General features: G+C 37.5%; 14 protein-coding genes, 2 long non-coding RNA genes and 1 pseudogene across 17 annotated transcripts in view; 9 read left to right on the top strand and 8 right to left on the bottom strand.

Moving 5' to 3' along the window:
• LOC145787807 (GTP-binding protein Rit1-like) overlaps window positions 1-2,226 on the bottom strand; it is a 4,277-nt gene extending 2,051 nt beyond the window's left edge. Inside the window, exons 1-5 of the mRNA XM_082599635.1 lie at window positions 2,102-2,226; window positions 1,723-1,866; window positions 1,342-1,531; window positions 1,016-1,089; window positions 193-289 (exon numbers count right to left, since the gene is read on the bottom strand). Of these exons, the coding sequence (XP_082455761.1) occupies window positions 193-289; window positions 1,016-1,089; window positions 1,342-1,531; window positions 1,723-1,866; window positions 2,102-2,176 (580 nt within the window). The 5' untranslated portion in view covers window positions 2,177-2,226. The remainder of the gene's footprint in view (window positions 1-192; window positions 290-1,015; window positions 1,090-1,341; window positions 1,532-1,722; window positions 1,867-2,101) is intronic.
• Window positions 2,227-10,096: 7,870 nt separating this feature from the next.
• Window positions 10,097-15,381, bottom strand: LOC145787070 (uncharacterized). The gene is made up of 5 exons (XM_082598785.1): window positions 15,257-15,381; window positions 14,916-15,034; window positions 14,240-14,323; window positions 10,944-11,168; window positions 10,097-10,521 (listed from the first exon to the last, which is right to left on the bottom strand). Exons 1-4 carry the CDS (start codon window positions 15,257-15,259, stop codon window positions 10,967-10,969), a joined length of 408 nt encoding a protein of 135 aa, XP_082454911.1. The 5' UTR covers window positions 15,260-15,381; the 3' UTR covers window positions 10,097-10,521; window positions 10,944-10,966.
• An 8,082-nt stretch (window positions 15,382-23,463) lies between these two features.
• Window positions 23,464-29,556, bottom strand: LOC145787314 (uncharacterized). Its single transcript, XR_014291384.1, has 4 exons — window positions 29,428-29,556; window positions 29,113-29,231; window positions 27,799-27,888; window positions 23,464-23,530 (listed from the first exon to the last, which is right to left on the bottom strand). It is a non-coding gene; the product is annotated as an uncharacterized LOC145787314 (long non-coding RNA).
• A 17,104-nt stretch (window positions 29,557-46,660) lies between these two features.
• LOC145787970 (uncharacterized) lies at window positions 46,661-49,965 on the top strand. Its single transcript, XM_082599808.1, has 5 exons — window positions 46,661-46,737; window positions 46,933-47,048; window positions 47,639-47,728; window positions 49,097-49,263; window positions 49,779-49,965. The coding sequence occupies exons 1-4, from the start codon at window positions 46,735-46,737 to the stop codon at window positions 49,233-49,235; spliced, it is 348 nt and encodes a 115-aa protein (XP_082455934.1). The 5' UTR covers window positions 46,661-46,734; the 3' UTR covers window positions 49,236-49,263; window positions 49,779-49,965.
• Window positions 49,966-54,539: 4,574 nt separating this feature from the next.
• Window positions 54,540-55,667, top strand: LOC145787308 (uncharacterized). The gene is made up of 3 exons (XR_014291383.1): window positions 54,540-54,611; window positions 54,845-54,963; window positions 55,578-55,667. It is a non-coding gene; the product is annotated as an uncharacterized LOC145787308 (long non-coding RNA).
• A 17,022-nt stretch (window positions 55,668-72,689) lies between these two features.
• Window positions 72,690-85,164, top strand: LOC145787590 (AP-4 complex subunit epsilon-1-like). The gene is made up of 11 exons (XM_082599361.1): window positions 72,690-73,451; window positions 78,058-78,273; window positions 78,672-78,822; window positions 78,913-79,022; window positions 79,557-79,696; window positions 79,858-79,970; window positions 80,404-80,495; window positions 80,767-80,859; window positions 81,001-81,141; window positions 83,411-83,488; window positions 83,684-85,164. The coding sequence occupies exons 1-11, from the start codon at window positions 72,765-72,767 to the stop codon at window positions 84,128-84,130; spliced, it is 2,268 nt and encodes a 755-aa protein (XP_082455487.1). The 5' UTR covers window positions 72,690-72,764; the 3' UTR covers window positions 84,131-85,164.
• Window positions 85,165-89,445: 4,281 nt separating this feature from the next.
• Window positions 89,446-92,331, bottom strand: LOC145787303 (leucine-rich repeat transmembrane protein FLRT3-like). Its single transcript, XM_082599024.1, has 2 exons — window positions 90,246-92,331; window positions 89,446-89,742 (listed from the first exon to the last, which is right to left on the bottom strand). Exons 1-2 carry the CDS (start codon window positions 92,105-92,107, stop codon window positions 89,553-89,555), a joined length of 2,052 nt encoding a protein of 683 aa, XP_082455150.1. The 5' UTR covers window positions 92,108-92,331; the 3' UTR covers window positions 89,446-89,552.
• A 13,505-nt stretch (window positions 92,332-105,836) lies between these two features.
• Window positions 105,837-108,547, bottom strand: LOC145787304 (leucine-rich repeat transmembrane protein FLRT2-like). The gene has a single exon (XM_082599025.1). The coding sequence runs from the start codon at window positions 108,447-108,449 to the stop codon at window positions 106,938-106,940; it is 1,512 nt and encodes a 503-aa protein (XP_082455151.1). The 5' UTR covers window positions 108,450-108,547; the 3' UTR covers window positions 105,837-106,937.
• Window positions 108,548-124,800: 16,253 nt separating this feature from the next.
• On the top strand, window positions 124,801-128,076 carry LOC145787353 (leucine-rich repeat transmembrane protein FLRT2-like). Its single transcript, XM_082599079.1, has one exon. It carries the CDS (start codon window positions 124,830-124,832, stop codon window positions 126,705-126,707), a length of 1,878 nt encoding a protein of 625 aa, XP_082455205.1. The 5' UTR covers window positions 124,801-124,829; the 3' UTR covers window positions 126,708-128,076.
• Window positions 128,077-133,322: 5,246 nt separating this feature from the next.
• LOC145787466 (nostrin-like) lies at window positions 133,323-144,379 on the top strand. Its single transcript, XM_082599214.1, has 16 exons — window positions 133,323-133,418; window positions 134,552-134,637; window positions 134,946-135,092; window positions 135,511-135,592; window positions 135,854-135,916; window positions 136,217-136,312; window positions 137,362-137,496; window positions 137,882-137,971; window positions 138,216-138,335; window positions 139,153-139,320; window positions 139,771-139,899; window positions 139,992-140,082; window positions 140,399-140,464; window positions 140,697-140,867; window positions 141,388-141,474; window positions 143,259-144,379. Exons 1-16 carry the CDS (start codon window positions 133,392-133,394, stop codon window positions 143,354-143,356), a joined length of 1,656 nt encoding a protein of 551 aa, XP_082455340.1. The 5' UTR covers window positions 133,323-133,391; the 3' UTR covers window positions 143,357-144,379.
• A 3,872-nt stretch (window positions 144,380-148,251) lies between these two features.
• Window positions 148,252-178,380, top strand: LOC145787468 (syntaxin-binding protein 5-like). The gene is made up of 27 exons (XM_082599215.1): window positions 148,252-148,444; window positions 148,783-148,880; window positions 149,262-149,343; window positions 149,576-149,676; window positions 151,451-151,585; window positions 151,887-152,034; window positions 152,894-153,017; window positions 154,187-154,250; window positions 154,776-154,927; window positions 155,029-155,252; window positions 156,906-157,017; window positions 157,743-157,942; window positions 160,042-160,179; window positions 160,776-160,867; window positions 161,552-161,677; window positions 163,758-163,897; window positions 164,627-164,689; window positions 168,427-168,522; window positions 171,271-171,372; window positions 171,642-171,767; window positions 172,142-172,251; window positions 172,626-172,733; window positions 173,081-173,235; window positions 173,841-173,976; window positions 174,434-174,566; window positions 175,168-175,394; window positions 175,986-178,380. Exons 1-27 carry the CDS (start codon window positions 148,304-148,306, stop codon window positions 176,022-176,024), a joined length of 3,372 nt encoding a protein of 1,123 aa, XP_082455341.1. The 5' UTR covers window positions 148,252-148,303; the 3' UTR covers window positions 176,025-178,380.
• Window positions 178,381-178,994: 614 nt separating this feature from the next.
• Window positions 178,995-186,196, bottom strand: LOC145787599 (myophilin-like). Its single transcript, XM_082599370.1, has 5 exons — window positions 186,115-186,196; window positions 185,706-185,833; window positions 181,486-181,552; window positions 179,991-180,128; window positions 178,995-179,539 (listed from the first exon to the last, which is right to left on the bottom strand). The coding sequence occupies exons 1-5, from the start codon at window positions 186,166-186,168 to the stop codon at window positions 179,333-179,335; spliced, it is 594 nt and encodes a 197-aa protein (XP_082455496.1). The 5' UTR covers window positions 186,169-186,196; the 3' UTR covers window positions 178,995-179,332.
• A 6,201-nt stretch (window positions 186,197-192,397) lies between these two features.
• On the bottom strand, window positions 192,398-202,587 carry LOC145787755 (3-hydroxyanthranilate 3,4-dioxygenase-like). 2 transcript variants are annotated; one of them, XM_082599570.1, is made up of 8 exons: window positions 202,461-202,587; window positions 199,691-199,769; window positions 198,882-198,965; window positions 198,190-198,389; window positions 196,790-196,833; window positions 196,321-196,514; window positions 195,717-195,799; window positions 192,398-194,245 (listed from the first exon to the last, which is right to left on the bottom strand). In XM_082599570.1, exons 1-8 carry the CDS (start codon window positions 202,541-202,543, stop codon window positions 194,179-194,181), a joined length of 834 nt encoding a protein of 277 aa, XP_082455696.1. In that variant the 5' UTR covers window positions 202,544-202,587; the 3' UTR covers window positions 192,398-194,178. The 2 variants fall into 2 exon arrangements, with proteins under 2 accessions (XP_082455696.1, XP_082455695.1); XM_082599569.1 differs by having other exon boundaries at window positions 196,321-196,526.
• Window positions 202,588-212,043: 9,456 nt separating this feature from the next.
• LOC145787387 (max-like protein X) lies at window positions 212,044-221,375 on the top strand. Its single transcript, XM_082599125.1, has 2 exons — window positions 212,044-214,173; window positions 220,227-221,375. Exons 1-2 carry the CDS (start codon window positions 213,941-213,943, stop codon window positions 220,684-220,686), a joined length of 693 nt encoding a protein of 230 aa, XP_082455251.1. The 5' UTR covers window positions 212,044-213,940; the 3' UTR covers window positions 220,687-221,375.
• A 6,461-nt stretch (window positions 221,376-227,836) lies between these two features.
• Window positions 227,837-242,894, top strand: LOC145787498 (akirin-2-like). Its single transcript, XM_082599251.1, has 6 exons — window positions 227,837-228,291; window positions 233,900-234,034; window positions 234,105-234,220; window positions 234,657-234,744; window positions 238,416-238,487; window positions 241,374-242,894. Exons 1-6 carry the CDS (start codon window positions 228,009-228,011, stop codon window positions 241,382-241,384), a joined length of 705 nt encoding a protein of 234 aa, XP_082455377.1. The 5' UTR covers window positions 227,837-228,008; the 3' UTR covers window positions 241,385-242,894.
• A 14,827-nt stretch (window positions 242,895-257,721) lies between these two features.
• LOC145787173 (protein lin-28 homolog A-like) lies at window positions 257,722-269,287 on the top strand. Its single transcript, XM_082598899.1, has 4 exons — window positions 257,722-257,839; window positions 258,240-258,334; window positions 268,434-268,600; window positions 269,059-269,287. Exons 3-4 carry the CDS (start codon window positions 268,446-268,448, stop codon window positions 269,285-269,287), a joined length of 384 nt encoding a protein of 127 aa, XP_082455025.1. The 5' UTR covers window positions 257,722-257,839; window positions 258,240-258,334; window positions 268,434-268,445.
• An 18,948-nt stretch (window positions 269,288-288,235) lies between these two features.
• Window positions 288,236-288,358, bottom strand: part of LOC145787592 (transmembrane protein 98 pseudogene) — a 2,303-nt pseudogene continuing 2,180 nt past the window's right edge.

Here is a 288,358-nt window from a genome sequence, read left to right on the forward strand (position 1 = left end):
CTACTCTACTTATGACTTAAATTTGCCTCTACCCATTACTCGAAATCGATCACTGGGTAGAGGCAATTATCGTAAAGTTTCTTGCCCAGAGAAACAACAGCAAGTGCGGGTGGCTGGAGTCGAACATGCAGGCTCTCGACTGCGAGCCCAACGCGCTAACCACTGCCGACTAATAACCTGTAACTTTATTACCTGTAACCGCATAAGTAACTATGTAGCCGTCGCCAACATCCAAATAAGGTTTCAAATCGCCAAATCCATCGACGGAAGTGCTTTCTAAAAATTGTTTCTGCAAAGGAAAAATAAGTATCAGTGTAACTTTGTTTTATAAAATTATCAAGTTGTGATGCATCTGGCAACATGAAAGTATTATTTTCAATAGCAGGCTAACATGGTAACATGAGATCAATATTCTGTCAAGTGAAAACAAGATAAGTCAAGAGAACGACAACAGACAGCTTATTCATCATGACATATACAAATTACACCAGTAGGCTACTATGACGCTAAAAAAAAACAAAAAGAGATAAATGTTTCTAGCCCATTGTATGCAACTATACTCCAAAGTTATATAGGCCTATTGCTTATTTTTTAATACGCACACTAAAAATTTAACTACATGATGATTTAAATATGGAACATTGCAACAATGTATTTTGATATGGCATTGTTGGTAAATTTATGCTGGTCATGCACAATGATGCCATGCTACATCATTGTACTATACAACAAAACATAGGACTGCAAAAAAGCATCAAAAACTTTAAAATCGATAAATACAATGAACTGTCACATTTTGAAATTTTTAAACAGCCCTTGGAATTTCCTCAGTTGTTGACGCATGTTTTTTTTTCAGAATAGTTTATTTTCTAGGCAGTAGTTTTAATGCGTTTTGATAAAATTCAAGTAAACAGACATTTAAAAAAGTAACCTCTCTGCCTAAATCATAATTCAATTAAACTTATGTATCAAAAACAAAAGTTGGAAAGCCAAATCGAAAGTCAAAAATTCTCACCTCAGTGTTAACATCAAGAATTCGGATTTGACTAGCAGTGCCGTTCACAGAAATTGGTCGCTCGAAAATATGATCTGCAAAACAATACTTAGTATCATAATTTAGTTACCGAAGCAAACTAAATCTTAATGTAGAAGCTATTTTTCTAGTGCACTTAGAAATGTAATAACTAACAGGCCTAACATTACTTACTGTGTTACAGTGATCTGTTTTGACTATATTTCAAAATTAAATACCGAATGTTACTCTTTATTGCGTTGTTGATTTTTTTCAATGACATTGCTTGGACTTTAAGATAGAAAATACAGAATCACAATCTTGCTTACGATTTTGAATTGTTTCTTCAATGTCGTCTTCAAATATCTCATCCATGCTATCCTGGTGATGAACAACTTTAGTGTTGGTTTTCTGGGAAAGACCAGTTCGGAAAAAGTTTTTGCATAACGCTGATTTTCCGACACTCAATTCCCCCAAAATGACAACGGCGTATGACGTCATTATCTCTGGCAAAGAGATCTAAAACAAAACTTACTGGTTAAGATAAATTTATAGTGTTAAGGTAAAAGAAAGAAGCTTACAGTTTCAGAAAATAGTAAAGAAATTAATAGTTGTCAACTTGGCCCTTGCAAAACAAGAAACCACAAAGATACAAAATCACCCTATAGCAGACTTTATGAAACTGCTGCCTTCAAAGTAAAAGTACTTACAGAATTAGATATATATCGCTGCTCTGTTGGTAAACAATTTGCTGACCAGTAGCCAGAATTCACCGAGTATAAATCTGCGTCTTCGTAGAGCACTTCGAAAGTCGCACCGTAGTTGCCAATATCATCCAATGACAAACATTTAAACTGTCGAGAAATAGAGGTTAACCAAAATATATATAATCACTTAATTTGGTTTTTGACAAAACGACCCTAAACGCAGTTTTAACATGCAGTTACGTTAATTCAACATATCGCTTCTTAATCACATCTTTTCCGCTTGTCAAGTCCAATGCTGGGAATTGTCAAAGCCCTTCCCTTTCGCACATGCTGCAAGATAAGTTATCAGATAATTTGGTACTGCGCTATTAATCAAACTTACTTTGTAAAGGTCTTGCCCAACCTCCAAGGAAGAGACCTCTTTCCACAACTGCACTGATTCTGAGCGCTTCACCATGCTTATAGTAATTAGAAACGTAGTTATACAGTATTGACAAACTAAGCGAATAAAACACTTAGGCTAATCTCTGAATAAAATATTTATTCATTATAAATAAAGTTTGCAAATCTTATTATTTTCTTCTCGTCATTCAAATTGAATGAACAGCGTGCTTTCAACAATTCTGAAGATGTAAACGGTATTCAAATTATACGAGTAAAAGTAAAGTTGAATTGTAGTAAAGACTGCAATAATATTCGGAAACCTTTGCATCAAAATGAATTTTGTTTCGAAATGTTTTTGTTAATTTTTGCTTAACAAATTTCGAAATAAAATTTAATTTCGAAGTGTTTTTGTTTACCGAAATTTCGGAATGAAATTTTGTTTCTAAATAGTTTTGTTTATTTTTTGTTTTAAACAGCCCTATATGAAAGTTTTACCTCAGTTTTCAAACCATTCAGCCATCACTTTTTTGCATCAAAACAATACCGCTTTGAAAAAGATTGCCTATCTGTCTATCACTTTATTTACAAGAGTTGGCACTTCGTCCTTCTCTTTTTAAAAGTGATTAGAAACAATTTTCTCTATTCAGAGTTGATTATGCGGAAAGACTATATCGATTGAGCCATGGCATACCAGCTTGCAAAATCCATCCTTACATCTGCAGACGTTAAATTATCATAAAAACGACCTATTTTGCAAGCTGAGACGTATACCTTCTTCTAGTCACTTAAGCTCTCAATAACGCTTAATGAGCCAAAGTACTTGCAATTACAATTCTGTTTTTACCTATTATTATGTGATTAAAATTACCCATGTAAATTAAAACCACTCGGTAATTTTTTACCAGGATGTAAAAACTGTTGAATTTTTACAAGTAAAAACGCGTTCGTTTCTGAAGCAAGCATTAATGATTTTCTCTATGTACTATAGATTAAACCATTTACTGCTCATAAGTCATGACATTTATCTGTTGTTATTATTACACTTAGCTATTGTGTTTGCGCTTTAATATGGACTATGGAAAATTTAACGCAATCAAAACTTTTCTATGGCGCAGCTAATCAAAATTTTCAAACTTGAAAATTACATACAATAAACTCATTGAAACAAAGTGCATTCGTATTTATCATTCATGACAAACTACTAAATTGTCAATAACCGTTTACAAATTGCAGCATAATCTTTCAAACTGTGTTGAAAGGGTCACACTGTTTCTGTAAAGTAAACGTTGGGCTGCTAAGGCGGCTGTCCGAGACCCAATTAAACAGCCTAAAAGTAAACACTTCAATTCAGCTCAGATTTGTGGTGAAGGTGTTTTTCGTGTTGCTGTTTTCGACATTCTACGTGTAGGCTACTGCTTTCCTGGTTGACAAGCAAACATATTTTTTGTGTGCTAACACTGGTTGCTTTTTTTAAACGAGTAAAACAAATATTCCAATTACTGCAACTTTTACTTATAAATATTTCAGTCCAATTATCCGCTTTGTTTAAAACTCTTCTCTTGCGTATTGAATGACCTTAAGGTGCTGGTTGACGTCTTATATACTCTCTGCGCGGTTTCCTCATTATTAAAATCCAATTGTAACCTCCATTGTGAGTCCTTGATATGCTTTCCGCCATGCCCACGTCGTAGTAGTTGTCAATGCTTTTCTCCCAACTCTCCAGCTGCTGTTTAGACAGACGAGTGATCTACTTCTGTTTTGCTTCCCAGACAGCAAAGTTTGTCATTTTTACATTGATTCAACGTCTGCGAGACGTTAAATCAATGTAAAAATGACGGATTTTGCTGTCTGGCGTCTGGCAATTGCAACTTATTGACATCTAGCAATACTTCTTTCAACTCTTTTGTTCCACATTTGTCATTTGAGTTCTCGATGATTTATATACACAAGAGGAAAACAATGATGATGAAAACAGAGAAACGCTCCATTTGCTGAATGTGAACCTTGTTCATCTCTGAAGTATTATTTTGTATTGAGAAGAAAATATTGTTTACAGCACTCTGGGCTATTTTTAGATACAATGAGTGATTCCGAGGTCACCTATTTAAATCAAGGCGTGCAAAAACAAATAAGCTAATTAGGAATTGCTAATCCCGGACTACAGTCCGCAACAGATGGGCATTGGGCAATACATACTAAACTACCACTTTTTTCATGCAAATTTGATGTTACTATTTGCAAAGGCGATGGGTCTGTTTTGAAAATTGTACATGAAATTGTTTACTACTCCATACCATAAATCAATATATTTTTTCTTGGCAGGCTAGTGAACTATATTATATTGTGGTTAGTTAGAGCTTCTTACATCAAAAGATTGTCTGGTTTAAGTTTAAAAATGCTGAAAGCAGTTACATTTCGAACGCTGCATATCTAAATACAACCCTCAATTTGTCACTTGCATGCACTCATCTCGAGACATCACAGTACAGGGTGCGCAACCCGCTTTTCCGGCTACATTAGAAGGGCCAATTGTTTACAAAATTGACAATTTTTTAAGCTTTGCTACAAGCTCACTTTAAGCGAAAAAAATTAAAATTACTTAAAATCCGACTTCCTTATTCTTTTATATCCCATAAAAAATATAAAAATTTTAACTCAGAAAAATACGTAACCTTTCCAGTTCGACAGATATGCCAAAGGCAGATGCAGTTTCGCATCCCGACGATCTAATATGCCTAACTCGATCCCAGCCAGAAGTGGATGTTTTCAATCAGACAGTGGCGGGATTCAACCGGTTTTCACTGGTTTGTAAAGACCGTTTTTTAAAATTATCAAGAATAAGTTGCTACAGGGAACAGGTTACCCAGATTAGATTCTTACATATTTCTTGGCGGTTTGAGGAAGTTTATACACATTACACACCTGTGTACTGTACATACTCTAGAGCAGTGGTTTTCAACCTTCTTGGTGGAACGGAACCCAATGAAACATTCCAAAAGCTCGAGAAACCCCTGTTCAATAATTTAATTGTCTTATGCAAAAAATATCGTTTGATTAATAAAATTAAATTAAAATACTCATGTTCAGATTTATTTATGTACAATAAAAATACAAACTGTAAAACATTACATTTTATTTCATAAAAAAATTCAATGAGAAACAGGCGTTCACGGCGATTTGACCCACCGGTGTACAAACGATTAAACTGTCTGAAAGAAATCTTTGAATCGAAGAAAACATGTCGATGAAATTTGGCGGGAAAGCAGAAAGTTAAAGATAATCACACCACAAAAAAACAACGAAAATTCGGGATCGCAGCGAACGCGTTAAAGTGTAGCAAATTTATTAATAGTGGCAAACCTAATTAATATTTGATTATATTTAAACAATATACATATAATAATAAAATAGACTCTCGAATTTGAATGTAAACTTGCGAAACCCCTAGACTTACTGGCGGAACCTTAGGGTTCCGCGGAACCCTGGTTGAAAACCACTGCTCCAGAGTCTAGAGCCAATCATTTTATGCTAAGCGCATACCATATGTTTATTTCTTTGTATGTTTCGGCTGTCAACCTATATACTGTGCAGCCACATATTTATAGATTCGAGATATTGCTAATATTGAATTAAGTGTGACGTCACATGTTTTCGAATGTGCTTTTAACAGTTGAATTCATTCTTAGGTTTAAATGTTAAACTACTTTTATTCTGCCATAAACCAATATGAGGTTGTTTACCAAAACAATGTGGTTTCAGGAAGTGTATGAACTCAAATAGCAAAGAAATGTAAAGATTTTTTTGTGAGAAATTTTATCTCAATGGCTGAAATCATGCCACCAAGATTGACGTGAATTGCAGTGACATGTTATAAAACAGTTCATTTGAATCGTAACTGTTTATTGTTTCTTCATAAAAATAATCTATTTACTTACAATCAGTGTTTCCAGTTTTTCTTTCTAAATTTAAGAAACCTGGTAGTTTTTTTTTTACCTTGTTTGGCAGGTAAAAGCGGTTTGGCACTTATTGAAAAGTACATTAGGATCACTTTTGGGTTCGCAAGCCAATGCTGAGTGAGCAAACTGAGCCGTGGTGGCAGAGCAAACCCTTTTGAAGCCACTTCCAACAACATAACTATTTAGTTGAATGTGCTTACAGTTTCGTTACAAATATTTCAACCAAAAAAAAAGGAACACGCGACATTTCCAAGCGTGGAGATCTTCGACTAAACTTATCGCTTTTCTTCTAGAGTTTTTAAATTCTCAATCTGAGACTCAAGGTTTTAATTAATCCCAAATAACAGTTTATTTGTAAATTCGATTGGTAAAATTAATTTTTAATTGTTTTTTTGCAAGTTATATTTTTTTTTTAGAAAATTTTCAAGACACGCCTGAAGACTATATCCAAGTAGTATAAAAATTTTGTAGCAAGGCTACCTTTTTTGGGATTTCTGTTGGAGAGGAATTGATAGTGTTCGGCTTTGTAATGGAGAACCATGAAGAAAACTTTGATAACCACTGTTGTTGTAACTAAGGAGTTATAAGCTGCAGTTTTGAGGTATTTTTTTACTTTTCTGGCTAAGAACGAAGTGAGACTGGCTAAAATCATAGTTTGCTCTTTTGCAATTGTTGTTTGACTTCATAAATATTTCACTAGTACAGTAATTGCGAAAGTTTTTACTATAAACCTGATGAAATCGAAAACTAACGCATCTCTGTTTTGTAAAAACTAACTGTTCTACTGACGTCATTATTTTTTGAACATTTAAAAATAGGTGGCATCTGTGTTATTTCTTCTTTTAAGTAAACGTAAAATTTTTATTAAGGCATTAAAAATTCATCTCAAAAGATTAGCTTCTATATATAATATGTGAGTGTTTTTAAACCAATGACCAAACAACCATTGTAAGGTAAAGCGCTCTTGCAAATTAAAAAAAAAAAAACAGTACAGTAGGCTATATTGAAACATCTTCATTTTTGGTAAACTGTTTACATGCACAGACTTCTAAAAATCCTATTGTGTCCCTCAGCAAGTAAAAAAAAAATACAAAACCAAATAAATAATAAATGAATTTACTCACAACAAACAATAATTCTAGCATCATCCAATCAGTTCAGACACCACACAAAAAAAGGCCGAATAAAATTCTCCATAAAAAAAATTAGTTCTTTCTTTTCGAAAATGCATACCAAATTTAATTTTACATGTTATCGCCCTAATATTCGCAATCCAATTTTGTTATTCTATTGATAAAAGCTTTTGACAGAGAACGAAGAAAATCGACTATGTTACTTACGGCAAAATTTCCTTTTTCCAAAACAATTGCAAATAATAAAAATGAATGAAATTAAGTGTCTACTAAATGTACTTTCTCTTCACTTTATGCTCTCACACTTTGGACAATGGCTGGCTCTACAGTAAACACAAACTAAACAAGGCATGGGTCAATGACTCAAAGCAATAACCCAAGAGCCAGTGAGCATCGTATGATCTGTCAATGAGGTCATGTCTTTATTATAGCTTATGTGACATCTTTCAACACTCAGCGCCTAGTTTCGTGTTTCGTTACAAATTTTGAGTAGGCTATACCGTATCTCGATCTAATGTAGTGGAATATTTCATCTTTGTCATAGGCTACAAAAATTTAGTCGTATCATCCAAGATTTGCAAGCACACTCTTTATTATTGATGCGATAACATGCTGTAAAAATTATTGATTTCGTCTTAAATTGAATAAAAACGAAAGGTCTTAGGCTAACTTTACAGGTCAACGTTATATATTCCTACATGTGTAGACGCACCTTCTCAAGTAATTTTTTTTTCTTGTTTATATTAATCTGTTTATTTTTGTATAATGGCATAACTATTTCACACCAGATACAGAAATCATGTATACTACTAGGCATTAATAGTTTACAATCAGAAGTTCTTACCACTATGCAGGCTAATATAATTAATGCAAAATAGTAAATGCGAGTTGGTGTGGTCGCTGGAATAAAACTCTACGGTTATGATTGCATTATCCTTCCAGTTGGTTGAGTGGTATAAACTCAAAAAGGTGTAGGCCATTATATATGCCCAGTAGTAACTTGTAAGATGGAAAAGTGTTTGCACTCTTTGGAGAAAATGCCTCTACTTTCCATAGTTCCCTGAAGTTGTATTGCCCGAGTAGAGGCTTAGTATCGGTAGGTTTGGTTTCGCATCTACATTTTAATTGTAGGCTCTTTTCATGGGAAGTCTCAAGGGGAACGGTCTCTAACAAAAACATTATAACAGTAACCTCATTTCATATAAGTTTGTGTATTAGTTGTCTTTAAAACGCCGTTGTTGCCAGTGAAGTTTTCGAAAAAGTTTAGAATATCAGCTCCATTTCAAAACCTTTTTTTTTCAAACTGACTTCGTGTAATACAAGATATGACACTGGAAAGCATGCCACAGACATGCGATGGGCTACGCATTATGTAACTTACAGATCATTATTAATCTAGCCGTAAATAGCCTTAGACTAAGTCTTAGTTTAAATTGTAAGCAGCTGCAATACGCTATGAGGGAACGACAATGTATCTGACACGCGTGCCATCCCACGTCTGGATGATACTCTGTTTCCCAAAATAGCTTATACTGCATTTTAGCTGTTAATGTTTCGAAGACAAAAACGTCACAGCGTATTAATAATGTTTAAAATTACATACGACAGAAAACAAAGTAATTGGTTTCGTTTTTAGCAGCATGTTCGTCGTTTACTTCGCAAATGCAGATACAAACGAAAAAAACTGTGTTCCGAAAGCTGGAGCAAACCGCTTCTTCCACAGCGAACCCGCAGCATTAGGTTAAAACAGGTCGTTTGTATCTACATTTGTGAAGTAAACACTTTATTGTTCATCGTTTATATCAAGTCGGAGTCGGCCTTTTTTTTAACGACTCCGAATCTGGACACGTCAAAATCCCACCAACTCCGACTTCACAGCCCTGAGTAAAACAGTAAAAGCTGTTACTAGCATAGCAAAGTTGGAAATCAGTGTGGTCAAACTTAATTTTGTCGTAGGTCAAGGTAATAATAATAATCGTGTTTTTATTTGCGCCCATTGCGATGACATACAGTACACTGCAAGTCTGCAACCACATATGCGTCTGATGCGATACAACAGATGACAGGAAGCAGCGAAGTGACATATAGTCTTCGAGTCAGCTGCTCTCCTTATTTTGGCATGCCATTTAGTGTCTTTGCCGAGACACAGCAGCGTGCTCTGGAGCGGTGTCGAACCAACGTCCTTTCGAACGTCGCGCAGACGTTCTCACCAATCGGCTACGAAGCCGTTTAAATTTACGAATGGTTCATTGGTTTGAGAACTCACTACGTCGTCCGCGTACAACATTACAGTATATGCAACATCGAATATCATATCACATTTTTTTTTTTTTTAATACAAAATCTATCCAAACGAGTAAACTATTTATACTGTAAACTAAAAAAATTATCGTCAGTGCAAGCTGAGTATGACAGGCTAATCTTACACAATATGACTTACTCGTTGTGATTAGCAAATGGGAGTTTTTTTAATTTGTTTTTGTTTCAATTTGAAAAAAAGTTTGAATGGCCCCACCCATTGAGAAAATCTTGCGTACACCACTGAAAATGCCTACCCTTGAACTCACATATGCTATCATAATACTACACGCTGTTTTGGTTTGGATATCACAAACTACGGTAAGTAGGCTACTACACATATGCCGATGAGCCGTCGTCTTTTACTGGCTCAATGTAATCACTAGATTGCATTTTGGCCATCGTGTGTACTTAATTAGTAGTCAGGTAATGCTGGCGCCAGGAAGATCGCTCCTTTTCAACAGAGTGAAACTTGAAACAATTTTGAACATTTTCCTTTTTCTTAGTAAGAATGCCACATACACAACTGCACACCGACTTTTATTTCAAACTTTTGTTAAAGTATTCGAAACAGGAAATGCCATTCAAAATACAACATGCGTTTTCACTACAGCAAAAAACTTGATTACAAAATTTCTGTACAAAACAATACGTCTTTAGCGATCAAGCAAATAAAAAGCCATCTTTTATCCATAGAATGTTTTTTTGAAAAAAAAAGTGTGTGCTTTTTAATTACAATAACCGCCTTTATTAAGAAAACATTCTTTCCATAAAATTATGCTTTTCAGTCTCAGTTAGAAACAAAGTATTGAAATGATCATAATTTTCTAACTACACACAGAAACATTACAATAGCAGCCCATGGTCATTTGTAATAGAAAAGGGTTGAACGGTTAGGTGAAAAAAAGGAATAAGAGAAAATTTTGCAAAAAAAAGAAAAAGTACTTCAAAAAAAAGCTGCACAAACTAAATATGCGTGGGTCCATAGACGGAAGTGGGCTCCCAGCCGGAGGTTTCTGAACCATAGGGCCCTGCATAATTTAAGCCATTGATTATATCAAGCTTCTGTAGCAGTTTTTTCTTTATTAAACAGTCAAGAAACATAAAAAAAGCTAAAATGAGTGGGCCCCCCTTTTCTCGAGAGAAGGCATGGGGAGCGGTTAACACGGCCTTGCACATGACCATACCGTAAACTATGTTGACAAACAAAAATGGGAGATAACCTGTGCTAAAAACAACATCAATTGAACCTTGAAAATTTTCAAGGTATCAACTGAAGGGTCTTTCACCACTCAGCATCGCGTAGGACAATAAGCAAAACATATTAAGCTGATGTTTATTTTCCATACATATCAGTAAGTGTAAGATCAGTACTCCCTTTGAGACGTTTTATTAACGCATTTTTGGACATACAAAAGTAAAAAAATGAAAAAAATTTAAATAACTCAATAACCTGACGTGAGTTTACATTCAAAATCAGGGCACAAAATTACTTCTGGAATGGATGCTCAGTTCCGGACATACCGAATACCTGTGACACAAGAGTTTAGCTAGGGCCATTGCTTCCACAGCAATACTTCCACGGTATGAAGTTTTTCTGACTTTTCCATTTATTTTGACCTTCTTCACACTGAGGTGGTTGCGTTTACGGTTTACATGAGGACGAGAGACTCTCCTTCTGCAAACAAAATCAAAACACAATTTTATGAGTTAGGCTGAACAGTTTCCTATTTTTATTAGCAAATACAAGGTGCGGACAAAGTCCTTGGACTAAAATTAAATTTTAATTTACTATGTCCTTAAATAGATTTAGTAAGTGTTTGATAGAGCATATTTATTGTATCAAACCTTATCTTTCAGAATGTGTCATGAATTCATCATAATTTAGCTTGATTTTCAAGTATGAGTGATAAACGTGCAGCTATCATTGAGCTTCATCGAGCAGGCAAGACCAATTCAGAGATATTAAAGCTTCTTGAAGCACCGAAATCAACGGTTTATCACACTGTTAGCAGGTTTAAAGAACTGAACAGTGCCGAAGATCGCCCTCGAAGTGGGAGACCACGAACTTCTCGTACCGCAAAGGTCATTAATGCGGTTTGAGCCAGAATCTGCCGCAATCCCAAGAGACCCATGAGGAAAATGGCTTGCGAAATGGATGTGAATGAAAAGACGATCAGGAAGATCGTTAAAACCGATCTGAAGTTGTCCCCCATCAAAATTCAAACTTGCCAACACCTCACAGATCTCCAAAAAGAAAAGAGACTCAAAAAAAGAAAAGAAAAAGAGAAAAATTGAGACAATTTTGACTCCTGCCCTTGCAGAGGCTAAGAAACACTTCAAAAGGAAGCCATTCACATTCCAACAAAACGGTGCGCCATCCCACACGTCTAAGAAAACCCAGGAATGGTGCCAGAACCATTTTTCTCATTTCTGGAGCAAGGAAGTTTGGCCGCTCTCATCACAAGACCTGAATCCAATGAACTTTTGTGTTTGGTCCATTTTGGAGGCAGATGCCTGCGCTTCATCCCATGACTCAGTTGAGGCGTTGAAGTGCTCTCTCAAAAAGCATGAGGCAAAATACTCCAAGGAACCCTACGTAAAGCGGTATAGGGAGTTTCAGAAGTAGACTTGAGTTTGTTATTCAGGCCAGAAGGGGACATATTGAATAAAACTTTGTACGATTGTTAGTTGGTGTATACCGTTTATATATTTTGCGATTTTATTTACTATTTACAGAAATATTACACTTTAAAGCAGGCCAAGGATTTTGTCCGCACCCTGTTATGCTATCACACATTTGACTACTTTGGATAAAGGAAATAAATCATTATTTTTCTTGCTCAGACTGTTTTATTTCAGCCATATACGTATTCCGAAATACGTATATGTTTACGAAATATTTTCCATTTTTTAAAGCTACTTTGTAGCAAACCCAGACGGGCATTTAGCTATGTCTCCTTTAAAAAAAGCACAAAAAAAAACTTTTTTGTTGTTTTTTGCAAGCTTTTTCGCTTACTTATACTATTTCTAGGTTAACACATTGCGAACTCAACTAGTTAAGAATTAAATTTATTTATTCCAATGTTAATACAGCTAGCCCATGATGTGAAAGTTATCTTGAATCTAGGTGAAGGTGGGAAAACTTTGGGCGGAATTTTGAAATTTCACCGAAATACTGCATTACAGCCTACAACATTAAAGTACAATTTTGGTAAATAGGTGACTCTCTTCAACCATAGACAGATAAAACCAAGCAACCACACGGCATTTAACATAATACATTAAAGTGAACATAAACTATAAACTACGAACGTTTTCGGACATACACATGTTAGCCCTTTTCAAGTAATGAAAAATAACCGATTTTACATCTACATTGAAAATAAATAACTGATCTACACAATGAATTGAAAAACGAAATGCGTAAGAATGAAACGGCATAGCAAGGGAGAAAGGCACATCACACGGCAGTTAATTTCGCGAGGCAAAAGCGCATCATGTGATGAGTTAAGAAAAGACGTTAAGCAGATGAACTTGTACACGACATTTGAACACAAGCAGGAGGGAGTCCTAGATTTAAGCTGAAAATAATAACCCACTTTAAATGTTTTATATACGGGAAAAATATCCACGTTAAACTTCATTTTAATAAAATTTGACATGATACTGACAAAACGTTTCGATGCTTTACCAATAAAGGGAATGCGTTTTTCCATCATATGATACGTTTTTGCCTTGCGAAATTAACCGCCATGTGATGTGCTTTTCTCCCCTGCTTTGCCGTTTCATTCTTATGCATTTCATTTTTCAATTCATTGTGTAGATCAGTTATTTATTTTCAATCAGGGATGTAAACTCAGTTAGTTTTCGTTGTTTGAAAAGGGCTAATGGTTGAGAACGTTTGTAGTTTATAGTTTATGTTCACTTTAATGTATTATGCCGTGTGGTTGCTTGGTTGCATCTCACAACATTAAAGCTTTACAAAACTTCGTCAAACAATAAAAAGTTATTGAAATTCTTCTGCTGTCATGCAAAACGTAATTAAAAATCTAACTTCATTATTTTTAAACAAAAATTAAGACCTACAACTCCAACTTCTACAGAAATGTAGTTTTAATTTGATGAACTTCGTCTACCATTCCTAACTTCGTCAAATACAAAGTGTAATTTACGTCTCGAACAAACAATATCAACGGGCAGCAAAATACAAAACAATATACAAAACAGTCTTCTGAGAGGCAAGACCCACTAACTCTACCAAACCATTTGCTTCTTTGAACTGTGACTTTTACACTTTCCATTTTTCTTTAAAATAATTACTACATTGAAACTCTGCCAACGCCTACAAAAAAGATTTTTTATTGATCCGCTGTTGGATTAAGTTTGTGGAACCGGAATCTGATGTCGTACGTTCGACTTTATAGACTTGCTATAAACAGAAATATTTCATTAATTTCTTCACCAATTTCCTTCCTTTTTTGTGTTTTTTGTTGCATTTTATTATTTTCCTTCCAATTTCATGGTCGAATTATTAGAAAAGTAGCCTAAGCTTTGCGCATCCATGACAGGGACACAGAAACATAAACTGCGTTGATAAAGAAAAATGGAAGATGACCTAATGTCAAAAAACGACATCATTTAAACTTTTAAACCTCTCACTATATTAAACTGAAGATATTTTATCTTCCAACTAGAATGCGTACAGCAATGAATGAAATGTATTAGGCCGATGTTCATTTTTCTCACCTGTGAGTAGATGGAAAACCAGTTCTTTGTCTTGTAATACCTCTGGAAGTTTTCATTACTTTGTGTTCTGCATGTTTGGGTTTTCTAAAAACAAAAAATATTCTAAACAATCTCAATAAAAACGAAAACGGAAAACTTAACTATGTAGTAGGCTATGCGTGCATGCACATTGTGTAGTAACTAAAATTGCTTGTGACATCCAAATTGATTGTGGGGATATTTACAGTATTTCTGGATTGAAAATAACTTCTTTAAAAGAGCTTGTCAATTTTAGAAGTTTCCATACTTATAAAGAGCTTGAAGCACTGATGACGACCAAGTCACCAAGATTGACAGAGTGAATTTTCCGTATGTTGTTTGTCAATTATTCCACACAATTACAACCATCGTCCTAAGTTTAACCATTAAACAATGGTAGGTCAACTTTTGAAGTGCTAGTTTCAACAAATAATTATTAGACATTGTAGTTGAACAAAATTGAGTAAGTGATTTAAAGCTAAAAAAAATAGTTATTGGAGAATTGTCTTAGTTCATCACATAATTTCGATCAGCAGTGACATAAACATAAAGTAATTGATTTTTATTAATATTCAATTGGCTAACACTAATCTGGCAGTCAAAAATGTTACTTGAGTGTATAAACATATTTCAATCAGAATTCAGCGGTTTAATATACCTCCCAATAGTTTCCAATCTTTTTCCACGCCGCCATCTCTTTTTTCTGCGGCTCTCTTCCGAAGAAACAATCAACAAGACCAGAACAAGCACAAGAGATGCAAAGATCAACTTATTCATCTGAAGATGAAGATAAAAATGTTCTGCAATTGATAGATTTAAAAACGTTCCCATAGAACAGACCCATTGAAAACGTCGATTTTGAGTTTAGTTTTGTACAGTCTTCGTTTTAGATATTCTTGTACGGCGTTCTCAATACAAAGATCGCATCAATTTAATAATTTTGTATGTTTTCAATGTAGCCTAATCATATTTTCCCATAGCTTATTATCATTCACTTACCATTCAGTATCAAGTGAAACGATGAATTTTGTGGTAACACTCGGCGTTGTTTTCTGTACGGTAGCATTTGTATGCTCACTGCTTCAAGATGTGCAAACATTGAATATAAGGACCTCCTTCCTTTTTTTTCCTCTTTCCTTCATATTGTAAATGAAAATAATGAACATGCAGCTACAGTACGCCGTTACACCTACTGAGACAATAGGCTATGTTTCTTTGTTTGTTGTAGGCTTTTAAGTTCTAAAGTTTGATTAAGACTTGGACAAAAGTGGTGAGTTTTATATCAAAGGTGGAATAATCTTGTTATATTTTACGTCCATGTTTTTCGTAACGAATTTTTACTTTTTGCAGAAGCCCTAAATCAGCGGCCGAAAAGGGTGGCCTAGTTGGATTATTCTTGTATTTGATTTCTTGTTAAAATGGAAATAACTCCTTTATATCTTCACAAATCGTGACCGAAAAACTTTTTAACACTGAAATAGGTTAAATTGCACATTGCGCGGTTTCTTCATACACAGAGTTAAGATCAACCAAAAATAGAATTACGGTAGTGCGATTAAAAAGATTGACAAATTTAATGGATCATTATATTTCATTTCAGAGTATTCTCAGCGCGGGTCAGAAACCAAACGACTGAAGCGGACCACATATTTTTGATTCGGTGGCCGCATTTGGCCCGCAGGCCGCACACCTCTGCTGTAGAGTGTACACTACACCATTTTCAAAATGTAAAAAATTGGGCACGTTGACGCTGCGTTTACCTCTTCTGTTGCATCTGTGAATGCAATTGGCTGATTCTTAACTTCATAACAGATAACTGACAACTTTTTCGCTGACTATTGTAAGGAAGTTAATCTTGAATAGCTCAAAACTTTGCATATGTTTTGCCAGCAAGGCAAAACAATTTTATCATGACGTGGTGGGCGTTGCACGATACGATTGGTTGAAATCAATGATTGCTCATATGCATTCGATTCGTGTGCAAAGTTTACAGTTTGAAAACTAATTTTTCGTCCAACACATTCTGGTTAAATGTTTGAAACCAAATATCTTTAGGCCTATAGTGCCAATGTTTACACGAAATGAATAATTATCATCTTATAATAATATAATCTGTTGAGTGTGGATAATTATTTGACTTTGTATTAAGCATTACCAACTATTTGAGGCAGAATCTTAAAATGTCACAAAAATAACTAAACTATTTTGACGATTTCTGTTACACATCATGGTCTAAACAAGTCCTTTTGTCCAGTTTTAACCATTAAACTAGAATCTTTTCAAACATAAAAAATGCAGAAATTGAAGCTATTTAAAATCAACTTCCTTCCAACAGTCAGTGAAAACGTTTGTCAGCCATCTGTTACGAAATATAGGATCAGCCAATTGCAATCAGATGCAATCAGATGCCCTCGTGCCCAATGTGCCCAATTTTTCACATTTCAAAAACGTTGTAATCTCTAGCACTTTAGTTCCTCAGGGTACACGAGAATGGAGAAACATCTTTTATTTGCAGTGATGATAACATTTGTGGTGGTATAATATGAACGTTACGCATTTAGACATTGTTCTGCTTTCTTGCCTTAAACCACTCTAATACTAAACCTAATCCTAGGCTAGTGAAATCGATTCTTAAACTGATAAATACGTTAAGAGCAGTGTTGTACGCGTCAATGAAATAAATTGACGGCGTCAGCGTGAATTGCCTAAAAACTTTACGGCGTAAAGTACTGCGTCAGCTCTTGAAAAAATTGACGGCGTTAGCGTCAGCGCTAATTTCTAGCGCTATTTTAGCCAAGATCTCACATAACGGAAGCATTTCAACCAAGTTTAGGCTTACAATAGCTATAAATAAAGAGCAGGTAGTACTGTATGTTTTGAGACTGTATTGTAATTGGCTGCTTAGCTTATTACAGTAGTTATTTCCTTGTGGAAACACAAGCATTTTAAAACGTTTGTCTGACAATCTGCTGCGTTTAGGACGCATAATGTTCTTTCCAAGTGAAAACATGCGTTCCACAGCAGCGCTGGATGGTATTGGTGTGTTGTATTTCAAAAACAAGCCTTAGCATATATGAGGTCCACTGCATCTGCATCGCTCTTTTCAGGGGCATAGAGCTCTTGAAATAAAGTATCTTCAACCTCTGCGATGACATTCATTGATTTTTCGCTTTCTCTCTCTGATCCCTCGTTCTCGATACCGCTCACCATATGAGTGATCACCATTTGGCGAACTTCTTCCGCTTGTATTCCAGGTAACCATTCCAACCAACGCGAAAGCAGGTAATTCGGATGAGTCGCGCTGGCCAGAATACATTGTGAAACGAGATTTTCCATGACAACAAAAAATGACGCATAGCGCTTGACGCTAAAAATCTGCAAAATAGTTGACGGCGCTATCACTTCCGTCAACTAAAAAATAAACTAACGGTGCTAGCCTCGGCGTCAACAAAAAGTTGACACCGTCAAATTGACAGCGTCAACGTATAACATTGGTTAAGAGTCAGTGGCGTAGCCAGAAAAAAAATTTGGGGGCCAAATCTTTGATGAATTGAAGAGAACGACAAAGTGTTTAATTTAAGACATCGCCACCTGATGTGCAGTGGCGTATCCTGGTGGGTTAAGCAAGGGAAGCAATAAAGCTGATAGGGTTAGAGCGTGCCGAAGCCACTCGTGTTCTAGGGGGGCCCGGGGGCATGCTCCCCGGGAAAAATTTTGCAAAATTATACTCCAATAATGGATTATAGCTCTTTCTGGAAACACTTTCAGGGTAATATTTGTATGAAATTTATAGACAGATAAACAGCTTTTAACTCATTAAAGGTAGCTGTTTCACACGAACGCGCAAAAACTGCGGCTGAAATTAGAGAACACAAAACTCAGCTACACAAAAACTACAAAAAAAACCAACATTCTGAGTAAGCGATTCTGAAATTGCTTCCACAGATTAGTTAAAAGAAGTGTAAATCGCGTAAACTTTGCGCGTAAACTTTGCGCGATTATCCATTTAGCATAAACACAGTAATGGTGTGACGTTTCAAGCATTGAACCAGAAAGTGTTGGACAAAAAAATACTATTCAAACTGTAAACTTTGCACACGAATGCAAAGGTGCAATCATTTTATTTCAACCAATCGTATCGTGCAACGCCCACCACGCGACGATAAAATTTTTAATCTAGTCAAGATCAACTTCCTTCCAATAGTCGGCGAAAAAGTTTGTCAGTTATCTGTTATAAAGTTACAGATCTGCTATATGCTATCACAGATGGTACCACAGCGCCCGATGTTCAGCCACTAACCTCAACCAAAGAAGAAACAAGGCTTAAGTAATGGAAACAACAATTCGAAAGTGGCCATTAACACGCGCAAATGAAGGTTCTACGACTAGGATCCCTCCTTCCAGGAGCAAACCTTTCTTGGGAAAAGTGGAAAACATTGAATCGACTCCGAACCGGCGTTAACCGCATTAATGCATTGCATTGCATTGCATTGCATTGCATTGCATTGCATTGCATTGCATTGCATTGCATTGCATTGCATTGCATTGCATTGCATTGCATTGCATTGCATTAATGCATTGCACCAAAAACAGCGGACCATTTCCTTGTGTGACCTCAGCTTACCAGCTAGTGCAATAAATGGGTCCTTTCAATGTACAAATTCGTCGCAAAAGAATGTGTCAAATTGTGGTGTAACCGTGTATCAACCAAATTTAGAAGACTCGATAGAAGAAGAAGCGTCCAATGTTCCCACATTTTCACATTTTAAAAATTGTTGTAGTTTACAGTCTAAGCATGCAGCACTTTAGTCCCATCGGCTGCAATGTTACACGTGAATGGATAAACATCTTTTATTTGCAGTGATGTGAATAATTTTGTCACTGGAGTGAACATACAACCAGAGATGGTCAAGATCACCAGTTGTGGTGATCTTGAAAGTTAAGATCAGATCACCAAGACACTGTGATCTTAAAGATCAAAATCACTTTAAGCATTTTATCTATATTTGAAAAAATACAGTTTTTGATTAATGAGATTGTAAAAAAGTCAAACTTTAGCTACTTATAAGCGATTTGGTTAAAGAAAAATAATTGGCATTGCTAACTTTTAGTTTCAACTACTCGATCGCTGGTCTATAAAAATTGTAGCAAGTTAAGGAGTGTTGCTATTAGGCCTTTCAATCGTTGTCGTAGTTTGAGTAGAATTGCAACGTCACACCTAAGGCCGAGATTTATAAAAAACTGAAAAAGAAGCATTTATTTGTGTTATTACGTAGTAGGCTACTAGTTTCGAGTTTCACTGAATCATATAAATAATTATTGCACCATTCACCTATCTGGTAACATAGGTACTGTTGTCTGATATCAAAACGGTTTGGAGGTTTGACAAACCGCCCCAAACAAAACGAAAAACAAAAGCAATACAAAAAGGAGGGATGATGTATTTTCGCATTTAATATATTTCTTTATACTCAGACCCTAAACAGTTTTTGATGTGGGTGATTGACTATAATAAACCACTTTACATGACGAAAATCCACTTTAGATTCCAGTGTTTTTTGCTTCGCCATTCTGATAATCATCTTTTGAAACATGTAAGGTTAGGTCAATGACAATAAACATTTTTTTAGAATTTACAAAACAGAAATGTGAATAAAGTTAAATCCTTTTTTATCATTTAGTGCAAAAAAAACAGGTAGGCCCACAACTGGGGAAAGGATTTCAATAATTTATTTCTTGAAAATTTCCATATAGTCTGATATGGTGTAGCTTTTCAGCAGGTTAGAACTTAGAAAATGTATTTGAGGTATCCTCACCTTTGCTTCACTTATTGTAGTTTGTCGGCACATTTTACTTTATAGCCTGTCTCCATTAACACTAAAAAGTATTAATTTAAATGTTAATCAACTAGGCTATTTGAGTGGACAGTAATTATTTCGGAATATTACATTATTTTAGTTTATTGTGGGACACAAAAAACGTTTTAGGCTACTCCTTTAATTTACACACGCTCAGTAAGCCTAAATAGTTTTTAAAAAGGGGGAGGGCAGGGCCCAATCTCTTCCCCCTCCCTCCGTACACCACTGTATGGGACCAACATTACGCGCCTAAAGTCGTAAAACATGGCTAAAGGCTACTATCTTCTGTAATGGCCTCTTCAGTCTTCATGCTGTTTAGTAGAGACTCGATCCAATTCAACAGTTGGGTTTGGGAAGAGCCAGATTTAGCTGATGAGGGGCCCGGGGCACTTTTAGATCGCGGGGTCCCGTGCAAAAACCACTTCTACGTCTACAATAGCATTAATCCAGCACTGCACAGCATTTTTCAGAAACTTTAAAGGCTGAAAGGAAAAAAATAACATAAAATCACATTTTTTCCACGTAGAGGGGCCCTTCAAAAGTCGGGGGGCCCGGGGCACCTGCACCTTCTGCCTCCCCCCCCCCCCTAAATCCGGGCCTGGGTTTGGGAACAATCTTTGAAGAACGTCCGTTGTCCGGGCAGCGAGTTTCTGACGTTTCATTTTATAACTAAGCTGATCCTGCGGTTGATCAATGTAGGAAAGATTCTTGAGGTACCCAAAAAGGTGAACCAGAACCAGTTCAACATTCGACGCTCGTCGATTCGAAACTTAAAGCTTTTTCAAGTCCGTGCTAATTTAGTTATTAGTCCCTTTGCACTGGACGCTGAAGCTTTCAGAAAGGCTTGACACAAGTTACAGTTTGATTTTTTGTAGATTTGCAATACAAAAAATTTTGCCACCCCTCGGATTTTTTCTTTGAACTTACATCTTCAAAATTTGCCATTCTGAGCTAAATTTTAATTTCTCCTTCGCAAAAAGATAGGGCAGAATAGCAGAAAATGTCCTAACAGCACAATGGCACAACCGCCTTTCTAACGCTAAGGTGCCGAGTTGCACTTATGCTACGACAGAAGCGATTGCGTACCGGTAGTTCATTGTTATGCCATAGGCCTAGTTGGTATTATTATCACACCAATGTGGAGTGTTCGAGACAACCAACTGACATTGTAAAGCTGCTTTAAACCCAAAATAATATGAGCGTCCAGCGATATGGCGCTGCATCAGCTTTTGTAGATGTTTTCTGGAAATCCCGAGATTTTAATAAAATTAATAAAAAAACGGGTCAAAATCCTGGGATTCCGGGATCGGGATTTCCCGGGTCCCCACCTTAGTGTTTAGTTGAAACTTTGCTCTCCAGGTAAAACCAGATGCCAAAGTCTAGGGGTTTCAGGTCTGGGGATGAAGGAGGCCATTCTTCCTTGGAAATGAAGAAGATGACATTGGCTGAAAGCCTGTTTTGCGTTCTCTTCGCTCCATGCGAAGGGGTAGAATCTTGTTGGAATGACCAACTACGTTTTTTGAAGTGTTTTTGTGTTTTTTGCCCAAGGTAACAATGAACCCTCAAGAATATCATTTCGGTAGTTTTCTTGGTTCAATTTCACTCCTTGATCCACAAAAATCAATGGACTCCTTTCTGATTCGTTAACTGCGGCCCACACTTGCCCCTTGTCTCCGATTAACTACCCGGGGTTCCACGTCACCATCTCTTGACCAAACACCATCATTCTGACTGTTAAAATGATGCTGGACATCAAATTTCTTCTCATCGCTGAACACAAGGTTTGGCAGCGTACCTCCTCCTTCAATGCGTGAGAGCAGAACTCTGGCTCTGGAGAGATGTTTCTCAATGGTATTGGCATTTAGCAACTGTTTCTTCATGTGTTGGAATGGGCTTATCTTCAAATCCTTCTTGAGAGCTGTGAACATGGTTCCATAGGCCACGTTCGCCTCCTTTGCCAGTTTTTGAATGGATCTCTTGGGATTTCTTTGCACCTTTTTCCTGGTTGCTTTTATCAATGTTGAAGTTCTGGCGCTTCCAGGGCTGCCTTGGCCAGGTCAATTTTTGACACTTCCAGTTTCTTTGTGCCTTTTGGGAGTTCTCCAGACCAACATTCTGTTAATTTTTAAGTCCTTGCAAAATTACTCCTTGACTTGCCCACAATTTAAAGAGCTCTACAATTAGCTGTTCTTTTATTCAAATTTTCATTCATGGCCTATAAAATTTAGGCCTAAAAATATAAAATGACAAACATTTAATTAATTAACATTATATCGCTAAATATTGATGTTAAATACAGTTGTTTGAAAGTTGTAACGTTAATTATTGATGACCCCCTATAGACTGTGCGATCATAATTGGTGGTTCGGTCTGCCTCGTAGTCAAATATTTAAATCAATATTTTTCCAAGGGAGCTTGAACGCTCCGCTTGACCCCTAGCACAGGTATCGGCAACCGGTAGGTTGTGGGCCATGAGTGCCTTTAAATATTAATCAAAGGGATGGGCATTGGCTTATTGTCGCAAATCACTAGGCCGACATGTCTGAATTAGCCCCCCCCTAATTTTTTTTCTGGGTGCGCTACTGCTTATAACGTTTCCAGCTTGCCCTGTGCAGCGTAAGTACCATGTATTTACAAACCATCTGCAATGCACTTTATAATGTTGTTAAAACAACAAAACTAAAAACAAAATTAATCAACATACAGTGTTGTATCTTTGCTCTTTGATGAGATCTATTCCACAATCACTCAGCCCTGATTCTTACCACATGTATGGGCTTACGTTATGTGACGCATTTTATAGATCTATATTCATATTGCCATAAAGTGATAGAAGATTGCTTTGTAGCATAACAAAATATGGCAGAATGAAAGATGTCCGCCCCGATAGCTCAGTTGATTGACTTCTGGAACGAAGAAGCTTCAAGATCAAGCGGCGCTGGTTCGACTCTCGGGGTGTACGCTTGAGCAACGTACGTTAAGGACTGCTCTCCATTCAGCGGTATCTAATGAATGGAATAATTCCCCGGCAACAAGACTTCAACAATCGGAAACTTCACTCTGTCAATCTCGGTGACCGGGCCTGCGTCAGTGACTCAAAGCCTCTACAAGTATGCAAAACTGCCAGGATTAAGCTCTCCAAGAAGCTTTCCCAGTTCAAGGATAAAGATTCAATCGTTCAAATGTAACAATTTTGAACCTTCCTTTTTTCTTAGTAAGAATGCCACATACGCCACTGCACACTGACTTTTATTTCTGAATTTGGTTAAAGCATTCTAAACAAGATATGTCTTTTAAAATGAAACATGCGTTTACGCTACAGGATAAAACTTAATTACAAAATTTTCTGTACAACACAATGTATCTTTAGTGATCAAGCAAATGAGAAGTCACCCTTCAATAGTAGAACGGCTCTCTGAAAAAAGTGTGTGTGTTACAATTACAGGTACAAAACCGTTTTAGTCAAGAAAACGTGTTTTTCTTGAAACTATAACTTTAAGTCTTAGTCAGAAACAAATCTTTTAAAATGACAACATTTTGATAACTACACAAAGAAAAATTAAATAACAGCTAATAATCATATGTCATAGAAAGGGTTGAACGGCTTTTTAAATGAAAATGACCGAACACAAGAAAATCGTGGCGTTTTATACTAAACTATCGGACAAAAATCATTACCTTTATAACTAATAAAGGCTATTAATAATTTTTAAAAGCTATAATTAAAAAATATAATACTTTTACCCATAGACCTACCTTAATTTCAGATGGGATATTCCAGCGTCTACCATCAGTGTCCACCGCGTATACGATGTTTAAAACGTCGACGTTTTACATTTCTTTTGTTGAATACCTTCTTATTGTGAATTGGGACTATCGTTCTGCAAACAAAATTAAAACACAATTGTATGAGTTCAACAGTTTCCTATTTTTCTTAGAAAATAATGTACCACACATGTGACTATACTTTGAAAAAAGGAAATAAATCATAATTATTTTTCTTGTTTAGACTGTTTTAGTTGGGTCATATACAATGTAAGTTTACAAAATGTTTTCCATTTATCGAGTCAGTTTATAGCAGACCCAGACGGACATTTAGCCATGATCCCTTTAAAAAAAAAAGTAAAAATAAAAGAGAAAACCTTTCTCGTTGTTCTTTGCAAATTTTTCTCGCTTCCTTTTCTCGCTCATTAATATTTTACTAGCCTAATCACCTAATTAGTGGATTAGATGAGTTGTGTTTTCAGCGATGCATTTAAAAGGTGGAAAGAGTTTCATGCGACCCTCAAAAATTAAAAAAATAATGCATATTTTCAGGTTAACACATTGCGAACGCAACTAGTTAATAATTAAGTTGTCTTGAATCTAGAGAAGGTGGGAAAACTTCTTACGGAGCGGAAATTGTCGCTTTGTTAGCTCAGTGGTTACGCTCCCTGCTCAAGATCACGCGGCGCTGGTTCGCTCTGGGGGTGTGCGGTTGAGCAACGCATTTCAAGACTGTTCTCCATTCAGCAGCACCTATAGTGAATGGAATATTTCTAATGCAACAACACTTCAACAATCGGAAAACTTCACTCTGCCAGTCTCGGTAACCGGCCCTGCGTCAATAGGCTCTACAAGTACGTGAAACTACCAGGAATAACCTATCAAGGCTTTGTTAGTCCGAGCGCAAAAATTTAAAAACCAACCAACTTCGGACGGCATTTTAAAATTTTACCGAAATACTGCTTACAGCCTACAACAGTGATTCCCAACCGGGGTGCCGCGGCACCCTAGGGTGCCAATTGCTATGCTCAAGGGTGCCGCGAGATATTGCAATATTGCGGCCCATTCTTTATTTTAACTTTAACCCGTTAAGTGCGGAATTTATTTATTTATAACCGAGTTTCAGTGCGTATTAAGTTTCGCGTCTCGTAGTTATTCCCGGCTCCTTTCTGGAAAGTCGCTTAGTGGGGAAGTCGCTGGGCTGGCGGTAAGCCTTCGTTTTCTCGCCCACGAAAAACAGCGGGAAAGAGATTTTGATTTGTTGCTGTTTTTTTCATAAAAACGTTTGGATCATTATTACCAGGTTTCATGATTTTATTTTGCGTTTCACGCGCACAAAGTCAAATTGCAGTGATGAATTAGGCTATTGGATTGTGTGACCCACCAGCACGATTATAAAATTGCGCGATTGTTTGCGAACCATTATAAACCGATGGTTGGGTCAAGGTCAATTGAAAGATTTGCATCGTTAGAAAAAATGCAAAATAGTGATATATTAACAACGCACTGTTCTTTTTCATCGCGAAGTTTTTGTTGGAAAAACATTAGGTTCAGACCTAAAAAAGTGTTAAACAAAGTTGTAAAAATGGCCAACTACATCAAAAGTAGACCACTTAAATCACGTCCATTTGCCAAGCTTTGTAAAGAAATACGAGCAAACTATGCTAATCTTCTGTTGCATTCAGTCCGAAGTAAGATGGTTGTCGCAAAGAAAGGCCTTGTCACGAGTAGGCTATATGAGTTTCTCGGCAGTCGAGTGTAGCAAGAAGTAGTGGTGTGGTACTGCTGAGCCCTACCTCATGGGCGAAACACGTGTCTATCGTTGAGTTCTTGCTACACTGGACTGCCCAGAAACACATGCTTTTGGAAAAAGTCTTGATGGCAAGTGTGGAGGCTACACCGGTATGATTAGCGAAACACAATGCTCGCTGTTCTATAGTGAGTAGTCAGGTAGTGCTGACGCCAGGAAGATCGCTTCTTCTCAACTAGGCTATATGAGTTGAAGGATGAAATGGTCTCTTTTTTCAGCCTTGAAAAGCAAAAGGAGTTTTGTGAATTGCTTTGCGATTACAATTAGGTCTCCAAATTAGCGTATTTAGTAGACATCTTCAACCATTTAAATAACGTGAATGTGAAAATGCAGGGCAAAAATGAAACTCTCTTAACTTCAACCGATAAAATGAAAGCACTGAGAGAAAAACTGCAAATGTGGTCCTTATAAGTGGAGAACAAAAACTTTGACATGCTTTTACATTTTTTTGAAATGAAGAACAAAGAAGTTGCCTCATTAATAACTCAGCACATGAAATCATTGGAAGAAAAAATTGAGAAATATTTTTCCAGCTTGTCCACAGAAAATGACGCATGTGTGAGAAATCCACTTTTATCGGATTCTCATATTGTGTTGAATCTTAAAGAAGAAGAATTAATTGACATTCGTAACGATGGAAATTTTAAGCTTATGCACAAGCAGATGCCTCTTGACAGATTCTGGATAAAAATTCAAAATGAATATTCTTACGTTGGAAAGAAAGCTATTGTGCTTTTACTGCAGTTTTTCACGTCATACCTACAGTAGCCTATGTGAGAGTGGATTTTCGTATAAACGAACATAAAAACTAAAAAACGAGAACGACTGCTTGTAGTCGAGGAAAAAATGCGGGTGGCTTTATCGAATAGTGCCCCTAGATATTAAGGGACTTTCTGCAAGAAGTCAAGCCCAAATTTCACACTGACTTTTGAATAAACATATTTATTTACTCGCGCTATAGGGCCTACTGTAGAACTGATTCTGTGTTATTTTATACAGTTATTTGAAATACAGAAACCTCATAAAATTGATCCAGTTTTGCCAAGGTGCCGCAAACTATTTATCTCTTTGATAGGGTGCCGCAAGGTCAAAAAGGTTGGGAACCACTGGCCTACAACATTAAAGCTTCACAAAACTTCGTCAAACAATAAAAGGTTATTGAAATTCTTCTGCTGTCATGCAAAACGTAATGAAAAATCTAACTTCATTATTTCTATAGAAAAATTTAAACCTGTAACTCAAACTTCTACAGAAATGTAGTTTTAATTTGATGAACTTCGTCTACTATCCCTAACTTTGTCAAATACGAAGTGTAGTTTACGTCTCGGACAAAAAATATTAACGGGCAGCAAAATACTCAACAATAAACAAAAGAGTATTCTGGGAGGCAAGACCCACTAACCCTACCAAACCATTTGCTTCTTTGAACTTGACTTTTACATTTTCCATTTTTCTTTAAATATTTGTTACATTAAAACTATAGTAACGCCCACAAAAAAGTTTTCATAGATCCGCTATTGGAGTTTATGGAGCCGGAATCTGATGTTGTTGGTTCGTTTTCAAAGACTTGCTATGAACAGCAACATTTCATTCATTTCTTTACCAGTTTTTTTTTCCTTTTTTTTGTGTTTTTTTTTGTTGCTGCATTTTATTGTTTTCCTGTCGGCTGCATGGCCGAGTGGTGAGAGCGCTGGAACGGCAATCGAAAGGGCGCCGGTTCGACACCGCTCAAGAGCATGTGGCTGTGTCTCTGGCAGGACACTTGAAGGCATACCTGAAGGTGGACACAAAGATCGGCTTCCTTGCCTTACCGTCCATTTATCTAAATCTTTAATCACCAGGTGTAAGCCTGGATACGACAAACAATTGTTTTCCTTTCAATTTCATCGTCGAATTATTACAAAAGTAGCCTACGCTTTGCGTATCCATGAGTGACAGAGACATAGGAACATAAACTGCGATGATGAAGAAAAGTGAAAGATGATCTAATGTTAAGAAACGACATCAGTTAAACTTTTAAAGCTCTCACTGTATTAAACTGAAAATATTGTCACCTACAACTAGAATGCGAAATAGAAATATAGTACGCCGATATTCATTTTTCTCACCCATAAGTAGGTGGAGAACCAGTTTTTCGTCTTGTAGGAAAAATGCATCTGGAAGGTTTGATTTTTTTACCCTCTACACGTTTGGGTTTTCTGAAAACAAAAAATATTCTAAACAATCTCAATAAAGACGAAGACCGAAAACTTAATTAGGCTATGTAGGCTAGTAGGTTATGCGTGCAAGCGCATTGTGTAATAACTAGGGCAAGTTTTTGCAACTTTTGCAACTTTTTTTTACAGCTTCCGGCAGCTTCCTAAATACTCAAAATTTATGTAGTATGATGTTTTAAGCTGTTTGTAGGAATTTTATATTGCAACTTTTTGCAACTTTTTTCTATTTTTCATGCAACTTTTTACAGCAACTTTTATCAAGTATTGAGCAAAATGTAAAGGAGTGATTTAAAAAACATGCTATAAAACTGTTTCTAGTACAGTATGGTTCTATTTTCTTTGATTTGCACAACAAAAGCTATGTGATGGATTAGCTGCATCTCAATGTTATCTATGACGCAACAGTTTGCTTGCAAGCTAGAAGTTCAACAACCTCAGCCAAGCACGACAGCGCCCGAACTAAACTAGAAGTGGAAGTATGACTTGGCTTTTGGCCAAGCCCGCATAAACGGAAACAGGTTGTGTCTAGTCTTTCGAAGTAAATGAATGGTAAAAAGGTAAATAAATAAATGCAACTTTTTACTGCAACTTTTGTTAAAATTAAGTGCAACTTTCTCATGTTTTTAGTGCAACAAAAACTTGCCCTAGTAATAACTAAAATTGCTCGTGACATCCAAATTGATTGTGGTGATATTTATCTCTGGTTTGAAAAAACTTTCTTGAAAGGTTTTCAATTTAGGAAGTTTCCATGCTTGTATAGATTTTGAACCACTGACGCAGGCCAAGTCATCAAGATTGACAGAATGGATTTTCCGATTGTTGAAGTGTTGTTGTTGTTTGTCAATTATTCCACACAACTCAACCATCGTTCTAAGTTTAACCATTAAACGATGGTAGTTTAACTTTTGAAGTGTGCGTTTCAACAAATGCTGCAGTCGAACACAAATGAGTAAGTGATTTAAGCTAAAAAAATAATTATTGAGAAATTGCCTTAGTTCATCACACAATTTTGAGTAGCAGTGATACATGTACTTTTAGACTACTTCTAGACTACCTGGTAGTCTACATGCAGTGATATATTAAATAACATGATAAAAATATAAAGTAATTGATTTTTATTTTTCATTTAGCTACCACTAATCTGGCAGTCAAAAATGTACTTGAGTTTATGAAAACATTTCAATCAGAATTCAGCGGTTTAATCACCTCCCAATAGTTTTCAATCCTTTTCCACGCTGTAACCACTTTCTTCCGCGGCTCTCTCCCGAAGAAATAACCAACAAGACCAGAACAAGCACAAGAGATGCAAAGATCAACTTATTCATCTGAAGATAAAGATAAAAATGTTCCCATAAAAAAGACCCATTGAAAACGTTGATTTTAAGTTCAGTTTTGTACAGTCTTCCCTTTTAATATTCTTGTGCGGCGTTCTCAATACAAAGATCGCATCAATTTAATCATTTTGTATGTTTTCAATGTAGCCTAATCATATTTTCATATAGCTTATTGTCATTAACTTACCATTCAGTATTAAGTGAAACGATGAATTTTGTGGTAAAACTAGGTGTTGTTTTCTCTTTCTGTACACTTGTATGCTCAGTTGCTCACCGCTTCAAGATGTGCAAACATTGAATATAAGGCCTTCCTTCCTCTTTTTCCTCTTTCCTTCTTTTTTTTTTTTTTTTTTCTTTTCTCTTCGCGCAACGCTCAGAGTTCAAGATGGATACCACTACATCTTGCAGGTTTACAAATTGTCCATATGGAATGGATTTGTTTCCTGTCTCATCATTAGTGCGTCCGCTCCGGGAGCCGTCCACACACCCAAACACTCAGCAGGCACACCATACTTACATGGAAGATACCTACCAGGGAGGCGAGGGACTCACTACGACCGAAGGGACCCACCGCGGTAGATGGTAATCTGTGGATGTAAATGTTTGGTTAGTGGCTGCCTCAAGCTGATCTGCCTGTCTCAACTTTCCTCTTGCTGATCTTGGAGCAGTCTAGGAGATGGCGGGTCAACCTCAAGAACTAGCGCGTTTTGTTAGAGAGTTAATTTTAATTTTATTTGAGCTTGTTTGTGTGTGTGTGTATCTTCTTGTTGCCCGCTTGAAGAAGGGCACCTGCTTGTGGGAGACGGGCCACTGCAGTCTGACATCTCATTTGGCGGAGATGCCAGAGAGGAGCGGCCAGAGGGAGGGTAGCTTTCGCTGACCCCAGAGTCATCTTGGAATGGGCCGCTGCAATCCTGTCATCCCAGAGCGAGTGGGACGACGGAGAGGGACGGTTAAAGATCTCCCGCTGCAATCACTCTTCCGGCATCAGGCCGTTGCAGATGAGTGAGAGGGACGGGTTAAAGGTGGGTTGTTACGCCCTTGGCTGTCTAAGCTTCTTCAAAGATGATCTACGACCGTACTGTGCTAGTGAGATCCACCGCTGCAATCAGTCATCCCTACCACCAAGGACGACTGAGAGGGCGGTTGAAGAGTGGATCTCGACTGGTTCTTCTTTCTTCTGACCGTAGGAGGAGGTTTGGAAGGAGTAGAAATGTCAGATGACAAAGGAATGTTATGCTTTTGTGTTATGTCTTTAGTTTTTGTCATGATGACCCACAGGGCTTGAATGGTGGACCGTTTTGTGTCCTGTATATATGTGTCGCCTATGTCCAGAGATATCTTCTTTTGGATGATGGTGTGCTTGGCGACATTCATCATGGTCAAAAGAATCGGGTTGTTCTTCTGTCCGTCAGGGATTTGGTTGTAGAGGATCATGTCCTTTGTTATTTCCATGTCTTCTTTGGTTAGGCAAAGATATTGTTGTTTCAGGCGCTCCCATATTCCTAGCGCAAAAGAGCATTTGGTGAGGACGTGAGCAACATTGTCTTCTGGTTTTCTGCAGAATTTGCAATTTGTTATTCTGTCGGAATGTATTGATCTATTAAAATCTCCCCATTTGTATCCTCCATGTGCAATCCGAAAGGACATGGAGGATAGGTGAGGTGGAAGGAGGAGTTTGATTTCCTTGTTTTTCAAGAGGATCTCATTCCAAGGAATCTTCTTTCCGTTTTGATCAATCTTGTCAATTTTCTTTTCATTTTGCGTTTTCAGATTGATGTAGATATTTTTGTAGGAAGTATTTTCCCAGTCGTGTTTCAAGCCTTTGAGTTTGCAAAAGGACTTGAAGATGTCCGCATACATTTCGTTTGGATTTGGGGCATGCGGAATGCTGTTGGAGAACAGATGAGGATTAATGTGTCTCATTCTGTAGCTCAAATTGAACATGGCCCATTCGTGCCAGATTTCGGTGGCGTCTTCTAGTGAGAAGAGGTGGCGAATTCTGTCGATGCGGCTTGTTTGAAATTTTGATTGGATGTCCACCATGTTGATGCCTCCATCTTTGACAGGAGGAAACGTCTTGCTTCTCTGGAGCTGTTCGAATGGTGAAGGATACCAGAGGAAGTTGAAAAGGATTTTGTTGAGTTCTTTGATGTGTTGTTGTGTTGGCATCAGGACTCTACTCAGATGCAGAGTGACGGGTACCAAGAGAGTGTTGATGATGGAGATCTTTCCATAGAGGGAGAGTCTTCGTGGTTTGTGGATGTTGGCGATCGTTTGAGTTTTCTTGATGGCGGTCTGCCAGTTCATCTTGTCAAGTTGTGTTTTGTTTGTGCCTAGCCAGATGCCCAGGATCTTGACGTTGTTCAAGATCGCAGCTTCTGGAAAGAGTTGCTGAGCTCTTTGGGCCAGGTCAGGTTTGGACGCCAGGATCTGGGTCTTTCCCTGGTTCACTTTCTGGCCGGACATCGTCTGGTAGATGGCTAGTTCTTTGTTGATTTCCTGGAGAGATGGAATGTCTCTTGTGATGAATGTGGTGTCGTCCGCATATTGCTGGATTTTGATTGTCAGCTTGGAGAAGCGAAAACCGTTGATCAGATGGTTTTTCTCTATGCGTCGGGTGAGAACGTCAGCACAGATTATGAAATAGAGCATGCTGAGGGGACAACCCTGTCGTATGCCCCTTTTAACGTTTATTCGTTTTGTTAAAGCTCCATTGATTTCTATCTTGCTTTTTGTTTTGTGGTAAACTAATGACAGGTAATTCATCATTATTGGTTTTACTCCGAGTTTCTTCAAGATTCCATAGAGGAAGGAGTGACTAACTCTATCGAAAGCTTTTTCAAAGTCAGTTATCATGACGTACAAGTCCCTGTGTTGTGTTTGAGAAGCTTCCAGGGCAGCTTGTATATTCATTGTGACATGCTCTATTCTGCGGTTTGGCAGTCCACATTTCTGATTCGGACAAATCAGGTTTGTGATCATGGGTGTGAGTCTGTTGGAGAGGATTTTGCTCAAGATCTTGTAGTCTGTGTTGAGCAGAGAGATCGGTCTCCAATTTTTGAGCTTTTCTTTTTCACCTTTTTTAAAGATTAACTTCACTTTTGCTTCTCTCATTGAGGGAGTCATTGTTTTTCTCAAGTAACAATTTGTAAGCATCTCTAGAATGTCGTGTTTCAGGAAATGCCAGCATTTTTGGTAGAATAATGAGCCGAGACCATCTGATCCAGGTGCAGAATCCTTGTTAAGAGAATCGATGGCGGTTTTTACTTCTTTGAGACTGATCAGCTGTTCCGCTTGTTCAGCTGCGTCTTCCTCAATTTTGGCCTCTCCAAGAATGTTTAAGTAGTTGTTTTGTTCTTGAGAGTTTATGTTGTCTTTTACACCCCATAGGGAGTGGTAGAAGCTGTGTACTTCTTTGAGAATGTCTTCTTTCTTGGTGAGTGTTGTGTTGTTTGCGTCGTGTATCTCAGTGATAGAGCTACTTTTACAATTTTGTTCCTCTGCTTTGAAGAAGCTTTTAGATGGCTCTTCATTGCTAGTTGGGATAGTTCTGGATCTGATTTGCGATCCGACTGCTTTATAATCGTAGAAGTTGTTGATTTTCTCCAAGAATTCCGGGCGACGATCTTCCAGGACGTGGTCTGGATGAGCGTCCAGAGTGTGGAGCATATTTTTCGCTTGATTGTAATCTTCTCTACGCTTGAGTGCGACATCTTGCGAGAGTTCAATCAGTCGATTTTTCAACATTTTCTTGCCATGATCCCACCTTATAAGCATGTCTGGTGGTTCTATTTGTGGTACGTTTATGGTCCAATTTTCCCAAGCCGTTTCGAGCTCTGTTATGACGTGAGCATATTCTAATATGCTGTTATTGATTTTGTATGAATATTCACCCCATTTGGTGTGTTGTTGATATTGGAGATGAATTATTGGTAATGTGCAGTGGTCTGATGATGTGAAGTATTCATGTTTGATGTTATGATAATTTTCAAGTGCATGTTCATTTATGTATATTCTATCTATCCTGGTCTTACTGTTGTGGTTTTGGCGCGTGAACAGTCTTTTGTAAGGATATTCTTGTCTGAATATGTCTGTCAATTGGTTATGATGTATTAATGTTCTAAGTGCTGTTTTATCCGGTGTAGTGAAGAAAAATTGCGGCTTAGCAGTGTCCAACGGATCAAGGATCACGTTAAAATCACCAAGTAAGACCACATGTTGATGTTCATATTCCAGCATAGCCTCGGAGAGCAGTTCAAAACATGACTTTCTCTCTCCGCTGCTCTGTGGAAGGTATGCATTGAATATGTTTATGTTATTTTTACCACATTTGATGTTGAGGTGATGTATTCGGTTTTGTACTATGGTGTGATGTGTGATTTCGGACCTATCGTGTATGTCCTTCTTTACGATGAACATTGTCCCTGCATAGAAGGGGGTTCTATCAGGTTCTATGTTGTTGTATGTTATGTAATTGTTATGTTGAGCCCACGTCTTGAGTTGATCGGTGGGGATTCTGTGTGTTTCCTGAATTGCCAGTACAGAGAGTCTGTGAGATGTAAAGAACTGTTTGACATCTCGCAATTTCTTGGATATTCCGTTGATGTTCATTGAGCCAACCTTGAGGTTGCCCAGTCCGGCGTCCGAATCGTCACTCTCCGTATCTGCGAACATGATTATAGATAAGGAAAAAGCAGGTTAAAGTTTAAGGGGTTGGACTAGACCGTGTAGATGGCTGGGTCGTCGCCGTCTGAGTCCGTGAGCTCACCCACCGAACTGAAGACATTTCGATGGGGAGGAAAGGTCCCGGGCAGTCCAGCCCGCGGAGACTCTCTCGAAGAAGCGGACTCCGAGTCAGTTGACGAGTTGTCATTGTCAACTGAGACCGACGCATCCTTGGAGCTGGCGTAGGATGCGTCGTGGTCTGTAAGATTCGTCGTCCTGGGAGATGCTGTTTGGGGAACCGATCTCCGCTTGTGCAATGGTTCTTTTGGAGTCGATGTCTTGGACTCTATGTTGGACATGGGCTTATCCAATTCAGCATCTGGCGAGAAGATGCTGCGCACGTGGGTTTTGGGTTTGTGTTTCCCTCCTTTGCCCACGGTGGTAAAGCCATCGTCGCTCGTGGGGGGGGTCTTCCTCTTCCTGTTGTTTTGGGCGGGGGGGTTCTTCCTCTTCCTCTTTCCCTTCCTCTTCCACTACACATTTCCCGGAACTTTTCTCTTGCGTCACATCCAGGCTTGTGAAGGTCTGTTGATCGGCAAACATGGCAGGGGAGATGGTACCTGGCCGGTGACGAATCTTGGGAGCGTTTTGTGTATACTTTGTCGCTCCTGTCCCGGGAGTGTTTTGTTCTTCTTTTTGGCGTCCGGTTTCTGGTCGGCTTGGACGCCCGGTCACGGGGTGGATCAGTTTTGGACGCCCCGTCTCGAGGTGGGTTGGCCTGGGTCTTCTTCGGCTTCGTGGGGCATTTGGAAGCTAAATGGCCCCGGGCTTTGCAAATTTGGCAGAGAGGCAAATGTCCTTCCCCAAGCTTGGTGATGGATATCCATTCACCAAACATCTGCACCTTTTCTGGGATGTTATTCAGTTGAGTGTTCTGCAGGTAGACATGCAGAAACTCGTTGCAGATGGTGGGGTGCTGCTTATGTCTACCTTTGGTCATTTGATAGACTGTTCCCCAGTTTGCTTGGCAAGCAAACTCGTTGATTAAGTCCAGATGCCACTCGTCTGGCACTGGGTATAAAGTAATCACGTCGCATGGTGGCATAGGGCGCCATACTTTGATTACATAATCAGTTTCTTTGTGCTTGTAGGTCACGGGTGACCGATGGTCTAGCGCCAGCTGTTCCATCAGCAAGGATTTTGTTTCGTTCTCAGAAGCTGAGAAAGTAACGGTGAAAATGTGCTGCCGCAGGCTCTTGGCACGCACAGCTTTTAGCTCCTTTCCATATTTGGCAAGGAAACCGCCTTCCATAAAGAAACCTATGAAAGTGCTTACATCAAGCCAGGACTGGCTTGATGCTTGCACCACCAAAGTTCTTTCATATTTAAACTCGTTGGTCTTAGAATCGCCCATGAGTATAGATTGTATGTAGAGATTATGATTGTAAATATAGAGAAATTAACAAAGACTTACCGAAGTTCAAGCTTTAACAGTTTCAAACTTTCCTTATGAAGGAAAGTTCAGCTAAATTCTGTCTTGACCACACCCTAAAAGCTGGTCACGTACTGTCTAGACTCGCTGTAGCTAACTAACTATTCTCACCTGACCTTTCTACGTGGCAATCAACTAATTCCCTTAAGGGGAAAAGGCTGATTCCAAAAAAAAAGTCTAGGGAGGGAAAAAAAAGCTAACTACTCGCCTAGATCAATGGTTCCCAGCAGGGGGCCACTGATCTAGCTGACTTAGGCTATTTTCTAAACTTTCTAGTTATTTATTTATCTAGGTGACTTTTAAAAAAAATCTAAAAAGGCTGGTAAAAGTTAGGCCGGTGTCGCTTTCACTCGCTCGCTCTAGCGAGGAAAGCAAGGTTTGCTTGTTAAACGCTTTTTGGCAGCAATGTTTCCAAAGGCTGGGCTCGTCAGTATCGCACCACTAATTTTCCTTCATATTATGCACCTCTTTCACATAGCACGCACCTCTTTCCTTCTTTTTTTTTTTTTTTTTTTTTCGCGCAACGCTCAGAGTTCAAGATGGATACCACTACATCTTGCAGGTTTACAAATTGTCCATATGGAATGGATTTGTTGTTGGATTTTGTTCTCTGGATTTGTTCTCTTTCCTTCATATTATGATTAAAAATAATCAACAAGCAGCTACAGTACGCCGTAACACCTACTGTGACAATGTGTTTCTTTGTTTGTGGTAGGCTTTTAAGTTCTAAAGTTTATACAACATCAATTGAACCTTAAAAATTTTCATCTACTTTAAGATTTGAACAAAAGTGGTGGGTTCTATATCACAGGTGGAATAAGCTTGTTCTATTTTACGTTCATGTTTTTCGTAACGAATTTTTAGTTTGGAAAGGCGTGGCCTAGTTGGATTAATGTTGTATTTGATTTCTTGTCAAAATGGAAATAACTCCTTTATATTTTTACAAATAGTGACCAAAAAACTTTTTAATACTGAAATAGATTACATTTGCACAAAAGTCCAAATTGCGCGGTTTCTTCATTCACAGAGTTACGTAGTGCGATTGAAAAAATTGACAAATTTGCTGGATCAATATATTTCTTTTCAGAGTATTCTCAGCGCGGTCAGAAACCAAACTACTGAAGCGGACCACATATTTTTGATTCGGAGGCCGCATTTGGCCCCCGGGCTGCACACCTCTGCTGTAGAGTGTACACTACACCATTTTTAAAATGTGAAAAATTGAGCACGTTGACGCTGCATTACCTCTTATGTTGCATCTGTGATTGCAATTGGCTGATTCTTAACTTCATAACAAATTACTGACAAACTTTTTCGCTGACTATTGGAAGGAAGTTAATCTTGAATAGCTCAAAACTTTGCATTTGTTTTGGCAACATTGCAAAACGATTTTATTATCACGTGGTGGGCGTTGCAGTGATTGCACATTTGCATTCGTGTGCAAAGTTTACAGTTTGAAAACTAATTTTTTGTCCAACACTTTCTGGTTAGATGTTTGAAACTGCACATCTTTAGGCCTACTGCTAATGTTTACACTGAATGAATTCAATAATTATCATCTTATAATAATACAATCTGTTCAGTGTGCATAGTTGTTTGACTTTATATTAAACATTTACAACTATTTGAGGCAGAAGCTTAAAATGTCACAAAAATTGCAAAAATACTTTGACGATTTCTGTTATGCATTATGGCCAGATGACCTACACAAGTCCTTTGGTACAGTTTTAATCATTAAACTAGAATCTTTTCAAACATAAAAAATGCAGAAATTGAAGGTATTTAAAATCAACTTCCTTCCAACAGTCAGTGAAAAAGTTTGTCAGCCATCTGTTATGAAATATAGGATCAGCCGATTGCAATCAGATGCAACATAAAAGATGCCCTCGTGCCCAATGTGCCCAATTTTTTACATTTCAAAAACGTTGTAATCTACTGTATAGCACTTGTTCCTCAGGGTACACGAGAATGGAGAAACATCTTTTATTTGCAGTGATGAGAATATTTGTGATGGTATAATATGAAAGTAACGTATTTGGATATTGTTCTGCTTTGTTGCCTCAAATCACTCTACTAATCCTAGGCTAGTGAAATCGATTCCTAGACTGATAAATACGTTAAGAGATTAGATTGTTGTACAGTAGATGCAAGTAGAAAAGTTATGACTATATTAATTCTTCGTTGCTCTATTTAAAATAAACCGTTCTTGCTTTGCAACAATATTAGCCTACCAGTTCAAAAAATGCAACAAATAGGCTGTATGATATTTTACGACTTTAACTCGAATAATTACAACATACAGTAGCCTAATATTCCACTCTCTATCAGAAGCTTTACCATCGGCTTTTCGATATCGCCTTGTCACTTCAAAATGTGTCATGCTGTGCTTTTATTACTTTCTGTATAGAAGCGATTTGGTGCGATCTGCGATTTGGAATAATCCTTTCAAACTGATTCGTATAGTCATAAATGTAAAAAGGAGAGAAAACACCCATTGAAATCTTGTGGTTTTAAGGCAGGAGCAAAAACATATGGAAAGTATACAACTTAATAGGCTATTAACGAGAACAATGCTCAACTGCGTATATTCAAAGCTGTCTTAAAACTTTAGGAAAGTACATTATGAAAAAGTAAAATTTATTTTCGTACAGCATGTAGCACTTTTATTATAACAAACGGGCTTCTTTGATAAATTGCAACAACTATGCGTTTTAGAAAGTGTCAGAATATTTACCCAAATTTCGTGACATTGCAAGAATGCATAGGGCCTCTCTCGTATAGTTGCTAATGCTGTAATGTGGAGCGAAGTAACTGTGAACATTCAGCAGATTATGTTACCACAGGTTAACAATTATCCATTTAGCATAAACACAGTAGCCTAATGGTGTGACGTTTCAAGCATTGAACCAGAAAGTGTTCGACAAAAACTTAGTATTCAAACTGTAAACTTTGCTCACGAATGCAAATGTGGAATCATCGATTTCAACAAATCGCATCGTGCAACGCCCACCACGTGATGATAAATTTTTAATCTAGTCAAGATTAACTTCCTTCCAATAGTCGGCGAAAAAGTTTGTCAGTTATCTGTTATGAAGTTACAGATCTGCTAATTGCTATCACAGATGGTAGGCCTACCACAGCGGCCGATGTTCAGCCACTAACCTCAACAAAAGAAGAAACAAGGCTTAAGTAATGGAAACAACAATTCAAAAGTGGCCATTAACACGTGCAAATAAAGGTTTTACGACTAGGATCCCTCCCTCCAGGAGCAAACTTTCCTTGGGAAAGGTGGAAAACATTGAATCGACTCCGAACCGGCGTTAACCGCATTAATGTAATGCATTACATTAATGTAATGGTAAAGTGGAGCTGTAACACTTGCCCAGTAATCTATGTATCAGTAGCACCAAGACCCAAACAGCGGACCATTTTATTGTGTGACCTCAGCTTACCAGCTAGTGCAATAAATGGGTCCTTTCAATGTACAAATTCGTCGCAAAAGAATGTGTCAAATTGTGGTGAGGCACCTGCAGCTAATAAGGCCCGCTAATTTTCAAACCTCAATATTTTTCTAAATACTGCATAATTTGAACGAAACTTGGAATGAGGATACTTTGGGTCTATCTAAACAACATATCTATGAAACAAGTTTCTAAGTTAAAGGGGGTGTAAAATATTAAAAAAATTAAAAAAATCTCAAGCGGGCCTTATCAGATGCACGTGTTGTGAATAAGGCCCGGTTTGAATTAGCACCAAAAGTGATGGAAAAGATGTATTTTCACAATAACAACACCACAAAACAAATTCTAATTGACAACACAGGCACATAACTAATAATTAAATACACAGAGACAACTATTCCCTCCCCCGCCCCATGCTCCATTTTTTAAAAAGCGACATGGTGTTTTTAGATATGGTAGGGATACTAAAGTATTTTGATTCTGAAAGTATGATATTTCCATTGCAATAACAAATTGGATTAATGGTGTAATAAGAATTGTTTAGGTCACTCAAGTCTTTAACCCTCACTTTCTTAACTAGGGGTGCACAATGTTACCCCAGGGGTCCATGGGCCTCATTACCAAAATTAGCCTAGTCTGATCATCATTATCAGTCTTGCTTTAATTAGAAAAAAGTTCAAATTTATTGGCTTTACTGCATCAGCATGCACATATCTTTCACATAAAATGCAAAAAACCGGAAGTCAAAGCGGTTTGTTAACTGCAGAACAGTCTAAAATATGTGAAAATTAATAAAATCACTCAATTTCAGCCCTTCTAAACTTCAACTTTCCGTAACTTAAAAAGTTCTTAACTTTAGGATGTGAATTTTTACCAGTTAGTCTCAATTCACTATAGCACCAATCAGAGCTTCCAATTTTGTTTAAAAGATTTGTATCAACGGAGATCCAGGGGGTAGGCCTTATTACTGGCCGGGCCTTATTAGATGCAGGTGCCTGTAACCGTATATTAACCAAATTTAGAAGACTGGATAGAAGAAGAAGCGTCCAATGTTCCCACATTTTCACATTTTAAAATTGTTGTAGTCTACAGTCTAAGCATGCAGCAGTTTAGTCCCACCGGCTGCAATATTACACGTGAATGGATCAACATCTTTTATTTGCAGTAATGTTAATAACCTTTTCACTGAAGTGAACAATCAACCAGAGATGGCCAAGATCACCAATTGTCGTGATCTTGAAGATTAAGATCAGATCACCACGACAATGTGATCTAGAAGATCAAAATCACTTTAAAAATCATTTTTTCCATAGTTAACAAAATACAGTTTTTGATCAATGAGATTGTAAAAAAAAAATCAAACTTTATCTACTTAAGCAATTTGGTAAAAGAAAGATAGTCGGTATTGCTAACTTTTAGTTTTAACTACTCGATCGCTGACCTATAAAAATTGTAGTAAGCTAAGGATTGTTGCTATTAGTATTAGGCCTATCAATCGTTGTCGTAGTTTGGGTAGAATTGCAACGTCACACCTCAGGCCGAGATTTATAAAAAACTGAAAAACTTGCAGAAGTTTGAATTAGTTTTTTCTTTTTTTTTTGAAAAAACAAAACCTTTGAACTACACCATTTTTCACCAAAATTTTTTTGTCTGGTTCATATAAGAAGCATTTACTCGTGTTATTACGTAGTTTCGAGTTTCACTGAATCATATAAATATTTATTGCACCATTCACCTATCTGGCAACATTGGTAGGCTACTGTTGTCTGATATCAAAAAGGTTCGGAGGTTTGACAAACCGCTTCAAACAAAACGAAAAACAAAAGCAATACAAAAAAGAAGGAGCGTTTATTTTAGAATTTAATATATTTCTTTTTACTTTAACCCAAAACAGTTTTGATCTGGGTGATTCACTACCAGGGAATGGGATGGGATGGAATGGAATGGAAGATGGAATGGAATGGAAGACAGATTTTGGGATGGAAGATGGAAAATGTCAAGGATGGAAAGGAATGGAAGATCTTGATGATGGGATGGAAGACAATCTTCCATCATTCCATCCCAATTCCATCATTAACTTTCTAACGCTTTATCAAGACATGCATTTTATTACACCAATTGTCTGCGATGCTTCTCAAGTATTTTCGTTAGGTACTTTGTTATCTTCTCCAACGTACAGGGCCGGATTTAGCTGATGGGGGGCCTGGGGCACTTTCAGATCGGGGGCCCCCGTGCAAAAAAAAATTTTTCGCGCCTACGGCGCGAAAAACCACCTCTACAACTACAGTAGCATTAATCCAATACTGCTCTACACAGCACTTTGCAGAAACTTCAAAGGCTGAAAGAATAAAATAATAATAACACAAAATCACATTTTGTCCACGTAGGGGGGCCCTTCAAAAGTCGGGGGCCCGGCGCACCTGCACTCTCTGCCCCCCCCTCCCCCCCCTAAACCAGGGCCTGCCAACGTAGACTGCTACAACAGTTTCTTTAACTTTGCTAGGTGTTGTTTCTTTCTGTATTTATATAGAATCAATCTACGTTTCTAGTTATAACACCAAATGGTACGTAATCTTTAGGAAAATACTGCTGTTAAATTTTTAGCTTAAATTTAGCCTATGGTATTTAGGTTTATTTGTGGCATATTCAACGCGGAGATCACAAAATGTGAAGATGGAAGATGGAATGGAAGATGGAAGAGATTTCTGAGATGGAATGGAAGATGGAATGGAAGATGGAATGGAAGATTTCTAAGATGGAATGGAGATGGAATGGAAGAAAATCTCAGGATGGAAGATGGAAAAAACGTCTTCCATTCCATTCCATCCCATTCCCTGTTCACTACAATGAACCACTTTACATAACCAAAATCCACTTTAGATTCCTGTGTTTTTTGCTTCGTCATTCTGATAGTAATCTTTTGAAACATGTAAAATTAGGTCAAAGAAAGCAAACATTTTTTTAGAATTTACAAAACAGAAATGTGAATAAAGTTAAATCTTTTTTTTATAATATATGTCAATATATAGTAGCCTATATAGTCTACTGCATACGCAAGTTTATTTCTTTACAACCAACACAGAAATATTTTTCTATTTTGAACTGGTAACCCTGACCAAAACTACATTGACACTTCAAATCGTCTTTAGTTCAAATCGCCACATATCATATTAAAAGTGTCTTAATTTTAGTATTTTCTGTATTTTCCGCTACTGTAATTACTATGCATAGCACGAGTTTTAAAAAATGTTTCTATGATTCTATCTAGTAGCCTAACTAAACTTGAATTCTGAACTGATCTTGAACTTAGTGACTTTTAAGATCAAAATCACAAATAAATGTGATCTTAGAGAATACCAAAATAAGATCGATCTTTAAAATTAGATCATTCTAATTCAAGATCATGCCCACTACCGCGTACAAACGATCTAAAGATTGTAGTTTCATGTTTAAAACTGGACCAAAGGACTTGTTTAGGCCGATTTGACACGAAAATCCACGAGGTTTTGCTAATAAAGTCCTGCAATCCTCGCCTCAAAACGCAGTTTCGTTTTTGTGCATTTCGTTTTTCCATTCTTTGTGTAGATCAGTTATTTTCAATGTAGAGGCAATTGTAAAATCAGTTATTTTGTTACTTGAGAAGGGCTCATATGAGTATGGCCGAAAACGTTCGTGGTTTGTAGATTATAGTTTTGTGTTCACTCTAAGTCTAATGTATTATGTTAAATGCCGTGTTGTTGCTTGGCTTTATCTGTCTATGGTTAAAGAAAGTCACCTCTCTACCAAACTGTATGTGTAGTTTCTAACTCTAGCATCTAACCAGAAAGTGTTGGACGAAAAATTAGTTTACAAACTATAAACTTTGCACACGAATGCAAATGAGCAATCATTGATTTCAACCAATCGTATCGTGCAACGCCCACCACGTGATAATAAAATCGTTTTGCAATGTTGCCAAAACAAATGCAAAGTTTTGAGCTATTCAAGATTAACTTCCTTCCAATAGTCAGCGAAAAAGTTTGTCAGTTATCTGTTATGAAGTTAAGAATCTGCCAATTGCAATCACAGATGCAACATAAGAGGTAAACGCAGCGTTCAACGTGCCCAATTTTTCACATTTTGAAAATGGTTTAGTGTACACTCTACAGCAGAGGTGTGCGCCGCTGGCCAAATGCCGCCACCGAATCAAAAATATGTGGTCCGCTTCAGTAGTTTAGTTTCTGGCCTGCGCTGAGAATACTCTGAAATGAAATATATTGATCCATTAAATTTGTCAATCTTTTTAATCGTACTCAGTGGCTCCGAGAGAGGGAGAAGTCGGGCTACTTTTCCCCCTAGCATAACATTGTAAAGGAAAAACCAGTAGTTTTTCGTTTTGTCACTTTTGAGTGGGGCCCATTTTTACTACTAAAATAAAAATTTATCAACTTAAAAATAAACAAATTTTTGAATGAAATGCGTAGTTACAACTTTACGAGTAGGCTATTTGTTGATCATTGTCATGTCGTTCTAACTTGAAAACTAGTGCTGCTTTGGCTAAGTGTGTATTATGTTCTCTTGACCAACTGTAGGCCTACTTTGACATGAAAAACTGCGTTTGTCAGGCAGATGATAATGGATCCAACATATTTGGAAAATAGTCCAAGCAAGATTGAAGAAAGTAAACCCTTTCTTGCCTATTTTCTGCTTATGGATGTCATTGCTTAAATGCACTAGAGTTGGAGTTTGTGGTGTGCAGTGTTCTCCAAATGTTATATCATTTTTGAGTAGTGTAATTGATCGACTAAGCTTATGTCATTTTCAATTGCAGCTAAGCCAGATAGGAAAATCTAAACAAAGCTAGGCTATGCCATTTCCAAGCAGCCTACTTGAGCAGTCTCAAACCTGTGTGTTCTATGCATTATGTAGATCACAGTCCTAAGCGAGATTCACTCTACTAACCTATTTATGCAGCGATAAAGAACTGTTCAATGTTATTCGGCCCCATAGAAGGCTCACACGACGACGACAAATGGACAATAAGCTGATAAATTTAATGAAGTTAAAGGAAGATGTAATCAAAGTTACAGAAAGCTGGAAAGTAGGCTACTCGCAAGCTTAAGTTGTTAAAGGAACTATGAATTAAAAAAAAAATTCTTAGGACGGAACGCTCCAACATCTCCGTTTCACCAGCTCAATCTTACAAACGAAATTTATTCTACTGTACGCTATGTTGCAAAGAATTCTCTATGGCTGTTGGAAGTTAGTCACAAATGTATCAACAAACTCAAAGATATCGATCAGTTTGAAGACCTATGGTCCTATGGAAATATCATTGTATGTCTGAAGTGTAGTTGCAGGCATGTGGAACAAATTTAAACAAGTTGTACAACAATGACATTTTGGATAAGTTGGTAGGCTATGGTACTTTTGAAAGAAACCTACTCAGCAAACTTGAGCTGCAAACCGGAACGCATCACCACATGGTATCTACTCAAGGAAATCATTGATTGCAACTTTCAAAACACTTTTCCAAAAATTTTTGTTGCTTTGAAAATTTGTTACGTAAACCAGTACCTCCAACAGTTGCAAGTTGAAAACGTGGTTTCAGCACACAGAAATTTGTAAGATTTGTTTACGCACCACCACGACTCAAAACCGAGTGAACAGTTTATGCAATGCATGTTGTGCATCAAATTATACTTTGTAAAATCTTTATTATTTGATGCTGTGATCGGTAACTTTGCATGGCAAAAGGTTCGGAATGGATTGAATGCTTTGTTGAGCTATTTTCATTGCCCGCATTGTGTGTTTACAATTTTTCCTTTATCTACTGTAGGTTATACGAAAATTACCACCTATAGCAATTTCGGTTCACAACATGACTGGAACCAATGCAGACTTGTCAAGGGCGGAGACGTTATCACCGACCAAAAAGCGGCTCTTGCAGGATTCCACACAACAAACAGACAAAAATTCATCAGCAAACACGCCCGCACTGCCTTACCACTAGAGAGTTTGAACAAACTATACCGCATTCTTTGGATATGGTGCATTTTTCTTGGATGTGTCTTTATTTGGGGCCGGAAAATCGTTCTGATACGGGACCTAAATTCTCCTCTCAAAGGCCGTGGCCAAAGGCACCATGTATGAGGTGTGCATGTGCGCATCATATAACTTTACTGCAATTCTTTCAAGAGAAAATATTGAGCAACAATGGCAATTTTGCTGCAAGTGTATAGTCGAGTCATTTTAGTTAATTTTCATTATTGAAAGAAGTTTTTTCATATAAATATATATGTTGTATAAAATCCAAACTTTAAAGGAATTAATTCAATTTCACGATGAAGAAAGTAGCCAAGTTCAGCTTAAGACACATGATACAACGCATGATACAAATTCGTTACTTGTATTTTTACTAAAAAATGTTTTTAGGGCCCACTTTTTGTATTGTTTTCCGACCAGTCATGATTCTCTCGGAGGCCCTGAATTCGCACTATCATTATATTTTTATATGATCTTAACTCTGTGTATGAAAAGACCTGTTGTTCTTTACGGAAGAGCAGCGTTGTCTAAGCAAGGGCTGTTAAGCTAACTTTAAAATATAGGCAGCTAAGTTTTACAATTTTTGCATGGTTTTGCTCGAGCGGTCTTGAAACTGCAAGATTTTAATGTGGAAGTGGATTGCCTTCTTATTGACCATGTAGCACTTTTACAAAATCGCACAACTCACAATCTTACAACAGAGAAACTTGGCGCTTTATTGCCTCCTACCCTCGACGAGAAGAAGAAACCTAATGATGATGATAAGCATTTTTATTTTAACAAAATGTCAAGTTTTTCCTCTTCTTTTTCTGAAACTATTCATTTTCGTCTGCATATTTTTGTCTTTGCGGACACAGGGATAGCATACTCTTAATGCGTTTCCAGTAATATTAACTTTAGCTTGTTAGCTTGAAACTTACTCTAAAATTGTTCTTTCGCTAAATTTAATGATCTCTAAAAATATCTTAACCTACTTTTCAAGAAGAGTTTCCATCAATTTCCATGATCTCGCTACCTTCAGAATCCTGGAAGTTTTTAAAATCAAATTTCTTGTTTTCAACGACTTTAATTTCTCCAAATTTTACCAAAATAAAGACAAAATTCGTCATCTGGCATTACTAATTCAAAATAGAAAAGTTTTGCTATGACTATGGCAAATTTAGAGAAATGTAAAGTCTGCAAGAAAAATAAAATTGTGATTGATAAACTTTGAAAGTTTCAGGCAAAAGTGTTGCCCGAAACTAGCAAAACCGATAAAATTCACTTTTCGCGAAAAGTATTGTATCAAACCAGCGAAGTTTTCTTTTTAGAGACACGCCTTGATGAATTAAAGTTGGGAAAACACGTAGGGCCAACCGTACAATTTAGACGTTTGTGCAATTTAACTTATTTCAGTATTGAAAAAATTTTTGATTTAACTTCTCTATATTTTGTGAAAATATAAAGGAGTTATTTCCATTTTGACAAGAAATCAAATACACGATTAATCTAATTGGGCCACGCCTTTCCGGCCGCTGATTTAGGGTTTCTTCATGTTTTTGGACAGTGTAGCCTATATCCAGTCTGGCTATAATGCAAAAACTAAAAATTAGAATTTTGTTAAAGTCCTAATCAAACTTAAAAGCCAACCACAAGCAAAGAAACATATTGTCTCAATAGGTGTAACCGGCGTACTGTAGCTGCATGTTCATTATTTTCTTTACAATATGAAGGAAAGAGGAAATAAAGGAAGGAAGGCCTTATTTATATTTAATGCTTGCACATCTTGAAGCAGTGAGCATACAAGTCCTACCGAACAGAAAACAACACCTAGTTTTACGACAAAATTCATCGTTTCACTTGATACTGAATGGTAAGTGAATGACAATAAGTTATGGGAAAATATGATTAGGCTACATTGAAAACATACAAAATGATTAAATTGATACGATCTTTGTATTGAGAACGCCGTACAGGAATATTTAAAACGAAGACTGTACAAAATTAAACTTAAAATCGAAGTTTTCAATGGGATGTTTTATGGAAACATTTTTATTTTTATCTACAGATGAATAAATTGATCTTTGCATCTCTTGTGCTTGTTCTGGTCTTGTTGATTATTTCTTCGGGAGAGAGCCGCAGAAGAAGGTGGTTGTGTGGAAAAGGATTGAAAGTTATTGGGAGGTAATTAAACAGCTGAAGTCTGATTAAAATATTTTTATAAACTCAGGTAACATTTTTGACTGCCAGATTAGTGGTAGCCAATTGAAAAATAAAAATCAATTACTTTATATTTTTATTATGTTAACTTATTTAATATGTCACTGCTGATCGAAATTATGTGATGAACTAAGCCACTAAGGCAATTCTTCATTACTAACAAGTTTTTTTTTAGCTTAAATCACTTACGTATTTACGTTCGACTACAACAATTGTTGAAACTAACACTTCAAAAGTTGAACTACCATCGTTTAATGGTTAAACTTAGAATAATTTTGTGGAATAATTGACAAACAACATACAGAAAATTCACTCTGTCAATCTTGGTGACTTGGTCTGCGTCAGTGCTTCAAACTCTTTACAAGTATGCGGAACTTCTAAAATTGACAAGCTCTTAGAGAAGTTTTTTTCAATCCTGAGATAAATATCCCCACAATCAATTTGGATGTCACGAGCAATTTTAGTTATTACACAATGTGCATGCACGCTAGCCTACTACTTAAGTAGGTTTTCCGTTTTTATTGAGATTGTTTAGAATATTTTTTTGTTTTTAGAAAACCCAAACATGTAGACGGAAAAGTAATGAAAACTTCCAAAGGCATTTCTGCTACAAGACGAAGACGTCGTTGTCTACGTACTCGTAGGTGAGAAAAATGAACATCGGCCTAATATATTTCATTTTCATTTTAGTTGAAGGTTAAAATATCTTCAGTTTAATATTATGAAAGCTTTAAAAGTTTAACTGGGGTCATTTCTTGACATTAGGTCATCTTCCATTTTTCTTTATCAACGCAGTTTATGTTCCTGTGACCCTGCCATGGATACGCAAAGCGTAGGCTACTTTTGTAATAATTCGACCATGAAGTTGTAAGGAAAATAATAAAATGCAACAAAAAACGCGAAAAAGGAAAGAAACTGGTGAAGAAGTTAATGAAATATTGCTGTTTATAGCAAGTCTATAAAGCCGAACGTACGACATCAGATTCCGGTTCCACAAACTTAATCCAATAGCGGGTCTATAAAAAGAACTGTTTTGTGAGCTTTGCCAGAGTTTCAATGTAGCAAAAATTTAAAGAGAAATGGAAAATGTAAAAGTCAAGTTCAAAGAAGCAAATGGTTTGGTAGAGTTAGTTGGTCTTGCCTCTAAGAAGATTGTTTTGTTTTGGTTATTGTTCTGTATTTGCTGCCCGTTAATATTTTTTGTTCGAGACGTAGATTACACTTTGTATTTGACGAAGTTAGAGATGGTAGACAAAGTTCATCAAATTAAAACTACATTTCTGTAGAAGTTTGAGTTGTAGGTCTAAAGTTTTGTTTAAAAACAATGAAGTTAGGTTAGGTTTTTAATTATGATTTGCATGACAGCAGAAGAACTTCAATATCCTTTTATTGTTTGACGAAGTTTTGTAAAGCTTTAATGTTGTAGGTTGTAATGCAGTATTTCGGTAAAATTTCAAAATTCAGCCCAAAGTTTTCCCACCTTCACCTAGATTCAAGATAACTTTCACCTCATGGGCTAGCTGTAATATTGAAATTAAATAAACTTAATTATTAACTAGTTGCGTTCGCAATGTGTTAACCTGAAAATATAGATTATTTTTTTTCAATTTTTGAGGGTCACATCAAACTCGTTCCACCTTTTAAATGCATCGCTGAAAACAACTGATCTAATCCACTAATTAGGTGATTAGAGTAGTAAAATATTAATGAGCGAGAAAAGTAAGCAAATAAAATTTGAAAAAAACACGAGAAAGGTTTTCTCTCTTTTTTTACTTTTTTAAAAGGGTCATGGCTAAATGCCCGGCTGGGTCTGCAACAAACTGAGTCCAAAATGGAAAATATTTCGTAAACTTATTTACTTACATGTATATAGCCCAACTAAAACAGTCTGAACAAGAAAAATAATGATTTATTTCCTTTTTTCAAAGTAGTCAAATGTGTGGAAGCATTATTTGCTAAGAAAAATAGGAAATTGTTCAACTCATAAAATTGCGTTTTGATTTTGTTTGCAGAAGAAGAATCCCTCGTCCTCGTGTAAATCGTGAACGCAAACACCTCAGTGGGAAGAAGGACAAAATAAATCGAAAAGTCAGAATAGCTTTACACCGTAGACGTTTAGCAAACCGTAACCGCGGTAGACGCTGGTGGTAGACGCTGGAATATCCCATCTGAAATTAAGGTAGGCCATGCCTACTCAGACAGCAAATCGATCATTTTTTTACATTGTTTCAACGTCTGTAGACGTTGAATTAATGTAAAAAACGGCTGATTTGCTGTCTGGGTATGGATAAAAGTATTATAATTTTTAATTATAGCCATTAATAATAATTGTTAAAAGCTATAATTAAAAATTATAATAACGTACTATTAAAAATAATGCTATTAAAAATTATTAATAGCCTCATGATAGCCTTTATTAGTAATAAAAGTAATAGTTTTTGTCCGATCGTTTAGTATAAAGCGCCAGGATTTTCTTCTGTTATGTCATTTTCATTTAAAAAACGTTAAACCCTTTCTATTACAAATAGAATATATTAGTTGCTATTTAATTTTTCTTTGTGTAACTAATAAAATGTTGTCATTTTAAAACTTTGTTTCTAACTGAGACTTAAAATTATAATTTCATGGAAAAACACTATTTTTAACTAAAACGGTTTTGGTAGCTTTCACTGTAACTCACACACTTTTTTTCAGAGAGACGTTCTACAGTTCTGATGAAGGATGGTTTCTCATTTGCTTGATCGCTAAAGACGTGTTATGTTGTACAGAAAGTTTGTAATCAAGTGTTGTGCTGTAGTGTAAATGCATGTTTTATTTTGAAAGGCATTTTCTGTTTCGAATACTTTAACAGAAGTTTGAAATAAAAGTTGGTGTGCAGTTGTGCATGTGGCATTCTTACTGAGAAAAGGGAAAGGTTCAAAATTGTTACAACTTTCATTCTGCCATATTTTCGTTCTGACACAAAGCAATCTTCTATTAGTTTATGGCAAAATGAAAATAGATCTATAAAATGCGTCACATACGTATTATTCAATCATTTTATTTTTCGTCATTAACGCGTCTGGGACGATTAAGATACTAACTATAAAAATCGATATAGACCTACCAGCACGTTAATGTACGGGAAAAGGTGGCAAAACCTTGAAAGGTTTAAAACGTGCCTGAATGGAAAATCATGTAGTGGGCTATATGTCAGTAGTTAGCACGGTCACAAAACCCAAAAAGCAAAAAATAAAACAAAAACAGAGAGAAGCACACATGTAGTAATGAATGACAGCCTAATAAAAAGTGTTGTGGATTGAATTTGCCAGTTCCAATATTGATGTGGATGATCAGTCATAATAAATAATAAGCTCATACTTGTGGTAAGAATTAGGGCTGAGTGACTGAGAAGTAGATCTCATCAAAGAGCAAAGGTGCTATACTGAATGTTGGTTAATTTTGTTTTTGTTGTATTAATTGTTATTTCCTGAAAATAAATCGCTTTTTCGGAGTTGTAGATTTTTCGCCGGATGAATGTCTTTTTTGTATTGCTTTTGTTTTTTGTTTTGTTTGAAGCGGTTTGTCAAACCTCCGAACCTTTTTGATATCAGACAACAGTAGCCTACCAATGTTGCCAGATAGGAGAATGGTGCAATAAATATTTATATGATTCAGTGAAACTCGAAACTACGTAATAACACAAATAAATGCTTCTTATATGAAGCCAGACAAAAATTTGGTGAAATATATAACAGATGGCTGCCAAACCTTTTCGCTGACTATTGGAAGGAAGTTGATCTTGAATAGATTAAAAATTCTGCTTTTGTATTGCAACTATGGCAAAACGATTTTATTATCACGTGATGGGCGTTGCATGATGCGATTGGTTGAAATAAATGATTGCACATTTGCATTTGTGTGCAAAGTTTATAGTTTGAATAGTATTTTTTTGTCCAACACTTTCTGGTTAAATGCTTGAAACGTCACACCATTACTGTGTTTATGCTAAATGGATAATTGTTAACCTGTGGTAACATAATCTGCTGTGTGTTCGTAGTTACTTCGTTCCACATTACAGCATTAACAACTATTTGATGGAGGCCTTGAAAATGTCACAAAATTTGGTAAATATTCTGACGCTTTCTAAAACGCATATTTGTTACACATTATGATTAAAAGAACACCTTTGGTCCGGTCTTAATTATGAAATAAAATCTTTAAATCAATTCTACCGTACCTCAGTCCGTTGGTATTGTAATATGAGTTAGGCTAAAGCTCTAAATTTTGGGTTATTGTTGCCAAACGAGGAATTTTGTCCTCAATATGCTGAAATTTGGAACAATCTAAAAGTAACTGAAGACAAGAATTTTGCATTGAAAAACTTCCGGGACTCTGGAAGTGGCGAGATCGTGGAAATCAACAGAAAATCTGCTTCAAAAACAAGTGGTCATCTTTTTTTAGATAATAATCTTTTAAACTTAACGGAAGAACAGATTCACCGCAACCTTCAAGTTAAAATTAAGATTAGTGGAAACGCATCAGGTGAGTGACTGAAGACAAAAATCTGAAGACAAAAATCGATGGTATGGTTTCAGGAAAAGTAGAAGAATTTGACATTTTGTTAAAATGAAAGTGCTATATGCTATACGAAAATAAATTTATTTTTTCATAATGTATTTTCCTAAAGTTTTAAGACGGCTTTGAATATACGCAGTTGAGCATTTTTCTTGTTAATACGAAGTTGTATATTTTCGATATGTTTTTGCTCCTGCCTTCAAACCCACAAAATTTCAATAGATTTTTTTCTCTCCTTTTTACATTTATGACTATGCAAATCATTTTGAAAGGATTATTGCAGTTGCAGATCACACCAAATTGCTAATATGCAGAAAAATAATAAAACCACAGCATGACATATTTTGAAGTGACAAGGCGATATCGAAAAGCCGATTGTAAAGCTTCTGATAAAGAATGGGGTATTACTTTTTAATTATTCAATTTAAATTCGTGAAGTATCCTTTATCGTGTTTGTCTTTTTTTGGGATTTTTCGTTGCAAAGCAAGAACGGTTATATTTCAAATAGAGCAACGAAGAGTTAATACAGTCAAAACTTTTCTGCTTGCATCTACAACAACCTAATCTCTTAACGTATCTACCAGTGTTAAGGATCGATTTCACTAGCCTAGGATTAGTAGAGTGGTTTGAGACAATAAAGCAGAACAACGTCTAAATGCGTCACGTTCATATTATACCATCACAAATGTTCTCATCACTGCAAATAAAAGATGTTTCTCCATTCTCGTGTACCCTGAGGAACTAAAGTGCTGTAGATTAAAACGTTTTTGAAATGTGAAAAATTGGGCACGAGGGCATCTTTTATGTTACATCTGATTGCAATTGAATGATCCTTGATTTCATAACCTTTGTGACAATTTCAAGGCCTCCATCGAATAGTTGTAAATGCTTTAATGCAGAGCTAAGTAACTATGAACACTCAGCAGATTAAATTACCGCATGTTAACAATTATCCATTTAGCATAAACACAGTAGCCTAATGGTGTGACGTTTCAAGCATTTAACCAGAAAGCGTTCTACAAAAAATTAGTTTTCAAACTGTAAACTTTGCACACGAATGCAAATGTGCAATCAGTTATTTCAACCAATCGTATTGCGTAACGCCCACCACGTGATGATAAAATTGTTTTGCCACATTGGCAATACAAAAGCAAAATTTTAATCTATTCAAGATCAACTTCCTTTCAATAGTCGCCAAAAAAGTTTGTCAGCCATCTGTTATGAAGTTACAGATCTGCTAATTGCTATCACAGATTCAATTGGTGAGAGCCCTGGGACCGCACTCGAAAGGGCGCCGGTTGGACACCGCTTAAGAGCATGCAGCTGTGTCTTTGGCAAGACACTTAAAGGCATGCCTGAAGGTAGACACGAAGATTGGCTTCCTTGCCTTCCAGTCCACTTAATCCAAATCTTCAACTACCGGGCGTAAGCCTGGATACGACAACAGATGCAACATGGGAGGTACCACAGCGCCCGATGTTCAGCCACTAACTTCAACCAAAAAAGAAACAAGGCTTAAGTAATGAAAATAACAATTCGAAAGTGGCCACTAACACGCGCAAATAAAGGTTCTACAACTAGGGTCCCCCCCCCCCCCCCCTAAGGAGCAAACCCTCCTTGGGAAAAGTGGACAACATTGAATCGACTCCGAACCAGCGTTAGCCGTATTAAATCTGTAATGGAAAAGTGGGGCTACAACACCTGCCCAGTTACATGTATTTGCGGCACCAAGTCCCAAACTGTGAACCATTTTCTTGTGTGACCTCAGCTCACCATCTAGTGCAGGGGTTCTTAGCCAGGGGTGCACGCACCACTAAGGGGTGAGAAACCTGTGCCTAGGCGGTGCGGAGATGCTGAATCAAGGTTTGTTATAATAATATGACGTAAGAAGCAAAGTTGTTTTACCAGGTTTCAACAAAAATTTCGAAGTGTAGGCGACTACTGTTCAGCCAATCCTAGGAGGGGTGCGAAAAGTGGTTGGTAATTACAAGGTGGTGCCGACAAGGCAAAAGGTTAAGAACCGCTGATCTAGTGCAATAGATGGGACCTTTCAAAGTACAAATTCGTTGTAAAAGAATTTGTCAATTTGTGGTGTAACCGTGTATCAACCAAATTTAGAAGCTTCGATAGAAGAAGAAGCCCCCAAAGTGCCCACATTTTTACATTTTAAAATTTTGTAGTCTACAGTCTAAGTATGCAGCACTTTGATTAGTCCCACCGGCTGCAATAGGCTATTAGGCTACACGTGAATGGATCAACATCTTTTATTTGCGGTGATGTGAATAATTTTGTCACTGAATTGAACATACAACCAGAGATGGCCAAGATCACCAATTGTGGTGATCTTGAAGATGAAGATTAGATCACCAAGACAATGTCATCTTGAAGATCAAAATCACTTTATTAATCATTTTTTCCATATTTGAAAAAATACAGTTTTTGATCAATGAGATTGTAAAAAAAGCAAACTTTTAGCTACTTATAAGCAATTTGGTAAAAGAACGATACCGATACTTGGTATTCCTAACTTTTAGTTTCAACTACTCGATCGCTGGCCTATAAAAATTGTAATAAGCTAAGGATTGTTGCTATTAGTATTAGGCCCATCAATCGTTGTCGTAGTTTGAGTAGAATTGCAACGTCACACCTAAGGCCGAGATTTATAAAAAACTGAAAAAGTCACAGAATTTTGAATTAATTTTATGTTGTTTATTTTAAAAAACAACACCCTTGAACTATACACCATTTTTCAACAAATTTTTGTCTGCTTTGTATAAAGAATCTATTCGTGTTATTAGGGGAGATGTAGGACATATCATACAGAAGGACCTATTATACAGCGCTGTATTTTCTTTACTTTAAATCGAATGTTTTCGGTTTTTATGGTTTTTATGAGCATACAAATGCTACCGTACAGAAAACAACACCTAGTTTTACCACAAAATTTATCGTTTCACTTGATACTGAATGGTAAGTGAATGACAATTAGTTATGGGAAAATATGATTAGGCTACATTGAAGTCATACAAAATTATTAAATTGATACGATCTTTGTATTGAGAACGCCGTAGGCCTACATGAACATTAAAAACGAAGACTGTAAGTTACAAAATTAAACTTAAAATTGACGTTTTCAATGGGTCTGTTCTATGGGAACGTTTTTAAATCTATCAATTGCAGAACATTTTTATCTTTATCTTCAGATGAATAAGTTGATCTTTGCATCTCTTGTGCTTGTTCTGGTCTTGTTGATTGTTTCTTCGGGAGAGAGCCGCGGAAGAAAGTGGTTACAGCGTGGAAAAGGATTGAAAATTATTGGGAGGTATTAAACCGCTAAATTCTGAATGAAATATTTTCATAAACTCAAGTACATTTTTTAACTGCCAGATTAGTGGTAGCCAACTGAAAAATAAAAATCAATTACTTTATATTTTTATCATGTTATTTCATATGTCACTGCTAATCGAAATTATGTGATGAACTAAGCCGCTAAGGCAATTCTTCAATAACTATTTTTTTTAGCTTAAATCACTTACTAATTTGTGTTCGACTACAACAATTGTTGAAACGCACACTTCAAAAGTTGAACTACCATCGTATAATGGTTAAACTTACAACGATGGTTGTAATTGTGTGGAATAATTGACAAACAACAACAACACTTCAACAATCGGAAAATTCACTCTGTCAATCTTGCTGACTTGGCTTGCTTCAGTGGTTTAAACTCTATACAAGCATGCTGGGAACTTCCAAAATTGAAAACCTTTCAAGAAAGTTTTTTCAAACCTGAGATAAAAATCACCACAATCAATTTGGATGTCACGAGCAATTTTAGTTATTACACAATGTGCATGCACGCTAGCCTACTACATAGGCCTAGTTAAGTTTTCGGTCTTTGTTTTTGTTGAGATTGTTTAGAATATTTTTTGTTTTCAGAAAACCCAAACATGGAAAGGGTAAAAAAATCAAACCTTCCAGAGGCATTTTTCCTACAAGACGAAAAACTGGTTCTCCACCTACTTATGGGTGAGAAAAATGAACATCGGCCTCGGCCTACTATATTTCTATTTCGCATTCTAGTTGCAGGTTACAATATTTTCAGTTTAATATAGTGAGAGCTTTAAAAGTTTAACTGATGTCGTTTCTTAACATTAGGTCATCTTTCACTTTTCTTCATCAACGCAGTTGCTGTGACCCTGCCATGGATACGCAAAGCGTAGGCTACTTTTGTAATAATTCGAGCATGAAATTCAAAGAGAAACAATTGTTTGTCGTATCCAGGCTTACTCCTGGTGATTGAATATTTAGATAAATGGACGGTAAGGCAAGGAAGCCAATCTTCGTGTCCACCTTCAGGCATGCCTTTAAGTGTCCTGCCAGAGACACAGCCGCATGCTCTTGAGCGGTGTCGAACCGGCACCCTTTCGATTACCGTTCCAGCGCTCTCACCACTCGGCCATGCAGCCGACAGGAAAACAATAAAATGCAGCAACAAAAAAAAACACGAAAAAAGGAAAAAAACTGGTAAAGAAATGAATGAAATGTTGCTGTTCATAGCAAGTCTTTGAAAACGAACCAACGACATCAGATTCCGGCTTCACAAACTTAATCCAATAGCGGATCTATGAAAACTTTTTTGTGGGCGTTGCCAAAGTTTCAATATAACAAATATTAAAAGAGAAACGGAAAACGTGAAAGTCAATTTCAAAGAAGCAAATGGTTTAGTAGGGTCAGGGCCTCCGAGAGAAATCAGGACTGGTCGGAAAACAACAGGGGAGCTGTGAGACCATTGGGCCAAAATTTGATCTCCCAGTCCCACATCTCCCCTACGTAAAACGGGCCCCAAATTTTTTTTTTTTCAACAAAAATAAAAGCAACGAATTTGTATCATGCGTTGCATCATATGTTTTAAGCTGAACTTGGCCTACTTTCCACAGTGTGAAATTGAATTCCTTTTAAGTTTAGATTTTAGCAACATATCAATATGAAAAAAAACTTCTTTCAATATGAAAATGAACAAAAATCACTCGACTACACTTGCAGAAAAATTGCTAAAGTTGTTCACTAGTTTGTCCAGAAAATTATAGAGTCGTATATAGGCTACTGTCATATTATATTAACATCTACACATAGCCTACTGTTCCATATCCGACACTGATTTAGGTGACTGGGCAATCCTTGATCAGGTGATCGACGTCCTGAATGATGAATTCGCAGTGTGGGCATCTAAGATTACCGAAAGTACCTTGCCTATGTAGTGTTTGGGCAGTGCGGGCGTGTTTGCTGATGACCCTGTTATCCACTTATGTCTGTTTGTTGAATGGAATTTTGGAAGAGCCGTTGTTGAGTCGGCGATGACGTCTCCTCTCCTTGACAAGTCTGCATGCCAATAGCCTATTCGTTCCAATCATGATGCAAATCTAACTTTTTGCAGCTGGTAATTTTAGTATAAGTGGAGAAAAAATTATAAGCACACAATACGACGATTATGAAAATAGCTCAACAAAGCATTCGATTCATTCCGGACCTTTTGCAATGCAAAGTTGCGGGTCACACCGTCAAGTAATAAAGATTTTGCAACGTCTGATTTAATGCACATCATGCATAAGCTGTTCAGTGTTCAATCGGTTTTTGTACCTGTAACTGTAACATACACACTTTTTTCAGAGAGCCGTAGCCTACCACTGATGAAGGGTGACTTCTCATTTGCTTGACCGCTAAAGATACATTGTGTTGTACAGAAAATTTGTAATCAAGTTTTATGCTGTGTAGGGTAAACGCATGTTTCATTTTAAAAGACATTTCTTGTTTAGAATGCTTTAATCAAATTCAGAAATAAAAGTCGTTGTGTGCAGTGGCGTATGTGGCATTCTTACTAAGAAAAAAGAAAGGTTCAAAATTGTTACAATTGATTGATTGAATTTTTATCCTCGGACGGGGAAAGCTTCTTGCAGAGCTTAATCCTGGCAGTTTCACATACTTGTAGAGGCTTTGAATCACTGACGCAGGCCCGGTCACCGAGATTGACAGAGTGAAGTTCCGATTGTTGAAGTCTTCTTGCTGGGGAATTACTCCATTTGTTAGATGCCGCTGAATGGAGAGCAGTCCTTAACGTACGTTGCTCAAGCGCACACCCCGAGAGTCGAACCAGCGCCGCTTGATCTTGAAGCTTCTTCGTTCCAGAAGTCACGCGCTAACCAACTGAGCTATCGGGGCAGACAACTTTCATTCTGCCATACTATCGTTGTGCCACAAAGCAATCTTCTATCACTTTATGGCAATATAAAAAGATATCTATAAAATGCGTCACAAAACGTAAGCCCATACATAATGTGTTAAGAATTAGGGCTGAGTGATTGTTGAATAGATATCATCAAAGAGCAAAGATACTACACTGTATGTTGGTTAATTTAGTTTTTAGTTTTGTTGTTTTAACAACATTAAAAAGTGCATTGCAGACGGGTTGTAAATACATGGCACTTACGCAGCACACGCCAAGCTGCAAACGTTATAAGGCTGTTTTAAATAATAATTATGGTGGTTTGCGTATTTGTAATCTGTTGAAGGTGTTGAAAAAACTCGAACAAAAAAGTGAGAACTTTACGCACTAGTGCAAATGAGCAAAAATTTTGCTTTCATTTAATTTTAACCAATCGCATCGTGCAACGCCAACCACGTGATGTAGAAGTTGTTGTCCCAAAAAGTCTACTTTGCCACGTTGGCAAAACAAATGCATAACTTTTGATCTATTTACGATCAACTTCCTTCCAATAGTCAGCAAAAATGTTTGTATCAGCCATCTGTTATGAAGTTAAGGATCAGCCAATTGCTATCAGATGAGATGGACCGCAGCTCTGAATATGACTGAATTTGACTTGAATCAACTTTGAACAATGCAGAAAAGTTTTGGCTTTATTGACGTTTGGTAAAGGCCATTGAGAAGGTCATTTGGGCCCGGTGTAACGGTCCAGGAGTTACCGCGGTCCAAAAGTTACCGTGCTGCTGCAGCGTGCAGTCTAAAAATGACGTCAGACCACAAATAACCAGAGCTGCCCGGCGCTTCTGAAAGCAATACAAAACCAAAAATTTTACCACGAAGTTTAATTGAGTAGTTACTCTCAAATAATGCACACCTTTTCATTCAAGATTAATTAATGCCTAAAATTGTCAATGTAACTTTTTGAGCAGTAGAAATTTCAATTATTTTCATAAAAAAAATAATTAATTATATTTAGCAACCTTGGTAACTCTTGGACTACGGTCACTCCTGGACCGTTATACCGGTACCAATGAAATCCTTGAAATTCTTCTTCAAGTTTTCTAGGCTTTTTGAAACGATTACGGCCCCTAAAATGACCCTGATTCCGGGTCCAAAAGTACCCCTTAGACCTCCATGTCAACGCTTCTGCGTTTGGTTGCCTTATTTGTAATAAAGCTCATCTTGTTTTACAAAATTAGCAGCGTGTCATTTACAAAAAAAGTAAACTAACAAAAGTAAAGTTTATATTTCAAAAATTCAAACAGGCCATTGTAAAATAAAATCCCACCTCTAATTGCGAGCTTCACAATAGCTTTTCGATATCACACTGTCGCTTCGAAATGTGTCATTTTGTGCTTTTATTGTTTCCTGTACAGAAGCGATAGGGTAAAATCTTCAACAATTTTTCAAAGTCGTTTTTATAGCTATAAATGTAAAAAAATCATTGTTATAAAGATAATTATTTTCAAAACATATTGTCTTCAAATTCAGCATATAGCACTTTCACTTCAACAAAAAATTCAAGTTTCATTACTTTTTCTGAAAATTAATCGATTTTTCAGTGTCGTAGATTTTTCTCCGGATTCTACAGCCTTGATATTTACAGTGTTTTGTTTGTAATTACGTCGTCATGAATGGTTAAAATGTGCACCAACAAAAGCATTAGCAAGTTTTAGAATTTGCTTTGAAAGAAGTTTAAACTATTAAATATGAAAAAAGTTATTTCCGCTTTGACATGAAATCAAACACAAGACATACACTGAACCGCGCCATTCCGGCCTCTGATTTAAGGCTTCCTTGCGCTTACTGATGCCTATGACTGTAGCCTGGCCAGAATATACGAACTAAACGCTAAATATGAAAAAAAAATGGAAGTAACATTATAGGTTATAATAAACTGATTTCATCATTGAAAGCTTAACAGCATTTTCAAAACTTAATAAAACTTAGAAAAGAGATTGGGCCCTGCCTTCCCCCTTTTAAAAAATATTTAGGCTTACTGAGCGTGTGTGAATTAAAGGAGTAGCCTAAAACCTTTTTTGTATCCCACAATAAACTAAAATAATGTAATATTCCGAAATAATTACTGTCCACTCAAATAGCCTAGTTGATTAACATTTAAATTAATACTTTTTAGTGTTAATGGAGATAGGCTATAAAGTAAAATGTACCGACAAAATACATTAAGTGAAGCAAAGGTGAGGATACCTCAAATACATTTTCTAAGTTCCAGCCTGCTGAAAAGCTTCACCATATCAGACCACATGGAAATTTTCAAGAAATAAACTGTTGAAATCCTTTCCCCAGTGTAGTGTAGTGTAAGCTACCTATTTTTTTTGTTCTGTGTTGCTGTTGCTTGTAAAGAAGTAAAGTTGCGTATGCAGTAGGTTATGTACTATATGTTGACTAATATGATAAAAAAATGATTCAATTTTATTCACATTTCTGTTTTGTAAATTTAAAAAAAATGTCTGCTTTCTTTGACCTAATCTTACATGCAGAAATGTACGTATACGCCGCAAATTCTACGCCGTAGACTTGCGGACTTTTTAATAACTTTTGTCTTAGCTGTTGTTTGCATTTTTTTTATCAAACTTTCCAAATTTTGAATAAGTTGAAAGAATGTTTTCAATGGGCAAAAACATATTGAAACCAAAACGCGCCAAAATGTCAGATGAACACTTTCAGATGCTTGTGTTTCTTCGTGGAAATTCAAAATAAAACTTGTTTGTTTCGAGTGGTTTATACCGTGTGAATGTTTGGCACCTAGCAAACAAAATGAGTTTACGCTAGTGTAGCCTATGTGCTGACGCTGACGCCGCCAGCGTTTTTTACAAGTTACGTTGACGCATACGGCGTATGGTTTTTCAAACGTTTGCGTTTACGCTGACGGCGTCAATATTTTTTGTATGCGCGTACATCACTGCTTAGGCTACATGTTTCGAAAGATTCTAAGAATGGCAATGCTAAAAACACTTGAATCTAAAGTCGATTTTGGTCATGTGAAGTGGTTTATTGTAGTGAATCACCCAGATCAAAAACTGTTTAGGGTCTGACTATTAAGAAATTTACTATCTTCTAAAATATAATATGCTCCCTCTTTTTTGTATTGCTTTTGTTTTTCGTTTTGTTTGGAGTGGTTTGTCAAACCTCCAAACCTTTTTGATATCAGACAACAGTACCAATGTTGCCAGAAAGGTGAATGGAGCAATACATACTTATATGATCCAGTGAAACTCGAAACTACGTAATAACACAAATAAATGCTTCTTATATGAAATCAGACAAACATTCGGTGAAAAACGGTGTAGTTCAAAGGTAATACACTGAACCGCGTAATACATAAAACTAATTCAAAATTCTGTGACTTTTGCAGTTTTTTTTATAAATCTCGGCCTTAGGTGTGACGTTGCAATTCTACTCAAACTACGACAACGATTGATAGGCCTAATGACAAGAATCCTTAACTTACTACAATTTTTATAGGCCAGCGATCTAGTATAGTTACAACTAAAAGTTAGCAATGCCAATTATCTTTCTTTAACCAAATTGCTTATTAGTAGGTAGGCTATAGCCAAAGTTTGCTTTTTTTACAATCTCATTGAACAAAACTGTATTTTTTCAAATATAAAAAAACTGATTTTTAAAGTGATTTTGATCATCAAGATCACATGGTTTTGGTGATCTGATCTTAATCTTCAAGATCACTTCAACTGATGATCTTGGCCATCTCTGGTTGTATGTTCACTTCAGTGACAAAATTATTCACATCACTGCAAATAAAAGATGTTCATTCATTCACGTGTAATATTGCATCCGGTGGAACTAAAGTGCTGTATATTAGACTGTAGACCACAAAATTTTTAAATGGGAAAATTGGGCACATTGGGCGCTTCTGCTTCTATGTTGCACCTGTGATAGCAGTTAGCTGCTAACTGTTAACTGCTAACTGTTAGCAGTTAGCAGATCTGTTAGCAGTTAGCAGTTAGCAGATCTAACTACAGATCTGCTAACTGTTAGCAGATCTGTAACTTCATAACAGATGGCTGACAAACTTTTTCGCTGACTATTGGAAGGAAGTTGATCTTGAATAGATTAAAAATTCTGCTTTTGTATTACCAATTTGGCAAAACAATTTTATCATCACGTGGTGGGCGTTGCGCGATACATTTGGTTGAAATCAAGACGGACTATATAGAGGCCATGACAACGTACAATGGGATTGTTAAAACTGGGGGCAGATAGTGACGTCATAGCGCCATTGTCTTCAATGAAATTTCTCTACAGATGCTTCCATTTTGCAGTGCGATTAGTTTAGGGTAGTCAGGAATTATCTTACTTTAATGAATACCGGTACAGTAGCCTACTTAAGTTAGAACTCTAAACTTGGTAGGAATGTGATTTATCGATGAATGAGAGAGTCTCCTACAAGTCAGCATTTCTTGAGATCACCAGCTGAGTGTATGAAACTGCCATACAAAACTACTAGGCTAGGCTACTATAGTTTGAGAATCTCAAATAGGCCTGTCAGTTTCGGTGAGGTAGAAAAGGAATAATTTGCTTTTGCCTTTTCCGGAGTGTTTTTTTTTTATCATTTCATTTTGATTTGAAGCAAATGATACTTTTCTTGGCTTCAACTTAATCCATATTTCGGAAATTTTTGAAATAAACAAATTGAAATCATCAGTCAAAAAGTTTTCCCACCTCCAGTGCTATTGCATGGTAAGCTGCTTTTCCGGTTGTAATACAATGATTGCTTTTACGTTCATGGATGATTTGATTCGAAACAGCAGAGCCTAATTGAATTGCCGGTCGTCATTTGAACTATTAGGACGAAGGGTCTACCATTGAGCAACCCGGTTACCTTACCGGTACTAGTAATGAGTCAGGAATCAGGATGCACCTAAGTACCCGCATTTCGAAATAAGTTAGGCTATGTTTGTTTCAAACAGCCTTGATGGATAGGCTATGTAACGTCCTAATACAATACGTCTATATTTGATTCAATCTTATATTTGATTTGTTTTACGTTGTGAAGCATTGTTTGTGATATATTAGTACACTTGTAAATATGGTTAAGAAGTGCTGTGTCTTTAATTGCAATGGAAATTATAGTGAAAATAAAGTTGCAGTGTTTAGACTGCCTAAATGCCAACCGGAACGTGATAGATGGCTTGCCACTATCTCAAGGGATCATATTCCCAATTCAAAGGACACCGTCGTTTGTGAACGCCATTGGCCAGAAAACTATCCTACCACTATCAAGTATGAGAAAGTAAGACCTTTGTATCCACCATCTATGTTTACCTGTGTCCCTTTGAGTTTAGTTCCTTCACCACCATTTCTTCCTAGAAGTACTCAAATGGCGTTAAGTGGAACACGCAATCAGCCTGTTGATGAATTACCAAGTTTTGACAAAAGTGACATTATTGTGAGCTTTGAAAATCTCCTAGCTAATGCTTTTAGTGTCCAATTTCCTTTTTTAGCAGGTGATGATGTCAGTATTTCGGGCTCATCAGACGCTTGTTTTTCAATGCAAAGAATTTATGCAAGATTCTGGCATACCCAAGTTTGTGTTAAGAATTGATGACAATCTGAGCTTTGAAGCATTTCATTCTGGAGTAAAATGCTCTATAACGTCTCTATCAGCAAGTAAATGTTCCAGATGGTCACAAATTCAAGAAGCTGTGAGATTCTTGCATTATATGGAATTCTCTCATCAACAAAGTATTCTTTTGCAACAGATGAAATCTATGAATTTTATGCCGGCTATAGAAAAGAAATACACCGTGGAAACGATCGTTACGTCCTTCGAATATTTTTCTTTGTCCAGAAGCTCATACAACCGACTGAGACGGGATTTCAAGTTGCCCAGTAGCCTACTAGAACACTTACAAGACTTACAATTCTCAAGCTTGGGAATTATCATAGACTATAGTTAAGGTTAGTTTATGAGCTTTTCTGGTTATTTATCAATTTTTTTGTTGAGTGTTCTCATTAATACTAGTACTACTATAAGTCGGATTAGCATATTAGTCAAATTATATACTAAAGATGATGCGTATCAGCCTTGTCTCGATATTGACTTGTTTATAAGGCTTAGTGAATGATGGCTTACTTTTTACACGTTAACAATTATATAATCTTTTAACTAAGCGAGTCTATAGGCTACGATTAGCTGATGCATTGTTTTTTTTTTAGATACTTTTTGCTAGTGATGTTAGCCTACTGTTTTAAATATCTCAGTGTTGTCATGGCTGATCCATCGCAATTTTCAAGGTTGGTGTGGTACAATATCAGTATAACGAACGATTTAATTGTATTTTTCATTTACAAGTTTGTGGTGGGCCCGTTTAATACGAGATTAAAAAGTATATAAATTGTTTACAAGACGAGTAGCGTAGGCTACTTGGCGATTTATTTCAACTTTCAGTAGGCAACGGTTCTGTAACGACATATTAGTTTTTTAAAGCTGACACAGTTTTCGTTTCAGTGTTATAAATATTAACGTTTGATGTCGATTCAATTGAAGACAATGGCACTATGACGTCACTATCTGCCCCCAATTTTAACAATCCCATTGTACGTTGTCATGGCCTCTATATAGTCCGTCTTGGTTGAAATCAATGATTGCACATTTGCATTCGTGTGCCAAGTTTACAGTTTGAATACCGTACTAAGTTTTTGTAGAACACTTTCTGGTTTAAATGCTTGAAACGTCACACCATTACTGTGTTATGCTAAATGGATAATTGTTAACCTGTGAGAACATAATCTACTGAGTGTTCACAGATACTTCACTCCACATTAAAACATTTACAACTATTCGATGGAGGCCTTCAAAATGTCGCAAAAGTTGGGTAGCCTAAATATTTTTACGCTTTTTAAAACGTATATTTGTTACACATTATGATTAAAAGAAGCTCTTCGGTCCGGTCTTAATTATGAAATAGGCTAAAATCTTTACATCAATCCTAACGGTACCTCAGTCCCTTGGTATTGTATTAACGTAACCTAATATGGTTTGAAGCACTGTAGCCTAGTAGGCTACAATTGCTTTATCTCATACTCAAAAAATTGCACTAACACTCGGAACAGGTCTTATTCGGTGGACTTGTTCTGAGGGCAAGTGCAATCCGCTATTTAATAGAGGCTATTACCACAGCGAACTCGCAGCATCAGGCTAAAACAGCTCGTTAAAATCTACATTGTGAAGTAAGCAACGATCATGCTGCTAAAAGCGAAACTCAATCAATAACGCCTACAGTATACTGCAATCACAGATGCGATAAAACAGACAACAGGAATCAGCGAATGAACATGTTAGTTATCAAGTCAGCTGCTTCCTTACTTTGACATGCCATTGAGTGTCATTGCCGAGACACAGCCGCGTGCTCTAAAGCAGTGTCAAACTCACGTCCTTTTGAACGTCAAGCAGACGGCTTCGATGAATGTGTTGTAATTTTTAGCCCCAAGCGTAGCATTGCCTATAAGCTTAGTCTACCTTGTGAACTGTGGTCAATAATTGTAGCTTAAATGTAGGCTAAGATATAACGTTAGTGAGTTGGAGTTAAATCCAGAGTTAGCTTTTAGCCTATGCTTTGTCCCAATTTTTGTACATTTTGTAGAACAAGATGTGTGGTTGTGAAATTTTGCGATTATTTTCTTAATTAGCCTATGCCCACTATGATAGCTCAGATGGTTGAGCGCCTGACTTTACGAGTGCGCTTGAGCAAAGCATTAAAACGCAGCTCTGTACGGAGCCCTGTATTCAGCCGAGGATAAAGATTCAAAACCAAACCAACCAACCAAAAGTGAAGATCAAGATCCACAAATATATGTGCTTGAAGATGAAAAAATTGAACATTTAGCCATACCACTAACAGAAAATTTGCTAAAAAAATATGAATAGGTTGCACCGATGGCGAAAAATTAAAGATAACCTATGCAAAAAAGTCAAAACAAGCAATACATCATTTTTACAGGGTTGCCAGATTAGCCCTTTTGGGGCCAAATTTCACAAATTTGGCCCTTTTTAGAGGCAGTTGGCTGCTGGCGCAAAAAAATTGTTTGGCCCTTGGCCCTTTGTTTTCAATATTTGGCTCTTTTTGGAAGCAGTTGGCACATACTATCAAACTAGCTATTTAAATAAATGTCTTTCGGAAGTTGAGACTGAAAAGTGTTATTACGACTTTTCAGACAGTGCATGGTGCATAGACATCGTATAACAACTAGACTGCGCTTCTTGCATCTCAATTGAAGAAATTGAAAAAAGGCGTCCGCCATTGTTTGTGCCTCAAATTTGCATGAAAGCTGCGCTGTTATAGCCAAATGATATCATTTCTAAGCTGGTTGCGCTTCTGCAAAATACCGTGTTAAATTGCACAGAACTACATACAGTCTATGCTATAAAGCAAAAACACTGCAATGCGAGAGCATGAGTTTATGATAGCCTACACTGAATTCATCATTTCCAGCAGAGCTCTTATTCAGTTTGGCGTTACAGCTACAGCTTGTACACTGTAGGCTACAGTAGTAGGCTATAATAGCAACGAACAGTTTATTAGCCTACATCAAACCTAAGCGAATGATACGCTAATATAGCGCAGAGGTTAAAGCAGTGGCGTATCCTGGTTGGTTGAGCAAGGGAAGCAAAAAAACTCGTGGGGAATCAGAGCGTGCAGAAGGCACGTGTTTTCTAGGGGGGTCCGGGGGCAATCCCCTCCGAAAATTGTTTGCAAATTACTCACAAATAATGGATTACAGTGCTTTCAGGAAACACTTTTAGGGTAATATTTGTATGAAATTTATAAGCAGATAAACAGCTATTAACTTATTAAAGGTAGCTCTTACACACAAACGGGTAAAAAATGCGGCAAAAATTAGAAAACACCAAAAACTCAGCTGCAGCTACCTATACTGCTGTAGTAGCTAGCCAGAATTCACTTCAGTCAAGTTTAACCTCGACCTCACATACCTGTTTTATGCCAAAGTCTATCCAGCCAGTATAGCATTGTAAAGCCAACATTTGGCTCAAACTTTTGCTTACTAGGCCGATATTATAATCATAACAGCGTCTTAATTTTTTTCATTTTCAGCCCACTGGCACAATATCCAACAGAGCAGAGTTGCCAGACTATGAAAAAGTCTAAAAGCTAAAATAATACAAAAAACGGCCAAAACAAGGAAAATATCAGACAAAAAGGCCAAATAGATATATGTACCTGTTTCTATTAAAAATAATAAAATGTATGTATATTTAATGACTTGTAGCGGATTTCAATAAATTGTAGCAAAAATAATTCTGAAAGTATAGTCCCCAAAATAGCAAGTATAAAAGGACTGTAGCGGATGAGTTTTAATCCGCCACATTACGAATATTGAACAAGTATAGAACATGTATTGAACAATGGTGAACATGGTTTCATCTGGTAAGGTTACAATATTTGAGAAATATTGATTATTATGCATTTTGAAGAAGTAATTAAAAAAAGCCTAATTTGAGGAATTTGGTCAATCTGGTAACCCTGCGACAGGGATGCAATTGAAAAGTTGCTTCCATAGATGAGTTAAAAGAAAGGTAGGCTAAATCGAGCAAACTTTTGCGCTGCTTTTTTTCTTTCACTCACTTGTTTCTTAGGATAGCAAAAACGAGAGCAAGGGAAGCGATACGAATCTTTGCTTCCGCAAGCTTCCAACTTTTTTTAAAATTAAAACCGAGCTGAAATCATACGGGGACATGAGTTAGAAACCGTTCTAATTTGTATTCAGGTAAAGAAATTACGAAATCGTTTTACTGAAAAATATCATTTTCTCTTTTTTCAATTTTGACAGGGGAAGCAATGCTTCCCTTGCTTCCATTGAGAATACGCCCTTGTGTTAACCCGAGGTCTGCGAAGCGATTTCAGGGGGTACGTAGAAGTTTCCGAGTTAACAACATGATTGATAATAATTTACGAAATTTAAAAATTGGTTGTGCTTTATTTGTGTATAGGCTACGTTGCAACAAACTGGTGCGTCGTTTAAAATTTCAAAGGATATCGCACAAAGGTTTGGTTCCCTAACTAAAAAAAAATCATATAAATGAATTACATTTTTTAATAAGGCTATGTTCAGTTTAATTCTTTTGAGACAGCGGATTGTTGTTCAATGATTAACTTGCAAACGCAAATGCAAACGTTAGTATCAGCATTTTATCAGCACTCACCGTTTGCAATGACAGTGATTATAACAAATTAATTTTGATTAGCCTACAAATAAAAAAGGGGAGATTTTTTTTGAAACGGTCGCAAAAATTCTATTATTTTTTGATAAAATTTATAGAAAAACATTAAATCAGCATATATCTCACTGATCATGTGTGCCGACATATAGGCTAGCTCATAACATAATTTCGTCAATGTCATCAAACGTCATAAGAGCGTCAGGAGTTGAGCAAATTCTTCTCAGAAGTGTGTCGCTTTGAAACTTATGAAACATTTGATTCTATTAGGAGACGCGATACAGGCTACCAAAATTTAAGATAAATTTTGTTTAGGGGTCTGCGACCACTTCGAAGGTACCAAAAGGGGTTCGCGAAGACAAAAAGATTGAAAACCACTGCCAGCGTATACCAATAGTCCAACAAAATCAAAAAAATATATATATATTCACCAATACTGATGTCGAAAGGAAGTGGTTTATTGGTGTTTGAAAAGTAGCCTACTGTTTTGTTAAACGTTTTTCGAACCAATTAACCTTGTATTTGCTTGTAGGTTTCCTTACCAATGTGGTAAAACCTAATTTTTAAATAACATTTCCACACAGTTTTGACTAGTGTAAAAATATGATTATGGGTAATGGTGCATTCAAACCAGGATTCAAACACATGATCCGTGAGATTAGTAAATATCTTGGAATAATTTACTCCTTTTGTCGTCTGAATTGTATTTTCTTCGTTTTCTACATCCATATATGCACAGCACACCATATCTAAAGCATTGACAAAGACGCGGAATAGGTAGGGTAGGTGCGGGACCCATGGGACAGATTTTTTTATTTGTTAATAGCGACTCCAACATAAATACTACGTCGTCCATTTTTTTATAGTTTGTAGATCCACAGACTTACAAGTTATGATGTAAAAATTATTGAAATGTTATAATTAGTTATTGAGTTATTCAACATTTTATCAATGTTGTTGGTTGTCCCATGGGTCCCATACCTATGGGACCGATAGGACAGTGTTATGGGACCGATGGGACATATCCAAAATTGCACAAAAGAAGTACAAAAAATGATTTTATGAACTGAAATTGGTTATTTACATTAAAAGTGAAAAATCAACATGAAAAGTCAAGTTCCTTCGTCAATGTTCGTAAGCAATTGCAATATCCATGTATAGATTGTCTATACAGACGAAACAATCTCTGAGAAACGTGGAATGCCGCTTAGGCGTGTTGTCATATCAACTGGTTGTGGCAAGGATTATTTTTTCTTTATCTTTTTGAGAAATTGAGGCAACATCCTCATTGTTTGGAAAGACAAATTAAAATGCCTATTTAAAATGCCCTTGTCCCATCGGTCCCGCAATCAACAATTTTGGAAAATATTTTTCTGCTGTCCATGCTGTTGACATCTGAAACTCCATTAGTATCACAAACCTTGCTTCTTATATCACTGATTTAAAACAACTTTATTGTCAATCATTGTTATGTCTGATATTTTCCACAGATTTTTTTTAATCCTATAGCTACAAGTTATTTTAGTGTCTTAAAATTAATATTTTGCCGCCATTGTTTACACAGTTGAGCTAGATCCTACTCTTTTCACGTGCGCAGCCTGAGATACATATTTCGTGTCCAAAATCAATATTGCCAAAAACTATTTACTAGAGGGCAAGATATCGCGCTGTCCCTTCGGTCCCCGTGTCCCATCGGTCCCGCACTTCCCCTACACCAACAATGGCGGACGTCTGAACGTGCTTTCTTCAAAAATCGTAAAAGAGAGAGATGACGATGCGCAGTCTAGTTGTTATGATGTCTAATTATCTATGGCAGTGGTTCCCAACCTTTTTGACCTTGCGGCACCCTATCAAAGAGATAAATAGTTTGCGGCACCCTGGCAAAGCTGGATCAATTTTATGAGGTTTCTGCATTAAAAATAACTGTATGAAATAACACAGAATGAGTTGTACAGTATAGCGCGCGTAGCCTAAATAAATGTGTTCATTCAAAAATGAGTGTGAAATTTGGGCTTGACTTCCTGCACAAAGTCCCTTAAGGGCACATTCGATAAATTCACTCGCATTTCTTCCTCGACTATAAGCAGTTGTTCTCGTTGTTTAGTTTTTATATATGATCGATAATTCGGAAAATCCACTCTCACATAGGTATGACGTGGAAAACTGCAGCAAAAGCACAATAGCTTTCTTTCCATTGCAAGGATAGCCTATTCATTTTGAATTTTTATCCAGAACTCGTCGAGAGGCATCTGCTTGTGCATAAGCTTAAAATTTCCATCGTTTCGAATATCGATTAATTCTTTAAGATTCAAAACAATATGAGAGTCCAGCTGGACAAGCTGGAAAAATACTTCTAATTTTTTTCTTCCAATGATTTTAGACGCTAAGTTATTAATGAGACAGCTTCTTTGTTCTTCATTTCAGAGAAATGTGAAAGCATGTCAAAGTTTCCGTTCTCCACTTTTAAGGATCACATTTGCAGTTTTTCTCTCAGTGCTTTCATTATATCGTTTGAAGTTAAGAGAGTTTCATTTTTGCCATTTACGTTATTTAAATGGTCGAAGATGTATACTAAATACGCTAATTTGGAGACCCAATTGAGCGCTTTGAAACGCAAAATAAAATCATGAAACCTGGCAGTAATGATGGGTTTCAAATGTTTTTATGGAAAAAAAACAGCAACGAGTCAAAATAAATCTCTTTCACGCTGTTTTTCCTGGGCGAGAAGACAAAGGCATACCGCGACTTATCGCCAGCGACTTCCCCACTAAGCGACTCTCCAGAAAGGAACCGGGAATAACTGCGAGACGTGAAACTTAATACGCACAGAAACTCGGTTAGAAATTGATCAATTCCGCATTTAACGGGTTGAAGTTAAAACAAAGACTGGGCTGCAGTCTTGCAATATCTCGCGGCACCCTTGAGCATTACAATTGGCACCCCAGGATGCCGCGGCACCCCTGTTGGGAACCACTGGTCTATGGCTTGGTGTATTTTATCAAAAGTTATCTGGCAACACAGCTGACAATGTTTATTGTTTATGCCAATGCCAAAGATTCGAGTGGAAACACTGTAGAAAAGGAAGATTTGGATTTTGGAATTGTTCTTGTAGAAGTAGGGTAGACTGTGTTGTTGTAATGTAACTGGGTAACGTTATTGACGTTGTTAACGTTATTATACCTATATTAACAACGTTATTGAACAATTTGGCTGTTTTTTACCCAGTTTGGCCTTTTTTTTCGACATTTTTTGGCTCTTTTGCAAAAGCTGTCTGACAACTCTGCATTTTTATAAAAACTTAGCGTGTCAAACTTAATAGGTGGGGTTTTAACACACAAAATCTTTACCTCTGCGTACACCACTAGTGCAAGGCATATGTTGGCTACTGGTGGTAATATTGTTAACAAAATCTAAGTACTTGCTGCTTCAATGGAGCAAAAATTGTAAGAAAAATATGCAAGAATATAAATTGAGGTCTGATATCAAGGATGCAACCTAGTTTGTACCCTGAACAGTTCGTACCCTCAGTTCGTACCCTGAAAAGATCGGGAGAAAAAATTAAAAAAAGCGGAAGTCGCTGATTGCAGTTTCTGCAAACATTTAAAAATTTTCCCCCTGAAAAGATGGAGAGAAAGATTGCACAAAGCCGAAGGCGCTGATTGCAGTTTCCGCTAACCCTTAACGTAACCCTCACGCTAACCCTCGCTGATCGCAGTTTCCGCGAACATTTTTCTGCACTTTCCGCTAACCTTAACTATAGACTACGGTAATTTATGCTCTAACCCTAACTCTCGCTGATCGCAGTTTTCACAAACATTTTTCCGTAGTTTCCCCTAATCACAGTTTCCGCTAACCCTTACCCTAACCTTAGAGTACCGTAATCTATGCTCTAACCCTAACCCTCGATGATCGCAGTTTCCGCAAACATTTTTCCGCAGTTTCCGCTAACCTTTACCCTAACTCTAACCATAGACTAATCTATGCTCTAACCCTAACCCTCGCTGATCCCAGTGTCCGCAAACATTTTTCCGCTTACCCTAACTTTAACCATCGAGTAATCTATGCTTTCTAACCCTCGCTGATTGCAGTTTCTGCAGATATTTTTCCGCAGTTTCCGCTAACCCTAACCCTCGAGTTGTTTGCGGAAACTCCGATCAGCGACTTCAGCTTTGTGCTATTAAACTGCAATCAGCGACTTCGGCTTTTTTTTAATTTTTACTCTCGATCTTTTCAGGGTACGAACTGTTCAGGGTACGAACTAGGTTGCACCCTGATATCAAACAGTTTTGTAATGAGACTTGGCGAGTTTGCCTCAAAGAAAATTTTGACAAGTTTTACATTGCTTTAGTTATGTTTTGTGACCCAGATCATTATACCAGTATGTAAGGAAGACATCTACATTTGTACCAATTTTGTAAGTGTAACTATTTTTAAGCTATTACAGTATTAGTCTAACTTATGGTATACCGGTACTGCAAAGCTTATATTGTTAAATATTTTACTTTCTTTTGTATTTTACAGTCAGTTGAAAATCTTACAGCATAAAACATGTACTGGTAGTGGTTTGTGCTGATGTTACTTGGTCATAATATTGACATAATATCCTTATGCAAAAAGTGCCGTACCTACATTTATTTTCAAGATGATGTCAAGTATAATGAACAAGACTTTAACTCTTGCAATTGAATCACTGACATCAAGAAATGAAGAACCTTGTAATCTCCATTCACTGATTCAAGCTTTGTCATCTTTTCAGAGTCAAACTTCAGTCTTATGCAAATTTCTTGAACAAATCAAATTGAGTTTTGATTCAGCATCATTGGCTCAAAAGAGAAAATATCTTATAGCGATTATTTACTGTACTCAGATGGGTTGCAGCGATGTTCTCATCAAGCAGTGCCTTATCAATTTGGGTGGTGTTGTCACTTCCTTTATTGAACAATCTAAAACATTTCATGATAAAAAGCTTGGATATCTTGCACTGGTAACCCTTATTTCTTGTGGCTCAAGTGACATTGTATACCTTGCAGTGAATACAGTTCTTAAAGACTTGTCAAGCAAATACGTTGAACTTGTGAAGATATCATTAGATATTTCTAGCCAGATTGTTACGGTCGATTTAGTTCCTGTTCTTATGCCTATTATAGAAAAAAGACTTCAGCATGGTAATTATGAGGTTCGCCTTAAATCTTTGAGATGTCTTCACTGTATGTTTCGATTAGCTCCTGAGTTTTTGCACAACATTAAGCGTTTCGTCAAGATCTCTCTATCAGATAAAAATCCTCTAGTCATGGCATCAGCACTTGTTTGTATTCATGACATTGTTAAGGTAAACTTTGTGTTATCAAAAAGTTTGATTTAGGTTTAATTAGAGATGTACCGATACCAATATTTCAGTCCTCGAAATTAGCGGCGGCACTCGGCAATTGCCGTGGTAAATGCCGCCGTAAACGTCATAATGGCCATTCTGCTACGGCAATAAAAATGCCGCCGCAAAATGAGCACTTAATTATAACAAAACTTGTTCAAAATTTCTTCCTGTGTTATTTACTCGCAGCGGGAGTTTAATCAGCAGAAACATCGCACCAAGACCTCACCTCGGACTATTTTAGTTGCTGTGAACACTCACGCAGTCTTTTGTGAACACTCACGCAGTCACTCACGCTGTAAACACTCACGCAGTCGTTTGGCCTCGGCAAGAACTTTGCCGAGGCCAAACGGCAAAAGTTGAAATTGCGTCGGCAATTGCTCTGAACGTTTATTACGAAACAATTGTACCAAAACATGTGAAACGAGAAGGGAAAAGTATACTAGAGTAGTCTATCACGACCGCATCGTTTGATTTGTTGTGATGTAATAATACTTAAAGTAGCGATAAAGCGAGCAACGCAATACGCACGCTGTTACGTTAATTTACGTAAAATAGCTCAGGGGAAAAGTAAGTTAATTTTGGGTTGATTCAACGTTCGAGTCCGCACAAATCGATTTACAATTTTCCCGGCGGGTTATATTGCGCACCCAGACAGCAAAACCATCATTTCTACATCGATTCAACGTCTACAGACGCAAAATCAATGCAAAAATAACGAATTATGCTGCCTGGGTAACAACAATGCCCAATAAGAAATTTACGTTTGTTTTTCGACATCTAGCGACGTTGAACCATCATAAAATAACGTTAATTGCTCAAACGGGTACCGGTAACAAATTAATAGCTCCCTGCGAGAAGATTGGCTCGATTTATGTTTATCCTAACATAATTTCGGCACAATTGAGATACTGCGTGCGAGCAACACAAAGTCTGTTGGATAAAGAACTAGTCGGATATCATATATAAATCGGAATCATCAGATGCTGTATCGGAGGATGAGGTTGTCGCGTCGTCACTGGAATACTTGAAGACGCAAAACTGCCCGTTCGTGAACGCGCAATGCCATATGATCGGAAGCATTATTTTACTGCCGAAGAACCATTTATCCAATTTTGTTCTACTTTTTTAACTTGACCCCTTAGCTTTTCTAATTCCGATTTGTTTCCGTCATAAAATTCTTTATAAATTTTGTAAAATACCACACTAACTTTTTCCTTCTGTTCCCTCTGTTTGATAACCTATAGCAGGTAAATTCTACTTTTCATCTGCATCCTTCACCATGATTTATATTCGCAACGACACCGGTAAACAATTAGCATTCGATGTAACAATAACTTTTTCGTAACAATTAAGCCAGTATTTACAAGGTTGCAAACTTTTTACAGTTTACAAGAGCATTGTCAGCGCGTAAAATAGCTTGCGTGATGCTCTCCGCTACCGCCGTATGAAACACGAAGAATAAACGATTAAAATTTCGTTTGTTTAAACTTTAAAGCATACGGCAATTGCCGCCGCAATCCAAGGTTTGCTGATTTGGCGACGGCAATGTTTTTGCCGTCGTAGATGGAAGCTAATTTCGAGGGCTGATATTTTGGCCGATCCCGATATCACTTTTTTAGGCCAATACCGATACTGATACCGATATTTTGGCCGATACTTTGGTGTTACAAAAAGAAGTAATTTTGGAATTTGCAAGGAAATACATCAAATGTTAAGTTTTACCCCTGGCGATCTGTATACACAGGCCTGGACAACGTACGAACTAAAGGGCTGACTGAAGGCCGATGTATTTTCAATTTTGAAGTTTAAGCTAAATTCACTTTTATTCCTTTTAAATGATAAGTTAAACAATTTAAATTGCCAAAGTGTGATCACTGAATCCCAAATCACTGCAAAACTCCTAAAATTATGTTGACAAAATGACAATATTTTTCGAAATACTGGTGTTGCTAGACGCTTTTTGGATTTCCAGTACAAGTGCCAAAATCTATTCCGTTATTTGAATGGTAAAAACAGCACAAAAGTAACTCAAACTCTCACAAAATATAGACAAAGACTCTATTTATCAACTAATACTCAAACTATCAACTTATATATACTCGCAATTTTGGTTACTAACAGATCGGCCTTCAGTCAAATTTTAAGCTGTACGTTGCCATGACCTGTGTATAAAGGTCGCCATGGTTTTACCTTGTATGCTTAAAACTATTAAAAAAAGATTTGAATTGGCATAATTTATTAAAGATTCAAGAAACCAATCTCAACCGCATTGTTGTGTCATAATAGTAGGTTTTAGTAATGAAAGGCCATCGTAATTGAGGATAGGGGTATAAGGGAAGAAACATTATATACATCATAATTTGGGTTTCTGAAAATTAATAAAGTGTTTGCGTAAACTCTCCAAATACGCTATCATAATTGATAATAAGATGTAAAATGTAAACCAAGTGATTTTTGTAGTCGTACAAAAACTATTCGACAAGTAATGTGCAACCTAAGGGCGCTTGTCGTTTGGTTGAAAAGCTTTTGCCAGGCCAAGACTACCTAGGTGGCAAAAATGTACAATTCTCCATCGCTCCCACCCCGCCAAACGCTCAAAAAACCCGTGCAACTCGGCTGCCCCCAGCAAGCCGGCTTCACCAGTCGGCGATTCAACTTTCACCCTTAGCCGCAACAAACTCACCAAGCCCAAATAATGTCACGGCAGAATAAGTAGGCCCAAAAAGAAAGCAATGAGACCACAAATCTTCACCAAACCAATCAAAATAGTCCCGTTCCGCCCAAGATGACAACCTTATTGCGAAGAAAGGAGCGTCCCCCCCGGCCACCAGCGCGAGGCTGAGCACTCACCAGCACAGCAAGCTGCCGCCAACCACAACGGTGCAGCTTCCACACTAGCCATTTCAATTCTTGTCGATGTCAATTCTTGCTACAAAACGGCTGCCGAGAAACATATAGTTGATTGGATGGTCTAAATGGCTAGCGTAGAAGCTACACCATTATGGCCAGCGAATCGCAACAGCCCGCCGCACCAGTGAGCGCCCAGCCTCGTGCCAACAGCAGAGAAGGACACTCCCACCCCCACAATGAGGCCGCCATCCCAGGCGCAACAAGACCACTTATTGATTAGTTCAGTGAGGATTCGCAGTCCCACCGCCCCCACCCAATCCGCCACGACATTGTTCAAGCCTGGTGAGTCCACCACAACGAAAGGCGGAAACCAAATCACAAACTGACAGAACCAGCCCACCAAAAACAACCAAGCCACACGGTCCCTCAAACGTCCAGCAACGCAAAAACGATGCAAAACTACACATTTCCGCCACCTGGGTAGTCTTGGCCTGGTTTTATCCTCTGCTGAGAGTAAAAAAGAAACACAAATGATAAATATTGGAGAAATTGAGTCTCCTTCACAACTTAAGAATCGAACAACACAAAACTGCTGAAACAAAACGTTTTGTTTGAGTAAAAGAATTACTGTAAGCAAACAATGCCAAAAGGTGCGCGCATGAAGTCATGGGAGTGTGAGGTATCAAAAATTTGAACAGGTTGTTATTTTTCTACTTCAATGTGACGTTAGTTACTACTTTAAAAAATCTATAGCTTTGCTTCTGCAGAAAATCCGCAGCAAACGTCTTTTTTTTACATGTTTAGTATCGGTCACAGTATCGGCCAAATTTTGCCGGTACCGATACACAAAAAATGGCCGATATCACCGATGCCGATACCGATATATCGGTACATCTCTAGGTTTAATGGTTTTAATGAATTGAAAATATATTATATATATTGCGAAGAAAGGAGCGTTGAAAATTAAAATGAAAAAAAAAAAGCGTTGCATGAAAAATCCGTTTGAAGGCATACATGAAAAAAAGTAGGCTGTGTATATATATATATCATCATGGATTATGATGATGATGATATATATATATACACAGCCTACTTTTTTTCATGTATGCCTTCAAACGGATTTTTCATGCACCATATTCTTCTGTTTTATGAAATAATGTGTAAAACTATTTTGTTTATTACATTTACATTGATTGATTAGGTTAAAAACCCAATCAATTATATTATAGTTTTTAAAAACTAAGACTAGCCTGCTGCATTAGTCTAGCAAGTTAAAGTATTTTTAATAAATTACAAACTTGAGTTAATCAGTTTCGACTTTCTGTTCAACTGACTGTGAAGTTTGCTTGAAAGCAAGTTTGCTTGAAGACTTAACATTAATTTCTGCTCTATTTTTTTTTTTTTCGTTCTTGCCATTACTGATAGTATTTTTGCTGTGGTTGATTGTTTTTTATTCTCTTCACCAAATATTTAAACTTGAAGCCAAGCATTTTTAATGTGAGGATGTTCATGTTTAAGTTTGGCAAGAAAAACTATGTTGTTTGCAAACTGTTTTTTATTATGGATAATGCAGTGCATTACATGGATTGGAGACGTTAAAAAATGATTCTGTTAAATTTTTATAGCTATTAATTTTTGAACCGTTTATAGTAACTTAACCTGGATGCTTTTCAGATGATTTAACTAATTTCAATTATTTTTGTTATGTTTTCAGAGCAACCCAACTAACTATGCAGATCTTCCACCAAAGCTCATCTTTATTTTACGTCAGATTGTTGAAGGTCACATGCCTATTCAGATGAGTCATCATGGAATATCAGCGCCCTATGTTCAAATTCGTATATTGAAAATTCTATCTCTTCTCACCATGGAAGAGGAAAGTAAATCTTCTTTAGGAAATGTCATGCTGGACATGATGAATCGATGCCAGGTAGAAAATTACGGGTTTGAACGTTTTCACTAAAAATTCTTGCAACTTGAAACAAAAATTGGGATATATCTACTTCATATTATATCTACTCTGCATCAATTTTTAAACCATGTTGGAATTTTAAATTGCAGTTTATAATTAATGTATATATAAAAACTGATCAATTAAAGCAGTGTAACCTGGGTCCTTCTATAGGGTGATCTATTGTATTGCTATTGTAGTCCAAATAAAAAGCTCTGTTGATTCTACAGTATATGTGGTAGACTTTACTAAAGCATTCCTATCGGTTTTAAACCATAACTTTCGAATATTGCCTTCTTTTGTCGTTCATTTAATAGGAAGAGTTTGTGATACAGGCATTTAACAAATTTTGAAGGATTTTTGTGTTCTGTTTATAGAGTTCAAAGCGAAATATTTCATTTGCTGTGCTGAGTGAATGCATTCAAATGGCACTTGTTATCTTCAAAAGTGATGATGTCATTGTGAACACAGCAGTTCAATATTTGGGATTGTTTTTAAATTCTGCCACATCCAATCTATTACTTGTAGGTGGGTACAACGTCAATCTTTTTATAAGCGTGGAAACTTTTTTCACTTATTTTAAAAGTTTCCTATTTAATCCTTCCCAAAACTTTGCAGGAATGGAATCACTTATTAAAGTTGCCAATTTCAAATTGTCGTATTGTGTTCAATATCAGGATGTTGTTCTGAAATGTTTGCAGCATCCAGACACAACAATCAAAAAGCAGGTGAGATATTTAGATATGAGCATCAGGAAAGTTTATTTTAAGGTCTATCCTATGTTTTATTTGATAGTCAAATTACATTGGTCAAGGCAGTGTTCCCTCTAAGAAAATTTTACACCGCAAGATTTGTTTTTGGGCACATTATGATTTAAAGGCTGCGTTTGCAGAGTGGCAAATAATTTTTAATTTTAAGTTCATAGCGTTGCAAGTGCACAAGAATAAATTTTCATTGAGCAAACGACCCAATGTTTAGCAGTTGCGCACCTTAAAGAGGGAACACTGATCTATTGGTTTGTTGTCTGTTTAAAATATGATTTTGGCTTAGAGTGCTTTAGAAGTTTAGCTCAATAATCTCTGTTGATTGTTGAATAAGAGACAAGAACATTCTGCCCGCATCAAAATGCCGTACCCGTAACCGTTCAGTAGTTGTGGTCTCGTTGAAAGACCAAAGCAGCCCACTTTACAGATATGATGAAGATGACTTTTTTGTCAGGTCGATGTCTTTCGTCATGCTGATGTTGTTTCTTTATATTGCAGACACTTATCCTGCTACAGGCTTTAGTGACTAAAGAAAATCACAAGACGTTATGCAATCACATGGTGATGCAGATGAAAAACTTCTCCGGTGACTTTTTTGTCAAGTCTTTTGGTCAAAAAATTTCAAACATAGCAGAAAAATATCCTTTTTGCTTTTGTTACTTAATCGAAATAGAATCTAAAATTATGTGCGAAAAGTTATTTCCAGTTGTAAAAATTTAATGCTGATGCAGAAGAACTGTTCAAATAATTAAACATACTTTGCATTTTTGTTATGTCTTAACAATGACAACCCCATTACATATTCATCCGACTTGCCTTGGCTTCTGCAAACGCTACACAATGTCATTGAGTCGTCAGGAGACAATGTTTCAACGTTTGTGTGCGATAAACTCGTTGAATCTGTCTGCAAAGGTGAGACATATCGTGCGATCAAGGTATTTTTGTCTTCCACAGATTAAAGAATAACTGCATCTGCACATTCATCTAACATTGTTTTCTCAAAATTGACAATTTCTTATAACTTAGCAGTAACAAGTCTGACATAACATTATCTACATTTTTGCAATCTCACTTGGGAAAGTATTTAAAATAAGCCTTGTGTGACGGGTGTCGAAACCGTATCGAACTTCACATTCCCGAAGCTGATCCCTAATTGTTACACACTTGTAAAGAAAGGAGCGTTCTTCCTGGCTATCAGCACAAGGCTGAGCACTCACTGGTACAGCGAGCAATTGCGATTCGCTAATCATAACAGTGTAGCTTCCACGCTAGCCATTGAATTTAATACACTTTGTGGTTTTTGCTTCCAAAGAACATTAGAAGCCTCAACATTTTGTAATTTCAGCCACAGATGACGAGCTATCCAGTGAGTTTCTAAACCTTAAGAAGCTGCTGGCTGGAGAAATTTCTTTCCATCACTTCCACACTATTGCTTTGGTGAGTGTTTCTCCGCCGTTGTGACAAGTAAAACAGTCAGTGACGTAACTAGAGTTTTCATCGCCCGGTGACAATGACGCTACGCCCCTTGTTGAAAAATGTGAGCCATGAAACTTGACGTTTCACTGGAGAGATTGAACTTTGGAACAATAACAATCAAATTTGCGCTTGATACTGTCTATAGAAACAGGTGTCCTTCTCTGCCCGCCTTTGGGTATACGTTACGACACATGGTAGGTCTACAACTATTTGCTACTTGGATTTGTTTCAGATTGTTGGAACATATTCGGTTAAATGCGACCAGAGCAGTGTTGACGTTCTTGACCTTTTGATAAAGCAAACAAAGACGCAATTAAGTCTTGAGGTACGTATCAGCAGTGAGTATACTACATATACCCTTGAATTAAAGCTTTTCATTTACGTTTGTATAATTCTGTGGTCGCCAAACTACGGGCCTAGAGATTAAATTAAATCTTGAAGCAGCTCACCAAAATGTTAATTTCAGGAACCAGAAGCAGCCGCTTGCATTCTTATCTTAGTCACAAAGCAACTGATTTGCCAACAACAAATTGACGATGAGGTAACTGTGGCAAAGGTCTCTCGCCTTACTGCTCCCTATGCCCGCCTTTCTCCTGTTGTGCTCCAGGTGACTCGTGCTTGACTAATTCTTTGATCTATTTTTGTAATAACACGTGTGTCTTGTATCCTATATACTTTACCACCATTTACAACCTTGCTTTAAAGCAGGGGTCGGCAAACTGCGGCCCGCGGGTCAAATGCGGCCCGCGGACAAACTTTTTGCGGCCCTCCAACGATCTTACTTTTAGTGCATAAACTAAAGTTTCATCATTATGTACGCATGAATTTATTTTATATCATAACAATGTCTACTGTTGTTAAAATAATCAACTTTGTTTTGGTAAGAGGGCTTAACCACAGCCAATTCAAAAGTTTACTTGAAGAGATGAATGCTGTGCATCAAGATCTGGTGTATTTTTGCGAGGTTAGATGGCTAAGTCGCAATGCTATGTTACAACGGTTTTATGATTTGCGAAAGGAAATAGTGACTTTCTTGAAACAAAAGAATGCAGGTTTCGGCATTGATGAACTTAGTGATCCTGATTGGTTAACAGATTTAGCCTTTCTCACTGATTTCACTTCTCATATGAACAAGCTAAACGTACAACTACAAGGAAAGGAGCAATTTATTAATCAGATGTATGATCATATTACTGCCTTCGTAAACAAGCTACGTCTTTGGGAAACTCAACTAATCAATTCCAACTTTGCTCATTTTCCAAATTTTGGCCTTTGTAAACCTTCCAACCCTGATAAGTACATATCACTTATCGTTTCCACTAAAACTAACTTTGAATCTCGATTTTGCGATTTGAAAAATCAAAAAAACAGATTCGATTTATTTGCCTTACATTTTCAATGGATGTCAATACTATGCCACATGAGATGCAAATGGAAATAATTGAACTTCAATCATCCAACATATTGAAGGCCAAATACGATTCAGTTCCAATTGCTAACTTTTATAAAAAATATGTCCAGAAATCCACCTATCCTCATCTGTATGACAATGCAAAACGTGTAATGTGCATGTTTGGAAGCACATATTGCTGTGAGCAGCTTTTTTCAAAAATGAATTACGCAAAGAATAAACTTCGCACTCGCCTGTCAGATCGTCATTTGAATTAAGTTACGTATTGCAAATATCATCAACAAAGTTGTCAGTTGATTTAAACACCTTGGCCATGACACAGAAACAACATCATCCTTCACATTGATAAATGATAAGTAAATAAAAACAATGCATTGCGTTTTAATACGTGTTTGATAATAAATATGAAACGGCAACAAACACGTCTCATTGTGCAATAGACACAGGAACAGGGGTTGCAGGTGCGCCATGATTTTAAGGATAATGTAAGGATAATGTTTATATGTTGAGATTTATGCGGCCCGCACGTTACCGGAAGTTTGTAGATTTGGCCCAGTACTACAGAAAGTTTGCCGACCCCTGCTTTAAAGGGATAGTAAAGGAAAAACCTAACTTGGCGATTTTCCACGTTCTTTGTGTTTAACTTGCTACCATAAAACGATTTTCAATAAAATTTTGCCCCATTGCGGTCTGACCACCATTGTGCGCGTGCTTTTGTCAGAGCTTTCAAAGCGAGATTGGGCCTGAGCAACGATGCGTGCGACTGTACAGTCTACGTAACAAAAGACTAGCAATCAACCGATCACGCAATAATTGTTACTGCGGGCGATTTGACTGTAGGCTATGTATGTATGTACATCAAAACAGCACATTTCAACATCAAAACAGCAGACAGTTTGCTCAAAACATCAGATGTTGTAACGTGGCTTTTGTTGTTGCTGTCTTTTATTACGTATTCTCGAGCAGTGTTTGCACGTTTTGGTTATTTTGAAAAAAATGAAATTAAATGAAACACTGGACTTTGGGCCTTGCCAGCGCCATTGAAAACATTTTTTTTTCGGTAATTGTTTTTGAAATGTATTCTTGAATGTTCAGTTTATTTATTTTAATGCTTAATTCCGGTTTGAAATTTTCATTTAGTATGCCTTTAAACAAACGTTACCTGTAGAGTTTTCGACTAGCTAGTGATGTTAGAAGAACAGCCCCTTATACTGCAATATACCGTAGAATTCGCCTAATTCGTCACCTCAAGGGGATTATGTAAAATGTGACGAATTAGGCGAACTGATGAATTGGACAAGTTATACTGTTGTATACTTTGTGTCACTGAACGGACAACTGTTGTAATAATGCCGTATTGAAAGTTTAACAAATCGTCACTTACTTTTGTGTGTGTATTCAATGCAAATTCATTTTTGTTTCTTTTAGTTGTTTAACAATGTATTACTAATACCTTTATGAACAGAACTTATCTGAATTGGAAACTCTGCAGAAAAACAAAGAGATATTAGAACTGGCAGCGGAATCCCTGAAAGCCTTTTCGGTACTGTATAAGAATCATGTCCTTAAATTGTATGGATTGAATAATTTATTTTGACCAATTGTTATTGAGCATTTGCTCAACCGTAGGTTAATAGAATAGTGCCTGCCACCGAATCCGCACGTCAACTAAGGCGTGATGGAGAAGTTCTTTTAGAAGCTGTCTAATAGTGATTGTCATTAATTCTTTTGTGTTCAGTTTGATGATGACTTTTCATTTCTGGACGTATACAACGACGATGACGAAGAACAAGACGCATCAAATTATGAATCCCCGCCTGTGTTAAAAGCTAAACTTCAAGCTCAACCGTACACGAAACAAACTCAGCCGATGGTGAAGACCAGTGCTGGGTTCATAGCTTCAATGCTTGCGCAACCTGAAGCCCCTACTTCTATGGGTGAGAGCTTTCTCAGTAAAAAGGTCCCAGAAAACCATCCACCCGTGTGGGACAAAAGTGGCTACAAAGCACCTCCTAACCTTTCTCTCAACCAAGCTTTGCAGAATCTTTCCACCGTAACTGATTCCGCCGATGAGGACGAAGCGATGCTCAGTATAATGAAACGTGTCCTTCAGACCTCAATGAGCAGTTCAAGTGGAAGTGATTCCAACCCTTCCCATCACGCTAGTCCAACGGAAAAAAGTTGATTTCGTTCTGCAGACGTTCGTTACAAATGGTATTCAAGAACTCTTACATTAGCAGAGGCTTATGTTAAGTGCTGTGCAATATTTTTCACACATTAAAGTTGTTTTTTAATACACTAGTTTGAAACCAGTTTTTGTTTGCTTGGTTATATTTTAAATTTCAGAGTCGTTGTGTAGAAATATTTTTAAAAGATCAAAACTTCAAGACAAAGACAGTCCATGTCATTTGCCAAGTGTGGATATTGCTGACAACTTCCCAATAGGACTTCTTGTATGTCAAAACTATGTTGTGCAGCAGTAGGGTCAGGGCTAGATTTCAGCCGGAACGGTCCGGAGCGCCGCTCCGGAAGCTCGATCAAAAAGTTGACTTGTCCGGAACGGCGTTCCGTAAGCTCAAATATTTTATGCTCTTATTATTTTAAGCTCTTATTATGGTTTGCCCTGTTCAGAGTAGCGTTAAGATGGTGTTCGTAATTTGTATCATTCATTTGATCCGTTATTGTGCAACCTTGAGGCAGCTTGACTGTCCTAGCGCCACACCCTGACGTTTACACTCGATATTTTATTGAGCCAACTTATTACGTCACAACTAGTTTTTCCTGTATTTTTCCACTTTTATTACTGACTGTTTCCCGCTGCTTAGCATCACTCTTAGTATGCCTTGTCCTATTCAGAGTAGCCTTGTTGTATGTCTGAGCAGTTGTGGTATCAATTGCAGAAATAGCCCGCCAATCAATCCCCGCATCTTCTATCATCACTTAGGAAATTCCATCCAAAATCGCTTGTTGAATTCAGCAGACTCGTCATTTATTAACGCCTGCAAAGTACTTGATCCAACTACTTGGCCAGAGGAAACAGTAATAACACACGGAGAAAACGAAATCATTGAAGTGGCAAAGAGATTGCGCTTAGATGAACGCGAATTTCCTTTTGTTGGTTTGTTCCCGTAAACTATTAGTAACTTTATCATTGCTGTTTTTTTCCGACAAAGAAAAATAAATTGAATTGAAGCTGTGAGGGAACTTCGTGAATATGTAGCCTGACTATGAAAAAAAGATCCCATAGTCTTCAAAATTTGATAACGTCACTAAAATCCATTTTGGGTAGAGAGGTAACTCTTTTAAACCATAAACAGACATAACTCAGCAACAACACTACATTTAACATTATAAAAACAAAAAGCGAACGTTTTCGGCTAGTCATATAGCCCTTTTCAAGCCTATAACTATTTTTTCAAGCCTATATAGGCTTGAAAAGGGCTATATGACTAGCCGAAAACGTTCGCTTTTTGTTTTTATAACGTTAAATGTAGTGTTGTTGCTGAGTTATGTCTGTTTATGGTCACTAAAATCCATTGCAATTTAATCGAGCGAGTGTGAGCGCGGATTTTCATAAATGAACCTCTTGCTGACATCTGACCGTGTATCTCTACACACTGTAACTGTTTTAAGTTTACTCTTTATATGAATGGTCATTCCTCCACTGAGAAAATTTGAATGTCTTGAAAAATTGTGGAACGTGTTGTGTTATGGTTTCACTAAAATACGAATATTTGCATTGAACAACGTTATATCATTTATAGACTATGATACTTACTTCAGCAACGTTTTACACACGAACATCAAGTGTGTTGTTTCAAAACCTTATAAGGGCATAATTCTGAATCTCTTCTACGGCACCTAGCGCATTAGGAAAGTAAAAAACTAACGCTCGGAAGCTAATCTTCTGGAAATCCACCACTGAGTAGGGTCAATGGTTTTTTGGCTAGTACAGTAGTACCCATGACTTGATATAATTGCATTAGCCTACTTATTTTAGGCTAAAAGTATTGAAACGAAAATGTCTTAGGCAAGACAACATTCAGTGATTAACCACTACTAGGCGATAGGCATAGCCTATGAGGCTTTTGACACAGGCTGGTTGACAAGGTGAGGTTTTTCGATTGTTAAAGTGTTGTTACCTGGGAATTATTTCATCCATCAGGTGCCGCTGAATGGAGAGCAGTCCTTAGAATGCATTGCGCATGCACACACCCCAAGAGTCGAAACAGCGCCGCTTGATCTTGAAGCTTCTTCGTTCACGAGGTCACGCGCTAACCAACTGAGCTATCGGACGGACCTTTGAACTGCATCATTTCAACAAACTTTTGTTTAGTTCGTATGGGAAGCTTTTTATTCGTGTTAGGCTACTAAGTATTATTAACTTTTACTGGATTATGTCAATGTTTATTGCGCCATTTAGCACCTAAGAAAAACAAAAAGGGCAATCCGTGGGTTAAAAACAAGGAGAAAAAGAATTGGTTGGGATGCTAAAGATGAGGCAGACTATAGATCAGTTTTTTCCGGGAAAATGGACTATGACGGTATGCACTAGGGCGGGAAAAATTTTTCCCAGAAATGAATTGGTTTTGAAGATAGCTTAGGTGGTAAAAGGAAATGGATCAGATGTCCAAAAAGAACAGGTCAAGAATGAGGCAGACAAGGTCGGACTAGGCCTAATGGATAAAGATGGATGCGACCGCGGAATGAAATAAAGAAACGGAGTAAAGACAATCAGCTTAATGCAAGAAAAGATTCTACCACTCCCACTAGTGTGGTCAAAATCAAGTTTAGATGATGGGCACTGGCACTGCGCAGTGCAAGCAGTTAAAAATTAAATTTGGTATAAAATCGAGAAAAGTGTCCAGCGCAAGGCTAGCAAGTTCCAAGATGTAGCCTATGTTTTTTTTTAAATATTTAGTTGAGTCAATAGGCTACTGTAGTTTATTTCAATCTAGTTTTTTTTTATGATTGGCCTACTCAAATGTGATCTTAGTATTGTGTAAGTTACTTTTAAGTTTTATATAGCAGCAGAAGTGTTGTTTTTTTTTTCAAGTTACACTTCTTTCTGAAAATTGTGATCTATTTCGTTGGATTGCAGCTTTGAGCTATACTAAACTACTCTATTGCTGCTCCCCAATTGGCGATAAAGAGTCACTCACAGCATTTCCCTGGCCATCGAGGTTTTGCAACTGCATTCTCAACAACTGTCCAAGTGCCATTTGTTTGAACCCGAATGATATTTTAGATCCAGAAGCACTACAAATAGTGTACTCCTTCACATTTTTAAACCAGTAGATTTTTAGCTAAACCATTCTCATCATTTTTCTAAGGATAACCTTCAAAATATTTGCTTCATACAGAACAGTGACTCAGACTTTTTCAAAATGATCACTTTTTTTGGCTGCACGTCAAGAATTTGTAAGATTTGGAAAGGTTGGCGTGACATTGAAGTAATTGAACACACAACAAACTAAAGGTTTCTGCAATTTGTTTTGTAGGCGTAAAGATATGTTATCTCAGTAACTGCAAAAAACATGAGATTGGTCACACAGTACGAAAAAGACTGTCCTATTTTTGATGTAAGTTAATTGATCAAAGTAATATTGGATTTCTTAAAAAACAAATTTAGCTTAAAACTTAGCAAAAAGAAACAAAAAGTTTGGCATTTGGGTAGCCTACTTAAAAATGGATATTATTTTTAAAATATAAACTTAGGCTTACTGTATTTTGGTTACCGGTGCTTAAAAGTAGACTACACAATCAGCAATAAGTTGCTTTTGTGCGATCTTTAGCTGGCAATAAAGTTTTTGGGTCACGTCAAGCGTGTCATTGAGCAAAACACAAAATTAATTCAACTTCCCACATGTATAATTTTGAACTCACTTTCTCTACTGCAAGGTTTACATGATATCTACCATGACATTCTGACTGCTATGCCACAAATCAATTAAACCATGGCTAGATCAAACCTATCTTTATTATTGGCAGCAGTAACAACTGAACAATGCAGTGTTCATGCAATTAAATTACTTTCAAAATCAATTCATTTTGCTTGCCCAGTTTCTTTGAGCAACAGCGTATCAACTTTGTTTTGTCAAGTTAGTACAAAATATGTGCTAGTTCAGTTTAAACTCTTTTCTCACCTATGATTTTCCCCTTCAACGAAGCAAATAATTCAGTAGCAATGCAATATTGCAACTTAGGCTTCCATAATAAACAGCCATAAAGACGCTAAGCTTTATTTCTAGAAAGCCTTAGCCTAAGTTGGCTATTCAATTATAGCTTTCGGAATATAGCTTTGTTGTGATATGGGTTGCGAATAAACAAGAAAAAAACTTTTTGTTACCTACGGAGTTTTAATAAACGCTGTCAGTTGGATTGTTGGTTTAATAGCTACGATTTCCTAATCCGAAATGTTAATTCCTTCAACAAAACTAGCTCATGTTTGACCAATTTCGTAATAAAACAAATTTTTAGGCTACAGTTCATTTTGTTGTCTCATCCGCTTGCTGCAAACGGTTCTCAAGTTTATCAAAAAAAAATATTGGATGACATCTTGAAAGCGAAAACAAAACGTGATAAGTTTGGTTGTAGAACGGAACGGAAAACTTGTAAGGGCAATTTTCATTCTGCAAGTAGTTGTTCAGCTTGTTAGAGCAATTATTTGATTAGCGAGCGTAAAATCGGCACACCTGCTTCTGTAATACCGTGAATGGAAAACATGTTATGTTTACTTTTCCTTTTAGACGATTAAAACTATAAATTTTATGTGATTATCTTAGACTATATTTTTATTAAGGAATTTTCAACGATTTGTAACAAAAGACAAGTTTGAGTCGCTTTGCCAAACCACTAAATTTCTTTAAACTTATTGCATGTACCCCAACCATAGACCATGAGGGACCAAATTTAGCAAACGTTTTACGCTCTTCAAGTCTACGCATAAAAGCTTTCGGATTATTATCATCAGACTTATTCGTGCCGTGCAACTGTGGCCTCAATGCGATGTTAAATCATGCGATTTCTATAAAAGGTGAAATTAACATGTGATCTAGGCTTGTTGCGTAGCAGATCCATACGAATCATTCCGATTAAAATCTTTTTGCTTAATCGAATGTTGCTTTTAGAATTAAGAAAATGTTGTTGGGTTTTAACATCAAGGGTCTGTAAGTTTGTTTGTTATTTCATCAAAGCAGAGAAAATATTTCACCAACTGTTGCTGGCGTGCCTCAGACAACCATAAAATTGTTATTATTGCTTGAATCTGTCAACTATGTCTGTAATATCAGAGTAATTTCTGTTGACAGATTTTTGCTGGCAGCAAAAAAATGCGAACGGAAAATCTATTGAAGGCATAATATTTAGCCTTGAAAGCTTATTTTGTCACGGCTGTGTTTATTTTACGACCCCTCAACCGAACAGCATGAGCGATTCAATGAAAAACCATGAAATGCCTATTGTGCTGAATCGACTGACAACAACAGGCTTCCACAGAAATCAATTTCCAAAGATTTACTATAAAAAATAGCACTGCATATATTTGAGACGGAACGAAAAAGCAGAAAAATGCATAATACTAAAAAATATTTTGCGAATTATTAAACTTAAACCATGCTTCCATGCTCATGAAGCACCCTTTGGGTGTTGGGAGTCATATTTTCAAAGTTTGAACGCTGATCAGAAGGAGAGTAAGAATGCAGTGAATCATATGTTGGTGGTGGTGAGCCTGACGGACCAAGTTTTGAACACCTTCCTGTTTGAGTGGTGGATAGAGTGTCGTTCTCTTGACAATCACTATAAAAATATAGATTTATTAGTTTATGACATGTATTGTATACTACTAATCTATTCAGACACTGCCCTATTGTATTGTACTGTAACTTTATGTTTATTATAACTTTTGTTGGTTTTAAATCATAATGCAAACACATTGCTACAGTTTTGCACAACAAACCGATAGAATTTGCAATATTTTTTTGAAATTAGCTTTTAGGTGATGAAAATAATAGTAACGAATTTCTGTTACAACTGTTTTTTGGTTAAGTTGCTGAGTACTTTTAAACTGTAGCATTTTCAAACTCCAAAAAACCATATGAGGGCCATTTTGTTGTCAAACTAATATCCACACAAAACGAAAAATTTATGCCATTAAGCTTATTTTCAGAATAAAATCACGTGACCGGAGTAATATCTCACTTTACTGTTAAAAGCAAAACATTATCTTAGAATGCTCAAAACATTTCGTTTTGGACAACAAAAAGTTTGTTTCAAGCAGTCCTAATAATTCTTTTACGAACCTGTAACTGCTTGTAGGTGTGTGTAATCCTTTTGGTGTCGTTTTTCCATCATGTTTAATCAAAGCGTCAAATTCTCTTCTTGCATCAACAGTGGGGTTTTGTAAAGTTCTTTGTGTTGTGCTGGCCGGACCGCAAGTAGCATAAGTTCTGTCTGTAAGGTTTGTGCCGTACACTTGGTCTTGGCCCAAAGTGGGCCGACAAGGTACAGGCCTTGCTAGCCCAGAAAGATAAGCTTCAGGGTAATACGAATCGTTTCTATTGTTTGAATATCTCTGAGGAGTCTTTGATTTTGTTATCGATTTCTTCTTCCATACAATAATTGTTATAACTGCAATGAATACTAGAAATACAAGCACGCAACAAAGTATTATAAGCCACATTGGAAGGGGCACGGCGTCTTCCCGAGCTATTTTATCCGAGCCACTCCATATTTGAATACATTGATCAGTTGCAATTGTGTCGTCATCCTGCTGAGAGTCAAAAATACAAATTGCGTAGTTTGTATTTGGCTGAAGACCACTAACAACAATGCTGGCATTACTTGGGTTTTCCTGAACAGCTAAAGTAATGTCTTGCGAACTGTAACTTTCCATGAATGAAGTAGCTTCTCCTTTCAACAGCTGATTTGTTGAAGTCGAGTCTTGAAATGAACAGTTTCTGCATTTTAATGGTCCATACATAAGATATCGTTTGATAAACGGGGGCTCAAGATTTTCCAGTGTACCATGCCATTGTAAGCTAATTTCAGAAGATGACACTCCAGAAACTTCAATCATGTCTTGAGTGTGTGTCCTTGACTTGCAACTTAAAGCTTCGTCGTCTATGCTGTTTAAAGTGACTCCTGAAAAAGCGGACGGAGAGTGGCAGCGGATATTGCTCTCACTGCTAAGTGCAGACTCGGTGGTCAAAATCCATTGTTTTAAATAATGAAGGTGGCAATCACATTGCCAGGGATTATTTTGTAGCTCAATGGAACGAAGATGTAAAGTAGATAAGGAGGACTTTTGGATGCTCTTGAGACGATTGGAGGATAAATCTACATTTGTCAATGCTTGGAGTTGTTTTAAACTTCCATGAGTTTCGTCGACATCTTTGTAAATAAATTCGATTTGGTTTTTTGAAAGCATCAATTCTTTGAGACCTTGAGGAAGATCTCTCGGTATTTCAGTGAGAACATTGCTGCTCAAATCCAGCATTCTTAATGATGAAAGAGAGCTCATTGCTCCTCCTGCAATTTTGCTTTGAGCTATTGCGTTATGAGACAAATCGAGATTAATTAAATTGCTTAGTTCTGCCATTGATCGTCGAGACACAACTTGGATTAGATTATTTTCCAATCGAAGTATACGTAGACTGACTGGCAAATTTTCCGGAAATTCAGTTAGCAAGTTATTTGAGAGCACCAGAACCTCAAGCTTGTTTGTGTCGTGAAACGCCATCGATGAAAACCCAAGGTTAGAGATGTTATTGTCACCCAAGTGCAGCTCAACCAATGATGTCATTCCTCTTAAAGATGTTTTGCCGACGTATTTTATTCGGTTTATTTGAAAGTCTGCGTATTCAAGTGAACGCGGAAGCCATTTTGGAACAGACGTCAGTTTATTTTGATGCATATCTAGTTTCTTCAGCTGCGTCAGTCCCGATAAAATATCATCGGTAATCCAGCCATTGGTAACATTATTCAATTGCAAGTGTAAAGTCTGTGTATCTTCCGGAATGCCATAAGGAATTAAAATCAATTCTTTTTCATTGCAATAAACTGTTTTCCGTCTGTCACATCTGCAAACCCGTGGGCAACATTGTCCAACACTGAAGAAATTTAAAATCACCAATCCAATAATTATCAGAACAATCTGGTGCATAGTTAATGTTTTTCGGCTAACCAGTAATTTATGATATCACTGTACTTCTTTTTTCTGCTAACAAAATAATCAAAGGTTAGCTTTACTTCAGTCGACATTGCCTTCTCAACGGGCACATCTTAAATAATATCTTAATCACATTCTTCAGCAATGACGTGACATTTCTTAGGACAAAAAGTTTTTTGTTAAAGGCATTATGAATGCAACGTCAAAATTATTTCTATTATCTTACTATTGAGTCTCGCCACCATTTTTTCAGGAAACGTGTTAATTTCAGCAGGGCGCTTTGCCAGATATCCCGCATACAAATATTTTACGACCGATGTTGTAAATCTACCTTACAATGCATGAATTGTTAACACCTGTAATACTTCTTTTCACTTGATAAATTACTGAAATTCCGATGAGTTTAAATTTACCAGCCCTTTTCAAAAAACGTTTGGAAGAAAACTTAAATTTCAAAAATCATCTAAAAGGTAACATTTTGCCTTCCAGATAAAAACTGGGTTTGTGTGATGCTGCACTGCGATAAATGTTTGCATTTTGTGTGGAAGATACCGCTCAGCATAGGACTGCCAGTCAACAGGAGACTGTAGTCGGTGTAGTTGTTTCTTTTTGGCATTTCTTTTATGTAATTTGTTACTTTTGCTCAAAATTATTCAAACAGATCAATACTAACAGATATGCGGTAAGCGATGTAATATTAATTCACTCAGCATAGACAACTGCTTATATATATCACACTGCTGAATTTGTAATATTAAAAGTTCTATCAATACTTTGTTTTAAAGCATATTTCCACTTGTCTTGTCAAAAGAAAGTAAGCAACTACTTGCTAGCTACAGTACCCATCATAATCAGTAATCAGAAACACTATCACTGAAGTACAGTGTTATACCAACAAATAGAGAGCAACTTATTTAACCCTTTAACAAAGTTTTTGTATATAGATAACTCGATATGCTTTTGTCTTGTCCCTTGTCTTTACACAACACTATAGAACTGCACATCTACAACACCAACTTATTCAAGTTGCTATAATTAGTTTTGAAAGCAAACACCTCCTTTCAATTTGCTGTTTATGGTATTTTCAAGAAAAGTAGTTTCCGAAATGCTTCGCCGGCCGTTCTGCGTCACAACAATGTGTCGACTGACGACCGCCTCTCTCGCACTCGAAACTTATTTCTTGATGTGATACGTCGCCATTGTGCCGTTTCTTCTTCGCAAGTCTCAAGTATTTGCTTTACAATTTACATCATCGCTCGCAATTTGTCTCTTAAGTTAATTAATTTCTTCTGTACTTTGTAAAGGATCATTTGTGACGTTTAAAATAATAATTTTAAGATGGAAGACAGCTTACAACTTGATCGAAAAAGAATTGAAAATTTTTGAGTAATGGTAAACAGTAAAAATTTCAAACAAGAATTTGTGATGATACTTGCTATTTATTTCGCAAACTTGCCAGCAAAAGTTGTCATTTGGTCAATTTTCATTTGTTGAAACTATATAAAAATGATAACTTTTGTTGTCTGAAAAACGGGCTTAGTCTACTGCTTGCTCCTACCATTAAAAAAGGAATAGCATAACTGGAGTCTTGTATACTGTAAGCCTATAAAAAACTCAACCTTGTACAAAGTTTTTTTCTGACATATTTTAACAACAAAAAGTCATTAGGTCATGTTATGTTTAAACAAAAACGACGCAACAGAGCATTGACACCACTTCATCAAATAACTCAACTCCAGGACGGGAAATCGAGAGTTCATATGAAGGACCGTACCTTAAGCCTTCTGCAAATATCAGAACTCCTGATAAATATGCTTATGGTATGAACAGCACAAAACACGAATGAAGATTGAATAGCGTTATAGATGACGGGTTCGTATGGTGATATTTGTGATAAGCTTATTAATTTTATGGCTCGTGGTCAGGATTATCAACGAGTTTTAGTCTCTGAGGACTTCAAAGCTTGCTTGGGCTTCTCGGGAGAGTAAGTACTGTTTGCTCTTAAATCCCATCTTAAACAGTGAATCTTTAATACTAACCCGACGAAATTGCAAATGATGAAATTTCTATAGATTGCAATTGATCAACATGATCGTGGAGTGACTGAAAAGAGGAGGTTTCTCTTTTTTCTTGCACAATTTTAACTTTTATTTCAATAAATCAAGAAAATGAAATACCTTCTGACTTATTTGAATAAGCTTAATTGAAGAAGATCTAGCTGCTAGCTGATCGAAATCGATTTTTAGCTGTTTATGGTTGAACCGACTTGTGTGAAAATAAATTCGTTGGTGTTCTTTCAATAAATCGCCCTATGTTTCCGGCATAAACCAGTCCTTTTTACATTGATTCAACATCTGCAGGCGTTGAACCAATGTAAAAAGAATTGATTTGTTGCTTGGGTTTTGTCAAAAACTGACATGTCGAGCAAACTCAAACTAGTTCATTTTGCGTTAATTAAAACGAGCAAGCACTGTTGTTTCAGATTGTTTGCTGTGGCGCAGCTAACTTCGGTTCAGCATCTCGTCACCAATTTGTTGTATCAACACAAATATTAGCCTCGTGTCTGTCTAGAAAAGTGTCAACAAGGGTTCAAGACGTCTCTTCCACATTGTTCTTCAAGGCGTCGACCATTACGTCAGCAAAGCGCTGAAGACATTGCACTTAAAGTTTGGCGAATTACTGACATATTCTGCATGAGGTAATGTGTTATTTTTTAATTAATTTATCATGTTCTAAGCTATTAAACAGGTTTTATGGTAAAATTAATACACAATAATGACTGGTGCTTAAATTTGTGTGGTAAAAAGACAACCGATAATGTCGTTCTAAAGTGCCTGACATGTATGTTTGCTGTCTAGTTACGCCAATCATCCATATCACTCCAAAGGACATAATTGCTGATTTTTTTCTCAATTTTGTTTTTGCGTCATTGGTGCATTATAGGCTACTTCATTACATTATCCTTATTCATAGAAACATGGCAGTAAAATTACAGCATTTTGTTGAAACTGTTAAATCTGCTAACAACGTTGCACTTATTTTTGAAAAGGTTTTTCGATCAACTGTTAATTATTGTCATAAATCAATTATTCCGATGTTTTTTTTGTTTTGTTTTTTTGTTCTAAAGAGCTCAACAGAATTTTGATGTCGATATTAGTTGGTTAGTGAAGCAGAATATATGTCTCCAACGACCAAGTTTTTGGAAGTACTCCAGATTACAGAATTTTTCAGCATTGAAATTTGAGAGCAACGAATTCGGTGTAGGCCTACTTGTTTTCTATTCATCCACAACTATTGCTTTTTGAAACATTTTATAGTCAATTAACGTCAATCTAATGTAAAAGAATCGTCGTGTACATTTCAGCTCACTGTTCATGAAAGAAACTCGAAAAAATATTTGGTCGTGCCTTGGAAATTCCATAGACAGGACAATACACGTTTGAGTAATCCATCACTTTAATTTAATTATGGAAACACTGAACAATCATAATTGAGTTATTGTTGCGCCCTTCCCATTTCAAGCTTTGTGTTGAGATGACTTACGTCACTTAGGTCCTAGCAAGCACTTTTAATACATCTCATATCACATTTCGGTTCCTATACCAAAGAATTCAACTGTTTGCTGGTAGATGAGTAGGTCTAATAGATTTGTAAAAAAGATTTAATATTTAGCCTATTTCTGAAAGTGAAAACAAAACTGGTTCGATTACTCGCAGAAGAGCTTCGTTGTTCTTTTCTGCAAAGTTTTGCTTTTTTACTAATTAAGCCAACCAGCTAAGCTTTTTTGCTATTTGCATTGATTTTGGCTGCGTTATTTACTGGCTAGAAAGTTATTGATTTCATTGAGATTCTCGCATTAGGATTTCGATAACTGAACAATCACTGGTACGTCCAACATCAAAAAGTGCAAAATTCGACACGGCATCAAATCACAGCAATCTACCATCGCAGATGCCAGATGAATTTTCAAATGATTGTAGGCTAGATAAATTTTTATCACACTATATAGGCCATATTTATGTTTTGTGGCGTTTCTCTCATCAGCTGTTCATACACGATATCTACTGTTTTCGCTATAAAGGTCTGCATATCACCATGTTAAAACACAGTTGTGAATTACTGAAACTATACAATAACAATAAAACAGCACGTTTTTCACCTTTGATATTCATTGAAGTAGCCAAATGCCCACAAAGCGACTAAGTTTTGTTCGTGCACATTTCTATCAACAGCTGACTGATGCGAATTGTGCAGTTGTTTTTTGTGATAGCAAGCTGGGTTCAAAATTGAAACTTAGAAAACATGTTAGAGAATTGATGGATGTTACAGAAAAATGTGTGCTTCGATAAGTGCTTAATTGCTAAATACATATTGTGCAAAAGCATCTTATCACGTTTTATGTCAAACCCTTGTTTACATAAGGCTACTTATCCAAGTTTTAAAAGTTATGAAAGAAATGAATATTTCAAAAACAACTACACTCCTTGATCACATGATGTATAAAATGTTACATTTTTGTCGTTAACTTTGATAACTGACAATAATGATTGACTATTTAGTTTGAAAAACAAAGACACACTTGCATGTTCATTTTGCGTGTGGGAAAGCAAAATGCAACTTATTTTGTTATTGGAGATTTTGCATACAAGAAAAGTTCAAATGCAAACTAGAATTTTTGTTGTTTTGAATTGATGCTTGGAATGCTTGTGTCACGTGACCTCGTCACGGTCCATTAAAAGTGTAGAGTTTGAGGTCGAAATCGGATGACGAAACAGTTCGTGGCGCATGACATATCGCTAGATGTGTGACTCGCCAAAGAAAAGGTTGTGACAAGAAAATCCTTGATCCGGTTAGAAATTGTGTACCTTCGTTTCGATCAACTTATTATTCAATAAATAGTTCGACATCTTTGCATGGTCGCAATTACACTCAGTCAACGCGTTAATCCTCGAGTCCACAATGTCTGGTAATGGCGCTCTTTTCTCTTACATCTGGCTCCAATAAGGGAACCCACCTTAATCCCAGTTAAGCCCTTTGATTGGCCTTAAAATAACTTAAGCGTTATTCGTTGTAATTATTCTATGCGTTTTGGAAATGGAGCGAGAGATGACGCAGGCACGAAATTCTCTCTTTCGAGCATGCTGACGTGATTTCACCTGCGCAAGCGAAATCCAACCCTCGCATATATCCGCATGTGAACACTTCATACTGTTTGAACACGCGCGTATGAAGTAGTAATATGAGTGGGCAGAAAGAAATAAAGCGATTCAAACACGCATCAATTTTGACCCTTTTTGGTTAGTATGACGTCCACTAACATTACATGTATGTCTGAAAAGTGTGTTGTGTTGTTTGTAATTTATGTACAGATACTATACTCATAACAAATGATTGAGGCAAATCTACAACTTTTTCCTTGCCTTATGTAATTTTGCGGATAATTCTGAAACATAAAAGAAGTCTACTTGATTTTTATGTTGCATTTTTTGTGTTACCAAGTCTGGTTCCAAAAAGCTGACAGTTTTCAAACGTTTTTTGTTTTCAAACAGTTTTCAAACGTTTAAAGAAACGTTTTTTGATTGGCTCAGCTTTGTAGATTCATTTCCCTTTTTATTATTTCACTTATTTCAGGGTGACATGTTCTTCAGTTTCTTTCTTCTCCATTGTTTGTGTATTTGAACTGACGTGATTATTTCAATTGAGTCTCAACTCACTAATCAGCAAAAAAATGCTCAAAAAAGACGTATCACAATTAAAAGAAACATATTCACACATATATTTTGACTGTAAGCCTGAATAGCCCAGCCCAACCAGCTATAGTCATCATTTCAATGTCTAACATGTTGTTTTTTTTGTAAATGATAGGACATCAAGCAGAAAAACAAAATCGCAAGTACATCACAAATTCAAAGGACGCATTTTCATAATTTTATTTGAAGCCCATTTTTTGTAAATTTACAGCGCCCTATGCAAAAAGAAAGACAACTAAAATTTATAAATAACCCATGTGTTTCTTAAAGACAGTTTATCTTGACTAGAAGGGAAAGTATCACTTTCATTGGAGAAGCTCGAAAGTATTCTTGGTGTTTTCACCACCCACTTGGCAACCTTTCCAGTTTCACGGTGACATGATAAACTGTCACCACTTCAAACCAAATTACTTTGGCTACTGGTTTGTTTAAACAACGTTACTACAACTTTTAAACTGGCCTTGTTTTGCTTTTATTAACTGAATTGCAAACTAAATTACAGCATAAGCTTTACCATGAGCACACAAACTATGTAGACCTAATGTCAACTATATATTTACTTCTTTTTTTAGTTGTGTTGAAAGCTGACACCAAAGAGAGACAATCCTCCAGATAAAATCTAATCAGCTTTTGCTTTAGAAAAGCTATGCAAGGATGCAGCCATGTCTATCTGTTGTTGTAGGTTTGAGGTCTACAGTGTGTTTCATTGGTTGGCCTAATATCATAGTCTCGTATACATAAAACGGACACCTTTAGTTTAGTACTTTTCTGTAACTTAGCGAAGCAACCATAGGAGCCGAGGCAATATTTCCAAAATTATATTTTACCTCTAAAAATTGTTTTTGCCCTCCTAAAATAAATAATCTATTGGGTTACTTCACAGCAGTAACTTATGTAATTTTCTTAACGAAAATTTTCTAGACCATGTTGCCAAGGTGCATTCGGTTATTCGTGTTTGTAATGGCGCGACAAGGGCCAGTCTCTACTTGAAAAAAGGCGTGTGACTGCAATTCAAGCGTGACCACTGAAGAAGTTTTGTCCAAGTGGCATTGTAATCTTTGTAACTCAAAACTAAAAAACGAATGCTGTGTCACTTACCGTGCATACTGCATATAGCCTACTTTTCAAGACATTTGTTACTTGCATCCTTTTCTTGATATAGACTTTTGTTTCATAATTAGCTACATCTTTAGTGCTTGGGTGACAATTCCATCAATGCTAAACTCTTTAAACTTTCTCATTCCTCATACAAGTGGAAAAAACTTTTAAAGAAATATTAAAATAATCAAAACGTATCCTCAATTAAATTACAGAAATTAAAATTTAATTCCTTTTTGCAAAAACAAAGATACTTTAAGTAGTAGGCTAATTGGAAAAAAGGTGCTTTCAAAGTTTTTTTCTTATACATCATCTTATTATCATTTTTAGTTTAATTAAACATTGTCTTTGACACTTTTGTTGTTATGATTGATTGCGTTTAATAAACGCAAAGATAGAAATGTTAATAAACTTTTATTGGAACTTGTGTTTTGTGCTCAGCTTAATCTGGCGCTGCAAAAGATTTAAATCGAATAATCGGCTTCATTTGTGCTTGATCTTCGTTAAAGTGCAGTAGATTAGTAAAGTGTAAAAAAAATGTCTCATAATTTATGGTTGCCAAGGTTCACAGAGGGATGATATGTATCGATTGACGAAAGAGTGTTCACATTAAGTTCAAACTCGATATTAATATATAATCAACACAATTGTACACTGTTACTCTCAAGCAAAAACAGCTTTAAAGTATTTTTTTGGTTTACGCATCATTTTGGTCTATAATCAAAACAGAACCCACATGAACTTCAGTTGTCATTGTTGTCTGACCAGTCTTTTTCCAAGATTGTGGAACTGGAGACAATTTTGAGACTCTTTATTCAATAGAATAGTGTATTGATGTAATTTGCTTGTTACGGCAAATTGATATTTTAAATTTGCTCGCTTTTCTAGTGAGTAGTCTTGTGCTGATAGCCAGGAACAACGCTCTTTTTACACATTGCTAAACAAATGTGTTGGAAATTTCTTCATTTTGTAGAAAGAAGTGACTGAGTTGAAAACTATTCCTTGGGATTGTCGGCTTAAAAGTTTATGTGATGCATGTTTTGTTTTCAAAAACTCAATTTGTGACTAGGACATAAGTTGGTTGATTTTGCAGCATCAAGCTTGCCAACAAGTTAAAAACATAAGGAAGAAAGCTTTCCAGTCGTTCAAGTACAGAAATAGCAGTCCAGTGGTCTTGACAACTCGCCAACACGCAGTTGTGGTTCTGGCCATGAAAGCCAGTACCGTATAGTGGAATTTACTAATTTGTACTCGAGTCTGAAGTCTTGTCATTCTTGTTTCTGACACCGTGTATTTTGCCTTTTCCAATCTTCGGTTGCAGCTTTGTATAAAGTTTTATGGCTCGTTTTTTAAATGTATTGTAATCGGCCAAACCGCTTCACACTTTCGTTGAAATGATTAGTTCGTACAATAAGACAGATGTCAGTCTTTTCAGACGTTTTAATCTAATTTTGGTCAAAATTTGCGAGTAATCTGGGGCTTCTAAATTTGTAATCTCGCTCTATATCAAATTGTTAATCTGATAATAGCTAGGTAAGGTTGTGACATCTTATGCGTCACTTTGAAGATAAATTGGGCAACAAACGCTTTATCACAAGACATGATAAATGTGTTACAAAATTAATACCTTTTTCTTCATCCAAATATTCTCAGTTTACAACCCATAAACTAGTGCAAGTTTTGTTCAGTGCAAAATGAAAGTTTCTAAAAGTTTCGAAGAATCAAAAAGTTCTTACACTTCATGAAATTCCTACGAAAAGTTTTTCTCGGATGTACGCCTCGTGCGTTCAATCAACGTAGTCACCTGTTTGAATTGTTAGAAATAAGCATTTTTAGTTGGAACAAAATTTTAAAAGTTCGTTGTTGCAAGAAGCTAATTTGAATCGAAAGGACATTCTTCACCGAAACAAAAGGAAATCAATGCAAAAATGTTACGTAAAGCAAACAAGAAATTTTGTTTTGTTCCAAAATAGTTTGAAATAATTTTGTTTAGAACACGTGTAAACCTTAATAATGGATAAATCTTCAAACAATATAAGGCAAACCAATGTACCCTAAGTTTATTTACTGTAAAATTTTCAGAAACATTTAAGGTCACTGTGGACTGATAGGTTGAGTTCATCTTACACAGCCACCTTTATTCTTTCATATCCATTTTGGAGTAGGTTTTTATTGTTGTCCAATGACATATCACACGAAGGTAGCATTTTCTAGTTGATTAAAGCCTTGTCAGCTCCAGTCTTGTAAAGTTTTGAACGCATGTGTTTTGTCAGGCATGTGAACTACTCTATTAAACTTAAGCAAACCGGTAATTACCAAAAGTGGCCATTGACCTACGGTGGCAGCTTTAAACGAACTTTGTGAGTCCCTCATGCAAGCGTCTAATTATCAAACATTTTTCAGAAGTTTTAATCCTGCAATTTTTGGATTAATGATGTCATTATTACTTCATAAGATTCCAAAGTGATTTCTCAGCAAATTAATACTTTTCCTGTACTGTATATGGCTACAATATTGAACAATTAGGGGTTTATTCACACCAGGTAGCCTATCCGTATTTGTCTCATAAAAAAGTATGAAAAAAAGCTTATTTTTGATTTTTAACTGCGCTTTAGAAGATTTTTCCACTTTGCGAAATCAAATAACTTTTTTTGTCAAACTTTTCACTTTTTTTGGAAAGTTCTAAGTGAGTATTTGAATTGAATAGTCAGTGCTTACCTTGAAATACCATGAACTCTTGTGAGTAATCAATTGCAGATATGGTTTAGTGATATTGATTTTACCACCAAGGGTGCTCTTGAATGAATTTTCCTTTTTCATCACTTTCAGTTAATTACCTTTGTGTCACTGAAAGGCTTAAACAGATTAATCCGCAGAAAATTACAAACACAAATTACTGTCTCAGGAATAAAACATTCTCCAGCTTCATATTTTAAGCTTGGCAATTAATGATGAAATCAATAAGAATCAACTGGAGAAAGATACAAGAAAGTGGCCTGACTGCTAGAAGGCATCACAAGACATTGATTTTACATTGCATTTTGTAAACTTATCAACCAGCCAGCTTCAAAAAATGTGAGCTGCATAATTGAAAGATGTGAATTTTCAGTTTGTTATTTGTAGGGCGATTTGCTGTTCTGTAACAGATAGCTAAGTTGTCCGTTAATCCCATTTGCCTGTTGTATGTTATGAAGTTAATCCCAACAAAGTTTTCATGTGGCGTTATCTGTTATTGGAGATATGAGATTGTTTTTGTTTTTACAGTTCTGTTTATCTCAAAGTGACATGCTTTTTTAGAAACAATTCAGTCTCCCAGAAACAACGCTAGCTCATTAAAGCGTTTCATGTTAATCAATTTGTGCGCAAGAAAACCTGCTGCTTTGTGAAATTAATCCTCGTGAAATAATGGTTCGATTTTGGCTGCGATAGATCGATACTCTGAGGACGCGAAACATTTGTCAAGTTTAGCAATGCAAAACCAAGCAAAACATCATCTTTTGTTTTTCCCAACATCTATCACCAATTTTCCTTGGTTTACAAGTTGATAAACATTGAACAAAGTCGTGACTACTGGTTTCGAGTTTCATTGCCACAATATTACGGTATATTCTACTCATGAAATAATTTGAATCATTATTTTATCGCAAAATATTAATTCAACGAATCACTGCACATTGATTTGAACTAGGTTATTCAACTGATTTACTTTGCAAACTCTTCAGACATCTAAGAAATGTCATTGGTTTTGTTTTGCTGATACTATTGCCAAAAATCAACCACATTTTACTACCAATGTGATAGAGCTAGAACAGAGGCCATCAAACTGCGCCTTGAGGTTTGCATCTGGCCTGCCACAAGGTGCAACGAATTAAATCAAAGACCTAAAAAGAGAGTAAAAATATAGGCCAAAATTTTGCTTCTCTCGCTCAGTTGGATCCCGGACTTTGTGCATGAAGAAACTACAACATCAAGCGGCGCTGGTTCGACTTTCGGAGTGTGCGCTTGAGCAACGTCTTTAAAAAATACTCTCTGTTTAGTGGCACCTAGTGAACTTGGACAACAACAATGGACAAAAACGCCTCAACAAAGGGAAAATTTACTCTGTTGATATCTGTAACCGGCTTGCGTCAATCATTAAAAGTCTCTACAAGGATGCGAAATTGCAAGGATTAAGCTTGCAATGAAGCTTTCCAGTCCGAGGACTGATTGATTGATGGAATCTTTATCCTCGGACTGCGAAAGCTTCTTGAAAAGCTTAATCCTGGCAGTTTCGCATACTTGTAGAGGCTTTGAACCACTGACGCAGGCCCGGTCACCGAGATTGACAGAGTGAAGTTTCCGATTGTTGAAGTCATGTTGCCGGGGAACTATTCCATCCATTAGGTGCCGCTGAATGGAGACCAGTCCTTAACGTGCGTTGCTCAAGCGCACACCCCGAGAGTCGAACCAGCGCCGCGTGAACTTGAAGCTTCTTCGTTCTAGAAGTGACGCGCTAAACAACTGAGCTATCGAAGATTCCAACTTCAAATCAGTCTATCAAGTTTGCATGGGATGACGTGGTGCCTTCCCTGCACGACGTTCGACACCCAACGGGAGCACGTGAATGTGTTTTTGACAAAACCTTTAATGACACAGCTGAAGTTGGTCACGAAAATTGACTTTCTTATCTTGCTGCCTATTTAATCTAAATCTTTCATACTGGGTCATACAAAAAGGCTGAGCCTACAGTCGTAGAGCGAGAAAGCGCGCGAATTAACATTTTTAAAGTTTTTAATTCGTGATCTTTTTATCCGAGGTCATTATATTGTTGAAATTTTGTGATATTGTTTTATTTCTGAAAGACTGAGAGCATGTGACTTTTGGGGTTTGAGGTAAATGTGATGATTTTCTTCATACAACTCATCTGCAACGACCGAATGTTTCACGATAATGGCAGATATTTCACACGCATTGTGCTAAATTATCTCAGTTTACAAACTGTAGGTTTGTTGTGTTAAGCAAAATAAACAAACATTTCTGAGCAATAATTTACTCAGTGATGTCCGTTTGTGGATGAAAAAAGTAATCTCTCTCCCCAATAAACAAAAGGAGTATGGATCAACGATTTTTCCTTTCTCGCAGTGGTCTTCGACAAAAAAGGTTTGGTGACCTCTGACCAACAGTGCAGTAAAAAAGTCGCAACAACCAATGAAAATGTTGTCTTGTCTTGGTAAGCATGGAGTGCCATGATGTAACTGAAATGGCGAATATGATCAGAAGTTTTAAAGCGATTGTAGCTTTTATGATAACTTTTTCTTTATGCAAGTCGACAGCCCATTGTGGAAAAAAACAATTAACGTCAAAGAGCTTATTTAGCCCGTTCTTTGTTCACTAGTTGACATATGACAACCGCTTTTGATGCGCTTGATGGAAGACAAGCAGATTAGCTTCTCTGCCTTGCACACCAAACGCAAACACCAAGCAAGCAAACCCTGAAGATTTTACAAAAACTCTCCGATATCACCCTCCCTCTGATCTTAATCACGCGCCACAAGCGCATTAAGCTTAATTAACACTTATAACTTGCTTGAAGAACTAATACATAATGTTTATGCTGGCAAATATCTTCAGAAATGATATTTCATCGAATTTTATCATTATTAATTTATAATAAACTTTCATTGCATAACTCATCTTCATCATTTGGATAAAGTAGGGCTTAGTTGTCGAGCTATAGGCCTATGTGGCTCCACGGAAGTAAAACTAATTGAAATTTACTGATAGCAACTATTGTTACCTTTGTCTGCAAATTGGCCTTTTCTATATTGATTTACGACACAAACGCTGAATCAATGCAAAAGAGACTGATTTGTTGGCTGGGGTTGGATATTCAAGGAAACAGAACCCACTCACTTTGGGTGTGAAAAAAACTTACGGAAAACCGATTAGCCTACTATGGAATAACAAACCAGGAGTTTTAACAGAAGAATGAAATTCGGACACAAGTAAAATCCGACTCTTCTAATGTTTGGCTGCTTTGAGCATATCAGCAAAGCGTTTACATGCTTGTTTTGTAACAAGGATTTGCTAAACTTTTCTGTCAGCTTTGCCGCAGAAGAAGAGCATCCAGGAGCACAATATGCAACTCAATTGAAGCATCATATATCTTTCTTAGAAATGTCAGTAAAATGACTGTTTCTCAAAGTGATTTTACGGTGCAATTATATACCTATACAAGTTCTGGATTACAGTGTTTCGTTATCCCTACTTCAAGGAACAGAGATTAAATCTACAAAAACAAACTTTGTTTCTGCCGACAGCGCTTCAGCAAAACGCACAGCAGTTTACAAACAGACTTTAGCTTGGAAAACAAATTGTTTGTACCGTACTGTAATTTTCAAGCAAATAATGTTGATCCAATGACACACGAATGTGTTTTGAAACTCTTTGATCGATTGCATGACAAAAGGGATTTATTTAATTGAAGGCAGTGAATTTATTTGGTGAAGGACTATCTTTCTAACATTTCATCATCATTGATATAAGCTTTTAATCTAATTTGGCATAGATCAAGACCTTGAAGCTATCAACAGGATGGACAGTCTTGGAAAACATTTGGCAGGTTTCATCGAGTTTAACTTTCATGTTCATTTCATAAATGAAGTGAAATTGATTTTCCTTGTTTTCAAACTATTTGCTCGAAACATCACCTCTCGATACAGAATTCAATTTTATTTCTTTTCGCTTTCATTGCCAATTACTTAATATAAGGAGGATTTTCAGTAATTTCATAATTGCCTGTTTTGATGACATATTGATTTATATATTCCCACCCACAAAAAGATTTCACCATATCAGGAACCTCTTTTTATAAAATAAGCGTTCGTTCAAGACAATTCAAAGCTATGAAAATGTTGTTTCAACGTTTTGTATTGTTAATTTTGATCATATAAAAGTGCAAACACATTGGTTTGACGAAAAATGCTGTTTTTCTTTCTGTTTTTTTACATCTCGCATTGCTGCAGCAAAAATAAAAGTCGAATCTTGTCCTTCGTGTTCAAAGATTTCAAGGTGAAACTCAGATTTATGAAATGTAGTTTTAAGATCGGATAGCCAGATTAAAGTTCAACAGGTTACGTCTGAAAAGCGAGCTCGTAAAAATATATAATAAAGGAAAAGACAGGAACGGTCTCAGCAAAACAGAAGTCAGTTGCTGAAATGAAACACAACAAAAGAATAACAATAAACTTCCTTTCGCAAATGAAAAAAGGCGCAGCAGAAAATCAGCATCTACACATATGTCAGCCAATTCTTGGCAGCAAGAATGACAAGCAATGCAAAAGAAAATTGCTAACATCACAACTATTTCTGAACGCTTTCAGCTGCAATTTTTACAGTGTGAGCATTTCGGTAAAATTATTTTCCCATTGCAAGTTGTAGCCTAAACTCGCACAGAACATTATTATGTGAGCCCCCCACATAAGTTCTCTTTTACATTGATTCCACGTCTTCAGACTTTGAATCAATGGAAAAAAACTGATTTGTTGTTCTCGCTCAAGCCAGCAAAATTTGATCCTCTTTACATTGACTGAACATCTCTCGAGATCCGACAACGTTGAATCAATGAAAAAGGGATCAGTTTTGCAGTAGATGAGCAATTTTGCAGGTTGACCATGAGACCACAGAGTGTTAAGAAAAAACGTGAAACACTTGATGTTCATGTTCTTAATTATCATTATTGCAGACCAGAACTCTTTTTTATTTTTGTAAGTTTTACAAAAAGATAAAACACTACGCATTTGGTTATCTCATTTAAGAGCAACATTTGATCATTTGTGCTATTCAAATTAGCTGGCCAGCTTATATGCAAACGAGAAAAATCAATTCGAAAAATGACAATGTGCAACATGTTCAGATAAATAAATAATGGCAGCAAGTACTCTCACAATAACAAAACAAAAACTTAGACCAGTGATCAATTTGTAAAACGCTTCACACTACAAAGAAAACAGCGCAGTATTGCCAGAGTTATTTCTTCTCAAACTGTGCCAAAGATAAGGATGTTCAGACCGTTCAGATGCAGATCTGAAATTGTTTCCCAGTTCGTAATGAGACTTAGGCCGCCTAGCTTGGTTTCTAATTACGTTTGTAATTGGTCCATAGTCAGTTCGTCCTAAATTTGTAATGTTATTTGAACCCGAAGGTTTTGTCGTCACTTTTCTATGGGGCTGTATTGTGACTTCAAACTCTTGACGCGCGTCCAGCGTGTTTGTGCTAGCGTACAGACAACTGTTACGGTACTTGTTGATGCTGGTTTTCTGTAAACGATGCATTTTCTTTTGCACAAACCAAGCAACGCAAATTGTTACAACCACAAGTGTCATTAAACAAAGAAGAGATATGGACCACGTGGGAACACCGGTACTTCGTTCTAAAGGCGTTTCAGACACTTCTTGAGCGGTCATAAGGTCTGCACACGAATCCATTACCACCTGGTTTTGGTAAAAGTCGTCAAAGACGCACACTAAATAATGAGAATTTGGGGATAAGGGTGACATATTGCTTGAGATTCCAATATCAAGAACATTCGATGTGTTCATCATACCAATTGGAGATAACGGAGGCAAAGCTGTTGCAGCAATTAGGTTTTGATTCTCTGTAATTCCATACACTATTTTGTAATTTACGTATGGAGGCGCTGAATTACTTTTTTTGTAGAAGACGTTCACAGATGTTGATTCAACGTTAGTAAATGAGATCTGACCCCCGTGGTAGCCACGGCATTGCAGTGCTTCAAGGTCAATGCTTCTGATGGTGACTTCTCTGAACACTTCAGGAGTATGGCATTGAATGTTCCCTTTGCTACTGATCACTGATGTTGTATTCGTCAACCAAGTCTTCAAGTACTTCAGGTAGCAGTCACACCGCCAAGGATTGTCGTGCAGTTCAACATCTCGTAACCTTCCCATGCCATCAAATGCATTATGCTCAACGCTTTCAAATTGATTAGAGGACAGATCTAACTTTATGATGTTAACCAGCGAGAATATATCAGCTGCTCTGATATATTTAATTTGGTTTCTTGATAAGATAAGAACTTCAAGTTTAAAAGGAAAAGATTTGGGAACTTCTTCAAGCCTGTTGTTAGCTAAATTTATTGTGTGAAGACTGAAAAGCAGGTCAAGGGCACCTATCTCTATCGAGCGTACGTGGTTATGTGACAAATCTAACGACAGCAGACCGGTCAGGCTAGATAACGAACTTTTTGATATTGTACTAATGCGGTTGTGATCGAGTCGTAACCGCTTGACAGAGGACGGAAGATTATTAGGTATCGATGTTAGCCAATTTCCTGCCATAGCTAAATCCTGCAAAGACTGTGCTTGTAAGAAAGCCTTTGATGCGATGCCATCATTACTGATGTTGTTGAAGTCAAGGCGAAGCTCTATAAGTTCTGGTAAACCACTGAAAGCATATCTACCAATAAACTTAATATAGTTTTTTTGCATCAACAAACGTTCAAGACTGCTTGGAAGTCTTTTTGGAAAAAATGATAGCTTGTTTTGATGAAGATCAAGACGCTTTAGGTTTTGCAGTCTTCTCAAGTTTTCTTCTGAAGAGGGGCTATTCAATATGTTATTGCCCTGAAGGTGTAATATTCTAGTATCTAATGAGATGCCAATGGGCACGTACTTCAAGGATCTCTCGTTGCAATAGGTAATCCGTCGTACTTCGTTACATCTGCAGCCTTCAGGACATTGCTTGATGTAAGCTGCTGCATCTACAGTCACAAGTAATGTTACACTTATCATTAACCACATTTTTCTGAGTGAAAGTTACCTAAAATAATTTTCTTGGTTAGTTTCTGCTTTTAAAGGATAATACAAGCTTGCAGTAAGCCGCTCTTGAAAATCAAGTTAATTTTGTACCAAATCCAATTACCACATGCAACTAACAAATAAAATTTAAAGAAAATGCTATAGCCTAATCGACATAATGCTACTTCAACTTCCACTAGTTGCTTTCCTTTTTAATTTTCCTTCTACCTCAATCCATCAACAAATAAACTTTTGCCTGTCTTATTAAAGTATATTTCTGCTAAACCATTTTTGCATTTAAACGACACAGCATCTGTTGCAGTGCTAATCGTTCAAATCGATTTATTTGCCGCAAGTTTTATATATTTTATTACTTACTCCCACGCCATCGTTCCACGTTACAGTTTGCTTGTTTTATAACAAAGACTGACTCTTTTGCTTCAATCGATTAACCTTTTTGCCTCTCTATGGATTGATTTAAACTTTGAAGACTCATTTCTGTGACTCACTCCCTGAAAAAATCTGCAACGCATCGTGCATCACAACACCCAACAGTAGGTTATATTAAGTCAACACACTGCAGAAGACAAACTCCAAATTTCTTTTCATAGCAACTACAGTAGCCTACAGTCCAACTCTACTCAAACCTTGCATTGTAGGCTAGTAATTAACAAGACCTGTCCTCTCTCTATGCATTGTATTATAGCGACCGTCGCGAGTGAAGCAATGACTTATTTTTTCTTTCAATTACTGGTGTTGGGTTTCTGTCACGCAAACACTTATACAATGCAGCTCTCGTACTTTCCAGCCCTTAATATTTTGACAAAAGTATCCAAGCCTGTTTAATTAAAACTCGTTTATTTTGTAATTAATCTCCACTATTTTCCACTTAACCAAGTCCCTCAGGTTTTCTTCCATTACAAGAAACTTCCCCTTGAGGTGTTGCACAATTGTTAACCCCGCAGCAAAAAGGACTTGCGCAATGACGTCAGGATTGCCTGAGGTTATTATTTTATATTTGATTGACAAGTTCTTCAGCTGGATTACATTGCACCAAACCAGTTTGATGGCTAAATGGTTAGTTTCCTGCTCCTGTGTCTGCAAGACCTGGGTTCAATTCCCTGCCATCATAAACATTTAAAAACTGAAATTGATGCTATAATTTCTTGTAAGAAGAGCTGCAGACACTGCGGCGAATTAAAAAGCGCATGCCTTGGCTATGTCCATTGTATCATTGATATAAAATGAAAGCGTATAGACCGAGTCGTTGTCGCCATATTAGCCGAGTGATGAGAGCAGGGATTCATAGTAGGCTATGAATCCCTGGATGAGACCAACGGTTCGATGCTCAAAACTCAAAAGAACACCGGTTCGACACCGTTCAAGACCACGCCGTTGTGTCTTTGGGCAAAACAGTAAAAGGCATACCTGAAAGTGGCAACGCACTTAATGGCAAGTATGAATGTGGACATGCAGACAAACATTCTTTCCATCTCATGAACTAAATCTAAAAGCATCACAACCAACCATAAACATGATTTCGTTCTTAGCCTACATCAGACTTGGTCAGCATTTAGCCCTTCTCCACTGCAAATAATCACACCTTATAATGGTTTTCATTATGGCGTACTTTGACACCTGATATTAGAACGTCAAATACTTTTTTCCTCGGAAGCCTTATCGCATTGGCCTTGTTGTTTACGTCATGACAGAGAACAAAAACGGCTACAGAATATCGATTTATATACACATATAAAAAAAAAAGTCACCGAACCTATTAAAACAATTCATATTGATCAAGTTTTAGCCACAGGTTTTTTTAATAAATTAATGCCCGGCGCCCCACAGCAATATTAGACCCATCGTGACCACAAACCCTCATCAAACTTTCATTTCAAAGCTAAATTATTTGCAAGACGGACAGACGCTGCGTCATAAAGTGAAGTTGTTGGAGACAAAAGAAAGACGCGTTGTCTGATTTTTGAACAGATTTAACAGCAAGTCAAGTTCAGCTGATGAAAAAGAAGAAAAGGAAAACTGCGTTTCAAACCAGCTATTTTACCTGAGCATAGAGGTGGAGACGATTTGAACGCATAAAATATAATTAAATTATTCATGCGGAACCACACCACGTGAATATAAAATTACATCGGATGAATCTTACAAGCCGCAATCTACAAGTTTCTTAACCAGAAGTTACTTAAATTCTTTAAATAACGATCGAAGTTTTGAGTCAATTTGGATATGTCTCAAGTGAATGCACACCCAAGGAATTTTTTTATTTTACGTTTTTTCTAATATATGTTTTGCAGCTTCACCGGTAATATAAATAAAAACACAACCAAAAGATGTAATTGTGTCACAGAGATTGTTATTTTGTTGTTGGAATATCGTATAACGATATAAAGACTACAACAACTGGTTATTATACAAACATTGCATCAAAAAGTGTCAGGCTTCTGTACAAGATCAGTAAACTTTTATAAATAATTTATCAATTTACATCAGAATTTTATGATCCTAATGGTGGATGCTTGTGTGCAAAACTAACATCTGAGACTACCATACAACTTTTGTGTCAAGTTCAACATCTGAAATCAACAGGAAAACTTTAACTAGAAAAATCTTCTGACGTGTCCTTCCCCTGCGGTTTTAATCTGAGTGAACTATTCCTTTTGGTGTTAAAGAATATTGCATGGTGCGATTAATATGTTTTGTCAAAGATGCCGCAAGTTAATCAACATATGCCTTTCAAATGAACAACATGAAGAATCCAGTCAGTTACGGTTTGCAACTTGTCATTTTCTAAGCGAAATGGACAATAGTCATCCCTTTTCCGGTATTTACTCATACGTGCTATTTCATATTTCCCGGTTACCTTTCAATATAAAACCTCACAGTCCAAGCACAAATGTCACGTATAAAACATATACACGTTTTCTAGTTTGTATAGGTGTTGATAGCCTACAAAACGTTTACATAAAACCAGCCGGTATTTGTTCAACGAATACTATATGTGACTTGTCGTTATACAAGAGGAACTCAGCAGTGGTCAACTGATGTTGCTAATATTATTATCACTCAACGTACAACATCAGATAACATCAATTTTATATCCGAAAATTACGTGACAACCGTTAAGTAAGGAAAACAAGTTTAAATTTAATCTTTAAATCAGCGACATTTACTTGCAAAATAGTCTTAGATAGGGCGTAACAATTGAAAGGGCAGCCTTGCTCTGTGTCATTAGAATTCATGATATCTTTTTCCTTCAGAAAGGGGTCGAAAGACATTTTTGATAATGTATTATGAAATTAAACGACGCACTAAACAAAAATAGATGTCTGATTTCCAGTAGTTGCTTCCCTTGCAAAAACGAAAAAATCTGAATGTTAAAGCGCCAGCTTGTGTGGCCAATCACCGTAACAAAAATAAGCGATGTAACACATTAACTAAAAACAAACCAAATTTTCAGTCAGTTAATCTGCGATTGATTCTTATCTAGCTATAAACACGTTAAAATATAATTTATAACCACCTCAGGCACTACACGCTTTGAGTAGGGCCATGCAAAAAGAGTGACAACAAGTTCAAAAGTTTAATTATTTAACTACATCTGACGCAATAGTAACTGTTGCATATAATGCAATCACAAAAGGTTAAATAGGATTTTGCAAAGCAAATAGCGTTCGAATAAGTTCAAGAATATTTAAAACTACTTTCTATAGCCGTAGTCTACATTAGTTTAATACATGCAGTTGGATTATTATTTTATATTTGCCCCAACACAAAATATGCACAAAAATCTAGGAATATTGTAACGAAGTATTTCTTTGCTAGTTTTACTAATCATTTAAGTTCTGATCCGGCTGCGTAGCCGTGTAGTGCAAGCGCTAGTACGACGCTCAAGAAAGGAGCAGTTCGGTACCGCTCCAGAGCACCAGCTGTGTATCGGTACGATCATTGTATAGCATACAACATAACGTGGCGGATGATTCGAGGACTACATTGACCTTCGCTGCTTCCAGCTGCCTGTGGTGTTGCATCTGTGATCGTAGTGTAGGCTACTGTATGTTGTCGCAATGGGCGCAAAATGAACACTATTATTGCTCAGAGAGTGGTTTCCAAGCGGAGTAGTTTTTAAGTCTGTTGGCAACTTCTATTGCCAGGTGTACAACCTCAAGTTGCCCTGGTCATTTTCGTGAAGCTAAGAATTTTTCGACTGTTGCTTTTGCTGTAGCCTACCGATAGCAGCCCAATTAACTTTCTGGTCCAAAAGTCCATGGAGATGAAGACATGTAAAGTTTAACTCGGTTTGTTTTTGTATTAAATTAGAATTATTAAACCTATAGTGGTGTTTTTTTTTTTTTATCCAGGCTAATCTCTGGTAAGAGAAAACTTAGATTGAGTGGACAAAAACAGAAAAGAACCCAACTTTCGTATGCACCTTCAAGTAGGCTATAGCTTACCGTACGATTAAGTGTCTTGTCAGGACAGTCTCGTGCTCTAGGTAAGATCAAAATAAACTTGGCGTGCTCTCTCAGTTTCACATGTTCGTGCCACGACGAAGCCAAATATCTTCTATGCCTTCATCACGCAATGCATTTACCACAGAAAAGGTAAATGTTTTGACAAAACCGATTTGGCAAACTGATTTACAATTCACTCATAAAAAGGGGACAGTCAGTTGCTCCAGAAATACGATCATTTTAACTTTGCACCATATTTATTTACAGTATCTGCCATTGTTGTTTACGTGGCTGGATGCAGATGTGTAAAAAAGCAGTCGATTTTAAAAATATCCTTCAACGTTAATTCAATACATACAGTAACAGCAAAAATAGACACAAAAAATAAATCTGTGCGTTTCGTGTGTTGGTTTTGTGCTGGGTTTAGAAAGCAGTGTATCTAGTAACAGGAAAAATAAACCGAAATGGTCACCTTTGAATCGCTTGTTTATCACATCGCAAAAATAATCTCGTTACATCAATACACAAAACGGTGATTTCACTGATGTGGTGATACTACGGCCGCGCAGATGTAACATCTTTTCTGATTTCTGGGCATGATTTGTTGTTTGAGAAAATAAATATCATGGTGATAATTTCTTATGTCTTTTTCATCATTTCGATCATTGTCTGGAGCATAGTCTAAGAATGTTTATTTAATTTTCTAATAAGAGCTATAAAACGTCCTTGATGAGACTTGCAAGCAAAGCAAATTCCTAAAATCAGTTTGGGGCAGCTCTGTCCAATACTTAGGCTAAATGCGATAAAGGCGTGCAACCTTGGTCAACAACGGCTGCTTCTGTATCGCAGCCGTTTTGATTATGACTTAAATATCATCATTCCATCAGAACAAAATATAGTCCACAGAGTTTAAAATAAAAGTACTAAACAGTGAACACATGGTGCGGGCATCAGGCTACTTCGAAGGCTAAGATGTTTTCATTTTTCAAAAATAAAAATTGTGATATTTGTTTGTAATTCTTTCGATTTCAGTTTAAGCATTGAAAGTAAAACACTGTTCAGCTTTAGAAAAGTTTGCTGAACTGTGAGTTTTCTTTTCTGCATTTTTCTCATTTTCTGCTTGCGTACTTTTTGTTCAGATTGACAAAGAGTTTTAACCATCCACATAACATTTTCAAGGAAGTGCGTATCGAGGTATGACAACCATGCACGAAACTCAGCGAAACAAATTGATTTTCATGGTCTGAGTCCACTTCTAATTTACAGACAACATTAGAAAGTAGTCTTTAAGCTTGAACAATAACAAAAAAAGTTTCACGTTATTTTGATGTTGCATGAAGAATTTTAATTTCACTTTTTTTTCTTTTTGTCACACCAGGTGTGAATAGCGGAAAGGTAGCAGTTAATTTGTGTGATAAACAATGAATTTTAAACGGTGATATCATCGGGCATTCGGACACAAACATCAATCACTGCAGTTTACAAACAAACAATCTGTCGCCGCTCTGAGCGACAAAAAGAAATCTGTGCCAATGACAAAGATACCGAGAAATTTTTGAAAAGAAATAACAGAAGGAATTCAGGCATTGTTAGTTTTTGTTCTTTGACAACCAAACAACTCGTGACTATGGCTGATTTTTTCCTCGTAACAAGTGCTTCTGTTTTTTTAAAGTTTTATTTGAATTTATTGAAGTCAGGGATGTAACTACGGGAGGGAGAATGGAGCAATCGCCCCTAAAAATCTTATTTTGCTCTCTAAAAACACGGTTTTAATGCAATCACGAATTCAAACCATTTTTTATGACCACGAAACAATCTCATTGTGTGGTGTATGGTAGTCTTTCAGTAAAATTTTGAAAACTCTTCCGAGGTTTCTTACATTTCTCTGTAGTATACAAGGCAAGTATCACCTCATCCCTTTATTAACACTGGAATATAGTTGTAAAATGGTCGAGTGAAAAAAGTATTTACTTGGGAATGTTGCATTACTTTCCCTGTTGTGCGAGAATTTCTACTCCGCATTTCCACTGCTGAAAATACAAGTGCTCTATATTGCCGATCAGAGTGATGAAATGTGAGCAAAACGAGCGATAAAATTTTGCGAAAGCGAAGAACAAGAACAATTACATGCAGATTTTCTTTTTTTAGGGGGCACATGACCAAGTGCCACCCTGGATTCGTTACTAACCTAATGAAATAGTATGGCCTACAGGTAAAACTGGTGTCCTTCTGAACTGCTCGGCTGTCAGAACCCCCATTACAGTGATAACAAATTAAAACTACATCGATGGTCCAAAGCAGTTGCGAATAAGAGTTTACAATTCCAGGTTAATTCTTCAGAAGAGGTTTTTTTCCGTCCAAAAACACTCAATAATAACCGCACTTCTTCTACCAACTTTTTTTTAAATTTTAGTTTCGTAAAGAATATTCCGATTGAGTTTCGAACACAGACTCTGCTGATGTGTCGAACGAACGACCTGCTCAAGTTTGATTCAGCCAATCAAAGTGGAAAGTATGACTATAAAACATGCTCTGTTTTTTCATCTAGTGTTTACGATCAGACAATTTCACAATGACATAGATGTCGCTAGACGTCTTTGGCCAATAAGTCGGTTATTCTGAATTCATTTACTCTTTATTGTGCTGTACAGTTCAGGACAATAAAGCACGTGCTTTTATATATTTTCAGTAAAAATATTGATAGGCCTACAGAAATAATGACTCTTGAAAAAGATAAACCCGCCGTCTTTCGTGCTTCCAGGTACCGTAGGCTAAGTTTTAGAATGGAAGTATTTCTGGTGTTATTACCATTCGTTGCATCATTCATTTGTCACATCACATGGCTAGGGAACTGCATTCCGAAAGTTAGTGCAAACGCGTCGGAACATCACATCGGCTAAAACAGGTCGTTAGTATCTACATTGTGAAGTAGATAATGCGGAGGTGGAAACTATATTCCTGCAATAGCAAGTGAGACTACAAAGATTCTCGCTTAGGTTGTTCAAATGTTCAATGACTGCCGACTAACCTCAATCAGGTTTTATCCTGCTTTTGATTATTATCCACGATGGACACTTATTATCGAATGTAAGCAGTGTAAACATTCCGCAAACTGATTTAGGTTTCATGAAACAATTCATAAACTAGAGCTTCATAGCAACAAAATATAAATTTCAAAATTAATTATCATAAACATTTATTCAACGGGTTAAGTTTGACACGTTTGAAAAGCGCTGCGGTCTGATTACAGGTTTTGTAGTTGCTGCTTTGTTGTGAAGCAAGGTGGGAGTTTTTATCGGGACACGGCTACATGCCATTCAATCTCGCGTCAAAAAGCACAATGTTTGTGAACGTCTCAAATTACAATTAGCTACAGGTTGTTTCCTGAGGCTGGCTCTGAAAGACAATTTTGCTGATTGTAAGGAAAATGCAACTGCGACCGACGTTGTGCGGTTTGCCTGGTCATTTTTAAAAAGCAATTTCTTCGAAGAGGTAGCAATAAAATTTCTTATTTAGAAAAACAGAATAGAAATCTTCATGAAGCGCAGTTTATATATTTAGCGGCAGTGAACGTTAAATAACAAAACAATAAATCGGCTTAGTCATTAATGTTCAAATGAAGACGCTAACTCTGATTCTGAACTTGTAGATTAGTTCGCGGACATTGCATACAGTTAAAGTGCTGTTTTTGTAATGAAGCATAAAAATGAAAGCTTTGGCTGTCAAGAAACAAATTCCGGTTGACAGCATTCTGTAACTAAGATCTTTTCATGATATAAAAAATAAGCTAATGTAGAAAAGCCCTCACTCAATGGTTTGTGACAATTCCTTAAATTAGCGATTTTTATCAGCATTTCACCAGATTCCGGGTTTAGTGGAGGCCATTGAGAATGCAGCAAGTCAATCAGCTATGACATGATGAGTGGTTTGTTTTAGCATAAACATCCAGAAAGGGTTTAATGTTTTGTTCCATTCTTGAAAACGTTGATTGGGATGGCGTTGTCGCGCGCTTTTGTATTGTACCTTCAATTTTGGCAACAAACAATGCCTCGTGTCGGACGGCCTACTTTGATGCGCTAACGGCTGAGATTTTTGGTTGGCTTATATTACATCGTTTTGTGAACTCTGGGAAAGTAAACTCGCCAAACAAACGCAGTTTGAGGTCAGAACGTTGCGTTTATTGCCTTTTTTTAACTTTCAAAAAATACATATTGCCCCACAGCAAAGTTTCCACAAAAGATAAATTTTATTGTTCCTAAGTTTAACTATGTGGAAATAACTTTTGCGTTGCTTCTTTGTGAAAACTGAAAAAGTATATTTGCAGATGCAACAAAAATAGTTCTTCATTCTTGCATTGAAAGTTTAAATGACATTTTTAGTAAAGTTTGATGTTTATTGAAGTTATATGTTCCCAACTATTGTCGCTTTATCATGGCCCAAAAGGGATGTTTTAATGTAAAAATTGTGTTGAAAAGAGCAGTTCCAGAGGCGTTTGATATTAACTCAAATGAGAGCATTGTTGTTAATGTTTCTTACAGTGAGTCGTCGTCGACACAAGGAAGGCCAAAGGGGCAGTTGATGAGGATGTGTTTCATCGTCTGATTTTCTAGTCTACAATTGTACCTTTGCATGGGTTTCATATTCTTCCGACGCCGCAGTGGCCTCTGTTTATCAATACCACTCTGTTCTTTCCAGGGTGGGAGCTTGATGAAAGGTTTCGAAAATTGCTAGGGTAGCAGAATTTTCTTTCCTTTAAACTCAAAAGTCCATTTTCTGGTAGGAATTTAAGCTATACTGCTTATCTCATGAAATTTCATTGATTTGCTTGCCGAAAAATGGCGGTATATTTTCTTTCGTATCTTGCTGCCAAGCTCCAATCTACCCCGATAGTTGGAACATAATGGAACAATAAATTTTCACCCTGGTATGTCAACGGTTTAGTTAAAAATTGGAGATCAGAGCAATTAACAACATAAACACTTCTGAGAACACAATATGCCTTGTACTTAAACAGACATCAAAGCAATTGAGGAATTCTTTCACTGCAATTCGAGCGATTTATTCCCAAGTTTCTCAATCGAATATCACGTGAATGCTGCTTTGTTTTAGTTTGAGAAAGAGTGTGTGGTGACACCACTTTTTGTAACAGGAGGTTTACTAAACAATGTCAGCGAGGCTTCGACCCGCCTTTGTAAATTAGCTTAGGAAAGAAATCGTTTGCGATTAACGAAATAAGTATTCGATTCCTTATTCCAGTTTTTATAGATCTACAGCTGTTACTAGTGTTTTAATGGAATAAAATTTAATTTTGTTGAGCTTAACAGCCTTAAAAAGGTCTGTTAAAAATATAAAACAATGGGGTTTCTGTTTTCAAGCTTTGAATATAAAGTTTAGTGAATAAACTGTATGATAGGTTTTCTTACGTTTCAATTGTGAAAGTATATATTGTGGAGTTAAAGTTTCAAAGCAAGGCTGGCGTTTTACATAACGAACACTTCTATTTTCTAAATGTACCAAGTGCGGAAGTGGGTGTTGGAAAAGATTTTTTGTTGAAACAAAGTTTTTGTCAAAAAGGAAGTTGAAATGAAACCAAATACTTCATGAAGAAATGTGGTTTGATGCGAAATCAATAGAAACGAATTTTGCATCAAAACAAAAATTTGTCTTTTAAACGTAATGTAAACATTTTGGTGTTTTATTTAAAAAGCCCTTCAAACAGTTCAAAAAATGTGTCGCAAAAGGATTCGTTTTAAATTTAAGGCTGATTGTTATGCTTTGTAATTCTGGCGTAGTTTGATACCGAAACGAAATTCTTTCCTAAAAAAGTTGATTTGAAATGAAATACTTTTTTTTTACAGAACGTAATTTAAAGCAACTTGTCCGGCGTTTCTTGACACTAATTTCACCACAAAACTTTTGTGTTGTGACTAAGCCATCACAATTGACTCATTTTATGGGAAGCTCCATGCTTCATCTACTGTGGCGTATGAAAATGCCTTTCATTGAATCATAGTATTTCTCCTGGCGACTTGGCGTTTACTTCCCCCAGAGTGTGGTGTTGTCACTTCCAGTCAACCGCAGTAGTGACGAATCAAAAAGTAGGTTTCATTAAACGTTTATTCTCTTAGTCTTTTCAAAGCTTCATGCGGAGTAGGGTCAACAGGCCAGACCAAACCAAATCAGTGTAGGAAAAGTTCAGTTATTCTTGTGATAATAGAAGTTGTGAAAGAAACCTTGTACATTGTCAAAAACTGAACTTAGAGCTGTGTAAGTTGGTCGGTGAGATTATATAATCGTTTAGCAAGCAGTGCAGAATTAGTGTAAAAATTACAAGCTTGGACTTATGTAAAGGTCTTGCTGAGTAATCTCATCTTGTTGTGACAGAAGTCATAGTTAGCTCGCGTTATGCGATGAAAAAAGGCAGTATGGAATATAGGATTTTAGAGCTACGGAATAAAGAAAGCAGTAGGCTACTGGGAATAAAAAATGGAAAATTTTCATTTTATTTCATAGCATTACCAGCTCATAGTTAGACATAATAGGTTTTCACGTAACTTATCGCTGAAATTGTTAATATTGGTATATTCATTCTTGACTGAGCTAAAAAGCCTCGCATTTTGAAGTATTAGGACAACAAGAATTTCTCCTTAAAGCTAAATTTCGTCTGAATCTAGTGGAAGGTGATGTGCATGCTCTTACGTTTTTCGACAACACAAAAATCCCATCTTTTTGCAGTGATTCAATGTCTGCAGAGGTTAAAATATGCAAGAGTAGGTTTGTTTATTAGCAAATTTGTGGGACTGCTGTAAAAGAACAAAAATGTTGGTTACTTTTTGGGTAGTTTTGCAAAAGACGTCTGTTCTGTTTTCTCAAAAACTATCGCACATACCAACCCTGTGATTATTTTCTGAGGTTTTCTACTGTTATCAGTTTTTGTTTTCTTTTAAATGTTTTCCAACTGCAGGACAATCAAAAACTTCAGATTTGGATGCATTTAGATTTGTCACAAGATGCAACTGCTGCATTGCGACAAGATCAAAGTTTTTACACTTTAGTTAATCCAACGTTAATCAATGTAGCAATAACATTGCATTCCAACAAAGCGAGCTCCAAGCCACCAACCATCTGTTTGCCTGTGGACATTTTGTATCGTTTTTGCCCCACATCTCACATTGTTTTGAAATCGCATGACGTTAAACAATGAAGCAAGTAACCAGCTAATCCGTTATTTGAAACAAAACACCTGCCTGGTTTTATTTACTTGTTATAGCTAATCGTTCGATTGCATCCTAAATGAGGGATTCTTGTGTAACTTTTCATTTTCAATAATATCGAAAAACCGGAGCAGAGATTAAACTTTTCAATGTGTAGCCTACTTCATCACTCAGTAAAGATTTTACAGCGGTATTCAATGCTACTGTACATTCACTAATTTTATCAAGCACTCTAGTGGAAATAAGATCTATTGGTGCCTAAGTTTTTAAGGTTGTGTGGAAAATAGATGAATAGTTTGATGTAATATTTACGGTGGATCACCAGGTTCTCTAGTGCATGTAAAACTAATAAGAAGCTATCGTTTGATTGTGATTCAGAAATTGTGAGAAGCTCATGGCTTAAATATGCCTTTTTAATGTAGATATTTCGCCTTAAAGACGTTGCAATGACCTTAAGTAGTTGAATTTGCTCAATAAAGAGAACTTGATGCGGTGTGATGAAAGTTGTGTACTCAGCAGACAGCTATTCAATTAAAACGTCACAAATGTGATTTGGATGACTGATTGCCTAAACCTGAGGCCGTTTTTTCATAACATACTTCAGAACTGCTTCTCAATATTGAGGTTATCATAGACATCACGGTTTTTTTTCCGTCGCTTAGGCTTCTGTGTTTTTTATTTGAGAACCCTCGAAAATAAGCGAGTTTAAACTCGCAAAAGTATACAGATGGCAGACCATCAACTCTTTGTGCGTGGATTAAATTTCTCAGATTGCTTGTTTTGTCAGTTATTCATCTATCCTAGAAGATTAAACAACGCCAATACAACATTAGTTAAATATAGAATGACGTTGTCTCTGCTTAGCGTGCAGCCTTCTTTCAAAATTCAAGCGTGCATCAGAGTGCTTTTGGGTGTCAGTTTTTATAAGAACTGTAAATGCGTTTCTGTTATGTTGACTAGGCAATGACGAAAATTATTATGTTTGTGATTTGTTCAAATGTCGTATCACCGCGTTTTGCATACATTTTGATCATGTCGAATATAATGGTATTCGTGTCTAGTAATGCTTATGAGGTTTAGGTTATGGGATGACAAGGTATCTGGTGCGGTTGTTTCGACGTTTAAAACATAGTAAGCATATGACGGCATAGCTATGATTGTGTAAAAAAGCTAACGAAAAACAGAGAGTTCAGTTTATGCAGTATGTCCTAGTATAGCAGCAATTATTAGCTTACTTGTTTAGGAATGGTATGAGAATGCAACTCCCCATTTCCACCTGAAGTTATTGATCAGCGTGTTTCAATTTTGAGTCAATTAAATAATACTGAATATGTATTGTTGTTAATGCTGATAGTCGTAGTAGTTTGCAAATATCGAAGTCATGACGAAATTGGTGCAACATAATTGTGCCCATAACAGGTACTTGAAACTTGCATTACTTTTCGGAAATAGGTCAACTGTTAGTGTTACCGGTACCATCATAGAAACGGACTACGTAACATCAGGAGTGCAAAAACGATTTCTATGTGTGCTTGTCATTAAATACCCAATTGGCTAAAGTATTCAAAACAGCCCATTGCATATTCAAAACAGCCAATAACAGCCAATTCCATATTCAAAACAGCCAGTATTGGGTGTTTGGCTGTTTTGCTTGAAACGGCCGGGTTGTCACGTAAATAACCATTATCGAAAGAGGAAATCTTTATTATTTCATGCGTTAAGTAGGTCGCTTGTTTCAAGGATTATAGTTAAAACAATCCTATAGCAATATGCAGAAAAAAGTACTTAAGCTGTAATCTGAAAAGCAGTGATTATATTACTTTATCGGCTTTCATAATTCAGTGTACCACAATGGCATTTTAGCCTTTGTCCCAGTCTTACCCACAAATCCCTTATGAGAAAAGTCATAAAACTTCATTCAAGTTTGCAAGAACTTCATAATGGCTTGTTCAGAGCAGTGTTATTAAAACAATTATTAAAATAAAATTGAATTTGGTCATTGTCTGGAGAGTTCAAATCAAACCTTTGTATTAGGGTAACTGTGGTTCCTAACACAACAAGGTATCCTATTGTTTTTACAAGATTGTTGGCACTGCGTTTTAAAACCTCATCCAACCGTTTTGTGAATTTAACGTTGTTTCTATGCAATTTTGTGTGAAATTCTTGCATCATCAGCTCAACGATGTTCCCTGGTAAATAAAATACTTTTCTATACCCGATTTGGTGTCATCATGAAACCAAATCGTCTTTAGGATTAGGATTTCCATTGCATCCATAGGGAGATTATGTCAAAACGTTTTTTCCGCATGAAGTGGCTTTGAAGATAAGCATTATTTCATAAATTTTAATTGTTTTTCTTTGATCCATTTTTCGTCATTTCAAGGGCAGGAAATCTTTCTGTCTGCCATCTTGTAATAGCCATCAACGATTCTGTCTTGCTTAACAAATCCCACGTCTGTAAAACGTTAAATCAACCAAATTGACATCTTGCGTTTCAGGGCTATTCGAAACCAATGCATTTAGGCATTTTGTTTCGTTTCAACTCAACGCCTTGTTATTTACGAAGATTTCTTTTCGCTTCGTGTAAAAGATAAATCATTTCTAGCACTCTTACAGACATAGTGCCTTTGGAACAAAACACCTTTTAAATTTTGCATCGATGCCAGAGTAGAGGCCTGTTAGTTAATAGGTAAAGGCTTTATTTTCAAGGTTGCTAACAAATGGAGCCACTTTAATTTTTTTAAATGGACAAAAACCAGCTTGGATTATGTTTTAATACCAAGCTTTTAAAATATCGATCAGCATTTTGGGTTTGTTAATCTATTACTTTTAAATTGAAGTCACAGCTTTGCGGTTATCTAACAGTAGGCTACCACCGTTTACACTTGCGAAACAATTCTGTTCAATCGTCTAATTCTTTGAGGTCGGACTGCTGAAAGTTACATATTATTGTGTTATGATCGAAACAACACAACTGCAGCTGACTGAGAAAGATACCGTCACTTTCTTGGTGTGACGTCATAAGTTATTGTTTGCCTCATAATTTATGTTCAGGGAATAAAAAATTAAATAATTTGCTACAAATTTAATAAAAACAATCACTTTTGTTATTTTTGAGATTGTTTTTGAAATGTTGTAATTATACTACAGCAGAGGTGACTTCACTTGCAAGCACTTGCTGATATTAAGCTAGAAAATAACGTTGAACCAGGGAGTAACGAAACTGTGTGAATCGCGTGGTTTAATGAAGAAAGATTTATGGATGGAATGTATTAAAAAACAGCAGCTGTTAGCAGGGCCGGATTTAGCTAATGGGGGGCCCGGGGCACTTTTAGATCGGGGGGCCCCCGTGCAAAAAATTTTTTGCGCCTACGGCGCGAAAAACTATCTCTACGTATACAGTAGCATCAGTCCAGTACTGCACAGCATTTTGCAGAAACTTTAAAGGCCAAAAGGAAAAAAATAGCACAAAATCATCTTTTTTTCCACATAGGGGGGCCCTTCAAAAGTCAGGGGGCCCGGGGCAACTCCCCCCTCTGCCCCCCCCTAAATCCGGGCCTGGCTGTTAGTAGCAGGATGAATAGTTTCAACTTTAGAAGTGCAATAGGCTTAGACTACAGAACGTTTTTACAAAATAAAGCTAAACCATTGACGTGTATCAAAAATATACTTTTTTTAATAAAAAAAAACTTGATTTTTTTTAAATTTAAGAACTTTAGTTATGGATACCGTAGTCTAGCCTACATGGTTTTCCCCTTGCCTATACGCTCCGAAAAACATTAGGCCTTAATTTTTTTTACCAATATTTAGTAGTCTTCGTAGTACAACTAAGCACATTATTATCAATGATTTATTAACTGCAGTTGAAATAATGAGCCATAGAAGCTATCTTTTATTGTCTATGAGTTTATTTCCACAGAATAAAGTTTATAGGCTACTTTTATTCAGTGGGAGTTTACGAGGAAATACATTTCGTCCAATTTCACCACCATTTTGCTATCGAATTAAAATTGGTCGATTCTCGCTGACGGTGAAAATTTTTATTAAAATTGTCAACTTTTAGGACGAAGGTCAGCGCCCACACATGTCGGAATATTGATTTACGTCAAATTGGATCAAGAATCCATACTGGCGAGAGGGGAAGTAAAACGCCTTTCATAACGCAACTTTGGTTGTTGTTGTGATGCAACTTTAACGTATCCTGATGCTAGAGGGGTTTCGCGTGGAAGGAGATTTGCTAAACAGCTTAGTCTCCTATGAATCAACGCTGAGTAAATAACAATAACCTCGAAACATTGAATCCGATTATTTCGTGATTTTAACCGTTTATTTGGCCTTTTTTTTCAGGACATAGTTAAATCAACTTTTTTAAAACGTATATGTAAATCATGGGTGTGCTGTATGTAGCAATGTATGTTGTGATTGTTTTCAACGTTACCTTGACGGTGTGCTGTCCGCAGAGATGCCGATGTGACAAAAAGAGGAAGATCGTGTTTTGCAATGAACGTTCATTAATTCGGGTTCCGTATGGGATACCAGAGGATACCAAAGTGTTGTTACTACAAGGAAACCGTTTGGAAAACAGCCCTAGTCTGGAAGCAGCTCTCTCAAGTTTGACGGTTCTAGAAAGGTTGGACATGTATGACAACAAACTGAGATCGTTCCCGCACGGTTTACCAGGAACTCTCACATATCTATCCCTTCAGTCTAACCAAATAAAATTTATCAGTAAAAATGCCATGGACGGTCTATCTAGCTTGAAAGAATTGCAACTGGATTCTAATAACATCACAAACAGAGGGCTTGGTTCTCTTGCTTTTGCTGCTGCAACTAGATTGCAAGATCTCGCTCTTTCCAACAACGCATTTACGTCTTTTCCTGAGGAGCTTCCTAGAAGCTTGAAAAGTATCCGGTTAGCCAACAACAAGATCAGTTCAGTGCCGAAGCTTGCTCTTTCTTCATTAAAATCTTTGGTCAGATTAGATCTCAGTAACAACAAAATTTCAGGTCTTATTGGTCTGAACCAGCTGACTTTGCTTAAAACGTTAAACTTAAAAAACAATCTTATAGAAAACGTACCACCCAATCTTCCTCGAAATTTAACAATTTTAGTATTGTCGTTTAATAAACTGCAGTACATATATACACATCGCAATGTTGACTATGGAGACTTGCAAGGCTTGGAGAAACTGAGAAAATTGGATCTTTCGTCCAATCATCTGAGAAGTGTTGAAAAAGGATCTTTCAATGCTCTTCCAACATCTCTCTCAATAGAGCTTCAAAACAACCCGTGGGGATGCGATTGCAATTTGCTGTATCTCAAGCGGTGGCTAACTTTCACCACGTCAGTCCTCGGAAGCAGCAATGGGATCAAATGTGCAACTCCTCCTATCTTCAGTGGCGTTACATTGGAGGCAATAGATCCAGAAGCCTTGAAATGTGAGCATTCGTCATATCTGGTGAAAATAAATCAAATCCAATCTACAAAAGTTATCATTCAGTATGATACTAAAGCCAAGCAAGAACCCCCTTTCGTCACGTATTCAGTAATGTATGGAGTAATGCTGTGTGAAGATTGCTCCCTACAAGGTGAAATTTCAACTCCTAGTCATTCGAGTGCTCACATGTGGATGGAAGACTACACAATAGAGGCTTTAGTTCCAAGTATACCAAAGGAGATATCGAATCTCAAGCCCAATACTCGATATGCAATTTGTGTTGTAACTTCATACCAGCACTCAGATCAAGTTAGCATCGATCAGTGCAAAGATGTACGTACATCACTTGAAATTATAAATTCAACTCCAATCCAAAATCATCCTATTCCTCCTTGGACTGAAATTATTGCAGCAGTAACAACAGCTGTTGTGCTATCTGCGATTGTGATTACTGTTGTGATTTGGTATCGACGACGTCGTCGTCACCGTTCTTTGCTTTCACATTATCTTCCAAAACGCCACGTTGTGACGACTTCATCAATGCCTTACACGGCCGGCAGAGAGCGCCCTATGGTTAACGCAAATTCCGAATTTGACGTGACATTGATGATAAGGGAAGATTTGAAACGTCAAAGTGACAGTTGCTATAGCGATAGTCATAACGAGTCGCTTGCCACCTTACACACAGAGACAACAGCGTCTAATCATAATGACCCCATCTTAAAATACCCAGCTGGCAAAACAGATACAAATCTGAATCCACATACTTTTTTACCTATAAATAACAATGTTTCTGCTAATTTACGCAGTGATGGTTTATATTTATAGAAAATGATATTGGTATTTCAAAGCATTATTATTTTTTCGAAATCCCTCTTTAAACTTTCCATTGTGCATGTATTTTCGTTAATTTCTTTTTTGAATTTATTTTGTCCCACTATGGTGCTTGTCAACTCTAGGAAGTTTTGAATTTATGTTTCTCGGCAGCCGATTGTGGCAATACTTAGCAATTCTACCGCTGTCAATTCTTGCTGCGATTGACTGCCGAGAAACATATAGTTGGTTGGATGATCTAAATGGCTAGCGTGGAAGCTACACCGTTATGGTAGTCTAAGCCAATTGCAACTGCTGGCTGTACTAGTGATTGCTCAGCCTTGTGCTGATAGCCAGGAAGAACCCCCCCTCCCATGTTTTGTAGCCTGAAGTGTATCTCAAAAAGACTTGTGAGAAGGCTGTATGTACAGTTTTGTGATATCTGCCATTTTTCGAATTTGTTTCTCCAACTAACGTATTGTATTCTCTTCGTTGGGGAATGCGTATCTTGTTTATCAAGAACTTTTAAACAATCTTCTCAACTTATTTTAAAACGCTTTATACTTTTATTTCTTTCTTGTTTAATGTTTACAAAAAAAAAACAGGTTAATTGTTCTATTTGTTGATGTATCTCTAACAAGATAGGCTACGGTACATCAATTGACAATAGAAAAAGTTTCTGTTTTATCAGTTCAATATATTTTTTTTTTGTTGGCGAAAAATAAAAAAACAAAAATATACAAAAACACAAATAATTCGCACAACAAGGATGGCAGCGAAAGACCAAAAGGTCACCAAGTCAGCTGCCACCAAAACATTTAAACAAAAGACCCAAAATTAAGAACATTAACACATTTAGCACAATACCAGCACTTTACATAATACATTAACAGTGGAATAACACAGGGCAACATAAAAAAAAAAACTGTGCAGAGAAATAAGCAGACGATATGTTTCAGGAGTGATCATAGTACAAATTCTTTAATAAACATTTATATTTAACAGCATTATAAAACTTTTCTTGTATTTCTTTTGGTATTTGATTCCATAGTTTCACTTGATTAAAACATAGCATCTTCTTACCAGAGTTTGACGTTGCAAAAGGCAAATATAAATCATTCTTTTGTTCTGACGAGTTTTATGATGGTGGTAATCAGATTAAAAGTTTTATGATGGTGGTAATCAGATTAAAAGATAACCTACTGTAGATAAACTCTGGTTCTACCGTCAATAAATGTTGCTTTGTTTTCGAGAACTATGTTACCATACGTCCATACGACTGTCAGTAGGCTACTGAGTAGGCTACGTCTTGTTTTTTTTTATTGTAAACTACTTGTACGTAATCTTGACGTTTGTCTTCTAAACAATAAAAATATTTGCCTTTGTTGTTTGTGCAGTTCAAACATAGCCTACATGTATTGTTACTTTTGGAGCAGCAGTCAGAGGATCCTGAGAGAATCTGGTTACGTAACATTTTTATTATGTGAAATCATTTTTGCTCACTTTGCTCACCCAATCGTATAACTGCTTCACTTACTGCTTCACATTAATCTAACTAATATTGCACAAAGAAGATAGGCTCGCGTGCTTTACAGTAAAAGCAAGAACATGGTCATACAGATTTAAAAAAAAGCATAAGCGGTAAGGAAAAAAACGTGTGTGGTTTACAAAAACGAAAAAAATAAATAAAATGATGGTCTCCCTTTTTATTCCCTTGTTTTTGTAAAGATACTCGCTTTTTCCTCACTGCTTATACTTTTCTTAAATCTACGATTATATTCTAGCTTTTACCTTTGTTGCACCTAGAGGAACATGGATCCACCTCGAATGGATTTTAGATTCCATTTTATTCCGCTTCCATCGCATGACCTACTCTGCACGTAGGTTGCACTGATGTTCGCCCTTCGTTTCCGAAAATGGCCAGATCCAGAAACAAATGACTTGCGCGTGATTTTGTTGTAATTGAGGGAGGGCTACGCAGGACTCTAACCTCACTCTCTCATCTCAAGTTTCAGGGTCCAATGTCCAGGGCCGGATTTAGCCTAAGTGCTGCCCTAGGCAGATAAGAAAAATGCTGCTCCCCAAAAAAAATTTTTCGATGATGCGCTACGATTTATATTTTCAACTCTTCACAAAAAATTTATTTGCACTGTTTATTTGAATACATCAATGAATGTCATTGTATAATGAACTAATTGTTTAAAATCGCTTTCAGCGGGCTTTTTCTCTTGCAAACAAATCAATAATTTCTTCAAAGTCTGTAGAAATAAGTAAGCTGAGTTAATGCTCAAAAATGTGAGATCATTTATGTGATCATGCTTCAACGTAGACCGCCGTGCATTCTTGATCTGCTTCAAAATAGAGAATGATCGCTCTGCACTGCAATTGATGACCATTGTGCAAAGCCTAGTCCTCCATACTAAGCGAGACAGATAAATAAAAGAAGCGCTCAGCAGCACATATTGTTGAAAACCAATCAAGCGTGAAGTACTCTAGGGGCGATGACTTGCCGCACTGTTTATAAATGTGTGTGTGATGTGATAAAATATCTATTAATTGCTAAATATCTGAATATATCTGTTGTGAATTATTATATTCAAGTACAGTATTATCAATGTAATATATTTGTATATTTTGCCCCCCCAATAATTTGCCGCCCTAGGCAAATGCCTACTGATAAATCCGGTCTGCCGATGTCAAGACATGGTCGAGACGAGTGGGTAAAGCATGAGATGCAGCAGGATGACCATAACGTCTTCGTGTCACGTGATGCAGCTCTTGGGCACATCCTGCAACTATGATACTGGGTGGTGCCTTTCTGTCCGTTGAGCTATATCCAGTGACAAGCTTCTTCCGCACAGTCGTTATCTGAATCGATCTCAAGTGGTTTTAAAAAGCGAACTGAACCTACACCGTTTTGAAATAAGCTAATATAGGCTACCAGCTGAAATTCACAAATCCTCCTTCACGACTTTTAAAGAGGGCAGGCTACAGCACAGATCAGACTTGTAATTCAGTGGCGTACGGTATCCTGGTTGTTTGAGCAAGGGAAGCAATAAAACTCGTGGGGGATTAGAGGGTGCCGTGTTTTGTGAGGGGATCCGGGGGCATGTCCCCCCGGAAAATTTTTGCAAAATTAGCCTACACTCAAATAATGGATTATAGTGTTTTCTGGAAATACTTTTAGGGTAATATTTGTATGAAATTTATTAGCAGATAAACAGCTATTAACTTATTAAAGGTAGCTTTTACACACAAACGGACAAAAATGCGGCTAAAATTAGAGAACACCAAAAACTCAGTTACAGCTACCTACTGCTGTAGTAGCGTAAGCCAGAATTCATTTTAGTCAAGTCAAGTCTAACCTAGAACTCACATATCCTGTCTTATGCCAAAGTCTATCCAGCCAGGATAACAGTGTAAAGCCAACATTTGGCATAAACTTTTGCTTACTAGGCCGATATTAGAACCATAACAGCGCCTCAGATTTTCTCATTTCATAGCCCACTGGCAGTTGGGTAACGTCTAGAACATCACACGGCCAGGGCGAAAGAGAAAATTGAATTGAGTCCTGTCTTTGTCATGAGTTACCAAGGGGGGGTGGGGGACTTATATACCAGTCCCATGTATAACCTGTCCCCCCCACCCCCCATGGTAACTGATGACAAAAACAGGACTCAATTCAATTTTCTCTATCGCCCTGGCCGTGTGATATTCTAGGCCAGGGGTTCCCAAACTTTCTGTTCATCGGTACCCTTTGGTCAATTTATAGATTCGCTCGTGTACCCCCAAAATTTTCTCATATTTTTGGCTTTAGAAAGTTTAGATATTGCAACAAATTAACAGTAGAGCTGCATTAGAAGACTGCATACATGATATTTTGTACCAATCAAAGCACACAAAGTTATTCATAATAATGTAATCCAAGGTTAAACAAACACTACAATCAATCAAACAAACAATATATCGGCTGAATAAGCCCAAGCAATCCTAGCTAATGTGATGGATAAGCCTGCTTTTTAGAAACAAGCTCATTAATACGAGGTGAAACATTAGCAACAGCACAACGAAGATCATGTTCAGGTATTTTGAGCTGTGATCTGTTTTTTGATTTGATTCCCAGCAGCACTGAAAATGTTGACTCACACAACCATGTTGATGGAAACAACAACAATGCATGAATAGCAGGTTCCGCAATCTTTTTGTACGGCTTGCACATCGTAAACCAAAAATCACTTATATTTCTCTCAGAGTAGCCTACACATCGCGTGCAAAGCCATCATGTTGCAGTTCAATCATTTCCTCTTGCATCCCTGTCCCAGCCTGCAGTGTCTGAGCGTTCGCGGTGAAAGGATTCCTAAGATATGCAACTTCGACTTCACTAAAACTTGGAAAATAGCCGTCAATTTCCTTTTCCAACTTCATAAGATAAAAAATATTTTAAGACAGATTAGAAGTTGTGGAAAGAATATCCTTATACTTAATATAATGTACCCCTTGAAAAGTCGAAATGTACCCCTGGGGGTACATGTACCCCAGTTTGGGAACCCCTGTTCTAGGCGTTACCAGAGGCAATTATCGTAAAGCTTCTTGCCCAGAGAACAGTGTTGCCAACCTTGCGGTTTTCTCGCAAGTTTGGGCTTGTTTTTTCCGAGTTTGCGTACTTTTTTTTAGTTTGCGGTTGCTTGTTTTTGGGCTTGTTTTTTTGCCAGTCAAACTTCTTTTAACTTGTTTTTGACAATGAAATTGCGAAGTTTTTATTGTAGTCAACATTGTAGGCTATTCCTTTTTTTCAAGATAATTATTGCTTGGAATGGCGACTGGCGTAAACAAATGTCATTCTTGAAATAAACGTGATGTATGAATTGCAAACGTTGTATTGAAAATTTTGAACTGCTAAACTGCATGCTTTATGCTAATTGGTATTGGTTGCAAATTATTGGGCTTGTTATTGTATTGACTTGCCTGTTTTGGGCTTGTTTTTTAGGCATCACTGCTTTTAAACACAACTGAAGTGTTGCGCTGGCGCTGCGGTCTGTCTGCAGCGCTATTGTAGTGTGCTACTGCAAATTGCAAGAGTTGCAGGTTGCAGCAAGTGGGAGCTAGACTCAGTAATTCACTGCAGTCTGCAAGTTATGGACTTCTTGTCATTGGATAGTCTGTGGGAAAAAAAGAGAAAGACCTTTCTAAGTAGTCTAGATGTAAGCAAGTATACGGTTAATGAATTAGCAAGCAACCATGAGCATGCTGTGAATATCCAGGCCTGATGTTAATAGCAATACAGGTTATCATAACATGATTTAGTAAACTACCATTGGTGTCAATTGTCATTTATGAATGATAAACAGCTAGATTATTTACGATAAGAAAAGCCCTTCTATTGTCAGAAGTAATAAAAGCTTTCGTATTCCCTTCTTTAGATATCCCTGCTATTAAAGTCTATTTTCCTTGGATGTTGAAGTCTCAGAAAGAAAAAAACAACTTCATATTTATATAAATGAATATTGAATACGATACAATAGCCTCAGAGGCTATGTCCATTATAAGTGATAAGACCAACCACAGCATTTATCTGCAGGCTACATTATCAACTTTATCAAAGAAATGGATTGTTTAGTTATAAACAAAGATAGCTCAGTTGGTTAGCATATGACTTTATGAACAAAGAAGCTTCAAGATCAAGCTGCGCTGGTTCGACTTTCAGAGTGTGTGCTCGAGCAGCGCACATTAAGGACTGCTCTCCATTCAGCGGCATCTAATGGATGGAATAATTCCCCGGCAACAGTACTTTAACAATTGGAAACTTCGCTCTTTCAATCTTGATGACTGGGCCTGCGTCAGTACTGTAACTCTAAGTCTCTACAAGTATGCAAAATTGCCGGAATAAAGCTCTCAAAGAAGCTTATCATACCCAGTCTAAGGATAAAGATTCAATCAAACCAAACAATAATGCTGCATTTATCATGTATCAAATAAAAAAATGCACACAAAGGGACATTTAAAGTTAACTAATTTTGATAAAAAGTACCATGAACAAGATCAAACATGAATTGTGAATAGTGCTTAAGCAGCAAGCCAAACCTTCTTTAGAGCTCTCTGAGATTGTATGTAAATGCTTTTCTACAATCAACACAAAAATCTAGGTCTCTTGTTGGAAGAGTCTTGAATTTGTTAGGATATTATATTTAGATCATCAGATTATAGGGTTGATATGTGTATTTGTGACCACTGAGGTAATTGCGTCCACTTAACAAATTTGTAATGATTTTGCAATTGAAACTAATTAAACAGTAAAAATTTAACAGTTTATTTATCAATAATGTTATCACAACTTCTGTAAGTTTTATCTTTTTACGCTAACTAAGTGACTTGTTGGTTTTCATATCACGATTTTAGAAAAACTCTGTTTTAAAAATGGCATCCTGACTTTCAAGCGGCATAAAAATAAATATGTCAACGAGAAGCACTTTTATCAGGTTTTTTTACTTTTTGAGCATTTTGTGACGAATTGTTTATTGACCGGATTGTGCAGAATTATTCCCCCAGAATGACAGTAGTGTTTGGATACAGTTTGGAAGTAAAACAACAATCACAAATGCGCTATATATCAAAATTTTAATTATTATTTTTAGAATATTATCATGATAAACCAACAAACTACTCTTTAAATTCATCAATATTTTGTTTGTAAGAAGTTGCATGATGGCATATAAGAATACATTCATGGTGAGTTTTTTTTTTCTTTGATTACTAGATTACTTTAGTATATCGTAATACCACTGCAATTACCCCACTGATAATGTGTTAGTATTGCAATTTGGTTTTCATATTTCAAGTTTTGTTTTTGTTGAGTAGGATGCATTTTATTTTGCATTGTGTGCTTGTATTTATTGCTTGTTGAATAATCAAATATGTTAATAATTATCTAAACATGTTTTGGTGGCTGCCTCACTTTAGCTTTTGTTTTGTCACAACTGTACCACACTTTTGTAAACCTGAACCGGTGCCCCTAAATCTTGAAGTTTCTTTATTCATTAAGTACACCACTGCAGAATGGCCCGTTTTGGTGAGTCCGATTCGGTGAGTCCGATCCCTTAACGGGGGATTTTTTCATTTTTTTTTAATTATCATTGCCGTTTTAGGGTTAGGGGTTAGAGGTTAGGAACTCACCGAATCAGACTCACCGAAACGGACTCACCGAATTGGGCTCACCGAATAGTAGCAGACCCCGCCACTGGACGTACCCTCAATACGCGATTAGCCGATTACACATGGTTTATTAAGTTGAGTAAGCTCACTACATTCTCTATGTAAAACATTATATGCGACTTGAAGAGTGTTATATCCCATTTTTTTTTCAATACAAATTCTATCTAATTGTGTAAACTAGTTGCTGCAAACTAAAAATTATCGTTGGTGCAAGCTTAGTATGGTAGGCTAATCTTACACAATATGACTTATATACTGTATTAGTGTATACTGTATATAGTGGTTATTATTGGCAAATGGGTGTTTTTTCAATTCCTTTTTAATTCAAAAAAAGTTTTGACTGCCCCCACCCCCTTGAGAAAATCCTGCATACGCCACCGATCTTCTTCGTGACACAAACAAGCTTAATTGATATGTCATTCGCTGCATGGCTGTGTAACAAATGCAATGTAAACTTTTTAACACTTGATAAATATGACATTTTTGTGTTTTTCTATTTTATATACCAGATGTAAAATAAAAAATTTGATGTCTGATTGAAGTCCCGTGTCCACAGAATTACTGACTGTAACTCAGTTTTCAAATCACATGCAAGCAACACGTTAACAAAGCACATGCAAGCAACACGTTAACCGATGTTGTTGGTTTAGGGAAATGTTGGATTTGATGAATTGAAACGCTACACAAAACAAGCAACTGAGTTTGGAAGAGAACTTGTTAATATTCTCAATGAAAGGCATGTATTTCTTATGTTTTATGCAATCTCAAAAGCTTGCACAGTTGCTGATGTTTATGTATTGGTTTTGTTTACACATGCAACAAAACATATATTGCATTTTTACTTCGTTTGATGGTCTTTTATCTGTAAGAGAATTCAAAAGAGTCCATTTACTTTGCAAATACTAGATCGTTAGTTATAATTATGATATACCAACAGCTACACTCTGCAGTGAGACTTTTGTAATGAATGGTTGCAAAGTTGCAGTATGGACGAAAATTCCTATCTTCATTCTAAGTTGCTTTTATGTTAATTATGACCTTCAGAGCACAAGTGGAACAAACTTATGCCAAAACAATCAGACGATTGGGTCAAAGAGTTTCCAAAGCTACAACTCTTGTACTTGGTTCACCGTTAACTAATGCCTGGAAAACGGTGGGAATGGAGATGGAAAAAGAAGCTGATATACACAGGTATCTGACTGTATTTAAAAGTGCGCTATGTTAAAATGAACGCATACACTGTTCTATTGATAACCAATTTAAGAGTAATTAAGTTGTAGAATATAGATGCACATTGCGTCATCATTGTTCAAAATCAGTTTTGTTACCTCTATTGAGGGTAGCTGATGCTTTCCTTGCAGCAATTATTGGCATAATAAAGAAATTTCAATAAAGATCGAGCATCAATTTATAGTTTTGTCATAAAAGACTGTGTGTAACAATCACATTCAAATGTTGCAAAAAATAGTATTGAATGAGAAGAAATGTGACTTGCACTTGACTTTGGCTGCCTTGAACTCGAAAGGATCATTAATGCTACGCATGCCGTGATTTTTGACTGAATGCATTTCGCAGAAAACTGATGATTGTTATTGAAATTATTTATTAGAGACCTCAGCTGCCGTCTCATTGAAGACTGCATGAAGCCTCTCTCAACAGTGACAGAAGGACAACTAAAACAAAGAAGAACGGTATGCTTTGCCAGCCTTCGAATGCGTCTTTTTTGTCATCTGCACATGTTGAATTAATGTAAAAAGACTGAATTGCGGAGTGGCTTTTACAGTACGGTTTTTGCTCGTCTAACCTTAATAAGAAGTCTTATAAAATTAATATGCGGCTTATCGACTTGCTTTGTTTAAGAGTTCAGTGGTTACATGGGTGATGATGACAGCGCATAAAAATGTTGCGCGACATTATTCTTCATTTTATATCTATTATGTAAATGAATGCAGATAGAGCAACAGGTTGAAGCTGCTGGAAAGACGTGGACTGAGAGGCATGCCGAACACGTCAAGGTATGTCGGTCTAACCGTACACGGTGCAGCACTGCAGCACAGTATAATAATTGACCACCTTGTTTTGTACTGTAATCTTTTGGCACGTTATAGAACGATTCACGACTTATTGATTTGAAATACAACATGTTTGCTACGTGGCGTATTGGTGAAGGACAGATGTGTGCCACTGGCTGTTATAGACCTTGTTTCGTGGTACCAACGAGATTTTGAAGAGAGTTTGTTTCTCTGTAACCGTCATATCTCTTTCTGTGTATCTTCTATCATCATGCTTTTTATTCACAAAACCGTCAACTGCAGAGCAAAAAGCGTTTTCACCAAGCCACCAAAGAAAACGAATCCCTACTAGAACAGATAAACGGCCCTCGGCCAATGACGGAAAAAGACCAGCAGAAAGTAAGCCGGATTCTAATTTATGTGATCGAGATGATATTTTCTCTGGTGGTCAGATTACTGCGGTGCCCTCGATTGCGAGGCCAACGCTATTTGAAGGAGTTTCATTCGTGAACGTGCTCACAGTTATGGTTAGCTTTACCACTTCGGTTTCAATCAATATTTACCCGCAGTTGAAATGTCACTTCCTAGCCAGCAAGTCATTTTTACGTTAGTTCAATGTGAATAGATGTTGAATCAAGGTAAAAGCGACTGCTCTGCTACATGGGTATATTGTTATATAGCGTTCTTCACAAGAAACTTGTTTAAACATTACAGTGTGGTAAAATGTGTACGTACGCATACAGCCCCATGTTCTATTGTATTATTATATACAAGGAAGTCGTAAACGGGGTTGCGCAAATCTTTTATTCACACACCTTCCGCAAATATTGTCAACTTTCGGTTGACTGGCCTTCATCTACAATGAACATTGTCTTGAAAAACATTCATTGTTTTGTCCGTACAAGACGTGCACTCAGCTAGCTAAATCTGTCATTTTTGCATTTTAATTTTACATTTACACTTTAATAATTATCTTTTTACTGTGTAAAAGAAAGGATTTTGCTTCGTGAGAAAGGCTTTAATTTGCATTATATTTTCCAAGAAAAGTATCGTCCTATTTCATCAGATATGAGTATGACACAACTGAACAAAACTACTTTTAGACCGCTATCCACCCTGTAAGTCGGCTCTTTTTACATTAATTCAACGTTTGCAGACATTAAATTAATGTAAAAAGGACGGATAGGCTCTATACAGCTGTAAGTTGAAAAAAGTACAAGCATCTGTTTTTGTTTTCACTGATCTCTAATGTGATACAGAGCAAGAAAAAAATGTCAAAATTCTTACGCCATGTGCTGCTGTAGATCTCCATTAAAGGTCTGCGTCACGCTGGTTCCTCTTTTTTCATGATATTTTTACCATGCAGTTGCATGAGATACAATTACATGACATTTGTTATATTGACTATCATTTCTAAGTAAGGTTGTACCAACGTTATTCTTGCACAGTTAATCACAAAGCAACTAAAGCAAGTAGACGTGGTCCAACAAGCCGACTTGCAATATCACAATTCCCTGCTCCAACTGGAACGCAGCCGCCAAGAATGGGAAACATCAAGCTTCGAATGCTGCGATGCTGCTGAGGTATGAAATTCCTGTGGAAATAAGCTACTCGATTTCTTCTTGCGAAAGTTCTATCTAAATACATGTGCTTTAATATTTTTCTACCTGGGTTTACATCAGTTGCATTTGTAACATTATATCTCAGTCAGCTAATCAATCATTTTTTGCATTAACTCAACGTCTGCAGGTTACAAAATCGATGCAAACAAGGTGGATTTTTGCTAGTTTTTTCACCACATTGCTCTCACTTTTGTACCCACCCATCTATTGTTTTTTGAGGTTTTAGACTAAACTTTAATTGAAAACCTGCACCTTCGGTGGTGCAAAGACTCACGATGCTGTCATGCAGAGTAGAAAAGAAACGAAAAAGTGACCTACGTTAAGTGAAGACGCTGTTTGTTTACAGGAGATGGACAACAGTCGGCTCACCACTTTGTGTGACGTCATAAGAACGTATTCCAACAACATGCTCGATGTTTCGTCAAAAATGAAAAATGTGAGTTTTTTTAATTTCTTATCAAATGTTGGAAATTATCTTGGTTTTTGAAGGTGTAGATAAGGTGAAAGGAAAAGCAAAAACCCAGTTTTCGTGTGCCGCAACCCTTTTTAATGGGTTTCATTGAGTGTCTTGCCTAGACCCAGTGCTCGTCTTGCACAGTTGTGTTGAATTCACACGTTAATCATACTTTCTGTTCTAAACTTTGTACAATTTTGCGTTGACACGGCCCGAATCATTATAGATGTGTCAAACCATTGACGAAGCATCGAGCGGTGTGAGTGCTGTTAACGAAATCTCCGTCGTCAGCGAGAAGCTCAACACTGTCTCCTACGTATCCGAACAACTTCTCTGTGATTATTACGTAAGTTATGTTTCAAAACTCTTGTGAACAATCCTTTTGTTTTAACGTTAAGTTTCAAATATGAACCTGAAACTCAAGACACACTCACATACTAAATGGATGTTGTATTCTCTTCTTGTTTTTGGTTTCAATTCATATTCTTTAAAATAATTTGCCAATGTAGGTCAAAACGTAGTCAAAATTTTGTTTTTACCCCCTTCCATTTCCCTTCAACAGTCATCCCATGAGTGGAGTGAAGGTGATACACCTCGAAGATATACATACGCCTGATGGCTGTGAAGTTGTCAAGAATAGCTTTTTCAAAATAGTTTCCCATTTTCTACTGTAAATTAGTTTACGTGTTTACCTGTAACGTACAAAAGTTGCATTTATTCAAAAGGGACTTGAGTAATTAACTCTACAATCTACATGTCGACTTTTTCTGGTCACTATAACCCTTGCATTTATCTTATATCTTAGTCCGTTGTAATTTCATCGTATCATGTTTTATGCTCAGTGGCAGATCCAAGGGAGAGTGATTGGGGCAGCCCCTCCCCCTGAAAAACGGAAGCGTAACTTTGTTTACGGTGTATTTACAAGGTTGGATTAATTAATGTAGACCTACACATATTTTGTTTTATTGAAATCGCCCCCGCCCTCCAGGCTACTTGTTGGATCCGTCCCTGATCATGCTACTATTGGAAGACAACTCAGCAGGAGTAGCAAAATATTTCTGCCGAGCATTGGGTCCGGAAATCAGTTGTTTACTGCGTTGTTACAAAATCTTCCGACATTCGCTATCACCTTTCCAATAACAAGGTTAAATGATTTTTAACAGCAAGAGAACTTTAGCACTCCCATGGGTGTCGACAGGCGACGAGTTTACATCAACAAGCTACTGGCACAATACATCAACGATCTCCAGAAGGAACGCTCCCACCACGACGGCTTGATACGACTTCATGAAAAGTCTGGTGACGCTGATTTTAGCGTCAAATTGAGTCAAGTAAGTAGAACTTCGTTTGAAAGATCTTCTTCGTAGAACAACCGTTTTTGCCTAGTTTATAGTAAGACGAATTGCAAAAGGGATAATTGTCCGAAAAAAAAAAAATTGCAATCACATTTGCTCTGTCCAGCTTAATGGATGGAATTCTAGTTTATTCATGATAATATTTGTTAAAACACAGTCACTTGCAGACTGCAGTGATCCATGTCTGAAGTATCGATTTATTTATTTTTTTAACATGTAATATCAGAGTTTCTTTATTTTTGATGCTAAACCATTTCCAATTTAACACTTTTGGTGATTTGGCGCACATTTCACACTCCTGTTATACACATCACATAAACACCATTGTTTTTAAAACATTAAACTTTTGTTTTTTCCCTTGTTAGTTACCATAGCTCAATAGAATTACGCCTCCTGGCATATTCTTAAGCCGGCCCTTCATTCCAGTCGACTGCAATGTTGGTTTTTTTCGATGTGATTCGTTACAAACTCAATTGCACACTCGCCACGTTAGACGGCAACATTCTTCCGAGCCACCCCTTTTCTGACAAGATTGAGCGCCATGCCGACAAACAAGTAAGTTCAGCTTTAAAGCAAACAGCCTGCTTTTGTATAAACTGTATGTTGGTCCACGCGACGTCAAGGTTATTTTATTTTCTTGTTCGCAGGGAATCATGTATTCAACTTTGAAGCTTTGCCCCGGTGAAGCAGATGACCTTATGAACAATTTGGGGATAAATCGATCATACAAAACCAAATGTGAGTTTTTAGCCAATGGTTTCAAACATGAATCCGAAACCCAGAATGTTCTTACCCGAATCTTTCGCTTCCTGTTTCAATGTGTTAAGCTAATGGAGTTTTTTTTGTTATTCTTTGGTGTGGTTTGAGCGATTGTAATAGGTTTATCTTCTCTTAGTTACAAACTCCACTTTGTCGAATTAAAACCTTGTAGTAGCTAAAACAATGCGAATGGTGAAGCTTTTCTGATAGTAAGAAGTCTTGTTTATTTGTATGACGTTGGCATGATTTTGGTAGCGTTAAGAACCGACTTGGTAACTTTTGCAATGACTTGCAGCTTTGAAAAGTCCCGCACCGACTCCTCAGCATACAAGCCGGACAATGTCTCTTCGAAGCAAATCGGGTATGTTTTTTGTACGAAACATGCAACGGTTGTATAGAGCCGGAATGGCCCGTTTCGGCTAGTCCGATTCGGCTAGTTCCCTATCATTTAATTAACAGACAAGGTGTTCGTTGCTCGAGGTATGTCTCTCCTTAGGAGCTTATCATAAAGCAGATTGCAGCTTCGGGAGACTTGCAATCTTTTAGTTTTCTACTTCAGTCCTGCCACCTTATCAATTCTCGCCTGATGGCAGATTCTCAAGAAACAATGTCGGTCAGAAAGATGAGTGCGCCTACTATCGACGGCAAAAAGCGTTCCTCGTCGTCATTCTCTTCAGCAGACTACCAGCGGTACCAAAGCGAATCGTGCAAAGCAACTGTGACGCGAGCTAAGGCTCCTCCCCCGCCTGCATCTTCGGTTCAAAGTAATAATCTTAATTTTGAAAGTTTGATTGTCATCTTCAAGCTTCTTGTTCACTCTTGCCACTGAAGTGACGTCATGCCATGTGCTAAAGATTTACTGTTTTATGATGACACATGTCAAAAGAAAAAAAATAGTTTCTTTGTATGTTTTGTGCATGTTGGTGCTGCTATAACTTTTTGTGCATTTTCTAAAGCTATCTTTCTCTTGATTTTAAAAAATAAATTAATTAACTTATTACAATGAAGCAGTTTTTAAAATCTGCTTGAGTAAATCTAGTTTTTGGGATTGTTCAGTTGATAGCTTGAATATTGCTGAATAGTAGTAGCCTAGTAGTAGTCCAGTTTTAATCCGGTGATGTCCCTGTTACCGAGGGTGACCGGATTCACCTCAAAGTAGCGCAATCGCCTTCACACCCTGCCTCCACATCGATTTGTCTAAAGCGTCCTCTCTTGTCAAGCCCACCTTGCTGCTTTCCTCCTCAACTTGCCTTATAACTTCCCAAATAACGTTATTTTATTTAGCAAATGGTTCTGCTAGTCCGTTGCGCCAATGTGTTGCAGTGTACGACTACGCCGCAACTCGAGACGACGAACTTTCCATTTGCGAAGGTACCTACTGCCAGAGATGGATCCAGCCTCTAATTTTTGGGGGGGTGCTGCTGAAATCTATTTTCATTTAAGGAGGTCCATCAGTGTGGCACTGTCAAAATGTGTCTCTGCTGTATTTGGCATACTGATAAGCATTCATGTTGTTAATACACATGTTTTTGTTTAATATTAATAAAGACCTGAAAACGGAGAAAATATGTATGAAAAATCAAGTCTTAAAAACAAGCATAAATAAAAAACACTTATATATGATATAACAAAATTCAAGAACGTGATGAAATTTTGGGAAATATTCTAAAGTTTAAAAACATGAGCAGTACAAATCACATGATTATTTCCATTGGTACACATTCCATAATCTACACAGCATCAATTCGTTACATGCTGATATAAAATGCTATGATCTATCAAAATATAAAGTAATACTAGTAGACAGGGTTGATCTTTAAGTGGTCAAAAAAGCGGTTTAAACCTGGTATTAACCGGTGAAAACTAGGTTTAAACCGGTCAAAGCCCAGAAAAATATTATTATGTAGTGAATGGTCGCCTACCTGAGCTATGGGCTATTTAGGAAATATAAAAGCAGTTGTGAGTTGTGACCATTTTGATATGCAGGCCTCGAAAAACTATCCTGTCTTTAATTTTTAAGGCATCTTAGAATATGCATTCGCATTGTTTTATTTTAACTGGATAAAATTTGATGGCAAATGTTTTTCATAAAAAAAAAATTGTTGGAATAAATTCTTGTACTTCAGTTGGCTGTGCAAATTGCTCATCGTTCTACCAAGCATTTTTTGGTTCATCAGAAACTTATTTTTAGAATTTGAATTTTCTCAATAATTGAAATAATCAACTGATTGAAATATCAAAAATAAACAGAGAAATTGAATATTTTTTGTTCCAAATCCAGCATTTAGGTTATTGTTGATCTAAACAAAATATAGTTGAACATCATTACTAAACATGGAGGGTAATATTTTTGATTCAATTGAAAAGCAACTTGAAATGATTCATACACCAAAGGGGTTTTGACCAGTAATAGATAGTCAAAACTGCCCGGTTTAAACCAGGTTTTAACTGGTTTTAACCGGGCGGTTTAAACTGCCCCGGTTTAAACCGATCAACCCTGCTAGTAGATCGTAATACCATTAGTTTATTAAAATAATAGCAGCTTGTAAAAAAAACTGAATATTAGTTGAAGGGGCCAAAAAAGATCAACATGGCCAATTGGCCATGCATTAAGTGCAGATTTTAAGTTGATGCTTTGATGAAATGTGTCGCTTGATATTTCTGAGTTTTATGCTGGCATTTTGAAAATTTTTGGAGGGTGCGCACCCCCCCCCCCCTGGATCCATCCCTGCCTGCTGCTGTTTTTCATGCTTCCAGATGCTTGTTTTTCCGCAATGGTTCTTACCAAACTTATGCTCTAGTTCTGAATTTTATATCACTGCTGTGTGATTGTGTGATACAGTTTATCAAAACTAGCTGCTTCTTTAGCAGCGGAGGTAAAACGAGTAAATGCTGTATCTTTTACGTTCAGAAACATAAAAAGAACCTAGGCAACAAACATAGACCTTTTATGAAGCAATTTGCACTGACACCTCAGCAGCAAAAGCAATACGAGTAAATGTCTTTTACGTTGAGAAACAAAATAGAGCCCACGTAGTAACAAAATTATACTTTTCATCAAACAGCTTGCAGTGAGAAAGCTTTAAAATTATCATTGAAGGTTTGGTTTCACATTTTTGTCCAATAATTCTTTATCTATAACGCTATGCTTGCAGGAGAGGTGATCAACATACACGAAATGGGGATAGATGGCTGGTGGAAGGGAGAACTGAACGGACAGACAGGATTGTTTCCCGCTAACTATGTAGAGTAGCTTGCGACATACTCTGCTGAAGCTGCAAATATTCTTTATTAAAATCCACCAGGTGCCCTTTGAAACGTACAGTCGTACACCCCTTGATTTTTACTTGCTCTTTTTATCAAATAGAAGTCTTCCCAGAAATTTGTTTGCGCCTTAGAGATTTGGCATAATATTTCAACAAGTTTTTTAATGCCGCTTTCTTTTATCTGTCCGGTTTTCTAAAGTTAGCTTAGCATGTTTTAATATTATTTTGTCATTCGGAATATCTTTCAGGCTTTAGAGTAGCAGCATTTGTGTATCATCAATGTAAATAAAAGAATACACAGTATCTCATGACATCAATTCATTTTGTATTAGGTGGTGGCTCACTTTTGTGCGTGTAGTATCAACTTGGAGTATATTTTGTTAATTATGTGCTCAGCGAACGATATGCATAGGTCAATAAATGCCACTATGGTTTTACATTGTGTTTCGTCATGGGTGCGTATAAACAATTTCCCATACAACAAACCAACGTCTGCAGACGTTGAATCAATATGAAATGGACTGCTTTGCTGGCTGGGATTGGTATAATACACATGGTGTAATAATTCTTTGTGTCCAACAATGTATCATCAATGTGATAATCGAAAAATACTGTATTTGTAGCCTGTTTTTGTGTATCGGAACTATTTTTTACTTCCATTTTATCCTCTGCCTTATTTACTGTAACTAAGTAGTTTTTTCTAATAGTTGTTGTGCAGTGTAATTTTGACCACGCTTTGCTATAACGATCATTTGCTGATGTTAATCTGTCGATACAGTGAGATTTTTAATTATGCAGGTTTTTATCAAACTGTAGTTCAGCTTTTCTATTTGTTTCTATCTTAACATTTTTTCACTGTTTTGAATAAAAGTGTTTTATTTACCGCATATGTCCATTGAGATGCAGGCCACCAACTAACCGTGAAAGGAAACTTTTTGATAAGAATTGTTCTGAGTATTTGCAAATTGCATGGTGAATTGGTGATGCTTTATTACAATGTTGGAGATCAATGCTGAGTGGGACTAAACATTCTTAGATCATTAGACATAGCCTATCGACAGCCCACTGTTTAAAACACAGGTTCTTAACTAAAGGTGCATGCACCACTAAAAGGTGCTAGACCTGTCCCACGGGATCGTAATACTAATTAGATTAGGGTTAGATGCTTGTTTTCCTGTTTTTTTTTTAAAACCATTTTTCTGAATTCTAGTTGACCCCTTTTTCAGCTGTTCCAGAAGGGGGTGCGAAAACTGGTTGGTGATTTAAAAGTGGTGCCAATAAGGAAAAATGTTGAACCATTGGTGGAAAGAATAAAGTGGAAGACAACAACATGTTAAATTTTTATTAGAAGTAATTCTGCTAAAAGTGACCAATTATAGACAACAAAAGAAGCTCGATTGTAAGAACAATGAGCATGTCTCCTGTGACGGAACCGGCGGTTGGCATCCGGAGAGGGCGGTTGAGTTGATAATTTGGGTCTAGTAACTTACCAAATAAATCTTCTGGCCCCAAGTCAAGACACAAGTAAGAAAAACGCACTACGGTAGGCCTATATCTGAAGAGTAGCCCTACGCGGTAGTTTCTTCAAGTTTTAGGGCTTCTTGGAAAGGTAACAGGCCCTTAAAATCATTCCGAGTCTAAAAGTACCCCCTGTCAGCTAGAGACAGTGGAGTTCCGGGACGAATCACTTTACTGATTTTTCTTGCGATATGGACAACTGGAGGGTCACTGCAAAATTCAGTACTGCCACATCTGCAAAACCTCACTGCAGCAGTGTGATGCTATCTACTGTTACAGTGTTACCACTGTAGCGTGATGTCTGCCGCTGCGTTATCATGACTTGAATAATATTAAATCAACATGATATCTCGTTTTTCTACAGTATACTGTACATATATTTCGGCAATACAAACTTTTTGCAGTTATAGACAGGTCGCATACGCTGCATCTGGGTATGTGACATATGGCGGTAGACCTTAAGCTAGACCTACCATACGTCCCGGTTTGGCCGGGACAGTCCCGGTTTAAACGTCTGTCCCGTCCCGGTTAGCAAAATGTCCCGGAATTTGCTTTAGTGAAATTTTCAAAATTAACTCCAACCTGATGCAAAATTATGAAATAATTCCGTCCCAAAAGGCATAACTTTGCTTTAACTCGAGGCTTATTTTAATATCTTAATTTTTTTAGCTTATTAGGTTGAGTAAAATATCGCGCATAGCTTGAGAAATCCTTTAGTTACGGGAATAATGAGTGACGCTTATTGCGTCATTATTCTATTGACTTCAATGAAACGATGAAGCCAATGGTTTCTGAATGCATCCCCTAATAAATGTTTGATTTGTGAGTTGTCAGTGTTATTTCTTTGTTCTCAGTGTTTGTTCTTTTTTTTTTCTTATAAATGTCTGATTTGTGACTTAGTGTTGCTTAAATTAACATGTATTTTCCTTTAAATAAAGTAATAAAAATTTTTATTCAATTTAAGTAGAATACTTTATTATGTAATATTAAAGCTTATAAATATAAACATGGAATAAAATTTTGCCAAGCTCAGGCCTTCGGCCTTTCGTCCACTTATTTCATTTATAGTTTTGAGTTTGTCCCGGATTATGCCCAAGAAATTATGGTAGCCTAAGTCTACCTTAAGCAGTAGTTGCACCAAATTTTGTATTGACACTAATGACCCTCCAGTTGTCCCCCTTCTTTCTGAGTGAGCAATCCCCTACTTTTACCATCCCTACTGTCAAAGCTACTGCATCCGGATGTGGGTGGTCCACCTTCGTCGGAGAGTGGGCCAGGATTAGAGAGTTAATGCTTGCTATTAGCCTACCTATTACATACCTTGAACAAATAATTTATTGAAAATCTGCTGTGGTCGTGAAAGAAAAAATATTTAAAACATAACTTCAATTTTAAATCAAATCTTGTTACTCAAACTTCTAAAACAAATCCAGTTTTGATTTGATGATATTGCTCAAATACAAGGTGTTCGTCTTAATTTGATCATAAAAAAAGGATCACAACAAGGTTAAATTAGCTACAATTTTATTGGAGCAAGCCTCCCAGATCCTCTGTTCTGCTAAACTGCAGTATTTGGTGTGGCGACCTTGCCATATCTCAAACTGATTATCCTGTTGTTATCCTGTTTTGGTATCAAACACGTTATAACTTTTGCGTTTTTTCGCCCTTTCTGGACTTTATCTATTTTTGGCATAGCCTATGTTGTTTTTTTGTTGTGATGGTCAGAAATAGAAACAATGTGAACTTTTTTGACCTCGACTTTTAAATTGTCTATTTTATTTTACGAACCTCACTCAAACTGTGTCAACACACTTCGTTTTTCCCTTTGCTGGTCGGCGAGACCATTTTCATTTAAAAACCGAACTTTAATAGAAAAAAGGTTGGGGACCGCTGCCATGAAGTCGTGTAGCCTGGTGAGTGGCAACACTGATATCTATAATTTGGCAACTCTGATGAAAATCACAACAACATTCAACAAGTGGAGGGCAGGGTTGCCAGATGGCCTTTTTTTAAGGCCAAATTCCAGAAAACTGGCCTTTTTAAATTGCAGTTGGCCTAAAAAAATTGATGCAAATAAGGCCAGAAAATCTGGCCTTATTTGGCCCTTTTTATGGCTGCAAGTTTTGACCGGTTTAAAAAGTATTATTTTAAGGAAATTCAATTTCAATTGTAATATAAAAGTATCACTTATCATCACTTAGAGCCTGACCTATATTCGTTTTAATTTTAATTAGTGAGTAGAGAATGTGTTAGCGGTGGACAGGACGGTTTTATTAAGTTGCACCCGCCGTAAACCGTAAAGTATACACTTGCCTTGTTTGTTAATGTGATGTGTTTGCATTCCGTTTGTGCAATCTTGTCGTATTTTGTTTGCTGCTAAATAATTTCAAAACCGAGTATTAGTTTTAGTTCTTATGACATCTTAAACGTATTGATTTCGTACTGGGTTGGTCTGTGAATAAGTTTATTATAAAAGCCTACGACAACACATTTCACTGACTGTTGAACACTCCACGTTTACTTCTGATCCGGTTTGCAATACGCAAAATGCTACAGAACGACAGGGAATCTTTGCATTCGTTTATTTTTGATTTTTTAGATTCGTGGTTTTAAACTTCTATACATCAAATAAGTTTTGATGTGAGTGAAGGCTATATCTTATATTGTTATTGCAAAATTGAATTTTATATATTCTTTAGTTGATACAAACAGTGTTTTATTTTAATAATTCTTCTGTAGTCATGTATGATAGCACTGAAAATAGTTTCCAATCCTGTAGTTGTAGACATCCCTGGTACATATACTCAATAAGACAAATTCATGCTTATTGCTTAGCTAGATGTTCGGAATAGCACTATTCATGAATTGAAGTAATAATGGTTTCTAGTTTATCTGCTACTACAGTAATTTTTCATTAATCAAATTATGCAAACGAACCGGTCATTATGCTCTGACAGTGCTAAATTATTATCTGTCATATTTGATCGTAAAATGGCATTTTCAAAAAATTATTTCAATTAAGTTGTTAGCGTTTATTTAGCCTTAGAAGTAAATAAAAAATTTGGCCTTTTTTTGGCCTTATTTTATAATGGATTTGGCCTTACTATAGCTTGAGTATCTGGCAACCCTGGTGGAGGGTTTTTTACTTTTTACTAGCAAGTAGCAATACATTGCAATTCACAGAATCAACTTGAGATTTTTTAGAAAGGATTAGTAATTTTTTTAGGCCTACGATTTTCAGCTGGTCTATGTCTTTGAATTAACTTTTTGTCATTATACTTTGTTTACATTAAATTGTGTAGGCCTGGGCTATTGCATGAGCTCAAATAGCTGAAAGTCATGTTGTAAATGTGCTACATTATGATCACCTGATGTTACCTGGATACTATTGAAAGAATTATAAATGGGTATACAGAATGCCAAATAGAACCCTCAAACGCATTCGAGATGCTTTCACAAATAATGTATCTGCTGCAACTGCAACAGGATGTAGTAGTGGAGAAAAAGAGCCAGATTTTGGTAAAAACTTAACAGAAGAACACTTTCAACCATGCAAGGTAATCCCTGTTTACTTATTGTGAATCTAGCATTTTCCTGCCATAAAGTAAATATGGCTTTTTGATGACTGGAAATGCAGTAGCTTTAACTACAATATGTGGTAGTTCTAGCTGGAAGACTAAAGTCATCCAGTTTTAAGAATAAAGTTGATTTTATCATTTGCATTAGAATATAAAAAGCTGCCATTAATAGGCTAGTCAAACATAGTAAATCACTTTTTCTATATTTTGTACAATTGTTAGAAGTAACATAAAAACTACAGGTTTATTAATGTTCACATAAGGGTGAAACAGCATGTTATATTTACTTTGATGATGGTGATTTCATTTACTTATAGATTGTTCGTCATGGTTTTCCCAACAAACCTTCTGCATTAGCATATGATCCTGTTCAAAAGTTATTAGCCATTGGGTGCTACAGTGGTTCTATACGAATGTAAGTGACTTTTCTTGCAAAATAATTATATTGTTAACATGATATTATATATATAACCAAACAGAAGATTGTTCATTAGAAGTTCTTTTGAAAAATAGTCATGTTTTTATAAAAATCTTGCTATATAATAATGGCTACATTATTGTAGGGTTATTATCACATCACAGTTTTAATGTTTACTCATTGTTGATATGATGTTGCTTATGTTTTACCCATTAACCGAGCAATCTAAACTGTCAAATTTGAATAATTTTTGTAGGTGTTATGCAATATACACTATGAGTGTTGTATGAAAAGCTTGTAAAGATTCTTTATTCATATTGAAACTTCATACAAAACAACTTGTCTTGTATTGTTTCAATCATATTCTGTTCAACACAGACTAGGACAAGCTGGAGTGGATTGTCATCTTTCACATGATATTGAAAGTCCAATCATTCAACTAATTTTTCTTGCAAATCAGGTATCAGGATATCTGTAATTAATAAATGTATTTGATAGCTTATTGTTTATATGCTTCAACACACAAGATTTTTTTGGAATCATTTAGTGCTTTTTGCAATAAATTTATTCACGTTTTAATTTAACTTGGGTTTTTGCCTGTTTTTTTTTTTTGTTTTTTGGCAATTGTACATGTATAAATATCCAAAACTCTTCTATAATACATTAATACAACCTAACATAATTGCTTGCAGGGTGCATTAGTATCAGTTTGTGCTGATGACACAATTCATTTATGGAATCTACGCCAAACCAAACCAGCTATTTTACATTCTCTCAAATTTAAAAGAGAAAGGTAACAAACCAGACTTGGTATGGCACATTTTTTGATTTAGTTATTGTATAATTATTAGGTCTATTTTTAATAGGCTACTAATTGTATTTTCCAAGTATATATATACAGAGTGAACAGAAGGTCCTGAACCAACTTATAAACGATTTATTAATAGAAAATAAATAAAATTTCATCAAAAAGGTATCACAATGAGAGCTTATAATACTAGGAATAAATTTATTTATATTCAATGTCACTGCCCTTCACTTGCATAACTCTCGCAATTCTTTGTTGGAAGTTTTTGACCAAGGCATGTCGCTCATCCTGGAATATTTTAGCTCAATTCCACAGTCCGAATGAGTGCTTCAGAGCATCAACACTCGGGTGAGCAACGAAATAGGCCTTTGACCTTTGCCTCCAATAATGACCACACACAAAAGTCCATGAGATTCAAATCAGGCGATGAGGAGGCCACATTTTCTTGCTCCAAAATCTTGGAAGTTGACATGAGCACCAGTCCTGAGTCTTTCTTGAAGTGTGGGATGGTGCACCATCTTGTTGGAACGTGAAGGGCTGATATTTGTAGTGTTTTTTCATCTTTTCAAGGGCTGGAGTGAAAATATCATTGATGTAGTGATCTGAATTGATTTTAACCCCTTGTTTCTCGAAAATCAGAGGAAGTTTTGGAGATGGCGGCCCACATCATGACAGAAGATGGTTTTTAACAGCAGTTACCTGTTCTCACAGAATCTTCAATATCTGCTGAAAACTTTGCATAGGTTCTATCATTCTGATTAATTGAACTGAGCTTCAATTGTGAAAAGTTTTTTTTGTCTGAAAAATGATCTCTTGCCATGCCTGCCTTCAGTTCTCTGAAAACAATTTGTGCTGTGTGCTCTTTCAAGTCTCTTTTCCTTTTCAAGAGTGTAAGGAACTGCCGTTTTCTCATCTTGTAAGGAGACAACTGAACATTCTTTTCCACAATGGTTCTCATTGAAATGTTGCTCACATTCATGTTTTTGGCCATTTGACGAATTGGATGTGTTTGGGTTTCTCCTCACCCTTTCTCTGACAGCCTTAACCACTTTCTTTGCTCGAGCAGTGCGAGTTCTTCTGTACTTGGGTAATCTTCAGATGTACCAAGATCCTTAAATCTATTTACAACATGGTAAACGGTGGATTTGGCAACTTTTAAGAGCTTAATAATCTCAGAGTTGGTTTTCCCTGCGCGATGGAGCTGAATGATGGCTTCTCTTTGGCCTATTTTAGACCTTACAATTAGACCTAAATTTTTGAAAGTTTAACAATATATTTAGCATATTAAAAGCCATATAAGTGACATTCAATTCTATTTGATTAAGGACCTTTTAATGATTCCCATTTTAGGGTGAAACAGGCTGTAGAGGTTTTAGAGAGTAGTAACTGTTAACTGTATTTTATGTAAGTGACGTTCAATATGTTTAAACATAAAATGAAAAAAGTCCAAAAATTTTCTGTTTACCCTGTATATAAATTATAGCAACAGAAATGTTAAAAAAATATTTTCTATGGTATTTTCTGAGCAATGGTCTTTTAAGGCTAAGAATAACATTATTTCAAAATTAATGAAAAAATAATAGGCTTATATATATATTTTAGAAAACTACTGATTAAGTCTTGTTTTAAATCTGACAGATGATGCTTTGTATGTACGCTGTACAGTAGTGTAGTGGGCTTGGAAACAGTAGCCTAAGTACTTGTAGCTTGTGTTAAATAACGATTATTAACTTTGGATTACTGTACTTTTCTTTTTTAGAATAACATATTGCCATGTTGCTTATCAAAGCCGGTGGATGTATATTGGGACAGAACGGGGCAATACCCACTTGTGCAATGTAGAAACATTTTCTCTATCGGGATACTCCATCAACTGGAATAAAGCTATTGAAATGTACATTTACGATAAGTGCTTTGACTCCGTGTTTGTTTATTGAGATGATACATATGATGCAATGCAATTAAGCTCATACTGATATGTCACATCAGCTTTGTGTCTTAACCAAAGTCTCAGTTTGAGTGCGAGTTTCAAATGAACTTTTTTAAATTTATTTAATTTATTTTATAAATTTTTAAATATAGGAAGTTTGCTCAAGTGATAATATACTTTTTTAAATTTGTTGCATTCAGTCTGTGGTGACCTTGGCTTGCAGGGGCCATCTACAACATTGACCTATTTTGTTTTACATTTTCAGTTCACAGAAAACCCATCCTGGCCATGTGGTAGCCATCTGTGAAAATCCTGTTGATGAAAATAAACTCTTAATTTCTTACAATTCTGGTTTTGTTGTTTTGTGGGACTTGAAAAATAAAAGCCCTGATCAACGATATTATTGTGACCACGTAAGTGCTTGTTGCAAACTTTCAATGACTGGTTGGTTTAGTTATTCCACTTGTTTGCTTTACCAATTACAGTAATATTTTAACCTGCTGTATCTTAAATTTTAATGCACAAGTGATGTCTTCGCATTGCACATTACTTTTTTGTTAAATTAAAATCCGGTAACCCTCCAAAAAGAATAATAAAAGGCTCAGACCACCATATGTTTATTGAATTTGAGACTTCTTTTGCGGTTGTTCCGCAATGCTTTGAAAAACTTGATTTTGTAAATATCTGGGTACTGATTATAAAACTTATGTGATCATCATCATATCATCATAATCCATCGTCGGTTTGTTCCCCACTAGTGGGGGTGGCCGATTGTTTCCGCGCAGCAATTGTCTTAATCCCTTGTGTTTGTTAAAAGCGTATGACACTGCTGCATTAAATGATTTAAAGACATAACATTTCAGGGTACAGTAGTTCGAAATGGCCCGTTTCGGTGAGTCCGATTCGGTGAGTCCGATCCCTTAATGGGGGATTTTTTCAATTTTTTTTTAATTATCGGGTACCGTAGCCTAATTATCATTGCCGTTTTAGGGTTAGAGGTTAGGGGTTAGGGTTAGAGGTTAGGAACTCACCGAATAGTAGCAGACCCACAGTAGTTACCTATAGTCCTCTACTATTGTCACTTGTGCCAAGTAAACATGCCATGCATACTATTATACCATATTCAGTTCGAACTCTTAAGTTTTTACAAACATTTAATTCACTCACAATTCGTCTGTGCAAATGCATTCTTAGCAAGTGCATTTTTGGGTTCAAAAATGCTACAGTAGAATAAAACCGATGTTTTGATGACGATTTTCATTATTTCGTCAGAATATTCGGAATGCGTGTTGGCATTTTGAAGGAAGGCAATTCATGTGCTGCCATCAAAATGGAAGTTTAACTGTCTGGAATTGGAAAAGTAGTGCAAGACCTTCTCAAGAGTACAAGCCACACGGTATGTGAGCGACTGAGTGTGTAAAGAGTGTGCTTGATTAAAATATTTTTCCTTTGAACTAATTCCGTTGTAACTATGCAAAAACTAGCTGGAGACTTTTCGTAGCAGGCATTACAATGCCAACATTATATTGTATAAACAGAATAACAGACGTTTGTTAACAAATTAATCGGGTTGAACATATTTCAAACAATTGTCTGAAACAATGACAGTTGTTTGCTAGACTAGTGCGTACTGCTGGGTTCGAAGATATGCGAACTTCTTCTGTTGTTGGTTTTATCAATGTTAGAATAATGTTATTCAACCCAGTCACTTGGTTGTCAATCCCTTGTTTGTGGCGCAGCAAAACTATGACTCTCTCAAAGTAATTGGTCAATAGCAATTTTCACTTTGCCTTTGTGTTGCAACGGCGTTGCAACTTCCTGGTCATCCTCTGTCTACAGTTTCTGTTCTGCTTAGTTTAGCAACTTAAGCGGCAAAGAGTGCAACAGCTATTTTGCATTCATCAAATGCTGGCATCAAATTGCACAACAATCTAACCTCTTAGTGTAATTTAAAGAATCGAAAAGTGCAATCGATTGTATTTTCAATTAAGCTTCAGCAGCTTTTTTATAGCAATTTGGTGTAAAAGTTCAACAAAGCTTATAGATACCACAAAGTTTGCTTATGGTATTACTTGCTTGCAAACTTGCTTGCTATTAACTCTGGAGATGTATTCACGTTTTACCAGAGTATTGTCTTATCTCAGATAGGAAGTCTTTTTTAAAATAAAGTAAAAACTGAAAGATTGACTATGGCTAGCTCCAGGCGCGGATTTATGGGGGGGGCTCGGGCCCCCCCCGAAATTTTGTGAAAAATTATAGAAATGGTATGTTTCCGCATCAAATGGTTTGATATGCTTCTAAACAGCTGATATTAGTCCCTCGGCATCACAATTGATGACAATGGTTGTTTTAATGTCTATTTTCTAGCATATCGTATATGTCGTAGTATCATTGTTCATATATGTTTAGCTTTTTCTTTCTTTTTAATTGATTTTCAAATTTTCTGGCCCCCCCCGAAAAAAACTCTTAGATTCGCGCCTGCCTAGCTCGCATGACTTTTGTAATCTTTGTTACGTTGGGTGTGTCACAAGTCACCATTTGAAGTATTCTTTTTGTTTAATATAGGTAAAAACAAGAATGACAAATGCCATGCTATCGACCATGTTGATTGGTTATCTTGCAGAAACTCGTGAGTTTGTGATGCATATCTCTTCTAAACGTGATATAGGACAGAATTAGTTTAAACAGTATTACCGATTCATTGGTCTGTCATGCAGATGTTGCTACAAATGCATTGCTTGCTTTCAGAATATGTTTTCCTATCAGCCATGTTTAGAGATGTGAGTCGTTTTTTGCGCTCGTTTTTCAAAAATAAAAACGGGATTAAAAAAACAATCGTTTTGTTTTTGCACCAACAATCTGTCTCAAATTTAAATGTTGAAACAAAATTTGCACTTCTGCTTTTACTTTCGCATTCATCAGATAAACGTTGCAGCTATTGTTTGAGAAGTTACTAATTCTGACGAACATCCAAACTTTTTCCTATTCGATAATAGTCTGCTCGAAAGTGGCTGAATATTATTTGTAGTGAATTCTTAATGAAAAATTTTACATTTTTAAAAGAGCTGCTCTCAAGAACCCGACTCTCCATCTGCAGCAGAGACTTTGCACAAGTTTTATCGATATAGTGTATTAATGATGATGATTGTTTTAGAGATCCGTTTGTAATCTTTTCTGGTGGACTCGCCCAAAATTTACCACCAAAACCAACCATCACTGTGGCGAAAGGAAAATCGACCACGGTGCTCGAAGTAGATTATTCTATCATTGACTTCAAAGCACTCACCGAAACACCGTGGTCAACAGGTAATCGTTAATAATTTGACTGCCAGCTGAGGCTACGTTACATTACCTCAACAAAACCTCGCAAAATTTGTAACCACAATTCCATTTTTTCCACATCTTAGATTTTCAAGACCCTACTGCCCTGGTCATTCTCACCGAGAGAGAACTGGTTGTGGTGGACCTAGAGATGCCTGGTTACCCTTCTATTGAGCTTGGCCATGCCATGGACATTCACGATTCTCCAGTCACTTGTTTAAAGTATGTTCCCGACGTCAATACTGATTTGATACCAGGCTTGTACCAGGTTGCTGGGAGAAAGCCCCGACGAGAGGAAAATAGCAAAAAGGTGAGAAATATGCTTTTTGGTAGTTTGGTTTATGTTGAACCGCTCCAGACAGCAAAATTCGTTATTTTTACGTTGATTCAACAATGTAAAAATGACCGATTTTGCTATCTAGGGCTATGTGTTAACCTACTTGCTTGCACTCCTGAACGTAACTTGCAGGAGTTGTTCTTTGAAGGACTCTTGTAACAGGTCGTCGGATATTGATAAACTGGCTTTTTTGCTTGTTGCACGCGATGTTGATATTACTCGAACTATTTTGTGTTGTTTAAGTTTGCAAATGTGTCTTTCGGTTGAATCATCGATGACATGAAAATTTTTGATGTTAAAGCATTGTGGAAAACGTAAATACTTGTCTGTCCATATCCTTTTCACTTGAATATACGCACAGATATTCACGTTGAGCCGCCCGAAATGCACATTGTTTACTTCAGATATTGTCAAGGCTTCCTTCCACCATTTCCTGGTTGTTAGTTAAACCTGCAATGAACTTCCACTTTTCCAACATACGCCGCAACAGTTTAAATTAAATTTACTTATTTTAAAAGTGCAAATGTGAAGTCATGGTCTACAACTGTGTACTGATGTATTCCTTCGTAGTTCAGCAACTTTTTGAACACGAATAGCACTTTGCCCACATATGATCTTTTCATTCACAAATGTGCTGATTAGTTTTATTTGATGCTTTCATTTGTGAAACTCACACGGTCACACCTCTTGAGGCTATTGTATAATTCTGATCGACACGAAGTTCTTGTATTTCTGTTCACTTAACCTACCACCACTAGGCATAAGCCTGAGTACAACAAAAAATGTTTGATTATACGTCTGCACTCTAGCAATACGAAATGGCCCGTTTCGGTGAGTCCGATTCGGTGTCCGATCCCTTAACGGGGGATTTTTTTCAATTTTTTTTCTAAATTGTCTGGTACCGTAGCCTAATTATCATTGCCGTTTTAGGGTTTTGGGTTAGGTTTAGAGGTTAGGAACTCACCTAATCGGACTCACCGAATAGTAGCAGACCCCTAGCAATAGCCCTAACTTAAACTCTTATTATCTCGGTTGATGTCTGTCAAACACCGATTTGAACCAGATGCAATTTTACATCGTTTCAAGGTCTAGACGAGACATTGAAACCATTCAGAAAATAAACTAACTTTCTTTCTTAGGACGTTCAGCAACATATCAATGTATTGCATTTTGTGAAATCGTTGTCTTGATTACCCTTGGGTTCGAATTCAAGATATTGAAGATAGAAAGCGATTACTGTAACCACCGTTGCACACTTTTTCTGGCTTTACTCCCACTTCAAGTGGGGTCGCCGGTGTAGATTGCTGTCCTCCACATTACTCTGTCGACACCATCTTCTTCCATCATTTCCACCATTTTCATATCTTCTGCCACACAGTCTCTCCCTCTTTTCGGCATTTCTCGCTTTCTTTTAGCAACTTCCAATTGTCTCATTCTTCTTCTGACATACTCTTCGTCTCTCCTTACGGCGTGACCCAACCAGTTAAGGCGTGTCTCTTTCAGCTTCTTTTAGTTCTCCGACTTGCATTCGTTTTCCAATCACTTCATTTCTCACTCGGTCCTGCTTTGTGCATTACGCCAACAAAATATAGTTGTGATGTCATAAAAAACAAACTCAATGTTCAGGAGTGGCCAATATCTGGAGGAGCCTGGAGTGTAGATGATTGCGATGGAATTCCGGAAATCTTTGTTACCGGTCATGCTGATGGCTCCGTAAGATTCTGGGACGCCTCTGCAGGTGATTGCAGCTCCTCGTGGTCCAGTCCAGAAGCCAGTTTTTTTTACATTGACTCAACGTCTGAAAATTTTGAATCAATGTTAAAAAGAGCTGGTTTTCTAGTAGCTAACGTATGAATTAATTTTAAGCAACAGTGTCCCAAACAACAAAATCCGTCAATTTTTAAGTCAAAGTAGATCCGATGATTTGCTGTCAGGTGTGTTACTGTTTTGTCGACAATGTCCTTGCGGTATACGATTACAACGTAAGTGTGAGATTTTGGCTCATGTGGTTTTCTACTGTTTCATGTTGCCAAGAAACATTGTAGTTTTTGCAGAAGCAAGAAGTTGAAAGGAAATTTTAAATTAAACATTTATTTACCTGTGTGGTGTGTGCTCATTATTAAGTTCTTTAACTTCAGCGATTATCCAGATCTTTGTGGAATGTGAACAGCTTTCTTGATACCATTTTTTTTTTTTTAATTTGAGTGGATCTACAAATATTGTTATCTAGTTTGATATTAATAAATTCTAAATGCTGATTGTATAAGCATTAAAATAGTTTTTTTGATTGTAAAATAAAAAACAACTTTGGATTGTTTCGTTAAACGGGGACTTAACAGCATATGATATTGCCAAAGGCAGTTTAACTACGGGAAGATGTAATTTCCATTTGAGAGCACCTTAAATTAGGAGCGATTACCTCAACACCGAATATTGTATGAAAGAATATATGTTTTATTTCAGTTTTTTTGAAATCCTTATACAAGCTGAGGACGAAAAAAATCTTCAAAAAAGATGAGGAATATGACATTGAGGAAGAGGATCCTTTACGCATCACCCAAATTGCTCTTTGTCCTGAAAGTCGAACTCTTGTTATTGTCAATGTCAGCTCTGTCGTGGTTGTCTACAAACATAACCTTGAGGAAGCCCATTCGGAAGTAACTGTAAGTTTCAATCAATTGACCATAAATTTAATTCACCAATCGAGAGTATTCCCTGGATGTTTCTTGGTCGAAGATACACGACGACTCTGATTCTCTGTCACGGATTTTTCTGTTTGGATTGTATGATCAGAAAATCCCTCTATGCTAATTTCACTCACGAAGCTGTTGAAGCAACGTAAAAAAGTGATTTTTTTTTCATTTTTGTATTGCGCAAGCACTGTATTTTTCATAATCAGCAGTTATTTGATGTTCTGTTTGACATGTATTAAGCTTCTTAGCTGGTGGATAATCCTTATTTTGTTTGTCAACCTCGATTGCACTCACTGACCAAAGTACAAGCCGCATGACACGCGTTTTACATTATTTGGTTGGAATTCTCTTTCCAATCGCCTAAACAGGAAAGTCTTCCTGTATTTTCCGGCTTGCAAAATTTGAAGCATTTTGCTAACTACGGTAGGTTGCAAATAAGTTGGGGTCTGTTTTAGCATTCACACTTGTGAGCGGTCGGTGCATTTAAAGCAGGATAGCCTATCTTTGCTTTATTATAAAAACGCGCTTATTTATATAAAAAAATGTTCATCTTTTTTCTAAATAGTTTCTGTCTTCTTGTGATCTTTTGTGGCCACTTTAATTTCACTTCAAGGAAAAAGATGTTAAATGCTCGGTGTCTTCGAATCTGTTTCGGTGTATTTTATAATGCGCTTTTTATAATGATTTTTATTCAGCCGCTTTTTATAATGATTCACCGTCTGCAGATGTAAATGTCAGCGACTGATTTGCTGTCTGGGTTTGTGTTGTGCTGGAATCTCTTGTCAACATTTCATGGTGTCGTCTTTTCATCTGATTAAATTTTCAAAACGTATTTTACTGGCATTTACAAGTCACCTTGAAGCTGTGGTTTACAAGCAATGAAAACAAATTCAAAAGACTTGATTAAGATTTGCCACTGTTAATCCACACCGACATCTCATCTAACGCATTGCTTCAACATCTACAGACCATGAATCAACGTGAAAAGAACAGCTTTTGTTAGCTTAAATCCCAGACATCATTTTGACATTGATTCAACGTCTGTGTCGAGCTTAATTTGTGACAAGACTTAAATGAAGCTAAAAAAACGTTGCTCTATTGTTGGACGACGACACAAAAACGATAAAGTAGCAAATAAAGAGCATCATCCACCACTGAGTACACATTTATCTATAAACTCCTGATTGATCTCTGTTGTTTAATAAATCTCGTGAGTTTTGGAGGTTGTCTAAAGTCAACAAATGAAACGGTCTGCAGTCCGGATAAAGCTGAAACATCAAAATGCGTGGTTTCGCATCTGTTGTTGTTTCTGATGGGTTCTACCCAAGGTTGACTTCAATCAGAGGGTAGCTCTCAAATGTTGCCAATCCCAGACAGCACTAGTTTGTTTTTAACACCAAAAAATGCATTTTTTGCTGTTTGAGACTTGCGGTTAAGATTGCACTGGTTGTTCAGAGAATCAGAGGTGCCTTTCCAGACAGCATTTCAATCGTTTTTTACATTGATTCAACGTCTGCAGACGTGCTCATGTAGAAACTTAGCTACTCAGTCATGATCAACGTTTGTGTTTGTCGAGTCAAGCTTGTGCTTGACGGTTGAAAATTTAGATTCATTAAATGGGAAAGCGAGTTTGTCAATCTTCGTGTCCTCCTTGCAGCATGCCATTATTCCTTTTGTCCGTTTTAGCATCCACATTATTACGCTATTTATTTACTAATTCGATCTCATTGGCATCGAATTACTCAACCAGTGAATAGTTTGAACACGAACAACCAAACTCTCATCCCAGATATTTACTACGCAGTATCTGCAAAGTAGGCAAGGCACTCAACACCATGCTTCAGATGGACCAACATATTGGCTTCCTTGCTGTACAGCCCACTCCACTGGGAGAACGAAGCTAGATTCAACCAGAAAAGTTTATTATATTTACTTATATATTTGAAATTCGAATGTACTGGTACTTCTTTTTTTGTTTGACAAAATGTGAAATGCAGTGACGTTTTCTCGTTCTCTTTCTATTGCTGTCAGAGAATAAGCAAAACTCAAATACTATTACTTACTTCCAGTGTCTGAATGTCACTCAAGTGAGGGAGTCACTCGGCTCCACTGAAAACTTGATTGATGGGAACAACGCTCAAGGTCCCTCACAAGAGGATAAGAAAGAAGATCACACTCAACCTTCGGAAGCCAACTCTGATAAGACGGTATGCCCGAAAGCCCGATGTGTATTATAATTCGTATTCCGTTAGATTACACCCTCAAAAGCCGACTAAGCGGCTCACCAGTGGTGTCAAAATCGTTATACCGATACAATTTATTTTGAAAAGACTGATTTGATAGGGACTTGTAGAGATTGGAACAACAATGGCGTCTTGTAAGAAACAGCTTTATACCAAAGATTCTTGGTCACTGCCTTGGCTGTCCGACTGACCACATTCATTCGAAACATCTTTATTTCATGCACTCAAGAATTTTTGTTCTGCAAACAAAGCATGTGATGCCGCATGATGTAAGAATTGCTTTTAATTACCAGAATCTGTAACTAAACTTTTCAGGCTGCATGCATCGTCCGAAAGGAGGTGTAATATTAGTACTCAAGATACTATTTATGTTGTTTAAATGTATTTTTACACATCTTTTTTTCTTCAAATTATGATATTTTGGTTGGCTAGCGAAAAGCTCCATTGTTCTTTTTAATGCAATAATACAAAAACAGATGCTTTTCATTTTTACAACATGTATTTTGCTTGTGGATATGTCACGATTTTCACAGCAATGTATCAACTTTGTTTGGCACCAGGAAACAGACGCCCATCACGACCCCGCAGTGCCCAAACTGGAAAGTAACGAATCCACTCAGAGCTGGCCTCACCATCACTCGGTGTTGTTAAAGTAAGCTTCAAAGTTCTTTTGTGCTTTTGCCAAAATATTTTTTTAATTTGTTAAACTTACTTATTTTTTCGTATGTTGTTCGATTTTCATTTCTGTCCTAGCATGGTGTTCTATGTCTAAAGCGCAATCATGTACGTACAAAACATTTGAGCACATCGCATCGACGAATTTGTGAAGTTAAAGTTGATTTTTTTCTCTTTGTCTTTGGCATTCAAGCAGTTACAGGAGGCTTATCAGTTAAGAATGTCTGTCTCTGAATCGGTAGACACGGGTTCGATACCCTGTCGGTTAATAGCAATGACTTTCAAAAAGTGCACTGAGTCCTGTACCTGCTTAGTGCTTACCGTAACACTCAATAAACGAATGGATTAAGGATCATAATAATATTTTATTTGCGTCAGACAAAGCTGTCCATATCCGAAACAACGAAATACTACACAAACTGCAAATGCACAAATAACGAACAACAATGTACTCAAATAATGCACTCGACTGCGCCTCTATAGGCTACGGCTGCACTGACACTGTCTGCTTCGCAAAGTGTCGCCGAGAGCAAGGCATATATGCGATGAATACAACCCCACATAAAAAAAAAAACATTTTTGTTATTATTATCTAGCAAGCATTTGCAATATGTAGATGTGAAGTGTACACCTTCTGACTTACTTTTTTTTATTTTGGCAGAGTAAAGCCAGGTCCTATCAAACAAAGCCCAGGGTTTCACGCCGACCTGGCTTGTTTGTTCTTGGGAAACGACATCGATCCTCCATCGAGCATCACCTACTTGGCCATGAACACGTCTTACCAGTTGTAAGTACAGTTGAACACTTTGTGTCCGACCAGCGCGTGATGTTATAAAACTGCTTTTATCTCGACCACACCAGTAAACCAGAAATGAATTATTTGATTATTTTTGCTCTTTTCTGTATTGTATGACTTTAAAGGAAGACACTTGTAAGAGACAAGGAATTGTAAATAAAATACAGTAGGATCACTTCAGTTCCATCTGTTTTTTTTTTACTCATGAGACAAAATGGAAAAATGCAGCTCTTTATGGCTCTTGGAACTCCAGCCAGAAAAAGCCGCCCTTTTTACATTGATTCAACGCTTGCAAACGTAATGTAAAAAGAATGGATTTTGCCAGCAGGGACGTCACTTCATTATACTTCGGTACACAACGAATTTGTTTCGTTGTACCCGTAGTTTTGCTTCTGAAAAACTTGTGTTGCTATCGTCTGTGACAAAAGCCATTATCATGTTTGTTGGGTCCCCAGACAGCAAATTAGTCGTTTCATACATTTTCAACGTCTGAAGACGCTGAATCAATGTAAAAACGACTGATTTGCCGTCTGAATCTGCATTGAAAAAAACACACATCATTTTATGACTTTAACGTAATTCAATCCTAAGCTTGCCTGCCTAAGAAAATTGCTGCTTTGCCAAATTCTATTTCGTCGGATTGCTAACGTTTGACTGTTGTTGGTTTACGTTAAAACGACGTGTTCGTGCCAGCGATGCAAATTACCCGTGCCGTTTCATTTTGAATGTGTTTGTTTTTTCTGGTTTGGCTAGTTTTTTTTTCTCTTCCATTGATGCAGCGTTCCGACGACCTTGATTTGAAGCTAAACTCTACACAGTTGTGAATTATTAAAATCCATGTCTGAGAATATTTGAACATCGCCTTGTCGGCTTAAGAAATAGATTAAGCGCAAAATTATCGCTCTAAAGTCTAAACCAAAAAAGCTTCCACAGGACTGAAAATATTTCGTCAATGCTAATAAAGTCAACTAACACTACGCTATTATAACGTCGCATTGCGTCGGTTGTAAGACCAAGCGATGGCAGACATCGCCTGCAGAATGGAAGTCATTTCATAATGTCATTGTATATGAACACTGCTTTGTGCTTTTAAGACACGATCAGTTGGAAAGACATAACAACCAGATACCAATAATACACAAATGTAAGATTTACTATCGCTAAAAGTATTTACCGTGGTTCAGAGTTTGCTCGAAAGGAAATATATCTTAAATTATTAAAGAGATTGAGCTCGATGTTTTGCGCATTTGTCCATCTTGTCATGTGAAGACTGCTTGGTTCTCAATTCGCGTCTCTATTCTTTTTCTTCATTCTACGCTTTTAGCTTTTGCAAAGCACTGACAGCAGATTAATTTTCGAAAATATTTCTGTTTTGATTTTCTTTGAATCACAAATTCCGTTGCAGCTTTGTTTTTTTTTTGAATAGTGGAACGATGCAGAATTGCGTAAAGGAAATTATTGATCGTCACTGCATGAAATACCTCTGCCCACCTTGCAAATTTCATTTTAGTCTCAGCTGGGTGTAGACTAGTGGATGATAAAAGAGCAAAGACTGTTATCGTTGTGCGCCGCCTTATGCGTGGGTTATGAATCTTGTTTGCAATTGAAAAACACAGCAAGTCAAGTGGCATTATTTTGCGTATGCTTGCGTTTATTAAACGTCATATTCATCAACTCTCATCGGCACCTATGAGAAAGAAATTAAAGAGGACTGTCGAAACAGAAAAACAATTTCAAATTTATGTACAAGCCAAATGATAGTGTTTCACAAACCCAAGGAGACTTTTGATTTGTTATTCAACTTTGTCTAAATATTTGCGCTACTCACTGCTGTCATTACATTAAATGAACGATGTTTTATTTCCATTCATCTTAATTCTAACTCATGGTTGCTAAGAAATCATACGTTTTCTTCGAGATTGCCCATCATTTAGCGCAAGCCGGCGTTTAACTTTTGTCCTAAGAGCGTAGCAAATGTATCTAGTCACTTGCAACGTCAAATTGATGAAAAATGACATTATTTTTTAATTTGGTTAACGATTTCACTCTCAAAAAGGTTTTTATTGATTAGGCTCTCCTTTGGCACGGCCACGTCCATCTCCATCGTTGACATGTTGCAGAAGACCTGCCTGTTCAACATGAGCACCAACGCTTTGTTAATGTCTATTGACAAAAGAATTCATCCACGCAGCCCGAATAAATTAAAGTCAGGTAACGCCTTAAAGTTGTAATGTAATCACAACGTCTAATTACGGCATGCATTATGCATTGTACGAATCACATACTTTAAATTTTGTTTTGCTATGTGTGTGAAACTTGATTGAAAGTTAGGCTGGTGTCACCAACTTTTGGTTGGTTTTTGGGGACTTTTGACTGGTATCACCAACTTTTAACTAGAGTTTACAACTTATGACTTGTTTTAAAGTAGTAAATTTTGTCTAATTTTTGGCAACTTTTGATTGGTATCAGCAACTTTTGACTGGCATTAGCAACTTTTGACTGATATCAGCAACTTTTGACTGGCATTAGCAACTTTTGACTGATATCAGCAACTTTTGACTGGTATTAGCAACTTTTGACTGATATCAGCAACTTTTGACTGGTATTAGCAACGTTTGACTGGTATTAGCAACTTTTTACTGGCATTAGCAACGTTTGACTGGTATTAGCAACTTTTGACTGGCATTTGCAACTTTTGACTGATATCAGCAACTTTTGACTGGTATTAGCAACGTTTGACTGGTATTAGCAACTTTTTACTGGCGTTAGCAACGTTTGACTGATATTAGCAACTTTTTACTGGCATTAGCAACTTTTGACTGGTATTAGCGACTTTTAACTGGTATAAGCAATTTTTAACTGGTGTTATCAAATTTTGACTGATGTTGGCAATTTTTGACTGACATTAGCAACTTTTAACTGATATTAGCAACTTTTTAGGCGCCAGTGAGAGCTCTCAAAGTTCGTTTTCCTTCGACCAGACAGCTTTGAAATCTCCCACAGGTAAGTTATAGAACTGTAGTAGTAGTGGTAGTCCAGTTTTGATTCGGTGATGTCCCCGTTACTGAGTGTGGCCGGATTCACCTTCAAGTGCCTAAATAAATCTGATTGTTGAGAATAGTTGGAATAGCTTTTTAGTAAATGGTCGTCGACTGACTAACGATTTTTTGCTCTATTAGCACAATATGAAGATGATAGCTGTCAGAAAATCTGATATTGGGGGAAGGGTTAGTCGTCTTCTTTTTTCAAATTCAACTTTAGCCTTGATTTTAGGATACAACAGTATATTATAAGAACCTTTGTAAAAAAGGAGTTTGAAATTTCCCAAAACCCCCCTCCTCTGAAAATTACTTTTCGTTTAAAATTGCCTCGTATTGCATGGGCGTCACTTTTTGTTTATGACATTTAAAGTTCAAATATTCTTTGCTACTGCACTAAAACACTTTCAAAATGTTGCAAGACAGCCGTAATCAACAGCTTTTCTGATCTTAGCTTCATCGTAAAACATGGTAAAGTGGTCATTTCGCTTTGTGCGCATGACTACGCGCATGAGCAAAAATTAACATAAACAGTTTGTGTGAAACTGGATATATTCAAGCTGCCGTAAATTGACCAACCCCTATCTCCAAAAACTTCTTTTAAAAAAACGATTTTACTGATAAAACATCTTAGGCTTCTATCTGTAAAATGTTACTTTGTATTTCGATGTCAAAATTTTCAAAACAACTATACCAGAGGTCTGAGAATATACTGCTGTATCCTGAAATTAGGGCTAAAGTTAAAAGTAAAAACTACCCCCCCCCCTACTGATATACGTTTGAGTTATATGTTCACTTAGCACATTTCTTCGGTTTCAATTGGCTTTTTTTTCATTCTGCAGTTTGACAAATACTAAATCTAGTTGAACAGCATCACTAATATCACAGCGGTATCGGGAGATGGTGTTAAAGTGTTTTACCATGGACTTCTAAATAGTAGCATCTGGACTGGAAATTCAGTGGGCAACAGGAGGCCAAACAGTTGGCCAACAGCCAAGTAACTAACCCTGTTGGCCAACTGTTGTACCAACTGTTTGGCTTCCTGTTGCCCACTGAGTTTCCAGTCCAGATGCTACTATTTAGAAGTCCATGGTTTTACGTTCTGTTTTGAATGGTACTCAAACATCCTTGTTTTTCAATCTTCACACAATGTAGTCTTGAAATCTTGCTTAGCTTACTTTCGCCTCAAACTATCTGTCGTTGTGTAACATCGTATGATCACGTGACGTGCCTGATGATATCTTGAATTCTAATTCTTAGCAATGGTGTTAGCATAGTCTCTAATGCAATTACTGTAGTTATATTTTTGGTCACTTTGCATTGCCATTGCGAAGTGTCTCATACTAACATAGCTGCTTTCAAACATATCACAGTGGTCACTTTGCGCGTTTGCTTCAAACCCATTGACGATGTATTTTCAATTCTGTTATTTCGATGACAAACCCAGTGGAGTTATCATACATGTTGTTTTCAATTGACTTTTGACGACTGTTTTACGTTCGTTTTAAAAATCCCGTTCGATAAAGATCATAATCAGTCCATTTCGATCATGTAGTTGAAACATTGCATGTTATCCAAATTCACATTGACAAGCAGTGGTCTTCTTGGTATGATTGAACCTGCAAGAACGTGGTTGCTATTTTCTGCAGACTACTTTTTGAGAAAATATAACATTAAAATATGGATCCAGGATTCTAACGCCTCCACTCTACGTGTTAATGCGGTTTATTCCACAAGTCAGCAAAACTTTCTGTTTTACATTGATTCAGCTGCCGCAATCGTTGAATCAATGTAAAACGGGCTGATTTGCTGGCTGAAACAGTGCAGCTGCGCACATTCTTGTAGTTTCAAGTTTTCAACCTACCAAGAAGATTATTCTGAAAATACACTAATTCAACGTCTGCACGGGTTGAATTAATGTCAAAATGCAGATTTTGCTCACTAGAAACTGCTTTTCTCTTGTACGCTATGTTTTTGTACATTGCCCGTGCTTTTTCTCTTTTACTCGCTAATTGTTGTACTTGACCACTGTATTGTAGCGTTTAGTATTAATCCGGTCGTTTGATGGAGGTAGTTTACGCATAGGTCATTATAGTTGGATTGCTATATCAACTTAGTCGAAGTGGATTCATGTATTTACGCAGACAGCAAAATCTGCAAATGTCTGCAGACAGCAGACGTTGAATCAATTTTGCTGTCTGGGTAAGGCCTGAAAACTACATCAAGTGTTCAACCTAATAATAAACTTTGTCCCCAGTCAGCAAGTCAGCTTTTTAACGTTGATTTGAGCTTTGATTCAACGTTTGCAGACGTTGAATTAATCTAAAAAAGAACTGATTCGCTGACAGGGCTTGCAGCAATCATCGTAGGGTGGTTTCACTGTAGCTTCCATTCCCAACACAATCTTTGTTTCGCTATTCATGCAAACTGGTTGAGGTTGCATGCATAGAACTACTGTATCACTGAATATGCGTTTGCGATTGTCTTAAAGAGTGAGTGACTGAAACATGAAACTTTTTTCGCTTGAATGATAAACTGATACACCATTAATGTTATAGTCAATAACATTTTTACGTTTTTTTATAAACTATTTTATACGGTTTTCTATAAAGTTTCAAGATTGTTGTCATGGTTGACTGCATCGCTGATCCAATTATTGTGTGTGTGTGCTTGTATGTATGTGTGTGTGTGTGTGCTTGTCGTGCAAGTTGACATATATTTTAATCTTTGCTTGAAATGTTCTTTTGACGATCTGGTGTAGACGAACCACATCATGTTGCTATGACAAAAGGGAGCGAGGCTAAAGCTAAGTGGGGAATGATCACCAGGAAATCTCGAACTGCACGGAAAAGCATCGGGGAGTACTTTGCAAAGCCACACTCCCCTCTTTCGTTTCGGAGAGCCACCATGGTACCGAAGTCTTCCTTGAGCATGGAAGGACATCACCCAGTCATACCGCCCCTCAAAGAACCCATGCAGATCGTATCAATAATGTCAACATCAGCTCCTACCACAGCAGCGTCCTCTTCAGGAGAGAAAACTAGTCCGGATGGCATGGATGATGCTTTCCTCATCACTCTTCCTCCTGAACAAAGCGCGGAACCCACCGGAGGTGGAGGCAGAAAAGACAAGCAGCAAAACAAGTTTATATCAGGTTTTCTTCGCCTCTGGTTAGCAGGCTCACCGTGTGTTTTTGCCGTGACCCATTACTGTACATCACCTGCACTTCAATAGTGAGATCTTCATGAAATCAATATCGTTTTAATTATGTATGCGCATGGTTTTAGCAGATCATGAAAAGCGCTTACAGTGCTAAACTGCCGATGTTAAAATAATTTTCCTGCGGCGATTGAATTTAAATGTCACCACGTTTTGACGTGTACGTACGCAACTCCAATCATCCAAAGATTTAATTATTTAACACAATCGTATTTTTTATGAAGATTTGTTCACTGTTTCCACATACAGTACGCCAAAGTAATCTCAGTTTTACATCGTTTTAATTGCCGCCCTTTGCAAAATCGACTCCACAGCAAAGCGCAATTGTTTACCTTTTATCATCAACGCAACACCAGCATAATTTGATGCTTTAACCTAGACAGCAAAATCTGTCATTTTCACGTTGGTTAAACGTTTGCGTACGGGAAGTCTGGGAAGTGTTTGCAACTATCTTTCATTCTAGATCATCTTACTCTTCTTCAGATCCTCCTTATGACTCCCAGGGGCATCTTGCATCTTCCTCGCATCAGTCGTCGATCAGCCAGAAGTCCATCCAGCGAGACGCATCCACAGCATCAAGTACGGCTAGTTGTCCTCCTATTCATCGCATTAAAAAAAATCAACACAGGATGCATAAGAAAACCCAATCGTTCAGTTTTGAAAAGAGCCTGGATAGCACAACAAGTGCTGATGGTAACATAGCCGCTTGAGTATTGTCTCTGCGCCTGGCTGTTTGACGTCGTGTCATAACTTCATCACGGTTCACTACCGATATCTGTCCCAGACAGCAAATTCCGTCATTTTTACATTGATTTAACGTCTGCAATGTAAAATGTAAAAATGACTGATTTTGCTGTTCTGGGGTGTTGCACTCAAACAGATAGTTTCCAGCCTGCAAATCAGTGTTTTTACATTTATTCAACGTCTGTAGACCTTTAATTAATGTAAAAAAAACGTTGGTTTGTATTTGGTTGTTTGGGTCCGTACAGTATGCATGAAATAATCTGACACTAAACGTATCTATGATTCGAAAAGAAATTGACCTTTGACCTACTCACGCAATAGGAAATGAAAATGACCGTGATAATATCAGTCTTTGGTAATGATTTAATGTCCATAAACGTTAAATCTATGTACAATAGGCCCAGTTTGTAGCTGGGCATTATCTGCCAAGGTTTGCATTGTTGAGAAGGAGCGATCTTCCTGGCATCAGCACTAACGAGGCCACACTCCACTCACGGTGGCCTCGGCACTACCTGACTATTCAGTATAGAACAGCGAGCATTGTATTTCGGTAAGGATTCAGTTGACTGACAAAAGCAGTGGTTGAGAACTATGTGGCGTGAATTAGTGGTGCCTGGTGCGATACTGATGAGCCCAGCCTCATGGGCGAAACACGTGTCTATCGCTGTCAATTCCTGCTACACTCGACTGCCGAGAGACAAAGTTTGCATTGTTAAGGATGCTTTCGTTCCGGTTTGATGATCTTAACTTCATCAGAATGCATGTGCCGTCACACTTGAATACTTCCGCTATCAAAGCACCTCTGGTTCGGTCGACAAAATTTTTCTTGGCTGCTCGGGTCTTCATACGTTTTCTTAGTGCTTTAGCGCTATGCGTGTCTTCATGCCTTAAGTCAGTGTTTCTTAACCTTTTTAGCGCTCGAACCCTTTGAGCTTTCATGAAATTTTCTCGTACCCCCTATCTACAATGGCCGACGAAAGTAAATAAAATTGTAATAGTAGGAATTAAACTCGGTGGATTTATAAGTTACGTGTTGAATGTATGCATTAAGAACAGTCTTGTAAGTTCAACAATATTTATAGCACACCAACAATCAGTCAATTTTCTAATGGCTGTTTTTTTGCTGCTTTTCGTCAATGATCGTGTTGAAGCGAGGTTCTTTCTTTGAGATGGACACACGAATATCATCTCTTGGATCCAAACAATTCCTCGGCTTAGTTTTTATGTTTACGAGAGTTGAGAACCCAATTTCACATAGGTGGGTTGTCGCAAAGGGCGCAAGAATTTCTAAAGCTTTTTTTGCTACTGGAGAAATTTGTTGTTGCGCACAGCAGAAGACATCCAACTGCATTGAATCAAACTCCATTTTGATTCTACTACTAGCTTTCATCTCAATAAGATCATCTTTCATTTGGTCATTATCATCCATAGAATGTAGATTGAAAATAAATGGGTCTTGCATCCATCCCTGAGAAGTAGAAACCTCTCTATGATGAAAGTATCCCTGGCTAGACTGTCTGAGCCCCTGCAAGTGTTCTTCTATTTCAGTCACAAAATGTTCCGGAAATGAATTTGTTGAATTGAAAACTTTATCAAGATTTGCAAAATTTGCATAATTTAGTTTCCACAGGTAATGCGATGTTTCCAAGTTGAAAGTTTGTGAGTAAAGGCAGGCAGATACATTTCTCTGGCAGTGATCATGTTTATCCCTGTACCCTGAATGGAGGTGTTCAAGTCGTTTAAGTGGCTGAATATGTCTGTCAAGTAGGCCAGGGACAAAATGAAATTCTCATTTTCAAAGTGCTCTTTTATACTTCAACCCTTCTGTCCAAGAAACAGCTCAACTTCTTCGCGCAGTTCGAAAACACGAGTAAGCACTCGGCCACGGGAAAGCCAGTACCAGCCTACGTTGTGTTTAGCTCCAAGTTCGTTACAAAAACTAGACATATAACAAAGTGACTTGTTACGCATTCTTCACAAATATGCCTAAATAGCGTATAATTTCACACTGCGTGTCGTACCCTCTGCTTTGGTGCTTCGTACCCCTAAGGGGGACACGTACCCCTGGTTAAGAACCCCTGCCTTAAGTAATCTCTTTGATACTTTTACTACGAAAAACTTTAATCGGTTGTCTTACTAATTGAGCTTTGATTGAAGAAAACAGGTTACAAGCTTACAGTTTCGAATGTTCGCCAAATGCGCGCAATAATTTTTTTTAGTCAAGTATTGACACCATGAGTTGCAGTTGTGTCGTCGAGATTTTCTAGATTTATTGTTATTGATTTTCTGCATCGTGGTCATCGGTGTTGTGCGGTGTCGTGATATCACTGCCTGCGCTATGAATTCCTTGTCTCTGCTGTAAGATTTGAGTGGTGAAACAATTTATTCTTCAGCATGTGAAATTCACTGGTGTTCAGTTGCATAGATTTTCAGTGTTGTGTCGATTCAATTTAAATTATGTTAATTAAACAGTTTTAAAATATCTTTGAGGTTCAAGTTGAAAAACGAGAGCTGTCACAGTTTTACGCAATAATCAACAGGTTGAATTTACGTAATGTTACAATGTATCATCATTATGTTTAGATTCTGTCTTCAGTCGCGCGTCAAGCTTGTCAGACACAGAGCGAGCTCTTCCTGGGGAAGTGATAACTTTCATAACCTTCGCATTCACTTACACAAAGAAACGTAAGTTGGTACTGGGATATTTTCATTACCACGCCCGGGTTTGTACCCGTTGTGGCTCATGATCATGGCATAACAAAGGTTTCTTACATTTATAACAAACTGTTGATCGTGTTTCGATAAAAACTTCACATTGTTTTATAAAAACAAACTTTTTGATGTTGTGTTCAGCTGCTTTTGATTCTTCGTTTGACTTTGTGAAACTTATTCGCTATGTCATGCTCTTTGCAATGCTGAAAACAACGTTACATAACCTTACTTTCCACATGCAGATGACACCATGTCCTTGCCCTGCCTGTGGGTGGGGACCAGCGGGGGGTACCTGTTCAACGTCATCGTCAGCATACCCCCCGGTTGCGAGCAGCGAGCGGTCCAACTGATGGTCGCATCCCCAAGCGGTAAGCAAACTACTTTCTATGCAACCAAAGGTCTTCTACTGAAAAGATAGTAATTCATATGAAATGTTAAAAATCGGTTTTAAAGTACAACCTATTACGTTGTACTTTAAATGTAAAAATAACGATTTTACAGTCTGGGTAGTTTTGTCGGAATATCCTATGTCACCTCCATGCTTTGAGTCATGAAGTGTAAAACTGGCCCAATAATAAGTTGCAAACTGTTTGAACACCAGTGTTGGAGGTGTATCAGCAGCTCTTCTGTGTGAGAGGAACATCACATGGCAAAATGGTGCATCTCATAACTTGAGCAAGTTTTTCTGAACTATGAATATCTGAGGTGCTGTGTTTGAGTTCATACGACATCTGCTTTTCAGGAACGTTTTTCCAGATGAAAAGCAGCATTATATATTGCGCCTTTGTTAACGCAGCCGGACAGCTCATATCTGCAGGAGCTGGCAATTGGAGAGAGAAGTGCAGCGTCACAGTAAGTTTATAACAAAATTTTCATGGTTTACTTAGCATCAACGTCTAACGACGTTGTGGCGATGTAAAAATGGCATTTTTGTTAGCTGAAAAGTCGCAGGTTTGCCATTTGTGTTGTTGTATTGCGATAATAAATTCGTAATTTTTGTCGTCATACAATTTTCTTACTAATTTACTCCAATTAATATGTCATTTGGTAGAGAGTCAGCTGCGTACATTCAATCACTTTTTGGCCACATCCATTACTTTTCCAATGTTGAATTGATGTAAAAGTGATTGATCTCCCTACTTGGATGTTACGAAACGTTGTTTTCCAATTAGCATGTTTGAACAGCAATAAATTCATTTGCAAAATACCGTTTTGTTTTTCTTCAGCACGCCGGGGGAAACCCCACAAAGGCTGAGACCCCAGAGAGCGACCGAGCAAACCAAACCATCGTCGACAAGCAGTTCATGGTGCTCTGCTCAGAACGACGAGTGAAGGTACCCACTCTGCATGCGTACTGGTTAATGAAGTTGACCATACAGTAGTAGGTAGCGGCAGTTGTGGGATTCAATCTAGTTCGCAACCGGTTCGCTTTGACTAAAATTAGCCACAACTGGCAACTCTGCGTACAGGGATTGTGTTAATTTCGCTCGAAAAAAATAGCCAAGGACCGGTTCTGCAAATATATTTTTATAGAAACGGTTCGCGCGAACCGGTCGAATCCCACCACTAGGTGGTGGGGATTGACGGTGAATTAGACTGATATTAGAATTAATTCAGATGAAGCTTTTTCCACTCCACTGAATACATCATTCCAACAAATTCATCGCGACATTCTTTCCAGGTGATCACACTCCCTTCTCAATCTTGCCTCCATGACGTTTCATTCCCACATGAGGCCGGCCCTGTAGTCGAGGCTACGGTTGATACCATACAGCACGGGACCTACTTAGCTTGCTATACTTCAAATGGTTATATCCTGGTGTACGGACTGCCAAGGTAGGCTGAGAATTTAGCGGTATTTTGTAAGTTTCTCATTCGTTTGGTTAACAGCACGCAATACAACCTGGAGAGATGTGAGAAGCTTATGCTTTAATGACCGTTTTAGCAATCCTTGTGGTTTCTTAGTTTTCTTATTCTGGGACCGCTTTGGCTTGGATAACCGTATTAACCGCATAGTTTTTTCGATGCTCTCACGATGTAGCTTTAACATGAATAAAAGCAATGTGTTATATTAGCAGAGTAGTGAGAACCATGGTTCGACGTTTGTAAGATCGCCGGTTCAACACCGCTCAAGAGCATATGTCTGTGTCTTTGGCAAGGCACTTAAAGGCACGCCGTCGATTGCTGAGTGACGCCTTTTCTACTATAGCCTTTGATTTCTCATGTATGAAAAGTACGCTGCTCTACGAAAAACGCCTACGGTCCTTAGGGCTATGGCCTGCTGAACTGAATTGAACTGTACATTAAACCGAATAATGGGCTACACTAAAAATGAACAACATATTAAATTTTATATACAACTTCCGCCGTATGTCAAGAAATTCCGCCATACATCTCTAACCGTCGCTGCCTTTTTTGAATATCTCTGTTCTTTCTCGCAGCTTAAACCTCCTGATGGAGAGCGCTTACCTTCCTGCGAACGACGTGAGGATTTCGAACACGTTCTCTTTCGGTTTGAACGCGCAGGCGATATTCATGACCAACCCCACCGAGCTTCAAAGGATGACCTACTCTGTTGTGAGTGGATTGTGTCGCAAACATTTCCCAGCCAACAACAGTTGCCATCTAGCGACGTTGAAACGATGTAGTTGTTGAAACTTTTTTTGGCTGCGAAAGTCAGGCACAATTAATTTTAATAACTAGTTGGAGCGTAGACTTCTAACGTAGACTTCTAACAAAACTCATCGTCTCCAATATTCAACGTCTGCAGACGTTAAATTAATGCAAAAGAAGACCAAGAGTATTAAGATTGCAATTAAGCAAATATATCGTCACAAAAAATATTATAAACAAAAGTTATTATTTGAATAACAAGAAATTCTCCATCCTGTGTTGTTTTTTTCTTTAACGTGTAATGGCTGAATGGCTTGCCAAGGTAAATTACGACTGTACTGTAACAGGTATTGATTATTATTTTCCTATTTTCCATACAAGGTACGCGTAGTGCAGTCTTGATTTATTTGAGCGCTTCTAGGATACCTACGAGAGCATGCAAGAGGTGGTAGGACACCTCTTTATCCCTCGGGATGCTCCAGAGAGACCCAACCCGGGATTCTTTAAGGGATTATTCGGAGGAGGCTTTGCAAGTTTGGACCGTGAGGAATTATGTAAGTCGTAATTTCTTCTTTCATATGACACGTGATTGTTCAGATTTCAGGGCAGGTGATGGAAAGCCAGTTTAGTCCAGTTCTGCTACGTCATGCATTGCATTTGGTGCCTTGTAAATGGCATATTTAAGAGCGACATGGTCAACAGCTTGTCCCTCCGTGCTGCACTCGCAGGCTGATGACAGAGCCAAACCCTACTTTTGCATAGTGGAATGGAAGCGGCCAACTTCTGTTGAAATTCTCTGGCGTAGATTCTCCAACTGCTGATGGTGTTTCTCGGTCAACAAAATATCTATTTTTTGTATTTGTATGTGACACATCTTTTTACATCTACACACGTTGAATTGATGTAAAAAGGTCATTTTTTGCATAGATTGAATTTACGGTTCGTCTCATGTAGTTTTGAACACTATAGCGATCGCTGGTTTTGTTTGTGTACATGAGCAGCATTTTTTCAGCCTGACCTACCAGGAGGTGCGTAGCTCGCCCCTTTTGTACCTGTTGGTATTCCAATGTAGAAAATGTAAAAAAAAAGGGTTGATGGTGGCCCTACTGCTTGTCTGTGATCGCTCAAGACCCGGTAACATTTTGAATTTTGCAGTTGGAGAAGGGCGCAGCGGCAAAGCTTCGCGGGGAGTGGCGCAGCATATTCCCGGCACCGGCGGCGCCAGCCTCGAAGGATTGAGAACGACATCAACCGGCTTGGGATCTGACATGCAGCGGCTGCGAATGCAAGCTCAAGAGCGGGGAGAGAAACTCAGCGAGCTCGAAGACAAATCACAGCGAATGCACGAGTCAGCAATCAAGTTCTCTTCTGAGGCCCACGCGGTAAGAAACACTCCGCTTAATAAATTAAGCTTGTTCTCAGTATGTAGCCTACAGTACGTCATAAACTTTTATTTTATACCGAAAAAATACCAGTATTTTTAGGAACTGTTCGTTTTAATTGAGGAATTACTTTATGATACTTGAATTTATAGCTTTAATTCTTATTATTCTTGTCTGACCCTCAACACTGCTGAAGTGTTTATGCTCCCCGTGTTGTCAAAGTTGGACTCCAATGAATGTCTACTCTGTCTAATGGAATATGATTACAAAATTTGTTCTTGAAACATGATTATTAGTAGTATGTCAGAGCTCCTAGCAAGAAACACCACTGCTTCTAAATTACTCATAGTCTAGATTACTGCAACATGTTTCAAGTCTACCGCAGTTAATTACTTTTTGTCCTTTCTCATCCCTGTACTTGTCAAAGAGTACACGCGTCATGGTCGTTTTTTTTTTCCACGAAAAAATTCACGTGATCACGTGACGTGTCGCATGTTTTGCGACTTTGATAAAATCAAGAAACCGAGAAGCAGCCGGTTGCGAATTGAAATGGCTGATATCTTTCTTAGGATCGTGTGTGGTGTTTTTCAGCTGATGCTCAAGTACAAGAACAAGAAGTGGTACCAATGAAGAAGTACGACAAGTTCAAACAACCTTGGGCTTCAACTCAAAATCAACCTACGGTGCAATATCCCATCACGAAACCTGGCTTCGTGCAACCATGTAACTTTGTTGAGAAAAACATTCAAATTATCTTAGACTTTACATTTACAGCATATCTTGTCATGGCGTTTAGAAATTAGAGACCTTTCCATTGAGGTTAAGAATGTCTTAAAATTTCAAATCGTTTTTACTGGTCTAGTAAATAGAGTATCCGCTTCCGAGTCGCCAGAAGTGGAATCGATGCCCTGTCGGATCATACAAAAACCTTGTCAAAAATGGCGCTGCTTTCCTTCTGCTTAGCATTGAAAGCACAGGCGTGGGTAGTTGTGTATCAGTCTGCGCCTCTGTGCAGCTGGGATATTAGATTAATACAAATCTTCTATAACATATATGCTATGGACCTGGTACCATATCACATTGTTATTATGTTACGTATGTATTATGTTGGTGATAACGATTGCTATAAGTTACAGTGTATCTCAAGTTCATCACTGCTCGTTTCAGTTTAATGATAAATTAACGTCGTTTTGCATTTCTGCCTATTTGAAGTATAGAGTTATATATTAGCGTTTGCTTCTCTTGAATAACGTGGTAGTGCAGCTCACGACATTCCTGTCAATATACTTTAACCTTGTGCTGATTTTGAAGTTTATTCGTAAACACTGTTTTGTAATTCATGTGGGAACTTAATGGGACGGAGATAATCTTGGTCGTTGTGGTCTTCAAAATGTTAAAAATTGCATTTTTGTTTCAAGGAAATGAACTGAGTGTTTGCAATTTTTTTCTACGGATTTTTTTCATACTATACTGCTTGTAACCAGACAACAAAACCCGTCATTTTTACATTGATTTTGCTGATGTGTCTTCTTCGTGTGAGCCTCTGAGGCCGAGGGTTTATCCTTTTATCACCCCAGATTTACGATGTTTCCAGACTACACTGGAAAGCTACTGCTTGTTGCATCCCACATAAATATCCGTCAAAGAATTATGATTGTAGCATTAGAGAAAAACTTATTGGGCTGTGACTTTGTGTGGTTGAAACGGTTGTGTTGTGAATTTGGCGTTCTGTGAACTGAACTTCGTTCTAAAATTTAAATATTTTGCCGTCTCATTGCAATCATAACTATGTTTGTGTTGTATTGTGAATTTTCGACAACCTAAACATTGAAATAATATCGACAAACGTTTATTTGACATCATGTTTGTGTTGATGAAGCGTTCTCTTGACGTCACATTCCTACCAATAAGTAAAACTTTTTGAGTTTTTTTTGTAAGTTTAAGAAATGCACATATACTATTGCAGTTTCCATAGGCATTGTATTTTTAATGGATAATCACGCAACTGTATCACATACGCTGTACGCAATTATAATGTAAAGATGATGTTGACACACTTTTTAAACTATTCTCGAAAAACACAAAAATAACATTAAAATAACGTTGTTTTGCTTGCCTCACTCTTGTGTATCGCTTTTCTTTGAAGATACTGACTTAACTACCTGGCGACTTCACTTGTTAAGTTACAGCCCAGACAGCAAAATACGTCATTTTTACATTGATTCAACGTCTGTTAACTTTTAGTCTGTAAACGTTTAATTCGTCTAAAGACGTTGAATTAATGTAAAAGTGACAGATTTTGCTGTCTGGGAGTGTATATACGATGGCAAGTCAAAAACTGTCTGCACTTTTATGGCTTCTGTTTATTTACACAAACAATAAAAGCATGGATGCAACAATGTGCCACAGAATCTGCGTCATGGCCGATATTCCCGCAAAGGCGATTTACTAGCTTGTCAATTAAATTTGAGAACTTTCTGCTCGCTCAACTGTAAGCATGGAGTCATTTGAAGAAAATTTTACATCATCGTAAAGCATTAATGAGTGTTGCTAAGAGATGGTAGTCCCAATGCACAAGATTGATCTGTCTTGGAACATCGAGAGCGATGGAAGTCATGTAGTAAAAAGAATAAAAAGATGTGTTTTTTCTTTTATGTTTCTGCAAAGAAATGAAAATCATAAAAAAGTACAGACAATTTTTGACTTGCCATGTGTATCTGTGTTTTGTATATTATTGCGACGTTTCTTTGTCTTATTTGCACTACAGCATCTGTACAGCGACACGTTATTGCTTATATATTTATTGATGTAGGTCATTATGCGATGCTATCATCATTTTTCAAAGTGTTCCCTCTTGCTTTTGGAGTCGTGCGCTGTCCTTGCAATGGTTGCTTCAACGTCCGTGGACGTACCATATGTATGTAGGCTACACTTCCCTAGCTTTGCTTTGATATGTTCCTTGTAAAATACAATGGGTATCGCGTAAGTTTGTTTACAACGTTTAGCAAGAGTAGATTTTGTGTCTTAATGCTTGTTCGTCAATGGAAGCAGACGCAATGGTTACATCGTCACCTGCTTGGTCTCAAATAGGGTTCGGATCCCTGAAATTCTGAGAGTTTTGTTATTTAGAATCTACATGGGAAAGATGCATTCCCGAATTTCCAACCTAACCAAGCCTCAAATTGACGATAGACGTAGTTATGTCGGCAGTGGGCTGCAGTGCATAATAGCTGCCTGTTTAGTATTTATATATAGGCTAGTGATGTTACGACCGAGAAAATACTAACTTCGGTTGCTCTGTGAAAAGCATTGCAATCATTAGCACAGTTTTGTTCTGACAGCTTACAGTAGGTCTATAGCTTCATGGGTAACTTAAAAGCGTTTAGTTTGACATGCGAACAAGGCAGTTTTAAGCACTCTACCTGAAAATGTACTGAAGTTTTTGCAAAGCACGACATTGTCATTAATTCTGATAATTTTTTTCATCTTGCAGTATTTTTTATCTGAAAATTCTAACTTGCGCAAACCGCTGTAGCTACAGCCTAGCCTACTTTCCCCGAAGGGAGATGCTTTACTCACGTTTTGCAGCTTCAACTAAAATGATTGCTGAAGTTAGCTTTATTTATTGTTTGCATGACGAAATAAACAATGTTCACAGGGCTACGCGATACAATTGCGAACTTATTTCGGTACCAGTAACTACAGTAGTTGGAAACCACGTTTGAAATAACCAACGTTAAACTGAAGTAGATAGGTTGCAAAATCATACATGAATGCGAGAATTCTTATTGCTTACACTTTACCGTTCTTTCCCTAAAGTAGCATTTATGATGAGCACGTTTTGTGCAGAAGACAAGAAAACGAAATGCTGCTGAACGCAACAGAATCAAGAAAGTACGGTATCAACATTCAATAGATTTTCCAGGTAGTTAAAGATCTTAATTGATGTTTCTTCTGCCACCGAAGCTTTGTCCACTCTGGCTTGCAAGCTTGTTGGTACCAGCTTGAATTCCAATCACTTTCTTTCCTTCAATCAAGGTCTTTTCATCGAATTCCCTCACATTTTCATCGGATTGTTTCGGTCCCAAAATAGGCCAGCCCTTGTAGGCTGGGTCGCTTTCCTTCCATTCGGGTTTAGTCTGACACTGAAATGTGTTTACACATGATGTGTTAATGTTAAATTTCTATAGCTAGGTGAAAAGTTGATTTCGACTTGTTGGATTCAGTTACACTTTTTCACATAGCCTACTACACGAACGCCAGAACGCAACATCACAATTTTTAACAACAGCCAGCGAATTGTGCAAGACCTAGCCTAGCTGCCTAATGTTATTTAAAATGTATGTTGTGTAGCCTAGATGTAGATAATAACATAGCCTTGAATTAAAAACTAACATTGCTGAAACATAGCCTACTGCAATTTTCTCTGAAAGGTGAATAGCCTACAGTAGCTTAGTCTTACTTTTTTTTGGCAAATTGATAGGCTAAGTTTAAACAGCACTCTTTCTAGCCATAAACTAATTTGTAGAGTTGGTTTTCAGTTACATTTAAAAAAGGAACTTATTTCTAACGAAATTCCACAGAAACTAAACTTACAATTCGTCCAAGAGCAAACAAAGTTGCAGTAAAAGCGGGAATATTGCTACCTTCGTACAAATCAACGGTTTGGAAAAGGTCGGTTTTGGGAACTCCGTATTTTTCGACTGTGGTAAGAAAATTGTTGATGTTTTCCATCTGCAGATAAGGCATATGTCACTTAGAAAAAGTTACAAGCAGTAGTAGCACCAGCAGATCTTAGAAGGGCGTTTGTTGCCCCACTACACGAACAAAAAACAGGTGGGCTAACTTTTCTTTTTTTTCAACGTTGTCTCACTCTCTTCGCTGACTCAATTTTTTTTTAATCTATTGGGCGGCATAAGAAATGCATGTATTCAGCAGTAGATCAAGGGACGTGGGTTTTTGTGCCGCTCAAAAAAAATTGAAAAAACAATGCAATATTATGAAGAAGGGAGCGTTTCTTCCTGGCATCAGCACAAGGCCGAGTAGCCTACTCACTGTACGCGACCTAGTATAGGCTACAGCGAGCAATTGCGATCCGCCAACCATAACGGTGTAGCTTCTACGCTAGCCATTTAGACCATCCAATCAACTATATGCTGCCGAGAAACAAATGCAATATTATATTCCGAAGTAACCTAGCCCTAAAACACATTGCTCACTCAACTATTCAACAATTAGACTATGACAGGTTAACAGTTAACCTATTCTAATGTGACTAGAACTCAGTCCAACTACAGGTCAATTGATAGCCTAGCCTTGGTCCTTTGGTGAAGTCATAGGATGAAGTCGGCCTAAAACGACCAAACGTTTTTGCAGAGTTTAGGCCTATCTGAGCCTAAAGTAAATCGGAAGCATCAGTTAACAAATGAGTCATTTGCGCAATTTGATGAAGCATCCAGATTTTTGTTCTTGCAATCGAATGAAATAACTTTACACTCTATAAAAGGCAAGCCTTCGTGGTTAGCAGTCGAATATAATCCCTAGAGGCTATATGGCAAAACGTCCCTTTTACATAAATGGAGTGTCAACTTAAGACAAGCGATCGTAGCATGAAAAGAAATGCAGCTGTTTGAAGTAATTTTGCCAATTCCTGACTTGTTATTAAAGAATACTTAAACCCTGCTCGATATGAAGTTAAGTCTTGAAAAGTCCCTTAATGCAATTGAATTGGTCCGTTTTTCTAATATCTCCACTTTAGTGTCAAATTGGTGGCCCTTGGGCAGACCTGGCCCGTCACGCCCGGTTATGCGGCCCTCAGGACGCTAAAGTTAGACTTTGATAAAAAAAAGTGTAGATTATAGGCTAAATCTCCACATTGCTGTAGCCTACTATTGGCAAAGGCTGACATCAACTTAACCTTATTTTTAAGATACAATCTAACTTCGCCTATTGTAGGCTACTTTCTTCTGATCGATTGCCAATTATCTGTAGTCTAAACTTGAGATACAGTAACCAGTAGGCCTATCCGATATGATTAGATTATTTAATTTAACGTAAAAAAAATAAACAAAAAATCCTAAAATTATTGTACCTGATTGAAGGGTTTATTAGACTCAGATATCTTTTTCACGCTTTTCGGTTGAAGTTTGTTGACAAGTCTGAAAAATTGTAAACTTACATCAGAACCTAATGCAAACTTGACCGTATCAAGAGGTGGGCTAGGCCTATTTCTATTTTGCAACCAGCTGTTCATTCGAATCGGATTGTACTGTAGCCTATATCGTTGCGTTTCTTTTTAATTCAACAAGCTGTGTACGGTAACTAGATGGTCTCCTCGTGTAGCCTGTAGCATTAGTTCAAAACTAAATGTAAGAGCTTCTTTAAGATTGGTAATCCAATACAAAGTGCACAGAAAACGCTTAATTTGATGTTATTCAAAAAGGGAGTGAGTACGTAAAAATCATGAAGCGAAAAAGAAGGTCAAGCAAAAACTAGTGAAGATGAGAGAAAACTACTGTATACAAATTAAACATCACATAGCCTAACATAATCACACCAAGTTGAGCTATTATCGTAAGCATGTTGCTAAATGCTAATTACTATCAACTACTTCTACTGTTGTATCATAGCCGATGTGGCCTTTCATGAACTAACTTAGACCAGTAGTTTTCAAACTTTTTCAAAGAATACATCTCCTTGCGATTTTTTCAATGCAAATTGAGGCAAACTTGTACAAACACGGTAAATGGTCTAAACATTCATTTGTTACATGCAATTAGAAACACAAAACTAAAGTAGCAACACAGCCTCCAAAAAATAGGTTTTGCATCCCTGCCATTCACTAAACCAACAAACTGTTCTTGCTTTAAGTTGTCTTCCGAAGGAGGATAGCTAACATTAGTTTCAAATGGGTTATTGATGAAGCTATTTTTGAAGATCCTGTAGGTTGGGAAAGTAGCCTAATGGAAAATTTTATCTACATAAACGGAAACATGTGGAGGCTTGTTTCTAAGAATAGTAAGCAGATTCCAATTGCTATTAGGCCTATGTGGTCAGCAGAAAAAGGCTGTCCACCGCTCCATCTACCCTAATGAAGATGACGGAAAAAGGCGACTGTCTGACGCAAGAGAAAGAAAAGAAGGAGTTTGCTAACTTGAATATTGAAAAAACGTCTAAAACTTCGTTTAAGAAAAACTTACAGCGTTTTTTTCGAAAAAGCTTGCTGAACCAGAATATTACTTCGCGGATCCCTAAGGGACCGCGGACCCTACTGAAAACCACTGAGCTAGACATTCAGTGTGTTTTTGTTTTTTCAGCGATTTTTCTATCGTGCACTTGCAGTAGCCTATACCAAAGTGTTCTTGCATGGCTGATTGATTTATTTTGGTGAAAATTAGATAAAAATGTGATTCGTTGTCTGCCACAAGCACGTCTCTCAAGAAGGCGACCGCTTGGACAGAGATTTTTGCACTCTTCTTTTCTGGTGATGTAATCAAGATATGTGAGTTGCCTTTGAGTTTTGCTGTTCGATAAGAGTCAGCAGTTTCTCAGCATCTCAAAAAGCTGCTCATGACGAACTTTGTCAAAGGCTTTTTAGACGTCAACAAATGCTAAGTAAAGATCTTGTTGGACTTCAACTGCTTTTTCACCAAACATTTTCATGTAAAAATTGCATTGGTTGTTCCTCTGTCTTTCATGAAACCAAACTGATTGCTTCGTATTTCTGGAAGCAAGTGCCTTCAAACGTTAGACTTAGAGGATGATTTTAAGTACCGTAACAATTTTGCAGTGTGTGACATCGAAGTAATAATGCGATGTTTGTCGTAACCACGTGTTCCTGGAACTTTGCGTACGGTAGTACGATGAATATTGATTTTAATATGTCCTCAAGAATCACACTATTTCCATATAGGCCTATTCTGTCTAAGAGCTTCCATATGGTGTCTATCTACCTTTTTCGTCAAGGAATTTTAGCATTTCCACACAGATTTCGTCTACCCCGGCTGCCTTTCGTGTTTTCATTTGATGCAGAGTTCACTTAGATTTGGCTTTCAAAATCGGTGGACCTGTTAAATCACGATGAGATGTATCTTTAGTGGGCCTGCTATTATTTGCATCACAAAAAAGGTTCTGTATAATTATATTTTCCCATCACTGAGTAACATCTTTTGGATCATGAGGATGTCTCGATTTTCCGCTTTAATGCACTTTGATTTTGGTGCTAATCTGTTGCCTATAATCTCGTTTATCTTTTTGAACATGTTTATCCCATCAAGATAAAGTTTCTCAATTTTCAAGTAAGCTATTTTTCTTCAAACCATTTTTCGTCAGCTTTACGACACTTTTCTTTAATAATTCAATGTTTAGTAAACGGTATTGTAACATAAGAAAGCAGAGAAAAGGAAAATGCAAGTGGCAGAAATTGAAATGTTGCGATGATCTCTGGGGTTGACAAAGCAACACAAAGGACGAAATTGAATCATCAGAGAACAAAGACAAGTTGGAGATCTGGAAGACAAGCTGAGAGAGACACACCTTAAATCAGTGGTTCCCAACCTTTTTTTGGCTGTTACCCTAATCTCAACCCTGAAGTGAGCCAATTACCCCCACGATCAATTTTCAAAAACAAAAGTGTTTATTGCTATGTAGGAAAGGGCTAACAATGACAATCAAAATGCAATACAATGCTGAATACAAGATAACAATGAGTGGTAAATATTCAATGCGAAGGTTTGGCCTGGACTTCAGCCGCCAGCTTTGTGATCCTGAACTTTGTGGTACTGAGGGCGATTCTTGCATCGCTTTCGACATCCAGGCGATTGCGCTTCTTTGTCTTTTGAAAACCCTTAATCACACCGATACGTTGTTGAAATAGATGTCAGGATATTTAATACCCGAGTCGTTAATGATGGTGCATCCTGGAGTCTACTAAACCAGAAGGGTTCCAAGCCTTTCCCCTTGAAATCAAGTTTCAACGCTTCGTTCATTCGGAGAGTGATAAATTCTTCTTTGGTCGGAAAGTTGTCATCATCCACCTGGCTGTCATCACATGTGAAGGGCTCAGTGCACCATTGGAGACTAGCCGTGTCCAAATTCGGAAAGTAGTTGTCCACCCATCTTCTTGGCTAGCTGGCCTAAGTGGTCAGTTATGCCCTCCTTCAACGCCGCTGTCAACTCAAGTCCATTGCCTTCGAGGTACATGTCAAGCGTCTGAAACTGCGCCACTGTGCCTCTTCCAACTCGCTTGTTCCACAATTTAACCTTTGCGATAAATGCTGCTACATCTACTTTGGTGTTGATCACAGTTACATTCTTGCCTTGAATTAAAAGACTGCCTTTGTTCAATTCACCAAAGATATCAGTCAGGTAACACAGCTGAGAAATTCACTGTTGGTTAGAGAAGTACACGAGACAGCCATCGTACTTCTGTGTGGTACAGTAATGCTTCGTATCTTTCTCCTATCTTCTTGCACAGTTCCTTGAAAAGACGGCTGTTCATTGTTCAATTTCTTCGCTTTTATAAAGTTCACAACCTTCAATTGCTTCACTGTTTCTAAATTGGGTCTCGTTACCCTTCAAAAACAGGCAAATTACCCCCCGGGGGTAATTTACCCCCAGGTTGGGAACCACTGCCTTAAATAGTTGGGTCACGTCGTAAGGAGAGACGACAATTATGTCGGAAAAAAAATAAAACAATTGAAAGTTGGTAAAAGAAAGCGAGGAAGACTGAAAAGAAGATGGAAAGATTGTGCGACAGAAGATATAAAAATAGTGAGAGTAAAGTAAAAAGATGCTGCTGTCAGATTGATGCGGAAGACCGCAATCTGCACCGCCGACACCAGTTGAAGTGGAAATAAAGCCAGAAGAATGAGTAAACAGTGTTGTATTGAATTTTGTTCCTATTTAGGCTACGACGTTTGTCCATTAAGTTTTTGTATTTTGAAATTGAACCAGTAAGTTAACATTTTATTGGTGTGGTCCATCTCTGGAATATTAGTGTGTGGCTTTCTTGATAACAGTCAAATAAAAATTCCGGTTAGCTTCAGAGTCTTGTAACAATGCATCTGACAAGTTATTCAGGACATCATGTTTAAAACTTGCACAAGCATCTAAATCATCAAGAGACTGCAGGTTAGTTTTAGCTTTGATTTTTGAATGCGCTTAAAGAACAGTTGAAATATTGCAACGACTGGATTGCGTCTGAATCAATATCTGCTCCAGAAGATGCATGGCAGTCTTTAAAAGCGTTTCTGTATCGAGTAGGATCAAAATGTAGTCTAATTGCAATCTACTTTAAGAATTTTAGCCTACTTGCATAAAAGGACTCCGTTTCTCAGGTTGGCTTCATAGCTTTCGTTGGAATCAAAAAAACACTCTGTGATAGTTTCGATCCATCTCTTTACTTCATCCTCCTTGTCGGGGTCTCTCTTCCCTGCAATCTATAGTTCGCGTCAGGTTATGCAAACTATGAGTAAAAATTATTCAGTATATTGTGTTAAGTTTTGTTATTTTTTGGTTATTAGATTTGCAATTAGGCTACATCTGGAGCAAAAAATCAGACTGAGTCATTGGCTTTAATAACCACAATGTCTATCGTCGCTTCCATTCGTGTTATTGTATTAGCATATTTTTAAGTCTAATGCGTTAAAAATTTTAAATCATAAGCTAATCTATTCTTTAGGTAGCGGTAAGCTTATAGCTACGAAATAAGCTATCTCACCTTTTGCGCAACCTGGGCGCTGAGTCCGTAAGCGAAACCTTTATTAAATGGCATTTTTCAGCAACTTAATCTATTTTACCCTGCAAGAAGAAAGCAGGCCGAAGAGTAAATCGAAAAGCATATAGCTGGCTATATCGGTAGTATGACCTAGGCTACTTCAGAAGCCACCAAACGTTTTTGGATCTTGCCGCGGGCCGTAGTATGGTAGCCCCTGGAGCAATTAATTTGATTTCACTTGTAATAAATTTAAGTTTTCCTATCGACAATGTTCTTGCCCTAGTGAATGGAATAATTCTCGGCCAACGACACTTCAACAATCGGCAAACTTTAATCTACCAATCTCGGTAACCGGCCCTGAGTCAAGAGCCTCTACAAGTACGCAAAACTATCAGAAATAACCTGTCAAGGCATTGTCAGCCCGAGGATAAAGATTCAAAACCAAACCAACGCGACTGGTGGTGTTTTATTTAAACTATAAAAGCAAGTCAATCAAATTGAAGCTCCTGTAGCCTACCTCATCAATGTCATAAGACGTCTTCACTGTGACTGCAAGAGAAGCCAAGTAAGATTGGGTTTATATAGTAACTCAATCAGCTACGTCACCAACCAGGACACTGAGTGAAGAAATGTCTCAGGAGAATCACAGGCTTAACTTTCTGATGGCGTTATTATTTCAATTGCATTGCATCAACCGACAAGATTAATAATTATATCTAAACTCTGTCGAACTTCTTCTGATAAACCAATTTGTATGAGTTTCATCCTATTGCAGGCTAGATTATATACAAAAATGAAGAGTTTTATTACCATAAGGTTTAGCCTACCAACAACATTTTAAAAGGCCTATTAATCATTTTATTGGTTTCTTTGCAATTTACCCATATAGCCTACCATTGATGCTAGTTGATGTGAGGCATGAGCGCTGAGCAAAAACTAGCCAAAGTTGTACTGTATTCATACCTCCCAACCTTTTTGTCACGTGGGCTTAGAAAAGCCCCCAGCAAAATCAACCAAACAAATAAATTGCTCATAGATATTCAATAAGAATGCTGAAACAACATCTAAGCCTGTGTTTTTGAAACCACGGTAAAGCACCTCCCCAAATAAGGCCGTATAAAGATTGGATTTGGGAAACAAAGCTTTTGACTGCACGCGAAAAAAAACATTTAACTTCACTTTTCTAGAAGAGATGAAACGTAATCTCTAATAGTGATTAATAAGCAGACAATTGTGATAATGCACATTGGAATATGTTAACTATAGGCTAAGCAGTCTCCCTTGAGTGCTAACGTTTCAATAGGATTTATTTATTTTGTTCTTCCACTTTCGTGCAATGCCTTATGCAAGGCCTGTGAAGCCGCTAAAGCAATAAACTGTTGTGACATTTAAAGCAAGCATAAATTGGTTAACTGTACATTTTCAAGACATAACAGGCTGAAGGTTCAGCAAAAACAGTAAAAAAGTCAAGACGCAATTTCACCGCCGTTGTTCCAGTGAATCCCCTTAGGATCTCATGTCAACGCCAACACATGTTGCAGGACTTCACATCATACTTGATAAAAGCACTCTGGTTACGTCATGTACTTACGCCATCGTTATTTTACGACTTGTCATCACACAGTCTCCTTTTAGCCATCACAAATCGAAGCTTCCAGATTAGAGCTTTCCAAACTTTTTTGCTCGCGACCCCTTAATCACCTAAAAAATTTCGCGACCCCTCACGATTAAAATGATACAGTACGAAATATATATTTGTGTTAGTTATTAAAAAGCTTAATTCAAACAAAAACTAAAAAACAATTTACCGGTAGGCTACTCGAAGCCTACTACTTTACAAGTAGCCTACTGGAAACAAAACAAAAAGCAACACGTCTGTTCAATGTGATGGGTGTGACTGTATTGTCCGACTCTGGAAGAAAATACTTTTGAAACTTCTTCAATAGACTTGACAAATGGTCGATAACTATGAGAGTTAATAACGATTGATTCCACATCATTGCTAGCTCAAAACTCTTCTGTAAATGAGAATATTTTAAATAAATCATTTTCAACGTTTGTTTCCAGATGTTTAATTTTGGATGAACTCATCAAGTTTAGATTTCAATACAAAACATTTATGTTTTTTTTTCCTAGAAGGAACAAATTAAATTCCTTCAGTTTTTTTAAGCTAATGTGACACTTGGCATATTTCAAAAACCAGGTGTTATTGCGAAAATCGTCGTTAATATTACAGTGTTCACATTTTTCTCAAATTTACTGATGCTTTTGTATCTGCTTTACGCGGATCCTCGATTGACTTTACGTTGATACGGGTTTAAAGATGGTTTAAACTAGTAGTAAGGGAGATGTTCCACCAACGGACAGGGTACGACCAACGGACCACCCTTCTATTTCTTAAAATAAAAGTTGGAAGCACGAAAAATGTTATTGTGGTATCGAGATTAACCTTTTTGGTTTTGGAAATCTTCCTTGCGGGGACCTGTGATTTTTTTTTCATATTGTTATGAAGGAAAGTATGTTTTACAAGGTAAAAAGTAAATTTTGAACATTTTTCTTCTGCAACTTTTTTCACCCATCGGTTTATTTTTTCAAGACTATTTTTTGTTTGCTGATTGGTTATTCATTGATTAATGAAATTGCAATGAGTTAAATGTTTAAATTTTATCCATTATTAAACTAGGCGATAAAATCCAAGAACTATCGTGTATCTGACCAACGGACCACCCACCTGTTCAGTGATGGGCATTATCGGCGATAATTTATCGGCGATAATTATCGGCGATAAATTTTTATCGCTTATCGTTATCGCTTAATTATTTTTTCAGTTATCGTTTATCGTTATCGCCAAAGGCAATATTTGATTATCGCCGATAATTAATCGCCGATAAATTTTAAGTGGAAAAGTGGAAAGGAAAAATGGTCTTTCGCGCCACCATCACTGAAACAAGTCATTGCAGAATATGATACTGTATTGCTTGAAGCATTTGACATGCAGACCGACATCACACTTTTTGCATCTTGTAGTAGCTTTTGCATGACAATAGACGCATCGAGTTGCATGGTAAAATTTTGCTAAATACTGTACAGTATAACCTTTCTCATTTACCTATGCTGCATAGCCGAGTGGTGAGAGCGCTGGAACGGCAATCGAAAGGGCGCCGGTTCGACACCGCTCATGAGCATACAGTTGCGTATCGAGTTGCGTGGTAACATTATGCTAAATACAGTATAACCTTTCTCATTTTCCTACGCTGCATAGCCGAGTGGTGAGAGTGCTGGAACGACAATAGAAAGGGCAGGACACTTAAAGGCATGCCTGAAAGTGGACATGAAGATTGGCTTCCTTGCCTTCCGGTCCATTTAATCTAAATTTTCAATCACTGGGCGTAAGCCTGGATACCACGACGATTTACCTATGCGACATAACCAACGCTCAATCAAATATATTAAATATCAAATATTTACTACCAATAACGCTTAAGATTACTGATAAATTTTCAAGCATTTTGCGTTTTTTGGAACTTTTTCAATTATTGCTGACTTTGCTGTAAACAGCCCGTAGAAAGCAAAATACAAAGTTTGGAATTTTTTATAGTATTTTCATTTGATTTAATTATTTTGCCTACTGCACGTAAGCGGCAGTGTAACTCAATTGATAAAAGCATCCAACTGGTATCTGAAGGTATAATTATAAGCACGGCGGTTATCTCAGTGGTTTGATTCTGGATCAAGAGGTTGAAGATTCCATACCTACTGCCGCTGTTGCGATTCTATTCATGCATAACTTACAAAAAGTTTTGTCCCTTTACAGTATATTATGTTCGATTTTTTGTCATGTTGATGAAAACAGTTCGTGCTGCATGGGATGGGGCAGCTCTAATCAAGAAAAAAAAAATTATCGTTATCGGACATTATCGGCGATAATTTATCGTTTATCGTTATCGCTTAACTTTTTTTTGATTTATCGTTTATCGTTATCGCTTTAGGCATTTTTCGTTTATCGATTATCGTTATCGCTTAACTGAAAAATGAGTTATCGCGCCCAACACTGCACCTGTTTGACCAGTGGGTCACTAGCTAATTGTTCAACAATGTCTTCCTTTATGTATTCAGACTAAAGATGTCAGAAATTAAAACAACTAGCACTAACACAGGGTTGTTTAGTTCTGAAAATCTCAACAAAGCTGTCGAAGATGTTTTGAAACAAAATATTTTTGTTCGAAACTCGGCGAAAAAATATGATATACCACGAACAACGTTGGCTTGTTATGTTAAAGAATGAATCAATGGATAGTGAGAAAACTACTGCACCAACACCTGCGGCATCTACAAAACACCTGTCTGGTATCTTAAAGTTTTCTGCAACTTTAGAAAAATATGAGATTTAAAAAGAGTAAAATAAACACCAAAAACACTTGAATCTCATATAATGAAATTGAATTGAATATGAAAATATGAAATGAAATTTCATAATAAAAGCATATTTCTAGTGCTTGTTGCTTATGTTGTTGTGTTGTTTGTATGTTGTTCGTGTATTAAATAGTCCAAAATAAGCACCAGTGCATCAGATTTTTGCCAAGTAGAAGTGACCCGTTGGTCGAATAGCAGTGGCCCGTTGGTCGTATAGGGGTTTGACCAACGGGGCACTTTTTATTATCATTTAAAAGTTATTTTTCGGCAGTTAGTAGTTGGAAAATTAAAAAACTTTTTTGGCTGAATATACCAGGGTATGTGACCTACTGTTATGCCAAAAAAGAACGACACATGACCTTTGTATGGACAGAAAATAACAAATATGTGAAAAATGACCCGTTGGTGACACTAGTAATCGCCCCTTTCTTTTAATAATGGTAGAACAAGTCTGAATTTGATTTTGTTAGAAAACTCACGACGTTATTTTCAACATTAATAACCCTTTTAAAGCTTTGGAAAGTCACCTCACTTCACAATGTAGTGAAAGCATGAGTGACAGGGTTTTAAACTCCGATTTCATTTCACCACGTAAACTTGCAAAAATACAGAAATTGAGTTCGCAACTCTTGATAAAGTAAATAGCTTTCATAACAGCGCGTACAGAAGTGGTGGGCTAATAGGTGAAGTAGGCGACTTTATGAAAAATTGATATAGGCTACACTCTGCGACCGCTTGTGGGGTCGCGACCACCAGTTTGGAAAGCCCTGTTGTAGAATACTTTCATCCAAACAACTCATTCAGTCACTTTTTGGTCAAGCATGTCAACCAGCGCACACCTCCAAGAATCGAACTGTGGCCTGTCTCAATAGCTCAGTTGGTAAAGCGCTCGACTTTGCACACAAAGAAACGGCAAGATCACGTGGCGCTGGTTTGACTCTTAGGGTGTGCTCTGAGCAATGCATTTCAAGGACTGCTTTACTCAGCGGCACTTAGTGAATGGAATAATTTACAGACAACACGCGGAAAAACTCATCATGCCAATCTCAGGAACTGCGTAAGTAGGTCTCGGGAACCCGGCCGGCTCTACAACAGCTGTCTTTCAGCGACAGGGCTAATTTTTACATGATTTACGAGGTCATTATATTATTACCCAAGTTACCTTCACTGCGTCATGCAAGAAAGAATACAATCAGAACCGTTTTTAAAGTCTTCGGTATGTTCCGACCCGGAATCGGTTTCAGTTGTATTATCTCCAGAGCAGAAACCATTCGGCCACTGAGCTGGTGTTCTACGTAGGCCTAAGTGGTAAACTAGAAGTTTGTGAAAACGAATACCTAGTTGGTCTTGCCGAATTGTCATCCTGTGTGTGTAAATCAGCCTCCCAGAACACATCATTCATCACTGTGCATTGTAATCTGTCCCAGTTACGAACCTCGAAATGGAAATAATAATCTTACAGTACTTGATAGACAACAGTTCAATGGCTACAGCGCCTGGACGGAAAAGCGTGACTACTATCACCTTATATGCAAAAAGAAGACACACTGACTGCAATTTTGATGCAAAATAAGCTAGAGGGCCTTCATATTTAACTCGTTATGAGGGGGTACTTTACCACTATTCTTTTCGAGGACAATGTGATAAAAATGGACCAAGCCAATGAATTGGTATAAATTATACGTAGAAGTCCAAAACTGTTGTTCTGTTTGATGTAGGGTCAATTTAAAGCAAGGAATGATAACTAACCTACTCCAGAAAAACAGCTAAAAATTACTTTACTACCTTTGGCATCACCTTATGTGAAAACGTGTGTGGGTTGAAGCTATTCGTAGAGATGGCCGGGGGAGTACTCGTGTACAAAAAATTCACTTGAAATTATCAACATTTATTTACACTTGAAAAACGAACGAATAATTCCACGGAAAAGCAATCGGCTCAGCCTGTAAAGCAAAAAGCAGCGTTTTTGCAAACGCGGTTCGCTTCAGTTGTTGTTATTTCTGATCACCACAACGAAAAACGATAGGTTATATGCCAAGCATAGGAAATGAGTAAAAAAAAGGTAGAAACGACAAACCGCGAACGTTATACCGTGCTTGATACCGAAACAGGATAATCAGCTTAAAATAGGCTGGCACCGCCGCAACACCTTAGAATTTGAAAAATTATTTTTAGAAAACATATAATAAAACGGAGAAAAAAGGAGTAGGCTAAACAAGATTCACATCAAACATACAAAACTGTTTTCAGTATACAAAAACGTCCCACGAAAAATATCGCATGTTTGTTTTCTTATACCATTCACACCAGAAATTGTATTTCTTAGATACAATATTAGTACATCAGAAACACAATTTCTGGTGTGAATGGTATAAGAAAACAAACATGCGTTATTATTCGTGGGACGTTTTTGTATACTGAAGACAGTTTTGTATGTTTGGTGTGAATCTCGTCAAAGTGAAATTTTTAAAACGTATATGAGTAAAAAAGATAGACAGTTTCTACTTTGATCGGCCTTGGTGCGTTATCATAAATGCTGATGGTCATGACGGGAACTCTCTTGATGTGTTAGCTCATTATGGAGAAGAGCAAAATAAGCAGAAAAAAAAAACAAGAAAGAAATACTAAGAGAAATACTAACACGACATGATTTTAAAACATGATTTTGCCCATGTTAGTATATATTTCTTGTTTTTTTTCTGCCTAACACAGGCAAAATCATTTCCAGTAGCTTGTAGTTTACTCACGTATTAAGCGCTGAGTGGAAACCGATCTGTGCATGCTGCCCAATGCTGTGTTAGCGCACAATAAAGCGCTTAATGCGTTGTTGTGTTTGCATGCGTTCGGACACAGTTCGCTGCAGTTAGTCGATTAATCATCATCTGTTTGCATAGCATAGCAGAAAACTTGCACACAACATTGAGTAATAATCGGAAGCGCCACGTCAGCTTGTAATTGTGAGACTAATTTGCATTGAAATCTGTGACGGTGTCCGACAAATTGTTCGTAAGCAATTGTTCGTAAAGCAATTGTTCGTAAGCAATTGTTCGTAAAACAATTGTTCGTAAAATTAATTCTTCGTAAAACAATTCTTCCTAAAGCATTTTTTCGTGCATGCAGTTAAAATTTGATGTATACGAAGAAATGCTTTATGAAGAATTGCTTTACGAACAATATTGCTTACGAACAATTTGCCTATAACCCCTGTGACAATTCACACGTTGCACTTTGACTGACTCAAACAGGAAGCACAAGGTAGCCTACATCGGTTAAACACGTGACGCTTTGCGTTAATCATGATAGAGCAAACTATACAAACAAGACACCCACCACTGTACAAGGTACATTATATGAAAGCTTACAGATACATAGAAAAACTTACAGTAATCTTTGCATGACTGTCAATGATAAAAAGCATAGTGCAGTTAGACTACTGAAAAACTAACATAAAACTGTGAAGTAAATTAGTAGCAACGAAAGGTATGACTATAAAACAATATTGTCTTTTGCATATGATTTAAATTCTGGCACATCGAAGAAGTTTTTCACAATTAAAAGTCACCTGACAGACAAAAAGTAGTACCTGTAAACGAAAAAATTATAATGCCGACTTTGCGCAAAACCTTTTCACCAAATAAACAAAACATTATGCGTTCACTCTTTTGAAGTGTTTTGGAAGATCTTTAAGGCTTTGCTTCCATCTTCTCGTGACCATTCATACCTGCAATATGACTGGATTTAAAACATAATAGTGTGAAATCATACCGACGGCTACCTGAATTATGTCAGGTTCTAGTAGTCTGTAGGCTATGCAGGTGACAAAACAGGAAGGTCATTTCACAAATAGCGACTTTAATGAAAGGCACGTGTGTAGGTGGTGGGTTGGTGAACCGCCCATGCCTTTTGGTACCATTAGATGCCACATGCATGCGCTAAAATGCTATATCATCACTATCACAAAGCAAAACTTGCAGTGGGCTCTGTCTCGCCTCTGCATGAGATAATGCAGCGGGCTCCGTAGTGCCTAATTGGTAAAGGCCTCGTTTTCATCAAAAGGTTCTACTGACTGGGGTACTTCATGCGCTAGAAACTCTGCAGAACAAAATATTACGCTTTACTCGCAGCAAACTCCACGAACAAATCAGTCCTTTTTACCCGGCCTTTTTACAGCGATTTTACGTCTACAGACGTTGATGTGTTGCATGGGAAATTCTTTACGCAGTCATTATGGTTAGTTTGATGTTTTATTTCTCTCCGCTTTTTATGATTAACTGAAAAATGCATCGTGCATTTAAAACCATAAGATTTCTTGCATGTTACAGTGGATCACTTCAAACAAGAAAACGTCCCATTATGAACGAAATGGCCCGTTTGGGTGAGTCCGATTCGGTGAGTCCGATTTGGTGAGTCCGATTCGGTGAGTCCGATCCCTTAACGGGGGATTTTTTCAATTTTTTTTTTAAATTATCGGGTACCGTAGCCTAATTATCATTGCCGTTTTAGGGTTAGGGGTTAGGGGTTAGAGGTTAGGAACTCAGCGAATCGGACTCACCGAATCGGACTCACCGAATAGTAGCAGACCCCATTATGAAACTAACTTTTTTTAAACTGTAATCTCAGCAGCCTGACCAGTTTCAAAAGTTAGTCCAAGATTTAGCAAATTTACTGCAGACAAAGATAGATATGTCTGTAGTAAAAAACCAACGAAACAAGCAAACTAGACAGTGCAGTCAATTGGCGATCATGAAACAGACCCTGTTAAAAATTCTCTAGCAGCCAGATCTGTTAAATCTGTAAAAACAATCTGACGTCATCAAGAACATCATCAGACTGTTGCTCGAGTTAAAACAACACCGAATAAATAAACTGAGTGGAAAGACACGAAAGCAATTGAGTGCAGCCCTTTCCGCTGTTTAAAAGTAACAAGTCCAGGAGCAAAAACAGTCCCTTTAAAAAAGTGAGCATTCAAGATTACGGCGTGGTTATATTGTTTGTTTATAGTATTATACACCAAACTGTCTCTAAAAAAATGTAGCGGTGTTGTAATTAGCAAGCATGCAAAGAATAATGCAATGCAACATACTCTACTTAAAAAACGGTTCGGTCAAACGCCTTGTGGTTTATGTATGTCGATGAACGAACTCATTACCTGTGTGATATGAAAATTTTATAGTAGATGTCAAAGCACAAACCTTGCGTTTGGTGGCAGCATCAGAGAATCGTTGCATCCCAGAGTAAAGACTTGATCGTCAACTCGCACAGTAGAAGTACCGATCTAACATGACGAAAATTGTATTACAATGAAATCAACATAAATCTTTTAAATACAATTCACCGTCTTCTGGTTCAGGTCCGCAAACGCAAGATCTTGAAGATAATGATCAGCTTTATTTCCGATGTTTTGTCAGTCAGCACGTATGATTTTATTAAAAAACTAAAACGGATTATCGTTTTGAAGATTGTAGCAGCCAAGCCTGTAGTCGCAAGAAGATGATCGGAAATTGTAATATCAGGTGCCTGGAGAACAGTAAAATCTGTTAAGAAAAATGTACCATCATACAATGTTAAACGTGGGTGGCTAGACAGCGTTAAAGGCGAAAAGTACAGTCAGAAACCAACTCATACTAGTTTATATCAAGGCTGTGGACTGTGGAGTCGGGCGAAAAATATACGATTCCGACTCCTCAGTTTATAACTGGCCGACTCCAACTCCGGACACGCCAAAGTCCCTTCGACTCCACAGCCCTGGTTTAAACCAGTACAAAATTTGATGAATAGAAACATTATGAAACTCACCAACTGCCAAAGCCAGTGTTCAACAGATCCAGTTTCAATTTCTGATCGTCCACCAGAGTAGACATTGATGTCAAACTGATACTTTCCAGAAAAAAGACATGTATGACACTCATCTTCGCTGCGCGTCAGTGCTTTCTCCAAGGAGATGGGGTTGTTTAAGGCAGTTGTTAGATCCAACGAAAAAGGTAGTTTATCTAGAACGAAATCTAAAGCAACGAATAATCACACTTTAAAAATAAAGACTTGGGTCAACGAACAAAAGTGTGTCAAAGAGAACATTGTGTTTTGTTACTTGCGCGGTCAAAATAAAGAAAATGCATGTTTTGACAAATGTGTTCAACAGTCGAGTGTAGAAAGAATTGGTGGAGAGGGAGGCCTATCGAAAGGTCAAGGCAGGTGTATTCCACTGCGGGTTCACTCCACACACGACTGCCGAATATGGATTGAAACAGTATCATGCGAAACGCACCTTTGTCTGGTTTGCCTGTTTTGTGCGCATTCGAATTGAAGTACCTGGAAAACAATTAACTAACGTCTTTATAATGTGTGAGCTGAGATTAAAACAAACAAAATGAGATGTTATGAATTTCTTTTCAAACTTAAGGGCTTGGAAAAATTACAATATCGTTTTTGTGAAAGGCACTAGATCTAAAGGTGGATGGGAAGAGGAAACGCGGTCGTCCAAGAAGAACGTGGAAACAACAAGTGAAGGATGAATTTAAAAAAGTCGGACTGAAGGAGGAAGATGCAAGGGACAGGGTGAAATGGAGAAAAGGGATTAAAACAATTGCTGCGCGGAAACAATCGGCCACCCCCACTAGTGGGGAACAAACCGACGATGGATTATGATGATGATGATGACGTAGCATCGTCTAAATTTTTCAAAAACATGATGCATACTACTTATGGCCCAGACAAGGATTTAAAACTCAGCAGTAAACACGGTGTTTGAATGTGCAAACACATTAGCTTATTCGTTGAAAAACAACTCAAGACAAAAATCCTGACATGGCACATGGTCCTCCATCACGCACAAACTTGTGATTGCTATGAGGTCATTACAGATTCCCATGCAATGCTGCGGTATCCTTGTAAATATATACAAAGCTAGACGAAACCAATGGCGTAACCAGAAAAATTTTTTGGGGGGGGCCAAATATTTGATGAATTGAAGAGAACAACAAAGTGTTCCCTTCAACAACATGAACTGGATCTAAGCCTTCGCCATTTGATGTGCAGTGGCGTATCCTGGTGGGTTGAGCAAGGGAAGCAATGAAAGTGGTGGGGGGTTAGAGCGTGCCGAAGGCACGCGTATTTTAGGGGGTCCGGGGACATGCCCCCCGAAAAATTTTTGAAAAATTACACTCAAATAATGGATTATAGCGCTTTCTGGAAACACTTTTAGGGTAATATTTGTATGAAGTTTATTAGCAGATAAACAGCTATTAACTTATTAAAGGTAGTTTTAACACACAAACGGGCAAAAACTGCGGCTAAAATTAGAGAACACCAACAACTCAGCTACCGTACACAAAAACTCAATAACTACACAAAAACCCAACACAGTAAGCCATTCTGAAATTGCTTCCACAAATTAGTTCAAAGAAACGTAAATCGCGTAAACTCTGCACGATTTGCAAAATTTATTGGTGTCTTTCTGTGTGTCTAAAACAAGTCCTGGGGGGTGTTAATAGCCAGATGTCTTGGAAAACGTTATAAATTTCTACAAATTTTATTAAATTTTCAACAAAGGGCTCAACTTCGGAATCCAAACTTGGAAAATTTGGGGGGGGGCCATGGCTCCTTTCTCCCCCCCCTGGCTACGCCTATGGACGAAACGCGTGTCATTTAACGTGACATGAAACTCACTCGCGTATGATTGGAGCCAGTTGAGTGCCCAAGTCGTCACAATGAAATGACCTTTCAAACAAAACAGTGTCGTCATTTTCGTTGACATAATATCGTAACATATCCGTTTCATTTGGTAACCTCTCCCGTTCAATTACCAGCCCAACAGTGTCTTCATTTCTTTGCGGGGAATGCGGTATATAAGCAGGAAGCAGAAACACCTACATGACAATCAAAACCGCAAACGTTATGACATCACACATTCCAGCATTTGCAGAACTTTTGTTTACACTTTGCAGTTTAATAGCAGATGTGTACTGTAAAATGTTTTTCACGCAAAAAGACCATAGAAATTTATGATTCTACAAAAAAATTTAAAAGAAATTACAAAAAAATTTAAAAGAAACCACAAAGAAATTACAAGAAATAGAAATTTATGATTCTACAAACTGCCAGCTGCCAAAGAGGCTTTCTCAATCAATCTAACGATAAAGCTCTCACAAACAATATAAGCAAATGCATAAAATTGCAATATACAGTAGAATTCGTCTAATTCGTCACCTCAAAAGGATTAGAACAAAGTGACGAATTAAGTGAACTGATGAGTTATGCAAACAGGTCAAAACAACAATGACTTCTGTGGGGATCCACAATAATGTGACAAACAAGGCGAACTGATAAATTGAACGAATTTTACTGTACTTTAAACTTACCTGACCCTCCTTTATATCTATGTCTCTATGCACTCCCTTCTCAACTACTTTCAAACACATGTCTCCTTTGACCATATAAAAAAACTGAAACGAAATGCAATATACAACTTGTTATAATTTTTACAGTATGAACAAGTTCATAATTTCTACATCAAAGCAATTTTTTTTTCAAGAAATCACAGCCACATAGTTCCTTTTTATAAGATTTAATTGAAAGTTTTCATGAATAATTGTACGTTCCAAGTTATGTAGCCTTCAGCTGAAAGTTAGCACATTTATTGACATACATAAAAGATATTTATGATATTATTTAATAATAATCGACTATGATTATTATTACTTGCTCATAATGCAATTACTTTTATTCAAAACTTGAGAACACTCAACTGTGATTGCAAAATCTGGCATTCAACGGATTTAAAATTTTGTAGAACTTATCAGAAAGGTGACATCATCAGGCTTGTAATCTCAGCTCTAAACTACTGATGACATCAAGCGTGACCTTGCAAATTAAAAAAAAGCTATGAACTGGAGTGGGGGCAAAAAATATAAATACATGTACATACAGTGTTAGGTGTACAGTGTTAGGTGTACATACAATATAAAATTAGGATGGATGCCAAGTTGACATTTTATACTGCATTGCACAAATGAACTACCAATATATAATTAGTTTCGTTTTATATTTATTCTGTACCTACTCTAAAGTAATTAGTGTTTACAATTAATGAAAAAATATATACATTTGAATGTGAATGTATGCATGTTTTCAGTGAGACATTTTTTCATGTACAAATTTTGAGTATTACCTCTTCACCTTCTTCAATGTGATAATCTTTTCTTATGTTAGGTCCACCGACAAACATGATTTTCAGCTGCTTGTTGTGGCTGCAAAAACATGAAAATGGATAAAAACAATGTCTAAAAAAGTTGAAAAAATGTCACATCATACACTCACTTGAAACTCAACCAGTTAAAGTATATTTCATTTCAACTAGCCGTTCGAACAGTGCATAATTAAACCTGTAGTTTTGTGTGATGAGTTTCAATCATTTATCACTCTTTTTCTATATGAGTCACAAAAAAACTTCCTTAGTAAATTGTTTGGATTTGATGTTCTGTTTTTTTAAAATAACAGCATATTTTGATGACATCATTATCATCATAATTATTTTAATTTTCTTGATTTCAGCTTTTTGTTCTTGTTGATATTTTTAGAAAATAGATGATGACGATAATAAAGCTGAAACAAAAAAAGGTTTTTGCAAATTGCCTGTTCATCACTCTGTAATGATACATATAAAACCAAGACCTTTAACCTGTCCAATAAGCAAACATACGAATAGCTTCAATAGGCTATACACTAAGCAAATTACAAAACAGCAGAGTTAAACTACATTGCTGATGTTCATATTCTTCTAACTTGCAGAAATATATAAAATTGTTGCATTGCATCATGAGTAAACCCAAAAAAAATCAAAAGGTAGGCTGGAAAATAAAGTGCTCTTACTTAATTTTTAGTTTATATTAAAGACAGTATTAGAAAAATTGCAATAACAAAAACAAAATCATAAACCAACAGATACGGTACACTTTCATAACTAATACCAATTAATAACCCGTCAACCGGGGTGACTTTGTTCACCGGGGTGACTTTGATCAGCACTGTTTTAGCTTTGTAATCGCCAATTTGAGTAACTGGACTTCGCTCAAATTCCAAGGATGGGGTCTGAAGTACTTGAGCGAAGTCCAGTTACTCAAATTGTCGGTTACAAAGCTAAAACAGTGCTGATCAAAGTCACCCCGGTGAACAAAGTCACCCCGGTTGACAGAATATCTGATCCTTAAATAAACCTTCATAAGAAATAATTATGGGAGCACAAAATGTATATATATCAAAAACACATAGCAGAATAGTATGGTACTGCAACTTGATATAAGACGTCATAAGATGATTCCAACAAAAATTTTAAAGGATCACTGCCCCAGTGATTGTCAAGTCTCACCTTGAATGCAGTGAGCCTAAGTGCATTTATCACTGCTGGTGTAAATTATTTCAGGCATTTATTGCACGCACTGTGAAAAAGTTACTTTTGAGCCTTGACATAATTTGTGACTTAAATACAATTTTAAGCCATGGCCACTTGTGCCATAGGTTATTTGTATACATTTGAAACAATACAGTATAATTTACATCATATAAACCATTTAAATATTTATATATAAACTTGAATAATATCATAGCAAAGATGTCAAAACGCCAAAGTAGGCAAGTTTAATATGTCTAATCTTGTAGGATATGATAAATGCCTTAATTGCAGGTACCAATTTGGTTGCAAACCTTTGAAAATTTTCTATTACTACAGAGTACTTACTGTAGGCTATATATATGTTGCAGGCCTCGAAATTCGTTTTTGTTGACGGCGGACAAACGTGTCCGGTCTGAGCAGCTATCTCGGCGGACAAATTAAGTCTCACGGCGGACACACCAGTTTTAGCGTCGATCGTCATGCTTAATCACTTTATCTTGATAATTCTTCGCCCTTTGAGGACTATAGCTACGGTTGATAAGGCTTTTTGAAATTTCAGCGAAGTCACTCTGAAAGGCTTTTATCAGACCAACGATGTGCGCTCGAAGAGTCAAAGCGCCGTGTAGATGCTTAATACGACGCATATCTGATTAGCTTCCACCGAACGAGATCGTGTGGCTTATTGCGTCACAATGCTCTGGGCACGAGTCGGGAAAACTTCTACACTAATGCCACTATTTTCTGCAGTGCAAAGTTTCATTGGGCTTTTTTCTTAAGTTTATTTTTGCGTGTCTTGTGAGCGAAATTTAATTTTCCTTGGGCGTTTTCTATCTTACTGTAATACCAAAACTTAACAAATTTTGCTGCATCTTGCTGTAATATAGCCTACTCGTATAATCTAATTTTGTAACCAACCTTGCAGGATCAATATTACTCGATCAAAGCCAGACATTGTGACGTAAGACTTGAACTAAGTTGCGCGTGATTAGTGTAGAAGTAGAAGTACCGGTATTCCCATCGATTCTTAGCGAAGAATTTGCCTTTGTTATGCTGATTCAATGTCATCAATCGTTGAAGCAACGTAAAAATCGAAAGTTTTCCTTTTTGAATGGAAGCTAGGAGATACAGTATTCACATTTTCTAGATGCGCGGAAATTATATTCTTGCAACAATTGTTCGTGCTATGCAATGACGATTTGTATCGGTAATTCCTGTGTTATTTCTCGGCGGACAAATATGACCGATCTAAAGGGTACTTCCCGCGGACATCACATGCTGTGACGGCGGACATGTCCGCCGTGTCCGCCGTGAATTTCGAGGCCTGATGTTGGAAACTATTGTATTCCAAAATCGGACAAACTAATGCTTTAAAAAGAGTGACAAACACTGCACATCAAAATTAGATATAGAACGCCGAATCACAACATCGAATTAGATATAGAACACCGAAACGCAGTACATAATTATATATATTTTATTAAAAAAAAAAAATAAGAACAAGAGCACCACATAGGCTTAGTCAAAATAATTGTAATATATACAAACGTACAGCATTTTATTGCATACTGGAGGAAGGAAGTCTTTTTCATTTTCGGAAATCCAACTTTTTATGTTAACAACATTCAGAGACATTCCACAGTTTTTTTTTAACTAGCCTACCTAGTTATGTTTTTGCTGCATTGATAAAAGCAAATAAACATAAATTTTCAGTTGACACATCAACCAAATTAAAGTCGTAACACTGCATTGATATATGATAACTTGATTCATTCTCAACGCCATTACGCCAATAAAAGTCGCATTTGCTTACTCTCAAGTCAACAAAACTTTTGAGCTTTTTTGCAACTTGCAAGTCAACTCACAGAAGATGTCTATTAGAGATGCAGCGAACCCAAAATTTTTATCCGCACACCGCACCGCAACTGACTCATCTATCCGCGCACCGCACCGCACACCGCAATTTATCTGGAACTTTGACACTGCACCGCACCGCACACCGCAAATTACAAAATTAAAAAAAAATATTTTAACGAGTTATTGTTTAGAAAGTCAATTGTAGGAAAAAGCATCCATGGCATATAACTGGTAACCTAGTACCAATACAGTTGTGCACTAATTGGCCAGGCTAACCAGATCATATTCTCTTATCAGCAATGCATCTAAGTTCTAAGACATAATACAAACTAAGACAAATAGAATGTTCCTGGATCCAGTATCAGGACTTTTGAACACTTTTTGTAAGCAATAATGCAATTATACCGGTAATGCCAGTGGCTATATGAACTACACACACAAGAGTAAAACTTATAGCCTGAACTCACTGGGCTAACTGATATAGTAAATAATGCGGTAGTTGCGCTAGGCCTATAGCCTGGTAACTGAGCTTATCAGCTAGGCTACTAACCAAAAACATTCGTACAGCTTCCCTGACAAGCAAGCCCTAAAACCCTGTCAACTGCAAGCCATTTGCAATTTGCATTTGCATAGCTTTCCATCTTAGGGTTTCCGAAGGGAAAAATAACTGATCCGTGTTTCCAATTTAAATTTGAAGTTTCATAGCTGATTCTTGAAAAGTTGAAAGTTTACGTTTACGAAAGTTTAATTTCTTGAAAGTTTACGTTTACGAAAAATTAATTTCTTGAAAGTTTACGCGGCAAGCGGCGCGGCGCGGCTTTGTCATTTCAACCTTCCACGCGGCGCGGCGCGGCACGCGGCGAAAAAGTCAAAAGCGGCCGCGTACGCGGCGCGGCTTGCATCACTAATGTCTATGGCGCTGGTCAATAATGTGATTTCGGTTCCGGGAAACCACCGGAGTAACAAAATTAATTTTTTTATTGCCTTCAGTTTTCCATAGCGTTTTTTCAAATACAAAACTGTGGTTTGTTTCAAAAAGAGCTGCGAATCATTAAAAAAGAAAAAACGATAAGTGTACATCATGCAAATTTTTGAAACCGCTGAGTTTTGAAATTTTTATCCTCGCCATTCCTCATCGTGCTGGGAAAGCTTCTTGAAGAGCTTAATCCTAGCAGTTTCGCATACTTGTAAAGACTTTGAATCAGTTCAGTTTCAGTTCAGTTTGTTTTTATTTCTGACCATCACAACGAAAAAACAATATATGGCAAACATAGCAGAGGTCTAGAAAAAGGTAAAAGCAACAAAACGCGGACGTAACGTGCATGATACCACAGCAGGACAATCGGTTTAAAATATGACACGGTCGCAACACCTCACTCAACAATCACTGACGCACTGGGCCGGATTTAGCTGATGGGGGGCCCGGGGCACTTTTAGATCGGGGAGCCCCCGTGCAAAAAAAATTTTTTCAAGCCTACGACGCGAAAAACCACCTCTACGTCTTCAGTAGCATCAGTCCAGTACTGCACAGCATTTTGCAGAAACTTTAAAGGCCAAAAGGAAAAAATAACACAAAATCACATTTTTTTCCACATAGGGGGGCCCGGGAAAACTGCCCCCTCTGCCCTCCTAAGTCCGGGCCTGCTGACGCAGTAGTAAAGTTTCCGATTCTTAACGTCTTGTTGCCAGGGAATGATTCCACCTGTTAGATGTCGCTGAATGGAGAGCAGTCCTTAACGACGGTTGCTCAAGCGCACTCACCGAGAGCCGAACTGGCGCCGCTTGATCTTGAAGTTTCTTCGTTTACGAAGACACGAGCTAACCAACTGAGCTATCGGGGCTGACATTATCGTATCTTCTAGCTAGAAGTTACTGGTTAAAACAAACCGGCTATAAATAGAGACGAAATTTGCGTAATTGATTAGCCTATTGAGATTATCATTGATTGAAATTTAAATTGGGATTATTGAATAGCCTACGAGTAGATGAGAGTTGGTGCTATTAGAAGTTGTGATCGAGATTAGAGTTGTATGAGAGGTTGTAAGTGAATTACGTTGAAGTCGATTATAAGAGCTACATGTATTGGAATCTATTGCTGTTCTGTTATTCTTGATTAGTTGTTGGAAGTGCTGAACCATTCGTTAAAGTCCTGCAAGAATTTTCATTTATCATCTCACAAGTAATCACCATTCGACCATTTATTTGACTGTTTTACGTTGATATCCCAATAACTACGTCTTTTCCCAAGTCTCTTTCCTCGTGAGAGATAGAAAGAATCGTGACAGTGCCATAGCACTAGAAAAAAACAGAGAAAGTTCAATTACCAAACCTGGTTTAGTGGTTACATAACAGTACGTTTCCACTTTTAAGGGCATAGGCTATGGGATTAAGTTATTTGAAACATTTTGAATTGTGTTAATTAGGATTAGAACCGGTTTTATTGTTCACAATAAGTTGGTAGGCTACACTTTTGACATGATTGACAAATAGGCTAAGTTGAACACCGCATATACCGTACCGTAGCCTATACAATCTTTGCAGGTTGTGTCTTCTCTATTAACTTGTTAACAGTTCTGCTGCCGTAAGCGAATTAGCTCGTGCAATTGTGATGTAATTTAACGTCACATGACGTCACAATGTTCCAAAAACCCTAATGTGTTGCCAATCTGGGGGCCTGACAATGACAGGTTACTTCAATTTTAAACCCAAAAAAACGATTTTTAACCCATTTCCCCGTCAAATTCTTAAAAGTAAATAGAAATCAAAACACCAACCAGTGCGAAAAAAACTTGAAGTTCAGAAATGAATTCTAAGTCCAGATCAGGGTGGCCAGATTGGCCTTTTTTAAAGTCTGTTGGCCTTAGAAATTATACGTTAGGCCTTTTTCTAGATTTGGCCTTTTTTAAAATTTACTCTTCAAAATGCATAATAATCAATATTTCTCATATATCGTAACCTTACCAGATGAAACCATATTCACCATTGTTCAATACATGTTCTATCCTTGTTCAATAGTCGTAATGTGACGCCGGCGCCGAGTCAGACTGCGCTCACCCGGTAGCCACTTTAACAAGTCGAAATTCTGCCACTGAAATTGATTAGAATGAAACCGCCAACCAATCATAAGCTACGGTTTAAGTGACGTAAAAAATGGCGAAAAGAAGATCATAGAAAGCAAATTAAGTGATGGATCTTTTGTCAGCTGGTTGGCTTAGGGGATAGGGTTAGGGCTAGAAAGTAGTCATTTCATTGACGCGTGTTCGATTCTCACCACTGCTATTGCTCTTTTTCTTCTGTAATTACCAAATAAAGTTCAAAACAAGCAATAACTCTCTGGATGAGTGCTAGAAGGGTCACAATTGGACGGCAGCCTCTTATAACACGTTCTGATTGGTTGGCGGTTGCATTGTAGTCAATTTCAGTGGCAGAATTTCGACTTGTTAAAGTGGCTACCCGCTCACCCGCTCAGGCAGCCAGTGGTGCCAGATGTCACCACTGTAGGCGGTAGCGGATTAAAACTCGTCCGCTACAGTCCTTTAATTTATACTTGCTACTTTTTGGGCTACTTTCAGAAATATTTTTGCTACAATTTATTAAAATCCGGTACAAGTCATAAAATATCGATAAATATGAATATTATAGATATTATTTTGGAATTATAATGTCAACGCTCAAAAGTAGGTAGCCTAACCTATACAGAAACGTAACGTGTTCACGTTTCGATCGATCGGTAGTCTAACACAGAGGTCACCAAACTATGGATCGCGAACTGACTTCATCCGGCCCGCCACGTGCTGCGGAAATAACAGCTGCACTACAACTGTTAAGGAAAAAAGTTACCAAACTTTTTATAAAGGACTGACGTTGCTGTTTATCATTAGGCCACCACTAATGGGGACAGCCTAGGCCATATTTGGAAAGATGTAATGTTTTTTCAAGAGCACGATGCCCTGTAGTGCACCGGTATCACAGCAAGGGATAACTTTTCCAGCAACCTTTCGATTTTCATCACAACTTTGCTATTCCACGGCTGACTTTGTTATTTATTGTGCTCAATTGAAGTCAATGGAGATTCTAAATAGTTGTATATCTTTTCGCAATTTGCATCCAGCCCGCAGCTGTTAATCTCGCAGCAATCCGGCCCTAAGAGAAAAAAGTTTGGTGACCCATGGCCACATTGCAGTAACAGAATGAAAAGGCTAACCAAATGTGTGGCCTATCGTTTTAACGTCGCTAAACGTTAAAATCGTGTAGAAAAGAGAACTTTGCTGACTAGGATACGTTGAAACTGAGAAACATTTACAGAAGCCCTTCGATACGTTGCATTTTTAAGATAATGTATTCAGACGTTGAATCAATGTAGCCTACAAATGAACTGTTAGGCTAAATGGGTTCTTGGAACAAATTGAAGGGGTTCTGTGAATGTTTCCCAGTTTCAACGTATCCTAGTCAGCAAAGTTCTCTTTTCTACACGAGTTCAACGTTTAGCGACGTTCCGCATTTCCGCCTTTTAGTGTTGCCCTTAAAAATCTAATCAAATAAATGATGTTTCTAACCATGCAAAGTTTATATTCAATTCAATTTTATTTTTCTTTGCTGGCGTGAACATGTATACAGTAGAACGATCAGTAAACGCATGAATTTGTCACCAACAAAAGGAAAAGATGACAAAACCAAAAGGTGTGCATTGATAAAACAGTGTTTGGAAAATACCGTACTATCTTAAAAATTCACAACCAAACCACCAAAGACTAAAAAAAGGAGAAAAAGAAACTATTTCTTCGTGGGTTGTAAAAGTTGGCCTACATTCCTACAATCACCACTTGCACAGAGTTGCCAGATTCAAAATATTGCTGTAGCCAAACTTTAACTAAAAAATAGCCAAACACAGTAAAAAATAAACACATTTCAAAACGATATCACTCTAAAGATTTTTGAGCTTTGTAATAGTTATATTTAAATAATTTCAAAAAATACACCATTTATAAGACTAAAAAGTCAAATGAACAATCTTCTTCATCGTGTGTCACACGGCCGTATAGCAAATTTTTAAGATAGTACGGTATTTTCCAAACACTGTTTTATCAATGCACACCTTTTGGTTTTGTCATCTTTTCCTTTTGTTGGTGACAAATTCATGCGTTTACTGATCGTTCTACTGTATACATGTTCACGCCAGCAAAGAAAAATAAAATTGAATTGAATATAAACTTTGCATGGTTAGAAACATCATTTATTTGATTAGATTTTTAAGGGCAACACTAAAAGGCGGAAATGCGGAACGCGGAAATAAGCGGGCGTGAAATGGCGTATTGTCCGCAGAAGTAGCGATTTAATGCCGATGTAGAAAACGCGGAAATACGATCTTGGCGTTTATATTGTTTAACATAGCGATAACTTCATCATGAAAGAATGAAATGTTGCGACATGGATTAAGGCGAAAATGCGATTTTTAACAACAACTCACCACCGAACCTACTTTTATGTTGAAATATCATTGAAAGACATTGTTTAGAAGCAATTGTGAAGTCATTAAATACTTTGACTGCTTTAATTCCACAGTTATTGGAGTAAATTTCGAAATTTAATGGAATTTATTGAAATAAGAAAAAGGTGGAAATGCGATTTTTAGCCACAACTCAATACCGAACATTTTCTTATGTTGAAATATTATTGAAAGATATTATTTAGAAGCAATTGTGAGATCTTTAAATACTATGACTGTTTTAATTGTAAAGTTATTTTGGCTTACTTCCGTGTTTCCGCATTTCCGCCTTTTAGTGTTGCCCGTTTTTTAACATACAATACAGGTCTAGAAGTAAGTACTATTCAGATTAAATTGACCCAAAAACTGTCAAACAATTTTTTTTTTCTCTACTAAACTTTTTGGGAATTGAAAACGATTGTTGACAATCACAATCTTTTTATGTGTACTGTATTTACATGATATTTTAGTGTGATTGTACTTCAGTGCTTCAATTTTGATTGCTCTTAAGTAACCTTTCATTTTATTCTAAGTTGCCTTTTTTATCCTAAAACTACACAATGTGTTGGGGCAAAAACAGGTAGTTGTTTATATTTTTTCCTGTGTTTGTTTTTTTTACCTCATCTTTAATAACTTCCATTTTAGAACGATTTTGGTTGCTATAAAGAATTAAACTAACTAACATTTTAATGTTTTATTTGCATTGTCTCAGTTTTCTGATCTCTAGTAAATACATTAATCCTAATGTACCAGGATGATTCATGACAGGACAAGTTAAGCATGAAGTTTCAGGCTCCAATCGTTTTGTTTTGTTCTTTGTAGTTAATTGATTTATGTACCATTCCACTTTGCTGAACTCTTGCCTAGTAGCCATTCAAAAGCTTTGGCTAACCTCCTGGTAAGCATTTACCAGTTTCAGAAGTATCTGTTTAGTGTTAGTTTAACCAGTCCTGGTAGCATTATGTTTCATATATAGGCAAATAGGCAATTTCGTTGAGGCCAATAAAATGCTTTAGGCTACCTTAATAATAATAATGTTAGTTTTTATATAGCGTTGTATCCATCGCAAAATGCATTGCTCCTCAGCGCTTTACAAAGCAGACAGTGTCAATGCAGCCGTATAGATGCACAACTGAGTACATTAGTACTCGAATCCACTCCATTGCTCAATGCCAAGCAGGAATTAGATTTAGTACCGGTACTATTTTTAAAAAGTCTTTGGTATGACCCGACAAGGTATCGAACCGATGCCTACCAATTCAGAGGCGGGCGCACTAAGCCACCGAGCCGGTTGACCCACTTTGACTTGCCTTTCATAGATACGATTAGTTCTGAGGTCGTCTCATTGAGCACTGTACTAGTGTCGTTTCAGGCTAATTTCTGATTAGATATTGATCCTAAAATAGGCTACTATACTCATATGTTTCAGGCGTTTATATATATATGTTTTTAAATTAGAGTATTATGTATACTGTTTACTGAGTAAATGATTATGTAAAACATGGTGAAAAATTATTAAAAAAGGTGAAACATTATACCAATACCAACACAGGAATTGAAAAAGCAGTGGCCGAAGTACAGCAAGGCCAAAGCTTGAATAGTGTTGCTATAAGGTATGGTGTATACAGGGCGTTTTTATGCAACCGTTCAAAAGATTAAATTAAGAAGTGAGGAAGGACGACAGTGTTTCCAATGCACAAAGAAGAGAAAATGGCAGCAGCTATTAAAAAGATGACAGAAGCAGGATTTTGTCCAACTATTCAAGAACTGCAATCAATTGTGAAAGATTGTGTTAAATCAAATGACATTGCTGCTCCTTGCAAGGATGGGCTACCAGGTTATGACTGGACTGTGGGATTTATGAAGTGACACAACTTATCCCTAAAGCGTGGAGGCCTCATGCAACTGGCTCGAAAAAATGTTGCATTCACCCCATTTGGAATATATGGATTTCATGCTCTTTTAGATGCTGAAATTAAGAGGTTGGGAATCGAGGACCGGCCTGAATGTATCTGGAATTGCGATGAAACAGGTTTTCTAATAGATCCGTCTAAGTTAAAGACCAGAAAAAGGGAAGAAGTCAATATGTGTAACATGTGGAGCCAATCGTGAGAACATCACTGTCCTAGCAGTCGACTGTGCTGATGGAAGATGTTTAGACCCCTTAATCATTTTCAAAGAAAAGAACCTGCAAACTTCTTGACATGGTGATAAAGCTCTTCCAAACACATATTATTCAGTCATTGAAAGTGGTTGGATGACCACAGATATATTTCATGCATGGTTCGTGAAGTTTGTTGAAGACCCAAAAGCAATAAGGCCTTTGCTTTTGTTGTTTGATGGCCATATGATGCATTTCTCTATTCAAACAATTGAATTGGCCAAACAAGAGAATATTTCAATAATGAAATTGCCAGCTCATTGTAGCCTACTGATTTGTTGCAACTGCTTGATGCCAGCTGTTTTTCTCCTTTAAAATACTCCTTCGGAAAGGAACTGTTGCAGCATGTTCATGAGACATAAGATGACAACCACTACGAAAGGCACAGTTTGTAAACATGCATTGTAGTATTTGGAGAAAAGGTTTGAATGAAACAAACATAAAAGCAGGCTATAAAGCTACTGGCGTTTTTCCTGTGGACAAAGAAAAGTATAAAATTTCTTGACTGGATAAATTCGAATTGGAGTTGTATAATAAATGGCAGTCTAGTGATTCTCCAAAAGATGAAAAAGGCAATCCAATTGTGGAAAAAGCCAGTCCACAGAAAACTAAATAGTCGAGTAATGTGGAAGAAGTGCCATCCACCTCATCAATCTGCAACATTCAAGCTGTTTCCACACCATCGACGAACACCACAGTACAATCACGGATCAGAAGAACAAAGGACATCTTCAATGAGTTGCAACTTCACACTCCCAAAGGGATGAAGTATGAAATGCGACTTGTGCCAAAAGATGAATCGGTTTTGATAAAAAGTGTGTTAAAATCAAGGGGACGACAAGCAAATGACAAGAAGAGAAAAAGCAAAAAACTGAGGATTAATGGAACCATTTCAGGCCTCGAAATTAGTTTTTGTTGACGGCGGACAAACGTGTCCGGTCAGAGCAGCTATCTCGGCGGACAAATTAAGTCTCACGGCGGACACACCAGTTTTAGCGTCGATCGTCACGCTTAATCACTTTATCTTGATAATTCTTCGCCATTTGAGAACTATAGCTACAGTTTAGAAGGCTTTTTAAAATTTCAGTGAAGTCACTGACTCTGAAAAGCTTTTATCAGACCAACGACGTGCGCTTGAAGAGCCAAAGCGCCGCGTAGCTGCTTAATACGCCGCATAACTAATTAACTTCCACCGAACGAGGCCGTGTGGCTTCTTGCGTCACAATGCTCTGGACACGACTTGAAAAACTTCTACACTTACGCTACTATTTTCTGTTGTGCAAAGTTTCACTAGGCTTTTTTGTTTAGGTTTATTTTTGCGAGTCATATGAGCGAAAATCAGTAGCGTAGCCAGGAATTCAGAAAGGGGGGGGTTTTGACGACCCAACGGCGGGGGGTCTGGGGGGTCTCCCCCAGAAAAATTTGAAAAATTACTTTGAATTTGGTGCATTCTGAGAGCATTTTCAACAAAAATGTGGGTATGAATATTGCTGTAAAATGGTGCTGTCCGGTGGCATAGCAAAAGGATAAGATCATGTTTTCTTCGGCTTTTTTCGGAAATAAAGCTATGTTTTCTTGTTGCTAATTCCTGGCTGAGATGTTTGAATGTTTGGTTTTGGCAAAACTCGCTCTTTTCATGCAGTTTTGTATAAAATTAGGCAATTTTTTTTTAGACTGAAAGCATCATTCTCAATATCGTGACGTCACACGCGTGCCAAAAGGGGGGGGGGTTGCAACCCCCAAAACCCCCCCTTGGCTACGCCACTGGCGAAAGTGAATTTTCCCTGGGCCTTTTCTTACTGTAATACCAAAACTAAACAAATTTTGCTGCATCTTGCTGTAATAGCCTACTTGTATTATCTAATTTTGTAACCAACCTTGCCTTATCAATATTACTCGGAGATCAAAGCCAGACAATGTGACGTAAGACTTGAACTAAGTTGCGTGTGATTACTGTAAAAGTACCAGTACTCCCATCGGTTCTTAGCGAATAATTCACCTTTGTTACGCTGATTCAATGTCACCAATCGTTGAAGCAACATAAAAATCGAAAGTTTTCCTGCTTGAATGGAAGCTAAGGGATACAGTATTAACATTTTCTAGATGCGCGCTAGAATGCGTGGGAAATTATATATTCGCAACAATTGTTCGTGCTATGCAATGACGATTTCTACCGCTATTTCTCGGCGGACAAATATGACCGATCTAAATGGTACTTCCCGCGGACATCACATGCTGTGACGGCGGACATGACCGCCGTGTCCGCCGTGAATTTCGAGGCCTGCATTTTAACAAATGAAAAATATAAAAAGCAAGTTGGAAACTTTGAAGTAAATGGAACAATTGCAAAAAAGAGAAAAGTTGGGAGAAGGAAAAGGAAAGAAGATGAAGATAAAGAAATACATTTACTGGATCTGGAGAACTTGGAAAAAATAGAAAGAAGGACAAAGCGATAAATTTCTAAGACAAATGGATGAAGACACGAGGAGAGTAGATACAGAGAATGAAATGGTAGAAGAGTCTGACGATGAATCTGAAGAAATGAATGATGAAACAAGAGAAGACAAAGTTGTCGGATGGAAGATGTAGAGGAAGAGAGAAGAGATTAACTGAAGAAAGTGTAAATGAACAGACGAAAGAAAAAAGAACAATTAAATCGGAAATAAACAAAAAGCAAGTTGGAAAGTACTTTGCAGTGTTTTGGAAGAAGCCAAGAACATACTATTGGGGAAGACTTCTGAAGGTCTTTAAAGACGAGGTTGATGGAAAAATTGAGCAAGCTGAATTTCAGTTTTGCACACGGAATCAACTTCAGAAGATGCACTGCATTGGGACTGACCAACAAAGGAGGACATAGTTATCATCAACGAAAATTGTTTTCGGGGCCCTTCAATTGCAGTGTCAACTGCTAGCGAACGTGCAAAATCATATTTTTGTTTTGCTGAAGAAGAGGAAGTAAAAGAAAAGTTTGTGTTCCTAAGCAAATATGGACTTCATAAAATGCATAAACTTCTTTGTTTGCACAAGATGTTACAGTTTCATCCTCATCTGTATATATAGCTATTTCTTCTGCTTTGTGTCGGAATGGCCCATTTCGGTGAGTCCGATCCCTTAAACGAGGGATTTTTTCAATTTTTTTTTTTAAATTATCGGGTACCGTAGCCGAATTATCATTGCCGTTTTAGGGTTAGAGGTTAGGAACTCACCGAATCGGACTCACCGAATAGTAGCAGACCTGCTTTGTGTTGCTTTTAACAAACAAAATTTGCTGTCAAAATTGCTTGTTTTGTTTCCCTACCCAGTGCATGGTTTTTATTGCCCCAAACACTGGGGAGAAAAACAACACAAAATATTGGATAAAAATAAAAAAAATAAACATAATGCTCCAACTTTTTGGATCAATGGAATATCAATGTTGATCAATAGAGGGTAAATTTTGACTTTTTGGCCCATTTTTCAGCAAGAAAATCAACAGTTTGTAAATTTTGCATTTGTTTGCCCCACTTGACTATATTGTTTGTTCTCCAGAATGTCTGATAGGAATAGCTTTGAGCTCAGTGATTCTTCCATAGTGCTGGATCTTGACATGGCTGCACAGCCAGGTCTTCTCCAGATATCAAATCCTTCCAGTGCAGCTTCATCTGTCCCAAACACAGATGAAGAAGATGAGGATGGAAGCGAGAAACTGCAATCTTATAAAGAAAGAAGGAGGGAAGCCCACACACAAGCAGAGAAAAAGAGAAGGGATGCAATAAGAAAAGGGTAACATGTTATCATATGTTTGTCTTTTATTGGCATTTATTTTATTTATAAAGCACCAGTCTGTCTTTGACAACATTTTTGATGTACTATAGTTTTTGCATATGGCTTTCTTTTTATAGCCTACTTAAGAAAAACACGCATATGTCATCTGCCTGCAAGTTATCATTTTCAGTATCAAACAACATATGATATGGTATGTTTTGTGCTAAGTGTGACACAGCACATATTCCAAATGCAAAGTTTTACATGTTTAACACCTACTGACAGTCCAAGGGGAGGCCATTGGGTAAAGAAAACTAGCATGCCTTAATGTGCTAATGCAGCTAATTAATGCCATTTAGAATCCCATACAAAAGTTGAAAATTCGACCAAGTGGTCGATAAACAAGCCTGTGGTATGTTTAACTAGACAAGCCTGTTGGTATGTCATAGTTAAACTAAATCCTAGCAACCATTTCACTCATATCTGCGACCTTTAGTTTATAACATTCAGCAGCATACAACTGAGAGATAAAGGCATGCCATATACATATGGTAACTAATGTTGGAATTGAATGATAATAATTGCTTTTCAGTAGCACTACTTAACAACTACCGGTACCGTACCAGGCGTGCCATATTTGAATGTTCAAATGGACTGCTTTTAAATGTAAATATGGAAGGCTGTGTCATTTGTCTATTGCTTGATTTCAGCCTCAATCACTGCAAAGAAAGTCTTTATGACATTGTTTTCAAGAATAACACCATTTCTTGGTCATTATGCCTAAATGATGTGCATCTTGTTTACTACAGTAATATATTTAACCAATCGTTTTTTAAATCAAGAAACTGAAATATTTTCTGACAGGTTGCAAACCCACAACCATGCTTGATATGAACGACTCGGTTACATGTCTTGTAAATAATATAAACGAATTTATTTTCATACAAGTCAGTTTAGTCGTAAACATGTTTATGATTGAACTGACTTCATAGACATGTTTATAATTGACTGACTCGTGTGAAAATAAATTCGTTTGTATATCTTTTTTTAAATACTGTGTGTTATTTTCAGTACTCTTTTTAATCAACAAATTATACCAATAAGTAGTGTAGTAGTAGTCCAGTTTTAATCCGGTGATGTCCCCGTTACCGAGGGTGGCCGTTTTTACCTCCAAATGCCGCAATCGCCTTCACACCCTGCCTTCACATCGATCTGTCTAACGCGTCCTCTCTTGTTAACCCCACCTTGCTGCTTTCTTCCTCAACTTGCCTTTTCCACGTTTTCTTGGGTCTTCCTTGTTTTCTACGACCCTCCACTCGCAACTCCAGCGCTTTTCTCAAAACATTATCTTCATCCCTTCTCAAAACATGTTCATACCACCTTACTCCATTCGCTTTTGCCAACTTATCAACATTTTCATTCAACCCAAGCAAGTTCATAAGTTCTTCAGTATTCCTTTTGTCCATCAGCTTCACACCACACATTGCTCTCACCATCGCTCTCTCAGTTCTTCTTAAAATTGCCAATTCGTTTTCCCGTAAGCACCATGTCTCACTTCCGTACAGCATTGCAGATCTCACACAACTAGTATAAATTCTTCCTCTCATTTTCAACGGAAATCTTCTACCACATAACAACTCTCGACACTCTCTGAATTTCACCCAACCAAACCTTACTCTTGCAGTCACTGCTGCTTCCCAACCACCACTTGCATTCAGTGTATCTCCTAGATAGCAAAAGGCATTCACGGATTCAACTTCGTCATTCAGCTTTTCAACAGGACCAACCATTCCTTCTTCAATCTTCCTGCATCTTTCACATTCAAAATCATCTCCGGATCTGCATGTCTCTCTTTTCATCTTTGCGCATCTCCCATGCACCCACTTCCTGCATTTTGTACACTTAACAGAATTTGCCATCACTCTTCTTCCACATACACCACATGGGTCAATTTTGCTCATTGTGATTTCCCCTTCCGTTCCACTTATTACGACCTTTGTCTTTTTGATGTTCACACGCATACCTTTGCATTGAAGCGACTCCTTCCACATCTCAAATTTCTCTTTCAGGTCTTCCATTGTGTCACTCAACAAAACCAAATCATCCGCGTATAGTATCTCCATCAATGAATCTTCTCGTACACATTCGGTAATCACATCAATCACAATGGCAAAAATTAGAGGAGAGAGGACAGAACCCTGGTGTACACCCACCTTCATCGAAAACTTGTCTGAGAGGGCAGATCCAACTCGAACTCTTGTCCTTGCACCGTCATACAGACTCATTGTTGCTTGCACAAGTGCCTCTGGTACTTCTTTCTTTCTCATTGCCCATTCCATCACTCTTCTTGGAACTCTATCAAACGCCTTTTCCATGTCCACGAAGCACATGTACAAGTTCTTTCCCTTGTCCCGATATTCCTCTTGCAACCTTCTCAAAATAAAAATAGCATCTGTCGTTCCCTTCCCAGGCATAAATCCACACTGCATCTCGTCCAGCTTTACCACAGATCTTATTCTATTCTCCTACACCCTTTCCACTATCTTCATTGCATGCTCCAACAGTTTTATTCCCCTATATGACCCACAATCGAATGCATCACCCTTTCCCTTGAAGATGGGTATTACCACGCTCGTCTTCCATTCATTTGGCATTTCTTTTCCATCTAACACACGTTGGCTGATTTCCTGCATTGCTTTCAGTCCTGTCTCTCCACTTGCACGTATCATTGCCACAGTGACTTCAGATAGTCCAGGAGCCTTCCCCGATTTCATTTTCTTCATTGCTTGCGTCACCTCCTCTCGAGTTACTCTCTTTAATGGACCTGCTACCACGTCGGCTTCCACTTTTTGATCCCAATCGTTTTCCTCGTTCATTATCAATTCCATATGTTCTTTCCAAATTCTTCCACGATCTTTCTCACTGAAACCAAGTTTTCCATCCCTTCCTTTAATACATCGTCCACCATCCACATCTTTCCCATCCCGCTTCAGAACCTTCGTAAACTTATATACGGTACTTCGTTGGGACTGTTTTTTAATTTGGTCAATTCCTGCTCAGCTTCTTGCTTCATAACTTTTGCAACTATTCTCTTTGTCCGATTTTTTAATTGCTTGTACTTGAGCTTAGTTTCTTCTGATCTATTTCTGCACCAATCCTTGTATGCGACTTTTTTCTCCCCAATTACTTCCCTCACCTCTTCATTCCACCACCACGTATCTCCTCGATCCATCCTTCCTTTTGTTTTCCCACAAACTTCATCGCAAGCTTGCAGAATTCCATTCTTGAAGGATCCCCATAGATCAGTCACATCGTTGTGAACAAGGCTTTCAACTCTCTTTTTAAACCTTTCTCTTGAGTCGGGATCTTCTAACTTCCAAACTTTTCTTTTGATCACCCTTTTTTTATTTAAAGTTTTCTTCAGACCTTTCTTGTCCAAGTCGACAACCACCAATCTATGCTGAAGTTCGCATGGTATCGCTTTCACATCTTTGATCAGTTTTCTGTTTTTCCTGCATACCAACGCAAAGTCAATTTCAGTTTCATTGCCACCTGCATTGAAAGTTACTTTTGTTCCTTCCTCTTTCTTAAACCAGGTATTCGCACCACACAGGTCCTTTTCGTCACAAAACTCAAGTAGTCGCCTTCCATTGCGATTCCTTTCCCCCACGCCAAACCCTCCATGTACACCTTCAAACCCATCAATTTGTTTGCCAACGTGCCCATTAAAGTCCCCAAGACCCAATACAATTTCCTGATCACTTCTTGAACTTCATTCATCGGCTATTTTGTCATAAAATCTTTCTTTTTCTGCATCGGATCTTCCACTTTGTGGTGCATAAGCACAGATTACTCTTATTACTACATGCTCGACCACCATCACTATCGCCAGTATTTTGTCACTCTGTCTACGAACCTCAACAACATTTTCACATAGCTCTTCTTTCACCAAAATCCCGACTCTTCCGATCCCAATATCATTACCCGACCACCACAGCTTGTATCTCCTTCCTTTGACACCCAAAAACCTGGCTCCTTTGTTCCTCCATTGGACTTCATGTAAACAGCAAACACCTACCTTCCTCATTCTCAGTTCTTCACTCACCTCAGTACCTCTACAACGCAAGCTTCCTGCATTTAGACTTCCCAGTCGTACCTCTGAATTTTGATAGCAATGTCAGACAACCCGGAGATTTTTTGCACCCCCTGCCCATTTAAGGGCTGCCGGGGACTGGGGGCCATTCTTTTTTTTAATACTTATCATTTACTCTAACCCTAACCTAGAAGAGTACACTGTACAACACTTCAATAAACAGATGTCATTAGTTACCAAATAAAGTTATAAAACGGAATTTAAACAGATGCGTTTGAGTTGCATGCCAGGAAGACATCCTTATGCACCCAATAAAACACACATAAATCAGATTAGAGCTTAAATAATCATGCCATAAAGTAAGTGAACCTCCAACCTGGCTTACGTTCCACTGACTGCGCTTGAATGTTGTGGTTCCCACATCCCAATAATTACTGGCTTCTTACAGTTAATTTAATACCTTGTCCTTGCTATATACTTTCAGTTAGACTTAGACTATTATGACAAGTAAAAAAAAGTGTATATACTTCTAAAAAAAATCAGCAAGAAAACTGGAAGGGTGTATGTATTAAGAAGTATTGTTACACTTCATAAAATCCTGTTTAAACCATGCACAGCATTTCAGCAATAAAGATTTGCACTTTGCGGTTACATAGCAAAAAGGAAAATTACTGTTTTTGTGTGAGGAAGGCTAACTCATCATTTTGATGAAATGACTCTGAAAATGAGCTCAGATGGAACAGAAAGTTTTTGGAGGTACTCAAGAAGAGGACGACTGTAGATCGTGCATCCACACGCCTTATGTTGAAATGTGTGTGTGTGGTGTTACCAATTCATGATACAGATTTCAATTTAAGTACCGTATAATATAATGATACAGACAGCAAACACTAACCCACCACATTCGGATCAAGTGTCATTATGCCAATTCATCATTTGGGCATGGTGGCGTACGGTGACCATGTTTTTGGGTGTTCACTTTTTTTAGAAAGTTTTAAACACATGTTTGATTTGCAGAGTAATTCTTTATATATCATATCAGTTTATTTTGATATGATCTGAACAGCTATTGAACAAACTACAAAACTAGTGTGTGTTTTAAGCCTGCTGAAACAATTGAACATTCAAAAAATGGAGTCAGTTAGATTGAATAATTCGAATGTCGTTAAGTCGAGGACTGGAGTTGTTGCTAGAAAACTCTAATAGTCTAAGTTATGCCATGTTGGTTAAACTTCGTCGGCTGCATAGCTGAGTGGAAAGAGCCCTGATATGACTCTCGAAAGGGTGCCAGTTCGACACCACCAGCATGCGGCTGTGTCTTGAGCAAGACACTCAAAGACATGCCTGAAGGTAGACATGAAAATCGGCTTCCTTGTCTTTTCTTCCACTTTATATATATCTTCAACCACCAGGCATAAGCCTGGATATGGCAAAAAAATATATTTCGACTATTTTAGTTGGCTTCCTTCTACAAACCTTTGATAAACACATTGATTTGTTGTTGTTTTGCTGCAAAATGTGATTTAGACCTCGGTAATTGGAATTGTTAAATACTTTTATTCATAACATGAGTACATGACTATGTTTTGCTGATAGAGATAGGTCACTTAAAAGAGTAGTTCTAGCCTAAAACTTACAAAAAAAAAACACTTCTAGGCAATTTGAGCTACTAAAAAGTTATGGGGATCTCATTTTGTTTTGCAATTCTAGTATTTAAAGCAAAACATTTTCTTGTAAACCTGTCTCTTGCTAAATAAAGTTGCTAACCATGGTGATTGTAACTTACTTTTTTCTATTTTTACATGTTCACTGTGTTGGATAACCTATTTTGGAAGACAATAGGTTTGGTTTCAATGCGTGAAACTGGGAATAAACTAAACTCATAACTGTTTTCATAAAAATGCACTTTGTTCATGGCACTGATCTCACACTAACACATTCCATATGTTGATTATTTCATTAGTAAAATATTTTTCAGGTATGATGATCTCCAAGCTATCCTACCCAACCTGGTGCAACCGAGCGACAACATAGGCACACAACGACCCAGTAAGGCTGTGATTCTGCAGAAAGGCCTGTCGTACATGGAATATTTGCAGCAGCAAAAGAAAAAACAAACGGAGGAATTAATCAAGCTTCAAAAAGAAAAGGCTGCTTTGGCGATTGTGAAGAGCAACTATGAACAAATTGTTAAACAGCAAGCGAAAGAAAACAGTTCTGATGGCAAGGTTTCGGAGGAAGCCAAATTTGCCGTCTTTCAACAACTGATGGAGAAGTTGTTTGTGTCATTTAATTCTACAGTTTCAACAGACAGCTTTCAAAAGTTTTCGCATGGTATCATTAATTGGGTAGAAGAAGAATGCAAGCCTAGAACTTTAAAGCAGTCAGCGTATGAAGTTTTAATTAAATTGAACAACCAAAACAAACAACTTGGTTAATTTTTCTGTCTGATTAATCGAATGCTGCACTCTGCTTTTATTGCTTATTTTAAATGTTCTTGTATTCAACATCGTAATTGAAAAGTGGATAAGCTGTAATTTTTATCACCATTTTTTCGCAAAAGGTTAAAAAACTTTTACTGAGCAAATATAACTCAGTGAATGATAAAGGAGCTATATGCTGATCAAGTGCTTCAAGGGGACTTTTCTTTTATTCTACAGCAAATTAAATGTTTGGTGTTTCCCCGTTTTCTTGCTTTTTCCTTATCATTCGATCGTCAGGTGAATGAATACCCCCTCGGGATGTTGAGTGAATCTAAATCTTTTATTGCAACTGCGAATCTCCTGTTTCGTAATGACGTTTTCACCAGAAAAGATTTGGGAAAATGACTGGGAAGGGATAATTCAATGGTACATTGTAAACTTTTAAAAGGACTGCCATAGCCATACCGCATAATAATTTTAGAGGAATTTGTAAAGGCATAAATCGTTGTTTAATTTTTGTACTTTTGATGTCGAGCATTATGGCGAAGTTTTTCGTGAAAAAACCTTTCGTTTACGTGTATGAATTTATGTTTTTATCTTTCTATTATTTGCGTAATTTTGTGTACCGCATTGCTGAAAGAACGTCATCAAGCCTATGAAAAAAAGCAAAAGATGAATAAATTGCTTCTTCGAAAAGATCATCAGACGCGTTCTGACAAATTTAGATCGAAATCCACAACACAAAGGTACCTAAAGAAGTCGTCGCATTGAAATTATTAATTTTATTTGGCCTATTTAAATTATATTTTGAATGACTGGCAAAAGTAGTAGCCCAAGGTCAAATCGCGAGTAATTGAGCCATGCACCATAGGTGTAAGCATAACGGAAAGAATGTGTTGGTTGCCTGAATATTTTTTCTAAAAATTAATAACTCCCTTGGCATAGCACACTAATGGGGTGTAGTTTAGTCCTATCAGAAGTGAGATTTTTTTGGAAAGTAAACTCATGGGTAGGAACAGTGCCGGATTAACAAAGTGCGGGGCCTGTAGCAGATTGATTTAATGTACAGATAATACTCGGGAAGTAATTGAATATTTTATAGATTTGATCTACATTCTACAACAACAAAAATAACAAAAGTCTAATGTAATGTTTTATTTGCAAGGAGAAATATAGAACTTCAACAATATCATTCAAAGGTCTTTTCGACGCATTTTGATCTCTGCAAATTTGGCAATTATTTCAGATGAGTTCAGTGACTTCAGAATGTCATTTTCAATATTCAAAAGAGTTACATAGTGTAGCCGCTCTTGCCCATTGTGTTTAGCAGATAGTTTTTGATCAACTTCAATTTTGAAAATGATTTCTCTCCAGTTTTAGTTACCATCATACACAGGGCTGGATTTCAGCCGGAGCGCCGCTCCGGAAGCTCAATCAAAAAATTGACTTCTCCGGAACGGCGTTCCGGAAGCTCAAATATTTTATACTCTTATTATGCTTTGCCCTGTTCAGTAAAAGTATATCCATAATTCTTGATGAGTCGAACACGTTAAATCGGGTATTCACTCTGATAATATATCTTCGTACTAGTCTTGACGGAAGCGAACCTGTAAATGTACCGTATTTGTCTTGTTGAGTTCGCTATTCTTACGGCGAATAGCATCTATGATTCCCTGAAGAGCTGCCCAAATTCATATGGCATGTCTACAACATTTTTATCTTCTTGTTTGATTGGTGTTGTATGTGATGGCGCGGCTGTGATGATAGGTCGCAATAGTGGTGTAGCAAAATGGCTTCGTGATTAATTTCCAGACATTGTGGTGTGGTATTGTGCAACCATAGATTGGAACTATCGGTCGTCATGCTGTAAAATCAGTCAGTAATTTGAATCGATTTCGATCTTTTATGGACAAACGCTATAGCCTTTAATAACCTTTACCACGCTTCTCCTAACAATAGGAGGAAATTGGGTGAATGTGCAGCGGCTGTTGAAGTGCAGTTGTTGAAAATCGGAAGGGTATGCCTACTGGACACACGTTGGGTAGCCTCGAGTTTCGGCGCAGTTAGTGCCGTTTGGAATGATTTTCCAGCACTTGTCAAATTTTTCAAAAAGGAAGCTATTAGCGACACAAGAGATTCTCGGGAACGTGTGAAATATCAAGGACCCTTGTCGAAGATAACATCCACGGATTTCTTGTTGGACTTGGCTTTGATGTACGAATACTCGCAATAATTATCCGAAATAGCCAAAGCCTTGAACTGTAAAACAGAGCATGTAGGCTACTATTTGAGATGCAGATAACAAAATTAATAATCTTGCAAAATTATTTGAAACACGAAGGAACGAACCCGGACGACATTATGGCATTGCTAAGGATGCTGAAGAAAACTTAGAGTTCAAAGGTGTAGAATTACATGTAAACAATTGCAGAAATAGCCCGCTAATCAATCCCCGCATCTTCTACACTGTAAATCAAAAAGTGTAGTTTTAACCACTTCTAGGGGTGGTCTAAAAATTCCACTTCTACTTTTTCATTCCCACCCCATAGTCTATTGGGAAAGATGGTCATTTCCACCCTACCAAAGGGTGATATTTTCCACCCAACAGAGAAGGGTGTAAATTATAACACTTAGGAAATTCCATCCAAGATCGCTTGTTGAATTCAACAGACTTGTCATTTATTAACAGCTGAAAAATACTTGATTCAACTATTTGGCCAGAGGACACAGTAATGACACACAGAGAAAACGAAATCATTGAAGTGGCAAAGAGATTGCGCTTAGATGAACGCGAAGCTGCTGTGAGAGGACTTCGTGAATATAGGCTATAACTACGAAAAGAAGATCCCAGAGTCTTCAAAATTTGATAACGTCACTATAATCTCTTCCAATTTCATCGAGCGAGTGTGAGCGCGGATTTTCACAAATGAACCTCATACTGACATCTGACCGTGCTTCTCTACACACTGTAACTGTTTCAAGTTTACTCTTTATACGAATGATCCGTCTTCCACTGAGAAATTTTCCAGCGAAGTAGGCTATGTTGCATCCTGATTACGCCATGGACGTAACCCGGCAATTGAGACCCGAAGTCGCCAGAGGATTTATGATTTTGAATACGGTACGATAAGTGTCTTAAAAATTGTAGGCTATAACTTGAAAAATCAAAAGTGGAAAAAACTAAAAACAATTTTTTTCTTTTATTTTTCTAGGCTATAACTTGTATTTTTTTGTATTATTGTTTCACTAAAATATGAGTATTTGCATTTAACAACACTATACCATCTATAGACCATGATACTTACTTTAGCAACGTTTTAGATACATCAAGTGTGTTGTTTCAAAGTCTTATAAAGACATATTTCTGAATTTCTTCTACGGCACCTAGCGCATTTGGAAAGTAAAAAACTAGCGCTCCGGAAGCTAATCTTCTGGAAATCCACCACTGATCATACATAGAAAAATGCGCAACAAATTGTCAATGTTAGGAAACGTGGTGTCAATATTGTTTTCTTAAATCAAAGTGAAATAGTTGAGTTCTGGAGAGGAGCAATCAATAGCAATGTGCTTTATGAATTCTGAAAACTGAGGTAGTTCATCTTTCAATCCGTTTTCCAAATCCTGGGGATATGCTTTGGAAAGTTTGTCAGCATTTTCTTGGATCTGCGCAGGTGTTAGGTCATGCAGATTTCGCAAAAAACTAAACCGTATGTTCAATTGGGTGTATGCCTTGCGACGTTGCTCCAGCGCAGATTGTAGGCTGTCCAATATACTGCAAGGAAAACTACCACCCGGAATCTGTCTTTAGGTGATTGATTATCCATTGCATCTGGAACTGTACGGCCGCTGCCTACATCCTCATCGCGCCTTCGATTTCGGACAATTCTTCTTGTGCTTGTTAGTCGGTAATCCGGCACGAGTCAGCTTCTGCGCCTCTGACTCAAACTTAGCGAATTGCTCCCTGAAAGTATGTAGGCCTAGAGATCCTGCCAAAGAGGCACACAACGCTGAAGCAATGTTGAGATTTTGCTGTTTTGCTTGAAGAGAGGCTGGAGTTGCCTGGAAGCAATCGAGTAAGCTATTCCAAAAAACCACTAAGATTCCAATTTCGAGCAACTCCATTTTCTCGAGGAGTCCATTTGCCTGCTGTCGACATTCTGCCTTTTGCTTTTGGTCATTCGCAAGTTTCTCCAGTGCCTCCTTTATGAAAGGAAAACGTTCTTTAATAACCTTAATGGCATCAGCTCTTGCGGACCATCGTGTTGCAGAGAGCCTCTTTAGCACTCCACTCTAACTAACCTTAAAATCTCACACAAGAAACGATTAAATTCTTCCCTGTGACAACACAATGCGCGAAGTTGCCATTCTCTCGAATGTTTCCTCAAACAACTAGGACTAGCATCGTGGGCTAGTGGCATTCGAACAGGCAGTTGCTTCCAACAGAAATTACCGTTTTTTTAAGTTCGGAATAATTAAGAAGGGACAAGACGTTGGGACTAGTAATTTAATCCTACAATTATAATGTTCTCCTATGCCATTCCAGTTTGGCAAGCCAAAAATTACTTGCCATGCTTGTCATTTTTTTGCAAAAAAATGTTTTGCTCGCCAAGCGCGGGGCCTTGTGAAGCGCGGGGCCCGTAGCAGCTGCTACATCTGCTACTATAGTTAATCCGGCGCTGGGTAGGAACTAGAAAAGAGGAAGCATCTTAATCTAGTCAGCCTTTCACTTTTTCAATGTCTCCTTGCATTACTTGAAACCAGCATGCTACCAGCTATGTTTTCCTTCTATGAACAATTTTATCAAATTAAAGCTAATTTAAATAAGCTTATGTTTTATCCAAAGCAATATTAAAAGATGCAATACGCAACCCAGCTACAAAAAAGTTAGCGTTGGACTTTCATTTCTTCAGAAACATGACTATAGCCCAGGGGTGGGCAAACTTTTTATCTCGAGGGCCGCATTCAGAATCTGAATTTGTTCGAGGGCCGCAGTATAGTACAATTAAGATTATAAACCAAAACATCAAATCTAAACTAGTCAAAACACAAGCTTTTATTTATTTTTAAAGTGACGAAAGAAAAGGAGATTTTATATACAGATAGCCTACATGTATTACATAAAAGATCTAAAAAAAATGTTTGTCTCAGTTATTTATTTGAATACAACCCACATCAAGATAACACTTCGCCAGACGCACTTTGAGCGAATTAAACAGAATACATCTGTGAGCGAATTTACATAATCAGAAAAACTATCTCAATCGCCGCTTTTCTCTCTACCAGCACCAAGAGTCTTGGCCTTGATCCAAGACTAAAACGACAAAGAAAGTTTCATGATGCGACAGGCTGAAGTCAGAAACTTCGATTGTGACGTAGGCCTCATCGACTGTTTAGCAATGGCTGCTTTGACACTAATAATAGCCATGCATTCATGCAAGATCACTATGTGGCTGGGGAAACAAACCACTACAATGTGACAAAAAGACTATAATTTATCTATCAAGACGAAATTTATAAAGAAAAAGTTTAATTAAGTCATTGTAGTAATTAAAATTTTCAAGCAATTTTAGGATTATTTTTTTATATAATTGCTTCAGGTTTTCGCGGGCCGTACAGAAAGTTGTTGCGGGCCGCATGCGGCCCGCGGGCCGTAGTTTGCCCACCTCTGCTATAGCCTATGGGTCAAATAGTGATTTCCTCAAGCCACCGTTTTACAGTTTATAGGCTCGAGAATGACTTGGCTATAGCCTACCAATGCCAAGCGCCGGTTTCAAAGCTTTCCATTGCAATAGGCCACCCCAGGGCCGGATTTAGCTGATGGGGAGCCCGGGGCACTTTTAGATCGAGGGGCCCCGTGCACAGTATTTTGCAGAAACTTCAAAGGCTGAAAGAAAAAAGACAACACAAAATCACATTTTTTTCCACGCAAGGGGGGCCCGAGGCACCTGCACCCTCTGCCCCTCCCCCCTAAATCCGGGCCTGGGCCACCCTCAGACAATACAAAAGAGAAGCAGGTTCATTTTATAAAAAAAAGACGCTGGAATGAAACCCTCACCTCGAACCAATCATAAGCTACGTTTTCCGTGACGTGAAAAAGCAGATAATACAAAGTAATGGTTTTGCGGTTATTTGCTTGACTTAGTGGTAGGGGCTAAGAAGTAGGCTAGTCATTTTCATGACCTGAGTTCGATTCCCACACCTACCATAACTTATCTCTTTTTTCTTTTGTAATTACCAAACAAAGTTTAGCAAGGATCAACTTTCGGTGGCCTTTTATAACATGTTCTAATTGGTTGGCGATGTCACTGAAGTCGTTAGGAACTTAGGATCTGGCAGAACTTTTTCATGTTGAAGTGGCTTACCCAAGAAAATGGAGTGAAGCAAAAGTTGTCTTCCAAAGAAAACAAAATGCTGGAATGGAGAAAAATGCGCTGCGTGGACTACAGGGCTCCTGAAGCCATTCTGGGTACAAAAGTGAACCCTTTCAAATCCACTACCTGACAATATCCAACATTTTACCATTTCAAGAACGTTAAATTTTGCAAAAGGTCGATTTTAGCCTTCCCAATATTGAGATAGAAGCGAAGTAAGATTAGTAGCCTATTATTTCTTCTACAAAGTCAAGTTAAATTTTCTGGGTTTTGTTGGTTTGAAATATCTATCAAAACTTTATATGATGTAAAATCCAGCATATTGAATATCGAATTTTTCGTTTCCAAGTAACCCAAATAAACAACGTAAATTTGAGTGGGTCTCAGATAGCTGCCCCCCTACCCTTCAATTCAATTTTCTTTTTCTTTGTCAGAATGCAAAAAAAATGATATTGTGAAAAAGAAATACAGTAACAAAACCAACAAAAGGAAAAGGTGGCAAAACCACAATGGTTTAAGACGTGCATGAAAGGATCTAATATTGCAGTATATGCATCGATAAATATAGTTAAGCATGGCCACCAAACCCTACTTGGCGTACGGTGCGGTTAACACGGTCTTGGGTCAAATAAACAATATCAAAGTACCATTCTATGGCTTTTTTGCGGAAAAGCTAATTGACGAACGCAACCGAGGTTTTGAAATATATTGTAGTCAGACTGCATTAAAATCTACACCCTCTTGTCTCATGTGCTTTTGTAGAAACTAGAAATATTGGATTTTGATTGGAAACACCTATTTTTTGTTGAAATCGAAAGACTGATCCTGTTAGGCTGTTTCTCAAGTTTGACAAAAACGACAAAATTTGCTCATTCTCTGCTGAAATAGACCAACTTCCTGTGGTATAAAAGTTTTCATAGGCATCCCAACTTAATCTAACAGGTGTGCAACGTTTTAAGCTTTCACATGGCTTGTGGTGTAGCATTAAAAAGAAGCTTGGATTTTGATGTTATCCGCAACTCAAATTCTCCAGTTTCCTGTGAAGATACCCCATCATCCAAATGTAGAAAATACAACATTGCTCAAAGATGTGGTTCTGTTACTTCAGTTACAAGCACTCCTACATCTGTCTCTTCGTCGATTTGGCAAAGATACACTCCTGTGACTGATGCAACTTCAACTGGGACGATTGAAGAAAAGTCTCCATTTACCGGTACTAGTGCAACAAAGACATGTGCCATTTCCTCAGGTTTGTTGGTCTAAATTAATGATGGCAATAATAATATGTTGTGGTTGTGGTCCAGTTGCAAACATCATCTTTAATAAGCCATTGGTCGAGAAACTGTGGGCGTGGGCCTTTTAGTAATGATTTTAGTGAGTCATGGGGTGTTAACTGGATGCAACCTATTCTGGCCCTTGAAAACTTTGTCCCATAATTTTGTTCCCTGAAAAGTTTGAGAAAAAAAAAATAGAACAAAGCCAAAGTCGCTGGTTGGAGTTTCCGCAAACATTTTAAAATTTTCCCCTTAAACTAATCATTGAATTTGATAGTTGGAAGTGAATAGATCTTTCCAGTGTCAGGGTTGATCGGTTTAAACCGGGGCGGTTTAAACCGCCTGGTAAAAACCGGTTAAAACCTGGTTTAAACCGGGCAGTTTTGACCACCTATTGCTGGTCAAAACTGGTCAAAACCCCATAAGTGTATGAATCAAGTTGCTTTTCAATTGAATTAAAAGTATTACCCTCCATGTTATTAGTAATGATGTTCAACTATATTTTGTTTTGATCAACATAACCTAAATGCTGGATTTGGAACAAAAAATATTCAATTTCTCTGTTTGTTTTTGATATTTCAATCAGTTGGTTATTTTAATTACCGTACTGAGAAAATTCAAATTCTAAAAATAAGTTTCTGATGAACCAAAAAATGCTTGGTAGAACGATGAACAATTTGCACAGCCAAGTGAGCCAACTGAAGTACAAGAATTTATTCCAACAATTTTTTTTTTATGAAAAACATTTGCCATCAAATTTTATCCAGTTAAAATAAAACAATGCGAATGCATATTCTAAGATGCTTTAAAAATTAAAGACAGGATAGTTTATGATTCGTTCTTTGAAGCAAAGTACACGTCAAGCCAAGAAAGGATTATCGGAAAAGGAACAAGTTGTGATGCCTTATGCCTATCTACTTTATGTAGAACACTTCAATTGAACAATTAGAATTAACAAGTCTCTCCAGTATATTCAAATGCTTCATTCACCAGTCAATTTCATCTTTTCTTTCTCCCTCACCTTCTCCCTCCTCCCTCACCTTCTACCATCTCCCTCACATTTTCAGTGATTTTCTGGCGAACACGATCAAGCAACTCATTACAGGGTTTTGACCAGTCAGGTCAGGGTTTTGACCGGTTTAAACCTAGTTTTGACCGGTTAAAACCAGGTTTAAACCGCTTAGTGGTCAAAACCCAGTTTTGACCACTTAGAGATCAACCCTGTCCAGTGTAGCTCGTGATCATTTTTAATGAAGGGGCTACAATCTTTATTCAATAACCCTAACTCGAAAGTGAGATTTGGTTTATCAACTATTATTTCAAGATACTCAGTGGTTAACTGTTTCGGCAACTCCAATCGGCGACAATGGCGTTTCTGTATTTTTTTTCAATATTTTTGTGGGAAAAAATTTAAATGTTTGCGGCAACTCCAATCAGCGACTTTAACTCTGTTGTATTCATTTCTCGATCTTTTTAGGGGACAAAGTGTTCAGGTGACGAAATAGGTTGCACCCGTGTTTACTCTTATTTCAGTTTTATGAAATAATTATCGGCTGGATAATAGTTGTAGGCTACATTAATTTTATATGATTTTCTGTTGGCTTCATAAGTTCATAACCAAGTGGTAAGAGCCCTGGTATGGTATATACTCAACAGTTCGACACTGCGCAGTGCGCATGCGGCTACATTTTTAGCGGGACACTTTAAGTCATGTCTGAAGATGAACACAAAGATTAACTTCCTTACCTTCTCCTCTTCATCCAAATCTTCAACCACCAGGCGTAAGCCTGGATACAACAAAACAAATTTCAGTTTAGGTTTCATTGTTTTTATTTGTCTAAATTTGCTGTTGAAAATATATTTTGTTAGGCTGCCAAAAAACTAGTAAAATATTGGTAAGCTTATGCGTATTGCAAATGATCAAGATTTTCTTTTAGTAATAATTTTTCATTTTTGTTGTAATTGTCGGGGCTTCGAGTTTTTAAGCCGCTCACGATTTTATGAGAGGGAAATGCAGGAGAGTCCTTGCTGACCATCAGGCACAGGGAGCTTGAAACCTACAAGCGCCTAGTTATTTAAACCGTAGGAGACTTTCAATAGTTAGTCCTATGAAGAGAGTGCTTTAGTTAGGATAAAAAAAGGTTATCAACTACTGAGTTAAGTCTTTTGTGCAAGTCCTTTTCAAATTTGTATTTTCACCTAGTCGATTAAGGATACAGCTAATTTCGTCCCCTGAACACTTCGTCCCTTAAAGATCGAGAGAAAAAATTTAAGAAAGCTGAAGTTGTTGATTGGACTTTTCGCCAACATTTAAAAATTGTCCTAGGCTTGAATTAATCATTGAATTTTTATGGGCAGCCACCCTTAGCCAAGTGAATGACAAACATTTAATGTACCTTATACTAAAATATCTACACTAGCATCTAGCAACAACAAACAAACTTGCATTCATATTGTGTTAAAATTACAAAGTTTTAATGTTAGATGCTGATAGTCAACGATAAAAAAGCTCAAAGAGTGTCAGTCCACATTAGCAAATTACACTGCAATCAACTCTAATAATTAGATTAAATAGGCTAATAAATATTATCAACTCTAATAATTAATTTAATTAGATTTAGTGGTAAAAATTTAACTGCAATTTAGCATTGAGAGGAAGAAAGTGAAGTTCGGTTTATCAACTATTATTTCAAGATACTTAGCATGGTCAACTGTTTCGGCAACTCCGATCTGTGAGTTAAGCTCATCTGGCAACACTAATTGGGTAGATCTAGCCATTACCTTTTTTAAAAAAACGGGTCTTTTATAAAAAAATAAATAACCCGGGTACTCGAGAAGTTTGAAGAACAAAACATAGATGAAGGTGCCACTAATTTATTTGTTGCTTTTTAACTTTAATGGACACGTCCGCTGAAAAATCTTACTATTCATAAACGTCTGGTAAACCGGAAGTGTCAGTCTGGTTTCAGTGGCGCCGCCAGACCTTCAACAATGGGGGAGCAAAATATTGGCAGTGCAAGACAGAAGCGTAGTTGACAGCCGGCGGGTGAAGCCTGATTGCATGTTTGCCGAAGGCGACACTAAGCGGCGGAGGGTCTGGGGGGCCTCCCCCAAAAAATTTTGAAAAATTACTTTCAGTTTAGTGCATTCTGAGAGCATTTTCAACAAAATTGTGGGTATGAATATTCCTGTAAAATGGTGCTGTCCGGTGGCATAACAAAAGGATAAGATTATGTTTTCTTCGGCATTTTTCGGAAATAAAGCTAAGTCTCTATGTTTTCTTGTTGCTAATTCCAGGCTGAGATATTTGAATGTTTGGTATTGGCAAAACTCGCTCTTTTAATGCAGTTTCGTGTAAAATTAGGCAAACTTTGTTTTAGAGACATAGGTTGATTGCTTTTTTTGCGAGATTATTACAGTTTTACTATTTATAAATTTTCTCCTTGGTTGATCCAAAAAGCGATCTTATTCCTGTAAGTCACTAACTTTTATGCTTTAAAGTCAACCCAAAGTTTAGAAAATGTAACGTCATAGAGGTCATACATCTTGATGAGTGTCAAACAAAAAGTTTTGAGACAATGAAGTTACTTTATTTCTGATATATTCAAGTTTCGTATAACGAATAGCTGTTTAGACGTTAATCTAGATCGAACAAGCGATCTCAGCAGTTACAGATGGCTTGCATCCTTGCACAGTTTGACGTGAAATTACATCATAGGCTGAAGCTTTTCTTGCAAACAATGTATTAACATCCGTAAATTCAATTTGGAAGGTTGAAACCCCCAAACCCCCCCTCCCTTGGCTGCCCCACTGGTGCAAGACAGTGATATATTATTTAATTTTTTTTGTTTTCTACTGCTATTAGTATTGTCTATTGCAATATAGCCTACCAAAAGTCCCACATTTTTGACATGTCTGATCTGTTGAAAAAAATAAAATTCAAAATAAATCACAGTTGGATTCCGTATGGAACTTGCAACCGCTATCGCTAGCGAAAATTTGCGTTGCTTTTTTCCAGATTGAAAAACCATTTTTACAAATGCTTCACTGAAAGTAAAAATAATCAATTAAAACGCCAACCCTAACCAGCTAAATCTGTTGATTTTGCATTGATTCAACGTTGTAGGGCGTTGAATCGTTGTAAAAGATGCACAAGCTTGCTCGCGGGACGCAAGCCTTCCAATTTAAAGGCAATAAGCAACGCAATATCCTCAGAAATAAAAGAATGAGAAAATAATTTTACTACAAGTGAAACGTATTTTAACGTCAGTCGTCTAATAAACGTAGGAACATGTTGACTTTAGTTGCATTATTTTGTCATACTGCATTTTTTGCATCTTAATACGTATATAAATAATTGTTCGCTCATTGCATTGTGTGTTTTAAACTTTATCGTCATTATATTGCGCATGAAATCTTCGTGGATAGGATAAAGAAAAACGAAGAATAAAAAATCATTTAACACCGGTGGAGCAAAATTGCAGTTTAATACAATAAACTTTAACTAGTATTAACAGGACTATAACATACCAAGCTGTTGAAAACTCGACAGGGAAAGCAAAATGTGGCATCCTTAGCTTCTGAATACTCCAGCCAGAGATAGTCATCAAACCACTGGTTACTTGCTATATTACTTTAGTAGACTTCGTTAAGTTCAATCTACATTATATCCTTGAAACATGGAATGACCCACTGCTGTATGCACTGCCACCACTCAAGAACCAAGCAAGAGCCAATCTGCTGAACAGCCGGTAACAATTGCTACGTGACAGGCAGCAGGCAAAGTATACGTGAATAGAATCACAAAATCGTAGTAATAACAGCAGCAAGAAGAATAAGTTTAAAATAAAAGAAAAAGCTTTTAACCCCTCTCCCCCCTTGCAACTTGAGTTGACTTCAGGTTGGGATCCAAATATATAAAAAATAAAAAAAACAATATGTAAGAATATAAAAAAAAAAAAAAGATGATGCCCAAAACAGCTGCCCCGCCTGCCCCCCCCTCTGCCGGCGCCACTGTTTGGTTTCGTTCCTCGCTGCTTCAGGAACAACCCAGGAGGTCAATTACACTCTCGTTTTCGAAGACGACCGATTAGGTTCGAACGCGCAGTCCAACAGCGATACTTGAAGTGAATATTTTGGGCAATTTTTGGTCTATAACATTCGAAGTTGTACCCATAATCCAATAAACACATTTATATTAAAACCTGGCCATTTTCACTTTAACACAAGGCTTGCGTCATTTAGGTCTTGCGGCCTAGGGATGACGTCATGCGTGTTTGCGTCATTCGGACCTCGGCATGAAGTCGTGTACCGATCGGGCACGGCCTGTACTGTCCTGTAGGTATAGGCACTCCCTCACGGTGGCGTGGCCAGGCAATTTAGACGCTATTGCAAGTAAATTATATTTTATTGGTTGCTTAATGGTTATATGTGCTCTAGCCACTTTCTGGTCTTTGTCGATGTTTTACCGTAGTTTTTATCGTCAATAAAACACTCATTACAACAGTCATAAGATGGCGCTAAAGTGCTGCGAGTACAGTAGTCTTAAAATTTAGAAAATCGAATACAACTTTGCTTTTGCAGAGCAAATTGTGAAACACATTTATCAAGAGTACAGGCGAATGAAAAAACGAAAACAGCTCCAAGCTCCCCCAAATCCGGATTCATCCCGCTCTAACCGGATGTTTGCCGGATCCTCTGCGTCGCCAAGTGCCTCAGGTATAACACTTATCTCATAGCGTTTGATCTCATATCATCACCATTCACAGCTCAACATTTTCTTGTTCAGGCCACTCTTCTCTTGCTAGTAATTTGCCATGCATCACCCTGGATCCAAGGAGCACAACCTCTGTCGTTCTTCCTGGGAAACAAAGTGCTGACACTCCCTTGCTTTCAATGAAACAAGTCAGTGATTTCTTAAATAACAAACGCCAGTCGTCCTTTTTGCATCGATCTAACGATTATTGTCGTCGTTCCAATGCAAAAAACCTCTTAATGCAGAAAGGAGCGTTACTTACTTCTTCTTGGCAGTCAGTACAAGGCTGAGTATTGAGTAACCTACTCACTAGAACAGCGAGCAGTTGCGATTCTCTAACCATAATTGTGTAGCCTTTACGCTAGCCATTGAGACCATCCAATTATGTTTTTCGGCGGCCGATAATACAGTAGCAAGAACGTGCTACTGTACAATCGGCTGCCGAGAAACGTAATCTGTGTTTGTTGAAAATAAAGCTAAAAATCCACGTGATTGTCAAAATCTTCAACTTGCAGTATATTTTGCTGTAGGCCCATATCTCAGGTTTGTTTGAATATTTGCGCCAAAGGTCTCTGTGCTTTCTAGGTCGGTCTGATTTGCGAGCGTCTGTTGGCAGAACAGGAGGAAAAACTACGTTCGGAGTACGAGAAAACGCTTCTGAATAAGCTCTCAGGTATGTAGAGTATCAGCACGGCTTTTAAATTCCACTATTCAGGTAATTGCTTACAATTGCACTGCTTTTGTTTGTACCTTTACGATTGGAAGCGCTACCCTTGGCTGCCAAACGTTTTAAAATCATGAATGCATCAAAAACACCAGGTGCATTTGGAACATGTGTTTTTACCTCTGGCTTACTTTCCAAAGGTAGATTGCCCAGCGGTAAAACTAAAATTGCCACTTTTCACAATGTAGATGCTAACGACCTGTTTAAGCCTGAAGTGAACTTTGTTTACCTCAGTTATTTTCGGCTCAGAAGCTGCCAGCCTGCCAGCTTACTATACCGTGGATCTGCTTGGCCTTGCTTCATTAAACTTGACCTCCCTTGCTGTTGTAAATTAGCGTACCCCTGATTGAGAACAAAAGTGAAGAGCTCAAATGTGCAGTGGAGCTAAACACATTCAAGTTTGTGGAATGGATATTTCGAAAAGGGCCGATTTGAAATTATTATACAGTTCATGATATAAGTTTATGGCTGTATTGCATTTTTTATATAATGTGCAGTCCGAAATATAACGACCAGCGGTCCCCAATGACTGCAAAGCCGATGCACGATAACAAGCTGCAAATTCGACGTTTTTACATTCATTCAACGTCTGTGGACGCTCAGTCAATGCAAAAAGACTGATTTGCTTGGCGAGGTATGGCAACTTGGCCATTGGCGATCCAAGTATTTACCACCCATATAGAAAGCGACAACATGAAAAGAAGCTGCAATGAATCATTCTGTCGAGAATGTGCGTTTCACTTCCGAAACTCCCTATTCCACCATGATCAAATATTCCGAACGCGATGACTAACTTGACAAAACGAATTCGAAAGCTTGATATTTAACTGAGATTGAGAGGGGCGCCATTCGGTGCCAGGTGATGATGACAAATGTTGCCTGCTTGGTTAAGCGTCCTAAAGATAGTTTTTGTTATCATTTGTGTATTTTGCTTCAACTTTTCGTAATTTTAATGGAAAATTGGCCTTTTGTTGACGCTGTTGGTCCTGTGTATTCAATCACAAAGCATAATTACACCACATGTCAAGTTCTGCAACTATAATATTCTTTTTCAATGAGAAGATCTAGTGCAGCACGCACCCCCTTCTTATTTCACCATCGTTGTTGGGAAATTAGTACTATCGCTGAAAGCTATTGATTTCTGATAATAACTGACCTAAGGGTTGTGTATTTCTGTCGATGTTCAATTGTCCAATAACCGTATACCACCTCTGACTGCAATGTCGGAGCTAATGTGACGTACATTGAACTTACACGGAGTTCATTTATTGTTATGGGCAATACATGCTTTTTTCTTTAAAGCTTTTTAAACGCTCAGGATGTGAGTCATGTAAGGTTTGTTTTTATTAAATAATTAGGTAAAATCCACGCGATGGGTTGTGTCGTATTTATGTGCTTTCTGGATTCTAGGTATGTTGTGGATAATTTTCGAGGAAATGTGTTAAATTGAATTTCCAATAACAATTCCTCTGCAATTAAGTCACCCATCACTTTTGGATTTACCTGATCATCTGGCAAGCTTACGCTTAATTTCAACGTAAATGAAATTGCAAGGTGGCCAATAAAATATTTAGAAAAATAGCTTTTATTCTACCTCTACCTTGATCAAGGGTGCAACTGTCAAGACCAGAGAGGGTGGACCCACTGATCATTCTTCTTGGCAAGAAAAACCCGTAATGTAGCTTCCTCTCGTCAAAAAATATAAACCAAAGATTCTTAAACGTGAGATGCCCCCTATTTTTTCAAGCTCTTTGCCCCCTTTAATGAGATACATGCCCCCAGTTTTACAATCCCTGGTTAGATTTAGCTTCAAAAATATTCCATCAACCTAATATATTTGAATGCTTCTGGGCTTCCTTCAGTTAAACTTCCCCCATCTTTAGCAATAAATGGTTATGCCGCTGACCTTTGCTACTGACGAACTCACAAGAACACCAAGGTAGACCGTAATCTTTTTTTAATTTCCTTGGTACATAAAGTCCTTCGTAGTAACAAGCATTGACCTTCCAGAGAAACTTTTTTGATGTTTGATTAGCTTCTGCCTTCAGGATTTATCACAAATGCGTCATTCCACGATTTGCCCTTTGGCTGCTTCAAGCCGATGAACGACTCGCTGGTTGTTAATGTATTTTCAAGAAAAAACAAACAAGAATTAATAATCTTATTTTCCACATATTTTCTTGTTTAAATATTGTCCTATTGAACGTGTATCGTGTTCTTGGAATGAGCGCAGAACCCAGAAAAACTTTTACGTACATCACCACCAGAAAAGCGACACTGACAGCATCAATCTAGGTCAAATAGCGTTGTTACAGAATGTTCAACCCAACGTCTATGTTTAACCATAATCTTTAAAAAAAAAAAAATTTTGCTGGTTTAAATAAAACTTTTAAATCGTTTGTAGTAAAAGCACTGCAATGCCATTAGCTTCTTTAGCGACACAAAATATACATCACCTTGCGTTTGTTCAACGAAGCTGCTGATAAAGAATGAGGTCAAATGAAGTAAACAAAAAATACATTTTAATTGCTGCATTGTTTGAAAGTTGAAAGCCCGCACTGAATTCCCCAAGCATTACCCAGCTGACAAAGTAAACGTCGTGAAAACGCTCCAATTTTTTTCCTGAAGTATGTTTACAACGAGAAACCAGCTTCTGTTGAGCCCTTCCCAGCTCACCAAAGCTGCCCTTTTCACGACGTCACTAGGTGTTGAAACGATGTAAAAATAGTACCTTTGCTAGTTGAAGTTCAATCCAATTCAAACACTCCCAGATGACAAAATCCATTCTGACATTGAATCCATGCAAAAAGATGGGATTTTGCAAGCTGGATAATGACGTTTGGATGTAATGGATTTCCAATCATTAAAAACGATGATTGCGTCAAAATGACGACCAAGTTATTTTTGTTTACCACCTGTCAGCTGACACTTTGATTATGCAGCACGCCCAATCCAACTCAGCTTGTTTGGCAACGGCTATGCGCTTCCAAATGACGACATACTTTATCTTTACGTTGAAACAACGTTTGTAGATGACGTATGCAAAGATGTCAACAAACGATGATTCAAAATTGGGACTCTTTGCAAAAATCCGTTCTTTTTACATTGAATCAACGTCTGCGGACGTTGCCAAAAGAGCGAATTTTGCGATTTGTGAAAGTGAAACGAAAGGTTTGATGTCACATGCTCATTACCAGATCAAACGCGTTTAAAAACTGCAATTCCGCCAGTGACCTTCCTTCAATCGAAATGCTGACCTAGGTTGTTATCGTGGTGATTCTTGCAACGCCGCGCGTTTCACAATTACATGTTGGTGTTGATGCTGAGTTGGGAAAACTTCAAGTGCTGAATGTTGATATTCAACAAGAACAAATCCAAGCTCGGATTCTGGCACATTGAGTCACGACTTACAATGCTTATTTTTGGCCTTTTTTCTACCTATTTGGCCTCAAGTTGGCCTATTTTTTTTGGTGATTTTGGCCTTTTTTGCAAATTTCAATCTGGCAACCCTGACTTCAACGCTTGAGAATCTTAGTTTTACCATTTGATTGAGAGTTCGTTGCTATAGCGTTTTCATCTCTGACACATTTACCGTTATTTTTATAATTTGCATCCAACAGAACAATATGATGCCTTTGTCAAGTTCAGCCATGACCAACTTCGCCAGCAGCTGCAAGAACGGCCTGCCAGCTGTACGTAAAATAAAGCATTTTTTATCTATTCAAAATATTTATGTATTACACTGGTCAACAAAAAGTTTGTTGCATTTTCAAATTCACTTGGTCTTGGGTAATTTTGGGGTGCTGAATCCGAATATGACGTTATTTTTGGTCTAGAAGCTCTAGATTTTTTGCAAATTTTAATTTTTTCCTTTTTTTGAGTAAAAACTGAATATTTTTCAAAAAAATTGTATTTTGATAAATAGGTAAAAAAACATCTTTTACGACTGAAATAACTGCTTAACTGTTTTGTCTATAGCTCAGATCTATACTTACTGATAGAAATGCACAGAAATATTTGAAAAAACATTACAAAATCATTCGAAAAGTGTCGTAAACAAAATTTCAAAAACTATATAGGCTATAGGCCCATACATAACAAACGAATCATTTTCACAACTACAGTAGTAACCATAGCACTGCATGCAGACCTATTGCAATTACAAGCATAAATAAGCTCCTTTAAAAGTTTGATGTTGTGAGAAAAGTTCACTGGCTGAAAATAGAAAGCGAAATCCACACTACATGCTGGGCAAAAATTGGCGTTTGAGGCTCTTGCGTTTGTAAGCTTTTTGGGGGCAGTCTCGTTTAATGCTCCAGCAGTAATCTGCCATCATGTGTCGATTCCATCGGCCTTGGTAACGTTCTTCTACTTTCATAAGATCCTGGTGGAACCGCTCTCTTTGTTCGTCACTGACAGCTCCAAGGTTTTCTGGAAATTTGTCCAGATAACTGAATAAGAAATGAACTTTAATGCTCATTCTGCATCCTAAGTCGCGGAAAGCAAAGAGCATTTTGCTCACAAGAACCTCGTAATTGTGAGCCTTTTTGTTTTCAAGAAAGTTTTTAGTGACATCCACAAAGGACAACCATACTGCTCTCTCTTTGGTTTTCATCTTATCGGTGAACTGTTGGTCTCGCACAAGGCTTCGAATTTGTGGTCCATTGAAGGCACCAGCTTTAATCTTTTCGTATGAAATGGAGGGAAATGTGTGAACAATATATTGGAAGCAGTCGCTATCAGGGCTTAAAGCTTTCACAAACTGTTTCATCAACCTTAACTTGATGTGAAGAGGGGGGGAAATTTTTTGTCTCTACTTACAATCGGATCGTTTAACATGTTTGGCATGCCGGCTTCAAGTGTTTCACGTATGGGCCAATCCTTTTAAGTCCAATGCTTGTCATTAGCTCTGCTGTCCCACATGCAAAGATAACATGGAAACTTTATGTATCCTTTTTGCTGACCAAGTAAGAAACCAACCATTTTCAGGTCAACACATAATATCCAATTGTGCTGATGATATTTCAGCAAGTCAATGACTAGCTTAATTATCATCATATGATTCTTTTAAGACAGTTGAATGACCAACTGGAACTCCTCCATATGCATTACCATTGTGCAAAAGAACACACTTCAGGCTTCGCCTGGAACTGTCTATAAATAAGCGCCATTCACTTGAATCATATGAAGAAACTCCTAGTTGGACGAGAAGGCCTGGAATATCATTGCAGTAAATTAACTGCTTTTCTTCTGAAAAAAAAGACATAAACATTTCATCTCGTTTCCTGAAAAACGAAACCTTTGTGGAACGGTCCAATACGTGTTTTTCACTAAGCCTTGATGCTAAAAGCTCAGCAGCTTGCTTGGATAAGTCCAAGTCTCGTACCAAGTCATTTAGTTCTGACTGGTTAAATTTCTGAATGGTTTCAGAATTAGAGCCTTCTGAGTCTGCATCTGCTTCCTTAGTATACTCGCATTCCATACTACCTTGGTAAATCTCAGAGTCTGTTTCTTCATCATCGGAGGATGCAAAACCATTAAATACTGGAGGTGGAAACGTTTCAGAGTGAAAAACAGGTCGAATAGCGGAAAGAATATTTGGATAAGAAATATTTTGTCTGTTTTTCCTGCCAATGCCCTTGGTGTTAATCAAACAAAAGTAACAATCAGTGCAGTGGTCCTTTGGTTCACGCCACACCATAGGGTCACCAAAAAGAAGTCCGTTACGTTTTTTCTTTGTCCAGTCTCTAAGCATTTCTTGCTATGTCATCAAAGCTGTAAAACCAATCATCGTATCGCTGTAAATCGAGGTTAACTGGCGTGGTAACTAAAATTAAATAGTTGGAATTTTGTTTTAAATTTCAGACCAAATGCTGCAAGCCTCAAAATATCCACTGGTGTATTGCATAAAAACTAGAGCTTGCAGAAAAAATCTGATTGCAGATTTGGAATCAGTGGCTAAAACTCATTCAGAATCGATCAAAAAATCTCTTGCAACAAGAATTGTTTTTTTTTTTGACCAGTGTTGCTGTTTAATTATTAATTATGTATTGTTGATTATGCTTTAACGTGCAATTGTATTGCTAAGGAAAGCATAGAATGTCTCAGTCTGAAAAAAACTGTAACTAGTCAATAAAGCTTCTAATTCCAACCGTAATTTACTGTGTTTATTGCCACATTTTAAAGTTAAAAGAATTCATTCAAGCTTTTCCTTCGATTGTCGCCAGAGCAGGTCCAAAATTCGAAGACTTGGTCTTGTTTATTGCTGCAGTTGAACAAAAATGTTCAGATTAAAAAACAGACCTCACAGCACAGAATTTATTTTCGTGGTTTGGTGTCGAAAGCTAGCGTTTTTATAATTGGCATTGTAATTAAGTCGTAATTAAACTCAACGACAACGAATTATATCACTGCACATGAAAACAGATTACTCTTACCGAGCTATGGATTCCCCGCTAGCAAAATTGTAAACATTGTGAATTTAGCCAGCTAAGGGTTAAGGTCTGGTTGAACTTTAGAGAAAAGTGTTTCTCATCGCTAACAGACGTTTCTTTCATGTTTTCACTTTTGTTTTACAGATGTCTCTTGATTTATCCTGAAACCGCCCGCTTTGTGTTTGTACGCTTTTGTAGTAAATTGGTTTTGTAAGAAATGTGCGTTTTCCAACCACCAAAAGTTACCGTTTCAACACCTCCGACGTTGAAACGACGTACAAATTGACAACTTTTGCTGACCTGATTGAAGCCTAAGATCTTTTTGCCTTTTTATGTGACAATCTTTGATGTTTGACAATTTAATATATTTTGGGAAGCGTTAGCCCAGCGGCGTCCAATAAATAAACAAGCAACTGTGTTGAATTGTGAGAAGAATGCTGCTGCTTTTCAAAACGTCTAAGTGAGATAAAAAAGCATTCAAGATTGAAAAATTTATATTGCCGGCCATTATACTGAATTCATGCATTTGTGGCATTGGAAACGTTCACTATTGGATCTGCATTTTGGAAAAACTAAGCCAACAGAAATATCGCCTTTGGGTAAGCCTGCCGCAAAATATATGTTCTACATCTGCTGCTAGGCCATCGTTTTCACAATGAACTTCAGAAAACTTGCCCGATCCCACAGAGCAAAACCGGTCTAACAAAACGTCTGCAGACGGTAAATCAATATAAAAAGTGAGGATTTTGCTAGCTGGCATGACGTTTCTATCTCGCTTAGCTTTTGAAACGTCGTTTCAATGTCGCCAGACATTTTTCTTTTCTGATTTGTTGCTGTTTTGTACATTAACGAAATACTATGCGAAACATTGATGTACTATTTCCCATAAAGTTCATGTTTTATCTAAACGCCTTCCTCTTTGTATGCCGAGTGATGGCTTGCACAAAAAAAAATTGGAGTCTAGTCTCCTACGACATCACATTACGTTGGATGCTAGTAACGGAAAGACAAATTCACGTATGTGGAAGGAACGATCTATGACGTATCACAGACACATAGGCTTCGCTTATGGCTCTGCCAAAGTCACTGGTACAAAGATTTTTGCCTTTGCCCTTTACAGGTTCAATTTAAGATTACTGCGATTCACAAAAAGGTGTCAAATTTTTGTGTTTCTATGTTTCTTAAACTGTAAAAGGCAGACGTTACCGGCTTTTGTGCCTGTTCAAATACCATACTACGCCCTTGGAAAGAGGAATATCTGACATCAGATAAGTCGCATGGAATGGCAAAAAATATCCTAATTTAGGGGTGGTGACAAGATTCGTCGCATGGGGGTGATGGAAAGGACGTCATATGACGTTTGAACAGCTCTTTGTTCAACAAATTATTCGCAGTGCTTACGTTAACACAAGATGATTTCAAACTGCGTCGTTTTGTTTGACACTATTTTTTTCCTTGGCCATCTAACAATGTACTTTTGTCTTGTTTGTTTTTTGCGTTTGAATGCACAGGTTTTAATTGCTCTCATTGTATTACCCATAGACACCTGGTGTCTATGGTATTACCGTATATTGTAAATTATCAAATTTATGACTTTATATAATTCCTGATGCTTAAAACGAATCCATTAATTAATTAATAAAATGTAGAGTGCTGTATTTTGATGCAGGCAGAGTCCATTCCCAGACGTTGAATCAATGTAAATATGACGGATTTTGCTGTATTGGTTGTTTTATTAGATTTAGAAGAACAACTTGCAACAGCAATCCTTAGGTCCTATCTACATAACTCGCAAGTTAGCCCCTATTAGGATTGGTTTAACGTCCGTAGGCGTTGAGTAAACGAAAGAATTGTACTGTTTTACTGGGCAACCAAGGAAGATCAGGCACTGTGGGAGGAAATGCCGAGCAATTACCTGTTTTTTTTTTCGTTTGTGCTTTTCTGTAGAAGGTGGTTAGTTGTCATTTGAGTGATAATTGAAATCTTCATCCACAAACAGAGAAGACCCCTTTTGGAAACTTAATCCTTGCATACTTGTAAACCACTGGCACAGGCCTGATTAACGAGTGAACTACAGGTATTTCATCCTTTAGATGTCACTGAATGGAGGACTGTTTTTCAAATTGCATTGCTCAAGGCAAGGGCACACCCCGAGAGTAGAACCATCTCTGCTTGATCTTGTTTCTTTATTTGCAAAGTCAGACCATTATCCAACTGAGCTATCGGGTAAACGTTACGGGGAAATCAGAACTCCTGGTTTGAGATACTTGGACCAGAGGTCCCCGACTACCTGGTCGCGAGAATGGCTGCCAAGAGCGCGAATTGGTTGAAAGTAGGAAGCCACAGAATAAAAGTGCTTACAGTGAAAACAATTGCAGCCATGCACTGAATACGTACAAAAGAATATTACTTACCAAACCTATTGTATATCTATCTAAGCAGTAACGGATCCAAGGAGAGGCGTCTGGTCAAGAAAACACGGAAATTGTCTACATTTTTGCACAATTTGTTCGCCCCTAGCTTAATCCCATGTCATAAATTTAACTGGTGGCATTGGGAACAAATGATTTCAGCAGTGAATTAAAAGAATATTGCTGGTAGCCTAACGTCTTAACTCTTAACGGACCCTTCAACACCATGGCATGGTAGGCCTAGTAGTGAAATATTCCAAACTAAACACATTGCTCACCAATTACAATGGTCAACAAAAAAAAATATTTTTTTTCTTGCGTGGGCTTTAAGAACTGATTTAGGGTAACTTTGGGGTGCTGAATCCGAATCTGACCTCAGATTTATCTTATCACGTCAGGTTTGTGAGATATGTTAACAGCAAATTGCTACTTTTGTCAAAAGTGGAAGATTTGGCGTTGCGTTTACCACCAACATAATGCAGTGCTATAACGAAAGGTTAGTGTTAGACAGACCAAAACAGCTTAAATAAGGTTACTGAACAAGCATTGCCATAGGCCTGTTTAAATCTTTGTGGTTTCATGCAAAACATTGACGGGGGTGGGGGTCAGTTATACTTTTAGCCTCCCTTTTAGTTTGTTACTACTGCATGGTTAATAATGTTGCTTAGAAAACAAATTGGTATCAAAATTATAGTTGGTGGGTGTATTTAACGCAACGTCAAATTTTCCACTTTTGACAAAAGTAACAATTTGCTGTTATCATATCTCACAAACCTGACGTGAAAGGATAAATCTGAGGTCAGATTCGGATTCAGCACCCCAAAGTTACCCTAAATCCATTGAAAAACTCCATGCAAGAAAAGTTGTGTTGACCAGTGTTAATGTGTTATTGAACTTATTTCAAGTATAACTAAAATATGTCTTGTATAAGCTATGAAAGGTGAAAGCACCTCAGATGGATTTTTGAAATGTTATTTTGAACTCACATTTGCTATACAAACTTTCAACAAATAAATTATTGCAATATTTGCAATCCTTCTAGTATAGTCGTGAAAGAAAATATATTCAAATCGTAACTTCGATTTATCAAAACTTGTCACTCAAGCTTCGAAAGGAATCAAGTTTTGATTTGATGGTTTCATTGGTCAAATGTACGGTGTGCGTCTTGGTTGAAAAATCATTATTGGGCCTAAAAGTTCACAAAAAGCAATCAAAACGATGTTAAATTAGTCAAAATTATCTGGGGAACCATCCTCCCAGACCCCGATCACGTGTCCCAATGCTATTAATATTAGATTCCTCTTTCAACCTTGACTTTGTTTGGAAATATCTTTGTTTTACCACTTCCTGCTCGAAAATTTAGATTCGGCTAACGATTCTCGTCTAAACAAAACTACGGAATATTTTGTTGTATCACAGGGTACACTTAATTAAAATACACTATTTATAATAAAATAACCGATACTGTAGTGATGACATTCAACTAAAATCCCTTCACAACAATCCTGTATATCTAATTTGGTATAAAAAGAAATGCTAAACGAGAAAAGCAGCTTTGTGTTGCTTCGATTACGTCTAAGCCAAGCCGACTGTTTTCGTTGTTGGACAGGGAATCGAGGGGGTGTAGAATTAGGTCACGTTGTGTTTACATATGCACACAATCAGACCAATTAGGCTAACCTGAATCTTCTATTACCATATTATTGAAATATTTTGTCTGATGGCGTTTTTCCTACGTTTGTAGCCTGTGTAGTAAAATGCAAGCAAATGCGATGGACGATGTTAACTCGATCAGTGGCGTAGCCAAGGGGGGGGGGGGGGTTGGGGGCTACAACCCCTCCCCCTTTGGCACGCGTGTGACGTCACGATATTGAGAATGATGCTTTCAGTCTAAAACAAATTGCCTAATTTTGAACAAAACTGCATTAAAAGAGCGAGTTTTGCCAATACTAAACATCTCAGCCAGGAATTAGCAACAAGAAAACACAGAGACTTAGCTTTATTTCCGAAAAATGTCGAAAAAAACATGATCTTATCCTTTTGCTATGCCACCGGACAGCACCATTTTACAGGAATATTCATACCCACATTTTTGTTGAAAATGCTCTCAGATTGCAGCAAATTCAAAGTAATTTTTCAAAATTTTCTGGGGGAGGCCCCCCAGACCCCCGCCGCTGGGTTGTCAAAACCCCCCCTTTCAAAATTTCTGGCTACGCTACTGAACTCGATACAGTTTACAGAATCAGTGAAACAATAGACGTGAGAAATGAATGGCCAGTGGCAGAGAATGGTGCTATTGTCCGCTCACAGCTCATCAAAGCATTGGCTTGCTATTCTGGGTAGCCACTTTAACAAGTCCAAATTCTGCCACTGCGAATGACTACAATGCAACCGCCAACCAATCAGAACATGTTATAAGAGGCTACCGTCCAATTGTGATCCTTCTCGCACTCATCCAGAGAGTTAATGCTTGTTTTGAACTTTATTTGGTAATTACAGAAGAAAAAGAGCAATAGCAGTAGTGGGAATCGAACCCGCGTCAATGAAATGACTACTTTCTAACCCTAACCTCTAAGCCAACCAGCTGACAAAAAATCCATCACTTAATTTGCTTTCTATCATCTTCTTTTCGCCATTTTTTACGTCACTTAAACCGTAGCTTGTGATTGGTTGGCGGTTTCATTCTAATCAATTTCAGTGGCAGAATTTCGACTTGTTAAAGTGGCTACCGCTATTCTGTGGGTATGCTGCCGATAAAAGGTCAATCACGCTGTTTTGAAGAAGGGCATTAAATGATTTTTGGTGTAAAGAAATGCGGACCTAAGGCTACAAAGTTTGCTTCGAAACAAAATTATGTTATTTGAAATATTTTTGGTTGCTAAACTGGTTTTTAAATTGTTTTTCTTATAATAAAAAAGAATTCTTGGCGAAACGAAATGAACGAGTTCAACTTGGTAAGTTAGTAGCCTACTATCTGCTGTATTAGAAGAAATTATTAGACGACGAAGAAAATTATTAGAACGACGAAGTAGAAGAAATTAGACGACGCATTGCATTATCAAAGTCGAGTTTCAACACCATGACAAAAATCTTTAAAGATCGAAAGCTCTCCAAAACTTTAAAAATTCGTTTGTTAAAATGCTTTGTTTGGTCAATTTTGATGTACGGATGTGAAACCTGGACGCTAACAACAAAAACCCGAAAAAAGCTTGAAGCTGCAGAAATGTGGTTTTACCGAAGAATTCTTAAAATTCCATGGACAGCTTATCGAACCAACAGAGCAGTTCTCCAACAGATGGGCCAGGAGCAGCAGATAATGAGATCTATAGAAATGCGGCAACTGAAGTTCTTGGGTCACAACATAAGGAAAGGCGAACTTGAAGATTTATCTTTAAGTGGAAAAATAATAGGAAAACGATCAAGAGGAGCTCAAAGATTCACATTTTTGCACAATTTTCAACCACAAATCAAAAACCCTACTAAAATTTGGCAAGACGCACGAGATCGATCAAACTGGAACATCATTGTACATCGAGGGCTGTATCAGCCATGATACCTACAGAGAGAGAGATCTGCTGTATGCTCCTATAAACAGAGTATGCTGTATTAGGTTTGGAAATTTTTTCTTCAAACTGTGTTTCAGAATATCAATGCCATTCGTCGTCGTCTGAGCTTCTGGGGCCGAGGGTCTATCCTTTTACCACCCCAGATTCACGATGTTCCCGGACTACACTGGAAGGCTGCTAGAGAGCAGCCAGTCTTTAGTTTCATCATCCATGACGCGCAGACCTTCCACTCCGTTAGGTGGCTTGAAGATGGTACAGTCATTGATGATGTGGTCTGCGGTCTGTTCCTCGGCACCACATTCACAGGAGGAGGAAGAAGCCATTCCCCATTGGTGCATGGTTGAGCGGAAAAGCCCGACGCCCGTACGGAGACGGTTGAGGCGCACCCATGCCTGTCTCTGTAGTGTCAGGCCGATGGGGCGTGTGTCGGCGTCGGGGATGAATGAATGGAGTCTGGTGGTGCTTGACCTCCAATCAGAATTCCATTTATGGTCCGCCCAAGTAGCCGCAGAGATGTCTTGTTCATCAGCTTCGTTGATCTGAAGCCGAGCGGCTGGCACGAATGGGTGTCTTGATTTCAGTCGGCGGGGGTGCCCGTTTGGGAAGGCAGAGATCTTGTGGTGGAGAAGATGGTTCGGCTCCAGTGCCCGTCGACCGAGGGACAGAGTGGCTTCTTCGCGACGAAGCTCAGCAGGTTGGATGCCAGCGAGAATGGGGTGATTGTCCAATGGTGTGGGACGCAGGCATCCGGTCACTGTGCGCAAGACGCTGTTTATGGCAGTGTCGATGTTGTGGCAGTGAGCACTGCGGCACCAGACAGGTGCACAATACTCTGCAGAAGAGTAGACAAGGGCTAAGGCTGCTATTCGCAAAGTGTCAGCCCTCGCCCCCCAGCTAAAGCCTGCCAGGCGCTTCAGTAGTGCAGCGCGGGATGTTAGTTTCTTGCGCAGTGACACCAAATGGTGGCGGTATGTGAGCGATCTGTCTAGTGTCACCACCCCAAGATACCTTGGCTCGGGGCAGAAGGACAGAGGTTTTCCGTTGTTGTGGACATGTAGCTCACGATCAGCTTCCCGATTGTGTAGGTGGAAAGCTGCCGCCACAGTTTTGGTTTCGCTGAGTTTCAGTCGCCAGTTCTGGAGATAAGCTGAGATGGTTTGCATGTCCTGGCTCAAGGTGTCTTCTAGATTTTCCCACGACTTTGTGGAGTGGAAAATTGCCAGATCGTCCGCATAAGCGTATTTTGCGAAGACCGTGGTTGGCAGGTCGTGGGTGTAGATGTTGAAAAGAAGTGGAGCCAGGACCGATCCCTGTGGGACGCCGTTTTTCAGGCGTCTCAGTCTGCTTCGCCGTGAATTGCCGGTGGTGAGGGTGAAGCTTCGATTCCTGACAAGTTCCATAATCATATGGACCATATGTCGGTCAGGAAGCAGGCGAAGCAGCTTGTAAGTAAGGCCGCGATGTCATACAGTATCGTAAGCAGCTGTGAGATCTAGAAAGACAGCGCCGGCCTTCTTTTCTGCCTCAAAGCAGTCCTCGATGTCTTGGGTCAACAGTGTGACCTGATTTACAGTGGATTTTCCGCGCCGAAACCCAGCTTGCTCTTTTGGAAGGAGCGGGTCGATGATTGGGTTGACGCGGGCATAGATCAGCCTTTCGAGGATTTTGATCAGCCTTTCGAGGATTTTGAATGTCTGCCATTAAAATGCCATTAAAAATGTCTCTCAAAACTTTTCGCTTGAGAAATTAATATAAGTGTTTTGGTTTTTTCCGGAGAAACAATGTAGACATTGGTGGCAGGCCAAAAAAATAAACCGAACTTTAAACCATGGCGTTGCTACTTTAAATTGATGACAATTTTTTAACAAATATCTATCGTCCGCAACATGTAAACAGCAAAATGGCTTTGCTCTTTTGGCTTTAAATTTTATTGACTACAAATTCAGAACATGATTCATCGTTTGATTAATAACACCATGTAACAAAAAATTAGTTGTGTCAAGTTTTTAGTATTTTTTGAAAGATATTGCTGATTAAAACATGCTTCTAGCAATTTTTTTCCATAAGTGTCGTTTAAAAGATATTTATTTAAGGTTTTCGAACTTTTAGTACCCTGTTTCTCAAGCTCTTATTCTAAATTCCTTATAAGGTCGGTAAAGTGTGACGTCATAGTGGCTATCATTTTAGCTTCATAACTGTAAAGGTAAAGGGGGGTCCCATACTTGATTCAAGTGTCGGGTATGAGAAGATAAGGTTCTCATTGTACTAAGCCTTCGGCACTAAGGAGAGTAGGGTGGCCAGTTCCTTTCTCTCGGCCGCCTTTACTTCAGCAACTACGCCCACCCAATTTATTACACCCTGGGTAGAGGTGAGCGGTGTTTTCAACAACCAGCTAAAGCCGGCAGTCGAACCAGGTGTGCATAATTGGAAAACCAACGCCTTATCCGTTGCGCCATCCCACCGTTGCATAACTGTAGCTTGTATCATAACAAGGATCTTTGTTTGGTCATAGTCGCGGAATAGAGCAAGTACAGAACTTTCAATTTGTTTTTGTTTACTAACATTGTAATCAGAAAATATAGAACTTAAAATGTTTCAATCTTTTATTGTTTCTTACTGTGTTCTGTAAAAAGCTCTAGCTTAAATTGCAGATAAGTTGGGAATTGGATCATCACGTGGATGCAAACTTTTTTACTGATTGTTTCTGAAACTTTTTGCTATGTCTGTGGTCCATCTATATAACTAACCATATCAGACCAACAAGCGATATGTGCAGTGAAACAAAGCTGGAAGCAATGCTTTTATACTCATGAAATGTATTTTGGTATGGAAATTAGTGACCAAATTGACCAAGTTAAAAGCTGTGCACCTTATGTGATCTGCAGAACACATCGGTCCAATTTCGATGACTGACTAAGGGGAAACGACATTTGATACTACAGTATTTGCCATTTCAAGAGTTTGGGGAGAACCCCGAAACCATACAGAAGACCGTTGTTTCTATATGGTTGACAGTTCACGGTTTAGAAAAACAAAAAACTGACATGACATTGCATATTCTTCCATATTATGTTCTATTGCACCTGTTTGGCATAGCAGTCAGCAGCTGAGTTGCCGATTCTCAAACCATCGAGCAAAAAAGCTGCATAAGACACGGTATAGTGTCTCAAGGTATAGAAAATGTCTCTCATGACGAATTCAACATACCTAATACAGACATAAATTCAGAATTTTGGTAATAGGCTCAATGAAGCAATAATTATTATCAACTTTTGGAAACAATGTGATGAAAGAATATGAAAAATGGTGTGTTTCATGTCCATAAAAATGCATTTCCTGCACTCCCATCTTGATTGTGTTGATCCTTGTATGGGTGATTGGTGTAAACGGAAAAGATGGTGAAAGGTTTCATCTTATATGGAAAGAAACTATCAAGGGCGATGTATTTGCAACATGAAAGGGGGGGGGGGGGGTGTATGGTCCGCAATACGAGAAGATTTCTCAGTGTGTAGACGCAAGCAGGCGCGAATCTAAGAGTTTTTTTCGGGGGTGGCCAGAAAATTTGAAAATCAATTAAAAAGAAAGAAAAAGCTAAACAGATATGAACAATGATACTACGACATATACGATATGCTAGAAAATAGACATTAAAACAACCATTTTCATCAATTGTGATGCCGAGGGACTAATATCAGCTGTTTAGAAGCATATCAAACCATTTGATGCGGAAACATACAATTTTTCACAAAATTTCGGGGGGGCCCGGGCCCCCTGGGCCCCCCTCCATAAATCCGCGCCTGGACGCAAGTCACACAAATGTGATTACTTTTGAAGAGTTTTCATTTTTGCATGATGCATATATGGCTTATATTTGCATATTATTTCTTTGTGTTTGCATGCTTACACGTTTAATAGAAAACTATGCTGGTTAATACAGAAAATCTTTGAGTAAAACTAACAATCAGAAAAAGTGACATTTTATCAAAAATAAGGACACTTCAGATTTTTTTTTGCTATTTTGGTGATTAGTTTGAAGTAACAGAACACAATACATAAACATTTTTTTGCAACTAAAAATTTTGGGAAATTTTGTTACATGGTGTAATGTAATATGACTACATGAGCATATACTTTAGTACAGTAGCTATCGATTAAATCTAGTCTAGGTCGTCATTAATGTGACTTCATACAATGTAAAAATATCCTAAAAGAACGATGCAGCTACTGTAGTAGGCTACTGAGCGAAATAGGGGCCAGGGTTTGATGCAAATGTAGCAAAGAGGCGAGAGATTATGTGAACGCAATCTCAAAGAAGCTGGGCAACCTTGTTGTCCATTCTATCACCAGAGCTCGACCAGCGGATGAGTATGTTTTAGTCGCCACCTTATCACGCAAAGTGCTTTGAACCAACTAAACACAGATAACACAACGTTCATAACCTCTGTCATGGCCAGCCACTTCAAATATAAAGAAGTTAGTTTCTTTTTGCTTTTTTGAGCAATAAATTCTTAGTTTCGTTTAAAAGTATATATCTGAAACAAGACCGTCAACCTGGTTTTGTAAATTCCATTTCGGAGTACGGTCATTTACAAATTTGAGCTAAAGCACATACACAAGCAACTGAGAGCTCGTATTTCACTCTCCAAAACATTCTTAAGTTGTAATGTTGACATAGTATGACGTTGGACAAACTACTACTGCATCAAACAGCTAGGCCAGGAAGATATGTGTCAACAAAATACGTACTCTGTAGTAAAGAGTAAAAAAGAGAAACAACGAGAGAGTGCGCTTTTTTCTTGCCTCACTTGGAGATTTCCAGCAATGGCCGAGTCACCAAAGAGGAAAGATCAAGGCCCATTACTCTGTGGTTTTGGTTGGTGGCCGAGTGTTGATAGCCCAGAAACGACAATGTTTCAAACACAAAAAGAAACAGCAAGTGGTCAGTTCAAGCAAAGAAGCGGCAGCGAACAGAGCAGCAAAGTCGCTACAGCGAATGTTGGTCAGCGCTATAATTTGCACCATCAAACGTCAAGAGTTTCAGATCGCAGAAAAAAATAGTGATAAGTGCGTGACTCATAATTTGAAAGGCCTCGTCAGTGATAACATCTCTTTTTGTTTGTCAAACTGCAAAGAGCAACGGAAATCCTTTTTTCTAACGTTTTTACTCTGAGTAATTTTTAAAATATTCCGGCAATTTGCGCTGTTAGAAAGTGCCCAACTGTCCAAAAGCATTTCTGCAATTTGTGAAACAAAGCTTTTTGATGGAAGGGAGGTGTCATGCCCCTCCCACGAAATAACTTGTAGTTTATGTTCACAAATTAGCACAAATGTTGTTAGTTTCGCCAAGAAGGAGATAATGATCGTGGTTGTGTTGTTGATGCGTAGTGGATGTCACGTGGTTTTGAAAGTTCAAGAAAGGTCGCTTGTGGTTTGAACCAAGTCATTCAATGAATTATTCGCTTGTTGTTTCATTTCAAGTATGTCTGTCGAGCTCAACGTTTAGGCAATGCAAAATGTAGTGAATTATACGTTGTGTGCAAAGCATTCATTTTTTAGTGTGTAGTCAAACTGTGTCCTTAGTGGTACTTCGATAAATTGTGACTCATCATTTCTGCTGTACAAGGTTGTTTTTCGAGATCAGTTTTCAGTATTTCTTAATCGTCAAAGGAAGAACATTAAAATGACGAAATGCGCTTCACTGACGCAAAATTATTGATAAATTTCCAAATCTTCCGATACGGAAATGCAAATTCAAGAACTCATCATCAAGCAAAAAGCATTATAATCTTTTTCTTAAAGTAGAAGATATAAACGTTGATAAATGCCAGTTAGAGTTGGGTGGATTTTTTTCAATGAAGTCGCGTCAAAACATGATCGCACGATTTGATTCTTTATATTGCTGCAGCATTGATCGGCCATTTTGTTTTTCACGATCGAATCCCGCACGATCCTTTGTGTGTCATAAATGTTCGCTGAAATGAGTTGTTTACCGATCCCAGCGCGATTGAAGTGCGCCATTTTACGTTTCTACAATGTTTTCCTGACGTTGCGGTGTAGCAAATTGCAGCTGCTTTTTTTCGAAGCAGCGTTTAGAGTTTTGTTGACTGCTTTGTGAGCAAAATAGGAGTTGATTGAGCAAATAAAGCGGAAGAAATAACAGATAGGTCATAGATTTTTTTGCAATAGTACCAACAAGGCAAAATGACCTATATTTTGCAACTTTTGAGTTTGCGAACTTCATTAAGTTGACCAAAGGCTTTAGATTAGTCTGCAAACACTCAATTTCCCTAAGCTTTTATCCTTCAAGTATGTCTAGGTCTCCTTGAAACTTGGTTTTTTGTTTTGCGCAAGTCTACAATTGCAACTGTGCAATCGTACTGTATTTTTAAGCATCAAAAAAAATACGACGATCAGAAACAAACTGAGAAGAACTTACGTTTAATAATAGAGTATGACAATTAAGCTGAAAACATGTTGTCAAAACGTAGCCTACGCAAAATGCTTGCAGTTTGGCTACAGCTGTAATAGAGATTAAGTTAACTCTGCATAGTTTTCTGTTCCTCTTTACATTCTGACAGCTTATTCATTCCACCCACGCAAAAGGGTGATAACCTATTTATTTTCAGTCAATGTTTTCAAAACCTATAAATTATGCAGCAAGAGTTGCTTCAAAGGGCTGAACATTTCGGAAGTAACTATTGTGAGAAGTATCTTCTGATGACTACAGTAGTCGCAAAACTCAGGGTATTATCCAGAGACGATTTGGAAATTTTACTTCGTAGTTTTAAATCAAACGTATGATTTTTCAACAAGTTCTTTTTATCCCAAGTTATTTCATCGTGTAGTTTCTTGCCTAGCTGCTGAATGTGTTGTTGTTAAACTTTGTGATATAATGCTGTTGTATCAACAAAAAAGAACAGCAAAACATACGATTATTGTTGCAACCAGCAAATATAACAGCGTGGAGAGAAATTGAAAAAAACGAAGCATGGCTACAGGTTGGTGGTTTGTCGTTTTTTTTTTGTAACTTTGATGTGGAAGTAAATTAGTCATTAATTATGAACAGCATAGTAGTATAAATTGAAGCTTGTGAAAGAAGAGAAAAAATTGCTGATAGGGGCCCAGCATCCCCGTTTTTAACACAAGTGCCGTATTTTTCTTTACATATTTTGCCTTCAAAGGGGTTTCTTCGCTTATCAATTTCTCAGCTATGCCTTGTTTACAATTACTGTATAGTTTCTTTCCTGGCCTGTCCTGTCTTTGTTTCAGGTCTACTCTAATTAAATCGGTTGAAAAAGTGATTACTTTCTTTCAATCATGCAATCCTGGTTTGACGCTTGGCTAAAGCGGGTTGTTGAAAGTACAGTGTTCATGTTTACCAAGAGTGTGATAAATAAGATGCGTGTAGCGGAAAGGTAGCCGAGAGAAAAAACTGGCCAACCTACTTTTGTTGGTGACAAACATCTGGTATGATCCCAACCTTATCTTCTCATCTCCGGATACTATCCAACACAGAACAAGCTTTGCTTTTTAATAGAGAAAGAATCTTGGAACACTATTATTGTAGAAAATGTCAGCGAATAAAACCGAAATTATAAATGCAAACCGATGGCAGTCTTGCTAACACCATATGACAAATTTTGCTTTCACACGCATGGTGCCTAAAGTCCAATCTCATTATTTCCGTATTTTCCGGCTGAAGTCATTGGTGAACGGACCAAAGAACATGGAACGCAGTCTAATTTTGGCCTAGCAGTATATTCGTTGTTAACTCGAGTTTGAACGCTTGTTTATAATTGCTTTGTCGATCATTGACTTCAAGAATCTCTCTGCTGGTGGTCAGTCTGTTATTCCACGATTCAGTCATGCAGTTAATCTTTTTGTTTTTCTCTGTATCACGTGACATATTGTGGACGTCGGTGCAAGTCTCCAAGCATGACAGGTATTTCATGCTTGCAGTTGGAGACTACTGAAATATGTACGTTCTGAAAAAGCGTGGGCTTCATTCAACTTTACTTTATTTCAGGTTTTCATAAATGTTTTCAAATGCATTGCTTGCATTAATTTTTAGAAGAAATTATTCATTTCTCTCTTACAGTCGCATTTGAAATATTTTTCCAAGCTGTGATGCATGCATTTCAGGGCTCTGAGTTCATATTTGAAATATTGCGATCGATTTATCGCATTTCTGGTATTGATCCAAGCTTTTTCGCCATAAGTACATAATTCATTTTCTATCTCCATGCCTTTTGAATACTCTCTCGTTTTGATATATTTTCTACATTGCATTGTGATGACAAAAATGAATGCCACTTCTGATGATTTAAAGCAAGAGTCTCAAACTCACATTGCTCTGGCCTCTGAGGGCCAAGTGAATGCTTGTGAAGCAACTCAAGGACCGCAATACTTTTTTGTATTGCATAAAGTTAAGCCTATCTTTTTGGGTACATGTACCTCCTGAAGCATATGTTTCAAGTATCAAGCAGAACAAGGAACTTTTTGCTCACTTTATCTCTCGTGGACGTCGCTATAATAGCATCTGGACTGGAAGCCAAACACTTGGCTTCATATCTAGGCAGCTAACAGGATTGTAATATTGGCGGTTTTAATGTCAACTTTTTAGAAATTTGTCGTTTTTTGATAGATTCTCAGGTTAAAATATGGCACGGTCGCAACACCTTAGGCTAAGGTAATAATCATGCTGCCGACAAAATTAGCCTAAAATGCAATATTGTGAAAAGCATCGTCAAGATTCGGGAAAAGCTGCCTTTTCAAACCTGATGTAAACTATTTACAATGCTGAAAAAAAAAACTCCAAAAATATATCAAACTGCAAAAGTCAAAAAAGCCTGCCAAACCCACACATTAAAAAAAAACGTTCAGATTTACATTAAAACAGTCAATATGACAATTTTGTTTGCTGCCTAGATATGAGGCCTAGTGTTTCAGATGCTATTATAGTGACGTCCACGAGAGATACAGTGAGCAACAAAAAGCTTCTTGTTCTGCTTGATACTTGCGGCATCATGCACCAATTAATCTTCACGTTTAAAAATCACAGCCTGGCGACTTGAATCTGATAGTGTCAAATGTTTGAAGAAACAGTCGCTTGTTTTCGTCTGTTGCACAAGTACTTCATAAAGTTTATAGATAAGTTGCTTTTTTCCAGTTTTCCCGGAGTTAGGTTTTGTTGAATGAACCTTCTTTATTTTTGTGTTGAATTCAGTACAAATGGTGTTAATCTTAGGAAGTCCGGGTAAAGATTCTGCGTCAGAGAATTCTTCTCCGGACCAAAAATCAGTCCAGTTGCAGTCGTCAGATGTTGAAAACCCAGATGTTGAAAACCAAGCTGTAGAAAAAATTACTAAAAATCTAGGTAAGTTTTGTGAGAGTTTAATCGTGAATCGTGATGATGCAGTAACCAATACAAGCTGCAATAAAGACATATTGTTTTGCTTTTAAATTAAGTTTGAGCCAATGATGTTGCTGTAGCCTACTGTTCTGCACTCATATTATATTATAAATTTATTAGCTTTTCAAAGTTTGCTGGAAACAATCTATTTCCCAATCTTCAATCATAAATACATGTAATACTCGACAATTTAAACTAGGATGATATTTTGCATGGCTTTTGTTGAAAAAATTATCAGTGTTATTACAAGGAACAAATGTTCACAAAATCATAATATATTGTAGGCTAGCTCTTAATTTCAGAATTTGACAAAGAGTTTATTTCTTTTTATTGTGATTGCAAGTAGAAAAATAATAGAAAAAAGCGACAGTGTTTATTTTTTTACCTATCCCCAACATCTTTATGTTTTTATGACATTTATAGCAGCCGTGTATTGGTATTGCATACTTGTCAGCAGCTAAGACTAAAATTATTGAGTTTATTAAATAAAACCTAATGCTTGAATTTTTAAAATGTATATTCATCATGTTTCGCATTTTTTAGAGCTGTTTTTCGGTCACCAGCTGCCCAGGTGTTTTTTTGCAGTTTTGCTTGTTGCCACAAGTATGTTAAAGACTGAATGACGCTGTAAAAATATTCCTTCACCTCTTCATGTGAGATGCCAAGTATGAGGTTTTCTCCATGCAGCGGAGTCAAGGGGAGCACTTGGTCACGTGTCCCCAAAAATTGAGACGTAAAACTCAACCGATGGGCCTTTCCTGCACACGCCCTTCAGTCGTGGATCAGTCCGTAGCGTTAAGCCACCGGCACAGACTACAATGTGTCTGAGGAACCCTTGTATGTGTTCCGATATTTTTTCAACATTTAGATTTTTTTGCTTTAATTGATTTTTGTTCAGTTCAAAATGATGTAGCCTGGTTATGCTTATGAAAAATACCACGGTACATGGAAATGTAGCCTCGGAAAAGGCTTTTAAGTTTGAACTTAGGAGGATTGTGGTGACATTTTGTCTTTCACGCTCGTTTGTTTCTTCAGACCAAGTTAACTCTTCCGAAAAAATATCGAGTAAAGAATCATCCTCAAAAGATTCATCAAACATAAAGTCTAACCATTTGCAATCCTCTTCAAAAGATCCTTCTCCGAGTAAAACCTCAGCTCATGCGCAAGGAGCAGATCCCAATGATGAACCTGCAGATGACGAAAATGTATATGAATGCCTTGGTAAGCCTTGCTTAAGATTGTTGATATCAGAGTTTGGACAATTTAGCTTTGATAAATATGTTTGTATAGTTTGCAATCGATACAATCACTTCAATACTGTTTCAAGATTTGGCATTATTTACAAAATACATTTTACCTACTCCCAATTACTGTAGTTGACTGTTTGCTTTTTCCAGAGTTTCTACATTTGAATCTCTGGGAATTTATTGATTTCACAAGCAAACTGATGATTCAAATCTTCAATATAAAATATATTTTTTCAGTGTTCAAAAGCTAATTCTATAACTTACAAAGTAACTTGCTGACGTAGATGCGTCGCCTTGTCACGTTTGCAGGTTGAGATGCTAGCTACAAAACGTATTTCATCTATTGATCTTAAATTTATTGCATTTGAGTGCAGGAACATGCAAATGGTTTAACGTGGCTAAAGGCTTTGGATTTATCACTCCTGATGGAGACAGCGTCGAAGATCAAAAAGACGTATTTGTGTACCAGGTAAAATTTAGTGCGTTTGCTACCGAGTTATGCTGTCATTCTTCTTTTTTTCTGAATAGATACACTGTAAACATTTTTTTATAAGTGAGCTTGAACCAGTCCCATAGTATTGTAGATTAAGGCATTGCTGCACTATAATTTGCTTTACATATTTTCCTGACTCCATGGTTTAATGGTGAAGGTATCAACAGCATTAGATTGGTCATTAGTAAGTGAATACTCAAGAACATTTGATTATGTCTTAGAAAAACATGCTTAATATGCATCTGCAGGGCTTGTTCGGCAGAAGTTGATTTGGCCGAAACAAAATTCTTATCTAAAATAACTAGACTCACTGCCTAGTAATAAAAACCGAGATAAAGAATTTTTGTATTAACAAATTTGATCGTTTTGTTTCGAATAACCACGAGCTCGAAGAGTTGGTAAAGCTTCAAAGAATATGACTCAAGGGAAATGTTTTGAATGTTATGGCGCTTTGGTAGCCTACATTTGTTTCGAGCGAATGACGAAACGAAGTTGCTGAGGCTTCGAAACGAAACAAATCTAGTTTGAGAAGTTTTCAAACGAAACAAAAAGCAACAAATTTTGTTTTCACTTTCTTGGTTTGTAAAAAAGCGCGCTGGTAAGAATCACAAGGCTGTGACAAGTGTATTACCGCCAAGGCGCCAAAGGTAGATCGTGTCGGTGGGCCAATAAGAAACCTTTTGATGCTGTATGTGATCGTTAGAGACCATCTAAATTGTAAAGCCGCAGGCGTCCATTGAGACATCAAGTTTTATAGTGACGTCAAAACAACGTGTCTTGTAGTTGCACCATAACAAAGAAAACTAGCAGGGCAGCCAGGTCCAGTCAAATGATTGCCTTAAAACAAACAGTTAAAATTTTAAACTAAACTTTTCGATCTGGTCAAGAGTTGTAGCATGCTGTATGCCCACGTTATGTCTTGGTTGATACTGAAATGCACGCAGATGACCACCACAGCATAGCAAAGCATTGTAAATCTTTAATTGTGCTGTTTTGGAAATGAAGGTGTAAAGACAAACAACAATAAACCACAGCTTTATTTATCAATTTATGTTTAAAAATACAACTTTTTATGATTCAATCACATTAATATTAATCAAAAAGCAACCCGATAAACTGGCGTTTCTGAAGCACTTTTTGGAAACGTCCCTTTTTTCTGTGAAAAAATTCCAAATTGCAATTTTTCATTATCCATCAACAATCAACATGCATCTATTTTAAATCGATATTATAACGAAATATGTAAATAGAGCTCAGCCTACATGTTCATTTCTGGTCAAAATCCTGTCCTTAATTTGTGTTAAGACAGCCCAGTGTTAACTTTTTTACCTCAGGGCGTAGCCTACCAGTAGACCTCTGAAAATGTGGTGGGGCAACGGGCGAAATTTTTTGCTTCGTGTACACCTGGGGAAAAAATTTTAGTATACGTGTATTTCTCTTAAATTGCTTGCAATGTTCATTACATAAGCCTCATAGTTGCATTATCTTCAAAGTACTGTATGCTCAATGTGATACGACAAAACAAAAGAAAAAAAATATAAAAAAGCCTTTCATTATGCAATAATTAATTTCAAACTATGAAAACAGACAACACAACCTTTCGTTAAAAAAAAATGTTGGCTCCAACTTCAACAAAATATCACACCACCCAATAAGCTAACCTACCCATTTCGTTGCCTCAGATTCAGAGAACACATTCTTTCTGTCCCTAATTCTAAAAATTATACAATATTTTTAAAAAATTACTGTTCAATTTGTTTGAGAAGCACTTGGCAATCTTTCATGATGCACCAGTGCGTCGCTGCGCACCTGTTAAGAACCGTTGGGGTAAGCCATGCACGTTGTTAAAAAAAAAGGTCAGCAGGCTACACCACACTGTAGTCAATGAATCCATGAATTTAAACTACAGATATGAATTTAACCTAACTTTTGAAACTACTGTACCGGTATTTGAAAACAACTCAAAATTTCCACACTTCAATTTTTTTGGATGACTTGATTTTGTTTTCAGCTTGCAGTGGAGGCTGTATGCTACTTCTGCCCTGTCAAGTAAATCTGTTTTTATAGAAAATACTTTTTATCGTTTTCATCATTCAAGGTTTTGGTACAAACAGTTTAATTACCAAGAAAATGTTCAAACTGCTTACCCTAATTACATTCAGAAGGACATCTCCCTTTGATTTTCAGAGCAAATCCGTGGAATCCAATGCGAATCAAATAAAACACCAACTTGCAAATGGAAACATTTTTATTACAGAAATTTATCGTATTACTTTCAAAGCCATTTTTGACTTTAGTGCAAACATTACTTTTGTTTTTTCGTTTTTTTTTTATCACGTTTGGTTAGCAATTCCAAAACTACCTAACACCAACTTATTGGTTGTGAAATAGGCTATGTCTTAAAAAATTCAGTAGATTGACTAGTTCAGAAGGTCAAAAGTAGGCCTACATAAGTTTTAAGTAGGCTATCCATAAAAATGTGTTGCAAGGCATGAAAGAGGCTTATTTTTACTTTTTGCATCTTCAAAGCAGCGAACTACTACTGCTGCTTTTTCGCTGCTACTTTTTTCTGGACCTCTGCTATGTTTGTCATATATTTTTTTGTTTTTTTCGTTGTGATGGTCAGAAATAAAAACAAACTGAACTATCAAATCAGCAGTTGGTTTTTACATAGCACAATGGAAAAAAAAACTGATTTGCTGGCTAGATTTTTTTTTAGACATTCTGAAGTTGTGCAAAATCAACACGTTAAACCTAATCAGTAATCACTGAACATAATTTCGACCAGAGCCGTATGAACAGTTGAACACCACCTTGCCTCCTCCCTCCCAAAATCCCCTAGTTGGCCCTGAAGTTTAGTGATGACTTTTAAAATAGAACAAGATAGCGTTAGGTAAGGGTCGCAAACTCTTTCAATGTAGGGAAAAAAATTCACACTCATCATTGAGCATGGAGTAAAAACTCTAAGAGTTAAAAACTAATAAATATAGGCCTACCGACAATATGGTGGCAGATTTGAAAAAAAAAGTGTGGAAGAACCAGAGTTAATAAAGAAAAATTTATAAGATGAAAGGACAATGTAGAACTTTATGTCTGAAAAAGTAAAGTGAGATAGAGAGTGTTTGAGCTTTGCCCCCCAAAAAATGTTGACAAGTATCATGTTGTTTTAATTATTTTTTAAGCAATTTTGGGCGCAATTATATATTTTTATTAAGACGCGCACTTTGTATGTAACCATCGGTCGCTTTGTAACCAAATTAAAATTGGATTTGGATAGAAGCTTTAGTTTAAAATTTAAGTTAGCCTACCATTTAAAAAAAAACTTCATTTACCACTACAGAAGGATTTCAAATCTTTGTTAACACTGAATTTTATCAACTTAATTGCAGTATTAATTAACTAAGCTATTTGAGTGAACAGTGTTTACTTCGGAATATTGCATTTTTTTGTTAGTTTTTTTTTCTAAGACATAAAAAACGTTTTAACCTACCCCCTTAATGCACTTGTGAAACTATACATGCCCAAGGTCGCTGATTAGGTGAATGAAATGTGGTTGAGCGAGCAGGGCCGGATTTAGCTGATGGGGGGCCCGGGGCAGTTTTAGATCGAGGGGCCCCGTGCAAAAAATTTTTTCGCGCGCCATAACCACCTCTACGTCTACAGTAGCAATAATCCAGCACTGCACAGCATTTTGCAGAAACGTCAAAGGCTGAAAGAAAGAAAAAATAACACAAAATTACATTTTCCCACGTCGGGGGGGGGGCACCTGCACCCTCTGCCCCCCCTAAATCCGGGCCTGTGAGCGAGCGTAGCAAGCAAATTTTTTTTCAAAAGTCGAAAAAAATGAGACTATATATTAAATGTTACATGTAGCCTACAATTACAAGCCAAAAACGATGCACGAACTAAATATGCGTGGCCCTCTAGAGACGGAGGTGGGCCCTCAACCGGGGCTTGGAAAGCAGTGAATATGACCTTGCATGATTTAATGCGTTTGTTATATTTTCGAACTTCTGTATTTTTAGACAGTCAAGAAACAGTAAACAGAGTGGGCCCCTAAATAGTCGTGCCCCCCGACCGGGGGACTTAGCGGACGATTAACATAGCCCTGGTTTGGACTAAACGTATGGTTCTACTATATTCGTAAAGCTTGGGTTTCGAGTTTATTTGTTAAATCAAGTTGCTTGTTTTTTTCACAAACTTGGAAAGTTGCAACGATATCAGTATTTAGCAATGATAGGATAATCTTTGTAGGACTGTTTATTTCAGTTTGCAGCAATACATTGTAAGGATGGTGGATTTGCAGACTCGCGAACAATTCCAAAATATTTTGTAATAAATTCATCAGCAACGCAGGGCTGCACATTGTGCACAAAGCAGTGTTTTTTTTTTCAACGTAAATTCTTTGTCTTGGCTTCTTTTTGAAAAAAGAGCATCGTGATCATCGTGGGGTTATGTTTTTGGTGCAGGTTTTGCGAGGCATTTCTACACTCGTAGGGCCTGTTCCAGATGACTGGCTGGCTATAAATTGAAATAAAAGCGGAAATACATAAAAACAAATGATAAATAGATTCGAGAACGACGATGTATCAATTTTTAACACTGCTAATTTGGAGCATTTGCAACCAATTCGAAACTTTTTCCTAGTTTGAGATTAAGTATGCACAACTTTAAAAATTAACCTTGACATGGACGTTACTGACAGCAGGCAAGAGGCGAACTTCCAGCAAATAAAAATCTGGGCCAGGTTTTTATGTTATATTTTAAGTCAGACTGAAAATTTGCCTTAAGAGTTAGTCAAATATGATATGTCGCCATTTTCGTGCCATTCGCCACACCCTCATGATGCCAACTATGAAGTTTGTTAACTTTTATCGCAAAATGTGACTGTTTCGAACAACTGCTTCAAGGGCGTCGTGTGGTATTTCAACAATCCCTGAATATGGCCAGTTGAACCCCTTTTAAACAGCGTTTGCTCTTCTAACAATAACTTGAAAGGCGATACTGGTTGCTTTAAATTTTCGTAGAAGGCCTCCCATGAAAATGTATTTTTGTGAATTACGGGTAGTCGGCTTGTTAAACCAGTAGGCCTATGATGGCATGTAGCTTGTTCGTCACATTTCAATTTATTGTAGATGCAGCAACTAGGCCCCCATAGCAACCCGTGGATTTGGCAGGCTAGATTTTCTGGAGTTTGTTTCGTCACCCTTAAAGTTGCAATTATCTTTTTTATGTCCCCTCCTATAAACTGGTTACTCCCCTTGTGATAAGGTCTGGCTGCTGATATGTGCTGGATCCAATTCGATATTTTGTTTGAAGTTTGTCGTATAACTGTGGCTGTAAAATTAAGTCAGTCAACAACTTCATTGCTTGCACAGTGTGTTAGCTGCACTTTTATGAATGAAAGGAGGAAAAGTTAAATCGAGCTGACAGAGCAAGTTTGCAAACGGCAGCAATTAATGAGAACTGGACTGACCTAAATACAGTGAACGGTCGATCGCTTTCGTAAACAAGTTGAGAGAACTGCTGGACATACAGGCTCTAACGCCATTCGAGCGTGACGCATTACCACCAGAGCTGGACAAACAACCACGGCATCGTGATTTCCTTTTACTACTGCGATTAGAACATTCCTCTGCTGACGATAAGTAGTTTGGCATATGTCCTTTTTGAACCAATGGTAGATGAGTACATAGAATGACGATGGCGCTCCGCAATTTGGCAAGGAAATGTTAAATTGGCTGCAAGCTGGCTTTCTGCGTAACAGCTTTTGTTGGTGAAGAGAGTAACGTTACTTTTATGAAGCAAAGATTGTTACTTGAAATGAGATTTACAATGAAATTACTTACAATCCTTTGCTTAAATTTAGATTTCTACTAAGTCCTTCAGAAAATTTAATGCTCCCACCTTTTCAACTTTTGCTTAAACATAGGCTAGTTATGGCGTTTGTATAAAAATGTGGCCTTTGTGATATACTTATGCACGTCTGTCCCCATCCCCACCCCTGACACAAAACTAAACCTAGGTCACTGCTCACCAATCATATTTCCCACAGTTTGCTGGATACAAGCTACATTCAGACCCAAGAACATTAACTCTTGCCATGCATGTCGCTCCCAAAATGGTAGTTTTTCTGTTCTATCTCAGTGATGGAATTATTTGTACTGAATGCTGATTGACACAACATTTTTGGCGGCCTGACTAACTTTTAAAGGGATGGAGACATAGCACTATGCCCTCTCCCTCCGTACATCATTACGTGTAACCTCACCATGTTTTTGAACAGCGTGTGACGATTTTGCGAGAGATTAAAGTTCTAGGGCTTCAGTGTATGTGTTAATATCACAATAGATACGAATCAATATTTTAATGTAACAATGTGTTCGTAAAAATTTTTGCTCTAATCATTTTTCTTAACCTCTAAGTCAGGGGTTCCCAACCTGGGGGCCATGGCCCCCTAGTGGGCCATGAGCCTTTTTCAAGGGAGCCATGGAAAAATTTGAAAAATAATAATTTTCTGAATTTATCATCTAGTTCACTCCAACACTATGTAACAAACGAAATAAATTTAATAAAAATACTAGTACCGGTACCGGTTACTGTATAAACAAGTTTTTTAATTAAAAAGACGTTACTCAGTTTTTTCAGAGGGCCATTGATTTTTCAAAATTTTCAAAGGAGGCCACGGTGTAAAAAAGGTTGGGAACCCCTGCTCTAAGTGTTTAAATATTTAGTTAATTCCCGGCCGACTGCAGATTTTCATGCCATTCTATCATGACGCTGATTGGTTAACAAAGTAAGCGCGCTTCTTTTGAATAACTCTTGAGTGTAAAAGACAGATGGTTTACTGCGAAAACTTACTTTTCTGTTACCGTCTTCGATGTTGTTTTATCGTTACTGTGTTTATTTAATTTTTCAAAGCTTTGTTGTTTAACCATATGCAGTGTGCAACAAAAGGGTCAAACACATTTTGGGAGCTTAACCCGTCATCCCTGAATCGTCCTATCTGGTTTATTAGCTTGGCAACAAATATGAAAGAGGGACCTAGTTTTTTTACTCTTTCAAGGAAACAATCTTTCCCTTTTCAACCTCCTGTGTGCAGTGTGCACTGCTTACCCCAAATGTCAAGCGTGAAAATGCTTAGGGCCTACTTTAAGTAGCATGGAGTTAGCTACACAGTACACATACCTTTACATTTCATACATTAATCACAACCTTTACGTTTTAGATATATTTTCTTTTGTATTAATTTTCTACAAAGTAGTGTGCACAAATACAATATAGGCCTACCCACGTGGTAGAAACTTTTATAGTGGCACACCGTTGCCGTGTAGTTGAAAATCTCTTGTAATCATAAAAATATAATAAATGTTTTGCTCAACCAAGACAAAGAAATATTTCACATGTAAAATCAACAGAGCTGTTTTAGGAGATGACAGTATTTTACAGTCATGCTGTGGTTGGCAAACTTTTCGCAAGATCAATCAATTAATTGTTTATTCATCAAAAAACAAAACACAAAAAAAAGTGACATAAAACAGTAATAGGCTACAATAACATACAATGTTAGGTTTTTTTATTGATAGGGAAACAACAACACTGGACAAAATAACATATGACTTTTTGCTTTGGTCAGAAATAAAATGAACTTCTAGTGTGGAAGCTACACCGTTATGACTGGCGAATCGCAATTGCTCGCTGTACTACCACTATTGAGTAGCCTACTCAGCTTTGTGCTGATAGCCCAGAAAGAACGCTCCTTTCTTCACAAAAACAGGCTATGGAGTTACAATTTCTTGTTTCATTGTTGTCTTCAAGCTGATGAGTAACTTATGAGCGGTTTAAATTAAAATATACAGTAATTTCCAGCATCTGTGGATATGCCACAGCGGGCTGCATAATTTTATCTTTGAAAAGAATTTTCCTATGAGTATGCTGCAACAGGAGCTGTCCAAAACAATTTAAGTATTATCTCAAACCGGAATGGATTGAATTTAATCAGTTTCGATTAATCATGATACAGGCTGCTGGATGAGTGCTGGAGTGTAGACGTTGCTATACAGTAAGTATAATAGCACGTCCACGGCTGGATAACAAGAAAGCTTTGTATGCTACACCAGGGCTTCTCAAACTTTTTTGTTCTGCGACCCCATTTTGAAAAATCTATTTCTATGCGACCCCATTACGGGGACATCCACATTAATGACATTAATACGGGGTTAATTCTTTTGTCTCAACTTGTTTCGGTTCTTTTTGGCTTACTTCATAATTCTCTTACTGAAGTAGTAAAACAATATCGAAAGGAGCATGAAAACAACAACAATGAAACATGAAAAAAAGCAACGATTGAAAACAAGAAATAACACACGAATAATCCGACCCTAATTGAGACTATAACAAAACAATACAAATGCACCCAATTCACGAATCACAAAAATCCGCTAACATGATGAAAAGTAAACAAAAACAAATCATTTAATGGGATGGATGCGCTTGATGTTTCTTGCACAAGTGATCCATTCGTGGAATGATACAAGACAAAGCACAGCGAATAGCATCTTCAACAGTTTCCAGAGAGGATCGGTTTTTACACTTGATGGTGGTGAGTTTTGAGAATGCCGCTTCTAGGTCAGAAAAGTTTGGGTATGCATTCCTTGTTACAGCAATGATAGCGTAACAATGCATCAATTGTTACGATTGGTTATATTTTATCATTCGACATTTCACGCGGACGGTTGCGGTCAATTAACATCATGGCAAGACTATAACCTACCGGCACTAGACTAAATTAAACTATTTCATTGCGACCCCAAAATTTCATTACGCGACCCCATTTGGGGTCGCGACCCATAGTTTGAGAAGCCCTGTGCTACAGGACAATGAACTAAAGGGAAACTTCGGCTTGTGCTACAATGTCTAAAGCCAACACGTTGATGACTTACCACAAAGCCTATTGCTGTTGCGATTCACTTTTGGTGAAAATCTTGATTGTGGTCAAAGTTTTTATTTGCACCTGTTAGGTCGTTAATGTTTTAGTTTGGCTAGTTCGTTTTTTAATTTTTGAGGGATTTTCTGATTTCTATATTTATTTTGCAGATTCATGTTCAAGTTAAATAAATTGTTGTAGCCAGAGTTTGGTTTTATTTAACTTAAAAACAACGCTAATTTACAAAATAAATATTGAATCTACAGCCTAGTGTTACTATTTAAACTTTGTTTATGACAGTTTTTTTTTAATTTTACTTTTATCTACAAGCTTTTAACTTCTGCAACGAATTCATTCCCCTTCAAAGTAATCTACACATCTTGGTAGATTTTCGCTTAAAAGTTTAAATTGTTTCGCTGTTAATGCGCATCATTTTAAAGGCTTTGTTAACTGCTGACGCTATTGATTGTTAAGTCCATCTTCAAAGCATAGGATATTAGGATTTCAAAATGAGATTTTTTTGCAAATTTGTGCATACGTAAAGGTTATAAGTAAATATATTTGTGGTAGCCTATCATCATCATCCAAATTATCTGTCTAATACGAAAACCTGTTGTTCTTTAGGAACGTTGGTTGACAGATACAGCATGACAGCCTGTTTCAGCCAGCCAGTTTAAATTATGAAAAATTGTCGCATTCCGCAAATAAACATTCAGTGTGAAGCACCTCAAATCGGCAGGTTATTTTTTCGCCAGGCAGACCTATCCTTTTATGCAGCAGTACAGTGAAAAAAATACCCAAAGAAGTGGCTTTCTTGGCAGATGAGTAGCCTATAGCAAAAATCAACAGCGATACTGGGAAACGCTGTTTCTGAGAGTGTCTATTCACTAACTGTTTTCTTCTCTCTTGCGCCATCTGCCGATTAACATTTTTAAGACGTGTTTTTCCAAATATGACATAGTGAACACTCAAGACCAAGTGTGCAATACATTTAGAGACTTTACAAAAAATTAGTTGATTTCAAGTTGTTAAAGGTGTTTTTTTTTTGAAGTGATGGCCTGTTACTTCTATTGGTTGATGAAGTGTATTTTGGTGGAAGATGTACAAATATTTGTTTTAAAATCTAAGATGATGTCTTATTATTTGCAGTCAAAAATTCAAATGTCTGGCTTCCGTAGCCTAGCTGAAGGCGAGCGTGTACGGGTGTCATACAAACGGTCGAAGCTGGGATGGGAAGCTATTCTTGTTAAGGGTCCAACAGGAGAGGACTGCCAAGGAACTGAGAAAAGACCAAATCGAAGTAAAAAGTCTTACAGGTACCGTCAATAAAAAAATAATATTTTTACTGAATACAACTGTGATTTATTGTTACTTTATGAGAGTTTGTTGAATGATATTCTGGTGGGTTGTAGTACTGTGACGGAGACTCGGGTTGGTAGGCGATATAGGTGCAATCTCTGTCGTCATGCTGTTAAGCCCTTTTTAAAAACTGACGATTTTGTACGTGTTTTTTTACAACGCTGTAACCTCAATCAGTAAAGTTGTGTGTTGTTGCGCGTGAATTATTTCATCCACTTGGTGTTGTGCAGAGCTGTTTAACGCAGTTTAATTTTTTAGTTTAAATATGTTTACTTTTTAGGTTGTGTTTCAATAGACTGCTCAACTGCAGAATGCACAAGCCAAGACGTGTATTAAGAAGCAGGCACTGACTTGCTGTGCTCAATAACATACACCCATAACGATAAACCACAAATTTCCTTTTTTGTTTCTTTAGGTGCTACAATTGTGGGGAACACAAACATCATGCCAAAGAATGCAAGTTTCCCACATTGCCAAAACGATGCCATCATTGTAAGTCTGTTGATCATTTGGTGGCGGATTGTACGGTCAAGCACGCATCACCGAAATCCAAATCAACAGACTCAGAACTTCAGCAATCGTTTTCAAAAGAAGATTCAGACGTATCTTCTCTTTCCACATCTCCACGTACCTCAAAACAATGACATTTGACTTTTTACCTTTTCAAAACCACCCCAACCTCGAAACCCTTATACCTCAAATTCTACACTGCTGTGGCTGATTGAAGCGAAATTCTGATTTCTAATCACCTCTTCATATTTATTGTTGAAATAACAGAAGTGTGCGATCGTCAGTCATTGAAATGTTATTCATTCTTTTATAAGCTACAGTGTACAATTTATGCATTATTTTAGTGAACAGCAGTGAGGGATTGTTTTACTGTAACCAGCAACTAAAATTAACAGTGATATATATTATTCTTGGCTGTATACTGAAAAGTCATGTCATGTTCACATAGCTTTGCAGATATGAAAGTTTGCCTTCATGTTACATACTGTCGAATAAGATGATTTGTTCTCAACAAACTAAACCACTAAATAAACGAAACTGTCTGTTGAATAGCCATAAAAATCTATTTCAGTTTGTGTTTTATTCACTTTTACTCTAAGAAAACTCCGCAACAAAATATATTTTTCTGTGGTGTTACCAAGTATGGACCGGTCAGCAAGTATTTTAAACTGGACTACGATAGAATTTGTACAATCAAATTTGGTGGCTAGTATTCGAGTAAATTGAATGAAGCTGTTGATAACGCATTTGACGTACCACGTTTTCAATTTTAAATAGAAGGTGCATTTGTATGAAATTGTAAAAGTGTGACGATCGATGTTAGGATCGGTTATTTTTTTTAACTTGTAGTTATTTTCACTGCCATCACTTCCTTACAAATGTAATGTAGGCCGAAAAAGACCTATGAATTAGCTTTTTTTCATTAATAATATTGGTAAATTTGCGCGAAGAGTAGGTTATACCATGGCATTGAATCCTTTATATGCTTGTACAAACTTTGAAGTATGTTCCAACTAAGAAGATCCGCGTTTTTACATTGATTTAGCGCCTGTAGGCGTTGAATCAATGTAGCAAGGGCGAACTTTGTTAGCTGAGGTAGCACTGACTGTAGTCTGGTCTGCTGGGGTAGACCACTAAGCAATTGGCTTACTTTTTATCACGTGACATTCTCAGGGAAGTATGTTTGTTTTTCTTTGTGTTTATTGAGAAGAACACTTTTGTTTGTTTATGGCCTTTTTTTTTTATTTTGAAACCACTTTGCGTCAATCATTTGAGCAGAAAAAAAGACCTGTATTGGATTTGGATCACAATCACTTAATGAGTGCTGTGTAAATAAAGTGTTCATTTGATTGATTTCGTGCCACAAAAAAGGAGCAAATTTCTTCACTTTTTGTATCAGTAATGTCCTTTGTAATATATTTTCAACGATTTATGTATAGTTTGCGTGCACGCGTTTCTAACAGTGCTGTTTATATTCGTTATGTTAATTTGCCTGTTGTTAAACTGTCGCCTTTATTTCATTGTTTATTAGCACTCCAGCCTTCAACAAGTTAGCTTTTCCGATTGGATGCGCTGATAAGGTTTATCATGGTGTTGCAACGGTAGCCTATCGACTTTTGTGCTAAAGAAATCGTTTAATTGAACCTAACGTGGCTTTTGTATTGGCAAACATTCATTTTTCATACATTTACCCCTATGAATAGACCTAATATTTTAACATTTTTTTAAACACAACTCATAAACACTGCATTCTACTTTTTTTGTATGGCAAAACAACATTATGCGTACACGATTCAAATTACTTTTGCTTAAAATAAGTATTGTCTTTCTAAGGAGAACTGTTAGACGATAATACCTGTGCCAACTAACAAGCTCTGATTTGCTGAAGGCTGCAAGTTGAGTCTCAAAGTACCGCACTAACTATATCAACACCAATCGTTGCTTTGAATTATAGACTTGATTTGTTGAGTGCTTTGTTCATATTCCGCCTTGCTTTGTGTCTTTAATTTATAGCAGCCTAACTACCTCAACTCACTTAAAGCAGTAGCTTATTCTATTTTTAGGAATTAACACTGCATATTGTGGGCGGATTTGATGCCATGTGCTATTCTTTCATGAAATGTGTGAATAAAATTGATCTTTAATTGGCAAAACTATGGTGAAACATTAAACAGAAATTGAAATGAAACGCTTTATGCATGTCTGGAAATTCTCTAACGAAGCGTTTCTCAACATGGAAGTCTCGGCCCAAAGTTGGGTGACCTGGCTATTTAAACAGGTTGCCAAATAAAAGGGGCAAGTCCATAAAATTAGTATAGGGCTAACTTGTGAACCGTAGGTGATAGAAATCTGATTTTCGACTCTATGGGTTCAGAAATATTATGTTCCCTTCTCCTATGGAATTTTCCGCTGAAGAAAATTTTTTTTGTCAATTTTGAAAAAATGTACATTTTGCATATAAATTTATGTTTTTCAAACAGGGTTTTACTTACAAAGATAAAATATTTGAAAAAAATCTTTATAAATGGCATTTTTTGAAAAAAAATCTGAATTAGTTAGTGCGTGAAAGGAACTAATGCAACTGAGGACCGTCCTGGTGTCATGTTCCACCTATAAATCGCTGCAACCAGTATTTTTGAGCTGTTCTCTTTTGTTCGAAGTTGGTAGCCTAATGTCAAATTTCCCCCAACAAAAACATACTGATAAAAAGTTACATTACAAAAAAATTACATTTTTGATAGAAATTGATAGTGTTTTTAAAATATTTTATATCATACTGTAGCCTAATAATGATGCTAAATTTACCTTGAAAGAACAACAAGGCAGTAAAATGACAAAGTGAATAGCTTTCATGAAAATCAAAAAACCTTCATAGAAAAAAAATGAAGTAGCCTACCACTGGTACTTGTTTATGTTGATATTCAGAGAAAGGTATTATTTAATTGCATCTCAACTGTAACGTTCAACTCCTGACAGGGATGACTCATTCACTGATCACTAGGGCAACCAAAAGTCAACATTTTTCTGCCTTGTTCAAAGTTTATAAAACGTCCATAAACTAAATTTCAGGCTGACAAGAAAAGAGGTTTCAAAGTAATTAAGTAAAAAAAAGTCAAATTTTATGGTTAGGTCAAAATTTTTTTTTACCGGTAACGTAGTTGTTCTTCTCTCTATTGATATTTTATTAAAGCTACACTGATACTGAGTTTTTGTTGGAATTTTTGTTGCTATTCTGACTTAATAATCCATTTGTTGCAATTTCTTAAGTAATAATCTTGTTTCGCCCACTACTGACGATTGAATATTAAGTAGGCTAGGCGTGAAAGGCAGGTAACGTGGTCTTTGTTCTTGGTTAGGTGAATGCTCAAACCATTACACTGTACATATAGTACGGTATTAAGTTTTAGCTTCCTGATGTTCTCAAATTTGTCTTTACTTAGAAGTATAACACTGCAGAACCCTCCTCTCAGTAATTTCGGGATATTTAAAGACACTCCATATTTATCTTTTGCAGTTTTTTTGAGTGACTTTCGTTACCTGTTCGTTAGCTGTGGTGTCGTTGAGTCTTCCACATTTTTTTTTATTAGAAAAAGAAGATATCCTTCGCTAACGGTTTGATTTCTAATATGCTTTGTATTTCGCATGTGGGTTGCAAACGCATAAAGTTATTGGTCAAAATTTGTAAATTATGAAGTCAAAATTTCAAGTTTTTAGGTCAAAAATTTGGTTGCCCTACTCATCACCATTGGTTGCAAGTGCGTTGTCGAAATCAAAATATTTCACACCTTGTTCATCAGCCATTATTGTTAAACCATCACAAATTTGAAAAAAAGTGGCCAATCTGATTCAAACACGTGAGAGTTAGATTGATTCTGACTTGGCAAAGCTAAAAGCTGTCAACTGCGCCCCAAGCTAGGGGGGGGGAGAGAGCGGACCGCCCCCGGGCGGAACGTCTGGGGGCGGCACTTTCAGACAGGACGTTTTTTTGTTGATAATTCAAAAGTACACGAAAAATAAAAGCAAATAGAATGGCAACGTTCAAAACACAGAATAATTCCACGTTAAGTCAATTAAGAAAATGAAATTATCTATGGCAAATGTCTTGAAACTACAAGGTTTTTTTATTATGCTTTATTATGCTTTTTGAATTAATTTTAACATCTTTCGAAGAGCCCTGGAACGGCAATCGAAAGGGCGCCGGTTCGACACCGCTCAAGAGCATGCGGCTGTGTCTTTGGTAGTAGCCTACACTTAAAGGCATGTGCCTGAAGGTGGTCACGAAGATTAGCTTCCTTGCCTTCCCGTCCACTTAATCTAAATCTTCAACCACCGGGTGTAAGTCTGGATACGACAAACAAAACAAACAAAAACAATTTAATTTTAATATGAGAAAATAAATAAGGCGGCCGTGCATTTTCGTTACAGCTGTAGAGGGAAAACTTGAAAGGGAAAGCACTTGCAACAAAATATTAGAGCCGAAGGGATATGTAGCTGGAGTTGAATGAATAAGTGAATGAAGTTTACTGTAATGGCACATTATGTTTATAAAGTTGTCCATTGGTAATTGATAATGGAATGTTGCCAACAATTTAAGTGAAATCGATTTACTCTAGTAATTCAATAAAATATAAAGCTGATTTTGATTATAATCTTGATGCTGCCATTGGTAATTGGGTATCACTAATAGGCTATTAGCTGATAATATTTCTTGATTTTCAGTGAAATAGGGAGTTACCTTGTTTTTACACATCGTTGCTGAATACTGATTAACCATAGTAATCTACTGCTGCTGCACTATACAGTACAAACATTTCAGTAAATGATTTTACCGTATAGCGCTATAAGGCAGTGTCTATGGAGTCTACATACGTTTCATGTTTGAAATCGATTTCACACGATCCACGCTTAACCCCCCCATGGCCACCTAAAGATACGGCCTGATTTGTCACATTTTGCAGAAATTTCCAGGTTTTTCTAACTTTGGGCAAACGTTTAAATAAATTTTTCTAAAAATTAGATTTTTACGCTTTCTTTATTCTTTTCCCCAGATGACACAATAGGTTTTAACAACCTCACATGTTGATAAACAAAGAAAATTTGATTTCGAAGATTTTAGTCAGACTGATAATTTTCAATAACAGTCTGATTTTGCGTTTTTTAACTTACTTTTTCTCATTTGCTACTGCATCTCCAAAGCAACAAAAAAGTTTTATGTCATTAGGAAACCGCAAAAAGTAAAAACATGTCAAAAAATTTCAGTCAAGCACTAGCAGTAGCTGTAATCAAAATCTGCAAAATGTGACAAATCAGGCCACATCTCCAGGTGGCCATGACCCCCCACAAAAACAAGTCAGAAAATCTTTGAATTCTACTTACGCGAAACTGTAATCCTATCGCTGTGTAAGTTAGACTGGTTTTGCAAAGCTCCGCAGTGCATTTTTTCAGATTTAAATTTTTTATTAATTGCTGTAACAATATACTATCTACTGTTTGTTACTGATGCCATGCCGCACTGGATTTCACTTTTGGCCACATAAACCGGCCTTGTATCCTGAATTATATATTTTAAATACAGAGAGAGGGGGAGCACAACACTATGTTTATTAACTGTTGTAATAAATAACTTGTTTTTGTTTGTTTGTTTTATGCAACGCGCTAACCACTCGGCCACTGCTGCCGACTTTGCTACCATCACTAGAATGTGGCTGAAAACATTGCGCAGTGGCATGGCTAAAGTCTACTTAAAGATGATTTTGCTGCATTTGCAACTTTGTAATTTGTGCGCTTGCTCATTTTGTATTCGTTTTACAGTTGATAGGAATAAGCTTCTATATAATTCTATCCATATTTTATTTTAAAGTATTGTAAGCAGTGATGTACGCGCATACAAAAAATATTGACGCCGTCAGCGTAAACGCAAACGTTCGAAAAAACATACGCCGTATGCGTCAACGCAACTTGTAAAAAAAGTTGGCGGCGTCAACGTCAACGCATACACTAGCGTAAACTAACGTTGTTTGCTAGGTGCCAAACATTCACACGGTAGGCTATAAACCACTCGAAAGTCGAAACAAACAAGTTTTATTTTGAATTTCCACGAAGAAACACAAGCATCTGAAAGTGTTCATCTGACATTTTGCTGTGTTTTGGTTCCAATATGTCTTTGCCCATTGAAAACATTCTTTCAACTGCAGCGCTGGAAGGTATTGACGTGTTGTAGCGAAAAAAATACATTAAAAAGTATGCGTTGACGCTATGCGCTAAAAAACCGCGAAAACTTTACGGCGTATAGCCTCAAGCGCAAACTATCCAAAAAAATGTGGCCGCAAGCGTTAGCGCAAACAAAAAGTCTACGCCGCAAGTATGCGGTGTAGAATTTGCGGCGTATACGTACATCTCTGATTGTAAGTAGGCCTATATAAAAATTAATGGAAAATTATAAAACTTACGTTGCGAATAAGTAAAGAAAGTTCAATGAGCAAAAGAAGAAAACGTCCATATCATTACATTGGTAAGCAACTATTCATATTACACAGTCTAGTAGAAATGAATTAAATGAATTTTTCTGCCGTTATGATTTTAATACGTCACAAAATTCCTACTAGCCTTTATTAAGCAGAGGCGGAAACATACTCTTCAAATTTGGGTAGCCTTGTAAAAGGTGGTCACAGCGGTAAACCATAATCTCTTCGTGGGAAAATTTTAACATAAAGTTCCCGAATCCGTTCGTCTGTATATAATGACCGAAGAAACACACACTTGAACTTCTTTTCAAACAGTGTATTTCTGTAAAATTAGCCCGCGGCTATCGAAATGGGGTGCAACGCGATACACCTCTAAAACTGTCACTACGATACAGATTACTTGGATAAAAGACGGAGAATTTGTCCAGCTAGCAAGCACCAAATAAACCAGTTAAATGTGCGACCGACTTCCAACAAACAACTTCGAGAATGAATCAGAAAAATTTGTGATAACTCAAAGGCACGCCAGCAGTAGCGCGACGCAACATTTCATGTCCAAACAGGTTTCAACTGAAACAGGTTTAAACAGGTTTGACACGAGTCTTACGGACGATGGTGCAATTTTGGCTCATGTTTTAGGAATTTCCATGACGTAAGATTCAGTAGACTTGAACGGTTTTTATATGACGTTTGACCAGGCGAACAACCGTCTGGAACATAGCGGCCCCTAGTTATGACAGTCTGACATGGCATAACTAAAAAAGAATTGACGACAATTGTGAGCCAATGAATAAAAACACATGATACACAAATTGTTTGAATCACTCACGTTTAAGTTAATACGCAAATACAAAGGGCATGCAAAGAATGAACAGCAATAAGAATAAACACGACGATACATGACCATAGGTAGTAGGTACACGCAAAAAATGACGCTATCTACAATGGTTGCGATAATAACCGACTGTTCTGGGCTCAGACAAGTGTCGGCCACCGCAGACAAAACCAGGCTCAAACCCTAACACTTAGGTGTTCTTTACGGGGGCGAGGCACGAAATATCCCTCAACACGTAGTCTACTTTCACTTTCCCCGTACTCTCATCATAGTTGCAGACGGCAACTTTAGCTCTACGAACCACAGGCTTCCCTTTCCTAATTTGTGGAACTACCTCATGCACCCTCCCAAGTTGATACTTCCCACGTTTACCAATGTCCTGGAGAGAACCTACCACTACAAGTTGACCAGGCTCCAAATTCTCGGCCATTTTTAGCCATTTTTTCCGGCCCTGAAGACCTGGCAAGTAAAAATCGATCCATTTACTCCAAAACTGCTGAGAAAGTGACAAATTGAACCGATAATCCCTTCTTAATTGGTCACGATCATGTGGTTGCCCAACAGCACAGTATGGGTCTAAGTATGGGGTCAAAAGTGAGGCAGGGGTGATGACAGTAAAATCCCTAGGGTCGTCACTCAAAGGTACCAAAGGGCGTTCGTTCACGATCCGAACGGCACTGCCTGTGTACGTAAGCAGTTCAATAAAATTGGGCTTACGAATTGAAGAGTCCAAAATGTGAAAAAATGCAATTTTAAATTGTTTAACCATTGCCTCCCAGGCGCCACCTTGCGCCGGAGCATACGGAGGTATAAATTCCCAGTTTATCTCTCTCTGTCTCAGGGCGTTGTGAAATTCAGCTGATTCTATCAACTCGGGTAACTTCTTAGATGCTGCCTGAAAGGTACTTCCATTGTCGGAATAGATAGCATTAACCTGCCCACGTAAATCTGTAAACCTTGTAAAGGCAAGTAAGAAATCACTGAGCGACAATGACGTAACCAGCTCAACATGAATAGCGCGAGATGCCATACATGTGAACAAGAGTCCCCAAGCTTTTTTGTGACTTCTACCTTCAACAAAGGTTAAAGGTCCAAGATAGTCTAAGCCGCAATCAAAAAAGGGTTTCCTATGCGCAGTTGTGCGAGACAAAGGTAAATCAGACATGAGCTGCCTTATAGGCCGTGCTTTCTCAATCGCACATACGGTACACCACAATCATTAAGATACCTCTTCACAGAGGCATTACCATTAGCGATCCAAAACTTCTGTCGCGTAGACAACAAAGTGTGCTGTACTCCACAGTGCGCATTTCCATTATGATGCGACAGTACAACAAGCCTAGTGAAGGGGTGCTTCGAAGGCAAAACAATCGGATGCTTTGCTTCAAGAGAGATCTCGGGAGAATTACTTAAGCGCCCTTCAATGCGGATTACACCAGCGTCATCTACACAAGGTCTGTACTTTTTAAGTGAACGTAATTCTTTCAAGCGTTCCTTCTCGCGTTGCGAAGCGCCAACACTACCTCGCTTTATCACTTCCTCAAGGGCATCCGGCGATCGTTTGGTCATTAAATGTACCACATCGCCATACACGCTCTTCTGAACAAACTTCACAGCCAACTCTGAAGCACTGTTAAGATAAGATGCATCCAGTTTTGGCTTCACAAAGCTACGCTTTCTCGTTTTACAGCACAAAAATTCAACAAAAGCAACCAAATAAGCGATTCTCTTTTTCATAACATACAAAGAAGGTGCGGCCTCGATCAATCTGTGAAGGCCACCCTGTCCAACGTCGAGCGACCCCTCTTCGTCACGAAGGTATAGGCTATGGACAGGTACTGGAGTGGCGTTTTCTACAGATGGAATTTCTTCACACTGATAGAGAAGACTAGAACCATTCAACCACAACTCTCGAAATTCCTTCTTTGTAATAAGATTTGGCCGTGTGCCAACATCAGCTGGGTTCATATCGGTAGGGCAAAAACGCCAATCCTGGGCTCCAGACAACAATAAAATATGCTCAACTCGACGCGTAATAAACTTATTCAAACGTAAATCAGGGTTTTTAACCCACTGCAACACAGTACGAGAATCACACCAAAAATACTTAAGGCAGTCGGGCATCTTCAATGCCTCGTAGGCCTGCTTCACGAGTCTTGCTGTATTCAAAGCGGCAACAAGCTCTTTCCTAGCTATCGGCCAAGAAAACTGATTTTTTACAACAATGGTAGATTTACCCAGAACGAAAGACACACTCGGAACTCCGTTAACCAGTCTACGTAAGTAAACAACAGAAGAGAAAGCTTGATTCGAAGCATCACTAAACCCATGCAATTGATATGAAACAATATCATCCGGACTGCACACACCAGAGTTTGCAAAATACCATCTCGGTAACAAAAAATCCTTAAGCAGGTCCAAAGAGCGAAGCCACGACTCCCACTCTTTAACAAAGCTATCAGGGACCTCGGTGTCCCAATCAAACTTGTCTATCGCCAATTGCTGAAGTATAAGGCGTGCTTTTAGAAAAAATGGCGCTCCAAAGCCTAGCGGATCAAAATTTTGTCCAAGCTGACTGAGCATACTTCGGCGCGTGTGTTTAGCTAAGGGCTTTAAGGAACATGCGATACGCATCTCGTCAGACTCGGTTTGCCACACACAACCCAATGTCTTCGCTGATGGCAAAGTCATATTTTCAGTCTGAAAGTCAATGTCACGAATCAAAGGTGAAAGCATCTCATTATCCAAATTTGACAAGACAATCATAGCCTCCTTGTTAGCACTCCACTTACCAAGTTTAAACCCACGGCTATCAAACAAAGCAATTGATTCATGAGTGATTTGCTGAGCTTCCTCTAAGCTATCAGCCGAAAATATAAAATCATCCATGTACATATTATTTGCAATATTGCAGAGAGTCAATTCACCAGCACTGCTGGGATTCTGCTCGATCATTTTCTTTATAGCCAAGCAAGCGATATACGGGCTACTCTTTATTCCCCAAGGGTGTACACAAAAACGAAATGGTACCATCCTACCATTTTCAAGGTTATCATCTTCAAACCACAATATACGAAACAAATCCCTTTGCGACTCAGGTAACTTTATTTGAAAGAAGCATTTAGTCACATCAGCCATGAGACCAAATCTACCAAGCCGAAATCTAGCCAAGACATCTACCAGAGGGTTTAACAAGTCAGGACCCGAAAACATTACATCATTAACACAAGTTCCTCGAAATTCAGACTTGCCATCGTAAACAATGCGCTTTTTTAATTGTGACGTAACAAAGTATGGTAAATACCATTCAAATCCCTTGACATTTCCTGCTTCACCAGTACGCTCAATATAGCCATTTGATTTAAGATCTTTCATGGTGTCAGTAAGGAAATCACGAAGTTCAGGTTGTTTTAAAGCCTTCTTCCTTAAAGCAGCAACTCTATCTGACGCCAACACAAAATTGTTAGGTAGATCAATATCTTCCTTCAACAGAACAGGTATCTCAAATCGACCATCTTTCAACTCAATATTCGGTTCAACAAGTTCTCTAGCCAACTTATCATTGCGAGACAATTCACAGGTTTCATTTTGCAACGTCAAATCCTGAATGACTTTATTCAGGTCTGCTATTTCCATATCACGAGACTCAATTTTACGCTGAAAGCCAGAGATGACATCCGACTCTGAAGACGTCTGCACTCTGCACACTTTAGCAACGCTTTCCTCTAAGGGTGACTTACCACCACAAGCCAACCAACCGAGAGGAGTGAGTAAAGCATGCGGTTCACTACGATTTTCACCAACACGTTCTTCTTTTGCCCACATCAAATAAGCGTTGTCGTTGCCAATCAGTACATCTACAGTACTACAATCATTCAAATGAAACATATTCACGTCATGAAAATGACGGAAACCATTTAAATCTTGTTTATGCGGTAAAGTTTTAACATCGTCAGCCCAAGCTGGGTTAACCACCGAAGTTATATCACAAAACAGTTCATCTGTCTCTAACGACTGGATGTTGAGTTTGACAAGGTCAGCACAAGTAGCTTTCTGACCAGCCAGGGTATCCATTTTAAACGACGCTTTATCGTACGGTTTAAGATCAAGTTCTCACACCAAATCACTCGAAACAAACGTCAACTGCGAACCAGGATCATGCTGACAATACACCAACTTCGATTTGCCAGTCATTGGATTCAAAACACGAGCAGCAGTAACGCGGTTAAAGGCTGCTTTAACATTTCCAATCTTAACATTACGCACAGGAACTCTGGCACGAGCATCATCTTTCCCAACAGAATCCAGAGAATCATGTGACGTCACATAAAAATCATGCAGAAGAAAATAGTGTTTCCTATCGTTGTTAGGCCCACACTTACGACAGTTATTTGCATGAACGCAATCCCTAACCATATGCTGGCGCAAACAATTCAAGCATTTGCCAGCTTTCACAATGACATCTCTCCGATCTTTAGGTGTCAAGCGCAAAAATTCTTTACAATTAGACAAAAAATGATATTCAACTTGACCACGTGACGAACAACAAATGCATGCCGGTAGGTTTTTACGTCTGGCTTCACCACCGCGCGGTGCGCCAACAACAGTCGAGTACTGCGAACTCCCTGACATCACATCATCATGGGGTTTTACGGACGTCTGCCTAACCGGACATGAAGGCAATTTTCCTTTGCCAAACTTTTTAAATTGCTGCGACTCACCAGAATCGCCCATTAGCATAATGCTAAAATCAGTCGACTTACGCGTTTCCTCCCGTACTACAAATTCAAACAAACTCTGAAAAGTAGGCTCATTAGTGCCACCATACTGATCACCTAAAAAGTCAAGATAACGCTGCTTAGCGTCAAACGGGAGTCGCTTAGCCAAATCCAAAACAAAACGTCCTTCCAATTTGTCACGCTGACCATAAGCTTGCGCGTAAAGCAAACACTGCGATAATTCATCTTTAAACTCTTTCAGATCACTGGAAGAGGTCGAAGTCAATTTGCTACCATAGCGATACTTTCTAATTTCCGGTTCTGCAAAAAGACCTCCACGAACCTCAAAACGCTGGGACAAGCGAGCTAACGACATTTCTATCCTGTCTTCCTCTGACAAGCCAGGGGTGTCAGAAACCAAATTAGCAATCGTTTGCGCAGCTGTCCTAACACAAGCTGCTTGTAACAAAGTTAAACGAGTCCCCTTAAAGGGCGAAGCTGCCATTAAGGCCGTAACACGATTTTTAAAGAAGATAAATGGCATATTATTACCATCGTAACCAATCAAGGCCGCCTTATCGAAAAACGTCCTACTATTTTGGTATTCAAAAAAGCAATCCTGCTGTTGAGAACTCGATTTAGCGGGAGAAGACAAGCTATATCCCTTAAGGGGCTGAGTGGGCTCAGTCACGTGCACAGCCCGATCACGATCCTCACACACGTTAAAATCAGGAGACGCGATACGCCTCTCACAACCACCCAAATTACGTGTAGCTGGGCGATCAAAACCTAGCGGCGCAGAAAACTGTGAAGGGGGCAAAGCATTACTACTAATGGCGGCCCCGTGACCTGTACGCTCTGGGGGAGGAGTTCGGTTGTAATTCGCAGACCTTGGCTCTACAGCATTCGGAAGACCCTTAGCCGCGGCCCCGAGACCTCCTGAAACAGCTGGAAAACGTGTGGATTGCCCTGGTCCACTCACAGGTTGAACGGGCGTTTGGAAAAGGTTATGTAAATAAAACTGCGATTGATGTTCATTTCTGGAATGCCTAGAAGAGCCCTTCTTAGAGCTACGCCGAGAGCCCACCTCTGATCGATATTCAGCTAAAACTACCTCTTTACGTTGTTCAGCCCTCAACTGAGCGTCTTTGAGTGCGAACTCAGCAGCTCTCGCGGCGGCCTCAGCTGCTCTCGCTTCGGCCTCAGCTCTCGCGGCAGCCTCAGCTCGAATGGCCTCAGCTCTCGCGGCAGCCTCAGTTCGTATGGCCTCAGCTCGCGCGGCAGCCTCAGCAGCTCTCGCTTCGGCCTCAGCTCTCGCGGCAGCCTCAGCTCGAATGGCCTCAGCTCTCGGGGCAGCCTCAGCAGCTCTCGCTTCGGCCTCAGCTTGTATCTGGAGCTCCTCTCGTCTTAGCTGCAGGTTAATTTGTGCCACTATCCGAGACGAAGTCCTAGACATCCTAGTGCTTACATTTGAGGCGCTATCCTCAGGATGTATGTCAGCATCCAACATATCTGAGAACTCACTTTCTTTTTGTTCAAAGTTATTTTTTAACGAGTTAAATTCGGGATCTACCCTATCACGAAGTTCTGCCAAGATTGCAGAGTTAAAGATTTTAGTCAAAAGAGCATGGAAATGCCGTAACTCCTCTTCTAAAGTAGATAACTTAGATCTAAAAATTAACAGTTCCTGCTTATCACTCAAAGAACCTAGGGCTACAGAAAGTTCCCCAATTTCAGTCAAAATATCCCTTCTAAGATGCCGGGCCTCTCGAACTGACTTAGCCTCATCGTTACTGGGCCCCTCCCCAGAATGGCCTGCCCGACCGCAAAGAACATCATCAGGCTTAAACTCAGTCGAGTCTACGGCGGTCGAGTCCTTGTCGCCACCGAGTGTAGACATATTAAATGTTGGGGCTAAATTTAACAATTAAAAAAATTAAGTTACACAAACACACAAAATTATTAGGCTACAGTAGTTATAAAAAACTTAACTGCAAAGACCGTAAAAATACAAAAAAGAATTTAAATGCACGATACCGTAGCTGTACGAGTATGAAGTCCTAAAGTCCACAAAACTTGCTTGGATTCTTCCACTTGAATCTACAAGCACAGATGGATTGTCTTTTAATCTTCTTTCTTGCCAATGAATGTCAAAGTTATTTTTCTTCAGTACCAAACTGAGAAGAAATGTCTTTACTTTTCTTTGCTTCTGTAAGAGTGTAGACTACCAACCAACAAATCTTCTTTTATTATTTCTTGTACTTCTAAGTAGTTCTTCTGCACTAGCTGACAACAAACACGTCGTTTATTTTTATGCCTTCAAGTGCTTCTTGGCCCACCAGCTAACAAGAACTCGTCTTTTATTTTTTATGGTCACAGCGGTAAACCATAATCTCTTCGTGGGAAAATTTTAACATAAAGTTCCCGAATCCGTTCGTCTGTATATAATGACCGAAGAAACACACACTTGAACTTCTTTTCAAACAGTGTATTTCTGTAAAATTAGTCCGCGGCTATCGAAATGGGGTGCAACGCGATACACCTCTAAAACTGTCACTACGATACAGATTACTTGGATAAAAGACGGAGAATTTGTCCAGCTAGCAAGCACCAAATAAACCAGTTAAATGTGCGACCGACTTCCAACAAACAACTTCGAGAATGAATCAGAAAAATTTGTGATAACTCAAAGGCACGCCAGCAATAGCGCGACGCAACATTTCATGTCCAAACAGGTTTCAACTGAAACAGGTTTAAACAGGTTTGACACGAGTCTTACGGACGATGGTGCAATTTTGGCTCATGTTTTAGGAATTTCCATGACGTAAGATTCAGTAGACTTGAACGGTTTTTATATGACGTTTGACCAGGCGAACAACCGTCTGGAACAAAAGGTTACTAATTGATTATTTTAATTCTGCAGCAGTTTTTGTGCTTTTGCATTCAGTATATTACTAAATTATAATGGTACGTTCGTCTGACTTTACACCGCAAATTGAAAAAAGCACGTTGCGTATTGCAGTGCTCATAAAAAAACGCATTTCATTTTCACATGCTTTTTCTTGAAGGGGCGGCAAAATCTGAATCCGCCCCGGGCGGCACATTCCCTACAGGCCCGTAACTAGCTTGGAGCACTAGGGGGGCAATAAGTATTCTAAAGGGGGCCAACTTTTACCTTCCATATCATGTATTTGTACACAATGTGGGTATATTTACGCAAAAACATTAATCGTAATAGGCTACAGCGTTTACATTAGCATAGATTATCATAGAAACAGCAGCGTGAGCTGGCATTATAGAGTGAATTAACTTACATGCTGTAGCTTGAACAGTTATAATGACGACAGCATAGAAATTGAGAAGCAAAATCATTTTTAAAACATCCGACCATCAACTAGTGATAAAATCGTATAAATTGGCATAGAAACCGCAAGGAAATTTAAGATTTTGTAGTTGATTCTTTTATTAGTTAATCCATTGCCTTTCATAAACTTTGAGTTCGTTTCAGTTTATTTACATTTTCCTCTGATGCGCTGCATAAATCACACAAAATATATTAGGCCTACATAGAAAATAAGCGTTTGTTGTTTGTTTGAACTATGATATAATAGGGTTGCAGCCGCTGCACCAGTCACTCATCGTTTTGTAAATAATTGTACAATGCACCTAATTTTTTCTAGTGCAGAATCAACAATCATCTCTTCAAGATCAATCCTTTAATGATAATAGTGAGAATCTATTTCACACCATCAGTGAAATCTATCCTCGCCATAGATAGGTTAGGTCCTACCTTAACAGAAGGCATGGATGGACTTCACTGAATCTATTAACAAAAACGTCTACGTCTATTTTCTCGGTCATTTCCTTTTCAAACGCCAACAGAACCAAGTTCGTTTGGAACATAGACCTGCGTGTAGGCTTGTCTATCCGAGATAAGACCGAGAAGCCACTCTCACAAACCGCACTACTGGACCCGAACGATGCCACAGTAGCGGCACGCTTATATAGCCTACATTCAGGAATGCCAGTCGTTGATTGTACAGTTCTTTCACTAGGCCTAGGCTATACTATATTGGAATCCTGGTGTTCTGCAACTTCCACATGGTCATGTGGGAACTGTTTTTCGACTTGCCATTCCGCCTCAGATGGAATATCTATCTTCAGTTTCGTATATAGTGGAATAAGCGATTCACGGTCCAAGAAGTTTTTATTTTTTCTTGAAAGGGCACGAACAGATGTGTAAAACCATGAATTGTCTGCCAATCTAAGTTTCAAACTGCAAGTATAGAAGCATATAGCCTACCTACTAGAACGCAAATGCCAAGGTGGTTGTCCGGTAGCCTACTTTAATAACGCTTAGTGGCAGTCAACTGCACAGTATTCTGGAGGCTGATCGGCCATCACACTGCTTATCTCAGTTGGAAACTGGTGCAGGCCTACTCTGGATCTTACCAGCAATAAATTTCGAGTCTGTCTGTTTAACACAGCATTCGACCACAACATTAGATACACAATGTTTACAATTAAACAACACAAGAAAATTGGGTGTAAAACTGAAAAGTTAGCGAACAGAGCTAGTTAAAATCATTTTTTCCGGGGGGGGCAACACTATTGCAGGGGGGCTTCGCCCCCCTGCGCCCCCTTAGTTCCCGACCTGATTCCCTAGCTACGCCACTGCTGCGCCCCAAAATATGTTGAAGTTATTACCAATGAAAATCATAGCATCATTATATGGTAGATCCATCAAAATTAAGAGCAGATTGTCTAACTTTAAATGTGAAATTCTATAGGCTATGATGCTAATTTTTAAGAAACATTGAAGTCATTTGTGTGTGTGTTGTAATGCAATAAACTTCCTCTAACTATTTCTCTTCTTCTAAACTTCCTTGCGTCTTTTCTATTATGTAATTCAGAAGGAATCGCTTTCAGCTCACCTAATGTTAAGGAGTAGGATATTTATGGAAAAAAATTTCGCTACCGTATAGGAAACTTGAAAAATTTTCTCTATCAAATGACCCAGCTAGTCAACGAATTCAGAACTTGTCGTATGGCATAAAAGATCGGGTGGTTGATTGCAGCCATAATAAAGAATGCAGTAGCGTAGCCAGGAATTTTGAAAGGGGGGTTTTGACCACCCAGCGGCGGGAAGTCTGGGGGGCTCCCCCAGAAATTTTTGAAAAATTACTTTGAATTTGGTGCATTCTGAGAGCATTTTCAACAAAAATGTGGTTACGAATATTCCTGTAAAATGGTGCTGTCTGGTAGCATGGCAAAAGGATAAGATCATGTTTTCTTCGGCATTTTTCGGAAATAAAGCTAAGTCTCTATGTTTTCTTGTTGCTAATTCCTGGCTGAGATGTTTAAATGTTTGGTATTGGCAAAACTCGCTCTTTTAATGCAATTTTGTTTAAAACTAGGCAATTTTTTTTAGACTGAAAGCATCATTCTCAATATCGTGACGTCACACGCGTGCCAAAGGGGGGGGGGGGGTTGTAACCCCCAAACCCCTCCCCCCCCCTTGGGTACGCCACTGAAAGAATGGATAGTTCACTCTTCAACTGGACTTGTCAACTGATATGAGTGATGCCCAATTCTTGACTTATAGTACAGTATCAAGGTTCAAACAACAGGGCAGAATAGTTTTTGCTTTGCCAGTCATTACAAATCACAACAAATGAAAAACAAATCCACATCATCGTCAAAAGGTCTTCTTCATTTGGTGTAGTTTGGCTGGCAAAGCAAAAACATTCTGATAGTGCACCAGTGATTCAGTGGTTCACGTCATGGCTTTACTGCACGACTCCAACCAGAAACTGATCACTGTCCACTCCATCGTTAAAATCTTCCTTCGGAGATAATATCACATGAACTGAGGAAGATGATGCAGAAAGTGACACGTTGTTAATTGCATTGTTAGGACATTCAACTCGAAGTTGTTTGGTAAAATGTGTTCTGATTTTAGTTTTGACATCACTGTTTTTGGTGTGCCAGCTCAGTGGCCGAGTGGTTATTGCCTTCGGCTCCAGTGCAAGGTCCGAGATTGATTCCAGGTCGGGTCACATCAAAGACTTTAAAAACGGTACCGATTGTGTTCTTTCTTGCATGAAGAAGTGAGGATAAGTCGGGCAATAATGTGGTGATACCGTAAATCTGATAGCCTAAAAAGTGAAAAATGAGCCCTGTCGCTAAAAGACCGTAGCAGTTGTAGAGTGCTAAGTATAAATGGACGACAAAAAATGAAATATTTTGACAATATCAAGCAAATTACAGGAATAAAAAGCATGCCGGAAGTACTAATAAAAACAAAAGACAGAACAAAATGGAGGCAGTTCATAAGGGAGATCACAGCTGATCAAACATGATCAATCTGTTGAAGAAGAAGAAGTATAAATAAAACCATAACATTATTGTTATTACTGTCCAACATTGTGTGTGTTCAGAGTTTGGTCATAAAGACAGTAGCTTTGTTTTCAAGTCAGCCTACAGTAGGTGCCAAAAATAGCTGACAAACTCGTCATACGTCATAAGCATCGTCAGATGCTGATTAAAGCTTCGGGGCATTTTGGAAGATTATATTGTTACGCATGACAAACACCAAAGACAACTTGCTGTTACAAAGACTAACTATCTCAAGGCGAAAAGATTTTTTTCTAATCGAGACTGTGGTCACAAAGTGCTTGATGTTTGCGAACAGTCTTCTACAATTAGCAGTCAGTAGATTTCATTTTTAGCCTGGGGTCATTTATCATTGCGCGTTAAAACGAAGCAATGCTCGTTAAGCAAGTACCTGTTTACTGAAGTGTATAATATACAAATGTTTTGTTGCTTGATTGTACACGTTTGTACAATAGGTTGTGTATCTCATTTTCAATTTAAGACCGTGCCATATTTTAAACTGACGATCCTGCTTGGTATCAAACACGTTATAAGATCCGCATTTTGTTCCTTTTACCCTCGTTGTGATGTTCAGAAATAAAAGCAAACTGAACTGAAGACGAACTGCAAATATACAATTGGCCTACCTCTTGCTATTTTAACTTAATAAGCCGAAGATATGTTTTTTAAATTTTATTTCAACTAATCGAACATATTTTAACCTAACGGCATCTACACTTTACAAATGGTTCACTTCCGATCAACCACTTTTTATGCGTTTTTTTGTTGTTTATTCAAAAGAAAGTATTAATA

Source organism: Aplidium turbinatum, chromosome 18 (assembly GCF_918807975.1).
Source record: "Aplidium turbinatum chromosome 18, kaAplTurb1.1, whole genome shotgun sequence".
Lineage (NCBI taxonomy): Eukaryota > Metazoa > Chordata > Ascidiacea > Aplousobranchia > Polyclinidae > Aplidium > Aplidium turbinatum.

What these genes read in the sequence shown, in the direction of transcription:
- LOC145787070 (XM_082598785.1), bottom strand. An exon ending in AGATTGGAAACTATTGGGAG is followed by an intron (nt 14,324 to 14,915) that starts GTATATTAAACC and finishes TTTTGTTTTTAG; the next exon opens with AAAACCCAAACATGCAGAAC. An exon ending in GGTTTTCCATCTACTCACAG is followed by an intron (nt 11,169 to 14,239) that starts GTGAGAAAAATG and finishes TTTTGTTTGCAG; the next exon opens with AAGGAGAGTCTCTCGTCCTC.
- LOC145787970 (XM_082599808.1), top strand. An exon ending in GGATTGAAAGTTATTGGGAG is followed by an intron (nt 47,049 to 47,638) that starts GTAATTAAACAG and finishes TTTTGTTTTTAG; the next exon opens with AAAACCCAAACATGTAGACG. An exon ending in CGTTGTCTACGTACTCGTAG is followed by an intron (nt 47,729 to 49,096) that starts GTGAGAAAAATG and finishes TTTTGTTTGCAG; the next exon opens with AAGAAGAATCCCTCGTCCTC.
- LOC145787590 (XM_082599361.1), top strand. Translation starts at nt 72,765, where the DNA reads ATGATGTCAAGTATAATGAACAAGACTTTAACTCTTGCAATTGAATCA. An exon ending in ATTTCAAACATAGCAGAAAA is followed by an intron (nt 79,697 to 79,857) that starts ATATCCTTTTTG and finishes CAACCCCATTAC; the next exon opens with ATATTCATCCGACTTGCCTT. An exon ending in ACTTCCACACTATTGCTTTG is followed by an intron (nt 80,496 to 80,766) that starts GTGAGTGTTTCT and finishes GATTTGTTTCAG; the next exon opens with ATTGTTGGAACATATTCGGT.
- LOC145787303 (XM_082599024.1), bottom strand. Translation starts at nt 92,107, where the DNA reads ATGCACCAGATTGTTCTGATAATTATTGGATTGGTGATTTTAAATTTC. An exon ending in ACACCTACAAGCAGTTACAG is followed by an intron (nt 89,743 to 90,245) that starts GTTCGTAAAAGA and finishes ATATTTTTATAG; the next exon opens with TGATTGTCAAGAGAACGACA.
- LOC145787304 (XM_082599025.1), bottom strand. Translation starts at nt 108,449, where the DNA reads ATGCAAAAAAACTATATTAAGTTTATTGGTAGATATGCTTTCAGTGGT.
- LOC145787353 (XM_082599079.1), top strand. Translation starts at nt 124,830, where the DNA reads ATGGGTGTGCTGTATGTAGCAATGTATGTTGTGATTGTTTTCAACGTT.
- LOC145787466 (XM_082599214.1), top strand. Translation starts at nt 133,392, where the DNA reads ATGATGGCATATAAGAATACATTCATG. An exon ending in AATGCTGCGATGCTGCTGAG is followed by an intron (nt 137,497 to 137,881) that starts GTATGAAATTCC and finishes GTTTGTTTACAG; the next exon opens with GAGATGGACAACAGTCGGCT. An exon ending in TTTCGTCAAAAATGAAAAAT is followed by an intron (nt 137,972 to 138,215) that starts GTGAGTTTTTTT and finishes GAATCATTATAG; the next exon opens with ATGTGTCAAACCATTGACGA.
- LOC145787468 (XM_082599215.1), top strand. Translation starts at nt 148,304, where the DNA reads ATGCCAAATAGAACCCTCAAACGCATTCGAGATGCTTTCACAAATAAT. An exon ending in AAGCCCATTCGGAAGTAACT is followed by an intron (nt 157,943 to 160,041) that starts GTAAGTTTCAAT and finishes ACTTACTTCCAG; the next exon opens with TGTCTGAATGTCACTCAAGT. An exon ending in CTGGTGTACGGACTGCCAAG is followed by an intron (nt 173,236 to 173,840) that starts GTAGGCTGAGAA and finishes TCTTTCTCGCAG; the next exon opens with CTTAAACCTCCTGATGGAGA.
- LOC145787599 (XM_082599370.1), bottom strand. Translation starts at nt 186,168, where the DNA reads ATGCCATTTAATAAAGGTTTCGCTTACGGACTCAGCGCCCAGGTTGCG. An exon ending in AACGGAGTCCTTTTATGCAA is followed by an intron (nt 181,553 to 185,705) that starts GTAGGCTAAAAT and finishes ACAATTTTTCAG; the next exon opens with ACTTGTCAACAAACTTCAAC. An exon ending in CTAATAAACCCTTCAATCAG is followed by an intron (nt 180,129 to 181,485) that starts GTACAATAATTT and finishes CCTTATCTGCAG; the next exon opens with ATGGAAAACATCAACAATTT.
- LOC145787755 (XM_082599569.1), bottom strand. Translation starts at nt 202,543, where the DNA reads ATGTCTCTGAATGTTGTTAACATAAAAAGTTGGATTTCCGAAAATGAA. An exon ending in CCAGTATGCAATAAAATGCT is followed by an intron (nt 199,770 to 202,460) that starts GTACGTTTGTAT and finishes ATGTTTTTGCAG; the next exon opens with CCACAACAAGCAGCTGAAAA. An exon ending in ATGCTGCCACCAAACGCAAG is followed by an intron (nt 194,246 to 195,716) that starts GTTTGTGCTTTG and finishes GTCATATTGCAG; the next exon opens with GTATGAATGGTCACGAGAAG.
- LOC145787387 (XM_082599125.1), top strand. Translation starts at nt 213,941, where the DNA reads ATGTCTGATAGGAATAGCTTTGAGCTCAGTGATTCTTCCATAGTGCTG. An exon ending in AGGGATGCAATAAGAAAAGG is followed by an intron (nt 214,174 to 220,226) that starts GTAACATGTTAT and finishes AATATTTTTCAG; the next exon opens with GTATGATGATCTCCAAGCTA.
- LOC145787498 (XM_082599251.1), top strand. Translation starts at nt 228,009, where the DNA reads ATGGCTTGTGGTGTAGCATTAAAAAGAAGCTTGGATTTTGATGTTATC. An exon ending in GACATGTGCCATTTCCTCAG is followed by an intron (nt 228,292 to 233,899) that starts GTTTGTTGGTCT and finishes TTGCTTTTGCAG; the next exon opens with AGCAAATTGTGAAACACATT. An exon ending in CCTTGCTTTCAATGAAACAA is followed by an intron (nt 234,221 to 234,656) that starts GTCAGTGATTTC and finishes TGTGCTTTCTAG; the next exon opens with GTCGGTCTGATTTGCGAGCG.
- LOC145787173 (XM_082598899.1), top strand. Translation starts at nt 268,446, where the DNA reads ATGTCTGGCTTCCGTAGCCTAGCTGAAGGCGAGCGTGTACGGGTGTCA. An exon ending in CGAAGTAAAAAGTCTTACAG is followed by an intron (nt 268,601 to 269,058) that starts GTACCGTCAATA and finishes TTGTTTCTTTAG; the next exon opens with GTGCTACAATTGTGGGGAAC.